Source organism: Myotis daubentonii, chromosome 6 (assembly GCF_963259705.1).
Source record: "Myotis daubentonii chromosome 6, mMyoDau2.1, whole genome shotgun sequence".
Classification (NCBI taxonomy): domain Eukaryota; kingdom Metazoa; phylum Chordata; class Mammalia; order Chiroptera; family Vespertilionidae; genus Myotis; species Myotis daubentonii.
The window spans coordinates 49,766,298-50,047,216 of NC_081845.1; the positions used below are offsets into that span (position 1 = coordinate 49,766,298).

The 280,919-nt window shown below is 37.0% G+C and overlaps 1 protein-coding gene across 8 annotated transcripts; it reads left to right on the forward strand.

The window, feature by feature from the left end:
- The first annotated feature begins 52,759 nt into the window (after nt 1-52,759).
- Nucleotides 52,760-225,601, forward strand: EPHA7 (EPH receptor A7). 8 transcript variants are annotated; one of them, XM_059700911.1, is made up of 17 exons: nt 52,762-53,141; nt 57,499-57,563; nt 61,437-62,106; nt 112,323-112,478; nt 113,321-113,656; nt 192,485-192,609; nt 196,394-196,562; nt 202,496-202,604; nt 203,178-203,233; nt 207,459-207,572; nt 208,426-208,611; nt 209,188-209,249; nt 210,716-210,925; nt 211,648-211,797; nt 218,454-218,647; nt 219,892-220,047; nt 222,058-225,601. In XM_059700911.1, the coding sequence occupies exons 1-17, from the start codon at nt 53,045-53,047 to the stop codon at nt 222,170-222,172; spliced, it is 2,970 nt and encodes a 989-aa protein (XP_059556894.1). In that variant the 5' UTR covers nt 52,762-53,044; the 3' UTR covers nt 222,173-225,601. The 8 variants fall into 8 exon arrangements, with proteins under 8 accessions (XP_059556898.1, XP_059556894.1, XP_059556897.1 ...); XM_059700909.1 differs by having other exon boundaries at nt 52,763-53,141; nt 196,394-196,577; XM_059700910.1 differs by having other exon boundaries at nt 52,763-53,141; nt 207,447-207,572.
- Nucleotides 225,602-280,919: the final 55,318 nt, after the last annotated feature.

Genomic DNA, 280,919 nt, shown 5'->3' on the forward strand with positions numbered 1-280,919 from the left:
GATAGAAGAAAGGAAGAAAAAAGGAGTAGGGAGGGAAGGAGAAGACAGAAAAAAAGGGAAGAAAGTGGGAGAAATAAAGTAAAGGAAAAGATAAAAGGAAATAAAAGAAGGGGGAAAAAGAAAAGATTACCTGTAATTCAACTTCCTAAAGGTAATTGATCTTAAGATTTTGGTGTACATTTTTTCTAAAAGATACCATACATCTCATTAAAAATATTCGCATACAAAGGGTATCTACATATGCACCGTAATCCTCTTCTTTTTCAGATATCAATGCATTATGAACAAAACATGTTCTGTGCAGTGATTTTTTTCACTTCTTATTTTGAAATAATTCCTGATTTATAAAAACATTTTCAAATTAACACAAAAAGTTTGTATCTTTCACTCATCTTTCCCAGAAGCTAACATCTTTGCATAACACAATAAAATTATCAAGACCAGGAAATTACCATTTATTTAATAGTAGTACTAATCTAGTGACCTCACTGAAATTTCAACAGTTGTCCCAGCCATGTCCTTTTTCTAATCCAGGATCCAATCAGGACCACACATTGCATTTATTTAGATGTCATTTAGTTTCCTGAGACTTCTATAATCCAAGACAATTCCTTAGTTTTTATTCTTCATGATCTTGAATCTTTTGAAGAGTGCTGGCCAGTTATCTTGTGGAATGTCCTTCAATGTAAGGTTGATGGTTCTGGTGATAAACATTTTTGCCAAGTATATCACAGAAATGATGTTGAGTTATATCAGGAAGCTCAAGTTATTGGTATTTCCTATCCATGCACTGCTGAAAATGTTTTTGCTGAGATGGGATCTGCTATGTCTAGCTACCATCTTTTCCTTTTGCAATGAATAAGTATCTTGCGGGAAGATAGTTGAAGTTATGTAAATACCTTATTTCTCACCATATTTTCACCCACTAATTTTAACGTTCATTGATAAATCTTGCCTAAAACAGTTATAACTGTAGTTTTTATAACTGGCAGGTTATTTTTTCATCATTCTTTCTACAATTTTTAATTTGAATTCTACCATAAGGACGAACTGTTACTTCTCATTTATTTTTTATTTAATTATTTAAATGTGTATCATTATGGGCTTGTGGATATTTGTTTTCTTTTATGTTTTATAATACGTTACTCTTGTTATTTTTTCTTTGCTCCAATTGTGCCAGATTTAGTCATTCAAACATGTCCCAATAACTTTTTGGCCACTCCCTTATCCTGTACTTTCCCTGCCCTGAAATCTGCCATTTCTCCAAGGAGTCCTGGTTCCCTTTGTTGGAGAGTGGCATTGAGAAACCAAAATCTGCCCTAGCCAGTTGCTCAGTGGTTAGAGAGCCAGCCCTAGACTGAAGGGTCTCAGTTTCGATTCCGGTAAATGGCATGACCTTGGTTGCAGGCTCTGGCCCGGCCCCAATCATGTGTCTCTCACACTGATGTTTCTCCCTCTCTGTCTCTCCCCCACTTCTACTCTCTCTAAAAAATCAATGGAAAAAATATCCTCGGGTGAGTAACAAAACAAAACAAAAAAGATAAGAAAAGAAAAAAAAGAAAGAAAGAAACCAATATCCTGGCAGTGGGGATGCTAATTGCTACTTGGTTTTAATTGTTTACAGGTCTTTTAAGTAAACAGGGTTAGGAAATACAAGTACGTATATAACACTAATAAGCACACATTTATGTTTCCTGTGTCTATTTATATATCTACATTAAAATCATGAATTTATTCTAATATTTTAATTCCACTTTAACAACTCCTAGCCTCCCGTCTTTGCTTATTTATAACTCCTTTCTTCCACAGTACAAAACCTGGCACTTATTAGCCACTATTTCTACTTCTTTGCTTAATCAAAAATACACATAGTTAAAAAAATACACAGTTTCCCAATTAATTACCTATTCTCCTACTGAAATATGACAGTTGAAATGTAAAGTTATTTTTTTCTCTGTCAGATAATATAATAAAAATATTTGGCAAAGTTACTAAGACTATTCTTTTTCCTCCATCCCTTCAGTGGATTATGTTGTTTATTTGTGATACTATTACACTCGTTTACACACTTTGTATTATGTTTTAGTCTCCTTCCCTTAATCCTGGTTTCTATTAATTAATTATTTAAAATAATTTGGGGTATATTAACTCAGAAGAGCCTAAAATTCACTTAAAGATCTGTTGTTGCCACCCTGAAACTCTTAATTTCTGAAACAGGGGCCCCTCATTTTTGTTTCGCATTCGGCCACCCAAATTGTGTAGCTGGTCTGTGCCCTAGCGAAGGGTCAATATACTCTTAGTAGGCGCTTCTTCATTTACCTGCTTTCATTACCTCAAAATAACTTACCTCCATCACACCTTCTCATTCACTTCCCCTTTTCCAAAAAAAAGGTTTATTGTTGAGTTATTAATTCCTAGTTTCCCAGTTCTTAAGAATTGTTCAGTTCTTAAATACTTCATTACTAGTTCCCTCTTAAACTTCCTCAAACATGACCATGTGCCTGCAACTTGGTGAATAGAAAAACTCTATCAGGACTTAAGTCACCAAGCTAAAATTATGTTTATGTCAGATGTCTCAAAAAATGCTCGTATTTTCTCTCCAGTCACATTACTCATTAAATCTTTACAACATAACTTTAGTTCCTTAGAAATTCATTTTCAAAGTTCAACAATGATTTACTAATTGCCAAAATCAGCACCCCAGAGAAGAGTTATAGGGGAAAAAACATACAATAATAGTTTTCAAGTATCTTAATTTTATTGTGAGTTAGAAATAATTTTTATAGCTCCAAAAACAGAAATGAATGCCACAAGATAAAATATGTGTGATCATAATACTGAAGCTTGAAGTAAGGAGACCATTTTTAAGTTACAAAGTTTTTCATTAACAATATTATAAAAATTAGAGCACCCAATAAATATTATGAGCAAACTCAATCTTTCCTCTCACTGGAGATGTTCACATTGAATATTAATCATCTAATGAGAAATATTTGGGAAAATATGCTGATACTGCTTAAATATCCACAGTAATCATTGCCCCAAACTATAATTATATAATGTTGGCATTGGAATGGGCATTAGGTAATCTAGTAGACTTACATCACTCCGTAAATGAACAACCAAGCCTCTATGAGGTGACATGGCCTCAAGACTGGTTGGTGGCAGACCAGAGCAGAATCACCATTTAGGCATGCTCCACCAACCTGGAGCAGAGCACATCTGCAATGAACAGAGGAACATAATCAGTCACAAGCAGGAACACTGGTTAATCTTAGTCCTTAATGTCAAAGTCATTCTGACAAGCTAATGCTATAAAGTTTGCCAGAGCACTCTGTTCGCATGCGGGGAAGTAGCTTAAGTTGGCATTTTATTCCACCTAGGATAGCAAAAAATGTTTACATAATTTTAAAAATATAAAAATAATATCAAAGAAAATGTAGAAAACAGAGAGAAGAAAAATCACAAATAGCCCCACTCAAAGACAATTATTTTGCCACTTTGCATATCTAAGTCCAATATTTGTATATGTTTTACATTTTTTACATGTACATGTTTTTACATTATGTATATATTTTGCATGATTTATACACACACACTTCCCATATATAAAATTATACACCTTTATTTTTACTCTTCTCCTTGGTATTATCACATACTTTTGAATAGTTTTCTACTTTTCCTTTAAAGGAGTTATCAAAAAACAATTTTAAGAAAATAATATCTTAATGAAGTGTTTTTAAATGAATTATGAAAATACAATAGCATTTTTTCATATTGTAGCAATGTTCAAGTATATCTAAGTCTCCATATTTAAATTGAGAGAATTCTCTGACTACTTGGGATGAAAGTCTTTCCTCCACAGTCCTTCTCATCTATGAATATTTTAAGGCAGAGCAGATTTTTTAGTGTACTCCCACCAATACCTTGATCTTATATCGCAAGTTATCTTCAAAGATAATGTTTTGCCTCTCCATAGTGATTCATAGGGTGTATTACTTTCCCCCAAAATAAATAGTTCAAGTGAATGTAAAATATCTGAGGTAAATGGATGTACATTTACCACATATAAGATCCTGTGTTTTCCTGCTTGAGAAGAAAGTATCTCTTTTATAGATGAGCCTGTTTTCCAGAACATTGTATTAAATATATATATATATATATTTCAGAGAGGAAAGGGAGAGAGAGATAGAAACATCAATGATGAGAGAGAATCATTGATTGGCTGCCTCCTGCAAGCCCCACACTGGGGATTGAGCCTGCAACCCGGGCATGTGCCCTGACCAGGGATCAAACCACGACCTCCTCGTTCATAGGTAAAGGCTCAACCACTGAGCCAAGCCAGTCGGGCAAGAACATTATCTTTTTAAAGTTAATCCCTGGTGGTAATTGAGCAAGAAATGTAGGGGAATTGTCATTATGGTGAAAATGAGCACATGGACTTTATGAAGGCTATGAGAGCTCAAAATAAAGAAAAAGGGACCATTGAGATTAATGTTAGGGAAAGGATAAAGAAGACAAAGAAAAATATTTTTATTTTTAATAATATTTCTAAGGGTATTTGAATTCTGAAACCTACCTAGGATGAAAATATCCAATTGTTCATCTTTTATTGAACATCAACTGTTACCTATGCATGTGACAATGATTAAATCCTTATCTAAGTCTCAGTTTACTCATCTGTTATCAGTGCATTAAATGATACAGTTTCTAAGATTCATTCTTGTTCCTCAAATCTAGTCTGAACCACTGCCACCACCACCATTACCATTACCACCACCTCCAAAAGTATTAAAACCAGAAGATTTAATACAAAGAGCATGAAAGAGGGTTCTTGCACTCAATGGACCTCAATGTAGAATAGTAAAGTATAATAAATAAGGGATTATAAATAAATATAATACATAGATTAAACATTTTATTTTAACTTAATATACATAAATGACCACACACTTGCCAACCTTTTGATGTAAATATTTAAAAAAAATAGGGCTAGTGATTGTACCATACTATATTATTTATAATTCTTAGTCTTTGTTTCTATGAAGTAAAGTGAGAACTTACGGATTTTTTTGAAGATCTGTATACAAAATCCTGCTTTTTTTTTTCTTTTTTCTTTTTCTAATCTGTTATTACTTACATATGAACTTAAGAGTCAGGGTCTTTTTCTTTTGTGACTACATATTGAGTCTTTCCAAAGCATTTCACTTAGCTTTATAGATCCAACTTCTGTCACACTTTACTTTTGTAATATGTAAATATATTATACTAGAGGCCCAGTGCACAAAATTCATGCACTAGTGGAGAGGGGGCTGTCTCTCAGCCCAACCTGCACCCTTTCCAATCTGCAACTCCTCGGGGGATGTCTGACTGCTGGTTTAGGCCCAATCCCTGTGATCAGGCCTAAACCGGCAGTCAGACATCCCTCTAATAATCCGGGACTGCTGGCTCCTAACCACTCACCTGCCTGCTTGATTGCCTTTAACTGCTTCTGCCTGCCTGCCTGATCACCTCCTAACCACTCCCCTGCTGGCCTGATTGACACCTAACTGCTCCCCTGCTAACCCAATCGCCCCTAACTGCCCTCCTCTGTAGGGCTGGTCCCCCGCAACTGCCTCCCCTGCCGGTCATCTTGTGACAATGTGGGGATGGCCATCTTGTGACAATGTGGGGGCGGCCATCTTGTGATAACGTGGGGGTGGCCATCTTCTGATGCAAGGGCATGAGGGTCAATTTGCATATTACCTCTTTATTATATAGGATAATTACAATTTTATTTATAACTGTTAAAAGAAGGTTTGAGAACAGACTCAGCTGACTTTTGGTAAGCAAATGAGTGTCTCATGAGAACAGAAGTGCTCAGGTAACTATAGAGTGTCCCAAAATTCACGCAAGATTTGAATTTTGCGTGAGCATTAACAACAACAAAAAAATAAAATAAAAGCTTAATTTTACTTGCTTTATTGAATCAGATTCTAATATCTGTTGCCCTTTGATTTCAATCGCTTCAATTTGATAAGCATTACCAAATACCAATTATGGCCCAGGAGCAGGGACAATGAAGACCAATGAAGACCACAGCTTTGTGTATGTGCCAGCAAAGCCGTGGAGGCCATTTACCCTATGTGCTATTCCACACATAACCCTATACTGTATACTTTATGAATCAATAAAAAATTTACAATTTTTAACTATAAACCTGTGTTTACTATCAAAATTACTTCTTGCGTGAATTTTGGGACACCCTATAGTAAAGAATAGTCACTGTGTCTTGGGCAGCAGTCACTATCATTTGCAGAGGGACTGTGAGTGCCTGTTAACCCAGCAGTTGTGCTCAGTAGAGACTGTTTAAGAAACTCTATTTGGGGATAACACATAAGCATATAAACAAGTGTGTAAAAGCATGGTAGAAATCACTGTAGACAATATATAAATGCATGTGACATAATGTCTAATAACTAATTGGACAGTGTATGGTACATAATGAGCCCAAAAAGAACACTTCCAAGAGTTACCTCTTCCCACTCTACTGCCAGAATATTTTTTTAAATGTTCCTGTGTCTAAGTTTCTCAGTTACTTCCTTAAAATAACATCCAAGGCTCTTTATGAGGAGGGTTACCATTCACAGTTTTGTTGGGAAAGTCATCTGCTATTTTGTTCATCTGCTATTTTGGTGTCATCGTTTATAGCATCCCTTTTACTTCCAAAAGTTTTCCAATTTCAGAAAGTTTTATTGTCACCATATGTAGGATCTACCTGTTACACCCCCCCCCTTTCTATCTCTTCTGCTACTGTCTATCTTGCATTTTTAGCTCCATACTTGCATTTTTAGCTCCATACAACATAATCCACTCAACAGTCCCAAACAATGAATGTGTGTTGAGTCCTCTGGCCTTTGTCAAAGCTGCTTCTTTTATATGGAATGCCTTTTATCCCCTCCTGAATTTGGTAAAATCCTACTTTTTCTTTGTGGTCCAGATCCAAGGCCACTGATTCTGTCGAGTCTTCTATGCTCCTCTCTGCTCATCTATTGCACTTTGCCACTTGAATGAAGTGAATTCTGAGGCTCCAAAGCACCAATATATTTTGATCAATGCATACAATTTAATTTTTGCTAAAACCGGGTATGCATAATGTTAAAGCATTTAAAGAGTGAACATGGAGTGGAGAGGGTCCTCCATTATGCTTCCGAGCTGGGTACAAGATGCTCTATAAGAGTGAAGCAGAGTCAAATGTTAAATGAATGACAGAGAATAAGCCCAGGCTCAGCATGACATGTGAGAACTCTTCCTGGTGAGTATATAACAGCGCTTGTTTAGATGTTCAGTAAACAGTGCAGCTCCAGCAGTGGCTGTGCTTGGAACAGTGGTTCCTTTTATGGCCGCCATGAAGACACTGTGATGCTGTGCTAGTGATCGCACTGTAACTATTGCTAACCTGCTTAGTGTCCCATTGAGTCTTTTAATCACTTCAAGTGCATGCCAGAAATTCAAGTGTTCAACTCTGTGCTGTGATGCCGAGAGAGAGAGAGAGAGAGAGAGAGAGAGAGAGAGAGAGAGAGAGAGAGAGAGATTAGTATAGTAATTAAGGGCATAGTTATTTTTGAATAAAAAAAGACCTGAGAATATATTCTGCCACAGCCTAAGTGTGACCTTAGACAACTCATTTAAAAGCTCTAAACAAAGTTTCTTTTTCATTAAAATGTCTATAAGGGTTGTTGTGTTGACCACATAAAATCATGCTTGTAAAAGGCTCGTGGAGTAAGTACTCACTAAATATTGCCACCCCTGTGTAGGTAACCTTTATGTACTCTAATAGGTTGCATAATAATACCATTGGAGATAATCAACCAGTGCACCTTTGTGACTGTGGGGGGAAATGAGCAAAAGAAAACGAAGATATTTGGACTATCTGACAGCAGTGTGGTGGCTGAGCAGCAGTTTCAGTGCAAAGCAAAGACAGTGACCTTATCAGAAGAGATTCAAGTCATCCCAGGAGACACATAAGAAAATGGAAGGAAATCACTAGTGGAAAAGTATTCAGAGTTCAGTCCATGGGAAATGAATCAAGTTAAAATAAGAAAGAAGTATGACCTCAGTCAAAAGGGGCTAAGACATCAATCTTCTTCAGGAACCAATGTGAAATGAGCTCATAAAAGAACGAGATCAAGTAATTAGCCTAATCTCCCAGGGAGAGGTTTTGAGACAGACTGTTGCCACCCAATCAGCAGTGAAATGTTTTGAAGAACGTCTTATGAATAAATTAATTAACTGGGCCTTTATCTCCTAAGAAAATGAACAGGGCATCCACCACAAGCTTGAATGCCCATTTGACCCACTTGATAGGGTGAAGGTAGTGCAGACCCTTTCACACGCTGAGCATTTACATTCATGTAAATCCAGTCACTACAATGCTTGTCTAGGTGTAAATGCTGAGTACATGTTGACTGTATCTAAAACAGAATACAGTTATATTTTAACCATATCTTTAATCCTAATATACAATAGTGATTGATGGGGAAGTTTCTAATACACTGGCACGACTAAGGATGGAGGTATTTTGGAGCCAAACAGACTTTTTCATCTTTTCAAATCCCATTGGATACATGTATGTACCTAGGACCAGATCTTAAAACAGGCTGTTTTTATAGAAGTTTCTGGGAGTTGCCAAAGATGCCACATAGAAGTAATATACACATTGTTATCTGCATTTCCTGGGAAAAATAAGTCAAATCACTCACCATTTGAGGAGGAAAAAGTCTGAAATTTTGAGGTCTTAAGAAAGTCACCAAAATTCTGTCATGGGATGGTGTGAACTCTTAAAGTTTTGTGATTTCATGGCTAGGGGATATTTTAAAATACATTTTAGCTAAAATGAGGGTAAAGGAAGCAGGGTACAAAACTGTACCTGTTTATATAGAAATTATATATATATATATATATATATATATATATATATATATATATATATATATATATATATATATAAAATTTGGCTAATAATATATTTGAAAGAACTTTACACCTGTGGGAAGTTTAAAAAATGAAGTTCAGGGTTAGCTGAGAATAAAGGACTTTCTTTATTTTACTCATCAATATAATGTAACTATGGAGATCTTTGCAAATGACCCCAAGTTCTCTGAACTTTTGTGCATTTAACTCAGATTTCTAATACCATTTTAACATTTTATACAGTGGTTTAATCATATAGAGTATTCAGCTCAAAAAAATTAGGAACAGATGGTGAGAATGGACTCATTCCCATTTCTGATGTGCACTTTATTATACTACTTTCAAAGAGTGACTTAAAGCACATTCCAAAAATGTTCAGTAGGTGTGTGGACTGCATCTCTTGAGAAATGACTGTGTTGTGCAGTATCCCAGCTCTGTTTCAGCATGTCATGGGATGCTTTACATCGGAAACAAAGCGAATTAATATCCAGTGATGCAAATACCCAACACATTTGTTTTATATCATAAATGAATTTTAGAGTCTGAGTCTCTTTTTAAAATAAAAAGCCTATTCAAATAGAATTTTTTACAACACTCAGTATCACACCACAGTGGAATGGTGTTTTTGGGTTTTGTTTTGTTTTGTTGTATTTTCTAATATTTTTATTGAGCTATAATTGACTTACAACATTATATTTGTTATAGGTGGATAACATGATTTGCTATTTCTCTATATATTGCAAAATAATCACCACAATAAATAAAATATTTTGAAAAGTCCAGATTTCAGAAATTAATTATAAAATGGTAAATAAAAATAATAATAGTGTTAGGTAATATTAAGTGAGTAGCTTTTATTTGCCAGGAATTATTTTAAGTGCTCTACATTTTTAAATCTCCAGATTACCCCAATTTTAGGAAATAAATTTTAGGGATAAGTTTATCCCCACTTGATAGATAAGAAAAATGAGATACAAAGAAATTCAATATTGTGCCTTCCCAAGCTGTATAAACAACATATTTTGTTAGAGAACAATTAATGGTAACATTTGCTCAGTAGTAGAATATCTACAGAGTAAGAGAATATTGTTGATCCTTGAAGGTGCTTACTACCATATGACCTTATAGTTTGTGTCTCCAAACATAGAACAGCAATGAGTAAGCTTCCTCTAAAAATACCAATGGCTCAATGTACTTCCTCTATATCCCAGCAAAGTCACTAGAATTATGTTCTTCTGCTTCTTATGTCATAGCTCTTTTATTAGAATAAGCAGTGCACAGGCTGATGCGTCTCTATAGAGGTAATATATTGCTAAGAGCACTCTGCCTGGGGCGAGAGAGGCTAGATGCATATGGATAAACAATGATGCAGGTCTGATTCCATAAGGAAATGCCCCACAAACACTACTAAAGTGATCTGTACAGAATGTACTTTGGCGTTCTTGAGTCACACCTCCTCTTACAGAGATTTTTCAAAATAACATCTTGTCTTGGAACATTAAATATTTTCTTCATGCTACATCCAAAAGAGCATGCTTTCTTGAGAAATAGAAGATGGATAACAAAGGAAGAGAGCCCTGTCACCTAGTATTTTATCAAGTCACCAAGGGTTGGCTTTAACTTCTGGGTTTACAGTTTCAGAGCACTACACTGATTTAGGCTCAGAAGTAGTTCCAGCCCACCTTGTGTGCTACATGAGCAGTGGTTGCCAACATCAGTGTACATCAGAATCACGTGGAGGCTTCCTAAAATTCCGTTTATCGAGACCCTGACCCAGAGTTGTTTTGTAATGAAGTTTATTGTGGTAATATTGGTTAATAGCATTATATAAATTTCAGGTATACAACATCTGTATACTCAACTGTGTACAGAGTTTTTGATTTAGTAGGTCTAGAATGGGCCTGAAGAACTTGGATTTCTAATAAGTCCCCAGGTAATGCTGACATTACTAGCTGAGTGATTACACTTTGAAAACCACAATTCAGTGTGAGCTACTTGAGTCTTAAAGCCGAGCCTCAATCATTGTGATTTTCAGATGATTTTTAATGTCTTTGATTATTCTCTCTTTCAATTGATATTATTCAATGTTATGTAATTGGTTATGATAAATGGATAGATCGATAAATTTATACCCCTTTTTTTCAAGGATGGTTGCCCTATACATGCTTCTCTTCTGGGCACTTGGATCCTAAATCAAAATAATAGAAATGTAAAGTTCTGTGAAGGGATACATTCACCTATATAAACCTTTCTTCTTATATTAACACCAACTATAGGTGGTAGTGGTGCTCACATGAAAATATATTTTTTTAATTCAGAAAATAGCAATATGCCTCAAGTTCATCTTCTTTCTAAATTACAAAGAATGATCATCTGCAGCTTCCCAGAGTATATACAGACCGTATAAAGTAATAGGCATTGTGTTAGATCACTCCCATTATCTTCTCTTTTGTAAAAAGAGTCACTTCTTTTAATGGGTTTAGAATAGTGCAAATAAAGATTGTTTTTGCATAATTTCTATCAGGTTCTGAGAGCAAAAGTTTGGAATGCCTTCCAAGTTAGATATGCCTTCCCTTTTCAAGGAAGATTATAAATTTAATTTTGAAATAAAAAATGTTTATTAACTAATGTTATAAAAAGAAAACACATTAAAAGCTGGTCAGAAGTTATTTTCCTTAAATAACTTATTTGGTTTTAATTTACAGCCACTAACATGTGGCTTAATATGAAACTCATTTTATAGGTTGTTGACACACTATATTTACGTTACCTGTTAGATATTCTCTTTATCAGATAATTCTAAACACAGCTATGTTATTAAGGTACAGTATTTAAAGAAGTGTTTACAAACTTTAAAAAATAGCCTATCATCTGTTTGAAGTAATTTTGCAGTCACTAAGAGTAAAACTGTATTACCATCAGGAGACACAAAAATACAGATCAAAGGCTGTATTTTGTCCACTTGTTTGTATTGTGAAGTACAGTTAAATAGCGTCTCTCTTTCAAGGCATGGAACCCCAGCCAATAATACAGCTGATGATGAAACTATTTGAAAGAGAGATGTGGCTTTTGTTGGGACCTGGCTGGATGACTTTGCTTAGTGGAAGGCAAAAGTGCTTTTGCTCTATCACACATATTTTACCAGGCAAGGAGCTTTAGAGAGGGAGGATAGCAGAAACTATTAGAAGATTAATGAGAATCCCATGGCCTGTAATTCTTGAACCATATTTACTGGGCAAGTAAATCTACTGAAAAAAATTAATGTAATATATATTTTTTTGTGTGTGTAAATCTGGTTTAAGGTGAGATCATAAACACAAGATTAATAACATTTTATCTAAAATGAAAGACTCAAGGAAAATAATACTAAAGGGAAAAGATAAGAAAATTTTCATTGTGTACACCAATTAGATATTTTGTTGTTCATGGGTTTTATCAAAATCATAAAGTAATATAGGATAGAAGTGAAATATATTGTACTAACAATATATAAATGTACAGGTCAAATAATTTTAAAACTGCTTTACCAGTAGTATTTGGTATTTTTTACAATAAAATATAGACTTATGAATTCATGGCATAAAATTAATAGAAAAAATGAGTATCAAGTTTTTTTTAAATTGCAAGTTTGATATCAAGTTTATATAATCTATAATAATAAAAGGGTAATATGCTAATTAGACTGAACATTCTTCCAGGCATCATTTTGGACGAAGCCAGGACCAGAGCGAAGCAGCCCAGGTTCTAGGTGCCTGCTGGTGGCGCCCGGAGCAAAACCCAGGTCCCAGGTGCTGGGAGGAAGCCAGTGCCGGCAACCGGGGGAAGGAAGGCCTACTCTTGCACAAATTTTCATGCATTGGGCATCTAGTCCTATATAATAAAAGCTAAGTGTCCAGTGGCCCAGTCATCCGTTCAAACAATCAAAGCTTAATATGCTAATGATATGCTAAGGCAGCTCAACTGCTTGCTGTGACATGCACTGATCACCAGGGGGCAAACACTCTCACCAGTAGGTTAGCTTGCTGCTGGGGTCTGGCGGATCAGGACTGAGCAAGATGGACTGGACACGCCCTGGAGCCCTCCCGCGGTCCTTTCCAGGCTGGCCAACCTTTGTGTGTCTCCCCGGTCCCGATCATGTACCTAATCTTGGCCTGGCCTGCACCCTCTCGCAATCCGGGACCCCTCGGGGGATGTCGGAGAGCCAGTTTCGGCCCATTCCCACAGGGGGAGCGCTGCTCAGCCAGAAGCTGGGCTCACAGCTGGCGAGTGCAGCAACGGTGGCGAGAGCCTCTCCCACCTTTGCGGCAGGAATTGAAGGACGTCTGACTGCCGAGGGGAGCAAGCCTAAGCCTTCAGTCCGACATGCCCCGAAGGCTCCCGGACTGCAAGAGGGTGAAGGCCAGGCTGAGGGAACCCCCTCATCCCCTAGTCCCCCCCCCCCGGAGTGCATGAATTTCATATATAGACTAGAGGCTGAGTGCATGCACTGGGCCTCTAGTCTATGTATATAAAAGCCTAGTGACCGGAATGACTGGAACGACTGGCCAACCTCCCATGGCCTCTCACCCCAGCTGGCCCCACCCCTTACCACCCCCCACACCCCAATCGGGTGCGGGGCCATCCAGCCAACCTCACGCAGCCCCTCCCCCTGGCCAGCCGGCCCCGGCCGGCCCTGAACGGGACAGACCGGCTGGACCCCACCCATGCATAAATTCATGCACCAGGCTTCTAGTACTTATATAAAATGTTTTATAAAAATAAGCAGATTGAACTGGTTTTTATCTGTCAGTGGTTTAGAGCAGCATAATAAATGTAAACTTCATATCCCAAGTAAAAAAGACAGAATAACCCAGGCAATTCCGTATTAGTTTTAAAATACATCCATCCCTAGTAGAAAGCCCCTTTCTTTATAGACTCTCCTCCTTCCCTTACTTGATGCCTCCCAACAGGAGCAGCATGTCAAGCTCTAGCAGAAAATATTCAAATGCTAAAGAAGTGTGCTCTGTTCTGTTGACAGGGACAAATGTTGCAGCAAAGTTGGACTATTTTTAGATAATTGCTTTTATAGCCAGATGTTATAAAATGTAAAATAAGTGTTATATTGCCTCTAACTATTTTGGATCACTTTACATTTTAAACAAAATACTATCAAAAAATGCAGATGCACATTGACCCAGGACAGAATTCACTTTTGGAAAAAAACAAATTAAAGTAATGGAATCAGAGAAATTAAGCAGGAATATAAGTAGCACCATCAAACTTGTGATGTAAACCCAGTCACATACCCATGGTAAAGAATATCATAAATATCATGACTGGAATGTCCTGCCCCATCATGAGTTGATGATGATCACAAATGTCAACTATATAGACTTTAGAATGAAATAAAATACTTACATCTACACTAATAAAAGACAAAGATGCTAATTGACCGTACCTTCGCTATGCCCCAAGCCACTCCCACCAGTCAATCAGAGTGACTATATGCAAATTAACCCAACCAAGATGGCGGCCAGCAGCCATTGAGCTGGAGGAAGCAGGAGGCTTGGTTGCCAGGGCGATGGAGGAAGCCAAGCTTCCCACCTGCCCTGAGCAGGCTGTGGCCTCCACTCATGGCAACAAAGTTTCAATTATAGAAGACAAATAAATCCTAGATACCTGCTTCCAGACAGCCTCCACTGGGAGCTTGTGTGGCTGGGGGCCGAGGCCAGCCTGCAAATAGCCATCAGCCCTGCACCCAGGATGGCCACACCCTCATGGGGTGAGGGCCCCCCTTGGGGGCTTAGCCAGCCTGTAAACGGCCCTCAGCCCCTCACCCAGGATGGCCAGGTACCCCAGTGGGGACCCCAACCCTGAAGGCTCTGTGGCCAGCCTGCAAACAGCCATCAGCCCCTCGCCAAGGCTGGGCACACCCTCATGGGGTGAGGGTCCCTGCTGGGGGCTTGGACAGCCTGAAAACAGCCATCAGCCCCTCACCCAGGCTGGCCAGGCACCCCAGCAGGGACCCCAACCCTGAAGGGGCTGTGGTCAGCCTACAAACAGCCATCAGCCCCTCACCAGGCTGGCCAGGCACTCCTATATAATAAAAGGGTAATATGCAAATTGACCCTAACAGCAGAACGACTGGGAATGACTGGTCACTATGACACACACTGACCACCAGGGGGCAGATGCTCAATGCAGGAGCTGCCCTGTGGTGATCAGTGTGCTCCCACAGGGGGAGCTCTGCTCAGCCACAAGCCAGGCTGATAGCTGCCAGTACAGTGGTGGTGGCGGGAGCCTCTCCTGCCTCCTCAGCAGCACTAAGGATGTCCGACTGCAGCTTAGGCCTGCTCCCCACTGGCAAGTGGACATCCCCTGAGGGCTCCCAGGCTGCCAGAGGGATGTCTGACTGCCAGCTTAGGCCCGGTCCCCCAGGTAGTGGGCCTAAGCCAGCAGGTGGTCATCCCCCGAGGGGTGCCAGACTGGGAGAGGTCACAGGCCAGGCTGAGGGATCCCCCGAGTGCACAAATTTTTGTGCACCAGGCCTCTAGTTTAAATATAAATGTGTTTGGTCGTCTTAAAACTTATTGTATTTCAGAAATACTATTGCTTAGCCTGAACAGAAATACTATTTCCTTATTGGTTGGGCATCGATCCATGAACCAGGAGGTCATGGTTTAATTCCCAGTCAGGACATATGTCCAGTTGCAAGCTTGATCCCCAGTAGGAGTTGTGCAGGAGGCAGCTAATCAAGGATTTTCTCTCTCTCTCTCTCTCTCTCTCTCTCTCTCTCTCTCTCTTTAAATATATTTTTATTGATTTCAGAGAGGAAGGGAAAAGGAGAGAGAGATAGAAACATCAGTGATGATGAGAATCATTGATCAGCTGCCTCCTAAATACCCAACACTGGGGATCAAGCCTGCAACCCGGGCATGTGCCCTGACTGGTATTCAAAACATGACCGCCTGGTTCATAGGTTGACACTCAACCATTGACTACTGGGTATCTCTATTTGGGTGCCCAATAGGTATCTCAAAATTAACCATTTCAGAACAGATATCTTGGCTCTACCTCAGCCCTAAACCTGCCCTACCTCCAAATGTTCCTTCTTTCAGATTTCTTCACTATTGTCAATGGAACCTAGATGACCATACTGCAAATATAAAAGGAAAAATTGATTCCACAAACCAACTGATAGAACATTTTCAAGGTTCCTCACATGTTCTCCAGCTTTGCATTTCAATGCCAAAAGGCAAAAAAGTGGCTATACTTCTCAAGTGTACCCCAAATCTGACCATTTTTATTGAACAATGACCACCTTGTTCACTATCATCTTGTCTCACTTGAAATAGTGTAAAAGCCTCCTAACCTGCTCCTCAGTTTCTATTATTGGCTTTCACATGGCTCATTTCCACATACTAGTTAGGGCAAGCTTTCAGAAATGTAGATAAAATACTGTCACTCCTCTGATTAAATCTCTCCAATGGCTTATCACTAGGGTTAGAATAAAATCTAAGTTCATTGTCTTGGCCTAAAACATATCATTTGATTTGGCTCCTGACTACCTGCCTAACCATTCACCACATTCCAACCAAACAGACTTTCTTTGCCAAGTTCATTCTCTCATCAGGGATTTTTCATATTCTACTTACAATGTCCTTGCCTTAGTTTTTTAAATTCTGGTCCTTTTTAATAATTCAGGTCTCAATTCAAATGTTAAGTCCTGAAACAGATCTTCTTGGCCATCACATTTAAGGCAACTCTGCCTCCTATCACTACCCCAGTCACTCCTGATCCCATATTTCACTTTTGTTTTTTATGGCACTGCTTACCAAGTGAAAGTGTCTCATTTAATTATTTGGGTGTGTGTTTATATCTTTCTCTGTTGGAAGGTAATCACCATAAGAGAAATCACCTTTATTGACTCTTATACTACCTGGTGTCAACTACCAGGAACAAAATATCCACTCATTGAATGCCATTAACTACTTCAAAATAGCAGATGGCAATAATAAAACAACAAAAATATGTGCTTATTGTGAGTAATGTTCATATGTTCCCAAATATATTTAAGTGTTCTAACTAAAATAGAAAAAAATAAAGTTATATAATTACTTTGAAATTCTAAATCAGTGGAAGAAATGTTTGTATTTAAAGTATTGATTTAATATCTTTACGTTCAAAAATACTCTTTACTGCACATCGAGTACAGAATCTAATCATACAGAATCTAATTACTACTAATAAAGATATACTATCAAGCAATAATAATGCAATTATTATGATTTGGTTTATAAAAGAAGAAACATAAGCAAAATAACATCACCTAATAAAATTTTAACTCACATTTAAAGATCCAAACATCCCTGGAGTGGGCTGATTCATATGAATAGTACAGAGTAATTTCAGATTTAATAAATTAATAATAGTCATTGCCTTTAAAGAAGGTCATGCAATTTTCTTCTTCAAGTCAATACAATAATTTTGAACTTTTATAACTCAGGGAAAAATTACATGGAGGCTTAGTAACTACTCAAGTAAGTCATGAATAGCAAAGGTACACTTCAGTCTCATGTATCAGTGTAAAATAAACACGATTATGATTTCATTTGTGTAGTCTTGTATCGGTGAACACTCAAAATGTTGCCTATAACTTCTTAGAATCGTGTTAAATATACTGAAGGAAGATGGGTTAATGCCCCTTGAGATTGCCATGAAAAATAAATCTCTTTTCCATTTGACTAGTCAGGTGGGAAAATATGAAGACAAAGTCAACGCTACTTTACACATCACACTGTGCTTTTTCCAAAGGCTCGAGAATACCCACTTTCCCAAATAGTGATACTCCTTTCCACTTTATAGTTTACAAATCACATCACATACATTATTTCATTTGAGTCTTATAACAATTATGTGAGGTAAGTATAGCGTTGTATTGTTTCATTTTTATAAACAAGAAAAGAGGGGGGGGGGAAACCACGAGGATCAAATATTTAAGTAATTTTTCTAAATTGCATGGCTAGAAAAGGACAGACTAACTACATAGCCCAGGGTTGACATTTCTATCCCGGCATTCTTTCCATCACGCTACCCACCTCTGTTAATTTCCTGACAAGCAGGACACGTAGCAATTAAAGAACAGTGCCTTGAGCTATCGCTACCCATGGAAGTGTCATGACATCCATGTTTCCCTGCAATGGCAGATGCAGTTCTGATTCTGAGCAGGACGTGTCTCTTAAAAACAAGGGTTAGAAAACCCTCTTCCATCAACAAAACAAAGAACAGAATACTAATTCCTCACAGAGAAAGCAGCTGCCGTAGTTGGAGCTCTCAGAATAGAAGAGCAGTGAGCAGCTCGCTGGAAACTACTCTCAAAAGACAGCAGTTCCCAGAACATATTGAAGTGAAGCACAGCTTTTCATAGAAGTCAACTGATAAAGACCCAGTGCTTAAAGATTATACATAAAGGAGAAAAAAACAGGGAAAGACTAAGAAACTTGTATTAAGGAGCCTGTTGCTAGGTCAGGCAGATTTGGGCAAGAGAAACTTGATATGGAAAGATCAAAACCCCGATAGGCCATATCACACTGTTAAATATTGCGAATCTTATGTGAGGGGAAATTGAAAATATCAGAACCTCTGTTATGCCTATTATAGATCTTACCTGACTGCACTGTAAATTGTATAGAACTTTCCTTTGGTTCACGGGCATGGGTTACTCTGGACAAATAAATTTCCTACCTTTATTAAGTTCCAGTATGAAGAGACATCTCTTGATATGCTTATATGAAGATACCTAAAAAACACAGGTCTTATTAGAACTAAAATTCTAGAGCCTAAATTTGATTGAATGAGTCAGTTGACCAAACTTATAACTTTTGAATTAAGTTTATTTCTGTCCTAGGCTGACTGTCCCTCTGCTCATGGTCACTGCTTCCCTCAAGGCCAAGACTGATCATGCCTATGTCCATCAAACCCCCCAAAAGTGCTCCTCCCCTACCCCCCGCTGGGCCTAAGTGCGGTAATAATTTGCCTGCTAATATGCCCCAGGTTGTTGCAATATCCTTTGTGGTTACCACACACCCACACCTTTATAATTAGAATCTCTATAAATATCTCATTCTAGAATTAAGTGTGCCATCTGCTTCCTGTTGGAACTCGGATACAGACAGGACTCCTTGTTACATAGTTCTCATCACAATCATAACATCTGCATTTTAGTATTTCCCATTGACATCAATGAAGCTCAAGCTTGTAGAATTTACCTAGTTTACTTAATGTCACATAGATGGCAATGAGGCACCAGAATTTTGATGTAGAATAGTCTGAGCCAAAACCTCCTCTGATATTTCCACTATATTTCATTGACTGAAGTTTGTATTGTTTGTATTATATGTATATTATACATGTGTATGCTTTATTGGTAACGAAGATTGTTGTAAAGTTACAGAATGTTTGAGAGAGAAAAAAAAGTGATAAGCTATCTCAAACCCTTTATAAATAAACAAGTTAAGAAAACTGAGGCAAAAAGTAATTTGCTCAAGTTCGCAAAGGTATTGACTGCCAGCCAAGCATCCCCCTACACACACTTTAAATAAAGAAATATGTGATCATCAATGACCTACTGATGCAGAGAAGTACACTGCTGTTGGTAAAATGTTACAACCACTGAGGAAAACAGATTGGTCGTTTCTTAAAATACTTACTGTATGATCCACTCCCCTCCCCAGACAAAATCATATTGTTACAGCGGGCAGTTAGTTGTTAACAAAAAAGAAGGGAGCAAATATCTGATTAAACAGGATTAACTAGGAAGGGGCAGTTTCTCAATCACCTGCACCCTCCCCCTGATTAACTAAGGGGTGGGGGACCATGAGGGGTAAGTCTTTTTACTAAGCTACTAAGCACAAGCTCCTTAGAAGCCAAAATGGTGATCATAAGGGGAGGAGACTACCCTGGGGGGAAAAGACCTGATAGAATAAGGGCATAAAACCCTAGAATATCCAGGAAAGGCATTGGATAGGGGAGGGCACTAGCACAGGCCTAGGAAAGCCAGGAAAAGACCTGATAGGATAAGGGCATAAAACCCTAGGATAGGGGAGGGCACTAGCACAGGCCTAGGAAAGCCAGGAAAGAGATGGAGGAGTTTGAAAGAAAGCCTGCTCTTTCCCCAAACCCAAGGAAACATATGGAAGTTGAACCAAGGCCTTCCTCTTGGTAGCAGCTGTGCAGGACAAAGGGCAATGCCAATTGTGGCCTGGGTGCCATCAAGCCTTGGCAACAGATGTACAGATGGGAAAATGAGGCACAGAGAGGGTAAGTTAGTTGCCCAAGGTCACACAGCTAAGAATTTTGATGCCAGCTCGGAGGAGGGACTGAGCTGGACTACCAGAGCCTTGGGTGCTGGGGGTCATGGCATTGCACCTCTGGGCCCTTGACCCTTCTGGGCCTGGTGGGCACAAGTGTGGGCCTGTGGCCCCAGAAGCTCCACTTCTTCCACAGCAAGGGGGAGCTGAGCCACTTGGTCAAGGGGGAGCTGAGCCACCTGGTGGTGGCATATCTGGGGGCAGATTGACAACATCAACCAGCTTCTGCTGCTGTACCCGCTGGGGAAGTGCCTCATCCAGTGAGGTAGCATTTGCAGTACGCTAATGGATCTTACCACTTGTGCTCAATGCTCCTCCACAAGTGTCCCTGAAATGCTTTTCCTATAACACTGCAAGAACCTATTTCCAGACCAGTCTTCCTCCAGTAACAAAATGCCTGTACAAAGATTTGAATACAAATGTTCATAGCAACTTTATTTGTAATCGCCAAAAACTAGAATCAATCCAATGTTCCTCAATAGATCAATAGATAAACAAACTGTGGTAATTCTACACAATAGAATATTACTCAGCAACAGAACTACTTACTGATAAGACACATGCAACAATGTGGATGAGTCTCAAAATAATGTGTTAAGTGAAAGAAACCAGACTCCCCCCTAAAAAAGACACATGCATTTTTTTGTTCCATTTATATAAAAATTCTAGAAAATTCAAGATATTATGTAGTAACAGAAAATAAATGAGTGGCACCTGGGGACTGGGAAGGAGAAAGTAACAGGAGTGGGGGGAGGGTGGAAGGTGAAAAACAGAAATTACAAAGGGTTATGAGGTTAATTTAGGGAACTAAAGTTATGTTCATTATTTTGATTCTGTTGACAGATTTACAGGTGTATACATATATCAACTTATTCAAAATGTACATTTTATATATGTAACATTTATTGTATGACATTTATACCATAATAAAGTTGTTTAGAATTTTACAATGACCATGTTTTACTTTTTATATTTAAACTATTTTCATTAACTGTGGTTACATTATCATGGATCCAGATTCTGACCTTTTAGAAGTAACATAGAGGATAAAGAGTTACTCTCAAGGGAAAGGTTTAGGAAAAAGTCCTGTGGGGCCAGTTAGGTGGGGGAGATTACCCAGAAGTCTCTCCATGAAATCTAGGCATAAGAGGAGGACAGCAAAGCAGTGGTGAGGGAAGACCAGAGCATTAAGAAAGATGAACACGGGTTAGGAGGTGGAAGTGAGTTTGGAAAAGTCCAAGAGCACATGAAGGTCAAGGTCAGGAGTTGAAGATCTAAGATATTCTCCCAGGATGGTCACCTAAAAGGTACAATACAACTAGGTTTGGGGGGAGATCATCGCATATTTCATTGGACTCGGGTAAAACAAGTGACACATGTATTCTAAGTTAGATAATGAATTCACCATTTAAATAAAAAAGAGATCTCTCAATGATACCTCATATTTGACTTGAAAAAAACACTATTTACATTACCTAAAAAGTGACTGTATTTTGTAACTGGCTTCTCTTAGTCTAATAATTTTGAAGTTCATCTATATTGTATTATGTATCAGTACTTCATTCCTTTTATAGCTGAATAATATTTTATTATATGGATATACCAAATTTTGTTTATCTGTTCATCAGTTGATGGATATTTAGGTTATTTCCACTTTTTGGTTATTATGAATAATGAATGCTTTTATGAAAAAAAAAAATGACTCTGTTGATGAAGTTGAATTGTGCCTAGGAAGTGATATATGTGAGCACATTTTTTTCCTGCTGTGTATATAAAATAATTGCTCTTTGAAAAGCTGAAATCTCAAGTTAATGATAATGCTTAGGGATTAAGAGTTCCTGTTAATTGAATTTTTTATTTATACAATCATTGATGACAATCAGAATTTCACAGCTGGAAAGGACCTTGGAGGTCATTTAGTCCAACCTCCTTTTATAGATTAGGTAACTGAGGACCAACGGGTTAAGTAAATGGCCCAAGGTGGCAGTCAATTAGTGACAGAACTGGGATTACAAAAGAAACTTAACGAGACCATGTTTTTGGTTTTAATCCTTGTGATTGAAAAATTTTCCACTCAGAAATGTGGTCAGCTCCTTAAATGTTTTAATATAAAATACAGGAACTCTGAACCTACAATGAGGTTGCGCCCCCAATTTCTTCTTTTATTAATATATTTGACTCATATTTGTTAAATGCCCGCTATCTTCTGGAGACTGATTAAGAGCTGAGAATAAAGAAATAAAATGTACAGAGCTCACAGTCTAAGGGATTGGCAGGAAGTAAATGTGATAAATTCTATGACAGATGTAAGCACAGGGGCTCTGAAACTACACCCGAGGGGTATCTGCTGAGATGGAAAAGAATTGTGACAAATGTTGCATTAATTCAAACAATATATAAATTACCAATACACACACACATAAAACCATAAAGAAAAACAGTAAAGGAAATGATTATCACAAATGTAAGATAGTGATTAGAAATGAATTGTGGGTAGAAATGAAGAACAGCAACTGCCAGAAGTCCATTCAATTGTATTAGTCATAATCTATTTCTTAACCTGGGGGCACATGAATGTGAATATATACATATATATATATATATATTCCTCACACGAAGATATTTTCCATTGATTTTTTTAGAGAGAATGGAAGGAGGGGGTGAAGAGAGAGAATGTCAACGTGAGACACAGTGATTTGTTGCCTCCCACACACACCCTGACCCGGGCTGGGGAATGGGCCCTTGACTGGGAATCAAACACACACAATCCTATGGTCCGCAGGCTGATGCCCAGCCAGGACGTATTGCGTAATTTTAACAAATAAGTATATACACTTGTTTGTGTACAAGCTACAATACATTAAGAAAAAAATGATCCTTTAAGCAACCGAGAGGTAAAATATTAGGAGAGTGAGTGAAAACTATAGTGCCTTTCATTAGTATAGGACAAAAAGGAGATTCCACAGAAGCTCAAGGGTATGAGGGGCAAAGAAAGGAAATATTTCTGCTTTTCTGGCCATCAAGATGAACTAATTGAAAACTAAGAGGAGATGACTATATCAATAAATATAATTATGAAAACTGAAGAATGTTAATGAAGATGTGTTTGCAAATGTTGTCCAGGCAATCATTTCTGTTAGACAAAAGAAAAATGGAAAAGAGCTAATTATGAAAAACGTTAGGGGAGAAAAAAGACATGGTTCTCTTAATAAAAGTAATGTTTCGTATTTGCTCAGAGAGGAAAGGCAAGAGGTGGTGAGGAAGGTATAAGGGAGTGGAAGGGATGGATAGGGGCAGGAGCATTCTTAGAAGCTGGAAGGAAATGAAAAAGTCTGAAATAACCTCTAATGGATACAGAAATTAACATTAAAGTCTATCTGAGGAGAAATAATGAATCTGTAGCTGATTACATTGGCAGTCTCCTGATTTGAAAAAACACACAATGATAAGCAAGCTGGTCACAGAAATACACAGCTACTAAGGAAGCTGAGATTAACACAGTGCCTGCTAAAAAATTGACAGAGGGAGCAAGGACACCTAGGGTGTAGGGACATGTCATACATTGGACTAGGGCATAAGATGTGGAGCTACAATCATGAAAAAAATAAAGAGTGGAAAGGATGAAGCTATTTGGTCCTTAATCTGAACCCACCAGAGCAGAACAGGTGAGGACATTATTTTTTTTAGGACTTGATGGTTAGATTTACTGTGGAGACTAACTACAAAGTGTACTTGAAAGGGGAATGGGTGTAGGAGGAAGTATGAGCTATGAACAATGTACAAAGAATGTTATAAACTCAATTTGGATTCAGACAAAAGTCAAAAGGGGGGGTTGCAAGGGCAGGTGTTAGATCCCAGCAGGAAGGCAGAGCCCAACTATAACCTGGTTGATGGCCCAGGAAATTTAGGAAGGAAAAAAAAAGTTACTATTCAGAAATAGGTCTGTAGGTGGGAAATAAGGACCCATTTAGCTGGTGGGTGTTTAGAAGCAACCTTTTGTACTTCTAGGAAGGAGTACAAAAGACAGGGTAAGAGGAATAAATTCTTAATTAGCCCTGTTCTGGGAACTGAACTCCTATGGGTAAGAGCAAGTTTGATTCTGAAGTCTCTGGCCCAGAGTCTCTGGCTAAGAGCTAAAGATGAGGTTAAATGTTTTTTGATTGGTGTCTTAAGCTGTTCAGTAACTCTTTCATAAGTGAGATGGTCTCAAACCTGGGGAAATGTGAAGGTGTACTTGATATATACAAGTGGACTCATTCCTATACTGGAGTTTGGAACAATGGAGTCAAGAGAACTGAGGTAAGTACTGTCAAAGAGAGCATAGTAAAAATGGTTTGGGTAGAAGAGGATTAACATCAGCTCTAGGAGACTGGCAGAATTCGGAGCCAGGAGCCAATGAGATTTCTCTGGTTGTAAGTGATTCAAAATGCTGGGTGTCCAAGCTTTCTATAAGTTCATATCTGTACCCACACTGTACCAAATGATTTATAGTCACCAGTGTTTCTTCTTATAGATGGGCTTCAAGATCACATTCATCAGAATGTCAGATCATGGGTGAGTGTTTTCAAAGACATGTGCTACTCTTAGGAAGCTGATGTGTTACCCAAAACACATGAGCACCAGTGCTGTCAAAAATTCTGTAGTATAAGAAAGTGTCTCACACACACCCACAGAGAGAGAGAGAGAGAGAGAGAGAGAGAGAGAGAGAGAGAGAGAGAGAGAGAGACACACACCTGAATTCATGAAAAGTTCCTTAACAGGAAAATAACAACCCATAGGTACCAACCTTGAGATTGTAGCATGGGGTCAATCATTTGGGAAAGTTAAAAAGGGAGAAGGGATACAATTTGTGAAAATGATTTGACATGTGAAAAATGAAAGGAATTGTTTCAAGAAATGAGAAATGTAGGGAAAAATTTTCATGTAAAATAGTGAAGTTAAAGGATATGTTCGTTATTAAAATGTATTTTAAAGTTTCCTTTAAATATGAAGGATTGAATCTTAACGAGCTATGTGTAAAAACTTAGGAACACTTCACTGTAGAACACACTCCAGAAGAAGCAATCCTATTTCAGCATCACCTGGAGGAGGAGTATTCAGTAAAATGCCAAGAGGATTTTAAAATAATTTCACTAAAGGTAGTCTCACAACAGAAACCACAAGTCCCATGTTTTAGCAAAGTTCCAGGTATATTTGCATTTTAATAATTTGGAATAATAAATAGAACAATTTGCTTAGGAATCAAAATGGTACACTAAGAATCTATTATGCGAATGCTAAAGAAAATCTCTTTCATTTTCTTAAAAAAGTAAGTAATTAATATTTTATAATTATATAACTATTGATTATATATTTAACTTTCACCTTTTAAAAATATATGTAAATTTAAAATTTTCTAAATTGTTAATATTTTCTATATTGTTGATTTTAATTGCTATCTACAGAATGTTTAAAATAAAGTTTTATTTACTTTAAGGACAAAATTTTCATAAAAGCTTTTTTAACCATGTGTACTCTAAGAAACACACTAATGCATCTTAATTTGACTTATGCTCTTGAATAAATAATTCCACTTAATAGGAAATTTTCTTAAAATGTTAATGCTATTCAACTTTAATCTACATAATTTTTGATGATTGTTCTATAATAAACATACATTTTACAAAATGTGATTGTTCATTTTTAAGTTAGTATTATGCAAACACATAAGTGCACAATTGGCTAAGGATGAACAAAACTTATGGCTGTATAAAACAGTTAATAAAAACACACACAGAGAAAAAGCCATCCACTTAGATTATCTTAGAATATTTTTCTAGAGAATAAGTAATCATGGAAATAGAAGAGAATTATATCAGTTCCCAACAAGAAACAAATGTCACAATAAAATCAGGATAATTCAACAAACTACCCAGATATGGAGCTATTTATAGAGATGGAGGTCTAGACTAGAGGAGCCACCGGTATAAAGCAGCAATGCGGGCATATAGTAACTGTGGAGCTGCTGCACCCTGACAAAATCGAGAAAAGAGAGAGCAGTTACTGGATCATTGCAGAGAGAGCCAAGGGGATAAGTACTTGAGTTCATTCTCTTCCCTCCCTCAGATCTCCTACAGGCTCGCCAATGGCCAGACCCAGTTAGTTGCCCCTGGGCACGGGAACCCTATGGCGGGCCAAGTTGTTCATTTTCCTCAGACAGAAAACTGAGGAGAGAACAAAGGATCTAGAGGAGTGAACCAACAATGTCCAAACCAATAAATATGCAACTAAAATTTTCCCTAAATTAATGTGTAAGGTGTTTCATTATAATTATTAACTATTAGTAATTACAACCAAGAAATACTTGGTTGAATTACTTCTATTTCTATTAGAGTTCACAAGCTGGCCCAATACAAATACCATCGCTCAAAGACAGCTGGAAGAGATACTTTCAGGGCGTTCGTTCACACACACACACACACACACACACACACACACACACACGCAAATTAATGTATTCAACAAGGGTCATCATTCTTTCAATCATTAACATGCCCTCTGCCAGGCACTATGGATTAAAAAGGGGATCTTGCCCTAACTGGTTTGGCTCAGTGGATAGAGCATCAAACTGCAGACTGAAGGGTCCCAGGTTTGATTCTGGTCAAGGGCACGTACCTTGGTTGCAGGCACATCCCCAGTAGCGGGTGTGCAGGAGGCAGCTAATTGATGTTTCTCTCTCATCGATGTTTCTAACTCTCTATCCCTCTCTCTTCCTCTCTGTAAAAACCAATAAAATATATTTAAAAATAAATTAAAAGGGGATCTCTGCTTTCCAGAAATTCATAGTGTAGTGAAATAGACACATTTAGCAACTAATTAGAAGACAGTGTATATGAAAAGACCTCAGAAAAGGGTCATTTTCATAATAAAAGCTAACTTTTGACCTGGGATTGAAGAAAGAATTACTGTAGACAGGAGAAAGAGCTTGTACAAAAACATAAAGTTAGAGGGACTGGTATGTTTGGGAAACCACAAAAATTCATTGATGTGGGCACAGTGTGAGTGAGGGTGAGAGATGCAAATGAGACAGAAAAGGTCAATTGGGACTAAATTACTAAGGCTTTGTATGCCATGAATATAGCTTACATTTTGTTCTAAAGATAATGCTTTTCAAACTATTACCATAAAGTAATACAGTAGTAATTCCATTTAGATCTAAGGCCTGTCCTACAGCTTGTCTGTATTAGTCAGATTATGGCAAGAACCAAAGACACACTCAAAAGGAGTATCAGTGATGACAATTTATAGAGAAAAAAACTATTTTACAAAGCCTTCAACACAGTTAAAGGAAACAATTAAGAATGATATGATTCATGATCATGGAAAGAAGGCCCAGGTCTGAGTAATGAGAGGAAATATTTACTAGAACCCAGGTAAACATGTACCTGTAGGGAAAGGACAGGTCAAGAGTTGTGTCTTTAAGGGAAAAATAGGTACAGTCAACCAGAATGAAGGCTGGCAGGAAGGAGGCTAGGAGAATAACTATCTCAAATTCATTGTCCTCCCAATCTCCAATATCTGGCCTTTTCTCCCGCTTTCTAAATCCTATCAGCAGACCAGTTGATAAGACCATAAAATCAGCCTTGCCTAGCACAGATCAGAGTAGAGAAGGAGGAAACAGATATCTCTAGAACATCCTCCAGAAATAAATGTTTTCCCCAGCAAGTTGCCCAGACCCTACATTATTGCATTTTCTTCAAACAACAATGAGATGGATCCCCTATCAACAGTAAACATGTTTGATTTCCTCTCACTGTTTGGAAAACTCACACATAAGGGAGGTACCAAAGCCTCATGGTTTGTTGTTTTTTAAACAGCATCTAAGGACATTTCTTATTTTGAAGGGATTTGCCATTGTTTTTATTGACTCTGTGGTGAAGTGGGGGAAAGTGCTCCTGCGGCGATGGACTATGAAAGCAGAGGGACAGGCCTCTCCTCTTGCAGCCCTTGTGCCCACTGAGGCACGTCTCCAGACCTAGGATCACTGAATGTCCTCCTAAGACTCTAAATTTTGAGGAAATAAGCAATATTAACTAGGGAGTTAAGGTTTATTCTAGAGACAGCAATCTCTGGTTATTTTCTTAGCAGCGGCAGTAGTTGCCTGGCCAGGCTATTCTTGCTAAAAAGACTTAAAGTTCTTGCTGTACTTTTACTACTGGAAAGCCTTTAATTCAGTTCATTCCCCTAACCTAGCCTCCCAGCTTCTCAACAATTACATAAGCTCCAAAATCCTTCCAATAAATGGTCTTGTTGGCTTCTGTCATGTGTACTCAAGAGCATCCTAAAAATGTATAGTTCCTGTTGGCCACACTGAGTTGCTACTCTAATCTAATAAAAGAGAAACATGCAAATTGACTGAACCTCAAAGATGCCCCAAGCCATGCCCACCAGCCAATCAGAGTGACTATATGCAAATTAACCCAACCAAGATGGCGGCTGGCAGCCAAGGAGCTGAAGCAAGCAGGAGGCTTGGTTGCCCAGCAATGGAGGAAGCCAAGCTTCCTGCCTTCCCTGGCTGGCTGTGGACTCTGCTCAAGGCAACAAAGTTTCAATTATAGAAGATAAATAAATCCAAGATACCTGCTTCCAGCCAGCCTCCACTGGAAGCTTGGGTGGCTAGGGGGTTGTGGCCAGCCTGCAAACAGCCATCAGCCCCTCACCAAGGCTGGCCACATCCTCATGGGGTGAGGGCCCCCACTGGGGGGCTTGGATGGCCGGCAAACAGCCATCAGCTCCTCATCCAGGCTGGCCAGGCACCCTAGCAGGACACTCCACCTTGAAGGGGGTGTGGCCAGTCTGAAAACGGCCCTCAACCCCTCACCCAGGCTGGCTAGGCACCCCAGCAGGACCCCCACCCTGATCCGGGACACCCTTCAGGGCAAACCAGCGGGCCTCCACCCATGCACCAGGCTTCTATCCTATATAATGAAAGGGTAATATGCAAACTGACCCTAACAGCAGAACGACTGGGAATGACTGGTCACTATGACACACTGACCACCAGGGGTCAGATGCTCAACACAGGAGCTGCCCCCTGGTGGTCAGTACACTCCCACAGGGGGAGCTCTGCTCAGCCACAAGCCAGGCTGCCAGCTGCCAGTACAGCGGTGGTGGTGGGAGCCTCTCCTGCCTCCTCAGCAGCGCTAAGGATGTCCGACTGCAGCTTAGGCCTGCTCCCCACTGGCAAGTGGACATCCCCTGAGGGCTCCCGGGCTGCCAGAGGGATGTCTGACTGCCAGCTTAGGCCCAGTCCCCCAGGGAGTGGGCCTAAGCCAGCAGGAGGTCATCCCCCGAGGGGTCCCAGACAGCGAGAGGGCACGGGCAGGGCTGAGGGACCCCCCCCCCCGAGTACACAAATTTTTGTGCACTGGGCCTCTAGTTAGATGATAATGGCTATCCCCATGGAGTAGGTGGGGTTATTCCTTTGCACATGTGACCATGGGTATGTCCCTATTTGTTCTGTCCTCTGTACCCGGCCACTCAGTCCCCTTCTCAGTGCCTTACCTAGTCATCCCTTCACTGTGACTCTGTCCTTATCCGGAGCCTCTCTCTCTCTCTCTCTCTCTCTCTCTCTCTCTCTCCCCGTGTGTGTGTGTGTGTGTGTGTGTGTGTGTGTGTGTGTGTATAGTATTTCTTTAAATCTCAGTACTCACCTTTGGAAATATTTCATTCAAAACATTTTAATTCCAATATTTGAATTCAATTAGATGGGTATTACTGCTAGAAACTTGATATATAACCAATAGATTTTCAGGTATCAGAGGCCAGCTGTTAGTTGAGATCTTTGAAGACCAGAAAGACTGACCATCCTGGCAGCCTTAAAAATCTCAGCAGTTAGATGACTGACAACTCTGCTTAAAAATTGTACCGCAAAGGGAAGAGAGAAAACAATATTGTATACCTGTCTATTGTAAGTCAACCACACTGTGCTGGCCACTTTTTGAAGTTATCTCCTTTTATTCTCATAATAAGAGAGTTGAGGTAACTTCTCCCAGTCACTGCTCTTTAGTGACAGAGCTAGGATTAGATCCCATAAGTCCCACCCGCAGCTCCTGCCACACTACCATCCTGCCTAAAAATGACAGCTAGCTCTTTAAAGATCCTGACACTCATATATGAGTGTGAGAAAATTAGTGGCAGCAGTCAGTGCAGAGACAAAGGTGCAGGAGACTACATGGCACCTCAAGTTTCAAGATGAATTTTTGACAGCACAAAAGGCACTTTATTCACTTTATTATGAATTCGATTGGGTTATGCTTAAAATCATCTACTAGGAAGCCATTTCTTCAATTACCATTTTATGGGTTATGGTATTGATGGAAAGGAAATTGTATAATTTGCTCATGTGTCAGAGGGAGTCTGCTTGTGTACCGTTAATGATAATCAAAATATCTGACATGTAATAATGTTCTGGTAACACTTAAATCAACCTGATTAAACTGAAAACCCAATAAACAGTAACTACAGAGTATTTTTTAATATGCTTCTGGCTGAAGTACTGCCAATCTATAAAATATTTGAATTCCAAACCGCAATGGATGTGTTAATCAAAATAGAGGAAATAAAAACACAGCTTCGATGGAGTATGCTTTTAACATTAAATTTTAAAAAAATATTTTGAAAATCACATTTTGAATGTTAATTTTGGGGAATTAATATTATGTTGTGGCTATGCTGAGTTTCTTTAGTGTAATTGCATTCCTTGGGGAAACCGGGTTTCATAGGTGTGACTGGAAGCAGCTGAAAAAGCACAGTAAGTTTGCTCAGGAAGATATTAATGGAATTCTGGAATTCCTGATTCCCAAGAGGAGAGGAAAACTTTAAGCCAAATACTCGAAAGAATACACATTTTACATGTTTCTTTTACCAGTGATGAGAGATGCTTATTAATCAATGTTTAACAATGTAATTACAGCTGTTTTAGTCTCACCAGATAACACAGAAATAAATGACCTGCAACTAGTGAAGTGTGCAGATAAAGTAATGAATTCTTTCCATCAGCACACTAATCTATTAGTAATAAACAAAGAGCATGATGAACTAGCAGAATTGTAGAGTTTCTGAATATTGAAATCAAATTTCCAGATGAAAGCATTTAATCATTCCGTTTTCCTTCATTTATTTCTCTTCATGTCTGATGATGAGTTGGGATTTGCCTTTTTTGGACTGCTTTCACTAGTTCATGTAAAGCTCCTCTTTTATATTATTTGCAAGTTTACATTGATCCAACGCTTATTATTTTATACTAGAGGCCTGGTGCACGAAATTCGTGCGGGGGCGGGGGGGGGGTTTCCAATCTGCCCAATCTTCACCCTCTCCAATCTAGGAGCCCTCAGGGGATGTCCAACTGCCAGTTTAGGCCCGATCCTCGCAATCTGGGACCTCTGGCTCCTAACCACTCACCTGCCTGCCTGTCCTAACCACTCTGCCTGCCAGCCTGATCCCCCCCTAACTGCACTCCCCTGCTGGCTTGGTCGCCACTATTAACTTTTTTTTTTAATCTTATTCCCTTCACACACAATTGTATTTGACTTCCTTATTGGCTTCTCCCTGTCACACAATTTTTCTCTCCTTTATATAACACTTTTCCTACTGACTCATCATTTATAAACTTTTCTTTCCTCCTTATTTCCTACTTCTGTTCCATCATCCTTCCCATCTTTCTCCTACCCTCTCTCCCTCCCCACATTCCTTCTTTCCTTTATCTTTACCCCTTCCCTCCCTCCCCTTTTCCTTCCTTCCCACCTTCTTCCCTGGGACCTGCTTTGCTCCCTCCCCCATTTCTTCCTTCTTCCCATTCTCCTTTTAAGCTCTACTGGCTCCCCTTTAAAAATTTTCTTCCCTCCCTCTTTCTCTCTCATCCACATCCTTCTCTACTTACTTCCACTGTTTTAATATCTATCTACCTAATTATTCACTTATCATTTAATCATTTATCTTTTTTCTTTTCTGACTCCTACTTTTAAAATCTGTCCCCAGTATACAACTATACTTGATTTTCATTATAGCTCCTACAGTTCACTCACACATCCTCTTTCCTTCTTTAACTCTGCTCTCTACTGACCCCTTTTTAAAGTTCTTCCTTCCCTCCTTCCCTCTTAAAGCTTCTATTGGGGGGAGAGGGGTGTTAAACCCCAGCCCAGGGCTCAGCCCCAGCCAGGTGTTCACTGCCCCCCTTCCTTGGCCTCCCCGCCACTGTCCTGCTCCCATTTCCTGCCCAGGACACTCGGGCCCAGCGAGGGTGGCCGAGGTCTGTGCAGCCTGGGCCCTGCTGTCGCGAAGCAGAAGCAGGAGCACCTGTACCCAGAAGGCCTCAGGCCGTCCTCCACTTCATCTCGGACGCATGGGCGCCTCCCCGCCAATGGCCACCACCGCCTCCTCCTGCATCTGGGCAGGGCTCCCCCCTCCCCACTGCCTGTGTCCCGCCCCTCGCTGGGTGAACCTGCTCCGCCCCCCCACCCGCTATGGTCACCACTCCCTTCCATGTGCAGTTTCCTTCCCTTTTCCATTGCTGAGCCTATGGCATCCTATCCTACCCCAGGCCTTGCAGCTGCCTGAGCAGAGGGCGGGAATGCAGCCTGCTGCTCTGGTCATGACATGACGCTGCAATGGACAAATTTGCATCTTCCTCTATTATTAGATTAGATTAGATTAGTTTTACCTAACACTGAAAGTAGCATAACTTTGATTTCAACTAATTGAATTATTATGTTCAGAAGAGCTCCTTTTGACAGCTCAGCAAAGCACTATTTGATTAGCTCTGTTTTCTCAAAACTGGCTTTAACTAGGTGGGATTCTATTTGAAGATTTCTGTTAACTCAGAGGAGAAAGACACAAATGCATGCATATTGTGATAATTATCAACAAACTCTTACAGCAGAGGGAAGTCACACATACCCGAAAATAACATTATACAATGTTTGTCTTTCTATAAACATTCTTTGTTTAAATTCTAGCCTTCCTTTGAACTTCACTGGCATACAGTTGTTCCAATATGAACTTTACCTGGTGGCATATATTAAGTAAATGCTCCTTCAATTACCACCAACTTGGAGGGTGAGGGAATGGGAGGAGGGCAATCTAAATCTGAATTACTAAATTAGAGTGCAATGTTGGCTTAAAAGAAAATAATTAGAAGCACGAGCTACTGAATGTTTTTTTAAATCATTTAAGAAAATTAAGAAATCCTTGCACTTAAAACTATCTATTCTATTGTACTGCCTTTGAAGATGTGGATTCTAAAAGAAAGATATGAATCCTTAAGGGACAAGATGGAGAGGGAACTAGAAGTGGGAAAAGTAAAAATAAAATAAAAATTAGAATTTGAGGCAAAATAAATTTTTGCACTAACTTTATGCCCAGAATATATATGAGTCTAGCAAGAAATTTACTCTCTCCTGAGAAGAAAGTACAAATCAGAATTTTGAAAAACACGAATGGGTCCCACTGCCTCCTACACATCGTTACAGATACCCTCTCTTCTTCTAGCCCTAGTCTAGCCTGGTGGAGCAGAAAATATTTTCCTTCATGTGAAAGAGGCAGGTAAGCAGAGGGAGACCGACTCCTGCATGAGAAGGTAACTTAGTGCTTTCTCTCTATGATAACTTATAAGGAGGGTGTCACGTGTTTCAAATTTAAGATTGGAGAGTATAGCCTCCAATGGCTAGAGAAAATAGAACTGCCATACATTGCTAGTAGAAATGTAAAGTGGGGTTCAGGTACTATGGAAAACAGTTTGACAATTCCTCAAAAAGTTGTATATACAATCTAGCAAATCCACTCAGTATATACCCACCCAAGAGAAATGAAAATAGGTGCTTAAATGAACACATATTCAGGCATGTTCAGAGTCACACTGTTCCCAATATCTAAAAGGTGAAAATCAACCCGGAGGATGAATGGATAAACAAACTGGATGTACAATGGAATAGTATTCAGCCATAAGTGAAGTCCTGATACATGCTACAACTGCTTTGAACCTGGAAGCATGATGCTAAGTGAGGGAAGCCAGTCACAAAACGCTACGTAGTGCCCTAGCTGGGTTGCTCAGTGGTTAGAGCCTTGGACCACAGACTTAAAGGTGGCAGGCTCAATTCTGGTCAAGGCCTGCATGTACCTCGGTTGCAGACTTGATTCCCGGAGCCAGTCAAGCGGCATGTGAGAAGCAACGAATCCATGTGTCCCTCTCACATTGACTTTTTTTCTTTCTCTGCCTTTCCCCCTCCCTTCCCCTCTCTCTAAAAATCAATGGAAAAACTATCCTTGGGTGCGGATTAACCACAACAAAAAACACTACATACTGTATGATTCTACTTATGTAAATTATACAGAATAGGTAAAATGCATAGAGACAGAGAGCAGAATGTAGGTTGTCAGTGAGTGGAGAAGAGAAAGAGAATGGAGAGTAACTGCTTAATGTGTTTCCTTTTGGGTGATGAAAATACTTTAGAACTAGATGAAGGTTTCATAATGTTGTAAATGTACTAAATATCAGTGAATTGACCTAAAAATTATTAACTTTATGTTACATGAATTTCACTTTCATAAAATTAAAAACAAACAAAAGAAACAGACAGAAACATAATAACTGATGGTTAGATAGTGTTCACTCCAGAAAGAATGATCAAAGTCAGGATATCTATTTAATAAAAAGAATCATATGATTACACAAAGCCCTATAAAGTTCACAACCAATACATATAAAATCTCTAAATACAATAGAAATAGAAGGAAATTATTTAACTTGATAAACATTGCTAACACATATTTACTAAAACCTGCCATTATAGTGAGTAGTGAAATGTTAAAATCAACATAAAAGTCAAGAAAAAGACAAGAATGCCTGTGCCAACTATTATTATTATGAAAATTACTTTAACAATTTAGTCAGTGCAACTGGAACTGAAATTGGAACATTTTAAATATTGGAGAAATAAAAATACAGCTATTTACATAATGTCTGATATATACCTCCAAAATCCAAGAGATGCTATATAGATGCTATATACTAGATTTAAAAATACAATTCAACTAAAGGCCTGGTGAATTCATGCACCAGTGGGGTCCCTCAGCCTGCCCATTGGGTCAGGCCAAAACCAGCTCTCCAACTTCCCCTGAGGGGGTCCAGGATTGAAAGAGGGCACAGGTCAGGCCGAGGGACCCCACTGGTGCATGATCGGGGCTGGGGAGGGATTCAGGAAGTTGGCCAGCTGGGGAGGGACCATGGGAGGGCTCCAGGGTATGTCAAGCCTATCTTGCTCAGTCCCAATCTGCCGGACCCCAGCACAATGTCTAGCTAGCTCCTGGTGGTCAGTTGAGCAGCCTTAGCATATCATTAGCATATTATGCTTTGATTGGTTGAACATATGACAAGCCGACGGGCCACTTAGCATATTAGGCTTTTCTAATATAAGTTGGATAGATATAAAAAATATACAAAAGTACATAGGTAATTCTCAATAACAAGTTAAAAATAGGGTTAAAAGGTTAATATCCCAAAGATAATTTTTAAAATTATAAAGTACAGTAATAATTTATTTAATTATAGCACCTATGTGAAAATATTATTTCAAGAAATAAGGAAAAATATGAACAATTGCAGAAATATACTTATCTCTGGATAAGACTGTTTTATATTATTTTTATTAATTTAATTCTCAATCAATGAATATTTTAGTACCATTTATAATATGGTAAATTTTAAATATTCATGTGGAATAATACATAGTCTATGAAGAGGTAACAAAATTAAGAAAAAGAATAATGAGTAAGAAAATAGTCTTTAAAAAATTACTAGCTTTCCTGAACACTACAAATGCTTACTATAAAACATTTTGTCATAAAAATGTGTTTTGGGCATGGGAAGATAAAAATGAACCAGTGAGCCCTGGAGGGGTGGCTCTGTGGGTGGGAGCATTGTCCTGCACACCAAAAGGTTGTGGTTCAATACCTGGTCAGGGCATATACGGGAGGCAACCAATTGATGTTTCTCACATTGATGTTTCTCTCTCTCTCCTCCTCTCTCTAAAAATAAATTTTAAAAATATCCTTGTGTATGGATAAATAAACAAGTAGAACAGAATGGAGAATTCAAAAGTAGATTAATTATCTATAATGACTCACAACACTGGGTAGCTGTTTAAGCAGTTAGATACCCAAGAAAAAAATAAAAATGGAGCCCAATCTCTCACCTTGTGTAAAATTAATTTTGAAATAAATTTAATATTTAAATTTCAAAAATAAAATGATAGAACAATTTTATTTATGTAATAGATTTCCTTAATGTATTATTGAAAGTGAAAACAACTGCAGATTCAGATGTTATCACTTTTGTTAAAATAATTTTATAAACCTAGGAAAGTAATAACATGATTGTAAAAGGATGATTAAAGCTGTGGTTAGAAATACCCTAAAATGTTAATGTATTTACATGGGATTACATCGAAGAATGGGCGGTAATGAAGTGAGGGTAGTGAGAAATAATCAACATTTCTTTATAGATCATGGCATTATTTAATTGGCTGTGGTGAGCTCATGTTATTTTTATCTGATTTGAAAAACAACTTACAATGAAATAATACAAGGCAAATCTTTCTAAAATGGAAGGGTGGCTTGATGAGTGTGACAGTAGAAGATTGAGACTGAAGAGAAGCTGTTAGAAATTTTAATTGGCAAGACAAAGAAAATAATTCATTAAGCCCAGACCAGGAACAGAAACACAGATGTTCTCACCACTCTATGCACCAATACCATTTAGATAAAGATGTTACACTGGGATCCTAGAAGATTAGGGAAGAGTGGCACAGATCAGCCCAGTGTCCATTCCATGGAAGAAATCAGGGATTGGAGCTCCTCAAACCTACCACAGATACTTAAGGGTTACAGCATAGCAAAGATCTATAACTAGTTCCTAGGGAGAGATAGAGAAGACTGGGGAGGGTGAGGCACTAATTAGGGATGCTTGGGATGGAGTCAGAATCTGGGCAAAGGAAGCTGTGCCCATTTAGAAAATTGTTCTTTATATATATGCTATTATTGTGTTCTACTCACTAGTCTAATTGATATGGAGAACAATTATATATATACTAGAGGCCCGGTGCACAAAAATTTGTGCACTCGGGGGAGAAGGGGGGGTCCCTCAGCCTGGCCTGTGCCCTCTCGCAGTCTGGGACCCCTCGGGAGATAACGACCTGCTGGCTTAGGCCTGCTCCCGGGTGGCAGAGGGCAGGCCCAATCCCTAGGTGCAGCCCCTGGTCGGGCTCAGAGCAGGGCCAATTGGGGAGTTGGGGCGCCGCCCCTGTCACACTCAAGGCAGGGTCGATGGGGAGGTTGTGGAGCAACCCCCTGTCACACACAGAGCAGGCCAATACGGGGGTTGGGGCGCTGCCCCCTGTCACGCACAGAGCAGGGCCCATCAGGGGGTTGGGGCGCCGCCACTCTCACACTCAGGGCAGGGCTGATGGGGAGGTTATGGCTCTACCCCGTCACACACAGAGCAGGGCCCGTGGCGGGGGGGAGCTCCCCCCTATCAGGCACAGAGCAGGGCGGATAGGGAGGTTGTGGCCCCGCCCCCTGTCACACACAGAGCCGCAGGGCGATCAGGGGGTTTGGGCGCTGCCCCCTGTCACGCTGATTCCAGTGCCGGGAGGCCTCACGGCTCCGCTGATCCCGGTGCCGGGAGGCATATTACCCTTTTACTATATAGGGTAGAGGCCTGGTGCATGGGTGGGGCCGGCTGGTTTGCCCTGAAGGGTGTCCTGGATCAGGGTGGGGGTCCCCACTGGGGTGCCTGGCCAGTCTGGGTGAGGGGCTGAGGGCTGTTTTCAGGCTGGGGGTGACTGAACTCCCAAACGCTCCTTTTTTCCTTTTTTTTTTTTTTTTTTTTTAATTCTGGGCCAGCTTTAGCTTGAGGCTTGGCTCCAGCTCTTAGGCCTCCGGCTGAAAGTAGGTTTCTGGCCTTTGCTTACAATGTTGCGAATCTGCTGGCTGAAGTTGGGCGTATTTGTTACAATGTTTCTTAAACTGCCCGCTCAGAGGCAGCGGCAGGCGGGGAACGTTGGTTTCCTCCGTCACTGAGGCAACCAAGCCTCATGTTAGTTTCAAGCTGCCTGGCTGCCGGCCGCCATCTTGGCTGACAGTTAATTTGCATATCTCGCTGATTAGCCAATGAAAAGGGTATCGGTCGTACGCCAATTACCATGTTTCTCTTTTATTAGATAGGATATATATATATAAAATTTGTTAAAAGACTGCTGGCCTAATCTTCCTGATAAAAGACAACTTTTGTAAAATTTGACTGTGTTCAGTGAGTTACATTCATCATTCTAGGTTGTTACAATTACTCTGAGAGATACATATTTTTATCTCCATTAGACAAATGAGGAAACTTATATTCAACAGCTAGAAGAGAATGTCCTAAACTACAAAGCAAATAAAAATGAGGCTGGGATTTGACCCTAGATATGCATGCATGTATCATTATGTATCATTCAACATTGTACCCAAGAGTAAGACTATAATAACCTTTTGTTATAGTGTTCCCCGAATAATATTTATTTTGAAGATATATGCCTGGAACTAAGAGCTGGACTTATTACAAAAATCACATTCAATTAGTGAACAGGCACTACGAATTTTTTTTCCATTCATACAATTTTTTTTTGACAATATGGTCTTAGAACATAGTCCTGAGTTATTGAAGTTACAGTTATTGAAAACCTTTGAAAAAAATGAATGAAAGAAAATGGTGAGATGGAATAGAAAATTCAATATCAACTTCTGTATAATGGAAACACAGGGAACAGAACAAGTGCTCAAAAAATATAATGAGCATTATTAGAGGTAATGTGATGATATGACTTATACCTGAAGAAGAGACAAAGAGAGAGGGTTATATGAAAACATACATTAAATTAAGATAACCATCAAACAAACATAGTACCAAAAAATGTACACCAAAAAACATGAACCAATACAGAACCCCTGCTGGGAGACACAACCTGACTGACGTATTTTCCAGATTGTCCAGATAGTATGCATGGAAAATCATTAGTTGATTTAATAATTCCTTTTCCCATAAATGCAAGAATCTCTGTCTTTGAAAGACAATGATATATTCACCACTTTTTGCGACTATATTCACCAGAACATATAAATTCAGACATTGTTATTAGAAATGACTTATAAACTGTGGGGTCTGCAACATACAGAGATAATTTGTTTATGGGTAGCTCTTTGGGTGTAAAGAACAGGTTAACCTGTTACAGGCATGTGGAAATGTTTTTCTGGCCAATTGCAGATGCATATATAAAATTTGACTGCAAAATGGACTTCTACCAAGGCTAAGTCGGTGCAATAAGCCAAAAGAATCTTGCTCTCTCAAGCTCTGACAGGGACTCTATTGGGAACTTCTGCTTCACATTCTTCCTTTTAAGATATTTTCCTCGCAAGGAACTTCAGCCTTGTCCTGGCAGATGCAAAGGGAGTTTTGTCAGTGACGTTTGGCTATCTTACATTGTGGCGACTCATGGGACTTGGTTGGAATGTCTGAAAGGTGGATTCTCCGAAAGGTCGGGGCCCTCTGAGGGGACCTTGCCGAAGGCAGCAGCTCCTACCTTGACTTTCCCAAACCAGTCCGATCCCCCGGGGCGTTTTGCTAGAATCTCTATGTTTAGTCTTCAAAGACCGGCCTTGTAGAAGCATATACTTCTCAAGGATACTTACCCTGCTGATTGTATCTAGAGGTTAATTCCAGCTCAAGCTGTTGTTCCAATAAAAGCCAGAGGAGGCAGGCGAACAGGGCTACTTGGTAGCAATAGCCAAGGAGTCCCTTAGCAGCTTTTTTCACAGAAACATGTGTCAGAGCAATCTGTCCATCCATCGCTCAGGGTCTGCCGGTCAGCCCCGGCATTACATCTCAAGAAGGGCTGAGTTAGGATAGGAATTGTGCTTAATGCAATTTGAAATAACAATATGTTTTCACTTTTGTACCCACTTTTCTTTTAGTGGGTTATCTTATTTCTTAATTTGTTCAATTACATTTTGAAAATAGTTATCAACAAGTACATGTATACTATAGTCTATTAAGAAGATAATTAAGCATTAAAGAATAAAGTTGGATTTGTATCTCAAAAGTATGCACTTTCCTTAAATAGGTCCCAGATTTGGGCCTGAATGTGTTCCTGTGCTTGCTTTATATTTAAAAATAAAATTATTGTCCAGTCCCTTCAGAGGTAGGTCAGGCACCTACTAGAACAACACTGCTACCTGCTTTTCAGAAACATTCTGCATTTCAATAAAAAGCCTGAAAATAGCCCTAGCCAGTTTTGCTCAGTGGATAGAGTGTCGGCCTGCCGACTTAAGGGTCCCAGGTTCGAGTCCAGCTAAGGCCACATGCCTGGGTTGCGGGCTCGATCCTAGTAGGGGGCGTGCAGGAGGCAGCTAATCAATGATTCTCTCTCATCATTGATGTTTCTATCTCTCTCTCCCTCTTCTTTCCTCTCTGAAATCAATAAAGAAATATATATTTTAAAAAAGCCTAAAAGTGAAAACCCTATAATAAGACATCTATTTGTGCATATACACACTTCCTTAAAAAGAACTTTGCTTACACCTTGATTTAAAGCAGTCTTCTTTTCTAATGAACTGTATAATATTACCAACATTTAACTAGTTTGCAAACACTTGCTAGTCCCTGAATCTGTATTATTTTGAGTTGTCCACATTACTCGGCTCTCTCATGCAGAATATAAGTTCCATGAAAATATAACTATAATTCTTTCATTGCTACATCCACAGTGTCTGCACACTAGTCTTGCTATGAAAAGGAGAGAGTAGAGGAGTAAAAGAAAAGTGAGGGAGAAGATAACAGGAAAAGAGGAAAGGAAGGGAAGTGGAGAAAAAAGTGAAGAAATGTATTTATAAATCGGACCCTCAACTCCGAATACTCAAATTAGCCTAATCCATGTGTGTTAGTAAGTTTGGAGCCTGAGACTATTGAAACACACTTATTAATGACTTGTAGAATGCACCAGAAGAGGGAGGTAGACACAAATGTATTAATCTGCCAACATTTACAGTGGTTTTCAAACTTTACTAGGAAAGTGTTTTCAAGAAATGGTGCTGGAGCAATTGAAACACAGGCCCAAGTAAGTGAATTTTTACCTAAATGTCATATGTTATAAGAAAACATTAACTCAAAGGTATCACAGATGTAAAATGTAAAACTACCAGATAGTTAGTAAAAAAGAAAGGAGAAAGTCTTAAGTCTAGGACAAGAAAAGAGAGTTTAGGCTTGAAAACAAACATACAATTTATAAAAGAAAAGATTTTTCTCTGTGAAAGAGCTTGTGAGGAGAGTGAAGTAACAAGCTACCGACTAGGAGATATCATTTGTAAAACCACATATCCATAAAAAGCCTTGCATCTAGAATCCATTAAATACAGCAACAACAACTCTCAAAACTCATCACTACAAACCTGGCTAACATGGCTCAGTGGTTGAGAGTCGACCTATGAATCAGGAGGTCACAGTTCGATTACCAGTCAGGGAACATGCCTGGGTTGCAATCTTGATCCCCAGTGTGCAGAAGGCAGCTGATCAATGATTCTCTCTCATCATTGATGTTTCTCTCTCTCTCTTTCCCTTCCTCTTTGAAATCAATAAAAAAATATAAAAAAAAACCACTCAACAGTACAGAAATAAGATAATCTCATTGGAATATAGGAAAAAAGATATGAACAGTCATTTCACCAAAGAGGATAAACAGATGGCAAATAATCACAAAGGAAAATATTCAGTTTCATTAGCCATTAATGAAATGTAAATTATACAATGCAATGTCACTGCATACCCAAATGAGTGGCTAAAAAGAAATTGTGATAATACCAAATGTGATAAGGACGCAGAAAAATTGGATCACTCGTACATTGCTGAACAAAAAGTAAAATGGTACAGCCCTGGCCAGTGTGGCTCCGTTGGTTGGTGTGTCGTCCCATATACCAACAGGTGGTTGGTTCGATTCCCAGTCGAGGCACATGCTCAGGTTGTGGGTTTGAACTCTGGTCAGGGAGCATGCAGGAGATGACTGGTAGATGTTTCTCTCCCCCCCTCACCTCTCTCTCTCTCTCTCTCTCTCTCTCTCTCTCTCTCTCTCTCTCAGCTCAATCTCTCTCTCTTTCTCTCTTCCTCTCTCTAGAACCTATCAAAAAATTTTAAAGAATATAAAATGGTACAGCTACACTGAAAAGGAGTATAGCAGTTTCAGTTCCTTACATATTAAACTTGTGCCTACCCTGTGACCTAGCAGTTGCACTCTTGGGCATTATCCCAGAGAAATAGAAACTTACGATGGTGCAAAAACTTGTATATCCATGTTCATAGCTTTATTTATAGAGATCAAAATCCAGAAACAATCCAAAAGTCCTTCAGTGGATGCATAGGTAAGTAAACTGTGGTATATTCATATAATGGAATCCTGCTCATCAATGAAGAAAAAGATGAATGATTAACACACTCAACCTCCTGGCTATTATGCGGAGTGAAAATGGCCAATCTGAAAAGGCTACATACTGAATATTATTTCATTTGTATAACATTCTTAAAATCACAAAATGATAGAAATGGAGAAGATATTAATGGTTGCCCAGAGTTAGGAATGCTGGGGAGAGAAGATGATGGTAATTACACAAAAGGAGCTTGTGGGATCTTTGTGGTGATATAACAATTCTATATCTGTATTATGGTGGTGACTGCATCAATCTACACATGGGATGAAACTGCATAGAACTAACACACACACACACACACACACACACACACACACACACACAAATGAGTGTGTGTAAAACTGGCCAGAACTGAATATGCTCTGTGGACTTACTGGTGTCAATGTCATGGTTTTAATATTATACAGTAGTTTTACAAGATGTTAATACTGAAGGAATCTGTGTGAATGATATACTATTCTTCTTTGTGTTTGTATTTTATTTTTTTGAAACTTTTGTGAATCTATAATTCTTTAAAAATGAAAAGTTTAAAAATCACCTGAGAACTTTTTAAAACCCCAAGCCCAGGCCTGCTTTCACACAAATTAAGTCAGAATCTCTAGGAGTAGACTACTTGCAGGAGCATCTTGAAAACTTCCCAAGTGATTTCAGTAAACAGCCAGCATTCAAAAACCAAGGTTCCAAAGCAGTGGCTCTCCAAGTGTGATCCCAAATCAGAAGCAAAAGAATTGCTTGGAAATTTGTTAGTCATGCAAATTATCAGGCCTCACCCAAGGCCTCCTGGTTCTGAAACTCTGAGACTGGGAATGAGCAAGCTGTGTTTTGACTTTCATGTCTACAGCAACAGTGTTAATTGTATTTACTCGGCTGCACATTAGATCTCAGAATATATTCATCATGTAACTAACTGGAAGTTTGTACACCTTGAACAGCATCTTCTTTACCTATTTCTTCTTAATATTTTAGTGTGGCTACTACAAAATTTTAAATTGCATATGGCTTACATTATATGTCTATGGAACAATGCTGCTCTACAGCAATTATCCACAGCTCTGAGTATGCAGTAGAATGGCCCAAGGAATTAAATAAAAAAATACCGGTGCCTACACTCTGCCCCAGATTAACGGAATCAAATTGCCAATAATGGGGTCCTATGGTTGATCACTTTAAAAAGCTTCCTGGATGATTTTAATGTGCTGCTAGGTGTGAGAATCACTGATGTAAGGCCAGGCTCTAAATTTTTTCAGCTTGAATTCCTTGGATTTTGGAAATCCCCCACCCCGAAAAGACATTTACAAATGATTTGCATATATTTTAAATGTATTTGTAGGCATCATATAAAGAACAGCTACTTGAGGGCTTTTATACGGTTTCCCTTTAGGAAGCTTGACTTATAGAGAATAATATTTTTTCATGTCCTTGCATCTAGATCTTTATTATCACACTTTGTTTTTAAGCAGGTAAACTGGTGCAAGGGTGAGTGGTCCATCTTAATCTTGCTGAACTCTCAGATCTAGTAGTTTATTGGTGGAATCTTTAGGGTTCTCTGCATACAGTGTCATGTAATTTGAAAATAATGGCAGTTTAACCTCTTCCTTTACAATTTGGATACTTTTTTCTTCTTCTTCTTCTCTGATTGCTGTGGCTAGAACTTCCAGTACTATGTTGAATAAGAGTTGTGAAAGCAGACATCCCTGTCATGTTCCCAATCTTAAGGCACACACTTGTAGTTTTGGCCATTGAGTATGATGTTGGATTCCTTATGACCTAGAATTCCACTTCTGGGAATATAGCCAAAGAAACCCAAAACACTAATATGAGAGAATATATGCACCCCTTTGTTCACTAAAGTATTATTCACAATAGCAGCCCAAGTGCCCATCAGTAGATGAGTGGCTTAAAAAGGCATAGCTCAGTGGTTGAGCATTGACCTATGAACCAGGAGGTCACTGTTTGATTCTGGTCAGGGCACATGCCTGGGTTGCGGGCTGGATCCCCAGTGTGGGGCATGCAGGAGGCAGCCAATCAATGATTCTCTCTCATCAATGATGTTTTCATCTCTCTCTCTCTCCCTTCATCTCTGAAATCAATAAAAATATATTTAAAAAATAAATAAATGAAAGGGATGAGGTACATTTAAATACTGGAATACTACTGGAGCCAAAAAAAAAAGAGAGAGAAGGAAATCTTACCTTTCCCAACAGCGTGGATGGACCTGGAGGGTATTATGCTAAGAGAAAAACATGTGCCATGTGATTTCATTTATGTGTAGACTCTAATAAACTAACAAAGTGGAGACAGTCTATGGATACAGAGAACAGAGTGACAGCTGTCAGAGGGGAGGAGGTTGATGGTTGGATAAGAATTGTGAGGGGCCGAAACCGGTTTGGCTCAGTGGATGGAGCATTGGCCTGAGGGCTGAAGGGTCCCAGGTTCGATTCCGGTCAAGGGCATGTACCTGGGTTGCTGGCACATCCCCAGTGGGAGATGTGCAGGAGGCAGCTGATTAATGTTTCTCTCTCATCGATGTTTCTAACTCTCTATCTCTCTCCCTTCCTCTCTGTAAAAAATCAATAGAACATATTTTTAAAAAACAGAATTGTGAGGGGATTAAGCAAAGGAAAAAAAAGAAAGGCTCATGGACACAGACAACAGTATGATGATGCCAGAGGCAAGAGGGGAGGAGGGACATAGAAGAGGGTAAAGGTGGGGCAAATGGTGATGGAAGGAGACTTGATTTTAGGTGGTAAACACCCAATACAATATACAGATGATGTATTGCAGAATTGTATACCTGAAAACTATATAAATTATTAGCCCTGCTTACTTCTCCGCAGCTTCACTCCCTTCTGCGGTGCTCGGCTTCCTGCTGCGTTGTCTTTAGTCTTCCCACTGCGCCTGTGTATGCAAATTAACTGCCATCTTTGTTGGGTTAATTTGCATGCTCATTTGATTGGCTGGTGGGTGTAGTGGAGTGACACCAATTTGCATGTTTCTCTTTTTTTAGTGTAGATGATAGAACTCTAACACTGACCCTTAGCTTGTTACTACTTTTTTTCCCTTTTCATTCAGTATCTTTCACTCTCCTGCTGTATAGTCTTAGGAACAAATATAATTGATTGAATTATAACTGTTATTCTCTGAAATGGACACAACTACTAATGTTCTAAAATGTGGTGATTTATTGCACAGTTTCCCAAAAGTATCTGAGGACATGCATATAATTATAGTATATCTTTATTCAAACTTAGGAAGTAATCATTCTCTCAAAAATTGAACTCAAAAGTATATGTAAATATATGATAAATTGTTAAATACAGAGATGTGATCATATAGAAATATTAAATCCAAGTTGAGATGTGAAAGAACTCTCATAAGGTGTCCTGTCCTTCTCTATTGGAATGAGGGATAATTTATTTTCCTTGTACTTGTGAGGTAGACAAAGTAGGTTTTTATCTTTTGTGGTTATCATCTACCCTTAATCAAATCAACTTTCTTCCATGTTTTTCACATCTTTAGTTTTCCAGACTTTGCTACTAGAGCCTCATTGTTAAAAGACTGCAGAGAGAGTGACTATCAGATGTTAACATACTTAATTAAACTGAGATTGACCTCAGTCATTTTATCAATCTAAAATAAACCAGAGAATGTGCCAGGTTAACTCTGTAGCTCTAGCTATAGCCATGGATCTATAAAACCAAACAATAGTAATAATAACCTCAGAGAATCTGGGATGGAGTATAAATTTTTATGAATTTTTTAATCTGATCTGAGTGCAGAGAAGGGTAAAGAAAACAATCTTGAATAAGCCAGATGATAAAAGCCTTATTGTGCACTGAATCATCTTGCAGCTCATGGTCAATAGGGTGATGATGAAGACATCATTGTTTTGATATGGCTGAACTCAACACTGAGTACAACTGGCTATTTACCTATTTCTCTAAACATATGAGCTTCTCTGCTTTCCTGAAAGGAAACATGAGTCACAAAGGAATCCTGAGGGGTGTTAGATCTCTTGAGTATTGGGCTGTGCTTTGTCTGCATATGCCCTCGGTGCCTTTGTAAATCTTTAATAAATATTTGAAAATCCTATTTTTAACTGAGACTTCTGTCATTATTTTCTTTCAGGAATACTGTGCTATTTAGAATGTGAATCTGTAACCAACATGACCCACAGCATGGAGAAGAAATACGGTCACTTATCTCTTTTAAGTTGGCTTCTGCAACTTAAGGGGAAGCCTCGCACCTCCTTCTGGAGGCTTTCTCTTCTCCATAGTTGTCGAAGAACTGGAGGAGTACACTCAGCCCAAAAGGACCGGATTTCTTCTAATGATTAGTATATTCAGTCCCCTAGTAGCTTTCTTTTCATCACTGCCATACTGTATCATTTTGAAAACTGGACTGGCTTTACACGTAATTGATCCATTGTTGCCTTTTTCTATAGATCCCCCTCCCCCCCAGCTATAGTGTCACTTCACATTTTGGCCACAACAGTGTATATAGCTCCTTTAGTTTATGCTTAGCTAATCAGTAGAAACACCATACCTGGGTTGCTGGGTTCAGAAGGCCTTTGAGTCTCCGGCCTAGGTCTCCACCCAGCAGATTTTAAGCAAAGAATTCTCTTTCCCTCACAATGAGTACTTCTTTGAGACCCTTGGGCTTATTTTCTTCTCAGTCAGAATCATCCTAATATTTCAAAACTTCTAATATTATCGACACGCAAATGGGATTGGGTTTGGGACTTGTGATATCTCTCCTACCAGTAGAGTCTTTGTCTCATACAAATGTTCATCATTCCTCCGCAGAAAACAACTCTGTGTCCAGTCAAGGGTTAGTTTCAGGTACCACCTTTGGCACAGTATAGAATTCCACCCTTAGTCAGCAGAGAGAGTACCCACAGCTTTGTAATTTTACAGCTAGGGGAAACTCTGTTTCTAAATAAATTTGACACACAATAGAGTGTTTATAGAGAAACTCCTATTGTTTAGACCTTGTCTTAGACTTCCTTGAGAGCAGCCAGGCAAATTTTGATATAATTTACTTTTTTCATTAATCAAGGCAGAAAACTAGGTTCAAAGTGGTCTCTAAAATGTTCTTCATGCTAGAGAATTCTAGGAACTTCACAAGATCCTTAAGAATTCAGAATTGTCAAATCTGGGAGAAGACTCGATCCCAAGCTGGCACTGTTCAGGGTAAAAGACTTAGGGAGTTAAGTGGGTGGAAAGCAAGGAAGAGAGAATCTGTGAACTATCTGAGTTCCTCAGATATTTAATTTTTTAAAATTGAAGAGCATTTTTCTGCAATATAATTCACCTTCTAAGGTGCCTTTGGGGTCCCTTCAGTTACTGTGGCCTATGTAGACTGAAATAGGTTATAGAACATAATAAATTTTTATGAAGGTCTTCAGTAGTCTGACATAGGTACAGGAAGGATGAAAGTATCACTTATATTAATTATATATACAATTGTATAGAAATAAATATATAATTATATATGTATATAATTATATATGTATATATGTCTATAATTATATATGTATATAATTTCATAATTACCTCATTCTTATTCACTATGGACTTGATTGGTCAGGACACCCAGAGATTGTGGTGCCCCCTGGTGGTCATTGAATTATCACAGATCTCCTTGACAATGTAAACATCCACTAGGTTTGAAGAGTAAAACATCTTTTTGAGAGCAATGAGAAACCATGAAAGCATATACAAGTAATTTGCATAATTTAAACTAGTTCTTCCTATGGGTTCTGGTGACTTACCAAAAAAATGTGAGTAATGGAAAGGTAGCACCTCCCACACAAAATCAAATGTAAAAAAAATCTGAAGAGTATTGAAGGTGTGCTAAGGGATTTTTGAATAGAATGTGCAACATTTTCTGCGATGTTAGTAGTTCTTTTAATATTAGTCAGAAAATAAACTTTATTTTACTTATTATTTTTGAATATTTTAAATAATTAGAAAATTTCAGATTGACAAATTAGCAATATTCAACTAGACTCCTGTAATTTTGATAAAAATTGTATTTTTATTTGTTAAGCTGTTTTATGTTAATTGTAGTTAAAGAATTATAATTGTAGTCTTTGAAACATTACAGTTCATCTGACCTCACAAAAGTTAATGAACTTCTACAAAGGCACAAAACATAGTCTTGACTTATAATTTAATTTCTGACCTCTGCCTTTCTTTATCTAGCTACATCTAAGCTTAGAAGAATAAATTAAGTTATTACTTTTTAAAGATGAGCTTAGTTTATATAAACTTTTTACAATGGACTGCAAATAAATATTTTACATACGCTACATAAACCATACCAATGTAAATATGTAAGTGATTTTTCTGCACAGTAAAAAGGTTGTTTACATTTTGACTGAAATCACAAATAGAGAACCCATTTTTCTGTTAACGGAGACGTGCATTTCTTTTCTGTTTGTAATCAGTTTCTTCTGCACAGTACCTTTTCTAATTTCCCCCTTTTCTGTAATGAACTTCTATTTTCATATTTACCAGCTGTGAATGCATTTAAAAGTAAATGCAAAAGCAGTAGGTTCAGAAACAGCCCTTTGATTTCATTGTTGCTGTTGTTAACTAGTTTGGCACCTTAGATTTGTAACATAGTAAAGTCTCAGGCTGTTCCCTACTGTAAATCTGTAAATGCTCCTTTTCCACACACACACACACACACACACACACACACACACACACACACACAAAGGCTTTTATTTGAAAATTCATGGAACTTATTTTCTGAAGTCTTTATAATTTACTACTAAGTATTTCTCTCTTAAAATTACAGAATGTGTCCTAGGGAAAAATAGTGTGATAAATGTTAATATTGAAGCAAATTGACAGAAAATAACTTCTGTACTCTCATTTGATATGTCTTGAATTTATACATTTATTTTCATATATGTGCAGGTATGTGTGATTATTAGTATTAGATAAAAATAACATGGTACATAAAATTGGGTAATTATCTTTGAATCTGAAAGTAAGCATTTTTAATCTTTCTACTATAAATTTATGATAGATGTTTCAAAGGAGGAGATCTAAATGGAAATATTAAGGTTTCAATCTCCTGTTTCCATTTATTTAAAATTAGCTAAATATGTGTAGGTTACTCTCTATCAATTGCATTGTACAATGAATATATAAAAATTAAGAAATAGTTTTCAAAATCTCTGCTTTGGCTCACATCTGTTGGCTATATACACCATTTGGTGTTGCTCTGGAAAAATGACTTCTTGTCTAACTTTTATTTTAGATACACACACACATTTTCAGTACACCTTACAATTTGCTTTAGAGACAACTTGCAAAAGTCATAAATATGAAGCTAAAATAAACCATTTTAAATGTTATATAAAGTAACTATTCAATGTTATTTTAAAATATGAAAGTTTTATAAACTGATTATTTTTTTTAATCTCAATGGCTTCATGTACAAATAGGTTTATTTGTTTTGCTACCAGTCAAGTACAGTCTAATACCAACTTATATACTAAAATATATATTCATATATTTTTAATCAATATTCTCTTCTTGACTAATTCATTCACTTTTGTTTAAATGCCATGACATCTTTATCAATGTGCCTAGATACCAAAGAAGAAAAAGAAGAAAGAGGAGGAGGAGGAGGAGGAGGAGGAGGAGGAGGAGGAGGAGGAGGAGGAGGAGGAAGAGAAGGAGGAGGAAGAGGTGGAGGACAAGAAGAGAGGGTTGGTAAACTTAAAATGAGTATCACTGTGCAGCTCTGCAGAGAAAACTGTCAGCGGCCTGGCACATGTGCATTTAATGTGAAGCCTCTTGTGTCTAAGAATAAAAGCAAGCCCCCATGTCTGACACAGAGAAGGGATACAATAAGGCAGCTCCCTATACCACCTACACTCATCAGAGAGAAGGATGTTACTTCTTTGGTTTCCTGGTTTAATGGAAAGGTATTTGTATTCACATCACTGAGTATTAGTCATTCAATAGATGAAAGGACTATTTTAAACTTTAAAGGCTACCTTGGTGTCATTCTAAGAAGTGGGGATGAGGCCCTGGGGAAAGTGTTGAAATCCTGGAGAATTATTTTAACTATTACAAGTGGTTTAATATTTGTGAGTTTGTGGTTTTGAGATTAATAGTTTTATAGCCTATGTGTGGGGCTTTATGTTTTTAATTCTAATATTTTACCTTACAATTTTTACTCTTAAGGCATCTGTTTATATAAATACCACTTGATCTTCTCTGTAACAAGTGTACTCTACATTTTTTTTGGTCTCTTTTCAAAGTTAATCTATTAAGCAGTTTATATTTCCTTTAAAAGACACCTGGGATGCTTTTATATATCATTCCTAAAATATTTAATAGGCATAATGGCTAGGAAAAAGTAACATTTAAGGGGAAAAAAAAAACCCTACAGCACAAAAGAGAAGTTAGAGCTGAAGGAAATTTCATTTCTTTCTTTTCGTAATTGCATTAGGCAAGTAAAAGCTATAGGAGACAACTTACCATAAAAAAAAAATTAAAAATCTGGGGATCTGTCGTCTCTGAAAACTCTGTTAAAAATACCAGAAATAACTGGATTTACTTTATATTTCCAGATAGAAAGACAGGAAAAGTTTAGAGTCTTAGGTGAGATCAAACTTTTTGCCTATCACAAATAAAGATAAATCACGAATGTCAGATTTTCTTTTAAAAGAAAGAGATACAGGACAAGAAGAAAATGAAGCTCATCTTAAACGTGTGATCAGGTTACGTTAGTGACCTTTGAAATGGATGATTTGACAATTAATGTTTTAAAGTTCTTCCTCATTATATTACTCACCTCTTGAATTACAAAGAGTCCAAAACTGCCTAAGGTTAAACCGATTTCTCCCTACACAGCCGTCCGCGACATTTTGGTTGGATAAATTCAACTGGAGATGTTGGTTACACTTCTTATTCTGTTTCCCTTTGAGAGATAATTATTGAATAATTATAGGAAAGTAGTTGCTATTTGCAAAAGACGTTTTACTTTACGAATTTAATGCGTAGTAGCATTCTAGTGTTCTTTAAAATTCAATGTAAGTTTTGCAGCGAAATGGGAAACCGTCAAAATGGGGAAATCCAAAGAAAACCTCAGAAAATTATAAACATCTAAAAATAAAAATGATACGGAACCATCTGAAGGTTCTCTCTTAATGTCTTACTTCACCCAACCAACTATTGTGAAAAGATTGGGCGGGTGAGAGGGACACATAAAACAAAAGACTTCCTTGCTACACTCCCCTTTCCTCTGTGTCTTTTGCCAGAGTTTGTTGCAAACTCTTGGAAACACTGTTTGAACATAATACATGGGGTTACTTTTATTCTTCCGGAGACTGTGCTGGGTGGTGCCTAGAGCTGACGGCCGTTGGCGTAACCAAAAGAGAAGTAGAAACCTTTCAAGAAAGGAAAAGAACAAAGTTATCCGACCCGCGGAGGTTGTAACAACAAAAAAAGTAAAAGGCACTTTACTTAAAGGCACAGCTCATTTGACTGTCCCGGCTGCGTGCCTTGTAGCGGACACATCGCTTGCATTGCCTCTGGTTCCTACAAGGGGCAGAGGAGTCGCGCTCTACAGGGGTCTGTAGGTTGGAAGCGTTATTCTTGGAAGGCTTCGGCTCCGTGAAAGCTGCGGTTGCTAAAGGCTGAGTGGCCAAGGCAGCACGCACCTCGGCTGCCATCCACGTCCTCCCGCCAGAGCCTCCAGCACCCGCAGGGAGCCCAGAACCTGGAGGGAATCCTGGACCCGCAATCTGACTCCGCTCGCCGCCGATTGGTCCGCTCCCCGAACCCCGCCCCCGTGGCCGGGGCGGCCGTTTCGCGGGGACCCGCCCCTCAGCCCTGGGAATCGCAGCCTGGCAGGCCGGCTGCGCCTGCCACTCAGCCCGAGTGGCTGAGGCTCTGGGCTCGGAGCCCCGCCCCCGCCCCCCTAATTGATATTATGGGAGTGTGGAGCAAGCGGCGGGTCTGCAGTCGGAGACTTGCAGGCAGTGAATACGGTGCGAACGATCAGGAGGGGGAAATTTTTTTTAAAAGCTCAACGTGGAGCCGCCGCCTGGAGATCGAGAAGGGGAATCGATGCAAGAAGAGCAATAAAAATAAGAACCCACTCGGAGCAAACAGCATTTAAAAAGCTGCGACTCAACTGAAACCTAAAATAAAACCTGCTCCTGCACCATGGATTTTCAAACTCGGAACCCTTCGTGGATTATTTTATGCTACATCTGGCTGCTCCGTTTTGCACACACCGGGGAGGCGCAAGCTGTAAAGGAAGGTAAGGTGATGGAAAAGCAAAGTTTGTTCTGACTTATTTATTTAGCTGTCTACCTGGGCGAGCCGGCTAGTCCGGGAGGCTGCCGGCCGCGCCTCCGGCGCCTGGCGACCCTCCCCCGCTAGCTCCCCGCCCCCTCACCGCTCCGGCTGCCCCGGGTGGCCGGGGGCGCTGCTCCCAGCCTCCTGCTGCCCCGCGTCCCGGGCTGTCGGCCCGACCCGAGCGGGATTTTTCGCGGCCAGTCTGGAGGGCGTGAGCAGCAGCAGAGGGCGGCGGGATGGGGCTTGGGGGCCGGTCGGCGTGCTCTTTCTCGAAGACCCGGAGCGGGTCAGATCTCTTTCCCGAGCCCTCTCCCCTTCCTCCTCTCTGGGTTTGCCTCCGGTGGGTTAGGCTGCGGCCGGAGTTGGTGGGAGACTGGAGAGTGCAGCCTTCAGTGTCCCGGGCAGCCCGCCAGCGAGCAGCTCCAGTCCGGAGCCTTCCTAGAGGGACCGTGACTTGTGTGAGCTCCGAGGGCTCGGGTTACTAATGAAGTGCTCACTGCGTCGGAGGAGGAGACGCGGGCCTGCGGTTGGCGCTCGGCCGCCTGCGGGGAACAATAACGCCGAGGAGGTGCAGCCGACCCGGGGCGCGCTCCCCGCGGCCGCGGATGTCTCCATCCAGCGCGCGCCACGCGCAGACCCAGGCGGCCCGGGGCAGCCAGAGCCCAGATGTCTCGGCCGGGCCGGGAGGCAGGGGCCAAGCTGGGGCTGTGCGCCTGGTAATATGCTGCCGACTAGGCGACCGAAAGTCCCCCAACATCTGCCCCAAGTCCGGCAGTTGAGTCCGAGTGGTCAAACCGAGCGAAAGACCTGGACCCCGAGGGCTAGCTGTGGATGGAGAGAGCAGGTTTCATTTGGGCACCAGATACGCTTGTATGTGTTGTTATTATTATTATTATTATTATTATTTTCTTTTCCTTTGAACCACTGACAAGGTAAAATACCTTTCGGTGCCTGTAGTTGGAGCTGGGGAAAATAAATCCTATCAATGGAAATTTTGCCTTGCTCCAAGCATTGCCACTATTTAGCACCCCCCCTCTCCGCCCGCCCGCCCCCCCCCCCCCCGTCTTCTAGGCTGTAAGTCTAAGGTTGATTTCACGATATTTAAAAGCAGAATACTAATAATTACTTGTTTCTGAAGTGTGGAGAATGGAGGAATCTGATACCAGATTTAGGTCGTGGTGGAAATGGTGGGGCTACCTACATGTCGGTTCTCGCTTTATCTATCCTTAAAAACTTAGCGATTTAGTGCTGGCGGTCCCCCCAATTCTCTTAGTGCACCCCTCTTCGCTCATTCAAACCAACGACTTGCCCTCCTTCTTGGTCCAGCCTGACCTTCTGACCCCAGTTTCCACATCTGCAACCTGTGTTGACTCTGAACCCATTCAGAGCAATTTTGAGAAAACCTTGGACTCCGAAGTGTCCGTTACGCGTTTGCAGCTGAACTGACATCTACTAGAAAGACACACCCAGGCACACCGACACCCACATTTCTACTCCCATGATATTAGCGACTAGGAGCCTCCAATCCGTGTCCCGATCCTCCGGAATAGGAATAGCAGGAGCAGCGGAAAAGTTTGCTCGGCGGCGGCTGAGCCGGGCGCGCGAGCCCGGGCAGACCCCGGCCTGAGTTGCGCTATAAATAACTGCATCACTAGGGGGAGAGGTTCCCGCAGCCAGCTCGCTCGCTCGCTCGCCTTTCTCTTCTGGGTGCAGGGTACGTGGGAAGGATTCTGATTCTAGGAGGCTGAATTGTTTAAACGCAGAAGTAAAATATTTAAAAGGTGGGCGGGGTGGCAGATGAGCCCGGCTTCTCGGTGGCAACGCTCCCAGCGCGCAGCGGCGATCCGGAGCTGCGACCGCCCTGCCAGCCCAAAGGCCCGGCCGGGGCACTCGCTGGCGGGCGCTGGAAAGGCAATGCTCGGCCTCCAGGGTGGGGGGGGGGGGGGTTGGAAGAAGATGAGGGATCTCCCCCCCCCGCCCCCTTCCTCCACTTTCCCCGAACACTTTCTCTCGGGGCGATCGGTTCCCGCTATTGCGAGCGCGGATCTAAAGAGTCTGAAGGTTGGAGGTGAAGTGCAGCTGCTGTGTTTCCTCTTGGTAAAAGCTGCCGCCGCCGCTGCATCCTCAGAGGAGACGCTTCCCGAAGCCTCTCTCCTCCTCCCGTCTCCGTCTCGGGCAGGAGCCAGGGCGCCACCGGCTCCCTGGAGTGCCCAGGTCTGGCAGCGGAGTAATGGATGCTCTGCGCGCGGGCGCGCCCGTCTGGCAGCCCCCGCCCCGCCCCGCCGGCGGCCCCGCCCTGGCCCCGCCGCCCGCCGCTGCCCGCCCGGCCTTAGGCAGCCTCCGCCAGGGCGCGCCCGCCCCGCGCCCCTCGCCCGCTCCCCGCCGCCCGATGCGGGAGGGCGCGGAGTCCCCGAGCCTAGTCGGAGCGCCCCAGGTCCCGATCGGCGCCGGGCTGCCCTCCGCGGGCGTGGAGGATGCGCCGGTGCTCGGAGACGGGAAGCTGGAGCGCGCGCTTGCGGGTGGATCCAGAGAGCGGATGGCAGCGAGCGAGACCCGCTGGTCACTTTAGAGCTGCTTCTGATCCCACGCGCAAGGGCCACTTTCTGTTTGTTTTTGTTGACTTTCAGCTTGTTTGCCATCGCCACCCCGACCCACCCCAGTCTGTGTTGAGGGGGAACGCAATGACAGTAAACAGACCACAGTGCCTATTTTGCTCTCAGAAATGACCCAAGGAGGTCACCTGGGTTTAAAATCCAATTGGCTCTTGTCAGTACAAAAGACCAAAAAAATAATAAAAATAAAATAAATTATCTCAAGAGTGCGTGGCACCTGCGTTGTTTCCTTCAGCTTTGTCTCCATTGTCGAGGACAAAAACAAAATAAAATTTACTTCATATAAATTCACTAATCCAACGATTTTTTAATGCTCAAAGTGCAAAGTACAACTTGTATTTTTAAAGTGTGTTTTCCCCCCTCCTCATCTGGAAGAGAGTCAAGTGTTTGTGACCAAAGTTTGTGCTGTCATGGTCTCCCGGACAGTCTTAAGTGCAAAACCTTTTTGGAAAGAAGTGTCTCTGTATCCATTTATATCTACTTTTTTCAGTGACAGAGAATAACCTTGACTGGCAAGGAGGAATTGAACACATCATCAATGTGTTCTCTTTTCCAAGCATGACACATTTTCATTTCCTTTAAAATACATTTTTTCCTCTAGTGATTATTTAAAAGTTCTTATAACCAACCATATTTTATTAAAGTCCAAATTTTAACATTTTGTTGAAGTTGGATGTTAACCATATTTGCACATTCATGGTTACATTCACTGTTATTTGTGGACAAATTGATATCTTTGTTAAAATGCTCTAGAGTAAAAAATAATTTTAAAGAGAAAAACTCAGGTAACAAACCAGTTTGAACAAACAGTGAATGCTTTAGGAGAGTAATTGTCTTAAAATGCAATAAAATGTATAAAATTGGAAGTATGACTTATGCCATTTGAATATGTTGTATTAATAATATCAGGAGCAATTGTTACATTTATATTTAAATTTAATTTAATTTCATTATGATTTTTTGATAGCATAAAAGTAGAATACAACTTTTAAAAAGAAAATCAGAAAAATAGTCAAGTCAGAGTTCAAATATACCATTTTGAGAATTAGCTAATGCTTTGAAACCTTTGGAAATTAAAGTAAAATGGAACTATTGAAAACAGATGTTTAACTAACTCAGAACCATACCTTGCAAATAATAGTTTATGTTTCTCAGGATAACATTTCTTAATACAGGTTTTAGTCATATTCATCTTGTATATGTATGTGAAAGACACTGCATGTGAAGAGTTTTAATAAACTGCAATTCTCAAAAAGTGCTAGGAAATACTGATGGCAAAATACTATAAATTAATGACTATCTTAAGAGTAATGTAGAATTACACTTTATTACATTCAGGTTATCATGTTTCACAGAATTTGGAAGGCTCAAGAGTTTACAAACTATAATATACAATTTCTAGAAAAACAATACATCACATAGCAATTTTTACTCTGCTTTTTTTACTTTTGAGTTTTTAAGTTTATTTTAATATTTTAATCAAAAATACCAAATATAAGATGGTATTTTAATATATTTTCTCCCACAATGGAGTAATATACCTGTATCAGGTAGGTAGGTATTCATTTGACCATTCATTTATATAAAAACTGTTTATATATCTTAAGTCATAAAGTGATAATTATATAAAATTAGGTTCACTTTAATAACTTACAAATGTGTTGAAGTTTTTCATGTAACGTTTGGAAATAAAACTTTCTTTTTCAGTACTACTGCTGGATTCTAAAGCACAACAAACAGAGTTGGAATGGATTTCCTCTCCACCAAATGGGGTAAGTGCTTCTCCTCATGAAATATCACCCTTCATTTTTTAAGTAAGACTCAAAAACTTTCCTCTCCATAGTGAATTATTCCATTCTTTAAATTTAACAGTTTCAATTCCAAATATCGTATTCAATATTTTGTTCTGTTTGTCATGAGACATTTAATTTTTTAAGTAAAGAAGAAGGTATACTTAGTGCTTGGGGACATGGATTTAAAAACATTCTATAATCTTTTGAGTTCTTGCTTGGCTCTGTAGCACAATGGATAGCGCATTGGACTTCTATAATCTTTTGAGTTCTTATTGTGAGTGGTATCCTACCTCAGGTTTCAGGCTATAAATGCTAACTAATTACAGGGAACAATCCTTTCACAAACTCATTTAAACCACTCTAGTTGTTTTATACTTCTTTAGTATAATAGCCCTGGTAGGTTATGTATAGTTCTTTAAAACAGTATGCAATCTGTTTTTCCTCTTTTAAAACAGTTTTAGCATCATTCAAAAGGTACCTTAAAAGGTAGCCAAAAATGTAATATGCTCAATATTTTAGCATACAGTTTGCTATGAGATATTATTTGGATTCTCCAAGTTTATATCATATGCTATCTGTTGTTATTAATCAGAAGTGATGGCAGAGCATGCACTTACTACAGTGAAATCTGTTACAGTAAGTAAGAGTGAAAGCAGTCAAACAAAAATCTAGGAAAACATGTGTAACCTCTCACCCCCAATTTTTGACCATTATGGTTTATATATCAGGAAAAATCTATTCTTTCTTAAATTTAGGTCAATGTCTTTGTCTTCAGTTTTTTTAATTGTGAGAGAGAGAGATCACTACTTCGTCCCTTATTAAAGAAGAGGACTTCAAGAAAGGAAAGTATACCCTATTGTTACCTGAGTTAATCTTTGACATGGAATCAAAGAGCATGAAGTGAGGATATAAAAAGTATAACAAAATTTTGCAAAGAGAAGAACAAAAGTCCGAAAGGTATTTTTGAGTATAAGAAACATCATAAGATCAATGTCATGAAGTGGAAGTCAGTTTCAGAATGCAAAATGTGAATGATGAAAATATATTTAAAATATTCAGATTTTTCATTCGGTTAATATTTGAGAGATTGCATAATATATTGTAGTTTTCTATTTTAGGGAAAATAAGTTATGAAAAGTGTCAAATATTTTACATATTAAGTAAAAAAGTATGTAAAGTTTGAGGTGCAGTACTTTTCTTGCAAGTGGAAGTTTTCCATGAGTAAAATAATATATGTTATAGGAAGACATTCACAATAAAAAAAATGAACACCTTTCTTGCCAATGACAGATGTAGCCTATTTTCTGCCATCCATCAATTAAAACAAATAGAGATAGTGGGTGGTTTTTTATCTCTAAGGAGAAGTAAACTGATATATGATTGTAGTATTTCATCCATGTAATCCGTGAAATGATAAATTATGACTGTCTGTTATCTTGGACTCAATGGGCATTCTGTCAGTTCAAAATATCTGAGTAACAGTTAGCCCTACATATCTGAGGGATTAAACAGATAATATTAGAAAATGAAGATTGATAGTGTTTTTTTCTTTGTATATGAAATGGGTTAACTTACATGTGATTAAATATCTAACTGGAAATAAATGTTATTAAGACACAAGCTTCTAGAAAACATTTTTATAAGCAAACCATAAAAGCACATTATCTGAATTAAGACTTCTTTCCCAAGGTGTCATTTGTAGAAATCACTGCAGTTTATCAGAAAGTGAGATAAAAAAAAAAAAAAAAGACAAGAGTTGCGTTAAATTCATTTACATCACGTCACTATTTTTTATCTATACATAGTTGTCTTGAAATTTTCCCCTCAGGAACAAATTTTTAAATAAAATGAAAATGAACTGGGATTCATAGGTTAGTAAAACCGATGGTTTCATTGATAGAACAAAATAATGTAATTTTTCTTAAAGTTAGAAAGAGCAACTTGCAAGATTTTTTCCTTTATAATAATTAGCCTTGGTTTCTGCAAACTGGGAAATTATTAAAAACAGCACATTTATCTTTGGAGCTTCTGGTATTGTAGTAGATACCATTACCAGTTTTATTTCTTTTACTAATTTCAGTCTAATTTAGAGACAAAAACCTACCTGCCTCAATGAAGGAACTTGGGTATATTTGGCTGTCATTCATATTATAAGCAACTAATGGAAACAAAGGGAAAATATGCCCACCACTAACTACTCACAAACTGGAGTTGTGTTGAGATGGGTTCTTTGCTGTAGTCGAGGACCTTGGGTGATTTGTATAATAAAATTGTAGCCGTTATATAACATCACCAAGAAATTGCTGAATTACAGTAAATTTCTAATTTGTGAGTTTTGTTAGTTTTCTAAGAAACACTTCTAAAAGTAGATATTAACACTTTATAAAGCATTTAAATAAATGATTCTAGATCAAGTTTTACATATAAAACTCATTAGCACATGCTTATTAGTTTATTTTCCCCCTGCTTTTTCTTGAAACTAAGGTTTAAATATTGCATGATATGTGACTTTGAACTTTAATACAAATCTATACAAATATATTTTTATATTTGCCATTTCACATTGGTGAAATGAATAAAAGTAGATGAGAATTTCACTAATGAGACAGCATATATATGAAGTGGATAATTTTGTAATGATGATATGAAAGGATATAAGTGTTATTTTAGGCATTTTAGGCTATTTGGGGGGAAATTACTTTAATTGTTAATAGTGATATAGATGATATTATCTATGGTTTAATAATCTTTAAATTGTTTCCAATTCTACTAAACTTATTTTTCTTTTTTGTATGAATGCATATAACATGATTTTGCTATAGCATGCATTGTATCAGCATATGAACGAGCATTTTGAAACATTTGATATTTTTTCAGTCAAAAAGCTTATTACTGAAATATTCAGGATACTGTTTTGCCATGTCCATTTGATTTTCTATTGAAAGCAATTTATTTACAAAGATGAATCATACTTTTATACAAATACTTTTTTATAGTCATGTGGATTTGTGTACAATATTATTCATAACACTGCAATAAATAAATAGCTCTGTAAAATGTTACTCTCTTATGTCTCACTTTGAAAAGATTGTGTAAGAGTCCGCATTATGAATATCAGCATATCGACATCGGAATGCTTTTCCATTCAGAGTATTCTTGGCATTTTCTTCCCTATGTTTTTAGGTACTTTCTAAGTTTAAATATAACATTCACACTTAAAATGTCAACTGCGTTACAAAAAATTCTGCCATGTATCTATATGTATATGCATTAAACTGTGATATAATAATTGTGTTGTGTACTTTAGTCCAGAAATATAATCTCAATAGAGACTACAGATGTAAGCAAACATGTATATAGAAACTAATATAATACACTAGCAAAGAGATATTAAACAAAATGAAATACTTATTGTATGTACACAAGGCAAGCAACCTGTTCTACCACAAGGATGAAGCTGAAGTGAGAATGTTTTATTCTCAGGCTGTTGGTCAGTGTAGGAATCTACTTCTTTCAAAGATACACTTTTGTGCTCAAAGATTCCTCATGCACTCTCTAAATCAAAATGTTATTATTGCCCTAACCGGTTTGGCTCAGTGGATAGAGTGTCGGCCTGGGGACTGCAGGATCCCAGGTTCGATCCCGGTCAAGGGCATGTACCTTCGTTGCGGGCACATCCCCAGGTAGGGAGTGTGCAGGAGGCAGTTGAATTGATGTTTCTCTCTCATCGATGTTTCTAACCCTCTATCCCTCTCCCTTCCTCTCTGTAAACAACCAATAAAATATATTTTAAAAAGTTATTATTATTATCTCTTTTTGCTGGATGACTGATGACCTTTATTAATTTCACAGTGGGAAGAAATTAGTGGTCTGGATGAGAACTACACGCCAATCCGAACATACCAGGTGTGCCAGGTCATGGAGCCCAACCAAAACAACTGGCTGCGGACTAACTGGATTTCGAAAGGCAATGCACAAAGGATTTTTGTAGAATTGAAATTCACCCTGAGGGATTGTAACAGTCTTCCTGGAGTATTGGGAACTTGCAAGGAAACCTTTAATTTGTACTATTATGAAACAGACTACGACACTGGCAGGAATATAAGAGAAAACCTCTATGTAAAAATAGACACCATTGCTGCAGATGAAAGTTTCACCCAAGGTGACCTTGGTGAAAGGAAAATGAAGCTTAACACTGAGGTGAGAGAGATTGGACCTTTGTCCAAAAAGGGATTCTATCTTGCCTTTCAGGATGTAGGGGCTTGCATAGCTTTGGTTTCTGTCAAAGTGTACTACAAGAAGTGCTGGTCCATTATTGAGAACTTAGCTATCTTTCCAGATACAGTGACTGGTTCAGAATTTTCCTCTTTAGTCGAGGTCCGAGGGACATGTGTCAGCAGTGCAGAGGAAGAGGCGGAAAACTCCCCCAGGATGCACTGCAGTGCAGAAGGAGAATGGTTAGTGCCCATTGGAAAATGTATCTGCAAAGCAGGCTACCAGCAGAAGGGGGACACTTGTGAACGTAAGTAAGATGTACTATTCAAATTCTACTTTGCCTTTTTTTCCAGTTCAGTGACAAAGTGTTTAAGTTATAATAATTATTTGAACATGTGAGGCTTTGCTACACCAGCAGCCTGATTCAGTAAATCTTAGGAAAAGTCACTATTGAATTTATCAATGACTCCCCACTGTCGTATCTGCGCTAAGGGTATGTAATACATATTGGCGATAACAGTATTTGTTCCTAAAATTTAATTTGCTGTATGCTTGACATAGAAGAAATGGACAGTTACACGTTGAGCTATGAGATTTGAGAGAGGAGAGGGAAGTGACATTAATCAGGATTTAATGATATGTGATGCCTTCTGTTTTGAAACCCCTATGTTCTGGACTTGTGAGTAGCAGAAAAAAAAGTAGGCAAAGGGGGCTGCTAACAAGAGTTCTACTGACAGGGCAAGTACAAATACATTTGCAAACTTCTAGAAATATTTTTATAAATACTAATATTTTGATACAAAATCATCACAATTTATCACATTGATAAATCTCTGGAGTTACTTCTGCCAAAGCCATATTTCTTTTCTGGACTAAATAATAAATAAAATGAGTGTATTCCTGATAAGTTGTGTTATAGTAGACCCCATTTTTGTGGAAGTGGGCCAAAGTAAAGTTTTAGTTATCATAATACATCAGCTGGAGCTTTCCTATTGGGTTTTAAACAATAATAGCCTATGAATTAGTGAATTTTATGCTTTTTAAAACTGGATTTTCAATCACATAGTATATGTGCTCATAATAATTGACCAATTTTTTTTAAATTGGAAACTGTCACATAGACCTTCAAAATTGATAGCTATTTTTCTGTTTGTGAATGTTCTGGCAATTTTCCTTTTATAATATAATATTACTTATATATCTTTTAACTTATAACTTGTAATATATTCCAAAAATAACTTTTATCTATTCTTTTAGTCCTAGCCAGCAGCATAATTTTAGTATTTGCAAAAATTAGGTAATTTAGAGGGTGGTATAACTAACAGTAATTATCATAACTAAATTTGGGGGTTATAGTATGTGCAGATACTCTTCCATCTGCTTTACATATATTAGCTCATTGAATGAGGTAGATATCATTATTACCTCTATTGTACAGAATGAAAAATCAGGGCTATCAAGGATGAATGGCTTGCTTACAGTGACTTTGGTAATGTTTGTCTTAGTTTAGATTCAAACTCAGAGCATTCTGATTCGAGAGCCTGGGCTTTTAACTACAATTTTGCTCTAGTTTCCATCACAAAACAAGGAAAATCCTAGCAAATATTATTCTGTTTCATTGCTGAACTGGAATGTCTTGCTAATAGTAATTTGCCATATAAATCACATTACTTCCCCATAAATTATCTTTCTAATAGACTATTTAAAGAAATACTAAAATAAATGTATAGATCTCTGTTATCCAGTTTGGTAGGCAGTAGTTATTTAGGTTCTGAAAAGTGGCTATTCATAATTGATATGTGCTAGAAGTGTAAATGACACTCTGGATCTCAAAGGCTTAGTATGAAAAAAGAGAATGTAACATACATCATTAATAATTTTTTAGATAAATCAAATGAAATATGGTAATATTAAAAATAATTTCAACTGTTTTTTTTACTCTTTTATTTTTCCACCTGAGGATATTTTTCCATTTATTTTTAGAGAGAGTAGAAGAGAGTAGGAAAGACAGAGAGAAACATTGATGTGAGAGAAACACATCAATTGGTTGCCTACTGCATGTACCCTGGCAGGGTCAGGAACCTGCAATGGAGGTGCATGTCCTTGACCAGAATCGAGCCCAGGACCCTTCGGTCCACAGGCTTTCTATTGAGCCGAACCAGCTAGGGCTCTTTTTACTCTTTTAATGTGGCTCCTAGAAATTTAAAAATTATATATGTGGCTCACATTATGTTTCCACTGGATGTATTATTTTGATGGAGTAACTGAGCCAAGTATATTTTCCTGTCCTGGTTGACAAATTAGATACTTCATGTGGCTGGTCACTAGCATATAAAATACTTATGACCCAGCACTCAATTATCATCTTCTTCATCGCTGACACTGTGAGGTGTACTCTGCAAAATAAATTGAAATATTACAGGTTCAGGTCTCAGGCCAGATAGCAGCCTTCCCCCCCAACACACACACTGCCCCCCTCCCCCCCCCGAAGGAAGCAAACGTGTCTACCCGTTGTCCTCTTCCCCTTCTGTCACTGGCAGTATTTTTTGCAGAGTAGAAAATCCTGCAGGTTCCATGTATGTGGAAATAAAAAAACTGAAGACTTACCATTACTAATAGGCAGGATGCTATTGCACTGGGTAAGTATAGAAGTATTCTTAGTTAATTAATCAATTTAATGAAAGGCAATGTTCTTATTGACTAGAGGCTAACAACAGTTATTTGAAAATGATGGTGAACTCAACAGTAACTACTATCAGAAAATTTTAAGAACATGCTATTCCATTTTAGCTATAAAAGCAGTGGTTTAGTAGTATGAAGATTTTCATGTGAAAATGGAATGTAAAACTCTAGCACAATAAAAAATGGGAAACATAAGAAACAAAGCAGGAATACACGCAAAAGTGCACAATAAATTTTGTCTAAGAAAAGACTAGGAAATAACATGAAAGGTCCTGCTCTTTTAATGTTTAAAGGTTTTAAAAATTACAGTATTTTTGTTACATGTTGTGTAATTTAATTCATATGATTTTTACATTTAAGTTGTTAAAAAAAATAAGCAGGAACTTTTTGAGTGCTATAATTCTAAGAAAACCAGTCTTTAATTGCGGTAAAGAGATATATTTATCGTGAAGAAAAGTCTCCAACTTCTTCCAAGTGAGCAAAATCATCTCATTAAATGTGGTAGTATTAAAATTATGCAGTCTTTTATATTGGTTTCAAGAATTGGAAACTCATTTGAATACCAAAATTATTGTCACCTGCAAAATACACTAAGGTACTTAAAAATAAAATAAAATTACTTTACTATCATCTACATTAATTATGCATTAGGATAGGTGAAATTAGGTATTAATAGAAGTTCATTAAAGAAAATGTGATTAAAGGAGTAAAGATGCCTCCTTATCATTCAACTGTGAAAGAGTATGTCTGCATTTTTGTGAGTCAAGTAAATTGTTCATCAAATGACTTTCCTTTTAACCTTGGAGGTATTGACAAAAGAATTACATGCCTTATACTTAGCTATGGCACTATTTGTAAAATCACTTCCCTCCTTGGCATAATTCCTTGGCATCACTGTGAGAGTACTTGCCCCTGGATTCAATCCAGGCCTGTCTTTACAGGATTTCTCCTCTTCCCTTTCAGTGATCCTGTTCAGAGTTTGAAAACAAATTCTAGTTCCATATTGAGGAGAACTGAAGTGTTTGGGAGAGGATACTAGTGAGTCCCTAGCCAAATGAGGGTGGTTAGCCATGTAGGGGCAAGTTTATCTGGACACTTTCTAGAGTGGCAGGTCATTGGGATATTTTTAGAGTATAATTTGAAATATGAAAACTATAAAAACTGATCAGTTTTGATCAGTGGATGTAAGAGGTTTTTGTTTTTTGTTTTTTGTTTTTTGTTTTCTGTCAACATTTTGGGGGAAAAAAACCCTCCAATTTAAAAACCAAATATTTCTCATGTCTAATATATGGAGAACTTCTGTCTGACTAATTAATATAATGCTTTTATGAAGACACCTTTTTGCAGTCATTTAAAAATATAAAATTTCAGGTAGTTAAAATGCTTTAATTGTCAAGAAATCCATTAAAGAAATTACCATAGAAGTTGTCACTTTTATGAAACTAGCCACTCTATTTTCTTAGATAAAAAGTGTAGTCATTTAAAAAATTGAGAGCAGATTGTATTTTACATATGTAAATATTTTCAGAAGATGAATAAAAATACATTTGAAATATATTTTGAAATTTTTGGAACTTTTGTACAACTTGGTTTTATTTAAAATTTGAATATTATTTGTCAAAGTGTGTAGCTGGGGAGTATACCGTGGATTTGTATAGGTAATTGCATTTGACACTGAACAATCATGTTCATTTTCTCATTTAATCCATAGCACATCACTGGCAGGTAGAAAGTTTTTTTTTCTTTTGACATATTTAGAAACTGAAACTCAGGGATATGAATAAGGAACAATACTGAATGAGAACCGGGGATCCTGTTTCCCAATTCAAGTCTTTTCCCCCCACTGCACCACACTGCTTTCTAAAATGTATCCTGTACTTCAACTAATGGATTTTAGTTAACGAAGAACGAATGAAACTTTATTTTAAGCAGGGTGACCGTATGACTAATTTGTCTAAGATAATTTTTTTTACTTATTAAAACCGCTTCTTTTTGCTTTCAAAAGTGTTCTCATTTGGACGATAAAATACAAGGCCATTCTAACTGTAAAAAATCTGAAGATGTAATGCAATTTACATGCACATATGTCAGAACACATCTGTGTCATCTGCTTCTGTTACTTATATTGCTTAATTTTAATTTTCTCAATTAAAACAGAATTTTTTAAATGATTTCATGTGAAGGGGAATTGAAATAATCATACATTTTTTACTTATAAGAAATTTCCCTCACAATTGTTTCTTAATTCTTTCTATTAATAAATTAACAGGTCTGTCATTATTTTAATAATATATGATTTATGGACATGTAACATACTATTCCATAAATTAAAATATTTATTCAATGTTATAGCATTACTAATAAGATTTCTGCTTGATTAGATTTTTGAAAACTGCTTTTTCACAGAAAAGTAGTATGTAATTTGTATCATCACTTTTCATGTTAACAAATGAGTCTTTATAATATATAGTATTTATAAACAAATATATATGGAAATGTAAGATACACTACAGGATTAATAGTTCTGATGCTGGAGTCACAGAGTTTTAAAATTCTGGTGATATAACACCAGGTGTATAAACTAGGACAATTGCTCTAAGCCTTAATTTCCTTAAGTATAAAATAGGGCTAAGAAAAATTTTATGTGCCTCATAGGGTTATTGTCAGTATTGAATGAAATCATGCATGTTAAAAAAAAATCCCTAAAAACAGTATCTGGGACGTATCAAATAATCAATGAATTACCTATTCCACATTTCCCCAACTTCTTCACTGACCTCAGTCTTCCAAATTCTGACGGCAGTTACTGTCCATGCCATTTTCCTTTTATTACCATGCCTTGCTTTTTTCTACCTAGTTGATCTCAGGCTGTGGACATTTTGCCTTTACTTTTAATTCCAATTAAATGCCACTGATAGCCTGTTAGATAATCTCTCCTTGTGAATACTTACAAATACTTTGACCTTTCCCTGTGGGAATCATCATACACTATTTGATTTTAGTTACTATTTGTGATTTCCTTTTACTGCTTCTAAGCTTCTTAACAATACAAACTTATAGTGTTATACCTTCTCACCCTCGTAGTTCCTTGCACCACATAAGTCTTCCAATAAATGTTTACCAATATTCTTAAAGACTTAAGCATGATACACTAATGATACACTACCCATTGTCAGAGTAATTATTTTTTATTTTAAATTTACATGACTATTTCATTTCTAGTTGTATATGGCTAGTCTCTATGATTAGTCTTAAACTTTGCGAGTATGAGAACTCTTTATTATATTTTATATCTGCATAGACTATAGCAAGATGATATGCTAATCACTAGGAAATATAGGCAGGAGTCTGCTCCGCATATGAGGAATTTATTTCTATGAAAATAATATTTCTATTTATTCATTGTCTTGTTTGTCGCTGTCTTTCTGTATCTGCCTTTACAACCTCGTCTTCCTCCTCTAATGAAATGAAAGCCATTTACCTTCTTTACTAGTTAATATCTATGTCTTGAGAAAGACAGAGTTCCAACTATCATAAAATAAGAAGTTCTTAAGAGGGACATCTGTAATACTTTCAACAATAAAGGTAAATTTAAAAAATATATAAAAATAAAATAAGAAGTTCTTGAAGTATATTTATGATTATCTTATATGGGAAAGTGACTTTTATTATAGGATTATATGGTTTTGCTTTCTTTCTTGAATTTCAAAACAAGCAAAATAATAATAGAAAGAAACAAAACCTGAGAAATCAATTCATAGCTAACATTACACTCTATACATTGGAAATTACTTAAATTTAGTATCATTTCCAAATATCGTTATTCTATTTGAGTTAAAACTACTATTTTTTACTATTTTTTAGCTTATTCACTTTCAGAAGTGCAGCATACTTGTTTTAAGGCATTTTTGAGTAGGTGATGTGCATAGGTCTAGGACAGGTGCCCCCCCTATGCTCCAGTCCCACGGCCTTTTCCCCAGGAGCAACTGCTATTATCATTTTCTCCTATCCTTTAAAGAAAAAATGGAGGAAGATAACTGTGATTCTTAAATTTATAATCATCATAGTTTTCTACTACAACCTTGTACATTTCATTTAAAATTAGATTGCTTTTTACTTATCTTTGTATGTACCACAGTGCATTTAACTAGTCAATAAATAAAGGACAGGAAGAAGGAATATCTGATGAAAATGAAAAAAAAAATAATGAAATAAGGAAGATGAAATTATGATGTCCAATTTAACTTTCTATGATTTATAAGCTCAGTTTATAACTTTAGAACTTTTCTAATTATCCTAACTTTGGCAAGTATATGGTCACTCTTTTACATTTCTAGTGGAAGTTTAAATTGGCATTAATTTCTGGAAGGCGATGTCATAATACATTGCCCTAACATTTTGCATTGAATTTGATTTTTGTAACCAACTTCTAGCCATTTCCTCTAAGGTAATGGTCACTATAATTATATTGTATAAAATATTTAATTTATCGTGATGTTGGGTATAATGTGGTTATTTTGTACAAACAATAATATTATCTTTAAGGGAGGAATTTAACCCTGCTATATATTTTTCTCTATCTGCATAAATATCTGTTGCATGAGTCAGAAAAGAAACATTTGGAAAATCCTTTTTTCATTTTTTCTCACATTTAAGTTATCCGATCTTCTGCAATATATCTCACCAATTTAGTTTTATGGAGGCATGTCTCCATTAGGATATTCATGTAGTATTAATACTTGGAAAGTATGTTGTGTGCATATATAATGTGCATTTTTTTAAAAATCTGGTAACAAAAACCATTCACCTTCGAATTTAGTGAGATAGCAACATTGTTTTCTATTTTCTTCCTGTGATATTAGCTTTGCTAAAAGTTATAGAATTTGAGAAGTTGTATGTATAGGTTATGGTATTATTCCCAACTAACACAATTTCATAGGAACCCTGAAAAATACATACCTCAGTTGAGTTAAATGCGCATTGTCTCTCACAAATTCTGTGGCTTTAAGAAGTATGGGAGGTTTATTATTTTGCTGACTTTGCTTAGTCAGAGGTCAAAGATTGACATAGAAAACCAGGGAAAATACATTCTGGGGCATAGCAATTTGAAAAAATTGTAATGGTCACATGTTATGTACAGCAGTCTTCCCTTATCTGCAATTTAGCTTTTCTTGGTTTCAATTACCCATAGTCAACCACAGTCCAAAAATATTGAATGAAAATTTTCAGAAATAAACAATTTATAAGTTTTCCCTCACACGCTGTTACGAATAGCATGAAAAAAAAACTCACACTATCTCTCTCCATCCCGTTTGGGATGCGAATCATTCCTTTTTCCAGAATATCCATGCTGTGTTATATGCTATCCACTTGTTGGTCACTTGTAGTAATCTCAGTTGTCAGATTTACTGAGCTTGTGTTCAGGTAACCCTGATTTTGCTTCATAATGGCCCTACAGTGCCAAAGTAGTGATGCTGGCAATTCTGATATGCCAAAGAGAAGCTATAAAGTGTTTCCTTTAAGTGAAAAGGTGAGCACAGTACAATTTGATGTCTTGATAGAGAGATGCCACAGTCACATAATTTTTATTACATGGTTTTATTATAATTGTCTTATTTTGTTATGAGTTAATCTCTTACCGTGTCTAATTTGTAAATTAAGTTTTATCATAGGTGTGTATATACAGGAAAAACATAGTGTATGTGTACAGGGTTCGGTACTGTCCACATTGCAAGCATCCACTGGAGATCTTGGAAGGTATTCCCCTCGATGAGAGGGGACTATTCTACTGTGGATTTTGAATCTTTCCAATTGTCTCATTCATTTATATTATTTAATGTTGACGATTATTTTGTCTCTTGCTTCCTTTGTAATAAAAGTCAGGAGGCTTTGAAAGGACACATACCGGTTTCTATATTTTGTTTCATATGTCACCCAGTTAACATCTAAGGTTAGCCCCTCACCTATGGTGGTGTAAGACCTGCACCAATGCCATTAACACTAAAGGCTGAGTTATAGCCTTTTATAGAAAACCTGGATCTGGGGAGAGGAGCACTGTGATACTTTGATCAATATATTGTAATATTGATCAGATATAATTATCATCTATATATTTTATATTTATTATCTTTTAAAGTTGGTCAACAATCTATTGTGCTAATATTACCAACTCTACTTTTAAAGAAGAGCACCATTTTTAGAAGAGTAGAGTAAGTGGACATTAGGTATAGAAGGGTAAAATGTATCTAAAGCATCATTACATATAATGAAAGTTTATTCTGAAACAAAGTAATTTAATATCAGTAAGTTCACTATGCTACTCTATATTTTCAAGTGTGTTGTATGTTTTATGTTTAGTAGTGCTTTCCTATCATTATCTGAACTAGTTGCCATGTAGACAGTGACAGCTAGTGGCATTAACTTACCTGCTCACATTAATGACATTAATTTAAGCCAGTAGATGGATTAAATAATCTTAATTGATACACCCTCTCAAACGCATACATTTAATGTAACACAACTGTTCTGTGGACATTCTTGAACTCCTCGAGGTTATAATCTCTTCCAAGAAAATTAGAATGGTAAATTCTCAAAGTTTGAGGGTAAATTAAAGATTACAAAAGTTAAATTTAGAGGGTGTTTGGGGTCTTATTTATAGTTCTAACAAGCCATTCACGACAGACTACAAAGTAAAATCAGAACTTATTATTTCCATTTTTTTCTATTTCAAGATAATATACACACGATACATATGCACATATATACATACATATACACACATGCACACATATGCACACATGCTCACACTGCCAATCTCTACCCCTACTAGAGGAAAAAAAACACAAATTTACAATATGTACAAAAAAATAATTAAGTATATTTTTGTGCTTGACCCATTTTTAGATTTCTAAATTGCTGTGCACTAATCATTTAATTTGTAAGTGTTGAATAGTTAAGATGTTTGTTTTTCTATGTGGAAAATTCAACTGAAAATTACAAAGAGGCCGAAAACTCGTATATTATTGGATTATTATATATTTTAAAAAGACAAAATAAAGCTTCCTTTAAATTTTTTTCAGAAAGCAATATATATATATGTAGTGCTTCTTGATTTTCAAGTAGATTATTATTTTTAAAATTTTTAAATTATTGTAGCATTTCACCAGATTGTAAGAAGGTGAATTTTAGCAATTAGCACATTTTGGAAATATGACAAATGTATGTAAGTGTTTAAAATGAGAACAGTGGCCCCTTCTTACATTATTACAAACCTAGAATTTCAGAGGGAGCCTAAACTCTGCTGTTTAGTCTTGTGGTTTCTGACTAGATCTCCTCTGAGAAACCTGAAGACTTTAGCCCCTCATTCCTTGCTTCTACAAAACCTTTTCTTCAAAACTGAGCTTTAAAATTAACACATACAAAGCTTAGATATTCAGGCTATGAGCTGGAGCTGGGAAAGACATATGGCTCCAGGTTTATTATGTTGAGACAGTATTTTAGTTTGCAAAGGAAACCTGACTGGAACTTTTTAAGCTTGCTGCTTCAGCCATGCTCTTTCTGTGTCTGATGTTTATTCGGCACAGACATTATGTATGAGAGCGCTGTGTATTTCAAGGCTGAACATAATGGTTTGATCATTTTCCCCTTTGTAAATTTCCCCAATGAGACAACATTGCTTCTCACTTCAAATTCAAACAGCTCTCTCATTGATTTTCAAAATTATTCACCAGGCCATCACTATATGTGTAATCATCCTTCTTTCTAATATAATTTATCTTTCAGTGTGGTAAAGTGGATGTTCTCTGTCATAACTGCTTCCTCTAGTTTCTTTTCTTTTTGAATCTTTTCCTATAGTTTCATAGACTTTGGCAACAGCATTTTATTTACCTTTCAGAAATTCTACATTATCCCCTGATTTAAAACTTTTCAGAATATACCTTCCCATCGATGAAGTGGATTAAAGTAGTGAAAGTACATCTTCATTCTCCGCTCTGTGTCTTTACTACAATAAAATATATAGCCTGCAACATTTTGCTCTTTTGCCTTGTTTACATGAGAGTGATTTTACATATTATAATTCGATGTTGTACAAATTAATAGCTAATTAACAAAATAGTGAACCTTATTAATCACTATTACTCATTATCATTGCAAAGTTTTGATCTGATCCTGGCATATCCTTCTGTTTTGAACTATAATGCATCCTTTTATGTTTCTGTTAAAATTCTTAATTAGGTATAATAAGAAATCTAGTTTTTTACCTCTTCAAATCATTCATAATGTTCATTATTTACAAAATTTGTAAAATTAAACTTTTAATATTAAACTGAGAAGAGAGTTTCATAATGGAAAGGTAAAATGGTAAAGTTAAAAATGAAAATCACTAATCATAATATATGGCAAAACTTGCATAACTTGAATTCTAGCTTTTATTTATTTTCTTTTTTTGAGGTAAGAAAATCCACATTTTGATTATAGTCTCTTGTAACATTTAGACCAGAATTACCTCTATCAGTCAATATCATAAAGGAACTCAATCAAGATATGTATGTGAATGCCTAATCAGTTAAAGTTCTTAATCCTTATTTTTTCAAAAAGCTGTATGTAGCAATTTCTGTTGTTGTGTGTTTAAATCAGAGAGAGATGGAGACTTTACAACAAAGGAGAGTATACTAATAATTTAAATAGGTTTCGGTCCAGGAAGTCAGATTAAGGATGAATATGCAAGGTTAGGATACTGACACAACTTCTTCTGATCTTTAATTTTTTAAGGATTTTCTGTCATTGTATATATTGGAGAGACAACAAACTACGTGTTAGGTCTGTAAAAGATAGCATAAATATTCAGGAGCCTGTGAATACAGCTCATTTAGGTTTATATGATACAAGCTGAGGCAAGGTTGACTTGGTGAAAAACAAAGCATTCATGTATACCAGAGTTCACATTAAGCACATCTTTTATTGCAGCCACTTTATTTCCCCACCATTTCCTAATATATGAGCTGAAAACACAAACAAAACCATATCTGCTTCTGCATATAGACTAATCTTCACTGAAAATAATATACGTTCTATTCATATAAAGCAAGGTGGCATGGTTATTTATTATTCATTAATGTCAGTAGATAGCTGCTTGTCGTTTGGATCAGAGTGGCGTCTGATAGAATGCTGACACTGATGGGTGGACGTGCTCCTGAAAATCTGCATAGGCAGGCCACTTAGATTGGCGGAACACAGAACACCGCCCTGGACCTGATTGGGCATGAAGAATTTTGTTGCTTTTTTTTTTTTTTAAATCATTGCATAGTATCAAGAAATCATTTGATTTTTAAGATTAATTTTAGATTTTTAGCATTAGAATGATCAAATAAGAGTAATAACTGATTTTATTCCCTGGTACTTTAGCTCACAATTAGAAGAAGAATTTTGATTTTGTTTATTCTGTCTTACAGAAAGATAAGTAAATAAAATTTAAAAAGCAAAAATTGATTGTTGCTTCTCAAACACATACTTGAAATTAAAAGAATTTTTCTTAGAGAAATATTATTTACTTGAGAGAATAAAAATCATTGATGGACAGCTTCTAGGATATTAAAGATAAAATGAACTGTGCTCTTGAATTTCTCCTTGAATAACTATCAGCATTGTATATTTTTGATGGATTCCCCAACCATAATAAGTGTTTTTATTTTAATGATAGTTGTTAATAGCATATCAAAATGTTTTACTGCCAACATTTTAAAAAATAATTACTTTCAACTATAATTTGTTAATTTTCTCAATTTGAATGAAAGCATTAGCACTTTAATATAATATACAGAATTTCAGAATTATTTAATTTAAGGTAAATAGTTTTTATTTCAAAGTAGAGGAAAATGATCATATTATATTTTGTCTGCAATTTAATAAAAGGTTTAACTTGAATTATATTGGTACTATACATATCTTCATTTTTGTGAAATTTACTTTTATTGTTAGTTCTCTTTTTTAGTACTTACATTGGTATATTTTATAAATACATGTATTTATTAGCTAACTGTAATACTAGATATATGAATATATTAAATTATATTTTGCATGGAATAAATAATGTTGGCAGTTATAATATTTTATAGCTTCAGAGTTATAATTTTATATATACTAAAAATATTTATTTTAAAAAAATCTATTTGTAAGAACTTTTTATCCTGCTTATATGTGCGTTTTTGAACATTTAAATTTGAGGTTAGGTAATTTCTTTACATTATTAAAAATAACAAATTGGCATCTCAAAGTAATTTATTATATCATTATAGCTTCTTTATAAGATAGTAAATGTTTTTATGTATTTTTTATACAGGGAAGGCCATATTTCACAATGTAGCCACTAAAAATGGAAAGCAAAATAGAACTCTGACAATTATTAGAATATTTTAAGGTACATGCATTTTAAAAATATGGTTGTCAATAACTGCTTATGTAAAATGACTCAGAAGCACTTCTTTTCCCTACCTACTGAATAGCTGTGCATAACATATTCTACATGCTCGTCATCACATAGACATGAGATTTTGATTTTCCCATTTAGGAGTCTACCTTGAGATGACCTAAGAGTTAATTTCTACAGACAAATGACATTGGGAAACTGAGATAAATAGTTCAGCATTTTCTGTGCTAACATGATGTTTGCCTGTCTGATTGCATCCTTTCCAACAGATAGTAGAGACGTAATTACGAAGAAAGACATCTGTGCCAAGGTTTAGCTAGCCAAAAAGGGCAAGCTCTTGTGTTTAAAAGGTAGAGAATCAAATCGATGAAAATGTCTGGACCTGTTAGCACCAATAAAGCTGAAGGCTACTGGGAAGCTCAGTGAGGGTCTTTGGTGTAGAGATGGAAGGAGACCCAAACTACAACCCTTGAGGGGAGCAGGGTCAGCAAAGAAGATCATCCATCTTCTTCAGTGGCAGCTTTCTGTCAGATTCTAACCCTGTTCAGTGGGGGAACTAAGCCTCTACTGTTGACACCAACCGATTCTCAGCCAAGTGTAAGTGAAGCTAATATTCACTGACCTTATGCATAGCAAATGAAGCCCTGGGTGTCATTTGAGAAAGAATGTTATCTGACACTTCAAAAAGTGAATGATGGACAGAATGTGCGTGTGTGTGTGTGTGTGTGTGTGTGTGTGTGTGTGTGTGTGTGTTGGTCAAGTAGGCAAATACATATTCATTAGCCACTCCATATTTTTGATTTTCACAATAGCCACAGATTTACCATTTTGACAGCAATGTAACTTTGTGTGTTCTTTTCATTTCCACATCAAGATGTTTTCACAGGCTTGACTGTACTGCAGAACCAGCTCTGTTTGGCTTTCTTTAGTTTCTGTAACAGTGTCTAGTCACAGAGGAGAAGATTCCGTTTTCCCTAATAACAGAGATAAATTTCAAGAAAATTCTGAGTAACTAGTTCACATTCAAAACATAATGAAGCAGAATATATTTCTTTATGATTATAAAAAGTGGATTGCTCTCATTAGACTGCAAGTCAGAAAGGCTTCATTTTATCATTTGAAAGCATTATCTAAAAACTCATTTTCTTTTTAGTTAGTAATGCCTGTTACACCCTATTCGTTTTTCTTAGTCTATAAAGCAAGATTTTGCTAAGTTTTTCTTACTGAGGACTATATTTTAAATTGTATATTTTGCATATTCTTGCTCTGGAGGTTTTTCCATAGTACTTTAAAAAATTTTCTTACAAAAAATGAGGGTTAAAATGTACCAGTGGTCATAAATACCCATTATATCAACAATATTAAGTAGTTCTGTGCACTGTAACTAAATATTACCACAGACAAAAATAGAATACCTGTAATAAGTATAAAACAATCCTTTTATAGAATGTGTGGAATTTAAGGATCTATGGGGAAATACTAGTACATTCAAGCATAGTGTTGAATTTTCAGAGTTCCATGGAAGGTGACTACCTGACATGGTGGATTTCATGAGAATCACCAGGACAGATCTGCATCTAATTGACATCAATCATGTTTGAACTGAAAATAAACAGTTGTGAAATTTTTGGAATCTGTGTATTGATTTTTGTTCACCTCATCAGTCTTGTGTATTTGTACTTATTAAAGGAGGAGGCATGTTTTTTGTTCTACCAAACTTGAAAAGGCGGCGTTTGATCAGGAAGATGTATTCTTCTTATTTTCTTTTGCAAGTAACTAAAATCAGATGAGCTCATACACAAAGTTTTCTCCTGGAAGTGTTCCAGAACCTAATCATACAAAGACACTAAACATGTGTATAGTCAATTCTTATTTTTCCTCTCACATTTGTCTGAAGCCAAGCACCCTTCTCAGTAAAATGAAGCTCAAAGACCAGAGAGAAATTACCCCAGTTGATAGTAACTTCACTGAATTGTGACATTTCTGTCTCATCATTTGTCATCTGAAGGATTTAACATTGATGTACATATAAAACACAAGTATGAGAGTTGTAGTTTTGTTTACGAATTTTAAACACTATCTGCACATACAGATACTAAATTCAGTCAATGCATTAATTTTTTTCAAAATGAGTACTCTGAGCAAGACTAACTCCATAAGGTTTGTTATTGTTAACCAGTAACAATAGTGGTGATGATGGGGGCAAGGGGAGGGTGGGCTAAATTGAGCTGATTTTCAAATATCTTGAATTGCATTACTTTATACAAAGGACCCTCCATATAAATCCAATGGACACAAATGCATACAAACTAATCCAGAAATGATACTCCTGGTGGTATTTTTTTCTAAATGATCTACACAATAAAGTAACTCTCATAACATTTGTGAAAAGCGGTCTGGGGTACAGATATAACTTTGCTTAATTTTTTAATATCATGTTGTAGATTTTTTTAGATTTCTTCAGAAATATCAAAGAATTTCCATAGTAGAAGAAAATAAAGAAGAATTGGTTTAAAAGGCAGTAGATTTTGCTTCATGGAATCACTGGTTAATGGATTTAGCCAGCTGTTTGAATCTAAATTGAAAAAGCCAATTGTACTTTATGATCTGCAGGAGTCAGAGTCGATTAGTAACACTAAAGTTTAGAAACCAAAGTGTCATTTCATGCTGCTATTAAATCTCAGCCCCTTTGCCCTTAGAACTTACAAAGTTCAGTCCACTTAAGTCCTGCAAGCCCAGTGTAGGGTTTTTAAAATATGTGAATCAGTGTATTATGATGTCATAAAGGCCTCCAGTGACTTTCTAAAATTAATCCATGTTGAGTCATTTGAGACAGTGGTGTCATCTCACAGAATTTCTCAGCTTATTCAAAGATTGGAAACTTCTTCGAGACTAGAAAGGTACTAAACATCACTCGTATACTAATATAACAATCAATTGAGCAACATTACTCAACGTTATACTAGGTGCTATATTTACATACAATACTGATTATATTTCCAATTCTTAAGAACCAAACAATGACTGAAATAATTGGGATTCCTTGAGTTCTGCTAGAAAGCCACAATTGCTGAGGGCTATGATTTAAAAAAGATGCCAGTAGGGGATTATTAAAGATGCCTAAGCAAATCATGCCACTGCAGTATGAATTATGATTTGTTCAAACAGGTCTTAAAATGAGTTTCAAAGATCTTTAAATTCAATCAGACTGTAGAATCAGTGAATCCTTTACAGGAGTTGAGTGTTATTATTGCCATATATTATTAAATGAAATGAGACATTTTGTCCTCATTAGTATTTTGTGATTCGTATAAGAAATTACTATAAATTATTTAATAAATAAGTTTATATAAATGTTAAAAAATTCTTCCCAATAAAAAAGTTTATCTGTTTTCAAAGAAAAATTGAAATATTTTAGGTAAACATTAATTCTTAATTTTTCATTTCATCATTTTATTATTTCTTTTTGACCTTACGTGGGAAATGTATGATATCAAAATAGGCATGTTTTTAAAAATAATACATTGTGTGTTATTGTGTCAAGTGGGCTTGACATGCTTATATTTTTAAATATAAAAAAAGTTACTTTGTGTTTAACCTCCCCCACTGCACCCCAAAGTAAGTCTTTTCCTTGGTAGTAATTTTTCATACTCTGTTAAAATATACTGTTACTTTGGTATCTTGAAGAAGCAATTATGAAAAAAATCCTGCAAATGGGTGGTATTCAGTTTTAAATGCTTTGGGTTTGTTTTTCCTGTTTAAAAACGTACAGAGAAAATGGACAGGTTATTTGTAGGATAATCTTGAAGAATCATCAGGTGAGTAGTGACATCTCTGGTTGCCATGGGAGTTGTTTTTTCCTTGTTTCAACCTGGAGGAAAAAATAAACCAGCAGTTCCAAACCTTGGTCTGACATTTCACAAGACAACTGAAAAGGTAACCATCCCTTTGAGGGCATGGTTGATTTTACTTCTGATTCTTACTGTGCTACAGGGATCAAGGATTTCTGGCGAAGCTTGACCTGTGTTTGAGGTCAGGGAAAGTGGGGGATTTTTACTTTCTCTTACCTGCAGGTCTCTGAAGTTATGTTGGATGAGAGTTTACTCTGCACTGCTTCATCAGCGTGGCTTTTTTGACAGTTGTAAAAGAATCTTGAGATGGAAAGATTTGGGTGGTAAAATTGCTTTTTCTGTAGAACAGGAGACTACTATATAATTTTTAAAATGTTAGAATGTAATGTAGAATTCTGGAAAAATTTTGTGTCCTTTTATATTGAAGGAAATTGTCTAATGCTGACTAGCGCTCCCAAGTATAATAATTATAATAGGTTTAAGTCCAATCAGAGTTCGAATCTTGGGTTTTTAGTTTTAGATTTTCTATCCCCTAAACCATGAGTTTAACTTTTATTCCTTTTTTAAAAAAAATATTTTTATTGATTTCAGAGAGAAAGGTATAGAAACATCAATGATGAGAGAGAATCATTGATCAGCTGCCTCCTGCACATCCCATATGGGATCAAGCCTGCAACCTGGGCATGTGCCCTGACTGGAATTGAACCGTGACCTCCTGTTTCATAGGTCAACGCTCAACTACTGAGCCTCACTGGCTGGGCTTATTCCATTTTTAATTAGCTGGAAGTTAAATGAGGAAGAATTAGGTTAGAATAGTGGATTATTTTATTCTGTTGCTCTTTTATCTAATTAAATAACTAACCAGTTTTCTCCATTTCTCCATCCCATCCTTCCACCTTTCCTAATGCTTTATATATATGTACTTATGTGTGTGTGTGTGTATATATATATATATATATATATATATATATATATATTTCATAACTACATAGATATATTCATAAATATATAGGCAGTTATCTCAGGTCCACAGGCTTTGCAGTAGTAGATGCGTTCTTACTTGTATCTTTCCTTTCTTTGTGCCTGAGGAATTTGTTCGTTGAGTTCTGTCCTGTGCATGCTACTTCCCTCAGGCCCTCCTCTGTCTTGCTCTACCAGGGTATTAAAGTTACTATGTTTTTGTTTATTTCTTAGGCAGTGGTATGACATTAGTAGTTTTTCCGGTGAAGGTGACACTGAAGTTTCCATTCATGCTTCCATACCTGTAATGACGTCCTTGCCCTCACGGTAGAGATGCCTGTTTTGGAATCTCTGTGAACCTCTGGAGGGAAAGTCTCTGGTGTACAGTTCCTGAGGGATTGTTCTCCTTACAGTGTTCTCGAATCAAGGCTACACGTACTGTTAGGCTAGATTTCAATATTTGTGGACAATTTGAATTATTGTAAAATTTTAATGCATTTTAGTGAGACAAAATGATGAAACCGACAGGAATCTAATATATAGGGGGATTAGGGATTCTTCAATGCTGCGTGGAGAGTAGATCGAACAAAAAAAAACACGTTGGCTTTAACAAGAATTCAGTACTAAAAATGCTGTTGGGAAAAGATGCTTGGGATATAAAAACAATTCAATTTAGTTCAACGAACATTTCTTGAGTGCTTTTTGTTTATAGATTACTGTGATAAATGTGTTAGTGAGAGAGAAATTTATGAGTTTATAGATTGGCAAAAACACTTAAAATGAATAAGGCTAACGTCAAGCAGTAAATGTTTAAATCCATTTGAGAAATTAATTTCCACCTTATATATTTTTTCCTTTTAAAATGTCTAACCAACAGAAGAGTACAAAGAATAGCCCAATGAACACTCTAATGGCCTTCAGACTCTCCAATATTAAAATGTTGCCACATTTGTATTTGCTCCCCCTTCCTCACTCTTTTGTGTGTATATTACATATTTATATATCATATATTTATATGTCACATATTTATGTATCTTTTTCCTGGCTGAACCATTTAAAAGTAAGTTGCTGATGTCATTACATTTAACTCCTAAATACTCCAGCATTCTTTTCCAAAAGACATTCTTCTACGTAAACATGCTACTATATTTCAAATGCGAGAACTTTGCTTTTGTTTAGAAATTTAAGAAAGTATTCCTATGCTAATTTCCCATTTGCCTCAAGCTTTCTCTTATAGTGGATTTTTTTCCCCAATTCATGATACATTTAAGGATCGCATCACTGTTTCGCTAGCATATTTCCTTTCTTCCTTTTTAATCTAAAACTTTCCCTCAATTTTTTTTCCTCACTTTACCCACTTTTTAAAAAAGAATCTACATCAGTTATTTCTTAGAATAATACCACATTGTAGATTTGCCTGGCTGTCTCCTCATTGTTAGATTCAATTTAAAGTTTTTGGCAGAGATACAGCATAGTTGAGGTATTTTACTTTCGGTTCTATCACATATTGTCAGCTTATCCCATTACTTGTGATGCTAAGTTTTGATGACTTGGTTAAGATTATATAACTGTACATTTACTGTTTTCCCTTTATAATTATTCAATAAGCTATTCAGTGAAATTTAAAAGACATTACAATTTTCAAATTCCTTCACAATTTTTCTCCCTTGCTTTATTATTCATTTATAATAGCAAGTGAAATCATTTATTACAATGGTAGTTGCAAATTTTTGGTTTTCTAATTTTCTGATTTCTTCTATATTTCATGGTTTGTTTTATTCTGTAAGAAAGAATTTTTGTTCTTCCTAGTCCCATTTTTTTCCAATAGTGATATGGACTCACAAATTATAATAAGATAATAATTGTCTAGTTAAAGAAGAATGCTTTCTACTTAAAGAAGAATGAAAATGAATATTAATTATATTCTTTGATGTCATATTTTTAAAGATTGAAATTCTGACCCAGATCTTTCAGCCTTTGTTCTATTATTTTTTACTTTTTTCTTTTTTTTGCCTCTGACGAGAAATTTAATGTATCTTTATTGTTATGCCTGCTTTATAATGAGTGAATAAGTATTTTATCCTCAGGGGACTTTTTGAGACATCTTTCATATTTGGAACATAACCCAATTAAAATAATTAAATAGTCTTGTGTGACTCAGTGGATGAACATCAACGCATGCATGCACCAAGAGGTTGCAAGCTCGATTCCAGCTCAGAATTTTGGGTTCCATGCCCAGCAGGGGGTGTGCAGAAGGCAGCCAATTGATGATGATGTTTCTCTCTCATCGATGTTTCTATCTCTGTCCCTTCCTCTCTCTCTAAAATCAATAAAAACATATTTAACTATATGTATTTAGTGGTTAAAATATTTCTTCTGGACTAAAGATACACAGAAGTGCAAGTTCAGAATCTGTCACTACTTAGATGTGTGAGTGGGCAAGCTGCTTCATCTTCCAAGTCCTTGGTCTCCTAAATTTAAATGGGAAATGTTAACAGTATCTATTTCAAGACATTGTGTATGGACCAAATGATCTAACATACATACAACACCTGTACATGTGTAGTGGAAGATAAATATGCATAAAAATGGGATGATGTTTGCCAAGCATTTAGCACAGTGTCTAACACAAGGTAAATTATCAATAAATGTTGGCAATAATTGTTATTCTAAAAATTGCTCACTGTATTTCTATTTTGGTAAAAGATGCTGGAAATGATCCAGAAGCCTTGTTAATTCTACCTTCATATAATATCTTCAATCTACCCAACCCATTTTTTCCCATCTTGGTGCCATCAAGTTTAAGTTCTTGTCTTATCTTCCTTAAAGAATATCAGTAGCCGCCTAATTATTTGTTTGTATTTGATTTTACTCCCTTTCAATTTTTCCACTTCTCCTCCCCAGTAATCTTTTAAAATGCAAATGCAATCATGTTATGACTTTCTTTAAACATATTTACTCAAGTAGTTACCAGGATAGTTCTTATCATCTTACTCAAAATCCTTTTTTACTTGCCTTTGTTTCTTTTTATGCCCATTACTTAACTGTACTGAATAATTTCAGAAATCCGAAATGCTTTGTCTCCCCTTGTGATCTTCAGATATTGTAATTATTGTAATTTTCTGCCTAGATTGTCATCTCTTTTTGGAAGATCTTTTCAAATCTTATCTTTCTCCACTCTCCTTACGTTCTCTTCCCCATAAGTTCACAGCCATGGGATCAGACAGGTTTCCAGTGTGCATCAGTATTATTGTAATGTGCCCCATTAGATTGTAGGTTACTACAGAATAATGAAATTTCTTTATATCCATTAAAAATGGCACCCTACCTGGCTCATCCTATCTACTCAGTAAACAGAAGAGGAAGGATTAAACATAAAAATGTAGTTATCTAGTTCACTTCTATACAACAGAACACAAAAATCACATTTCTTATTGAGTGTTCAATTAATTGCTAGTTAACAGTTAAGTACCAGCAAGTAATTTCAATGATGATAATGATGATTATATAGACTCTCTTCTAAGGCAAGAAAAAGGCTTTTGACTCTGAAAATGGAAATACCAACTTAAGTGTCTGAGAATAGGAAATTAAACATATTATGGGCCTGGCCAGTGTGGCTCAAAGGTTGAATGTTGACCTATGAACAAGGAGATCATGGTTTGATTTCCGGTCATGGTACATGCCCAGCTTTCGGGCACGATCCCCTGGAGGGGCATGCAGGAAGCAGCCAAACAATGATTCTCTCTGATCATTGATGTTTCTATCTCTCCTTCCCTCTCCCTTCTTCTCTCTGAAATCAATAAAAACATTTTTTTAAAAAAGTATTATAGGATATCCATCAAATTAAATCTAGTGTAGAATGTCAAATCATGTCATTAAATTATAATTGTTTACATGGAAAATTGTTAACAATATTAGGCTAAGTAAAAAATGATGCATAAAGAGGTGTGATATCACTTTTAGAGAATGGCTGTAAAAATATACATAAAATTATTAATGTGGATCCTCTGTGGCCAGTGGGATATAGGTTATGTTTATTTTTCTTTGGATTATTCTATCTTTAGGTTTTTTGCATTGATCATATATTACTATACATACATATGTCTGTGTGTATACACACAAATGTACGTAATCTATAATTTCACAAAGCAAAAGAAGTAGCGTGGATAGAACACAACACAATTAACCCATTTTAGTCTCATTAAAATGGGGGGTACAAGTACTTTTCGTGGTTGCTGTTTAAAAATATGGGCTACTACTCCAGTTAAATAAGGGAAATTTAATGTAACTTTATTGTTAGGCATAAACATTGATGCTAAGTTTGATGACTTAGTTAACTCATGCTAAGTTTAATATTTTCCGGAATATTTTTGTATCAATTAAAAAGCACACAACCTAAATCAATTTAGTAAATACTCCACCATAAATATAGAGGTTAAACAGGGACTCTGTGAGCTTTAAAACGTGTCAAGTATTTAGCATTTATGATTTCTTTCTGACAGCTGGATGACAGAGTAGATTAAACATAAAGTACACAAAATACATATAAAATACATAGAACTCTGTGTGTGCATATATATTTTATTCTGGTAGGTTACTAGTCCTTGAGTTGTAGCTGTTACTAATAAGCTAGTATACATTTTGCAGTCAATTGCATTGTTTTGTGTCAGTGGATATCACTTATAGAATAAGCTGTAAATGAGTAGCATGGATTCTAATAGGTTTTATATATGAATTCTCCAAAGGTAAATGTCTTTTTGTGTGAGGAAGAAATTGGTGCATAATTGCATATTAATTCCAGAAGGAAAGCCAAACTAATTATAAAATTGCAACAATCATCTTTAATGGCATATTAAATCTTGCCATATTCTGTACATTACACATACATTTTTATTTGTCGTGAAACTAATTTTTTATTGCCTATATGACATGTTCAAATTCTCTATATTTCTTAGTCCAACTAAAAATACAGTTTTTAACTTTCATGTCTAACTTTCAGTAGGTTTGTTTTAAGGAACTAACACTTGTTTTCATAACAGACTATAGAAAATATTTTAGGGTGATAAACCATCTGTGAATCAGATGATAAAGTATAATTTATTAGTTCTTTAAAAGATATGTACATGTGCAGCCTCTAGCCCTGCTTTGTCCTGTATAATTTTGGAATATCAGCCTTCTCTACTCAGATGCTCAAGTGTTAGACAACATTTGAGGATTTTGATCTGAGACGCTTCTGCTGCACCAGGAAATTTGTGATTAGCAGAGAAGACGGAAAAGGCTGCCCCACAGCTCGTGTTTTCCCAGCAAAACTGCTGTTGCCCTCTGTAAGAGCTGTATCCGGAACATATCTGCTACTGACGTCCCGCCCCCAAATTTATCTCTCCATCCATTCGCTGGAAAAAAGAATCAGAAAAACACGATGAAACTGTACTGAGCATCTATTTTGTGCACTTTTAAGGTAGATTATATTTTCATCAAAATATAAATGTTTAAATAACTAGTTACAGTATAATTTAGAAAGTGGTAAATTGTGTACATATTTCATTAAGTGAGGAAACATTTCAACTGTAGAAAAAATAAAGGCTTGCAGGAGATGGCATGTACTTGAGTTTTAATAGACAGATGTGAAACCATAGAAGGGCACTCCTAGGCCCAGTGAGCATTATGAGTAAAGGTGGGGCATGTGTGAAATTGCAGGTCCTTTTTGGTGATTAGATAGCTATGGTGTTTGTGAAAAGGATTAGATAGTGGTAAAGCTAGGAAAATGGAAGATAAGTTGGATTAAATCTTGTGCAGAGAGCTTTCTATGTTACAGTATTAAGGAATGTATCTACCTTTTATAGTTATGGTGAAATCATCAAGAATTTTTAAGGGGGGCATAGAATCAAAGTTGTGCTGTAGGAATAACTTTTGAAGTTGAAGACTGGATTAGCAGTGAGAACAACTGAAAGCCGCAGCATGTTTTGGAGTGACTCAAGGTAAAGGCTGAATAAAGATCCAGTTACTGAGAACGGGAGGAAAGGGACGTGCTACAGACACATTATGGAGGTAAAACTAATGCCTAGAAAAACAAGATATTAAAGATGAAACGTGAGCTTATTTTTTACCACTATCTTTTATAAGCCCACTTCATTTTAGCCAAACTAACTTAGTTTGTCAATAGTTTCTAAATGTAGCTCTTACTTTTTGGTTGCAATATTTTTGTTGTGCTCGTTTTATTTTCCTGACACTCCTTTTCTTCCATATCCTCATAATATATTCATATATTGTGTGTCTATCAAAAACTCAAGTGTTCACTCTTCTAGGTAGCCCTCTCTGATTTTCATGGTCATATTAATCTCTCCTCCTGTCTTAAAAATCCAGAATATTTTATTTGTATATTTCTTATGAAAAATCAGTTATCGTCTAAGATATTGTATTTTAATGCTGAAGAGCAAGCACTTTGGAGCCAAATTCATATTTGACTACTTACTAGCTGTGACCTTGGGCAAATTACTTAACCTCATATAGTCTCAGTTTTTTCCTCTTAAATTGGGGACTCATGGTAGAATCTGTGGAGTCTGAGTGATATCCAGTATTAAATCATATAAGGCATATGTCTTACTGAGTGACATCCCAGGCACAAAATAGGTGTTTGATAAATATATTAGATGTTGTGCAAGATGATATGAATTACCTAAAGATTTAAGGCAGTGGGGAATGAGAGTCTCCCATCAAATAATGGGTTAGTCAAATTAAGCATTCTTAATGCCAGCTCTTAAAATAGAATAAAGACTTTGATTAGGTGCAGTGGACAAAGAAGAAAAAAATAGTTTTAAGTACCCACTTTTGCTGAATTCTCACCCTTGATCAGAAAACCAGGTAGTCTAGGCTTCTCCCCTGAAGTGAATGTGGCTGGAGATGTGGCTGTGTGTAGTGTTAGCGATCTCTCTTGAAAGTGACTTGGGTATGCTAGGTCCTTGTCAGAGATTTTTGTGAAAATAGAAGTAGTTGAAAAGCTGAGAAGACAAGTTCAATTATATCCTGGTAAGAGAGTTTTCTTACCTATGGGTAAGCAGTGTCTCATTATTTAACAATGATGAGGGCAGAAACCAGCTGTAAGTGATCCAAGGAATGAATGGTAAAGTGAGAAAATGGCTGGAAAGAAAATAGACAGTTGTCATGAAGAAAAGAGATAAACAACAAAGTAAAGTTGTTAGGAGAGAGATACAAGGCCTCTAATTATTTGGATGGTCCACATAATACCCCCTCCCACCCTTTTGAGGGTTTATAATGTGAAACAAAGTTTTGAGATGTCAGTATTAATCACTTTTTTTTAAATTCAAAGTTTTCTAAACTTATTTATAAAATGTGGATAGTTGACTTTATGCAATTTGTAGTAATATTTGTAGCAATGCTTGGAAACACAGTTGGGGAAATGATCATCTAGGCCCTAGATTCTAGGGTCATTGAAGGAGAAGGGCAAAAAAGCACAATTAATGTGGACAAGAAACAAGATTCAAGGCTGAGATCAAAGTGGGAAATTTCAGTTTGTGACTGGGAAATGAAAAAATTCTGATTGATGATGATGGCTTAAGTATGGCTGTGCTGGTTGACAGATGGTGATGTTATCAATTTATCTCGCCAAAGATGGAGCAGAAAAATTGGAATGAGAGGATCACAGGGTATAAGAAAAAGAAAAGAAAAAGGAGTAATCTGTCACAGAATTCTAGAATGTAATCATCTTTTCTCCTAACTTATTAGCTCATTGGTTTCAACAACCTTTGATATAGCATTTCTAAGCTTTTTATCTTGTGGTTAAATCTGTGATTAACTTGTTAATGTTCTTCAGTTGTTAGAATTACTAAATACATGGGTAATAATCAGAATACCAAAAGAAGCAGCTTATCTGCCCTATAGAATAAATCAAACTGAGAAGTCCTTGTTTTTAAGGACACAGTTTGAAATGAAGAGGATTTTCTAGAATGGAAATCTTTAGTTTGTTTCAGAGCGGGTAGTAAAAACACAATATAATTTCTTAAAAACATATTGCATTAGACCTTATTTGTGTTTCCCACAATTTCTCTTCAGTTCCCAATTATAAAAATGAAATATGTATCACTTACCTAGTAACTTAAAATAATAGCTTGCTTGTATTGCTTATTTTCCTTTTAACTTAAAATTTGTTATCTTAGAATGTTCTCAAATTATAATTGTGTAGCCAAGGGCAGATTACATGGAGCACTGAAAGTAAATAGTAAATAGTTAAATTTTTCTCAGAAAAATCTACTTCAGATTTCTTACTAAAGAGGACTTCATTATTTTTAAAGAGGATGCTTTCTGAAAATATTCAGGAGGAATTGCTTAATGGTAACGGAAACAAACAAAAACATGAAAACAAGGCCATTACCTTCTGCAGAGCTTTTAATAGTTACAGTGAAAAATTAGGGCCACCTGCCATGTTGAATTTTATAAGTATGAATGATGTAGAGGCACTTGCCAATACATTCATGAATAAGTGAGAAAAGAGGGGTTTTATATAGTAAGGCAAACCTTCAAATGGAATTAATAAAAGACAAGGCTTTTCTTGACTGGGTGGAAAGTTATCTGCTATATAGAAAGGCCTATTGAATGAAACATTTGTCCTCAAATTTCTTTTAATCTGCTGTGAGGTTCTGCCTGTTACCTCACTTGGAATAATGTGCCAGTTTTGTAAGGATAAAGAGAATTTTATCCTTTCTTCGTTCCTTTAGCTTCTTGATGCAGCATTTCCTTGAATTTCACAGTACCTGCCTGTTTTTTAGCAGCTCTAATTTCAGACTATCACTTTCCTGGACGACAGTGTAAAAACTGATATTCTCATCTCCTTGATGGAGAATATTCAAGAAATGCAATCCCAGTGAGAATCCTGCTTACTAATGGATATTTCTTTCTCCAGGCATCTTAAAAAAATCTTTTTCTGTCTCAACTCTTTAATACCTCCCGTATTTTACAAAAACATATTAAAAGGCTTGGTATCCATGGAGGAATGCTTTTGTGGTAGCATATTGCTTTTGTATTATATATTGTAAGTGGTTATTGTTCACAACTCACACCTGAATAGTTCGAGTTGAAGTATTTTTCTTCGCCCCTACAAAAATATATTTATTTTTGTCCTGTGACTATTTAGAACTGAAGTGCAAGAATCAGGTATAACAGGGCTTGACTTATTTGGTTGTTTTATGCTTTGCTTTTCAAAATTGATTGGGTATTGTTCTTATAGATTGAAATGTATTCCATGGAAATAATAAAAGATTTTGTAAATGCATTAGAGATTGTTTTGTAACTGTGGCAAGGAACCCAGGTTCTTAGCACTAAGCAAGGGTGCTTTAGCATGGAGGAAGGTTAAAAACAAGCACCACCAACAAAATTCGTACAGTTTTAAACTCAGTTTTAAGCAAGTTGTTACTGTGAAATATATTGATTTTAACTCCCTTGTAAGAACATTAGCAAAGGAGCTGTCTAGCAAAATTTCCCAAATCTCCAAATTTCAGAACTTTGGTTATATCTAGGTTATTTAGTTACTATAGTGGTATAGGGAAGCTAATTTTACTAAGGGGCTCATCGCTGTAATTTCAGGACCTCTTAGAAAGCCATTTCCTATTGTTATTATCTCATTGTAGTGACTATGGTGACATTCATGTTGTCATTATTAAAATTCCCCTTTTATTCTTGAAAGGGTCCTGGTTTGGATAAAAAATTATATAGTCATCTTCCATATAAAGGTTTGGCTTCCCCTTTCAACATATTTTGTGTGTTTCGAAAGCAATCACTTTTTAAACCGTAATTTTGTATATTGTAGCTTTTTTAAAATACAAATTTATTTTTCCCCCTTGACCTTCCCCCTGCCTCCCCTAAAAAAAAAAGAGACATATGTAATACTCTTTGTAATACTTTAAGCAATAAAACAAAATTAAAAAACAAAATATATATATATATAAATTTATTGTTACCTATCATATCCAAAATAAATTTACTAGTGTATATGAGTAACTGGTAGTTATATCCACTAACAAAAGTAATTATATTGCCTGGAAGTTAACTTATGAAACTGTGGCTCAGGACTTCATATTTCATGATAGCAAACTGATTAATTATAATTTTTTTGAAGTCAAATTTAGAGCTGAAAATATAAAGCACCTTATAAGATTACTTGTCAAATGCAACTAAATGGAAAGAAAAATTATGTTTTGGAGGAAGAGGCAATTTAACTTTTATACTTCACTGGAATTAATGTGCTTTTAGAGTGAACTTGTACGAAGGCACATTTGATTTTCATATTTCATTAAATATTTATGTTCTGGTCATATTGCCAACTAACCCATGTGAAACATAATTTTAGCCTGGACAATGCTATTAGATCTCTTCTTCCTGTATTGCTTTTATGAATATAAATGTCTATTTATAATTTTATTCATTTAGTTATATTCAATATAATAAGAGTTTATGCTTTTATTTCCATTTCTATGTGGAATGGCCACTGAATATACATATACATTTATGAAATGATTAGAAAATTACACTTGACAGTAATCAGGTGCCAGAGTGTGTAATATACACCAATAGCGCAAGGCTTTGGCAAAGGTCTGGATCCAGGAGAAACACACCACTAGGAACAGAAGTGGATGTGGAAACTCAGTTGGGTGCTAAGCCTATTTTTACTACCTGGTAACATTACAAGTTGGCATAAATTACTTGATCTTTCTGAGCCTCCACTTTCATCATATGCCAAATGAGGGAATTTTGCTTGCTTTGCCTGTCTCATAAGATGTTGTAAAGACCCTCTTTGCTATTGTAAATCAAACTGCCTTTTTAAAACTTTATTGTTGAAAATATTATATGTGCCCCCCCCCCATTGATGCTTCTAGCCCGCCCTGCCCTGGCCCCAAACCTTCAGCACCCTATTGTCTGTGTCCATGGGTTATGCATATATGTATACAAGCTCTTTGGTTGATCTCTCCCTGCCACCCTTTTACCCCACCCCTACCCCCTCCTGCCTTCCCTCTAACATTCCACAGTCTGTTCCATGCTTCTATGTCTCTGGATCTATTTTGTTCATTAGAATCCACATATGAGTGAGATCATGTGATATTGGTCTTTCTCTGCAAACTGCATTTTTATTTACTGCATTTCAAAATCGAATCTGCTGGTGTGTGCTGTATGATTGGAAAGAAAGTGCAAGAGTAGATTCTAGTGCAGTGGTTCTCAACCTTCCTAATGCCGCGACCCTTTAATACAGTTCCTCATGTTGTGGTGACCCCCAACCATAAAATTATTTTCATTGCTACTTCATAGCTGTAATGTTGCTACTGTTATGAATCGTAATGTAAATATGTGATATGCAGGATGTATTTTCATTGTTACAAATTGAACATAATTAAAGCATAGTGGTTAATCACAAAAACAATATGTAATTATATATGTGTTTTCTGATGGTCTTAGGCGACCCCTGTGAAAGGGTCATTCGATCCCCAAAGGGGTCGCGACCCACAGGTTGAGAACCACTGGTCTAGAGGCTATCTGGTAAAAATCTCTCGATGCTTCCTTTAATATCTACTGAATATCTAGTTCTCTATAAACAAACTTGTGCATCCTATTACTTTACCATCATCTCCCATGGGTAACAGAGCTGCAGCCTTCTCTCTATTCTCTTTTTCTGCCTTCTGCTAATCTATTGTAGTTGGAGTGACCTTTCTAAATGTGAGTCTTATCACAACACTTTCTTCTTAAAAATCCTTCAATGATTTTCTATTTCTCTTAGAATAAAGTAAGACCTTCTTAACTCACAGCCTGCCTTCTTTTCTAGCTTCATCAACTTGCTTCTCTTCTGCTTGTATTCTACATTGACATTCTGTCATTGCCTCAAATGTGCCATGATCTTTTCCCTCTTTGCTCTGTCTTTGCCTATGAATAATCTCTTTCCAAATTTTTGTTTAAAAATAATGTTTCTTACTTAATCTATAGGTTTCAGTTATATGATGAGAAGAGGTGCCACCTATTGGTGTTCCTACAATGATCTCCTTTCCTAAAACATTTTGGTTCATTATACTTGCTTATTTAATTATTAGTGGCCTGGTGCACGAAATTTGTGCACGGGGTGAGGGTGTCCCTCAGCCTGGCCGGCACCCTCTCCAATCTGGGACCCATCGGGGGATGTCCAACCCCTGTGGGATCGGGCCTAAGCCAGCAGTCGGACATCCCTCACACAACCTGGGACTGCTGGCTCCTAACCGCTCGCCTGCTTACCTGCCTGATTTCCCCTAACCGCTTCTGCCTGCCAGCATGATTGCCCCCTAACCACTCCCTTGCTGGCCTTATTGATGCCTAACTGCTCCCCTGCCAGGCCAATCGCCCCCAACTGCCTTCCTCTGCCAGCTCAATCTCCCCCAACAGCTCTCTCCTAAAGGCCCGATCGCCCCCAACTGCCCTCCCCTGCCAGCTCAATTGCCCCCACTGCCCTCCCCTGCTGGCCCGATTATTCCCAACTGCCCTCCCCTGCCATGACCTGCCTCCTCTGCCGGGACCCGCCTCCTCCATGTGAGGTGGCAGAGACCCCGGGACCGGCCTTCTCCGTGCCATGTGGAGCTGCAGGACCCCCAGGCCTTACTGTGCAGAGGGGCTGCTGGGCTCCGCCTCTGCTGTGCATGTAGCCATCTTGTGGCAGTCATCTTGTGAGAACATCGCACGTGAGGGCCACCTAGGCTTTTGTTCGTATAGATTGGCTTCTACTAAACTGAGAGCTCTATAAGGACACGGCTGTGTCTGTTTTGCTTCCCACAATGCATATAATTCTTATCATGTGAGTAGATAAGAAGTAATCCATATATTTGTTGAATGAATAAGTGAATGATTATAGGAATGTAGTACAGTAAATAAGATGAGCTGTGATAAACATTTGACCCAGGGTTACTGTAATGATTGTGTCCAAAGAGTAATGGACAGGAATTAACTTAATATGAGAGTAGAGGAAAGTGGAAACATCAAGCTTCCTCCTATTGAAGGAATGACAAGTTCATTCTTTTGAATTTTAGGTTACAATGGGCTTTATAAGTGGAGACACCTTACATATAGTTGGACATTTGGAATAAGAGACACTGATGTGAGAGAAGGGATAGTGGTAATAACAATAGTTCTGTCAACTTGAATCTATAATATAGCACCTTTTTGTTTTTTTTAAAGAATGTTTTTCATAGAAATGTCAAATTAGGCTATTTTCTTAGCAAATCATCTAGAGCATTAGCTGGCGAATTTTAAGAAAAAAAACACCTAAGTTTTTTAAAGATAAAACTAACTTTTGTAACAAAGATAACCTATTTTTGTTTAAATATGAACAGAATCTAGCCACAATTCTTTTTCATTTTGCTTAGTTAGGAAGGGCCTATTCATGAGACAACTAGGACTCAGAAACAAAACTGGCAGATACCTGTTTGTAAAGAAGCAGGTTTGCTCAGCGGTGGCACTGTTGACATTTTGCTTGGGATAATTCTTTGTTGTGGAGAGCCCTGTAGGATGTTGATCATCGTCTCTGATGTCTACTTACTAGATGCCAGTTAAATCACCTCTTACAGATAAAATAATCTAAAATGTCTGCAGTCTTCATGAAATAGTTCTTGGGCCAAAATACCCCCACTTAAAAAGTCATGCACTGTAGAATTAAAAATTATATTCCTTGTCATTCATAGGAAAACTTTGCAATATATTGGAGCCTTGTAATTCCCATGTAAGTTATTTGTAGATCTTTATTTGGTCATCATTAATCAAATGTAAAGGACCAATGTGACTACTCTCAAATTACTAAGAATGAAGTGGTGAGGACTCCTGGGTACTTGTCTCAGAAAGCAAAGGCTTCTAAGGGACAGCATTGAGAACAATGAACAATTTGTGTTTTGAGGATCTGCCTCAAAGAGTGCATGACTCTGCCTATGTCTTTGATTTGGGGCTCATGAGTGAAGAGTTGAAGAGCACTTACATTTTCCCAAATGTGAGGCTTTGGATGTGCACTTAACTTATATGGTCTTTAATTTTGTGCAGGTGCATTGATATGGAAGGCAGTGAATATTTATCTTATAATGGGAGGACACAATTTTCCAAAAAATCAGCCACATGCATTCCTATAGGTGGGAGAAGCATCTTCTGCCTTCTCTTCTCATATTATCATCATTTGCTTTCTCAAAAGATTAGTGTCAGTTGTTTGGCCGAAGACTATCAGTGTTGTATTAATATATGAAAACGATACCACAATTTTTCACTTGGTTACTGCTAGTGATGGTATTGCATGCTTTCTGGAATTTGTCCTCTCTCTTCCTTTCTTACTTCTTATCTTCAGACTTGTTTTTAATTATAAGAAGGCCCTACCTTTTTCTGCCTAACCTGTCTAGTCCACATATCATATATCTCTTTTTTTAAAAAAAATAATATTTTATTGATTTTTTTAAAGCGAGGAAGGGAGAGAGAGAGTTAGAAACATCAATGAGAGAGAAACATCGATCAGCTGCTTCCTGCACACCCCCTACTGGGGATGTGCCCGCAACCAAGGTACTTGCCCTTGACCGGAATCGAACCTGGGACCCCCCAGTCCACAGGCCGACGCTCTTTCCACTGGGCCAAACCGGTTAGGGCTATATCTCTTATAATGAAGGTTCTGTTGGCATCTAGCTAAGGAAAATAATGACAGAATAAGCCCCCAAAGTACTCTGATTTCTCCTCCCTCTGTTGTGGTCATAAAGGAAGAGAATGGTAGCTTTCATTTTTCTCAGTAGTCTTGATTTTTTAACATTTATGTAATTTATTTTTTAAATACGTTTTTATTGATTTTAGAGAGAGGAAGGGAGAGGGAGAGAGAGATAGTAACATAAATAATGAGAGAGAATCATTGACCAACTGCCTCCTGCACGCCCCCTCCTGGGGATCTAGCCTGCAGTCCAGGCATGTGCCCTGACCTGGAATCGAACTGCTATCTCCTGGTTCATGGTTTGATGCTCAACCTGGGAGCCATACTGCCTGGGCTTCTTAGTAGTCTTTAGACAAAAAACATTGTTAGACTTTGCGAATGTGGATAGAAAGCAGATTGATATTAAAATATATATGGATTATTACATCACTGTTAAGAGTATCATAGAAAAAGGATGAACTGACTAGAAAAAAGTTGTATTATCATAGGAATCTGTTATTTTTTGTATCTCTCTCTCTCTTTCTCTCAGTGAATGTCTTATCTGTAATAGTTGCCTGCAAGATACTGTAGCTTTTCTTTACCCTTTCAAATCTCTGAATTATTATCAATATTTCTTATGTTGCTTTATTTCGTATTAAATGACAAGTTGCAGATTGAAATATGTTCGCATGCTTCCTTTTGTTGTAGAGTATAGGATAGGCTAAATAACATGCTAAACGAAGTAAGTTTATCGAGAACAAAACAACAGAAGGGAAAATAGGTTGATTTTTCCAATGCAGATTTTTTAAATGATGTTATTTAAAAAAATTCTATTATCATAATGGTTTTTTTTAAGTTGTTCAAACTATTAAAGGAATTTCTAAGTTGAAATTTTTAGACATTTAGCTACATGATTTACATATTCATGCAGTTAAACAGATTATTTGAAAAAAATGTTGGAAAATATTCAAAAGTTTTTGTATGTTTTAGTAGGAGCAAAATTATCTTAATTTAAAAAAAATAGTGTTCTTTTCTGTGTTAACATAATAATCATAATTATAATATCAACTAACATGCATAAACTTTTTAGTATGTGCTAGACATTGTTATAAGTTATTTAATTAAGTCCATATAGTGATTTATTAGGAAAAAACTATTATTATTATTCCCAGACAGTTTCTTACCTATAAGTGGCCTAGCTTTTGATCCTTGGATTTCAACACAAGAGGTTTGCCTCCTTAGCCTGCATTCTTAAAGACTACTCTCTACTGTTTTATAAGGGTTTTCTTAATCATCAATACATATTCACTCATACAAGTTTCTTCTATTTTGGCAAATAAAATTGCAATAAATATATGTAGAACACCAACATTCTAGGCAGTATTAAAGACATGCCTAGTCAGGCATGACACTCAGATGGAAGACTTTAAAGGACCAAACTCTTGTGAAATATAAAGGAAACATAACACTTTTATATTAAACTAGAGGCCCTATGCATGAAAATTCGTGCAAGAGTAGGCCTTCCTTCCCCCGGCTGCCGGCACCGACTTCCCTCCGGCACCCGGGACCCAGGCTCCCCTCTGGCTGCCAGCAGGCACCTGGGACTCGGGCTTCACTCTGGCCCCGGCTTCGTTCAGAAGGACATCCAGAATGACGTCTGGAAGGACATCTGTTCTAATTAGCATATCACCCTTTAATTATTACAGATTGGAAGAATATGTTAACTATTTTGTAAGATTGTAATGAGGGTGTGATATACCCAGTGTTAGATCTAGAGAGATATAGATAAAGATATAGATGTAGATACAGATTTGGATATAGAATACAGACAGCCATAGATAATAGACATGGACACAAATATTATATATAATACTTCATTATAGGAATGGGAAGAGAGGAAAGGAATTCAGTTGCCTAAACCAGAAGTCAATTAGGGCTTCACTAAGGATCTGTGGTTTGCAATTTTAGCAAATACATTTCTAATGAATCTTCTTCAGGAAGTTCTGCACCACATAGCTTACTCCTTGATATAAATATCTCTATATTTGAGCCTGACTGTAAACATATGTATATAATAATAATGCTCTATTTAAATACCTTTTCTGAGACGCCATGTTATTTTTGTGCTTTCTGTTGGTAGGGAATTTAATATTCTACAGATTGCATATCATTTAGGACTATAACTTAGATGGACATTTTGTAAAAGGAAAGATATAATGAAGATAACAGGTAAAGAGGAATCATTGCACCTTAGAATTCTAATTTTACAAAATATTTAATATAATTCAACACTGTCTATTTGTATAAGAGAAGGATTTCATTTGGGGAAAATCAGAACTTCAAAACTCATACTGATGCTGTGGCTAGACATATCCTTTTAACATATGTAGCCTGTAAAGATCTACCTTCTAAGCCTCTTACTTAAAAGACTACTAATTCAAACTACACAGTAATCATGTTGGAAAATGGCAAACAAAATACTCATATTTCCATAAGGTTGGCCCTCCCTTCTTTTATAATTGTTGACATTTGGTAAGGGTGACCCTTGCTCTTATCATGCTATAGGTATTATGCTCATTATGGTGAAATGAAATGAAAGCTCATCGAAATTTTCAAGCATTAGATACCCCATTTTTCTATTAGTATACATCCTCTCACAAAAGTGTGTTTTTCACAAGATCTTATAAAATGCTAGATTATCCCTAAGTTACACAGGACTAAGTTAGTCACACCTTGGATTTAGGCATTCTGTTTATTTTGACATACAGACAACTAATATTCTTATCAGTCTTTTGTTGAACATGTACACCAAAGGGTAATTCAACTTAAATGTTGAAAAATAAATCTGTTCTGAAAATATCGTCTGACCCATTCCACCTGGACAGTGTGTGTTCTGTGGGTATGTCCTCACAGTGTGCCATCCAATTTTTTTCTGTATTATTCTTCACTATTTTATTCAGGTACAGTCTTTGAACTTTTTTTTTTCCTTCCTTATTATCTGTATTCTGGTTAGTATAAATTTATATTTCCAAACATTTAGGAAGGTTTTGAGATGATTTCATTATAATTAATTAGGAAGGTTTTATGCATGATCAGTTTTCTGTACACAATATTATATTATAGCACCATTAGTGCAGACATAGAATCAATCATTCTATTCCAGAGAACTTTCAACAAATTTCTTATTTAGAAATGCTCACATTTACATTATTATCCTTTCCCTGGAGAAACCAGCATTTCACCTAAATTTCTCAATTGTTTCAGATTGAAATATGCAGGGCTATATATTGCGTCCAATACTTTGTAGTGCCTTTGTGAGCTTACTCTTAATGTTAAGAGTAATATGTTTTTATCCTGTTTTCTGTTAGGTTTAAGTATTAACTTGAAAGTAGTAAAATAATATATATGCATATAAACAGGCTTTCACCTTTAGTTTTGTCATGCTCCTCACCCCATAGGTCATAGACTAAATGAATTAATTTATCTTAGCAACATAAGAAATTGAATGGGAAAACAAAAATGTACACCAGGGTGTGTGTATGCTCATAATAAAAGAAAATAAAAGATGTAATAGCCCAGTTTTCTTAAATGAGTTTTTGTTTACTATACAATAATTGTTTTTAAAATTTGAAAGAGAGCCAGTAAGAAATAAATTGAAATCATTTTTCATAGTGTAAAGCATCAGTGATATTTCTGTGTTTTCCAATAGAAATGTTAATTACAAGAATTTATTTTAATAGTGTCCTGTCTAGTTTCAAATTACTACCAGGAATGAAGGAATTTGTGTATACAATTCTAGATTATCTAAACCTAGACTATTCCTATTTTTGATTTTGGAGAATGAGTTAGTTATTCTTAAATAAAGAACTAAATTAGATGTCTTTTTCATATTAAGCATAGGTACTTTTTCTACACTTTACTAAAAATTATATTAAAAGATATTCTGGTAGTACCCACATTATCTGTTTGCAAAATGTTATAGATGCAAAGTGGATAAGATACAGAGAGAGCTGTGACAGATCATTTGCTTGGTATAGAGAGGAAAATTAGCTATGAACTGATATTCTATTATAAGGATTAGAAAGTATGGGAATCTACTAATAGAATTTTACTATTTTAGATCTCTAGTGATTATTTATATTGTATGTATGTATATATATACATATGTGTGTGTATATATATATATATATATATATATATATATATATGTTTATGTCTGTTTGCTTTTTGTGTATGTGTGTAGCGAACTTCTTTTTTTAGATAAAGGATTGATGGTCAGCAACATTATTTGTTGTAGGATTTATTCTGCCTGTTATTTTCTTTTATTTCTAAACTTTAAGAATTGAGTGAGTTTCCTCATTGCTCTGATGCATCTTTTTAAAATGTCATGCTCCAGGGTAAACTTATTTTTTTATGATCTTCAGAATTTTTTTTAATGACATAATAGAAATGATTATTTATCTCCCCACATGTTCAAATGGCATTAAACTGCTTTAGGGTTATTTGCTTCACAAGACTTAGTATTGATCCACATTTTTAACTGACTAAATAAGAAAAATGTAGTCTTTACAAAATAGCTAGAAAGATTGATTTCACTGATGATTTTGTTTTAATAATTTTTGAAATTATTGCAGAAAACTGATAGTGAAAAGGCATGTCTGAGACTGCTTCAAAAGGAAGGACTTCTCTTTAAAAGATTAAGATGGAATTAACTCATTATTTTGACTATGTATCTTAAAGACTTTTCTAGAGATATGCAGATCTTAGTATATTGCAGGAGAAAAACCTGTTATTGAGGAAATCACTCATAAAGTAGTCTAATTTTATTGCTTTAAATTGAACTAAAATATGTTCACTTTGTTAAACATAATGGAATCTCAGACATTTATATTTATACTAGAGGCCCAGAGCATGAAATTTGTGCACTCGGTGGGGGGGCGGGGGGAGCCCATCCTGGACTGTGCCCTCTCACAGTCTGGGAGCCCTCAGGGGATTTCCAACTGACAGCTTAGGCCTGCTTCTTACAGGGAGTGGGCCTACACTGGCAGTCGGACATTCTTAGCACTGCCACGGAGGCAGGACAGGCTCCCGCCACCGCCACTGTGCTCTCCAGTGGTGAGCCCAGCTCCAGGCCTCTGGTTGAGCAGCGCTCCCCCTGAGAGAGTGCACTGACCATCAGGGGTCATCTCCTGCATTGAGCATCTGCCCCTGGTGGTCAGTGTTTGTTATAGTGACTAGTCATTCTGCTGTTCAGTCAATTTGCATATTAGCCTTTTATTATATAGGATAGAGGCCCAGTGCACAGGTGGGGTCTAGCCAGCCTGCCCTGATGGGAGCCCCTGATCGGGGTTCAGGGTCCAGTTGGGGGCGGGGCTGGCAGGGGCGAGGGGCTGTTGTCATTCTGGTTGTCCTGGTCATTCCGATGGTTCCGCTGTTTTGGTCCCTGGGCTTTTATTATATAGGATGTCGATTTCTTGTCTAGCTGAAGATTTTTGAATTTGAAACAACGTGCCCTTTTGGAATATTCTGATATTGCTAGATCCACTATTAGCCTCACTGAGAAACGAGCCAATAACTGCCACAAATAGCTCTCCAGGGTAAATATAATTGGTCAGTCATATGTCCCTACACACCTTTCCTATATGTCTACCTGCACTGACTAGTTTTATCACTTCACATCGAAGAAATGCTACAGTTTGGCAGAAAAGGTGAATTTTCAATCTATATTCATCACTGAAATAGAGATAATTAAGCACAAATTAAGGCACAATATTTATAATTTATAAGAGTAACTTGTATAAAATATCAGAATCTTAATTAGCTGAAGCACATAATCAAAAGCTTATGCATGCCATTTGATTGCAGGTCAAAGGTAATATGCTATTTAGATGTCATCATATTTGTTTTTCAGCAGATATATCTTTGGTCCATTACCTGACAATGCAAAGAATAGACAAACAATAATTATTTTATCAGGGAATAAGAAATTTGGCTATAATTGCCTAATAATTTGTGTGTCTTGTTTAAATACACATCTGGAAGTGGGGAAGTGGCTCAGTGTTTATCAAGGTAGAAACCAGAGTGAGATCAAAAACTTGCATGGAAAATTACTTTGTGACATCATCATAATAGTTATTTATTGAGTGCTTATTCTACCCTAGCACTGTGCTAAATTCTTCACATGAATTATGTACTGCAATTCACAACCATCTTAGAAGGTCATCTTGTTATCAGGTTTCTCTTTTAGATATGGAAAAATGGGCCTCAGAAAAAAAAAACAAATTTACAAAGGTCATGAAGCTAATCCAGGTGGAGAAGAAGCCAAACTGGTTATTTACATGAAGGACAAGACGTATTGCCTTTTCCAATTTTTGAAGTGAGGCCTATGTGAAGAACTTAACAATATCTATCCTTGAGAATATAAATTTTATCTTTTAAGAAATGTTGTTTTAAAAATGATTATGTGAAGAGTACTCGTTTTTCAAAAAAGGAATTCTCATATATTTTACATCGTTTTTTTTTTTTTTATGTAGAACCCACATTATCTGACCTTTCTTGATGTGTTTTGAAACTGTGAGGAATAGTTTAGCATAATGAGAATGAATACTAAAACTAAAATTATGTAATGTATAATAAACATAAGAGCAATATTTGAAACTTAACTTGAGAGTGGCATAAATGCTAGAGTAAATTGTACCCCGTGTCTAAAAGCTTCCTAACACCAGCTGCTGTTTAAGACCCCTCCTGTTGCAGCCTTTTGTTCATGATGACATGACCTGAAGGAAATCTTTTAGAAAAATAAAATAATGTTGTTAAAAATAAGCCACGTTTTTTAGTTACTGAAAATAAGTAATGAATGTTTGAATTTGGTCAGTTGGCTTTCCCTTATTTAAGTGTTTTAAATCATGGCAACCCCATAACTATACTTAGATATACACTTGAATTAGGCTTAAGATTACTGTAATTATAGTTGTTTTCCAGTGAGGTTACTAAATTCTGAGATTTCAGATATAATTCATTTTTTATCTATAGGTTGATCTCTCATATTGAACCTATTAGGGCAATATTGAGTGAGATCCAGAAGGGTCTGATTTCATTTTGAATTTTTCCTTTTATGAGAGTTGATTTTAAGTAATTTACTTAATTTTCAAACTTTTATTTCAGGATACTTATTTGCATGAATCAAAATGAATGTGCACACCCCTGAGAACACAGACAGGGCTTGACGACAATGATACAGCAAGAATTAGAGGTGAATTGTTGCACAGGAATGGTAGGGGAGGTAGGGCACCCTTTTAGAACCCATCTTTCCCACTCTCACTGAAGCACCATTGAGAGACAAGGCAGTGATGGCGAACCTATGACGCGCATGTCAGAGGTGGCACGCCAACTCATTTTTTTGGTTGATTTTTCTTTGTTAAATGGCATTTAAATATATAAAATAAATATCAAAAATATAAATCTTTGTTTTAATATGGTTGCAAATATCAAAAAATTTCTATATGTGACACGGCACCAGAGTTAAGTTAGGGTTTTTCAAAATGCTGACACGCCGAGCTCCAAAGGTTCACCATCAATGGACTAGGGGGATGTTTGTTTGTATGTGGGGTTTGGGGATGTGGTGATGGTGGGAGAAACGTGTTTTTAAAGCATTTCTTGAAGACAGTTTATAGGAGTTTTAACAGCTGGATAACTGATTGTTGTATTATTGTTAAAACCACCTTTTACAAACAGAAAAATAACTGGTATGTCTCCAGACTTGATAATTAATTAGAAAGCACGATCATGGAAACCCAGGAATGTGAGGTGGCTTTGTCCACATTGTGTGCCTCTGTGGTGGAGTCGATCTGAACACACGTCATTTCAGTTAAAATCCAGTTCTCTTTTGCTGTAACACATTAGCTCTTCAGTGTAGCCTAATATTTACAAAGTAGAATAAGAATGCAAAAGAGATTTTGAATGTTCTAACTTGACATCTTTTTATTTCTTTTAAATCATTTTGTAATGACATCTTAATTATGGCGATATTCTGATAAAATAGAGTATTTTAATGCTAGATCGCAGCAAAATTCTTAGCGTATTCCAACCTGATAATTTAATAAAGGAGAAAACACTGTGTTTGCATAATGCTTTATTTCCTTTTACAGTCTATATCTTAAAACCAAATTTTTAAAAAAACTTCTCATATATGTTTCCTTTCCCCTAAATGCAATCTATAAAAGTACTAAATTAAACAACACAAGTAAATAACACATATTTAATAATGCCCTGAAGTTAATGTTTCTTTTTCATTTTAAAAATCTCCTAATTTTTTTCCCTTACTTGAGCACCTGTTGTCACAAACTTTGTATTGTGCATCATTTCTTTTCTAAACTCTTACAAATTAGTTGTTGGGTAATTTGGCTGGTGCCTCACAAACTGTAATAAACTCAATTACATCATGTAGTTTTTATCCTCCCTGCCCGCTGTTCATTCTCAATGTGAGAAATCATAGCATATCAGTGACAGGAGGTCTGGCTTTCAGGCAGACTTTTGTAATTATTCCCACTGAGGCACTGTCAATAGGATTAAAATACTGAATCTGGATCTGTCTGTCCCAGATGAGGTCAGCACTTCGAGCAGTGGGAGTACTATTTCTATAAGCTGCGCTTTCCCCTTTGCATTATAGAAGCATGAACATTAATATGACACAAATATTTGAAAGCTCCTATGGAAACAGGCTCACTTTGCCTGAATGAAATAAAATGTCCATCTGCAATAAATAAAATAACAGCGTTCATTAGAATCCCTAACTATGTATATGTATGTAGATTATGCAATAATATTAAAGCTCAGAAACTTTCAATTACAGAACAATCCACTTATAGTTTGTAATTAATAGACTTTTTGCAGCTGCATAACTGTGGCCGGAAACATCTGCAAAGCCTCATATTTTACACACAGACACATACACATAATTCCTTCAGAAAAAGTTCAATTGTGCTTAAAATCACAGGTCTGGAAACAGAGTAAGACCTGAGGAAGCTGAATCTAGTTGTATTCAATTAGCTCATGGAAGAAGAATTGAGAGGGTTAGGAAAGAAGGAAACCAGGCCGTTGTCTGGAAAAATGATGTGAATGAAAAATAAGAATAAGATCTATTCAGATATTCACTCAAAACTCACTTTATATATAATGTATCAAAAATCTCCCCTAAATATAAACTTGGTATTGATAAGAATCTATTTTGTTATTTAATTACTCAGATAAAATTGCTACTCCTCAGATAAAAGATAAATTATTATTTATGTGTCTCTAAAATTACCAAATGGGTAAAAAAGAATATATTGATTATAGATTTTCCAAATTTTTAAATAATTTATAGTTAATTTATTTTACCTAAATGCAGCTTTATAAAAATAGATGAATATAGAATACACTAGAGGCCTGTTTGTGCACTGGTGGGGTCCCTCAGCCTGGCCTGCGGGGATTGAGCCAGAATTGGCTCTCCAACATCCCCTGAGGGGTCCCAGATTGCGAGAGGGTGGTTCTCAGGTGACACACCCAAGAATCGGGGTCCCTCCTCTCTTGTTCCAGGTGCGTCACCCGAGAACCACAGCTGCCAAGTCTCTACAGCTCGGCAGCTCCTGCATTGAGCGTCTGCCCCTTGGTGGTCATTGTGCGTCATAGCTACCGGTTGGATGGTCAAATGGTTGGACTGTCACTGAGGCTTTTATATATATAGATGTGTTAGACAAAGTAATATATTATCAACAGATAAAATTTAATAATTTTTCTTTGTTTACTTAAATGTTCAGTTTGAAGTCATATATTAATAGTTGTTATTATATGTAACAGCTTTACTGAAATATAATTCATATGCCCATTAAAGTGAACAATTCAGTGTTTTTTGGTATAGTCATAGAGTTGTTCAACTGTCACTGCAAATTAATTTTAGAACATTTTCATCACCTCCAAAAGAAACCCTGTACCCATTAATAGTCACTTGTCATTTCTCCTCACTGTTCCAGCCCTTAGCAACCACTAATCTACTTTCTATCTCTATAGATTTGCTTTTTATGAATATTTCACATTAATCTAATTATACTAGTATAATATATGATCTTTTGTGACTAAGCTTCTTCACCTAGCATAATGTTTTCAAGATTCATTCATGTGTAACGTGTCAGTATTTAACTTCTTTTGGTGGCTGAATAATACCCCAATTGTTTGTTTGTTTTTTGGTCGGCATTTGGGTTGTTTATACTTTTTGGTAATTATGAATAAGTCTGCTATGAATATTTATATACAAGTTTTTCTGTTGCTATATGTTTTCATTTTTCTTGGGTCTATACCTACCAGTGGAACTATTGGGTAATATGGTAAATGCTTAAACTTTAAAAGGACTATCAGTTTTTTTCCAAAGTGGCTGCAACACTTTACATTTCTAACAGTAATAAGGGTTCTTATTTCTCCATATTTCTACCAACACTTGTTTTATCTGTCTTTTTTATTATAGCCATTGTACTTGGTATAAGTGTGATTTCATTGTGGTTTGGATTTGCATTTCCCTGATGGCTAATGATGTTGAGCATCTTTTTGAGTGTGAATTGGTCATTTGTATATCTTCCACTGAGAAATATCTACTCAGATTATTTGCATTTTTTGATTGGCTTATTAACGAATGTTTATTTTTCTTAAATTCTAACTTTTAGATTTCTCAATATCTCATTTTACCCCCTCATAAATTTTATGGTGGAAGTGTTTTGTGATTATGCATTCTTTAGAGACTTTGATAGTCTGAGAAGAAACCTGGAAACTACAGAATGATGATTCTAAAAACCTGGAAATTCTTTTACAATATAGAAATGTCCAAGCTCCAGGAATGATTCAGTTACTGTGATAGGCCCAAGGCATTGGCGTCTTTCCAGGAATCCCTAATGTGCAGTCATGTAGCATAGATGACTAAGAAAATAGATTATCAATGCCTTTGTCCGGTATGTCTGAAATTAAACTTGGAGCTTAAGATTTCCAAGAAATTGGCCCATTAAAGACCAGAGAATATTTCTTGGCTATAGAACTCTAGAAGTATGTGGATTTTCTGGGATAGGGTCCTTAGAAATATAATAAGATAAAATATCCCCTAGGTTTACCCTGGTAGGTGATAAACCTAAAGAACCAGGTCAATTCTGAGTATCTGCACCCTCACTCAAAAGGAAGAGATATTCCATTTCACCTAATTGCTTAGCCTAAAGGGTGGACATTTGTCTATGGCTTTTAGGATGGCTTTTATGATTGTTTATTGAGAACACAGAGGCGTTAGACCCGTACCCTGATTGCTCCACAGACTGCCTCCTGGAGGTATATACTCAGAGACCTAGCACCCATTACTTAAACACTCACATCCATTGAAGACAGCTATAGAATGTGCACTTGTCAGGAGACTTTAATTGAGAATCAGTGTACAAGGATTCAGTATTAATTCCCTTATACGTTAAATAGCCCTGTGTTGATAGATATTTTGTTGCAGTATTATAACTCTTAAGTAATTTACTTATAAACCCTATTGCCTTTGTGTTCTTCCTAAAGGAATTTAAATTCCAATATTATTTGAACCAATTTCAAATTACATAGAACAACATTATTTAAAATGGTTGAAATTAAATATGTTATGTGACATTTCTTTCATTGTAGTAGATACGATAACTGATTTTGAAATATACTGCAATATAATTTAGTGGATATATTGAAATAAATAATAAAGTTACTCTCTAGTAAACAGAAATTTCATGTGCTTCCTTGATCCCCCCTTTTTTTTCTTTGGTATTTTTCCAGAGAACAGACCAAGTGAAACTTGCTTAGTATATGAAATCTGACAAGACTATGCTTATTGGCTCTAGAATAATGAATTTTTATGTTATTTTATTCATTAAGGCCCTAAGGGCTAAAAAAAAAATTCAAAAGAATTAATCTGAGGCCTTTGTGGTAACACTGAAAAAGAACTATTACTAAATTAATGGGTAGATTATTTTTTTTACAAAAGTAATGAAATATTGAAAACAGTTTTTTACATATTTCCAACTTCATCAATGTGATGAAACATTACATAAAGGGGTAGTGAACACACAATACAATATATAGATGATGTATTATAGAACTGAACACTTGAAACCTGTATAATTTTATTAACCAGTGTCACCCCAATAAATTCACTAAAACAGAAAAAATATAAACACACACACACATACAATGTTCAGTTAAAAAGCAAAAACATCAAAAGGCAGGAAATTAAAATGGTATGTTTTTTATTGTAACTAACTTTACCATAGTCGCATAGTATATTAATTAAAGTTTTCTTTCAGTTCAAATGCTGTTGAACAAATTGAGAAATAAAGCAAAGGAAGAAAAGTTTTAAAACTGTGATTGCATGATTCCTAGAAAGTTATTTCTGTATATTTTGTAGTTATGTATGAAGTGAATTTGTCTTTGTTTGAGGTTTCAGAAGTCATTTACCCCTAAAAATGTTTTCATTAGTACTTCTTAGAAAAGCAGCTGCATTTACAGAAGACAAATTGTCTTGATTTCCAGGTAGCCTTTTTGGAGCAGTTTTGAGAACTCATCTGATTCTTCCTATGTGGTTGACTCTCAGATATGTCACTCCACCCCAGTTTCTGTCACTGAGTATTTTACTGAAGTTATTTCATGTCGTGATTTCATCTAAAATTTTAATTTTTAAGAGCATCTGTTACTTTCTTCCCAAACTTTTTAACCACCCAATTGCTCACTGTTATCGTAAAAGACAGCTTAGGTTATTGCACATTCTTGACTTAATACCATAGCTCCAAAAATTTTGAACAGTAACACCCCTTATTTGTGGGGGATACATTCCAAGATGTCCAGTGGAGGCCTGTAACATGAATAGCACCTCACACTATACTATGTATTTACTATGTTTTATTCCTTTACATACCTACCTATAATAAAACTTAATTTATAAATTAGGCACAGTAGATTGACAATAATTAACCTATAATAAAACTAGAGACCTAATGCACGAAATTCGTGCAAGAGTAGGCCTTCCTTCCCCCGGCTGCTAGCACCGGCTTCCCTCTGGCACCCGGGACCCGGGCTTTCTTCCGGGCGCCGGCAGGCAACTGGGACCCGGGTTTCCCTCGAAGCCCCGGCTTTGTCCAGAAGGACAGAAGGACGTCTGATCTAATTAGCATATTATACTTTTATTATTATAGATAACAACTAGGGGCCCGGTGCACGAAATTCGTGCACTGGGTGTGTGTGTGGGGGGGAGTGTCCCTCAGCCCAGCCTGCCCCCTCTCACATACTGGGAGCCCTCAGGCGTTGACCCCCATCACCCTCCAATCGCAGGATCGGCCCCTTGCCCAGGCCTGACGCCTCCGCCAGAGGTGTCAGGCTTGGACAGGGGACACCCATCTCCCCCTGATCACTGGCTCTGACCCCCGCCCAGGCCTGAGGCCTCTGGCCCAGGAATCATGCCTGGGCAGGGGACCCCCATCTCCCTCTGATCGCTTGCTCCACCCCCCGCCCAAGCCTGATGCCTCTGACCCAGGCTTCAGGCCTGGGCAAGGGGACCATCCTATCCCCCCAATCCCCGGCTCCGCCCCCTGCCCAGGCCTGATGCCTCGGCCAGAGGAGTTGACCCTCATCACCCTCCGATCACCAATCACCGGATTGGCCCCTTGACCAGGCCTGAGGCCTCCGGCAGAGGTGTCAGGCCTGGGCAGGGGACCCCCAGCTCCCTGCCGTTGCAGGCTCCGCCCCTACCCAGGCCTAACGCCTCTGGCCTAGGTGTCCGGCCCGGGCAGCGGGGACCCGCAGCTGCAGCGGCCCCGCGATCGTGGGCTCCGCTTTAGGCCCAGGCACGGGACCCCTAGCTCCCGGGACTGCCAGCTTCGACCGTGCCCAGCTCCCATCACTGGCTCCACCCCTACTTCCTGCTATCACTGGCCAGGGCGGAAAAGGCACCTGATTCTCCGATCATGGCTGGGGGGCAGGGCAAAGGCGGCCCTAGGGCTGCCTTTGCCCTGCCCCCCAGCTCTTAGCTCCCCCCTGGGTTTCTGATCACTGTCAGTGGCAGGGGGCTTCTTCCTGCTTTCCCTTTCGCCTCCCTGCATTGTGCCTACATATGCAAATTAACTGCCAATCTTAGTTGGCAGTTAATTTGCATATAGCCCTGATTAGCCAATGAAAAGGGTATCGTCGTACGCCAATTACCATTTTTCTCTTTTATTAGATAGGATTATAACAATGTACTATAATAAAAGTTATGTGAATGTGGATTTTCTCAAAGTCCTGTTGTGCTATACTCATCCTCCTTCTTGTGATGTTGTGAGATGATGCAATGATGAGATGAAGTGAGGTGAATGAAGTAGGCAATGTGACATTGGTTAGGCTACTATTGATCTTTGACAGAGAATAATACATCAGGAGAATCATCTGCTTTGGGTGATTCCGGATCATGGAGCCATGCCAATTGAATGTGGGTAACTGAAACTGCAGAAAGTGAAACTGTGAATCGGGGGGTGGCGGGGGGAACTCCTGAACTTCTTTTTAATAAGTCCAAATTAATAGTGCCATAGAGGTTAAGTAAAATACTCTCCTGTTACAGCTCATTATTTTCAATATTAACTGAACTGAAACAAAATATTACTTCAAAGAAAAAATGTTGACTTTTATGACCACATTTTCCAATATTGTTTCTGTCATTATCTATTTAATAATAGCCATGGTTGTTCTCCATAATTTTGCAGGAATTGTCAGTGACAAAATTCATAATGAAATTAAGAATACCAATTTAATATCTCTTCTGTAGGTATGTTAGAATATTATTTCATAGTTTTCTAAGTTAAAAATAGCTTTAAATTTGTAACGGGGTATAATTAAAGAAATAGGGACACATTGAAAATAAATTTTTAGGGTTGCGAAAGCCCTTGGTAGCCATTGAATAAGTGCCAAACTATGGTTCATTCAACAGTCGACACTGGTGGAATAGCACATGGTTGCGTATCAGTAGTCCTGCGTTTTAAATCCAGTTTCAACCTAGACAAATGGACTTATTTGAAGAACTCAGGTTACTTTTGCTTCAAATCTATTGTCTTATCTGTTAAAGTGGTAACAGAATTTAATGTAAATGTGAAAGTTGAATGATAAGGATTTTACAGTTTTCTACCCTCTATATTCTACAAATCATGTATGTTGAGAGAGAAAAAAAAATGTACCTCTTTGTTTGTGAGGAAAACAGGAATAAGCCTTTCGTTAGAGGCTTATATTTGCAATTGGAGCATGGGAATTTGAGGGATTGCACTAGGTAGTTTGCTGCCTAGTAACTCTGGAAGACTTCCCTTGTAGATGTTAAATCATATTGCCACTGTGTTCTCATCTCCCTGCTTCCTAACCTCCTCTCCCTGTAAAATCTAAGTAAATATGCACATGATATCATCAAAGACTCCACGTACACCTTCTCTCCCTCCCGTCCCTCCTTCCCTCCCTCTCTTTGTTACTGTCTCTTTTTCTTTTTTAATTCTCTGGGTCTTAATGTTATCAAGCTTCAGGTTGTGAATAAAGCATTGCCTTCTCTATTTTATGGATGGTATATCTGGATGTTGAATTACAAATAATACTTAGAGCAAGAAACAGTGAATACTTAAAGAAAGGCTGAGAAATTCATGTTCAGTTCTTTAACCTAGCAGTTCACCATTCTTTTATGTGGCAAGATCTTATCTTTTTAAACATTTTAAGTGTTATATTTTTTATATTATTTTATAATCAATTTCATTGTTCTCTTGATGCCTTAGATTTGTAGTAATTGCTGCTGAGAACATGTGAAGGTACATTAAGCTTCGTTGCTTAATATGTTATGTGTGTTTTCCTCCTGTATGAATTGAGGAAGCCAACCAAAGGCGGACTGGCTTTTGAGCTCAGTAGTGTATGGTATATTTACAAAGAGTTGATTGTAGTGCTGTTTCTGTATCTAACACTTATCTATCACAATATAACAGATCTTTAAATTAAGTTTCTAAGTTATCTAAATTACCCATCTTCTTCATGTAAAACAGGCTTATTTTCTTGAAATTCAGAAGGTGATTTTGAACTCTCAAAGGTATCAAAATCACGAGTTAAAAAATCAGCATGTGAACAAAAATAGAGAATGATTCACCATTTTTTTTTCTGGAGAATATACCTTCTTAAAAAAAACAAGATTGTTTTTCCCACCAAATAGTGAAAATGTGATTCAGTTACTGAATAATGCCCAAGTTAAGAACATTAAATAAACTTAAATGTAAATTTAGGTTAAATATTAACAAATCTTTATAGATATGATTTATTAATTTCTATCAAATTTGAAGGTCACTAAAACATAAATAGATATTCATTTAAAAATATGAAGGATACATTGAATTTATTTAATATGTTCAATGTATAATACCATCTATTAATAAAAAATGTTGAGATAATATAATTTTAGTTTGCTAAATTTTAATTGAAAATAAATATAGAAAATATCCAGTGATAGTAAATGGTTCAAGGTTACTTGATTTAATAATAAATAAGATGTAAATGGGTAAAAACAACTTCAGTAGGAGGTGATAGCTATGTTTTCTGTACTTATCTACTCATTGCTGAGAGCATTTGCTGTGTTAGTGTGACTATACCCTAAGCTTCTCTCAGCTGGGGAGAAACAGTCCTCAGTCTGTTTATAGTTGATGGCTTTCTCCTTAATGCTGGTGGAATAGGTGTCTCCTATTTATGAGATTTCATTATTATTAATAACAAGGGAATTCACTTATTGGAAAGCAACCTGTCTTATAAGTTAAACTAAAGGCCCAGTGCATGAAATTTGTGCACTTGGGGAGAGGGGGATGTCCCCTAGCCTGATGGCCCCAAAGAGGTAGGCCCTGCCCACCCATCCGGGGCTCCTCAACGGATTGCCCCAAAGAGGTAGGCCAGAGCCGGGGGTCCCGCCTTTGCAACCCGTGGAGCGGGAGGCGGCACCCCCAGGATCCCCAGGCAGGCCTTGCCGCATGGAGGCGGGACCCCCGGCGGGCTCCATGCTGCACACGCAGTGTCAAGCCCAGCCCCGCCCACCTGTGCTTGCCTGCTGTGCGTGCAGCCTTCTTGTGAAGGCGTGGTGATCACTTAGGCTTTTATTAGTAAGGATTGGTTGAAATTATATTTTGAAGTTTTCTGAAAATTGGAAGGGAATATATTTCTATCATTTTCAGGAGAAAAAATTTACACCATTGTTTCTAGTAGATGATTAAACTTATTTTTTATATTTTTCATTATAAATCAAATTAACACAAAATGTTAATTTACAGATATATTTTTTAAAATATATTTTTAATGATTTCAGAGAGGAAGGAAGAGGGAGAAATAGAAACATCAGTGATGGGAGAGAATCATTAGTTGGCTGCCTCCTGCACGCCCCCTACTGGGGATGGAGCCTGAAACCAGGCATGTGCTCTTGACAGGAATCAAACCAGGGATCCCTCAGTCTGAGGGCCGACACTATCCACTGAGCCGCACTGGCTATATTTGATGAAGAAAACATAAGTTTTTGAGTGTATTAATGCAGTTTAACAAACAAGTTAATTCTATTGAAATCAACATTACCCTTAATTAACTATTTTAATATCTTGTCTAAAATAAATTATGCTTATGTTTAGTTTTGGGCTCTTGACTTTGAACTGATGCCAACTATAGGTACAAGTTTGCTGTATCATTTCATTTTTATTATTTTGTCTTAAAATGTAGTATCATAAAATATGGTTATTGATATATACTAACATAAAAGGTTATCATAAACAGCTTGTTTTTCACAAATCATATTTCATACTTTATTCTTTGCAAAATATTACTGAGCTTGAAAAAAGGTCTGCTTGCTCTCATGCTTCTATTTTCACTTTCTTTTGCATACCCAGCCTGTGGCCGCGGGTTCTACAAATCTTCCTCTCAAGATCTGCAGTGCTCTCGTTGCCCAACTCACAGTTTTTCTGATAAAGAAGGTTCCTCAAGATGTGAATGTGAGGATGGGTATTATAGGGCTCCATCTGACCCACCATATGTTGCGTGCACAAGTAAGTTCCTAATGGTAAAGTTACAAAAGGACTTTCAGATCCCTTCCTGTCATTCATATAGGCATAGAATTTGTGAATACACTCACAAATCTTTATTGTTATTAAATATTAAAAATTTGTTCATACACCTCTAAGGCTAAACAATAATGTAAAATACACCTTACTTCAACTTCAATGTAATTTTTATGTTTTCAAAATCAAGATGCATTTTAATAATATTTTTCACATCTATTTATAGGAATCATAAAAAGTAAAAAGTTATTTATTTGAGTCTCACATGTGTATGAAATGCGATTAAAAAGTAATGGTTTGCAAATTAAAATTCCATCACTAAATAGAGCAAATCTCACATCTTGGTGCTTCAATTAATGAGTGCTTGAGAGACCCAAATCCAAACCAAATTCCAGACAGTCCTATAAATCATTCTTGAGCGCATTAAAAATGAATAGATGTATTCTCTGTTATATGCTTAAAAAGAAAACTATTTTTAAACAACTTCACAACTGTTTTTTTTAGGTGCATTAACTGTTCTTTTTTAATTGCTTGGAAGCAAAGTAGCTAAAGACCGTGGCAAAAGTACAAAGACAGTTGTTATCCTGTTTTCATTTTGACATATTAAATGGAAAATAAATAAAGCCTCTTGCCAAGCGAATTCAAGGAGGCTTTTATATGGCTTCGCTAGGAAAGGTAATGAAATGTTTATGTGAAAGAAAGCATTGCAACTAGTTTCCTGTATGGTAATTGAGCCACTAGCTTAATGCCCCACATGGACCTTTAGTGCATTTTGTTTGCTTTTTTTCCTATTTTTTGTTTATTTGTTTATTTATTTTTGGTTTCCGAAGGGCCTCCATCTGCACCACAGAACCTCATTTTCAACATCAATCAAACCACAGTAAGTTTGGAATGGAGTCCTCCTGCAGACAATGGGGGAAGAAATGATGTGACCTACAGAATATTGTGTAAGCGGTGCAGTTGGGAGCAGGGCGAGTGTGTTCCTTGTGGGAGTAACATTGGATACATGCCCCAGCAGACTGGATTAGAGGATAACTATGTCACCGTCATGGACCTGCTGGCCCACGCTAATTATACTTTTGAAGTTGAAGCTGTAAATGGAGTTTCTGACTTAAGCCGATCCCAGAGGCTCTTTGCAGCTGTCAGTATCACCACCGGTCAAGCAGGTATGGTTTTTTGTTTGCCTTTACCAAGTGAATAATGTCCCTACATAAGTGAGGTGTCTCACTTGAATATTTCCTTAACTTGGCTACACAGAACTCAATTATTCCAGCTTGTTGATTATTCACACCTTTAGCTTGTCTTTGTTATTTCTCCTGTTGCCTGTTAAACCATTACTAGACTCATTAACATCTCCTCCAGAGATCTGGCAGGAGAAATAAAAGGGATAAATTGTAAACCAGTTAAGACTGCTCTTAGACTAGAAAGTCTGCTGAAAGATCTAGAGGAGAAGAGTGGATATATTGGATAAAATGAAATGCAGAATATTACTTGCATTTTTACCTTCTTGAGTGATATGTGTTCATGGTCAAAATCTACCTGAGAATTAAGGATAATGGAAGAGTTGGCTGCACTGTCTCGCATAGTGTTAACCAATATTTTACCAGATAGAATGCGTTATTTATACCATGTGGCAAGTCTGAATTAAATTTTGCATCAGGGAATTGTAAGTTCATCAGATTTGTGATGATATAATGTTTACAATATTGAATTTCATACTGGGGCGGTCTCATGACAATTTCAGAAGAAATGAATTAGGATATATAATAACCACGATTATGAACTTATAGTTGATTTGGGCTAAAAGCAGTTTTCACTTATTTTCTTACTCGCATTTGAGATGCCCTATTCAGTCATTCTCCGCGTTGCTAAGTATGTTTTGGAAAGTACAAATTGGGAAGGAAGTTTCATGAATTGGAGATTTTCTAAACCTTCAGAAAAATATTACTGAAGAAAGTTTCAGCAATTGAGGGCTTTCTCAAGCTTTTGAAAATTCTTGCTGCTGAAGGAAGATGCTATGTATAGATGTAGCCAAGTGTTATGTCATCGTCATTAATAAAACTGGACCTACGCTGGAGCCCTGAGTTGTGTGAGCATCATAATAAGCTTATAACAAGGTCTTCTTGATATTTGGCTAACTGTCAAAAACCAGTATTAGCCCAAATTCCTCGACATAGACTAATCTATTCTTCAGTTCTATGCCAATTTTAGCAAAGTTACCTATTTAAATGATATCTGCAGAATGAAAACTATGCATATGGCTTCTGCTTACCATTCTGAACAGATTAGTAGGTTCTTATTCTAAAGGTTTCTCTTTGATATTTAAAAGGCTATTGCAAATCAGATTTCCCCTGTAAAATCAGAATTCTGGAGGTAAAATAACCTAGAGACTTTTAAATCTTCAAACATTAGACAAAAGCAATAACTGATATTTGGATTGATGTATTTTATTTACCCTACTCTATTTACTAGTCTTAAAATGCTTGTTGTTGTTACATATTTTTGTTTGTGTTGCTTTATATTGAAATTTATCATCATAACTCTACAGTGAGTGTGTTTGAGACGCTTTAGGTTGTCCTAGCTGGTTTGGATCAGTGGATAGAGTATTGACTCACAGATTGAATGTTCTTGGGTTCGATTCCAGCCAAGGGCACATACCTCATTTGCAGGCCTGATCCCTGGCCCTGGCCCTGGTTGGGGTGAATGATAGAGGCAACCAATCAATGTGTCTCTCTCACATTGTTGTTTCTCTCTGTCTCTACCCCTCTCTCTTAAAATAAATGGGAAAATATCCTAGGGTGAGGCTTAACAACAACAAAAATCTTTAGATTTATGATTGTGACACTGGCACTATCTTTGGAATCATTAATAGGACTCTGAGGTCTACTGAGCTAGAATAATTGCTGCATTCCTGCTGATATCAAATATGTAAAGGAACATTTTAAATTATCTTTTAATACAATATACAGATGCTGAACTTATACCCCAATTAGAATTTTTTTTTTTGCTCTTTAAATGTCAGTGTTTAATTTTTCAAATTTATACTACACAAGCTAAGTGAGTCATAGACTTTCCATAAATTTTCAAATCAAATATCTCACAGTAGTAAAGTGGCTTTAGGCATTGATTCTCTTCTGGTTAAAAGCAAACTAGATTTATTTGTTTTGGGGGAGGAGGTACTTTAAATGTGCAAAAATTAGATTGTGATGGTTGCACAATTCTGTAAACATCCTAAAAATATTGAATTGTGTACTTAAAATGAGTGAATTTTATGGTATATAAATTAAATACCATTAAAGCTCTTAAACTGTTTATGAAGAATAAAGTTAAAAAGCAAACTAGGTTTGCACCTTTATATTGAAATATTAATGCACAATTGTCTAGTCTCTACTATATCTCAAATACTAAAAACCTGTGAATTTTCACTGTTACACCATTAGCTTTTTCTGCTTTAAAAAAAGTGTTTAAATATGGCAGCAAGCTGTGGCAATTTTAAAAGGTTTACATTATTTTTTAATAGAGCAAATGTAGAATATGTGAGTGACTGTTGTCCTATTCCATTTGTATACCCACTTTCCCTCACCTGCATCACCAATATTTGTGCAATTTTTAAAGGGAGAATGATTTAAAACTTGGTTCATGTTCATGAATATCATGGAAAACTGCAGTGATCCTTGAAGTTCTCCTCCATTAACCACACAGCCTCACTTCCCACCTAGTATATGCTGCAGTCACTTCAATAATGAATTTAAACCTCAATCTCTGGTTTAAATCCACTGATGCCTCATATAAGAAAAATAATCTGGTCTGGCCAGCATGGCTCAGTGGTTGGACGTCTACCTATGAACCAGGAGATCACAGTTCGATTCCAGGTCTGGCACATGCCAGGGTTGCAGGCTCGATCCCTGGTGGTGGTGGTGGGGGGGTGGGGGGGCGTGCAAGGGGAGCTTATCAATGATTCTCTCTCATCACTGATGTTTCTGTATCTCTCTTCCTCTCCCTTCCTCTCTGAAATCAATAAAAATATATTTTAAAAAAGAACCTGCATGTGAGGGGGCAAGAGTACAGAGTGAGAATGGCAGATAATCAGCCGGGGTTTGAAAGGCAATGTGAGCTCTTTGTAATTCCTTTTCTATTATGTTGGAGCAGGGAGCTCAAGACCCTCCGTACCGTACCGACATTTGTGGAAATGGAAATACATTGTCTTTTGTTCAGGATAGTGGTAGAGTTACTGGTGTTCAAAGGATGGTGTTCCAGGCCCGGTTCTGCCTGAGTACACGGGAGGTATGTGCTCATGGATGAACCACTAAAGTTCTTTATACATAAAATGGGGATAAAATGATAGCTAGCTTCCTGTATTATCTTGTTAAATGAGATGATATTAGAGAAAACTTAAAAAAATCTTATTACAAAAATGATATTTCATTGAGTAGCAAGATGAATGTTTATTAGTCTCTTTTTAAGTAAAGCTTTGTGAACATGTCAAGGCAAAACATTCTAAAGTCTTTATTGCAATGAGGGGGGAAAATAATGGAGGCTCAGAATTGTCAATGATGTGTCAAAAATTTGGGGGATGGAGAAATTAATTTTATTTGGCTTGTAAAAAATGTGACTCTTAGCTGGTCACAAGATATCTTAAGAATAGTCTAAAGTTATCTTAAGACCAATAATTTACTGGTCTAAATTATTATTTAGATCAATTATTATTTAAACCAATAATTAGCTTTACGATGAGAACTATAGTGAGAGCATAATCTATGATATTCATATTTAGATAGTTTTTGTATTTACTTATCAGGAACATATGACTTACATAATCTGGCTGAAATATATTCTTTTTATTATTGCTTTTTTTAAGAATAATATTGATCTATTAAGAGTGAAGTAACATGGATCAAACTCATATATATTGGAGATATTTTTAGAATATATAAGTGGAGGGGAAAGCATATACATTTGATTTATGGCATTATGATGCTCAATCTTCTTTACATAGGAAGGCTCTCTTGAACAAATATGGTCTTAATCTATAATAATAAAAGCATAATGTGCTAATTAGACTGGACAGCTGAATGACCTTCTGGATGAAGCCGTGGCGGCGGGGGCCAAGGCAGAGGCAGTTAGGGGCGATGAGGCAGGCAGGCAGAGGGGTTAGGGATGATCAGGCAGGCAGAGTAGTTAGGGGTGATCAGGCAGGCAGAGTAGTTAGGGGTGATCAGGAAGGCAGGCAGAGTGGTTAGGGGCAATCAGGTAGGCAGGCGAGCAGTTAGGGGCGATCAGGCAGGCAGACAGAGGGGTTAGGGGTGATGAGGCAGGCAGGCGAGCAGTTAGGGGCGATCAGGCAGGCAGACAGAGGGGTTAGGGGTGATGAGGCAGGCAGGCGAGCAGTTAGGGGCGATCAGGCAGGCAGACAGAGGGGTTAGGGGCGATGAGGCAGGCAGGTAGAATGGTTAGGGGTGATCAGTCAGGCAGGCGAGCAGTTAGGGGAGATCAGGCAGGCAGAGTAGTTAGGGGTGATCAGACAGGCAGGCGAGCAGTTAGGGGTGATCAGGCAGGCAGGCAGAGTGGTTAGGAGCAATCAGGCAGGCAGGCAAGCAGTTAGGGGCAGTCAGGCAGGTAGGCAGAGGGGTTAGGGGCGATGAGTCAGGCAGGTAGAATGGTTGGGGTGATTGGCAGACAGGCAGAGTGGTTAGGGGCAATGAGGCAGGCAGGCGGAGTGGTTAGGGGTGATCAGGCATGCAGGCAGGCGAGTGGTTAGGAGCCAGTGGTCCTGGATTACGGGAGGGTACAGGCCAGGCTGAGGCCTCCCCCACACCCCCGCATGAATTTCGTGCACCAGGCCTCTAGTAATTTCATAAGTGTTCTTAAGAGCTGACTATTTAAATGCTACTTTTAAAGTATTCATCCAGCTGTACTGACCAGGTGTGTCAAGCACTGTGGAGAATGCTAGGACAGAAGGTAAAGAATGGTCCCATTCTTATGAGGAGCCCATAATGTAGTAGGATGTGTATTTCACAACTCAAGATAGTGCACTTGGATGTAAAGTGATGCATGCTGTAAAAATGTTAGGAACAACATACAGAAACCCCGAAGAAGGACTGCCTATTTGGCAGGGACGGGGGGGGGGGAGGGGAGGGGGGGAATGTCCACACAGAAAATATGCCAGTCATCCTACAACTTCAGAATGGATATGAATTTGCCAGAAGGAGAAGAAATAAGTTATATTCTAGGCCCTCAAGAGGAGCTCCCCCTTTAAAACATTATAATTCCCACTATGTTCCATCCATAGACCAATAGGATTAACATAAAAATGGTCTGCAGAAGTATGAAAATTAATAAAAACAGGCCACCCTAAAATTCTGTAATACCTCCGTTCACTGTGGGATCATTTAAACAACTAGACAATGCAACTTTGTTAGCAAAACAACAAAAAATTATAAAATGTGGTCTTTCCCCCAAAGAGATTTAATAAGGGATGTAGTAGTTATTCTTGTAGTCCTCCTATGTAATGGAGAAACTTCGGACAGAAGACCTTTATGATTCTATCCTATGTCCATAATTAAACAGACAAAGTCATCATACAGTAGAAAATATACATTGTGCACTGTTGACTGCCAGTTATTGATAGTAGTGTGTGTACAGATAATGTAATTTTTAGTGCGATTGATAGCATTGGGAAGCAAATAAGGATGAAAACCGTCATCTCTTGAAAGAGGATCTAATTTCCCAGGTTGGGCTCCCCAGGAGTATAGTGTGTAGGAGTTGTATTTTAGGGTGTGCACATGCGATCAGCACCATCAGAAGAGAGGGGGAGGGAGTATTACTGAGTAGAGAAGATGAGCTATGATGCAGGCTCATTGTAATCCTCAGCCTACACCACAGGGAGCTCTGCACCTTTACTGCACCTTCAGATTGTCCAGAGTTGAGGAGAGCATGGCAGACTTTTACACCTCTCTGATAGCCAGCTATGGTTGCAGGCTACCTTAGTAAGGAACAAATTGTCGTTTTCCAGACAAAGGGTTTCTAAAGAGGGTGCAGGGAACTGGGCTCTGCTTTCTGGCAGCTGTCTCAGAAGCTGGGCAAATAAGTCTTTCAGCCCTTCACCAGGGGGGATGTGGGCAGCCCCTCACAGCACCCATTACAGGTAGTTAAATCATGCACAAGGAGAGGGCAACGTTCCGTGTGTTTAGAGAATAGCGGTGTAAACTAGTGAATAAAAATTTGTAGGAAAGGAGAATAGGAAACTTTATTTTTAGGAAAATATACCTCTCTGATAGACAAGGGGAGAACCTTGTTGGTTTTGTACAGGCAAGTGACATAACTGGCCCAGCTAAAGTTTTAAACTTTCTATATCTTCCATGTAATATTTGATGTAATACATATAGTAGTTTCTTACATGTAGACTGATAGGTATGTATTTATCTATACCTATGTATTTATGCAGAAGACATTTTCTGAAAATGTGAGAAAATATCAGCAAATCTGTCATTGTGGTGTAGGGAAACATTTCAATTTCTCTGCCAAGATATCTTACAAAGTTTCTCTCTCTCTCTCAAGAAATGTATTTTCCTTATCACCAATTGTGTGTACAGGGATGAATGGTTCAGGTAGCCTTTATATACACATTATATCATTAAAATTTTCAGGTAAATTTGGTAAGATAAGTATTAATAACATTTGCAGGTAAAATGTTGAAGTTTACAGTGTATGACTTAGAAAGGTCACATGGTAAATATATAGTGGTGACCTTGATTATTGCAATCAAGCACCCTTTACCTTAGAATTATTGTTATATAATCTTATCATGGTCTGCTAGCCTAAAGAATTTAGCTTGAATTTAACTCTATAACCCTTTATAAGGGAATTTGCAGATTGATTTAATAGCCTGGAGATAAATTACTGTTCAATGAAAAGGAGACCTAAAAAGAAGTGTTATTTCCTGAGGATATTAATAACAAAAGTAATCTATGGGAGAGAGCATTGGTAACTATAGTATTTGCCTTTTGGCTATGATTTTATTGTCCTTTAAGAAACTATAAAAATAACCCTGCATGTCTTAATTTCCCTTATGTTTTCAACTACCCAGATCTTATTTCACTGTCAAAATTAAGATTTGCTTCAGTATTCCCTTTACTTAGATTTCTGTAATGTTTATAGAAAGTGTCGAATGAAATATAAGTGTAGGGTTATATGATACAACATACATAGTCAAAATTACTTGGGAAAAAAAAAGACAGTGCCAGAAGTCATTTCCTGTATTTGTCAGAGTATCTTACACATATTTATTAATGTGACTCAACCATGACTATTTTTCTCATAAATTAACTCAGATCATTTTTTTCAATGACTTAAAATAGTAGTTCAAGTTATAAGTAGACTAAATTAATTCCATTTAAGTTTATATATTTTTATATTTCCCAAGAATATATACTAGTAAGCTTGATTTCTACTTTAAGGGAACTTGATGTTAAGCAAAAAGTATTTTCTTGTTTGAGAGCATTTACTGATTATATGGAATAATATTAATGCAACAGCCTCTAGAAGGTGAAACAAGATATAAGTGCAAGAAAAGCCACCACCACCAACAAAAATGTTATAGAAATTATTTTAATGTTAAAACACATATATACTCACACTTAATACAGTCTGCAACAGAAAGATCAGCTGAATGAGATTCCTTCAACAGTAAACCATTCAAAATACGCATGTCTTTTTGTTTCTAGTTATTTTATAAACCTGCTTTATCTGAAAGGCAGAGCAAATTCAGTCATGCTAATTCATGCCATAGGACAGTGATGGTGAACCTATGACACATGTGTCAGAGGTGACACGTGAACTCATTTTTTGGTTGATTTTTCTTTGTTAAATGGCATTTAAATATATAAAATAAGTATCAAAATTATAAGTCTTTGTTTTACTTTGGTTGCAAAGATCAAAAAATTTCTATATGTGACACGGCACCAGAGTTAAGTTAGGGTTTTTCAAAATGCTGACACGCCGAGCTCAAAAGGTTCGCCATCACTGTCACAGGACATGCTATTTTAGAAATTTACCTGCTTTGCTTAACACATTGTTTTAGATTCTTTTAGTGAAGTTTAATTCTTTAATATTTAAGTATTTTTTGACACCATTAATTTAAGATTATACATGTAGGTACATTTACAGTTTTTCTTTAGTGGGCATCAATAATTAAAATATATAAATTTTGGGATACTCTTTTGATAAACTTTTTTATTATGGGAAATGCAACTATGTTGGCATGAATACTGACAACTACAATTTATTGAGTGCTTATTATGGGCTGGTAACTTTACATGTAAAGACCCATATGCCTACACAGTATCTTTACATCTCAAACTTACTATGTAAATTCAGGAGAAAATTAAGTCTTTGTGTGGTACTGTCTTATAGGAAGTATTTCATGCATTTTGTTTTAATCCTCACCCAAGGACATATTTTTGTTGATTTTTAGTGAAAGAGGAAGAGGGAGGGGAAGGAGGGAGGGAAGAGGAGAGGAATTGAGAGACAGAGAACTCTGATATGAGAGATAAACATTGACCGTTTGCCTCCTGTCCATGCCTCGACCAGGCACGTGCCCTGACAGGGAATCGAATCTGCAACATTTTTGGTTTATCAGATGACGTTCCACCCGACTGAGCTATCTGGCCAGAGCTCCTGCAGTTTCTTGTAACGTCCTTCACATTTTATCTGGGAAACGCTTGTCTTTTTTGTTAGACTTCACTTTGTAAGAACAGTGGTATCTTAGTCAGTCTTATTCAATAGCCCCTGTAACGTATTTGGCTCAGGGTACATGCTTAATAAATCTGTTGAACAAATTCATAAATTCTTTTTGTTTTCATCAATTTTCAGAGAAGAAGGGAGAGGGAAAGAGAGATAGAAACATCAATGATGAGAGAGAATCATTGATCGGCCACCTCCCAGACGCCCCCTACTGGGGATCGAACCTGCAACCCAGGCATGTGCCCTGGATCTAAATCGAACCCTTCAGCCTGCAAGCTGATGCTCTACCCACTAAGCAAAACTGGCTAGGGCAACTCATAAACTCTTTATTTGGCACTGTAATATGAACAGAGATGTTATAAGATCATCAAGATGAATATTTAAAGGCTTACTTTCATTCATATTTATAATTTTATTTAAATTAGCCAATGGATACATAGGATAATGATTTCACCTATAAAAATTTATTTTGTGATTTGGTCTTGAAACTATAGATATTTTTAAAAATCTTAAAATGAGTGTTTTCAATCTCTACTTGGTATTTAAGTAGAGATTTAGGACTAAAGCTTAAGTAATCCATTATAAAATATTAAGATACAAATAACCTTTAATTTTAAAAACTTAAATAGCTGTTCATATTTTAAAAATCTGAAAATAGAATTAATGTATGTCTTTTTATGACATTAAATGTAGTAGAAGCATGAATGGAAACTAAGATTTGAGATCTTTTTTATTAGGCCTTAGGACTACTCTTTTAAGCACATGGTACCTGCTTTTCATATATTATGTTAATTTTTTTGTTTAGTAGTTTTTGACTGCTTCAGACAATAGCATGTAACTGTTCTGTGATTGTTCTTAATTAAAATATATAGAAAGAAATGCCCCTAAACAACCTTTGTTCTCAGCCCCACACCTTCATCTGCATCTTACCTCCATATTCTTCAATCCCAGAACCTGTCAGATCCACCCTTTTCTGTTTCTATGAATATGTGTAAGGAACTACTTTTGTTTATGTTGGGGTTACTGAGAAGTTGATCTGCATGGTGTTTTATGTAGCCGTCATTACAATTTAATACATTTTAATCTTTTCTTAAATTTTTTATCTCAGCATTGCTATTTTGTGGATAATGATATTTAAGATCTGGGAAGAAAGAGCTAATTTGTTCATGAGCTTGGTTTTAGTACTGCTGTAAACTGAATTGTGCCCCCTCCCTCCACCACAAATTCGTATGCTAAAACCCTAACCCCCAATGTGACTGTATTTGAACATAGAGACCATAAGGAGATCATTAAGGTCAAATGAGTTTTTTGGGTTGAGGCCCTTTTCCTAGAGGGTTAGTGTCCATATAAGAAGAGACCCTAGAGAGCTCACACTCTCTCCCTGTGTCCTCACCCCGCGGAAAGGCCATGTGGGCACACAATCAGAACGTGGCCATCTACACGCCAGAAAGCCTTCATCAGAAACTGAACCCTCCTGGACCTCAAGCTGGGAACTCCAGCCTCCAGACTGTAAGAAAATAAATTTCTGTTTCTTAAGACACCCAATGTGTGGTATTTTGTTATAGCAACCTAAGCAGAATAACACAAACACCCATCCCTGAGATAGTTTAATTTGGTTCTGTACTATTATTTTGAAGGAAAGTATTCATTTGCAATATTCATGGGGATAAATAAGGTGTGTACACTTTCATGGATGGGCCAAGGAGAGGGAATTTTAGAAATTATATACATTCCTATAATTTTTCCACCTCAGAACAGTGCTGAACTTATTTTAGGACAATGCCTTAGCAAGTGGCAGAAAGACCAATAGTAATACATTTCTTTTCATATCCAAGACATCTTTTTAACAGAACCAATTCATTACCTAATAAGTTATATGATGTGCTATATTGATGGTAGTAGAACATTTGATACAAAATAAGTTATGAGTTTTGTCCCTGAGTTTTTAAGATTCAGCAAGTTTGTCATATTCTTGGCAATGTTAAACTAGAAATGTCTATGTGATTAAGAAGTGAATGCTGTTTCAGGATTTTCTAGTGGAGATGTTTTTACAACTCGATATTTTGGAGATTTAAATTTGTAACTTGTTAAATTTTAGCATCCCCTAAATAGGCTCTTCAAAAAGTAAATGACTGTCCATTAGGATCATTATCTTGGAATAGTCTGTAATGATGGAATTATGCAAAGTAATTCTTATTATGTGTGTTGTCCTTAATAGGAGATCCTTCATTTTGCTGTCAGTTTATCAAGTAGAGATTGCAGCAAATTAAAAATGCATATAAATAATGTATATAAAATATAGAATATTATTTATAAAGAAATAGCCACTTTACTTTTAAAGTCAAGAAGTTTATTCAATTAAGATATAGAAAAGCTATAACTATAACTAAAATGTGACTAACCAGACCACCTACCCCCTACTTTCAGGTGAAATATATACAAAACACGTTAATAGCATGGACTTAAGTGAAATATGCATTTTTTTCAGTGTACAACCATGGGTCAATATATATTGAATTCAGTCTCTCTTTCTAGAGGTTTTAAAACTTAAATAATCAGACAGCAAAATATATGTAATATGATATAGCATTACTACACTAAGAATACAAACTGACTCATTTGTGAAATATTTTTAATACAGATTGAAACAAGAGGTGATTTTTTTCCCTTAGTTGTGAAATACTGGTTACTTAATTTACTTGGTGTTGTTTCGCAGTACAAAATGGTTTTATCTGTGAGTTGGTTGCTTAGTTCCCATAGAACAAACTATTGTAGCCATTTCCCCAAAAGTGTTATTAAAGGTATAGCATTGATTTATTTTAAACAGACACATTTTCAGAAAAAATTAATTTAATAGTCAGAAATCAATAAGTTGCATTTCAGAGAATGAAAAGCCAGTGGATGGTAATTTCATACATTATTTGTATATAAACGAGTATACATGTGAATTTATGATAATGATAATGATGACAGAGGTGATGATAATAAAAACTTAGGGTCATAAATTTGAAGTACATATTTAGCTTCCCCAGCCCTATTTCCTACACACTGCTATACCTCACCATATATACCATTTCGTGCCCTGGATAAACTGAGGGACATAACTTTGAGAAGGTAGGAGATAGTCTTTAAACTGACAAGCATTTATTTGTTGTTCTGTTTTCAGTACCAGAGTTAAGAGAGAGTAAATGTTGATTATTTTTTTCCTTGCTTCATTGGTGAAGGAATTGAAGCAAATTTGATTCAGACAAGCATTCTGGTAGAATAATGCAGAGCCATCCACGAAAACATTTGTACTAATCAAACAATGCAGTCAATTAGAGCTACAAGGAAAAGACATTGATCCAAAAGGATCATTAACAGTCTTAACCAACTGAACTAAGTATGGTAATAGTGGAAAGGAGGGACCACTATCAAGATTTTGCTTTTCCTATCTATTACTACTGCAAAAGTCTGATTGCTACTTATTTCCATTTCAACTGTTTAATGACTTGGTGTCCCTTTGTACTATTATAAGCAAGCAAGAAAGGATCAGTTAAGTGGTAAAAACCCAGGAAAAATTATCCATATTTCCTGCACTCCATTTACGAAGAGGTCAGTCACAAAGGGAGGGGTAATTGGTGCAACCCAACAAAGTTAGTCAGGGACAAGGCAGGGTGGATGATGTATGTTCTGTGATAACGTGCTTGGTGGGATGTATACACAGGCCTGTGGCTGCTTGCCTTTTTTAAGACACGAGGCAAGAGATGGAGACCTGAGAAACAGCAGAGCTTTAGTGCTCCACCGTCCTTAACTGCCTGTAGCATGTGGACATCAGATAAGTAGTGTCCAGATGTTTAATGATATTTGATCATGAATTCCAGCATGTGGAAAAATAGAAATCATTGACTGGGCATAGAATTCATACTGGCAATCATATATGATAATACATTGCAAAGATACTTGGTTAAGCCTTTTCATCATTGAAGTTTATTCAAGTTGTGATAATACTCTTAAACCGAACACCCTTACTGCCTGTTACATCAGGTTATATCATGCGATCTGATGCATTTCTCTGCATAGGTGTGTATATAGATATTTATTACTATATGTACTTTTTAACTTCATATGTTTTATGAGTGCACATACAGCCCCAAGATAATGGACATTGGGATGGTGGTGGAATCTAAATGTTATACATCTGAGAATCATAAACCTCTGGATGGTGAGTTAGTGAATGGCCTGTCTTGGGAAGAGAAGATGAAGGTATAATTAAAGAGTTTGAGGGAGAAGTTTTGAGAACACTGAGAGTGAGAAGTTGACAGAATATGAAAAGCATATGGTAAAGACCAAAGAGGAGTGCCAAGGCTGGCTGGATAAGAGAGAGGTCTGTGATAGTAATGGAAGGAAGGGAAATTTCCAGAGTCAGTTGATCTTATATTCAAATGTTATAGGAGGTCAGTAGAATGAAGACCAAAGAAAGTCCATTGAATTTGATAATTTCGGGCTCTGAGAAACAATTTTGATAGACAACTTGCGATAGAAAATGTTATTATCATATTGGCCATGGTTTAAAACAAAGCCTTAAATATGGCATAGGTGGTGTAAGCACTCAATGTTGGCTGAATTGAATGATAAAAAATGACTTTTTATGCTGATTTCATACAACATTTATCAGACTGGTGAGGACTCTAAGACAGAGTATGAGTCTGAATTTTGTTTGAAAAAAAATGACTGCCTTTTTCATTTCTAATACATTATCATAACCTTGTTTTCTCCTTGTTTTGACATTTCATCCTATTTTCAAATATCCCTGACATCACTAAGAGCCCAAATTTAGCTTCCCATAAATTTCATTATTGAGAATCTGATAATATCAGAAATAGAGGTCATAAAAGGAAAGCTGTTAATTGTATAAAGATAAACTATGCATCTATAACAATATCCCATACAATATATCATTCTTAATATAAAACATTGCTATAAAATCAAATGACCTGTTACACCCATCTCATAAAGATTATGTCTGTTACTATATATAGTGTATAGGTAGTATGCATAGTTACATACATACATGTTTTTGTTGTGCTTTTAATTTTCGTATTTCCTTCTAGTCCGAGTTTATTTTCTTTCCTCCAGACATTTTAAATTATGCCCCCATATCATGTGCTCCCTTATAAAAAAGTAGGAGATCCACCTAAAGGTTTGGAAATGTTATTCTTGCTGTTTATAGTATGTTAATACTACTGAGCCTTTATCTTTTATTTTTAGTCACCTTTCCTTTACCTTTAAAAATTACATAAACCAAACACAGAAAGCCCTGCTACCATTTCATCAGACCTTGGACATTAATATGATTTGTGAATCCCTTCTGGTGTTATGTTTGAAGAGATATTCACTGGCCTCCTTAGAATGCAGTCTTACTACTCTGATATTTCATTATTTTCCTCAGTCCAGGGATGAAATGGATGAATGGATCTTAATTATAGTGTCCTGGTGACTTTTTTTTTTAAGCCCATTTTTTTCTGGATAAGCATCAGCTAAATCTGACAAATCATGAACAGTTTACTTTATAGTTTGGTTGGGATTAAGTTACTAACTGGAACCTGCAGGGAACATAAAGAGCAATGTGTACTGATAAAATGCATTGGATATTTACCATGCCTGTTTTCAATTTTAATCAGTAACCTTTAGGAATGGAGAACTATAAACAGAAGATTCTCTGACAGATGCATTTTTATGCTTTACCTATAGCACTTCAAACATAAATAGGGCCCATGTATCAGATTTACATACCTAAAATCTAAAAGTGTGTTTGCCTAAGGATTTTCTTACCTCGAGTTGTCACCATGTGGAAAGAGCTGCTCTGTAAAATTTATTTTTATTTACAAAAATGTTAGAAATATTGGTAAGAAATAGTTAAGAACATTGGTGATGGGCCCTTTACTTGCCAATAGGTATTAGTGCAACATAGGTTTTATTATTCTGATTGTCTTTTAATTTAGAAGATTTTTATTTTATACTGAGATGGATGATGTATTGAGGGGAACTTGACTTCTTTTTTTAAGTTTAAATAAAACATAAAGTGTAAATTTTTGGAAAAGTTACATAATTATTTTAGGGTTTATAATAGTACATCCATTTTTATGTTATTATTTAAAGTTTTCTGTCTAACAAAATGCTAAAGTTATTATTTTTTCTTGGAAGTAATTGTCTTTTTGTGTGTGAATTCCATAAACCCTCTACTAGTTGGCATGGTTTTGCTGTTCAGCATTAATCTATTCTTGCAAACGAGAACACTGTTATGCACTGTCTTTAAAAAGGTCACTAAAAGCAAACTGTGTTCATTAGTTACAGCAAGCAAATGAGTGACATGTAAAGTCATATTTCTCAATAACTATCATTTAATTGGGCATTTTGTTTCATCTATCTGCTCTTAGATGTGCAATAAACCCACCTAAGAGAATCCACCATGGAAATTAGATTTAATATCCCTCTGGGTAACTGAAATTACCCTGCTGTTATAAAATGGTGTATTTTTTTTATTATTCTTAGACTGTAAATAAATGTATTGACAGTAAAGAATTAACAGCACATCCAGGAAGGCTTTATTTGATAATGATGATGTAAAATATTGTACGCCATTCGATGTATCTAATTTATAACTCTGTTTGATTCCCCCAGCATGTCTTTCATCTGCAAGAATTGCACCCTGGGGACTAGTCAACTGATTAATTCATTACTTGTTCTTTTATGGTTGCAATCCCCATTATAGTAAGAACATAGAGCAATATTTTCTTCTCAAAGCTGCCAGCCACTGGTTCCAGTCTAGTTGACCTTTTGTTTGGAACTATGATCCTAATGGTTTTTCTATTGGCTTCTGTTTCTAAGAGGCTACATTACAATCTACCTTTTTGTCCTATGGGATCATGATGAGATTAGGACAGCAAGAGTAAATTCCACACCTGCAATTATAGAGTTTTATAAAAAAGAAAGACCTGCTTCAAGTTAACCTGTAGGCTTTTGTAAAATGCCTTTTGATTTATCTGTCACCTGATCCATCAGCAATGAATAATTTTCATGGAAGTTGCACTTTAATTACATTCCCATTTGACTTGCATTATCAAGCCCTATCTAGGTAATTAATCTCACCAAGTATCCAATTTCAGTCTTTATTGCTGGCAGGCAGGCCTCTTGAATTATGTGTGCTTGAATGGGTCTTGGGTCTTTAACCAGGCAGACCCTGAAAGAGATCTGAGGTCTTCCAAATACTGGAACCATGCCTTAGAAGTGTTTTGTTTTTATTCTTGGATGTTGTGATTAAATTATATTTGACGTCACAAGTACACTTCCATATTCAATGAAGCCTATAGATTATTATAATCAGGAAAGCCTTCACTTCTAAGCATAGCCAATCTGCATGACATTTTATGTGTGGATATGTGCTAAATTGTTCACTGTAGCTAATATCTATATCAATCTGCTGATATAAATTTGCCACAGTTACCACATAAAAGATTTGGTTAAAAGTTGGTTAGGTCAAAATTAGAATGACTTAAAATTAATGTGCTTTCTACAGTATACTCTGTTTTCTATAATTTTCTTTATTTTGAATTAAAATATATCTCACTTTTTATGTTTTCCCTGTCTTTTTGTTTTGATGATATTGATTCTTTCCTTACTTACACTGATTAATGCTGAAATTCAATGATATTACCAACTTAGTTTACACACATACATATACAATAATTCTAAAATATATAATTTGCCTTTCTGTTATAGTTTTGTTTTATAATTTAATGAGCACATTAAATATGTGATTTATAATTTTCTAATTTAGAAATTATCTTTATAGTTTATAGAGTGTTTTACTCTAAAGACATTTGAAAAAAACCGAGCTCCTTGGATAATAAAGACCATTATAAACTTATGAACAATAATAGATACAGAGGCAGAGCTGCCTCAAACAGATTGTCAAACTGCAGCGGGAAGGCCGGGAGGGTTGGGGGGCAGGAGGGAGGGGGGTAAGAGATCAACCGAAGAACTTGTATGCATGCGTATAAACATTACCAATGGACATAAGACACTGGGGGGTAGGGGAGGCCAGGGGATTTTCAAGGGCGGGGGAAAAAAAGGACACATATGTAATACCCTTTGTAATACTTTAAGCAATAAAAAAAATAAAAAAAAGAAAAAAAAGAAAATCAAATTTAAATATAATATCAATTCATTGGCTGTCTGTTTGAAGGTGATGTCTGACAACATTTTAAGCCAAAGATTGCCTGGTTAGCAGAAGAGAAGTCAGTCCAATCTGTAGTAGACCAAATAGGTTATAGTGTTTACACAGTAAGATATTGTGAAAAATTTGTACTGATGATACTGAGGAAAAGATAACTACTTTTTCAGCTTCTACTATCACCCCTATATAATTAACTCCATAAATCTCTGTTTCTAGCCCTTACCTCTCTCACAAAGCCCAGCCTTGTACATCTACAAGGCCATAGGTCATGATGTTAAAAGTATTTCATTGTCAAACCAAAACTCTACACAGCTAAAATTTAACATTATTTCAAAAAAATATATCTTAATGTGTAACTACAATTTGACCCTTTGTTTTTTATGAAAATAATTGAACACCTTTTAATGTGATCTATGTTAAATATGGATTCATAAAACATTTAACATTACTTTCTAAAAATCACATAGTATTTCTTTATCCTAATGTTTCTCTTCTCCTTTAGAAATGAGTCTCCTGGGTTTTTTCACAGTGATTTTACTGCAAGAATAAACATATTTTGCCATCCATGATATTTTTGGAATGCATATGCAATAATTTAGTTCAATATTATTTTGATTATATATGTTCATACTAATTGCTTATAGTTACAAGACAGTTTAACTCAGGATTTAACTTGGTCTGGAAGATTCATTATGAATAGTTCATTATTGTGAATTTCTCAATAAAGTGTGTGCATGCACACATTTCTATACACATACACACATGCACACCCAGATGTATATATTATGTATGGATATATATGAATACATATTATAAATGTTAAAGAAATTATTTCCTCTAGGAATATATTATTAGCATATACAACCTCTAATAGTTGGGTATAGAGTATCTCTTAAGTAGTTAGATATATTTCCTTTTAAATATTAATATCCAACCAAACAGTTTATGGCCTTTTAACAACTGTCCCTACCATTTAGTTTATTTTTGGCACTTCTGGGTCATGAGAGTTTATGTTTTCAGTAAATGATATTTGTTCCCTGTTACACCATTTTGAGTTGTGAGTATAACAAATATAAATAATTTAATGTGTGCAGATAAAGGAATTGAGCCTTAAATAAGAGAGACTATTAAATAAAGTCTTGTAGTGAATCAATAGGGTCTAATTTAAAATTTTAGGAGTATTCGTTAACTAAAAAACATTTGATCTGAGTAATTTTGCTTCTCTTCTCTATATTGTTAAATGTAGATTTTTCTCACAATGTATTGACTTGTCAAAATACGTATTGCTTAGTCTGTTTATGTAGTCAGTAAATATATTGAGCTGAGCAGATTACTTACCTACATCAAAATAAAACAGTGTCTATATAACAGTGCATATAGAGAAAAATAGACTTAAAAGACATATCAGACAAGTTGGACTTAGAACTCTGGATTTCAAATTAGAATGTTTCAGTTCAGGTTACCAAGTTGCTTTCTGACCTCGGGCAAGTAGTGCAATATCTATATTTTACTGTTAAAACAGTATTATATGAACCAATACATGAAAAGTGTATTATAAAATAAAAACACTTTGCAGTTTTCAGTTGATGTAATAGAATTAGAGTTTTGACCAGCTGTTCTATAAACTTAACTAACAAAGCACAATCTTAGTAAAATTAGCAAATGAATGCTGATTGTACTACAGCTTAAAGTTGGCTTAATTCTCACAAAATGTAGCCCCTCCATAATCAGGACCACAAAAATACAGGCATTTCTATAAAAGTATTTCTGGCCAAAATCATCATAATTCAGGGAATTCCAGGAATTAACAAGAGGCATATATGTCTTAAAATTAACTTTGAATTCTTAAGGCACTATCTCACAATAAATTAGTTTTCATATTGTTATACTTTCATAAAATAATGGTAAATATCAGTTATATTTTATCACTTTTTCTAAAAAAATTAAGTAGTACAGAGGGGACAACAGGGGGGAAAAGGAAACATATATAATAATTTTAACATTAAAAAATTAAAAATAATAATAACCATAGCAAACCTCTATTCAAAAAAAAAGAAAAGAAAAATTAAGTAGTACAAAAATATATGTGTATATGGATTATATAAAACAATATTTGTTTAATTTTTTATAAAATTTAATTCTCTAGCTATATAGATAAATATTATAACTACATATACTTTTCTTTACTGCTCTATAAGAATACAGGGCCTTCCCACTACTTGACTCAATTTTTATTTTATTTTGTGACTAAGATAGTATAAAATTGGAAGAGAATGATTTGATAGAAATAAATTGAAAAGATTGTTAAGGTCAATAATTTTTAGTTGTTAAGGTTTTTAAGATATAGTATGCATCTCCATTAAATAATAAGAGAATAAAAAATGACCCATCTTTGTTTTTCATTACTATTTAATATTCAGATATAGTTTATAACTTGGAGGAAATTTTAAATATTTGGGAATGAAATTTAAGCCAATTTATGACAAACTGGTATTAGGAGAAATATGTTTTATTAAAATACTAATTTAGAGAGAAAGTTTAATTTTGGTGGTTCAAATATGAACCATACAGTCACGGGAATATTCCCTTGTGTAGCTCCGTATGAGCTTATTAAAATACGTATCAGAAAATTGTTCTCAGGCAGTGTATTTCTGGTTGGCTTCTACTTTTCCATTGGTTTTTTCTGTGTTAACTAGAATATGAGCCCTTGACTACACCGTTCATGCACACACACCCTGCTTAGTCTACCTTAAACTACTCAGGGGTGGGAGGACGTGGACAGCAAGAAATAGGAAGCCAAAAGATATGAATGAAACACAAGAAAAACAAAAACGACAGGACAGAATCGTGTGTGACAGCAGTTCCAGACTGACCTATAACTCAGTTTTTTCCTTTGCCTTTTACTTTTCTGCCCTCGGGGCCTGGGGGGTCTTGTTGATGGGGTATTCTGGCAACATGACCATATTCTTGAGCCTCCTGTTTAGACTTTATGCTGCTTGACATGTTAGCTCTCTTTTCTTTTGATCCTCCCTCTCACCCCCCTCTCTTTTTATGTCTTCTTCCTGCCCTTCCTGCCCTCCCGTTTGTTTTGGTGGCGAGCAGCTCGGCACAGGAAGAAGGATGCTACCCTAGGAAGCCACTATTCCAATATCACAAGAGCCCTATAAATGTGAACAAAAAACAACTTGTTCCCTGAGAATTCCTTTCTTTGCCCCCAGGATGGGCTGCTGTTTGGTCCTGTGGTATTTCGTCCTCTCTCTGAGGTCCACCTCACCTGAGAGTTGCAGGTTTGAGATCAGTGGTGAGAATAACAACAGCCCTGTCCGTGATACAGTCCTGTTTGATATGGAAAATTATTGGAATATTTTATTTTCCTGATAGAGTTTTTTGACAGAAATCTCTGCTGTCTACTAAATACATTTATACAAATGTGAGTGTTTTTTTAAAAAATAGACGTTAGAGGCCCTTCAAAAACAGATTTTCTTTCCTTTAGACATTTTTAAATTTTTGTAAATAGAACGCTGCACTTGTTCCAAACTCATTTTATATTTGTAAAGGTAGCTTTTTCTAAGGGTAGATGTGGTCAAAGTACTAACCACAGAAGAGCAGGTCTCGTTTCTAATCTGTATTCCGAAGAAATAAAGTGGAGTCTTTTGTCACAGCCTTATTCAACCAGTGTGTAAACACATCCACTTACTACACGATCTTGTGATTTTGACCTTTTGGAAATGGTGTGCGGTCACGGGAACCTTGCTTTTGATCACGGGTAATCTTTGACATTATTGAGCAACCTTATCCTTGAGGATCTTTCTCTAGTGTTCGGAGTCAGTCTCCCATGGGAGAAAGTAAGGGTTTGAATTCTGGCTTTGAAAACAAAGCAGCAATACATTCCTCTGTTGTTGAAGATATCTTCCGTAAAGATTCTCACTGTAGTGAATGTGCCGTCGGCCAAATACAGGAAAGCGACACCATCAGTCACTTTTAATTACTGGTTTATACTTCACACATGCCTTTTTCCTACGGACTCCCAGCCTATCCCTTTAGATAGCAGACAAAGGAACAGGTTGGCTGATAAAAGCTTCTTGATTTTTTTTCTTTTTTCCCTGTGGTGTATCCAATTTAGATCAATCTCAACATCCTTCAGATTTATTGTAAAATTATTAAATTTGAAGAAGGATGCCATTCAAAGCAAGAGGTTGCTTTCAGCTGCTTCAGCAGTAGCTGGTAAGGAAGTTGATTTGAGGGAAAAACTGTTTTCTCCTGTTTTTACAAGGTGTAAAAGGCTTTGTCTGGCTGTACATTTAACTACCCACTAGGTTTTCAAAGGGGTGGGCACACTGGGTCCAAGCAGTTTGTAGCATGTGGCAAATGAAGAGAATCTGAAACTGCCATGTATGCCTCGAACCTGCCTGGTTTACTGAGGATGAAGTCATTGAAGTGAGGGTAAGGCGTGTTCCTCAGGACAACCCTAAAAATCAAGGACAATGTTGTAAATAAAGTTATATGATGGCTGTTATTATTTTTTCCTCATATCAAATGGCCTTACAGAAGTTGAAAGACTTAAACATTTTGGTACTCAGAACACTGTGTGACCTATATAACTTTTTTCTCTTTTATGATACTACTTTAAGTGTGTTTTTAAAACATATAAATTACAATTAAACATTATCCATTTTGCTTTGGATAAAGAGGATAATATCTGTGCCTCTTTGCTAGGTTAAAGAGAGAAAGATACCTCATATGTCTGTCTCTCTCTATATACAGGATGCCTGTTTAGATCTCTATCCCACCATCTCTGTTGAATATCAAGAGATGAAAAAGGGAGTTTCCCCTTGAGCAATTTGTATCTTGATAACCTATTTTTCATTATTAAATAGTTTCTATCTCTCTACACTTTTACTTATTACAAAGGAAATTGATGTAATTTATAGTTTTTTATGTTACTAAAATAACATAGGAATTTAGAAAGTATCACTGTTTCCAGTATCTGTATTAATTGCTGTAAATAACATGGGATTTAAAAGTAAAAAAAAACAAAAGTGGAAGATTATTGCAATGTACCTGAATTTTTGGTTAATTTGTGGGCCCAATAAGTTTGTCCCCCTTTTTTTTACACTACTCTATATATTTTCTCGTGGCCTTCCTCACAAAACACAGTTGCTTTTAATACAATTATTTCAATGCTTTAAAAAAACTAATTCCAGAATTTTAAATAAGCCCTTATAATGATAATGTAAATACCAATGAAATTGTAAAATTTTAAATAGACTTCATGTCCGAGTTTTGGCCAGGACAAAAAGCTTATATTATAGCCCTGGACAGATAAGATAATATATCACATGTGTAGCAGATGATTATGCTTTACCTTGGATGGAAAGTCTAATTTCATTCTAATACTAAAAACAGAAGTAGAGAGAATTTTTATAATATTTCTTTAGTACACCCATACATTGTAAGAGTAGAAAAAGTAAGATTAGAGTTAAAAGATACATAAAAGATATTAAGTGATTCAGTTCTTCCTGTTAACAATTTATTGACTTCCTAGCTATCAAACTCTCAACAGTTTTGTGAGGCTTATGTTATTATTCAGAATGAGGCAGAATATATGCAAATTGCCCAAGGTGATAAGGGCATAAATTGGCTGGGTCATACAGGCCCTCTGCTATATTAACACTCCTTTTGTTGATTTTTGTAGTTGTGCTGTTCTGGGGAAAAAGTCAATTATAAAAAGCATGTGATGCATACTCATACTGGAAAATTTCTAAATACAGTCTGCATATCACGATCTACACTATTTTTGGATTAAGTCTAAAGGTGAAATGTGCAAATATATTTGTGGTTATCAAGGAAATAAATTTAACTGCATCACACTCCTAACCTTCATATTTGTTGGTTTAGTTCAGAGCATCCTAGTTGTAATGCGTGGATGATTTCAACCCAGAGGAGGAACAATGATAACATTTAACATGCTTCTTCGGACATTTTTTCCCAACATTAAATGGTAAATTTGCTCCCTAGTAATTGGAAAGTATTTCAAATTGTAGGTGTAGTATATGTAAGTTAGAGAATTATCTAAAAATATATAAAATTAATATAAATAAAAATATGAAATTAATTTTATTATTTTAATGAATTTGAACCAACCTTTTACAAATACTTTCAACAGTTTATTTACTTTCAAACTTTGTCAGCTTATATTGTTGATTGAATCAGTTTACTTGAAAATTAAAAAATATACTGAATAATATTTTTACTTAATTATATTGAAAATTTGAGGTTTTTAAACAAATATCTCCAGTGTTTGCCTTCAGAATTTAAGGTGTATTATTTGAATGTGCAGAGAACCTGCTTATTTATAAAAACTTGCTTACTTTTGCCTTGCACAGATATATTCCTATGTAGCACAAAAATTAAATTTTATTAAATTTACTAGATGCCCAGTGCACAAAATTTGTGCACTGGAGTGGGGGTTGTCCCTCAGCCCAGCCTGCACCTTCTCCAATCTGGAACCCCTCGGGGGATGGCCGACTGCCGGTTTAGGCCTGATCTGTGATCAGGCCTAAACCAGCAGTCGGACATTCCTCTCACAATCCAGGACTCCTGGCTCCCAACTTCTCACCTGCCTGCCTGGTTGCCCCTAACCACTTCTGCCTGCCAGCCTGATTACCCCCTAACCACTCCCCTGCCAGCCTGATCAACGCCTAACTGCTCTCCCCTGCCGGCCTGATTGCCTCCAACTTCCCTCTCCTGCTGGCCCAGTTGCCCCCAACAGCCTGACCCTGCCAGCCTGGTCACCCCCAACTGCCCTCCCCTGCTGGCCTGATCATCCACAACTTCCCTCCCCTGCTGGCCATCTTGTGGCTGTGGGAGACACCATCTTTAAGCGCGGGGCAGTCAATTAGCATATCTCATTCTTATTGGCTGTGGGCGCTGCCATCTTTGAGGGCAGGGCAGTTAATTAGCATATTCCCTCCTTATTGGCTATGGACACTGCCATCTTTGCGACAATGTGAAGGTCAATTAGCATATTTTCTTTTAATTAGATAGGATAGTTGAGTTCCTATGTAGAAGCTGCATATAATTAAAATGTAAGCCAGCTATCAGAAAGAGAAATGGAATTTCCCATTATTGTAAAAGTTTAATATTTCATATTAATGATTACAAATAAAGTTCACATTCTATACATAACTGATCCTTTTGGTCACAGCCAGAATTAGCAGAAATGTAACTTGTGAGAGAGAGGATAAGAAGAGTTATAATTTTCATTATTGCATTTATTTTGTGACATTACTACTTTATTAATTTCCTCAAGACTTATAGCTTGTTTTTATTTATGGTGTGTTTGATTGATTCCCACTCCTCAGCTCCCATCAGGTCCACTGAGCTCCACTGTAAACATAGTTTGAGTCCAATTCTGTGAAAATATTCTTAAACAAGTACTCTTATTAAACATGTTTTCTAAAGTCAAGCAGCTAACAAGATCAAGTAAGTAGAAGGTGCATAATACATATTTCTTGAAAAAATGTATTAATATGATTTATATTGAATTGAACTATATGAGTAAATGTGCCTTAGAATTGTCTATGTTCCCATTAAAGCAGACTTAATATAATGAAAATATTGGCTTGTGGATACTATGGAACATCTAAAATGACAGAGTGTTCACACTAGCAGCTGAAAAGTGAAAAATGCATACCTTGAAGAAATAAAACATTGATAAACTAAATGTACAATGTTGTTGAATTGCTATTTGCCACACATACACACACACACACACACACACACACATTATATTGAGGAACTTATTGGGTGAGAAACAACCATTGTCTCAATAGTTTGTATATTTCAGGTGAAATAATTCTTTCTCAGTTATCTATCTCTTTAATTCTCCATGCTCATTTCCGTGAAAAATATGTGTTTGTACATGAATAAATCTACTATTCATTCTAGAAGGAATCTCTTTTTCTAAATAAGTTCTAAAATAATAAAAGACCTATGTATATGTTTGATTTAGGTGAACTCAAGGTCATGCTTTTTATATTTGTTTTCTTCTAAAGATAATATCTGCATATTCCAGAAGGCATGTGTTCAAGAATTGCAGAATTTGGAAAGGGTTTATGGGTGAAGAAAACTGAGAGAAGACATTCTGAGTTAGCTAGAAATAAATCATTGGAGACCTTAGAAAACATAGTTTTATTATAGTGGTGTGAACATATATATGGAAAATAAAACTAGAGAAAAACTACTAGTCCATCTTTGTTTACTTCTTTTTCTAAAGTACAGTGATATCTCCATTTTCAGTTTTCTGATTTATACTTTTTTTTTGTCAAAAGTTGTACCTAAGCCTTAAGATTTACTTCATTCCTATATTGCCAATTTACTCTCCAATGTCTGCGATACTTTTCTTCAAATAGTTATTGCTGTTTCGAAATGTTTGATCTATATGCCCAATTTGAATGTGAACTTGATCAGACAGATCTTCTAATTAAAGCTACTTAAGAAATACTTGACATTGATTAGGTGTGCATGTTCTCCACATTGTAAAGTCCTAAGACCAGTTCCAGAATAAAGAGTCAATATATCTTTGGCCTCTTTTGAGATACCTTCTAGGCTGATGCCCAAGCTAACAAAGAAGAGAAGAAATAGAATTGTTTGCCCTCAAAGAGAGTCACCTTCTCACTCTGATTACCACTTTATGCACTGTTTCAAAAATAATTTTAATGGGTATGCTTAACATTGTATAACAAGGCTTATTCCAATTTCCTTTAGTAATCTCCCCTCATCTTGGGAGATGAGATATTTTTCTTCATTCCCCCCAAAGCATAGTTTTTTCTTTTGGCTAATGTGAAGTGATAGGTCTAGTTATGTATTAGGTAAGAATTTACATTGTAATACAAGGCAGACCTCACTTTATTGTGCTTCACTTTATTGTACTTCAAGGGTGTGTTTTTTTTATAAATTGAAGGCAAGACCTTCCACAGGCAAAATTATTATGTCTTGCTTTATTGCAATACTCATTTTTTTTCCAGTGGTTTAGAACCAAACCTGCAATATATCTGAGGTATGATTGTAATTTAATTCAATATTATTACTTAGTGTCTTCTCCAAGCATGAATCTTTTTTTTATTTTTTTTATTTTTTATTTCACTTCAACTGTTGAGTACTGGAAAGAGGACAGCAAGTTGACCTGGTTTGACTTTCTGGTTGTGCCTCATTCTCATTGTATGAAGTAGTCTATGCATATAGAAAGATTATTTTATACAGATAGTTATCAAAAATGTTTGAGCCCTGGCCAGTGTTCTCAGTGGTTAAAGTGTCGGTCCTTGTATTGAAGGGTCACTGGTTCGATTGCTGGTAAAGGGCATGTACTTTGTTTTCAGGCTCAATCCCCGCCCGGCCCTGTCATGGTGCGTGCAGGAGGCAACCAATCAATGTGTCTCTCTCACATTGGTGTTTCTCTCTTTTCTTCGCCCCCCCCCCCCCGAAGAAATAAATATATAAAAGTATTTGAGAAAACCCAGCAAGTCACTAATTTATTTAACCTCAGCCATACTTTTTAATGGATGCAATGTATACTTTGGGAAATATCCCCTTACTTTCAAAATTCTACAAAGAATAGCTATGTTAGAAAAGTACATGAAAAAATCCAAATATACCAGAATTCATAATTCATGGTATGGCACACACATTTTTTATTAGGTGAGTAAAATTCTTGAAGATCGCTTGAACCATATGATTTTGCTGTATTAGTATGACTAAAAATGACAATTTTATTTTCATATTTGCATTAATATTGCTTTTGGTCTGGCTTAAATGTTACTTGACAAAAGTTTTCAAACTTTTATGTCTGAAATAAAAACTACTAATAATCAGCAACTTAAAATTTTGTTTCTGTTGCTTAAAAGATAAATGATAAATGTTTTATGGCTCATGCCTCATTCGGAATTTGAGAAACACACTCTGTAGTTACATATCTTACATATTCATTACATCATTACAGCACAGATCTGAAGGAAGAAGATATTTATTCAGTGTAACTGATACTAAAATATAAAATTTCAAATTGAGACAAAAATTAAAAGTTAATCATAACAAAAAGCACACATTACTTTATTAACATCATTTCCACGAGGTGTAGTATTTGTGTGTGTTAAAAGAGGCAGCGATCTGTGTGCAAGATCTGAGGAGACTTTCACAAGTATGGTGTCCTCACTACAAGTGGTTTTCATAATGAAACATAAACATGGAGTTTTATAATGCAGCTTTAGTTCGTTTGTTCTACAACACGGGCCCTTTTTTTCTCTTGCTTTCCTAATTTGATCTTTAATTCGGAACTTAGAACTTTGCCTGTTCTGTTATTTAGTGAAAGCATTATTTTAACCATGGTGTGTGGGTACTTTGCTTAAGGAGACAATGCCATCTTTCCGCCCCCCGCGCCCTGCCCCCCTCCCCCACCCCACCCCCCGCCCACCGTGTCCCCAGAGAACCTGCCTCCTAGGGCGAAGTTGTGTGCCTAGAGGCGATGCAGTGAGTATGTCGAGCTTCCATGGGAATTCTCTAATGAGAATGTATTATTGCCCAGAGTGGACAGTGACCCTCTTATGCTTTAAAATTGCTATAATGCAGGAGCCAATGTCCTAGGAGAAATCTTGTTATCCAAAGATAATAATGCTGGCTAAGACCAGCTACCTCTGTTTTGAGTGGAGAAAATCAATAGAATGTGACATACGGTGTACTTCTAGGAAGGCGTGGATTCTCTCACACCAAAATTCTCTCCAACTGGAAAATTCAGTAGTGAAATGATTTCTCTTAAAACTTTCACTTATTTTTATCATTCAAAAATCTTTATTCAGCATTCACAAATGTTATGCATTGTTTTAGGCTCTGAAAAAATGCAGTAGACACTAAAAACCGGCCCTTTGCTTTTAGTGGGAATTACATACACAGGTTAGAACACACAAACATATATTAACTGTATAGAATATATAAAAATTAGATGATGCTATCTAAATAAACAGTGTAGGAAAGGCATGAGCAGAATTTCAGAGGAGTTGCAGTTTTTCAAAGGTCGTCAGAAAAGGCTTCATTGAGAAGATGACAATTGAAGAAAAGCCTGAGTATGAAAGCAAAACCAATAGAAGGAACAGTGTGCCAGTCAGAGGTGCAAGGTGAGCAAGATCCTGGGGAAAGAACACACTTGATCCGTTCAGTGGAGAGGTGGGTACAGCTGGTGTGGAGAGATTTAAGAGAGTAGAAGAGTTCAGGGCATTAATGAGGTCGGAGGATATTATGTTGGTCCTAGTAGGTCATTAGAACCACTGGCTTTAGATGGAGATGGAAAGCCATCAGGGATTTGAACAGAGGAGTGACGTCCATCTACTTCCATTTTAACGATATCGTTTGGCTGATATGTTAAGAATAGATAAGAGGGACTCAATGATGGCAGCAGGAGATTACTCTGGGTGCATACTGCAGTATTCTAGAAGAGAATGGAGTTGGCTTGTGTGGATTATTAGCAAGGGGATGGAAGGAGTGGTGGTCAGAGTCTGGATGCATTTTGAATATAGAATCAACAAGATTAGCTGACTGTGGAATGTGAGATATGAGAGAAAAAGAGAGACCAATAGTGCCTCTGAGGGTTTTAGCTTGAGCAACTGAAAAGATGAATTTACTAATAACTCAGGTGCAGGGGGACAGGGGTGTGTGTGTGTGTGTGTGTGTGTGTGTGTGTGTGTGTTACTCATGGTTGGATTTATTTTACATTTTATTTCTTGGTTCATTTCAATGACATATATGTGTCATGAGAATACAACAGAGAAGGGCTATTTCCAGGAACAGCGGATTTGCAGGGGGTCAGGCTTGAACCTCAGTTTTGCAGATGCTTAGTTTAAGATGTCTAGAATTGCTTCTCACTGGATATACAAATCTGAAGTTCATGTGTGAGGTCTGGGTTAGCGATATAAACCTGGCACTATCAGTATAGATATAGAAATTAAAATAATGAAACGAAATGAGGTAATAGAATTAGTACAGCTGGCATTTGAGAGAGGGTTTAGCTCTGAGTGCCCGGACACTGGGTGATGAAGAACAATTAGAAAAAGTGACGGAGAATGAACAGCCAGTGAGCTAGGAGGAACATTCAGTTTAATGCCCTGAAAATACAGAAAGTGTTTCAGGGAGGAGGCAGTGATCTGTGTTAAACAAATGCGAATGGCCCTGCAAGGTGAGGAGCGGGAGCTGCACTTTGGAGATGACGAACTCCCATGAGAACATCTGGTGTCTCAGATCACACTAATCTGTAGACTGAGGGCAGCTGGCTCTCAGCTCTGCTCTACACTCATCCCCTCCACCTCGGAGTGCTGTGCACATTTGCAAAGGGCCTCACAGTCATACATGAATGCCAGTTGAAAGGATGGGTCTAGCCTACTTGGAAAAAGCTGAGGAAGATATCACATGAATCTTCATAAAACTATGAGGTTTATGTCATAGAAAGTTTTAGTTACAATGTGTCTGTTGTTTTCCTTCCATTCATTTGTTTATTCAATAAATAGCACATGCCTATGAGGTGTCAAACACTTTGCCAGCCACTGGAGATCAGGTCATATGCAAGGAAGACAAGATGTCTGTGTTCATGGAGTAGACTGAAGGATCGTAGTCCAAAACTGTGATATGTAATGATGAGACCCCAGGTCTCTGTGTATTCCCACAGTAACAGGAAACTCGCTCACTAAAAGTGCAGAGGGGAGAGGATATCATCTTACTTTAAAAATTCAAGGGACAATGATTTCTCAGTTTTAAAAATTGCTTTCTGTACCTGCTCCTGCTTATAGTTTTCAGCGAATTACTAGAAATCATCACACATAGGGAATTTTAGATCATATGAGAGTCAGCCTTCCTTCGAAGTTCAAGGTATAGCATTCATTCGATATTTAATACCCATATTAAAATCATTTAGGATCACTTTTCATGTATTACTAAATGACACTGAATGTTGTGGAAATGTTTTATTGATATTCAGGTTATTTTTTTACTCATTTTTTAAACAAACTTTTATTGAGTGTTTACTATATGTCAGGTAATTTGCTAGAGCTGGGGATTCAGTGATGAAATGGTCATAGGTCTCACAGAACCTCGATTATTGGAGGAGATAGATATCAATATCTTTCCCTTTTCCTTCCACTTTCACCATGAGGTTATTCTTAAGCTCTTATGAGATATTCATTACATGTCCTTGGCCTATGAATAGAATTATCTGCTATATGGCTAATGCTTGGTAAAGATATCAGGCAGTTTATAAATCTAGAATTATTATTCTTGAATCTTTGATGGATCTCGCTGATGGCAAAGAAAAAATGTTATGTCATTTTTTCACTAATCGCAGGCATCAGATCTACATCTATCTTGAGCCAGCAAAGAAAACAGATAATTATTTAATCTCATGTGTTTGATGATAACCATTTTTCTTGGCAAATGCTTGAATTAAGCAAATTTTCTTCATTGATATTTCTGTGACTCAGAGTCCTTTTTTTAGCCAATTAAATATATTCAGATTCTGCAAAGCACATCTGAGTAAATATAAAATATATCAGTGTATTCCAAAAAGTTTTTTTTTCTCTTTTTTTACTGCAATTTTTAAATATATATCTCTTTGGATATTAAAAGTGGTAACTCATTTTGTTGGGATATCTTATAAATGTTCATTACCATTTGTACCTTTTATTTTTTACCTGTGTACTCTAGGTAGACATATTTTGGCAAAATCAGGACTAGCTGTGAAGAGTGGAAAGCAGTGTAGTTTAGGAGAATGTTGTATCCTAACTTTTACCATTTTAAACAAAGCTTGTAATTATGGAATTTTTATAAATAATTGATTCTAGCAGATATTTATTTTGAGTAAAATATCCATCACTGTTTTGGCCTACATATCTTGCAGCTGAAGGGGCCTGGCTTCAAAATTTGTTTTGATAAAGGGGCACACAATGTGTTTTAGAAGGATAGGTGAAGAGTTTTCCACTTAAAGAGTTTTGATTATTAAAACAATATATATGAAGTGACATACTATTGACAATTCTGTGAAGTACAAGCCATTTAGAACTAGTTCTTCCTAAATTCCATTGGTCTCCCATCTAGAATTTAGGATTTGAATTGAGCTATATTTTTGCAAGTATTTGTATCTATATTACACTTAGCTATTCTAATTGTTTCTGCTGATAGACGCTTAAAATAAATGTTGGTCTACAAGGTAGGTATCTGTCTGTATTGTGATTGAGATCTTTTGTTTTTTCTCCTTAGGGGAATTTCAAAGATGAAAGCTAAGTCCTACATAATCTCAGTCTTGGAAAAGGCATATGTATTGGAAATAATGTTTAAGGATTGTTATTAATAAATAGAGAACAGAATAATGAGGGGGAAATCTATGGATACAGGGTTTATACCTGTCCCTTCTCCCTCTTAAAAAAATGAACCTCTCTTCTACTCTTGCAATGAGCAGGCAAGCATTTGCTGCTGCCTTCTGGCCAAGGACTTGATCTGAAAGAAATATCAAAGTTCTGAATGCTTTAAGTTTGCTTGCCTAGGTTCTAAGAAATGTAGATTTGTATTTCTCTGTGTATATCTTGAAATCATTCTTGATTCTTTTCTTGACCCTTATGTATCCCAAAACACACACACACACACACACACACACACACACACATTTTTTTTAAGCATGGCCATTAATTTATCTAAAAACGGTGTACACAGTTCTGAGAGTATATAGTTTCCTATTTCCAAATTTTTCCTATTATATTGTGTGAATTTTCACTAATATGCTGTATGAGTTCTGTGATCCTATTTTTGCCTCACTGACAATACTGCTATATTTTTACACTTTGTCTTTCATCTGCTCTATGTTTCCTAAAATCTAATAATAGTTTATAGATGAATCTTCCCCAAGCTAAAATATGTTACCCACTGAGGTTTATGTAGTATTCTTTAGAACCGTATTAGATTAATTTGATTTTCAGGTAGAAAGTTTTTTACTCAGCATAACTGAGGCCCAATTAAAAAGATTCTGAACCATTTCTACATATATTGCTTGGTAATAAATTCACATATAGGCAAATAAAGTTATCTCAGGACAAACAATGCAAATTTTAAAAAACACACCATTATTTCCATTCACATTAATTTTACAGTCTTTTCCCCTAAGCAAACACATGAAAAGATTCTAGCAATACTTCTATAAAAATGTCAAAAATATTTCTTGTTCTCAAAAACTTTGTCTGCCTCTTTATTGATGGCCAAAGATAACTTTTGGCAAAATAGAGCAAGCAGACCACTGATCACACTTGGAGGTGGCTTTGTATTTGTGATTAAATGCATGTGAAATATGTAAGAGGAAGGATGCCTGCAGTTCAGCTTTTAATATTTCAGTTGTAGATAACTGTCTTTGGAAATATAGCTTTTTACACAGATTTGGTGTGAAAATGTTTAGTTGAGCAGATGGAGATCCAGCTGGGAGAGTATATGTTTGTCAGGGTATCTGGCATTTAGCTACATCCAAAAATGATATCAAACTGAAAGAAGCTAAGAGCAGCACTGTATGAAAGCCAGTAGGATCGGTTAGGGGTAGCGTTCCCTCATTGCTGATTTTCGAACCTTGTAGGACTATACTTTAATGCAGATGGAAGTTGCCACTTCAAACGTAAAATCTGAGAATATGTAAATGCAACTGTCAAACAGCTGCCTTTCCAAAGTCTTGTTTGCAGTCGGCCAAGAAACACATGCTGCTTTGTGCGTTGAAATTTAGTACCTAATGAATAGTCTATATCTGTGAGCATATGAAACCATGCACATTTCCCGGAACTTTATATTCTATATACTTAAAGTCATTATTTTGGTCTCGAGAGCTAAACTGTAAGAAGTGGCAGAGGATAATGAGTAGAATACTGAGAAAAAGAAGGAAAGCATTTGGGGAAGAGTGGCAGGAGTCCCAAATATATTTGAAAACATTTTACCCTATTGGATGCCAGTATTTAAGCCCACATGGAGGTGGATAAAAGGCCAGCTGAATATGAAATAATAGCATGTATGTTCTTAACTTTCAGAGCATGTACATTTGGTTGGTTAAGGTAGTCTACTGATTCATTTATTTCATAGGAAGATGGATATTTAGAAATAAACTATTTTACCAAAATTCTTAAGTACATGTACTCAAAATGTTCTGTGTTTCAGACTTGAAATTGTTTGCATTGGGATCAGTGGGCAAAAGCCATGATTGCAATTATGAAAACTTTTTCACATCATGCATTTTGTTTGCTTTCCCCCTTGGATACTGTATTAGTAAAATTTGTATTCAAGCTTTTAAATTAAATTTATGACCAATTTGATTGACTGATGTTTTATGTGAGTCCTAAGTAGCATTAATGAATATATTTAATAGAACTGTTAAAACTCACATGAACACCCCCCATGTGTACAGACACACAATTGAGAACAGAATGTCACCTAAATACTTGAAACTTCTTACCATAATGAGTAAAAGTATCTGCTGGTGACTTTTGGAAGGTTTACCATAGAAATTTATATGAGTCGCTGAATCCAAGCAGAAGTTTTGATCTTGATTTGATGCAGCGAGTGAACTCATAATTTAGGAACCCAGGTTTTAAAGGTATAAATCAGGATAAGGTAGTGATTCTATGCCTCCGTGATTCAGCCTTTGATATAACCAGACCTAACTGCACTCCTTAAAAAATATTCCCTTACGAAAATATTGGTTTGGGAAAAACATGTTCATTAGTGAGCATGATGTAGTTAGTTCAGATTTAGGAATTGTCTGAGAGAGTATGTATCTGCAAAACTGTAGTATATTTATCAGAAAAGCACCCCTCTAAAAATAAATAATAATTTGGCCTCTCCAGGGAGCTTTATATCTTTGTTATAAAACAAGATAAAAAAGAATTGTTATGAATAGACTATAAAAGATACTTGCTTTAATTTTATATAATTTTTATTGGACTATTTTTCCTGAATTTAAAAAATAATGCTATTTAACACTATATTTTCTCTCTTTAAAGAACCATCTTAAACTTTACTTGTTTATATCATTTTTCTACAGTATAAATTATACACAGTACATTATAGATATGTAATATATAAATTACATACAGTATAAATGATATGTATATGCAGGGTGGGACAAAAGTAGGTGGGGCAAAACTTGTTCATATCTATACTAATAATAGAGGAATATGCAAATTGTCTGGCACGCCGTTACATAATGACAGTTCAGCAGGCTGTGCATGCAGCAGATGTCGGTGGGCGGGGATGGGGGGCAGGGGAGGTGGGCCCGGCAGAGGGCGGCCTGTACTCCCCACATAGGGGTGGCATCTGTGAGTGCTCCCAATGGCCGCTGCCCTTGCCCCAGGCCAGCCCTTGTCAAACAGCAGCAGGGGTGAGGGAGGTGGGGCCTGGTGGAGGGTGGCCTGTACTCCCCACGTGGCGGTGGCATCTGTGAGTGGTGCCAAGCAGAGCCTGTTGGCCAAGCTGAAGCAGCGCCTGCGGGCCATCAGTACCGAGGAGTGACAGCACCAGCCCCTCACCCAGGCTGGCCAGGCACCCCAGCAGGACCCCCACCCTGATCCAGGACATCCTTCAGGGCAAACCAGCTGGCCCCCACCCATGCACCAGGCCTCTATCCTATATAATAAAAAGGTAATGTGCAAATTGACCCTAACAGCAGAACAACTGGGAATGACTGGTCACTATGACACACACTGACCACCAGGGGGCAAACGCTCAATGCAGGAGCTGCCCCCAGTGGTCAGTGTGCTCCCACAGCCAGCCTCCTGCGGTCCTTCCCCCTAGCTGGCCAACCCCGATGGGCCCTGATCACCAGCCAGGCCAAGGGACTCACCCATGCATGAATTCATGCAATGGACCTCTAATACACACACACACACACACACACACACACACACAATGCATGAGTGTATGCATCTGTGTGGTGCAAAAACATGATTGCTTAATTTACTTTATACTGTTATGTAATAGATTCTCTGTATTCATTATTTCAATAAATGATGTTCATTTCCACATTTTATGGATGAAGCAATGAAGGTGTAGAGCATATGAGTTGTATGTTCTCAAGGTTGTATAGAGTCAGGAATCAAACTCTAAATCATGCTTTTAATCACTATGCCTTATGGCCTTTCCAATTTTCTAGTCATTTAAAGGTAAACAATAAAGTCTTTTTAAAAAAATCTATCTTTACAGTTGAAAGTAATGCAGATGTATCCCCTTTTCCCCCATTGATCCCTTCTAGTCTGACCTCATTGCAGGTCAAAAATTAAGTCTTAAAGGCTATAGTATCTGACCAATTATTTTATTTTATTTTATCTTATTTTTTTATTAATCCTCATCCTAGGGTATTTTTCCATTGATTTTTAGAGAAAGTGGAAAGGCGAGGGAGAGACAGAGAAAAAGATGTGAAATAGATGCATTGATTGCCTCTATTTGGTTGCCTCCTGCATGCACTCTGGCCAGGAACCTGCAATGGAGGTACATGTCCTTGACCGGAATCTGGGGCCCTTCAGTCCACGGGCCAACACTCTATCCACTGAGCCAAACCAGCTAGGGCCTGACCATTAGTTTAAACTAACTTCTAAACAACCTGTTATGTGTGGACCATGGAGACCGGGAGAGGAAGGACCCTTTGAAGGAAGTGAAGTATACTGAAGATGCATACATGCCCAGTGGGGCCAGGCGGGGTGGCTGAAATCTAGCTGTTTCAATGAAATCTTCAGATTTTATCATTTCTGTCTAACAATTCAGTTTAAAAACAAACGCTGCTCTCACTGTATCAAACACCACAGATAGATGGAAAGAAAAGGAGAAGTGCATTAACTTTTGAATACAGCTACACAGGCATTGTGGGTTGAGTTCCAAAGGTAAATAGAGTCTGAAACAGAGGTAGGTATGCAGGAAATATATTGGGGACTGCTTTTGAGATCAACATCTAAAGGGTGCAAAGCTATCAGGATTGGGTAGAGGAATTCAATGAGCTGAGATTCTACCCCAACAATAGCTTTAGCCAATCCCATTGATTAGGGCTGGGAGGGGACTGTTGTCTCATTTGGGGCAAGGAGCCAGACCTTTATGCCATCCCCCCTCTTGTCATTAAGTGGTTATAAAATATGCCCCTTCTCTGGGGCTATGACCTTGGCCAATGTGGCTCTTGTCATCCAGGAACAATTTCAGAAAGACACCCAGTAGTAAGCTGTCAGATACCAACTTCTTAATACCAAGAAGAGATGCTAAGGGCTCTGGATGGTGCACTGCAGTGTATGCTGCAGCCTGTATCCAGTCTAGCCTGAGCCACTTTTACCACCTAAGGCATCTAGTAACTGTTTTCTAGCTATCGCCTACTGATCTAGTACCTCTTCCAGAAATGCCTCCCTCCCTCTGCATGGTCAAATTCTACCCATTCTTAAAAGTCTGCTTAAGTCTCTCTTTTTTTATGAATATTAATAGATCATACTCTCAGCCACTATGATTGATATATACACAATCAACAAAGAACGTTTTGCTGTTGTGTGTATCCCATTCTCTGATTCTTTTGAGTATCAAATGTTATGTTCCCAGACTTCATGTTAGGTGCTTGTTACAAATGCAGATACTGGGACCCACAGTGAGGAGATCCCGATTTTTTAGGTAACTGGGGTAGAGCCCAGTTGTGTGCATTGTCTATAGGGATACAGGTACTTCTTATGAACTTAATATACTATACATATAATTTATCCCACGTTCAAAGGCTGTTAAATCGCATTGTTTACCTATATCTTCAGAAACAACTGTTGTGGTAAACAACCTGCTTCCCTATTTATAATGGTCTGTCCCTCTAGCAACTTCAGTGCGAAATTATAGCTCATTTGCCTACAAACGTCAGGCCGTGGAAATAATCTGGCCACTCAGTGTCTATGCAAGATGTTTACACAGCAGTTTGAGATACACTGACTTAAAGGGATACATACAAATACAGATTTATGCATATCTGTTTCAGGGCATGGTTTCTGTACTGAGCAGCTTAATAAAACTTCTTTCTAGCACTCATGATAAGTAAGTAAAACTTATTGCTATTTTATTTAGCAATTATTACATGAAAACAAAATATTAAAAAATACGTAAATTCTCTTGTAAACCATGGAGTAAAATAGCATTTTAACTAATCAAAATTATTTTGGGAAACTTCTGATTTGGTAAGCTCCTACAATCCCGTATTTCAGCATTTTAATGCTGCCTCAGAACTTGGCTAATTGTGTTGGGCCATCTTGTCTCTAAAGCATTAATACTACTACAACTGTGTAAGCTTTAAATATAATTTTCCAAATCATATTTTCTGACTAATGCTTATGAAATTTCATATAGTATCAAAAATATGATAGATTTCTTTATTATAAAACACATTTCCCTCCATTTTAATTGCACATCTGACCTGTACCTAATACCATCTTTTCTAAGCCATGCAAGAGATAAGTAAGCATTATACGTCTACCAAAACTGGATTTTCTAGCTACGTTCTTAAATATATTTACTAAATATGAAAGGGAATTGTTTTTCTCCCCAGTGAACTAAAATTGCATTACAAATCATTTTGTGCTAATGATTGTATTCTTTTAAAATAGCCAAGCATATTTAGTCTCTAATCACTTTGCCTATCACTGTAATATAATGTTAATTTAAAAGAATTCTCTCTTGGAATGAAAGAACTAATATGCTGAATCTTTATTCGAATTGTACTTATATATCAAAGTACTTCGCTAAGCTTTTATTATATCTGCAGAATATTCTAATATGCTGAAGCTTCTATGTATTAAAATATAACATTTATTAAAGCATTTATAGGTAAAATTAAACCAGGCATGAAAATATATTATCAGATAAAAGCTTCACATGGTGGTTAATTAATCAATGAAATGGATCAGTAATTTCCCTTCCTTAAATGAGGAACTCATTCATACTGCCACACAATACATACTACAGTTTTCACCACTGAGTCCATCTTTAATTATCACCCATACTTTCTAGTTGCAAAATTTTACCCATTTTAATACACATTTCGCCAGCTAAATATTTTATATATATATATAACCCTAATATGCAAATAGACCGAACGGCTGAACAACTGGTTGCTATGAAGTGCGCTGACCACCAGGGGGTGTGTGCGGAACATGGCAGGCATTGGCCATGGCGGGATGGTGGAGCAGGTGAGTGGGGCACCAGACCAAGGCGGTGTGCTGGCGAGCCTCTGGTGGTTACTGAAAATTCTTTGCTCCTGTGCACCGCGGTCCCGCCCGGCACTCACACCTGCTGCCAACGCTGGCCCTGCTCGCACCCACTGCTGGTGCCCGGTGCTGATCCCGATCACTTGGCGCCATCAGCGGGTGCAAATGGCAGCTGCTGGCCCTGATCTCCCCTGAGGGCTTCTCCATCTCCCCCTGTTCCTGAGGGGCAATCGGGGCAGCAGACCAGGGGCCGCGGCAGGAGGGGCTGGGCAGGGGTGTGTAGGATGGGCCGAGACCCTCCCCTGTGCCCACTGCAGCCTTGAGGCCCACAGTTCCTTCCAAGGTGCATGAATTTGTGCACTGGGCTCCTAGTATGTTAATAAGAGGGATCCTCAACGTAGAAAGTTTATTTTTCAGCTTACCACAGAAACTCAAAAAATAAATAAAATATACTATTTTGTTGCCTTATGGATAGTATTTTTTCAAGTGAATTTATAATTATCAGTCATTAGTTACTAAATAAAGTTTATTATAATACTTTTTAAAAATACATATTTTTATTGATCTTCAGAGAAGAAGGGAGAGGGAGAGAGAGATAGAAACATCAATGATGAGAGACAGTCATTGATTGGCTGCCTCTTGCATACCTCACACTGCAACCCAGACATATGCCCTGACTGGGAATCGAACCATGACCTCCTGGCTCATAGGTTGATGCTCAGCCATTGAGCCACTGCAGCTGGGCTATTATAATTTTTAATGCTTGGTTACTAATATATGCAGTCTAAGAAAATCCTGTTGATTCTACCCTCAACATATTTATGTATATATAAAATATATGTTGAAGCTGGCCACTTGCTTGACTTCAATGGCTGTTTGGCAGCTCAGGTCACCAGCGTTTTTTACCTGGATTACTGCAAAACTTCCTAAGAGGGACTCTGTTCTACACTTGGCCCCTGATCGTCCATTCTCAACATGGAAGCTAGATCCTTTTTAAAGCATAAACCATGTTATTCCTCTTCTCAGAAACCTGCTATAATGCCCCATGTCACTCAGAGCAAGAGTGAAAGTCCTCCAGGCCTATGTGATTGGCTCCCTACCACACCTACTCACTCTCTTCAGTCTCATCCCCTGACATTGCCCCCCACACTCACTTATTCCACCACGTCAGTCTCTGCTGGCCCTTAAATACACCAGAAATGCTCCCACCTTTGCGCCTTTGTTCTGGCTATTCTTGCTGCCTTGGAATTTCCTTCAGCTGGGTGTCTGAATTCATCTCCTTTAGATTATTGTTCAGATGCTATATTCTCAATAGGTCTATCCAGACCAATTTAATATGACAATGTATAGGTTTTCAATATCCTGACACCCTGACATGCTCTACTGTTTCTTTTTTCCTAGATTTCTTTTCTTCCTCTGCACTTTATAATTTCTTCATTCTTAGGTTTATTGTCTATCTTCCCTCTGGGGGATGTAAGCTTCATGAGACTATGGGTCTTTCTCTTTCTTGATTTTATTTCTCTAACAAAGGAGTGGTATGAATATAGTACACCCTTAATAAATATTTGTTCATTTGAATTGAATTGTGACATTGTTGGGAAGAGGAACTACTTAAACAAATTATTTATACCCAAGAATTTAAATCTAAATTTAAATAACAGCAACGACTGAGAAATTGAGACAACAGAAGAATTACTTACATTTGTAAGAAAAGACCACCACTTTCTTCTTTCAGCCATAGTAATAGTTTTCCTAATTCTAGGATTGTAGGCAACTTTATTATTTTTTTTTTAAGGGAAAGGCTGACAAATGAGAACTGCATGAAGCTTTAAGGACTAATCCCACTATGCTATCACTGTAAGGGTAATCCTATATAATAAAGATGTAATATGCAAATGGTAGTTACGTAATGACCGACTGCATAATGACTGGATCACGGATCAGCAGGAGGGTGGGGCAGCGAGCTACAAGTGGGCAGCGGAGAGCTACAGGAGGGGGCAGGGCAGCAAGCCAATGGGGAGCCTGGGGGGCGGGGGGAGCTACAGGAGGGTAGGGCAGTGGGTGGAGAGCTACAGACAGGTAGCAGCGAGCTACTGACTACAAGCAGGTGGCGGAGAGCTACAGGAGGGGGCAGGGCAGCAAGCTATGAGGGAGGTGGGGGGAGCTACAGTAGGGCTGGGCAGTGGGCGGAGAGCTACAGGAGGGTGTCAGCGAGCTACTGGTGCACGAATTCATGTGCCGGGCTACTAGTGATATAGATAAGAAAGGAAAAAAAAAACAACTTTAAAGAAAATAACAGTACTGTTTTCTCTCCATTATTTCTTTTGTTAATTAAAAAATTAAATTACTATTGAAGTTTGTACTAGTTTCTGGTATACAACATAGTGATTAGATATTTATAAAACTTAGGAAGCGAGCACCCTGATAATCCACTATTTCTTATTGTTTTTTAAAACTGTGTGAGTAAACAATAAAATTGCATGATTAAGGACATCCTTTAAATTAAATGCATTTACCTTTATTAAAAATATACTTATTTATAGGTTATCTGTCTTTTTTTTTCCAATTCTAGGGAAAACTGCATTAAGGAATATAACCAGTCCATAAATCAGCCCTTAAATACCATGAATTAGTGAACTCACTGGCTCTGAAATGCCTGTTTCTAAGTAATTTCTTCCTGCACATAGCTTTCACTTTCTCACCAAGCAGATGGCAGCATAGTGGCAAGCTATGGAGACATGCAGGCCAATTTATTCTGCCATGAACTGAAACTGTGCTAGAATTTGTAGGCAAAATAACAGCAATAGAAAAAAACGAACACTTTTGAGAGCCATATTATGCACCAAACACTGTGTTCATGTTTTCATATATATTATTTCACTTAAGAAATCCATGAATTAGCAGGAGAGAGATATTAATGCATAGGAGTGCAGTATGTCTTATCAGTACAACATATTTCTTCTGAGATGGGGAATGCCATACTTGGAATAGCTCTTCAGGCTTCATGCAGTGTAATAGTCGGTCAAAAGGAAATGGTAGAGTATTCCAGACACAGAAAATGATTATGAAGAAGGTATGGAGGTAGGAAAGAGAACTATGATTATTGGATGGCTTACTTAAAGGGAGATGAAGGGCTCCAACGCATATTGTAACCTCATTAGGTTAGCTATTTCATCTCTTTCTGTAGCTAATGACTCTCCAAGGGATTCCTAAGACAGCTGTGATGGCAGCAGGAGCCAGTTTCACATATTGTAGGTGCTAGACAGGGTCAAGGATTTCTGCTTTTCTAAGAGCTGAAGGAATTGGGGATTGGGAGCATTGATGTGGAAGGAGGACACAACTGAGCTTTAATTCTGGTAAAATTGGTTCTGCCAAAGCAGTTAATATTTAAACTTGTAATTATATATGCAAGTCTGTAACCAAGTATAAACTCTGCTTAAGATTACATTTTCATATGACAGGGCCTTATGAAAAGATAGTTCATAGTTGTATTAATCACTTTGCTAATGTTAAAATGCAATACTCTGAAAAATGTGTATGAGAACCCACAATGTTTCATAATTCATATATAAAACATACCACGATCAGCACAAAACTGGGTCCTATCTAACTGTGTCTCCCAAATTAGATCCTTTCTTTTTTGAATAGCCTTTAGTTTAGGCTAGTTTCTATTGTGGATTAGATCTAGGACTGACTTCCACTGGGAGATAAGAATTCACTTTCACATTAGTTTATTTAAAACATAATTCAAATAGTACATCTTTTTAAAAAATCCCTATACTGAATTCCAAAGCCAGAAGGTGACGGGGTTACTGCAAGATTGTTTTATGTCCACCCAGGCAAACAGGCAACTTACGCAGTAGAGAATAAAGCTCTCAAGAGCATCTGCTCCGAACCTTGCTCTCACCCTAGCAGAAAAAAGGAAGGAAATCCGAAGTGCCTAGCACATTATTATTTGTTTGGGCAAGGGCAGCTAGGGAGAAATGACCCCAGTAAACACAGCAGGTAGTTTTACTAAATGCACAATATGATATTACTACATTCCATCTTAAGGCTGTGGTTTAGTTTTCTCTTGTCAAGGCTAATTATTATTTTCCACCCAAATTCTCAATGTTTTCAAAGTTTGTCTTTATAGTACATTGCTCATATTATTTAGAAGCCCTATATGTATAAGAAATATACCCATAGAATCTTGAAATAAATAGTATTAATTTACATAATGTAGAAACAATAATCTACAGGAAGTTATTGAAAATATATAATTATTCTAAAATATAGTCAGATATAGTAAATATATATGCCTTGGGTTTACTTAATCACTTTACCAGCTGATAGAGAAAATGATTATTTTACTCAGTTCATATTTTACGTGTAGATGGTTACATAATCGCATATCAAATAAGCAACTTGGGACCTGATAGACAATTAAAAGAGTAGATAAGCTAAAGAAATAAGCATAGATATTCACACTGAAGTTGTAGTGCACAGAATTTAGAAATTCTATGAGAATAGTACATCATCAAATATAAACAATATCAAAACAGGGGCTTCCTAGGTCTCTAAAAATATCTGTAGCTCTGCAGGAAAGGGCCCGAAATATTTTCAGGTTGATTCTATAGGAGTAAATTCTAATGCTATAAACTACTTGACATGGTCAGTTCAGCAAATGAAAAATTTATAAGGATTTGGTTTTCAATATTAAGCTATTTGGGAAGTTGGAAAGGGGATGTTATGCTCTTCTCCTTAAACCTGGTTAATCTGCTACATATGTATTATTAAATAGAAAAGAGTTTTAGAAATTTACCTTTGCCTGCCTTACCGGTCCTGGTGTGAGAGAGCAAAGTGGGCTCATCTAATTATCTGTTGGCTTCACTCTATTATCAGAACTATACCAGTGAAAAGCCTTCCTATGAGGGCATAAATAAGTCATTTGCTTCCTGTTAAATTGTTTTCATTGTATCTTCTCACCACTTTCATAAAAAGATAGGAGTTTAGCTATGCCTTTTCTTTTTTTGACTCACTCAGAAGATCTTTAATTTCTACAGTAGGTCCAACGAAATTGACTTTTTCATAACCATTAGAGCAGCATTTTAGGGCACCCAGTCTAGGAGACCTACTCCTACAGTAGAGTTCTCATAATAAAATATAAACTCTTTCTTTAAAGGAATAAAAAAAGGAACCTGAGAGTTGAATTATCAGCATTTTTAGCAGAAGTAAAAGAACACATTATGAGAAGTTCAAACAGCTTTAGAGGCCATGAGATTGGTAAGGCAAGTGCATGGTTCACCACAGGTAAAAAACTGAACAAGGAAAGATCAGCAGATAGTCAAGGTGTTCCTTTTAGAGCTTAAAAATGGGCACATTGAAACGTATGCATCAAGAGATCGGACGATGTATGCACCAGAGCAAAACTAAAGTTGCAGAGATTTTTTTTGAAATACAAACAAGAGTTGATCATTGCTTTAAACCACCAGATAATTAAGCTAAAATCAAAGTGAGCCATTATTTAAAGGGAGATGGAGTGTTTTGTTTTTTTTGGTTATCTTTGTGTTGTTAAATATTAAGTATTTTATCTTTAAATTGCTTAAATTTGTATGCATTAGAGCTCTGAAGACAGAGACAGACCACACAACTACTGAACATTCCTATGTTTACATTCTTTATTTTGTAAGTAGGAATATGTATCTATAAGCTATTTGACACGCAGCTTAGAAGAAATAATGATAGTTTTTATTAGTGCCAGTGCCTAAGTATATATATCTTAATCATGGGCTTACCCCCAATGAAAGAATTTAATTTTCTGGTTCTTCTAATTTTGAAATTGTGTATATCCACTTATGGACTCATCCTTTAATGTTATTTACTTAAGAAAAATCTTATTGTCAGTCAGTTTAATGTTAATTTTTAAGTTTTTATATGTCAGAGGTTTTTAATATTTTTTAAATTTACTAAAGTCATTATAATACTTATTAAATATACTATTTTATAAAATGCATACTTTAGTTTCAGATTATTATCAGCTAAAATATATCTAAATGTAAAATTCAGAGGTTTTTTAATATATTATTATTATTTATTATTATTATTATTATTATTATTATTATTTTTAATTCTCACTCAAGGATATGCCTATTGAGTTTTGAGAGAGGGGAGGGGGCAAGTGGGAGAGAGAGAACGAACACTAATTGGTTTCCTTCAGTAAGTGCCCTGGTCAGGAATTGAACCTGCAACCTTTCAGTGCAGGGGATGTTGCTCCTACCGACTGGGCAACATTTCAAGTATTTTTTTTAAAATTTATTAAGGTATAATTGACATACAACATTATATTAAAATTCAGTTTTCTTGAGTGAACATTTTACCCCCTCCCCCCAAATTGCATTCTTAGAATAATGTTCATTAACATGGTTTTCAGTTTGTGCTTCTAATGTTTGGTCATGGTTGTAGGTCATGTACATAAGGCAGACTCTGTTGGTTGAACTAAGATTTCTGTAAATGTTTAGTAGGTGAATGTTTTAATTAATGATTGTGAGACAGGTTAGGAGATCTGTGGGGCTGGGCAGGCCTGGGAAAGTGCCTCTGCTCCTTCACAGTCAGGTGTCCTTATGCGACCCTGTTAAATTCTAATCCAAGCCTAAGTCTTCCTCTCTAAAATGCAGTAGTTGTTAGGATGTGCCATCACTTAATAGGAGTAGTAATGGTGGATGTTAGTATTATAGAGGATTTTTTTCATATAACACTTCTTTTTAAAAAAAATATATTTTATTGATTTTTTTACAGAGAGGAAGGGAGAGGGAAAGGGATAGCGAGTTAAAAACATTGATGAGAGAGATACATTGATTCAGCTGCCTCTTGCACGCCCCCTACTGGGGATGTGCCCACAACCCAGGTACATGCCCTTAACCAGAATCGAACCTGGGACCCTTGAGTCCACAGGCCGATGCTCTATCCGCTGAGCCAAACCAGCTAGGGCATATAACACTTCTTTTTGAGAAAAGAGCAGTTTAACCTGTTACTTCTCAACATTTATTTTATAACTAGAGGCCTGATGCACAAAATTCATGCAAGAGTAGGCCTTCCTTCCCCTGGCTGCTGGCACTGGCTTCCCTCTGGCACCTGGGATCCAGGCTTCCCTCGCAGGCCTGGCTTCGCCCGGAAGGTGGCCTGGAAGGACGTCTAGTCTAATTAGCATATTATGCTTTCATTATTATAGATGTCAGTTATTTTTACTTATTTTAAAAATGTATATTTTATTAATTTTTTACAGAGAGGAAGGGAGAGAGGATAGAGAGTTAGAAACACTGATGAGAGAGAACATCGGTCAGCTGCCTCCTGCACACCCCCCACTGGTTATGTGCCCACAACCAAGGTACATGCCCTTGATGGGAATCGAACCTATGACCCTTCCGTCCACAAGCCGATGCTCCATCCACTGAGCCAAACCGGCTAGGGCTAGATGTAATTTATTTTATTACAAATACTGAATTACTTTAGATATTTTCCTGAGTCAAAATAAATATTTTCTGTGGAATATGCTTGTCTAGGGGGGGAAATGTCAATACAATAAGATAGTTTCAGGATGACTATTTTAAACCATTCTAAATTGCCATTACCATGCATGTAGAGACAGTTGTTAAATGGAACTCACATTTTACAGAAACCATCAATGAAGAGAGGGATAAGATTGTTGGTGGGATAGAAAAATAATGGAGGAAGAAGTATAAACTATAACACATAAGCAGAAGAATCGAAAAGAGAGGAGATGAAAGGAGTGAGAATAAAAAAAATAGGACATAGAAATAAAAAAGATAAAGGAAGAGAAAGACCATTCCTAAATTTTTCATCATGTCTAATGTAATTAGTGCCATCTGCGTTTGGTTCCCTGTGCTAGGGATGGTACTATTGCTCCGCATTTCCATCTTTCCACACTAAGCCCCCCTTGCTTCGTCTGGTCCTTTTCCTTGACCATCACAGGCTAGGAAGCCTCTGCTTGAGTCTTTATACTGCTTGTGCCATCTCTAAGCAATACTTAACTCTGCTGATTAATACATTAAAAATATTTCTTTAAAATTACAAATCATATGGCAAATACCTTGGTTTTAATTTAGCAATAGTAAAAAAACTATATTTTTAATTGTTTTTAAAAATGAATATATTATATTTTGCTTAGATATATATATTTAATTTCACTTGTATCCTTGATTATACCAAATAAGAATGTTTTACAATATGGGTTCCCTTATAATAACCTTTATTGTTTTTGGCTATAAAAGCAATATGTGTTTGCTATAGAAAATAGGAAATCCGGATATGTACAAACGGGAGAAAAAGGCACAATCACTAGCTGTTCAAATTTTTCCAAATTTTCATTAATAGTATATATTTTATCATATATGCTCCTTTTTTCTTAGTAATACATAGTATCATTTTCTCATGAAATGAAATATTTCTTCAAAACATTATTTTCAGTGGTTTTATTATATAATGTAGGTAGGATATTTATATTGTTTTCAACTCTCCAAGACTATGGATAATCCCTTCATATTTTTCTAAAGATACACCCTTGACCATATTAGCATCTATTTACAGAAAAAGAATTACTCAGTCAAAGACTTGGTGCTTATTATTAAATTGCTGCATAAAGGGGCTGTTGCAATGTACAGTGTATGTAACAGAATAGGAGAGAACCTGCTGTGAGTTTTGTTTTGCTTTGTTTTGTTTTTAACTTTTATGAGATTACAGCGTGAAACACTATGTAAAAATGTAATGTCATGTATTTAGAAGGTCTTCCCACTGCTGATTTTTATTCAGTTTTCAATGTGTGTCATAATGAAACTGAAAAATCACTTGGGGGGTTGAGAGGTACAGCTTTCTACATTGAGGCCGTAACCAAAATTTATATTAACTTGACTCATGCCAAAGGCCAAGTAATTTATTCCAAAATTCAGCACCATGAAAATGTAAATTAATTGTAATAATTCATCTTTATTGCAGATTTTTCCAAACATACATTTTTTAAGTCTTTTAAAATGCACTTTTTGGATGTCTGATAAAGCGATAAAGCCACCTAGGGATTAAGGACTTTGAGCCAAATATAGAGTGGCTGAAGCGGCTAATATCCACCTCTTAAAACGTATTCTCCATACCCTAATCTCACTTTCTTTGTTTGGCTTTAAAAAAAGAGCTGAAAAATATTATTTTCTAATGTTAGTGAATTTAGTACATTTATTGCCATTGGTCATTTAATTGTGTAACTACAAATGTTCATAAATACCAGAAGTTAGTGCTTTTAATTGCTAGTCTCTACATAAACTTTTATTTTGGTCTTTATATTTATCTCAAGAAAAGAATTTTATGGAAATATTTTATAATAGTACAATATTTGGGTAGCTATGTATTCATTTCTCTTTTACTTATGTGTAATTATAACATGTTATAGGACCACAATTTATGAAATTTGAAAAATAGATTTCATTTGAATGGCATATATAATAAAGATGTCTTTGTTTAGCCTTATGAGGCACCAGGGACTTTTCGCATTGTTTAAATAAAGTAATCATCTCTTTATAAGCCATCGTTTTTTAATCAAGATTAACTTTTCTAATGGTAAGTTATACAATATGGAATATTTTTAAAGTAGCCATCATATTATGAAGAATTTCCGAAATTAAGGTTATTCTACCTGTATGCACTCTTTCAAAAAAAAAAGAGATCTCGGCCCTGTTGGTTTGGCTCAGTGGATGGAGCGCCAGCCTGCGGACTGAGAGGTCCTGCATTTGATTCCAGCCAAGGGCATGTACCTCAGTTGCAGGCTCAATCCCCGCCCCAGTCAGGGCATGTGCAGGAGGCAATCAATTGATGTGTCTCTTCCACATCGATGTTTCTCTTTCTATCTTTCCCCCTCCTTTCTACTCTGTAAAATCAATGGAAAAAGTATCCTTGGTGGGGGTTAAAAAGAAAGAAGAAGAGATCTCTAAAATGTATTAAGATTTTTGAATTATTTCTGAAACTAATTTTTTAAATGTCATATGATTTCACTTCTATGTGAAATAAATGAAACAACAACAAAATAAATACAAACAAGACAGAAACAAACTCATAAATCCAGAAAACATTTTCATGTTTGCCAGAAGGAAGGGAGCTTGAGGGATCAGTGAAAAAGGGAAAGGAATTAAACAAAAATTGGTAGTTACAAAATAGTCATGAGGTTATTATATAAATGTCTGAGCACCATGTTCTACACCTGAAACTAATATACTACTGTATGTCAACTCTAATTGAAGAATTAAAAAATTATTTTTAAGATTATTTCAAATAAATAAATAAATAAATCTACATGTAAGTGTTCACCTAACTGTGAACCTTCACCATCAGGATTAATGGTGCATTGGCTCTAGTAATTATGACAGCAATACTATTTTTCCCTTTTGTACTTAAATCTGTCACATGGTAGCCAGAGCAGGTGTTGAAGGGTCAGTATGCTTAGCTCCAGGGTGAACCTGCTAAAAGGTTCTAGCACCCCAGGCACGAGGGAAGGTTGATGGTTAAAGCCTGAGAAGAGTTAGAGTTATCATGTAGCATATCACTCACTAGTGATTAAACCTCAAAAGATTAAAAATGGTCAGCATTTCATGAGACACAAAGAATATGCTTTCTGTTTGGATAGTGTCAGGTTTCCGTGATTCCAATGCTCTTACTCTAATACTGTAAGCTTATTCTGCTCACACAATATCTGGCCCACCCTACACCCTTCACCAAGACACTGCAAATAGGAGAATTCAGTATAATGTTCTCTCTTTATTTTGATAGTGCTGACATCTGAACAAAAATGTCCACATCCATATTCATTGTAAAGAAATATTGACATTCGAGAACTAAGTAGAAACTGTTTATTACCTTCACTATTTCCAAGTAACTATAAAAGGTACTTTTGTTATTAGCAAATCTTCCTGGTTTCATTCTAACTCAAAGAATGGTTGCAGGCTTTCCCCAGAATGAAAAAGACAGGACGTGATCACACAGTCATTAGGGCATAAAGATCAGAATCATAATAATTGGTCTACATTAATAGGTAGCATAAGGGCATATATATTTTACCGCACTTATTCTCCCCCCCCCCCTGTGTGTTAACTGCATGATCTGAATGCCATGAATAAAAAATTGCATTATTTAACATAAGGGGAGCATAAATAAACTCGACTCAAAAATGGTATATAGTGTGAAATTTAAAAATAATAATTTTAGTTTTCATTGTATAAATTCAGCTCCTTGTAAACTTTCTATTTTAGGGAGAAAAAAAAGGTTGAAGTTAAATAATCTTCTATCAAAATATCTTTTGCTAAGTTGTTATGGATTTGACTTAGTCCAGAAGAAGATTTAAAAAAAAAAAAGCATTCATAATTTGTTATCAGAGTGAACAGCTCAGTTAATTATCTGAAGAGATTTTAAAGTTTATTATCTTTATTTCTGCTATATAGCATAGACAGTGTCTTCTCAACTAGATTTTGTGTTTGTCATCCTGGTGATTTTTTTTCTTTTTGTAGCACATATTATTAAACTGGTTGGTTTTCTAACACAGAAAATACATACACTCTAACTGACAGAGGTCCTCAAACTTTTTAAACAGGGGGCCAGTTCTCTGTCCCTCAGACATTCCACACATGCGCACTGCGGGCCGGGACGAGTCGGCTGCTAAACAGGACAGGCAGCCGTGGCAAAAACACCCGGCTGGCGGGTAAATGTTTTCGGCGGGCCGCATGTGGCCCGCGGGCCGTAGTTTGAGGACCCCAGTGAGTAACATTTGCTTAATACAGTGATGGTAACATTAAGTAGTCTCTCTTTAAAGAGATGCATTTTAGCCCTAGCTGGTTTGGCTCAGTGGATAGAGTGTCGGCCTGCGGACCAAAGGGTCCCAGGTTCAGTTTTGGTCCAGGGCACATGCCCGGGGTTGCAGAGTCGATCCCCAGTAGGGGGCGTGCAGGAGGCAGCCAATCAATGATTCTCTCTCATCATTTATGTTTCTATCTCTTTCCCTCTCCCTTCCTCTCTGAAATCAATAAAAATATATTTTTTAAAAAAGAGATGCATTTTATTTAGACTTGTTAATTTACAGTCTGATTTGATTTTCTGTGTTCAAATGCAATGTATTTATAATTATGCTTCTTTTATATACTGTAACTATATTCTATTAAGATTAAGTTGATATGTCTAACTACTATGACATTTTCTGTTAAAACAAATAGTAATTGGTGCTAGAAGAATTTAAGTATGTGGTTTATCTTCACCGATAGAACTTTCCCTCCTTCAGGAGAGAGTTAATTTCCTCACCTGGTGAAGCAAAACCTCGTGTGCCCACGGTGGGTCATAGAATGTAGTTCAATGTTTGGTGTAGTTGGAAAGAAACTGAGGGCGGATGGTCTTAAGCTTCAGAAAATTTAGTTCGATTATTTATGGTAATTCTATATTATTTACATATTTCATGAATATATAAATTGATTTGAACTCCACATGGAATATAGCTTAGAAATCAGGGAAAGGAAAAGCAATTTATCTACACTGAATTTTGTTAAACATCGGAATTAGTTTCACATTAAAAAAAAAAAAGACTACATTCAGTTCAGTATAACAGGTTATATAAATACTACCCAGCTTTGGGTTTTGTTTACTGTTAATTTCTCTGGTTTTATAATTTTTAAGCCCATAGTGCTGTACCTTGCACATATTTAGGGGGTTGGCTATATCAACAGAAATTACTATTTACTTTAATTAAATCCATTTGGGTATTTGAGAGCATATTCTTAAAATTTTCGGTACTTTGTAGAAACCTGATATTTAGCAAACTCTCTGAACGCATTCTTTATGTTTTTATTTCCACAGAATCTAACATTATGGTTCCTTTACCCCATTAAATAAGGTAAAATGTAAAATTCTCAATATAATTTCTGCCACATGAGCAAAACAGTCGTTCAGTTGGGCTGCAAGGGAGGATTTCTGAGGATGGAGAAGAATGTAGGCTTCTTCCACAATTCTCCAGTCAAATCATATCTTTAAAATGTTATTTTAAAGTTAGAGACATATTTGGACTTATTTAAATAGTGTGATTCCAGTATAAGTACTGATTTCCACACTAGTTTTTCCTTTATGTAAAAATATTAACTGGTATTTCCACTTTTTTGGACCAAAATAGATTTTATGCTGGCATTTTATTATGATACTCATTATACAGATTGATTGATCTTAAAGCAAAAAGATTAGATATTAACAAAATATCTGTTGATGAAAGCAATGTGACTATATTAAATGCTATTATCTCTGTGTGAACATATAGGACATATGGGAAGAAAAATTTCTAAACTATGTCTATAAGTTTCAAAGATGGCACTAATGGAGGGATTAACAACATAAAAATTTTTTTTTGCATAGTTGCCAGTATCTATTCCCATTGGTAATAGAATAAATTAATGACTTGTGATTTTCATTTGCTTGTCAGTGACAATATGTATTATTTTTCACGGTAACCTAAATATGTCTAATAAGTCTAAATTAGCATTAAGATTTATGAAGAATTAGAGAGCAATCCACTTTCACAATAACTAGTATGTGTCACTAAATTGCTTAATTATATGTTGTGTGTGTGTGTGTGTGTGTGTGTGTGTGTGTGTGTGTGTGTGTGGTTTTTAATTAGAGAAGTATTTCTCTCTTCTATGGGCATTTTAGGTTGGAAATGCCCATGTGCCTTCTAATGGTCAAATAGAAATTGTAGGAGGGAAGATTCTGTACAAAAAAAATGATTTGTAACCATCATAGGGCACCAAGGAATTATTAGATTTTAATCCACAATATTCTGTATAGCAGAATTGCTTTAGCCTCTCATATTATTCCTTGGACCTTACTTGAATAATTTCCCTTTTCACTATCATCACCTTTTACTTTCCTTTTTACCATACACTGTTTTCCCTGCTTAATCAAATCTTCTTGCATCATTAAATCCAGCTCATGCTTGTCATCCATGAACACTTTAAGTTGTTCATTGATTCTATGAATATGTATTTTATATCAGGAAGTAATGATGGGGAAGCTATAAAAATATTTGGGGGAAGGGACAAAATTTCAGCCCTCATGGTGCTGCAATTTATTTTAAAAATATTTATTTTTCATATAAATCCTAGAGTTATGGGTGGAGATAACCAACAAAATACTAGTAAATGATCAACTATATGGTCTTTAGAAGCTAAGACACAGGAATAGGAGTAGAAATGGGGTGGTGAGGTGGGGGCTGATTGACAATTTTAACTAATAGTAAGAGGGGGGCATTAATAACCTGGAGGAGGAAAGAGAACAAACCATGCACATATCTAAGGAAAGAATGTTCCAGACAGATGGAACACCATATGTGAGGCTGGAGCATGCCTGGTGAGCTCTGATAACAGCTAGAAGACTGTCGCTAAAAAGCAAAGGAGAGTTTTAGTAGACAATGAAGTCAATAGCTGCGCTGAGGACTTGGCTTTTTTACTGACGTAGTTAGAAAGCCATTGGAGAGTTTCAGCTGGGGAATGACATAACATGACCCGCGGTTTTCCAGGACCCTCCACTGCAAGGATCCATGTCATTCTTTAAGGCATATGTCTTATTTTCTCTACTTGTATCTTACTTAACCTAATTATATATGCCTTAGGGCAAGGACATAAGGTACAAGCAGTCACTTTTATATCACCTAGAGCAGTGGTCAGCAAACTGCAGCCCCTAGAGTGTGGCTCTTCCACAAAATACCACGTGAGGGGTGTGCATGTACAGTGCGATTGAAACTTTGTGGCCACACTGAAGGGGCCAAAGAGCCACATGTGGCTCGCGAGCCGCAGTTTGCCGACCACGGACCTGGAGCATCTTGAATACAGTAGGTGGTGTAGTGCATTCAGTGGATTTGGTTGGAGCAGAATGGATTACAGGAAGCATTGCTACCGGCATTGGCAACTCCGGGAAGCTTTCTTTTACGGTCATTGGCGTACCTTGTACGTACAAGCAGTCCAATAGAGATGGCTTTTCTGTCTTCTAGAACAAAGAATAAACCACAGACCCTCAGGTGCCTCTATGTTGTCTTTCACAACACGTAGTTTCAACAAGTGTCCAGAACTGGAGGCCTATGTGTAAGGGCCCTCCATCCTAGAACGCCTGCTAGTTGTTTACCCTTTTCTTTAGTGGATCCTGTGGTTTAATCTGAAAATGTTCCAGTGTTCTCTTCATTTGAGTGCAGTGGGGTATGTCTTTAGCCTCAGACATGAAACCATCTTTCTCCTGTTCATTTCTCAAACATTTATGTTTTGCAGCATGGGAGAAGCAAATTAAGTGGCAGTTCGGTTTCCACAGACAGTGCTCACAATTCAATAACAACAACAAAAAATCAGGGGGAAAAGTGGCTTCTAGAAGATAGGTGGAGTTCCTCTGCGCATTCATAGAATAAAAGGAGTGTTCCTTTACGTTGCTTTTGCGTACTTTAAAAATACAATTTCATCTCCCATTTTCCAGAATCATAAATCACCTTTCTACAGATAAAATTATGAAATTAAAAATCTCCAGTAAAAGCCTATTTAATTTAAAAATGCAGGTGGATACTATGCTGATCCATATGCTTTTGTCTCCATTATCGTCCCCCCCTTTTTTTTCTTAAGAGGAATATATGGTAAGGTTTTACTTCTTAAAGTAATCTGTACGTTAGATCTGAAATTTCAACCATCAACAATAATTCCCATATCTCTGCCTTATTTTTTTCTTGTTAACATGTCTCACTATTAACACAGTATATATTTTACTTATTAATGTTACTTTCTGTGTATATACTTACCCCCATTAGAATATAAACTCCTTAGAAGCAGATAAATATATTTTCATTTATTGCATTAAGTATTTGTTGATTAAATGAAATAAGTTAAGGTCTATCTAAAATGTGATATATGCCAAAACCGGTTTGGCTCGGTGGATAGAGCGCCAGCCTGCGGACTGTAGGGTCCCAGGTTCGATTCTGGTCAAGGGCATGTACCTTGGTTGCAGACACATCCCCAGTGGGAGGTGTGCAGGAGGCAGCTGATCGATGTTTCTCTCTCATCGACGTTTCTAACTCTCTATCCCTCTCCCTTCCTCTCTGTAAAAAATCAATAAAAATATATTTTAAAAAAATAAAAAAAATAAAATGCGATATATATATATATATATATATATATACACATATACACACACATACACATAAAAATCCTATATAATAAAAGAGTAATATGCAAATTGACCAAACGGCGGAACTACCTGTTGCTATGATGCACACTGACCATCAGGGGGCAGATGCTCAATGCAGGAGCTGCCCCCTGGTGGTCAGTGCACTTCCACAGGGGGAGCGCCGCTCAGCCAGAAGCTGGATCCTTGCTGGCCAGCGCAGCGGCGGTGGCACAAGCCTCTCCTTCTCTGCTGCAGCACTAAGGATGTCCAACTAAAGGCTTAGGCCTGCTCCCAATAGGCCTAAGCCGTTAGTCGGACATCACCCGAGAGCTCCTAGGCTGCCAGAGGGATGTCTGACTGCCAGCTGAGGCTCCATCCCCCAGGGAGTGGTCCTAAGCCATCAGTCAGATATCCCTGAAAGATCCTGGACTTCGAGAGGGCACAGGCTGGGCTGAGGGACCCTCCCACCACCACCACCCTGAGTGCACGAATTTTCATGTGCCAGGCCTCTAGTCTATACATAATGTTTCCAGTTTATTGTCTTTTAACTTTATGCATGTTACTGTTGACATATAAATTTTTATCAGTCTATCTTTTGCTTAAAGGTCTACAACTTTATTCATAACAGGTCATAAAATACTCATTCAGCCCTAACCGGTTTGGCTCAGTGGATAGAGCGTTGGCCTGCAGAGTGAAGGGTCCCAGGTTCGATTCCGGTCAAGGGCATGTACCTTGGGTGCTGGCACATCCCCAGTAGGGAGTGTGCAGGAGGCAGCTGATAGATGTTTCTCTTTTATCAATACTTCTAACTCTCTATCCCTACCCCTTCCTCTTTGTAAAAAATCAATAACATATATTAAAAAATAAAATAAATAAAAATACTTATTCATATGTTCTTTTAAAGGGCTTAGCTTTCATGTTAAAATTTTAAGTTATCAAGAATAATTTTGTATACAGTGTGAAGGTATCTTTAACTCCCTACTCCCACTAATCTTTTCAGTTGCTTTGATACTATTTATTGTAAAATTCATTCTTCTCACACTATTTAAAATCCTAAAATTTTATGCCAAAGCCATATAGAGGCTGGGGTCTGTTTGTGGACTTTCTAGTCTTTTTAAAGTCTCTATTGTTTGTTTGGTTGCTTAATATGACATTGTTTTACTTACTATAGATTTAGAATTTTATATTTTATAATTTGTGCCCTAATTATAATTATCTTTCTTGTTTTTATTGGTTCTTCGAATGTATTTTCTTTTCCAACTATAAATTTTAGTCTCTTTGTGTTGTTGTTTTTTTAATGATTTTTGGGGGGGAGTTTACACTGAATGGTGATTTTTTTTGAATTATGGATTAATATGAATAAAATAGATATCTGTCCAACATGGAGTCTTCTCAGAACATATTCTATTCCTTTACTTAATTACATATGTATCTGTAGCTGAGCAAAGAATTATTATTTTTTTATATAAGTCCTATTGATTTCTTAGGTTTATTCCTCAGTGATTATTCTTAAATCAGTTTTACGTTTAAAAAAAAATAAAATAGCTGTTTGACTTTCAGAGCTGCAAGACAGTCTACAGTAAGAAAGCTGACTTTTCATTTCATAAAATTTATAAATATGTGCTATATTTTAAAGATCATAAAATACTGCGTTATGAATAATTGATTATGCACTCTTTCTCAGCCAATTTACTCCACTGAGAATTTCTTGAAAGTGCTTCACTCCATGCCCAGTGGGCCAACTCTGTTACAAAAAGGCACCTGTAAGTGGCAATGTCCTTTGTTTCTGTCCTTCGTAGTTATAATATGTGGATCAGGGAAGCGCTGTCTTTGGCTGCCCCATTAGTAGCAATTGGACATGCTGGGAGACCACTGACCATAATCTCAGAAAAGCTGAATTCTGATCCACGCTCCTACCAAGTTACCGTTTGCCTTTGACAAGTTGCTTCACTTTCCGAAGCCTCTGTGTCCTCAGCTACAACATTCAAGATATCTAATTGAAAAATATATTCTCATGTATTGACTCTGCTCACACTGTGAACCTACTAGTGTTGTTTGCTGGATCTGTGGCAGTGGGTAAGTGAAAATCACTGCCCTATGGAAATTAAATCCTAGAAACCATTCTGATTCTAACATTCTATGTCTGTATTACAAATTGTGATGCAGCCTGGGGAGATCTAAGCCTTACTTTATAATCAAGAAAGCCTTGAAAAAAACTAGACTCAATAAATCTTAATTTATATCCCTGTTCAACAACCCCGAAGTCAGAACTTTTCTTTACCTGAGAGTTTTATCCGGATGAAGTCAACATCAAGATCACAGTAGGACAAAAACAAAGGGGTTTCTTGTTAGCAGCATCCTCCTGATCTACCAAACACCTTCTGGAAAGAGAATCTATGAAATGACACGTACCTGACGCTAAAGCTTGTTAAGTCGAAGGCTAATTTTGTTCCCATCCAAACTAAGGTAATTCCAACTCAAGTCAATTGGGAATTACATATAAAATATCATAATGGAAACAAGGCCCAGTTGGGTATTTTTGACAAAGATATATGCTGAAGTAGCATAAAAAGCATTCCGTAGCTTAAAAACCCTAGTACCTTAACAAGCATTTAGCTCAAGCCTCCGTGCTATATTTTTGTGCAGGCTTGGAGATAGGGTATATAGGGACCTCAGTTACTGAGTTCCTGTTTTCAGTAAATAGCTGCCCTTTGGGCCACTAAGGGCTACTGCTGACAAGGTTGTATATGGGAAAGCTTTTATTTTAATAACTAGGGGCAACTTGCGCTTATAAAGAACCTCCCATTTCTCAAAAGCCTCCTTTGGTTTGGAATGGCTACACAGAATTGCAGCCGCCTCTGGAATGGTGGACCTAAACCAGTTATTAACACAGGACTAGATGGGCATCAAAAGAGAGGACACTTTTGGGTAGAGACAGAGCACCACAACTTATAAAATATGGCTTGGGGTCTTCACGGCCATAGTGGACAAAGTGAACTTTGGTTAAAAAACTTTTTCTTAAGTTTCATATGTAATAACCTGCAAATCAGGCTCACTTTCTGCAGCAAGAAAAATAAATTAGACCTAGTTTATGTTCTTATAGGTTTAGTCACGTTAGGAAGGTAACTTGTTTTAACCTGTTTCCTGTATATAACATGGCTAAAATACCTTCTCCAAGGACTGACAAGACAGATGATCAAAAAGGGTATGTTCCTCTGTGTGCAGTATTCAGTTGTTAGAAAATGTTTGAAAGCATGATTTCTAAAATGCAATTGGCTATTGTAAAAGCAAATAGATACAAATTTACAAGGGACCATGTGTTTTGCAAGATTTTATATTAAAAAAAAAACAGAAAACATTTTCAAATGACACAAAGACCTAAAAATATTGAAAGGTTGACAATATTCATTGCTTTGAAAGTCTTCATGATATATATATATGTATATATATAATGTATGCTATATATACTATACTATATATACTATATATACACTATACTTTAGTATACTGTATATGCTATACAGTATATCAAGTACTGTATATCAAGCCTTCTCAAATGATTTTTATATTCAATGTGATTATAATCAAATTTCCAATAGAATGCGTGCAAAACTTAATCAGTTAATCAAATTTCTGAATTGCATGAAAAAAAAAAGGAAAATGGATGGGGATAGCTAAAACAGCTTTGAAGAAAAATGTGCAGAGATGCATTATAAATCTATGGAATTAAAAATGTGCTCTCAGCAAAAACACAGATAAGTAGCCCAAGAAAACAGAACAAATATCTTCAAACATATACAGAAATATGATATATAGCTGATTATATATATTTATATAATTAAATAAATAAAAGTACTATAAACCATTTATTGTACTGCACACCATCACAATTTCATAGAATAAAGACAATTGTGAAGAGAAAAATATAACTTAAACAATTTTGAAGAAAATAGAGAGGGCTCTCTTAATGACCTCTGATTAGAGTAGAAATTTCCAGGAAACCCAGTCCTTAAAGAGAAAATTGATAAAAATGACTATAAAAGTGAAAATAGAAACCTCATAGTAGGAGGGAATGATATGTTTATTTGACAAAGGAGTAGTGCCCAGTATTTATTTTTTTATTAAGAAAAAACTACAACATGCTAAAAAAGAAAAACAACCTACAAAAAATATGAAATTGATGAAATAGGAATGGCCAATAAATCAACAAATTTAGGGAAGTATAAAAATGAATAGCAACAAAAGACAATTTAACATATGATAAAATGTTAATTAAAAATATAATATATCAAGTGTTGTCTAGAACACAGAAAAAATGGAAAATTTTGTAAATGTCAGGTTGAACTAGACATTTATAAAACTGCTTAATGATGTAGCAATATTTACTAAACTGAAAATTCTCTTACCAATGCAATTTTAGACACATACATTTAAATGATTCACTATATCATTATCTGAAATCAGTTCATTAAAATAAAAATGAAAACTAACTTAAATATCTACTAGGAAATAATGGTTGTTAGATAATCTGTGTTTAGAATATTTAAGATTTTAGAAAAATTTCTTAGCCAGATTTTGTCCAACGTGTCCCCCCCACCCCATTTCAAAAAATTATCACATTTTGTAGGATTTGAAAGATATTTTTCAGAAAAAAAGAAGTTAATTTGAAACATTTAAATGTTAAACTTTGAGAAGATGGCCATGAAATGAGCCAGTCTAGTTTTAATAAAATGCGTACAAGCAAAGCAACAGTATTTATTGAATTATATTTTCTGTAGACCCCCAGAACTTTGACTTATTATCAACACTGTATGTGAGGCCTTTATCTATTAACATATGCATTGAAAACGTTGGATTTAAACTAAGGATGTAAAATTAATAATTAAACAAGGTACATAAGTTTTTGAGAGCTAGTAAACTGCAATTAATATAATCATAGAATCCTATGATGATATATATTTGTATATTCTTTAAAACAAGGCAACATTTAACTACAAGTTTATAGCACCATACGATTGAAAATATTCTGATTAATAACAAGGTTCAAACTAGTTATCCATTAAAAATGTGAACTTATCCAAGAAATATTCTTCAGTTTTAGTATATTAGTAGTTATAGATAAACCAACTTTCAGATACATCTGGATGGAGTTTATTCCCGTAACCATTATTGCCATTGGATTTAAAGTCAGCCTACCTTGGCACATTGTCCCTGATGAACTCTCCATTTAAGGGGTCAGGAAAATCCTTATTTTTACATGAAAGAAATTACTTTAGTATATTCCATTCAGAGTCCAGACTTCAAACCCTGGCTATATTGTCATCTCCACATTCAAAATCATAGTGTATTAAGACTTTTTGCACAGCTAATATCCTTGAGGTTGACATCTTCTTGTGACTGAGTAGATAGCAGCAAGAAATTCAATTACAGCAAGCCGGCTCTGTCATTGCACCTGTCTGCTTGCTCAGGAAATGATTTGTAAATTGGGCTTTATCCTTCCTGTCCCATAAATCTCCTGTCCATAATTGACACTTGTCACCAGAGATGAATAGTGGGAGAAAAAAACCCAGAAAGAAATGAGTAGCCCACCTGGGAAAATGAAGTCTTGTTGTCTTTGGGAGTCATTTACAAACAGCAGCATCTGCGGGCCGGAGCTTTTACCCACAAGTAAGTGGCAAACATTTTGCTACTGACAACATGCGATGCCTGAGCTGAATCTCAACAAAGACAAGACAGAGGAATAATAATTAATATAGAACATGTTTTGCAGAGAATATAAACATATCTCCCAAGGTAGTGGAAGCTTTTGTTTACTATTTGTGATGCTTGCTTATTGCTGCTGCATATTGTAAGTATCAGGTTTGTGTCTGACCTGTCAAAATGCATTCATGAAGCACGCATTTTGGCTGCCTTGGGAGTTGATATTGTCACTTGTTACACAATGCGACATCAGTTCAAAGTTGTTTGATACCAGTGTCAACAGATTGATCTAAAAAACACAGAAGAACGACAGTGTTTTCTCTCATATGTCAAAGAAAGAAACCATGGATTTCATGAAGATGATCTTGGGAGTGAGCTCTAACTATAAACAGATGACAGATAACCCTTCATATCTAATTTTCCTACATGGCTCATTTAACTTTACATTTCTTTCTGAAGCTTATCTTATGTTATGAAACACTCAGATTTAAAAACAAAAATATATACATCAGAATGTATTGATAATCTCTTGATACTAAAATACCTGTCTTCAAATATTTTTTGAAAAAAATTATTACCAGCATTTTGATTGTTTTAAATAAAAATTATAAGCATAAGTGCAAATTTAAGTAACAGAAGAGTTTACAAACTAAATTATGAATAACAAAAAATCAGATGCATCATGTATGGCTTTGCATAGCCTTTTTTACACAGATTTTTTTAGTAATTTAATTCTTAAATGTACCTGATTTTATCAATATTTTTAAAAATCTTCAACTTATTAGGAAAAGAAAGAATTCACTCCTTTTGAATTTTGCAAAATCCAGAATTATTTATTTCATCTATATAATTTACAAATATATGCCAATTTAACAGGATAACATCACTCTTTTACTTGCACAGAACAGCACAGAATATAAAAAAAGGTTATATCTCCTCTAAAATTAGACCACAGATTAGGAATGGAGCATTGACAGGGACATAGATGTAGCCTGAATACCTCTCTACTAGTTGCTGATTCTCTCGCCTGTGGTTCAATGGGTTGTTTGCCTGTGCACCTAGTGTTGACAGAAGTTATAAGCAACCTGTTGTTTTTATACTGCAAAATGAAAGTTTGTCTAAGGAAATTGAGTTGCTTCTCTGAAGGTTATTGTTAGTGTAAAATGACTTATTTATGCCTACTTTAGTGTGCTGGGCTTTTAAACACAATGGGGAATTTTGTGAATATTGATCTAAAGCAATAGGTATTTATAACGTAGTACAGTGGTATCCCATAACCCTTTATCAGAGTCAGCTTGGTCATTTGGTAACTTAATAACAAAGAATAACCTTTCAAATACAAGTAGAATGTTGCAATTTTGCCTGCCTTTTAAAGAAATTAGCTTTCCAATAACTATTATATCTGCTACTGTCAACCTAATGAGTATCGTCAGTCTGGACATTGATATTTAAAATACTAAAGAAATATCAGCAATTTGGGCAGCGTTGAAAATAGAGAAGTGAATATTGTTATATTCGCATGTAAAAATTGTTTTAAAGCTTCTTTAAGGCAATGCATTGCTTACCCAGATATTAAAAAACAAAACAAAGACACTTCCATTTTCCTCCACAAGACAAGCATGAAGTGCCGCTTTGTGTTTGGTACTGTGCAGTGTCTGGGAATGTGACCGTGAACGAATATAGTTTCTACTCCAGTGGAGCTCATATTTTGGTGAGGAAGAGGGGTGTAGGTAGGGAATTACCCTAGTTAAATTGAAGTATATACCAAGTACAGATAGCTGAGCCTTTGGTTTTCTTGAAGCTGTGAGCAGAAGTTGCTTGCAGACTAGGGTGTAAGGATTTCCATGGAGAAGAAACTGGGCAGCCATACCATCGAGTCATAAAATGGAATGTACAGTCCTTGTATAAAGAAATGAGAAGGAAATTATAGGTGATGGTGCTGGAAAAGTTAACAGAAACCAACCATGACAGACCATGTATGCTGTGCTAATATGACAGCTACCCTTTATTTTATACTTAGCCTCCCCATTTTTTCTCATTGAATGCTTTCATCAGCCCCTTAAAACTTGATAATATTAGCTCCATTTAAGAGATGAGAAGACTGAGGCACACAATGAAATAATGAAAAAACAAAATTCACACATCTCAAGGTATCCAACACTATGATTGTTAACTTATGTCTAATCACAGAGCTGGGTATGACTCTTTTCGGTGTGACTTTAAAGCTTGTAAAGTTGGGAGAGGAGCATCATTAGCCATACATTTTCTTTCTGTTTATTATATTTACTCTTAGGCATATACAAACAATACCTAATCTATAGGTTGTGGCGGTGATGGTTAATTTCAAGCATGGAAAATCAAATTTAACTTAGACTGGTCTGAAAATACTTTTCCTTCTAACTCTGGGACATAATGGAGTTGCATTTTCAGCGTGCACATGTGTGTGTGTGTGCGTGTGTGTGTGTGCGTGTGTGCGTGCGTGTGTGTGTGTGTGTGTGTGTGTGTGTGTGTGTGTTCCAATTGGCCAAGTGTCCTTTTGTGCATTTTATTTAAGGATTAATGTACAGTTATCCAAATGGATCATTGGGTAGCAGCTAACATAATCTGGTAATCTGGCACCAGAAAATTATTGCCTGTCTGTTATTTAGTAGGCTCCATTTGAGTTGATGACTGAACCAGGTCATAATCCATACCGTTGTATTCCCAATTACTATGATTCAAAAGGTGGACAGCAAGGAAGTCTGGTAGGGAAATAAAGTATTCATTTGAAATATAGTGTTGGAGGAGAGTATCTACCCGGACCAATGAATAAGTGGTTCCTAGAACACATTAAGCCTGAAACATCTCTGGAGGTAAAAATAACCTACCTGAAGCTGTCCTAATTTGAGCACATCATGAGAAGGTAGGGTTCTTTGGGAGACAGTAATGCTGGGAGATATAGAAGGTGGCAGGAAAGGGGAAGAACAAAAATGAGATGTATTGTCTCCGTAAAAGAAGCCACAGGCAGGAGTCTATGTAGCTGAGCAGGGCTGCTGAGGGCTGGACACTGAGGACATCACTTACTCAGTATTCAGGAGTGAGACATGATTCAGTGGCATGTCATAATAACTGTTATTTAGTGATTAAGTTTTAATTTATTGTGCAACTTTAATATTTTATTTAGTGTGTGGTTAGATGCTTAAGAATAATTTCTTGGTTTTGACTTAAAAACAAAACTGTAGCACTAGTACTTGGTTAAATTCAAAATTTTTATTTTAAAATAATATAGGAATCTTTCATTCAAAATACATTTTTAATTAGTACAAACCATATGGAATTTGCCTTTGTACATAGCACAAAATATGTTGCACAATTGTTTTTGTTTGACATCCAAGACCATGTGATGCAGTTTTATAAAGAAATGTACCACTGGACAAATTTTATTACTGGACAACACAGAAAATGTCCTCACTTTTCACAATTGAGCATTTGTCAGTCAGTGAATTGCAAATGTTGAGTGAGCATCCGCAGGGTAATATTTGCAACATAGACAATTGGGATATATTTCAATGTTGTATTTATTTCCTGCATTTGTATGTTTTGTTTTGTTTTATGCTACTAAGGAATCAAATTTATAGTGATCAGGAAGTAGAATTACCTCTAATGAATCATTCATGCAACTTTCTGCCAGGACTTAAACTGAAAATTCCGGGACACGGGCTTCCTGAGGAGCCTTGCCATTGCATTGGGTGAAATAAGATTCTTATGTACGTGAACATGTAATGGAAGGTGCTCATCACTCCGCATTGCTTCATTCTCAGGGAACTAAAGTTGCTTTCTAGCCTTGGTGGCAGTTTGCGGATAGTGTACTGATTTAAGGCAAAGGGATCTAAAACAAAATACTCCACCTAAAACTAAAAATAAGAGGGGTGGAGGACAAGAAAATGTATTTTTCTATTGTAGAGTGAAATTTTAGATTGGCATTTTATCATAATTTTATAATAAAAATTAACTATGGTGACAATAGTTCCTCGAAATTAGACCTGGCAAGTTGATTCACAGAATTGAGGAAACATTGAATGCTTCTCATGTATGTGTTGGCTTTAGTTACAATAGAGAGCTGAAGAATTACTAATTCCATACATTTATTCAATGTGGAGTTTATTTTTAGTAAATATAGCCAATAACATTTTTGAGACTGTCATATATAAATGAGAAATATCATTGGGAAATGTACAATTCATTTATTTCACAATAAGACTGGGATTAGAGGTCATGTTCGATTTTGGTAACAAATACTGTCCCTACTATTTATCAGTTTTCAAGCTTTCAGATATACACTTAATTCTGGTTTACTAAATAAATAACAGTTCTCAATTATCTAAAATTTTCCTCTAGGAAGCACATTTGTTTTTTAGTTCTAGGTTAATTATTCTCTCAAATTACAGTGCTAAAATATCTTGTAGAAATTTGTAAAGTTGTATATATACCTTGAGATCAGTCTTTAATTTTTTTGACTACTGATTGCTATGTATATTGCATTTCTTTAAGAAGAAGTATCATAAAATCCCAAACTATTAAAAAACAAACGAACTAGTGATATCGTTCTAGGTTAGGATGATACCTTTAAAGTCAGCATTTTTTTTAAAATTTGCCCTATATCATTAAGATAAATTTTGATACTAATGAGTTCAAACTATTCAAATAGTTTTTAAACTCATGGCTGGAGACTATTTAGAAATAAAGTCAAAACTTCATATGGCAAGAGGAGGGGAGGGGGAGAAGGCAAGCCAAGTATCTGGCTAAGAGACATGAGAATTGTAGGAGGATTTGGGAAGATCTTAATTACTGTATTGAAGTATCTATATTCAATATAATAAACACATTTTATTCATTGTATTGTTTTGGGGGGGGGCTTAGTTACTAGTATTAAAATAGAACTGTTTTTTATTCCTTTTCTGTACACATCTACAATATTTTAACAATATGCTAGGTCAGATACACGTTTGTGGTCTACCCTGAAAATCTAAGTGCTATTTATGATGTTGTTTCTATGAGGAATGAAGTCCAGTTACAAACAAGGCAGGAGAGGCTCCCACCTCCTCTGTTGCACTGGCCAGCCAATGAGCTGGCTTCTGGCTGAGCAGCACTCCCCCTGCGGAAGCGCACTGACCACCAGGGGCGAGCTCCTGCATTGAGCGTCTGCCCCCTGGTGGTCAGTACACATCATAGCAACTGGTCATTCTCTCATTAGGGTCAATTTGCATATTACCCTTTTATTATATAGGATTGGTAACTCTTGTTACCTATATCTGTTCATTGTAACTCAGATTTTTTCAGTAAATAGAAGTGATTCCGTAGTTTTATTTGTTGATTTTATAGAATATTATAGAAAGTTAAACTGAATGCCCAGCCTACTGTGAAAAACAAAAAGTGACTTCTAAGGTATTGGCCACTAGTGAACTTCATTAATTTTTCTCTTGGTGCTAAAATATGTTTTAGTAAATTAATGCCATATTGCACCATTGCCATCATATAGGTTTAGGGAATTTAAAGTAGTTTTCATTTATGCCTAAATGCCTAGGCAATAGCTTTTACATTGTGAGGCAGCATGTTTAAAATACAAGCAGCAATGCTAATTGAAATGTATTTAGCAGACGCTATTAAACTAAATGCTTAGTTTGTGGTAGGTTCTTGAAATAATAAATCTTGACTGGTATTGAGAAGTTATGATTAAATAATATGAATTTTTAAGTTTATGCATTTTGGAGATGAAAATATATTCAGATTACCTGGAGCAACTGAGATGATAACATTCTTTAATTGCATATTTTAAATTAGGTAATTTTAATGAGTTTTTAGATACTTGTTTCCTTCTTTTTTATCTTCCTCTGCCTCATCCTCCACCACCTCTTTCTTGTTTCATTCTTCTTCCTTTATTCTTTCATCTCTCTTCTATTCCTTGAAAATTTGACTTATAATAGGATGGGAAATTAAAATCAAATGAATTGTGAAGAGTGCCAGAGTGATGATTGGGGGGGAAAAGCTATTAAAAAATAAAGTGAACAAAACCAGTAATGGACAATTTCTGCAAAAATTAGTATTGTTAAATAATATTTAAGAAAGTAGGTTGGTTTGGATAGCTATGTGTTTTAGACCAAGAATGAATAGATTAGAAAACAATTCATGCCCTAGGCAGTTTGGTTCAGTGTTGGGCCACAGACTGAAGGGTCACGGGTTCCATTCTGGTCAAGGGCACCTACCTTGGGCAGGGCGCATGCTGGAGGCAATAAATCGATGTGTGTCTCTCACATCAATGTTTCTATCTCTTGGTCTACTCCCCTCCCTTCTACTCTCTCTAAAAATCAATGGGGAAAAAATATCCTTGGGTACAGATTAGCAAAAACAAAAAAGAAATCACTTCATACCAGAGTAGAAGATGCAAAGAGGAGAATTTGAATAAAAAGAAACCATAAAGTGGAATAGTATGAAATTGGTAGCAATCAGAATACAATGCAATTGGTCATTTTCTTCAACCATCATCAAAAAGTTTGCAATAGCCTGGCCAGTGTTGCTAAGTGGTTGAGCCTAGTCCTATGAACCAGGAGATCAGGTTTCGATTCCCAGTCAGGGCACATGACCAGGTTGTGGGCTTGATCCCCAGTAGGGAGCATTTAGGAGGCAGCTGATCAATGATTCTCTCATCTTTGATGTTTCTATCTCCCTCTCGCTTTCTCTCTGAAATCAATCAAAAAATATATTTAAAAAAGAAGTTTACAATAGAGTAAAAGAATGATGTAATATGGAATTATCAAACTTATTTTTGCTATATTATGTTTTGTATCACATTACACACATGTATATCACTCTATGAAGGAATATACCTTCAATTATATATCATGTAATGAAGAGGCTTTCAAAAAATGTAAAAAAATAACTTAATAGTAATTCGCAGGTGCATACTGTATATCTTTGCTTTGGTATATTCATACATACACACATATATGAAGCAACATTTAATGAAATATATGTGATGAGCTCAATTTTATTCCATTTTATTAATTTTTTAATAAAAATTTGGTTTTAATACATTATATTAATTTTAAAATAATGAAAAACAGTGGTGTACTAGAAGAGGATTTGGGAGTTATAAATGCAGTTTAGTCACATAGTACAAAGTTGGCATTTAGAAATGCAAATTTTATTCTAAAGGGATATATGATTTATTCTGACTGTATATAATTAACATAGTACCCCTCCTCTTTCTTTCATATTATTCCTATTGATAATGTTTCTCTTAATGAACAACCTACATGTTGTTTGAATGCAGGCTTTATTACTTCTTAAAAGTAAACCACATCTGTGGAGTTCCAGAATGTTGTTATAATAAACAATATTTTAAACATTGTGTAGATATTTAGGGAGAGGAACTAATGAGCTTTCTTAAGCCACATCATTATTTGTGTAAATATTAATGTATATTGTTACATATATAAGAATAATTCATGTTTTATGTTATGTAATGTATAATAGTACATAAATTAAGCTTATTAATCTAAATGAAGGATTATACTCATGTACATATTGTAAGGAAATATAGTTACAGTGTATCAAGTGCAAAATAATTTATATTTTGTTTGATATGCATTCATGGAAAGAATATTTGTTATAAAGAATTTAGCTATGAAAATAATAATTAAAGATATTCATAACAAACATTTGGACTAACCTAACATTTCAAAAATTGTAAAATAGAATTAAAATATTTTTATGATTAAAATACAACACAATTCTCTCTCTATTGAAAAAACATGTTCCAAAGTCAAATAAAATATACACAATTAAAACTTATTCTGATGCATGTAAGGAAGGTTTGGATCATAAACGAATGTATGTGTGCATAGGTGTGTATCTTATTTTATTTAAGTTAATTTTCATAACTAAAATCATCTAGCTATAGGTTGTAGTTATGTAGTCAGCCTTATAAACAAGCTAGATGTTAACCATGGATTCTTAGAAAATTAGAGATGGAGTCAGAGGGCCTGATAGATCAAATTTAAAAGTGTTTTAAAAGAATTATTAAACATATTACTTTTCTCATCACCTAAAATAGAAAAGATTGCTTCATTGGTGCTGCTCTGTTAACTTGATGGATTATAATATTTGAAAAGGATGTGTGCTGTCATTCCTCTTCCCCTGATGGTCGTTTTTTTGTGGTGTTTTTGTTTTTTTTGTGGGTTTTTTTTTTTGTGTGTGTGTTTTTGTTTTGTTTTTTGCAATAATAAATTCCTTCTAAATGACTTAACATAAATGTCTTACTAGTGCATGTAAAATACAGAGTATAAATTATAGAAATTGGTCATGTCTAATTTATATAAGTTGAATAAAAATGTCAATATAATGTTTTAAAATCTAAAATTTGCCAACAATTTTTCTGTAGAGTACTAGAATCCCACCTTGAAATAACAATTTGTGTTCCTGCCAAAGTTTCAAAAGGACTGTTCTGAAACTCACGTGTAGGTCAGCTTCATAGGAGGATCATTTGAAAAATACTGATGCCTTAATTTGATTTCAGAATTAGAGTATGCTGGAGTCAGTCCAAGGCATCAGTAAGTCTAATACAGACAAAGTCTAAAATAATCTATATACATAAAGAGCCAGGAGCTATCACAACTGAACAGACGACCGAACAGACGACCAAACAGGCTGAGTGGGGTGACAAGGCCGTCAGGGGGATTAGTGAGGGACGACCAAACGACTGAGCAGCAGGCTGTGTGGGGCAACCAGGCCAGCAGCGGGGGGGCAGTGAGTGATGACCAAATGACCAAACAGTAGGCTGTGTGGGGCGACTAGGCCAGTAGAGGGGGGCAGTGAGGGTCGACCAGGCTCGCAAAGGGGTGCAGTTAAGGGTGACCAAGCTGGCAGGGGGTGCAGTTGGGGGTGACCAGGCCAACAGGGGGCACAGTTGGGGGCAACCAGGCTGGCAGAGGGGGGCAGAAGGGCAACCAGGCCCACAGAGGGGGGAAATTAGGGGTGACTAGGCCAGTGGGGGGGCAGGGGGGCAGTTGAGGCGACCAGGTTGGTAGGGGGGTGCAGTTAAGAGCAACCAGACCGGCAGAGGGGGCAGTGAGGGGAGACCAGGCTGGCAGGGGGGCAGTTGGGGGCGACCAGGCTGGCAGGCAGAGGCAGTTAGGGGTGATCAGGCTAGTCAGGGGGCCAGCAGGGGTCATCAGGCAGGCGGGCAGGTGAGCAGTTAGGAGCCAGCGGTCCTGGATTGTGAGAGGGATGTCTGACTACCAGTTTAGGCCTGATTCCTGGAGATTGGGCCTTAAGCAGCAGCCCGACATCCCCCATGGGGTCCGGGATTGGAGAGAGTGCAGGCCGGGTTGAGGGGACTCCCCCCTCCCCCGCACAAATTTCGTGCACTATGCCTCTAGTAATACATAATACAGGGTGTCACAAAAAATGTATACACACTTTGAATGATTATAAAGTTGATGTTTATTAACCTACAGTTCATTTTCAAAATTTAAAAGAATCTACAGAAATAAATAATTTATTTTGCACTGCCTGTTTTCAAACTGATGACCATTCTGATCCAGGCACTGCTGATAACGCAAAGCAATGGAATTGCAAACATCAAGAGTAATGTTGTTCAGTATTTGTCAGTTCATCAACTGTTGGCGTTTTTATACCACAAACTTTATCTTTTATGTATTCCCATAAAAAAAGGCTAGTGGCACTTTAGGATAAATTTTCTTTGTTTAAAGCTTAGTCTGGCTTTACCCATTATTTCAAATCAGTTAAACCTGAAAAGGAGTGAAAATGAAATGAATTGTCAGCTGTTAAATGGAAATAAAATGTGTTTTAATAAACACTGCCTTTATAATTGTTCAAAGTGTGTGTATACATTTTAGGGGCCACCCTGTATATTTTCTGAGTTCCTACCAGGTGTCAGGAATGGTTTTAAGTGTTTAACATGTATGTACATATTAAATTTCTAGAACAGTTTTATTTATGAAGTATGCAGTTTGATTATAGCTATTTTAAACCTGAGAAAAATGAGGCACATGGATGTTCAGTTCCTTGCTAAGGTTCACACAATCTGCAAAGAAGCAATGGAACCCAGGTGCAGAGCTGGGGCCATGCACTTCAGTCCTACCCTCGCATACTCTTCTAAATGCCCTGCCTTCAAGGAGCATCAGAATAACTGAGGAGATAAACAGCTATAAAATAGTTAAATGTTATATTGTGTAGTGCTGTCAGCAAAGAAAATATGTTTTTAGGAAAAAAAATCTATATTAAATGAAAATCCCAGTAAGATATCACCTCACACCTGTCAGAATGGCTCTCATCGATAAATCAACAAACAGTAAGTCTTGGGAAGGATGTGCAGAAAAGGGAACCCCAGTGCACTGCTGGTGGGATGCAGATTGATACAAACACTGTGGAAAACAGTGTAGAGGTTCCTCAAACATTAAAAATAGAATTGCCTTATGACCCAGTGATTCTATTTCTGGGTATTTATCCAAAGAAACACGAAACATTAATTCCAAAAAATATAGGCACTCCTCTATTCATTGCCATGTTATTTACAATAGACAAGATATAGAAGCAACCCAAGTGCCTATCAGTAGGTGAGTGGATATAAAAGCTGTAGTACATTTACACAATGGAATACTACTCGGCCGTGAAGAGAATGAAAGCCTACCTTTTGCAACAGCCTGGATGGAACTGAAGGGTATTATGCCAAGTGAAATAAGTCAGACAGAGAAAGACAAATGCCGTATGACTTCACTTAGATGCGGAATCTAAATAGCAAAATAAACTAACAAACAAAGTAGAAACAGACTCATAGGTACAAAGAGCAGACTGATAGCTTGACAGGGGGAGGGGATTTGGGGGGCTGGGTGAAAAGGGTGAAGGGGTTAAGAAGTGCAAATCGGTAGTGACAAAGCAGTCGCAGAGATGTAGGTTCAGCGTGGGGAATGCGGCTGGTAGGATCATAATCACTGTGTGGGCCCATCTGGGTGCCTGAAACATCAGGTGGACCACTCGGTAAAGTGTATGACTTTCCAGCCACTATGCTATACATCTTGGAACTAATACAGGATAATATTTAATGTACACTGCAATTGGGGAAAAAAAATTCTATATTAGCTCAAGCAGAGGAAGAACGATTCAGTGAGTGACTTATTGGTGGAGGCCTCTAGAGAGAAAATCATGGGCCCAATCTTGAACCTGGCTGTTATTATTGATTAATTGAAGGTTATCTGTTGCAGGTTACAGACATAATGGCAACATTTCTGATAATGAGTTTAAAAATATACTTTTACCAGTCAAACACTGAGTTACAGGGAATGCTTTTGTGTTTTACTCTTTACTGCCTCCTAAAAATTTGCTAGCACTTGGTTCATACTTCATCTATGCTGTGATGTTTAATTGTGCATTCAAATTGAGTACATTTACATTCTAACTTATTTTCTACATTAAAATCTCCTTCAAAGTGGGAAATGTGGCCTCATCATCTTTGCAGCCCATGCAATTCTTTGTTTATACTATTATCATCATGAAAAATTATTTGTTGAATTCACAAACAAATGAAGCTTTTATCAGAAATGAATAAAAGGTTGTTATAGTACTCTTACCTCTAAGCATTTTAGTGGAACAGTGAAGGGTACTTAGTTTAATGCTAGACTATGTTAAAAGACATTGCTGCTGAACAAGCTAGTATATGATAAGTAACTTGAACCAGAAAAAAAATCTTCAAGGCGTTTGCAAAGAAGCAGCAACAATCAAGTGCTTGCTGAGGTACGTGTTCATCTGACCTAAGTTTCTATCTCCTCGTAGGCCAATAATGTGTGCCTACTGTTTACAAAATATTATTTATTTTATTTACTTTGAAAGTTACAATTACATTGTAATTCTATGAAAACACAAATGCACCAGGGTTTACAAATTGACCCCTCATCAATTAAAATTCTAGTCAGTACTTAAACTGAGATTAGCAATGGGCTCAATGTGTGTTTAGAACCAACTGATAGCCACATAGCTTCCCCCACAGTCCTCACCTTTGACCTTAAAGCATTTTACCTAGAGATTCTGCCAGGAAGTGCTAGCTCCTATAGTAATTCATTAAATATCCAAACAATTGGTTAGTAATCATCTACACTAATAAAAGAGAAACATGGTAATTGGCGTACTACCGCTACCCTTTTCATTGGCTAATCAGCGAGATATGCAAATTAACTGTCAGCCAAGATGGCGGCCGGCAGCCAGGCAGCTGAGAACAGGAGGCTTGGTTGCCCCAGCGATGGAGGAAGCCAAGGTTCCCGTCTGCAGCTGCGGGGCTCTGAGCTCCTGAAGCAACAACTCCAAAAGATACAATGTTTCAATTATAGAAGCTAAAAGATGGCGGTTAATTTGCATACTCAGGCTCCAAGCAGAGCGAAGCCAAACAGTCCTGAAGTGGCAGGGCAGAGAGGCCTCAGGGACCCGGGATCAGCGGAGCCGAGAGGCGACCCAGCCCCGTGATCAGCGGAGCCGAGAGGCCTCAGGACCCTGGGATCAGCGGAGCCGAGAGGCCTCCCAGCCCTGGGATCAGCGGAGCCGAGAGGCCTCCCGGCCCTGGTTATCAGCGGAGCCGCGAGGCCTCCTGGCCAGGGATCAGTGGAGCCGAGAGGCCTCCCAGCCCGGTTATCAGCGGAGCCGAGAGGTATCCCAGCTGGGATCAGCGGAGCCTTGAGGCCTTAGGACCCCCGGATCAGCGGAGTCGAGAGGCGTCCTGGCCAGGGATCAGCGGAGCCGAGAGGGGGCGGTGCCCCAACCCCCAATAGGCCGTACCCTGAGCGTGACTGAGGGTGGCATCGCAACCTCCCGATCCGCCCTGCTCTGTGCATGACAGGGGACGGTGCCCCAACTCCCCAATCGGCCCTGCTCTGAGCCCGACCAGGGGCTGCACCTAGGGATTAGGCCTGCCTTCTGCCACCCGGGAGCAGGCCTAAGCCAGCGGGTCGTTATTTCCCGATGGGTCCCAGACTGCTAGAGGGCACAGGCCAGGCTGAGGGACCCCCTCTCCCCCCCGAGTGCACAAATTTTTGTGCACTGGGCCTCTAGTCCTATCTAATAAAGAGGGAATATGCTAATTGATCCACATGCCATCACAAAGATGGCAGTGCCCACAGCCAATAAGGAGGGAATATGCTAATTGACTTCCCCGCCCTCAAAGATGGTGGTGCCCAGTTCCCTTAGCCCCGCAGCTTCTCAGGGCCAATCCCAGGCACAGGCAAGCCTAGGATGGTGGCTGCCCAGACACCCAGGGCCAGTCGAGGCTTGCGCTGCCGGCAGTGGCAGCAGCAGAGGTGTGATGGGGGTGTTGCCTTCCCCTAATCTTCGGGTCGCCTCCCACCCCTGAGGGCTCCTGGACTGTGAGAAGGGGCAGGCCGGGCTGAGGGATGCCCCCTCCAATGCATGAATTTTCATGCACCGGGCCTCTAGTCTCATAATAACAGAGAAAACTTTATTCTCAGAAAGATGTATTGTCTGACTATGTTGTAACTATTGCTTTCAAGAGCAAGGTTGTTCTTAATCAAATAGTAGTACTGACGTTCATAGTTCCTGTTATGTTGTATTATCTTACTGAAAGTGTATTGGCTTCATTAAAAAATTTCAGATCTTAGTTTTACTTGTATTTAAGTTGTCTTTTCAGTTATTGTGCTTCAATATATTTAGAAATTCATTCTGTGATATATCTTATTATAATTGTGTATTTTACATTTTGAATAAAAATTATCTTAATTGGTATGTTAGATAGCAATGCAAATAACATAATTTAAGTTTAAAAAAGATAAATTCATTTTATACTGATTTTTCTCAACTATGTATGTTAGAATGAGATTTTATGGTTTTTTTTAGCTACAAATCATGCTTCTTTCTACCAAAAATAATTTGACAGACCTCTATCACAAATTGATTGCTCATAATTGCTGTAGGCTCAATTGCCCTTAGTTCTTGTGCTTCTTTTTGTTAGCTAAATTTTATGTTTATTGCTCATCATATTACTACTACTAACACCTTTGTTTACAGTCAGGAAATTAAGGTTTAGTGAAATCACATGTTAGAATTTTTTTACATGTTCCTACATACCGCCCAAATGGAATTGATATGGTACATGATACTCAACTCTGTTCTATGGCCTAGTGTTTTGTTATTGAAATAAATTTATATGTTTTTATATATGCTTTTTCTGTAGTGCAAAAATGAAACACCTGTGGGAAGAGTAAGGAAGCTAAAATTTGTGTGTTAAAAATACTAGGCTGCTAATAATAAACATATTTATGATTTCAAAGGGTTGCTAAAAACGAATTCCCTACTGTGCAGCAACAAAAGCATTTTAGTAAAGACTATTATTCTGTTCTAAAGATTTGTTCATTTTCACTTTTTGTATTTATTTAATAGAAACCTAACAAATGTCAATAGACTTAACAACTTGAAATGCATGGCAAAAGGTCATTCCATGCTTGTTGACCCATCTTACCTCATTTTATTCTTTAGTATACAAATATTATGTTTTCACTCACCATTCTTTGTTGAAGTTCAATGAGAGCATTTAAGTGAAGTAACAATGAGAACTAGTATAAATTACTTTTTAAATCCAAAATAAAATTCATGAGCCTCACTAAAGTTCTACCACAAAGAATGTTTTTTTTAATATACAATGAAGATTTCTTTCCTATAAGACATTGTGTATTGAGTGCTAATTAAGACCAAAGTTTCTTGACTACCTGTTATTGCAACATGAAGTTTGACATATCACATTATCAAACTATCCTATCACTAACCTTTTTTCATAGACTTTATAAACAGACCAGTAAGTCTATATTTTGCTTTACTACCCATATGAATTGGTTTTCTATTGCTACCATAAAAATTACTACAAAAACTTAAAAACAATACCTGTTTATTATCTCCCAGGTCTGTGGGCCAGAGATCTGGGCACTCTGGGGCTCTCCGCTGGATGCTCTGTTGACAGCCTCACCGGGTGGGATTAGATTGTTATCTGGGCCAGGCTCTTAACCAGAGACGGGAAAACCTGCTTCCAAGCTAATTCATATTGTTGCCAGAATCCAGGGTCTTTGCACTTGTAGAATGTAGGCCTCTGTTTCCCTGCCTCTGTCAACCAGGACCAGTCTTTGATCCTAAAGGCTGTCCCCTTATCTTCTCATGGTTCCCTTATGGTTATACCCTCCCCTGCTTCACACCTCCCTGGCTTCTCCTTCAGCAGCACCTCTCTGACACTGGTTGGAGAAATTTCTCTGCTCTAAATGCTGATGTGATTAGATTGAACCCACAGGATAATAGCTGTACTGTGAGATCTATAACCTTGGTTACAGCTCCAGTGTCTGTTTTGCCATATACTGTTGCACATTCACGTATTCCAGAGATCAGACTATGGATACCTTTGGACATCCTCCTACACTATGTTTTAATATTGTCTTTTCCCCCTGCTTTGTGCTGGGAAATTCTTCCATGCATGAAGGCAAACTTTACATTTGCCGGGGTGGGGGAGTGGGGGGGTGATGGAGTCTTTATAAATATATTTCATCTTAAAATTTAAATGTGTCTTTTGTATTTGGATTTTAATTATAAATTGATTAAGATCAAAAGTCATGCATGAATGCTTGAAGTGCAAAATCTTTAAATTGTTGATTGGTTCAGGTCTTTTCATAAACCTGACATTCTTACTGATTATTTTTTAATTCAAAGGCTCACACTAACAAACCTAGCCCACAAATTACCTTCTGCCTGTTATTAGGTTTCTGTATTCCTGTTGCATCAGCTTTATCAACCTTGTTTTCATACTGTTGAAATTGACCCCTTTGAGCCACAGAACCCATCTTCTGAATTTCCTAAGGTCATCTTTCACTGTTATTTGTACAGACTCCAGATATGTCTCAATAAGTTGTGAAGATTTTAAGGGCAAAAATGTTCCATCTGTTTTTTCAGTTAAAATTAATTTTTGTGTATGCATATATCAAGAAATTTAGGTGAGAAATGAATCTGTTAATCATTTGTTAAAAACCTTACTAAAAAATCATGTTTAAAAGCTCCTCTATATGAAGTTTTTTTTTCTACTTTTTCAATTTAGGGAGTTTATTATTGCTGGTTACTACTTACTAACTTCAAATCAATTCTGATTATAATATATTTTATTTTAACTGATAAATGTGGAAATTACAATTTAAATGTCATAGTACATACTTGGTTGTTAACTATGTATAAAATGTAACTGTGTACATATTCTTTTCAAAATGAACTTCACATTGTAGTAAATTGAATATTTTGGCTTAAGTGTGAGTACATTTTTAGCGAAATTATAACAATGTGAGTAGTTTAGTAGATCTTATATATATTCACCATAGAAATCATTGAGTTTTAAGATTATGCAACTTCAATTTTACTTGTACACATAAATTTACCTGAAAGTAATAACCCTATTAGAATCTTACTACCTTAGCTATATATCTTTTGGGTTGTATATCCTTAATGCCTATGATATTGAAACTCAAGGGAAAATATTATTAGTTTTTCTGTACCAAAATATTGTATTTGAAGGACATAAGACAGGGAAAGATTTTTCCTATCATGCAATTTATCTATTCTCTAGGGCCATGTGCTAGTACTTCTGTCTCTGATCCTCTCAAATGTGTGACTTGCTACAGTATCACCAAGGGATAATTTTTTAAAAAAGGAAATAGAAAATCAGGAGTATAGTCACACATATGGCTCCTTGTACAAAAGAGGAGGGGGCTGGGGGGGAGTAGCTCACTGCACTGTTAGTGCCGGCACAGGTTTCAAAATACTATCCGTTGGAAAAGTACTTTAGGTATTTCTCCCCCAACCCCTAATTACCATAATTTTATTGGATTTCCAGAATTAAACAATGAATATCATTTTAGTGTGTAACTTACAGACATCCAGTCTGTCTATACTTAGATCTTGTTATAACATATCAGAAACTAAATGAGGTAAATTTATATACCAAGTCCCCTCCATACCTTGGCAAATTCAGTGTCTTCTGCCTCCTTCACCTTAATAATTAAGGGCAGAAACTAATCAAAATGTCTTACAGTTTGACTTAGCTGGAAATCACACTTAGCTGTGTGTGTTATTTGAAAGAGACCTAGAGATTGGTACCGACTAGGTCTCACACCTATTTTCAGCTCACCTAGTTCCAAATGGCACACCCTATGTTGTACACCAGCAGCTTTATAGAGTAATTAAGGGTGTCGACTATTACGGTATTCTTACCAGGGCTGCTGCATTCTATTTTTTACTAATTAGAATTAAAATACAGGGCTTTCTGAATGATTTTATCTAAATTAGACAATTAGAGAGCATTTACTTAGTAGAATCTCACCTCATGCTCAGGTGAGGCTTGTTTTCCCAGGGAGCAGCCTCATCACAGTGGGCTGAGATATGCCAAGCATGCTCTGCGTAGAAAGGCAAGTCACTTTAGAAACAAGTGCTTCTTCCCTGCATATAATCAGGTTTTAAAAGTGGCAAAAATAAGATTTCTTATTAGAAGTTTGCTTCATTGGAAACATCAGACACACATTTATTCTGTAAGCACAGTGTGTTGAGTACTTTAGCTGCATCGCCCGAAAGCAAAAGTTGTTCCACTTAATCTTCCCTAGTTATGCTTTTGTTAGTAATCTGCGAGGAAATGGGAGTCATGCATCTTCCATGTCCTTCCCTCCCAACCGCCAAGCCAGAAAGAAGTGAAAAATGTTTTCTCTAGACATTGATACAAGAAAATATTAAAAAGGAGAAGAAGCAAAATAAAGCCAAGAGGATAAACATCAGAAGCTTGCTTAAACAGCTTTGGCCCCATATAATTGCTTTTCTGTCAGCGGGATTATTAACAAATTTGGACATCTGAAAATTAAATTAACAGCCTGAGAATCTTTTACAGGATGAGATAGAGCATGATACATGGAACATAATGACCCCCCTGAAATGCAGCCAAGCCAGTGCAGCTCCTCATTTAGACAGAGAAGACAACTAGTTAATCATCACTGAGCAAATTAGACAGAGCAAATTAGTTTGCTGCCTTCCACAGTCTTCGCTACCAAAAGAGAGTATATGCCACTAATTAGACTGAAAGAGCTCTAAGCATATTATTATCTATATAGAAAGAGAAGGAAAAATTATAGTTCGAACTGCTTCTTTCAAAGCTTGAGGCCTAGGTTACCTAAGTATAAATTACACGTGCAAGAGTATATACGTGTTCTCACGCGCATATTTGGATACCAGCAGCTTTAGCATTTTCTTGCTCTTGACCAAAAAAAGTGTAAGAAAATTTTTGCCAAGGTTAATTGGAATTCTTTGGGAATACACACACACCCATGAAACATAAAAAGATTTTTTTTAAAAGTGTGATCCCTTTAGTTGAAGATTAAAGCAGCCATTTCATAACTTTTTCTTGCATGATATTGTTATTTTTTTTCTTTAATAAGCACATTGCTGTTGCATGTGAAATAAATATTTGGACTTAGTTTATCACTGGAGATTAATCTGAAATCATATTTTGTAGCCTTAATTAGCATTCACTTGCTTAATTGTCATTCTCAGCCCCAGCATTTCCATTTTTCACTAACTTGAACAATGCTATCTTCTGCTGTTTGCACTTTAATTTAAATTTCTATTAAGGTTTATGAACAGTAATAAGGTCCTGGTTGAATATTCATTACCTTCTGAATCGTGAGCTGTGAAAAGGTGCTTTCTTTTACCTTAATGAAACTGGCGCAGCATGGAACTGATCAGTGGTGACATTTGATTCGAGGCATTCAGTGCCTTTTCTCACTGTCTATTGACGCATCTTGTCCAAACAGCTCCCTCGCAAGTGAGCGGAGTCATGAAGGAGCGAGTGCTGCAGCGCAGCGTGGAGCTTTCCTGGCAGGAGCCCGAGCATCCCAATGGAGTCATCACCGAATATGAGATCAAGTATTACGAGAAAGTAAGTACCGGGAGCAGGAAATGGACCACGGCGTGTGTCTCCTGTCGTCCTCCTGCACTGCAGACTAAAGTTGGTCATTCTGCCAACTCTTCGGAGGTCCTTCAGAATTCTTAGTTTAGTCAGTTTTGATCATTATCTCCTTGAAACTATGATTCATTATTATAATTTCTGTGTATTAAATTTCTGCTACACAAATGAAAATATTCCTCTAGTAATATATTTGCTTATTCAGATTTTGAAATCATAATAATTAGGTGGAGCATGTTTTAGTGCCACCCAAACCACACAGCCCAATGCATTTTTGAAAAATGTTTGTTTTAGGATTTCTGCTTGGACCTTTACTGATTTATTTTATTTGTGTGGTTTCAGTGATATGATGATGGCCTCAAATTATTTAGTCATTTGAAAATTAAAAATTTTTTTTTGCAGTAACTTTGCAGTATTCTCTAAATTTTAGAATCGGCTGCTGATAGTCTACTTCTTTAAATTCCTTGTGAAATTTACTTTATCTATGTTATGTTAATCATGTCCAAGACCACTTCTTTATACTCCTTTCTCCATGAAAAAATAGTATGGTGAAAACCCAAGTGCTGCCTCTTTAATCTCCATATTTGCTACATTTTAATAAATAGTGACATGTCTGAGCATTTGAGTGCATGTATTTCTGACCGGTCTGGAGAGAGGGGGAGCATGGTGCCCTTGGTCACAAATTGTTATGTAGGCTCTACCTCACAGAAGGACCTGGTTTAAGGTTTGAATTGCTATTACTAATAGTTATAGTAATGCTAGTAATAAGTGATACTATTGTTGACTTAAGTGAGTTAGCTGAAATGCTATAATATACACATAACTATTTTAACCATTTATTTATTTATTATTTATTAACATATTTTTATTGATTTCAGGGAGAAAGGGAGAGAGAGAAACATCAATGAGAATCACTGATCAGCTGCCTCCCGCACACCGCCCACTGGGGATCAAACCCACAACCCGGCCCATGTCCTTGCCCAGAATCGAACCCGGGAGCCTTCAGTCCACAGGCCAATGTTCTGTCCACCGAGCCAAACCAGCCAGGGCTATTTTAACCATTTAGACAGCATTTAAAAATAGGAACTTAAAGCTTTTGAAAAACGTGGGGGCTGATCTACTTGAATGAATACTTAATGTGCACTAGTGCATTGGCAGTAATGTTTTTCCTTTTGAAGCAAAAACAGTTTAAGATTATTTCAATGTTCAAATTAAGTTTACAATATTTCAACTTATTATTTCCTTTATGAATTCCTGACTCCACTGCCAAAGTTATATTTTAAATACCTCACTTTGTACCAGGGAAACATTTTTTGTCCCATCAAAAATGTGTTTCTGAGGGAATCCTTGTTTTTAATGTTGGTTTTTATGTCTGTTTTCAATGAGCTCTAACAGTTATAATCCCTTCTGAAATTACATCAGATTTCAAAAGCAATAAAATACATTTTTTAAATGTAAGTTACATGGTAAATGAGAGTGAAGTTTTTCACAGTGAAACAAGATATTTTGCAAATCCTTACTTAAATAGTTCCTTTTCTATTTTGCGTAACAGAAAGAAAATGTATGTACATTTGCTGAACTTATAAATTAGGCAATAATTAAAAAGGGAGTAACTGTATTGCACTATAATGTATGTAAACACCTGATATATACATATAACACGTGTATTTATATCATTATGTCATCTAATATTAGTTATGCCTTGATTGGTTTTAGATAAATGCATATTTATAATACCAACTATCATTTTTATGAATGATTATAATGAAGACAATCACAAATCAGTTTCACTATAAATCACAAATACAGTTTGGATATACAACTATTTACACTTTTGTAAATACCAATGTAAAGAAAAATCAAACAACCACACTGACATTTTCAGATTTCAATGAGAGTTTTATTGACAGTCACAGTTGAGCACAGGAATTTATTATAGAAGAAATAATAAACTCTCTAAAATTGTATATTTGGTTGAGCAGTTTTTATTACTTTTTTCATGAATAGACCATTTAGAGGCATATCAATTAACTTTTAAATTTGTATTCATTTGCATATTGTTTTGATGGAGCTTTCATATTCTTGAGTTTTAAAATTTATTTTATTCTTAAGCTTATCTATAATCATAAAAGCATCATATGCTAATTAGACCAGACGGCTGGATGACCTTCCAGACGAAGCCAGGGCTGCGAGGGCCAAGCCCCTTGCATGAATTTCGTGCATCGGTTCTCTAGTCATATATAATATGAAAGTCACATTTTTTAACTCTGTAAGCCTCAGTTATATATCTGAAAAATGAGGAAATTGAACTAAATTATATAGTTTAAAATATTGGTAAGCCATAAGTTATACAATATTTTGACTTTTACATAATACTTTTAATTTAAAATATCCCTTTAATTACTATATCGTAAAAGTGGTTTTATCCTATGTAATAAAAGGCTAATTTGAAAATTGACTGAACAGCAGAATGACTGGTCACTATGACATGCACTGACCACCAGGGGGCAGACACTCAATGCAGGAGCTGCCCCCTGGTGGTCAGTGCACTCCCACAGGGGGAGTGCCGCTCAGCCAGAAGCCGGGTTCACGGCTGGCAAGCGCAGCAGCAGTGACGGGATCCTCTCCCACCTCCATTGCAGATGGGAGGTAGCAAGTGAGGGGTCCCAGACTACGAGAGCCCTGGAATGCAAGAGGGATGTCTGACTGCCAGTTATCCCACAAGTGGTCCCGGACTGCGAGAGGGTGCAGGCCAGGCTGAGGGACTCCCCTCCACCCCCAGTGCATGAATTTCATGCACTGGGCCTCTAGTTCTATTATGAAACAATTGATAATGTCACTATGGCAGCAATGTTCAACCTTTTTCATCTCATGGCACACATAAACCACTAAAATTCTGTGGCACACCAAAAAGTATGTTTTTTGCTGATCTGATAAAAATAAGTGTAATTTTGATTGATTTAAAAAAAGAATAATAATAATTACCTACCCTTTTTGGTCCTAAGTGAATTTTTTAAAAATCAGGTGCCTACACTTTATAGGATTCTGATGCCAAAAATTAACCAATTAGATGCAACCTTATTAAGCAACATGACCCATAAGATTCAACTCTATTATATGACCTATATATTTATGGTTCAAGACAACGCATTCACACCAGATTTATTGTTGTGTTGGCTTTTGTAATTTTTTTATTAGACCATCTAACAGAAAAGAGGTCAGTGTCTCAGACTAGTCAGTATTGCATGTTTTAACAATTCTTGCGGCACACTGGTTGAAATTGCTATACTATGGTAATAGTGCTAGCTAAATTTCTTGATTTAATTGATTTCTTCATTTTTAACATATGGGTTTTTGCTTGCTAAATAACATTCAGGAAAAATATTAAAAGAACTATCTTATGAAGACCTCTACTGAACCATAGATTTTATAGGTGTACCCATTGTCATTAGGGCATTTTACATTCCTTATGGCTAACTAGTTCTTGCCACTCTGCCCTCGACCATCAAAGCAAAAGTTCGAAATATCATAAATGTTTAAACAAAATTATTGCTCTTTGAAATTTATACAACAAAGGCATGTGTTCACATCTACGTTTTATATTATTTGAGAAACAACTCAATGTACAATATTCCACAGCATATCTAATGTAACCTTTATAATAACAATGCAGCAAATTGAAATAAATTGCAAAATTAGCTGTCAAACTGCCTACTTGCGATCACAGTTAAATATGCCCTGTATATATTGTTTCTAGGATCAAAGGGAGCGTACCTACTCAACAGTAAAAACCAAGTCCACTTCGGCCTCCATTAATAACCTGAAGCCAGGAACAGTGTATGTTTTCCAGATTCGGGCTTTCACTGCTGCTGGGTATGGAAACTACAGTCCCAGGCTTGACGTGGCTACGCTAGAGGAAGCTACAGGTAAAATGTTTGAAGGTAATTACCACCTTTGATTTGGATTCTTACTCTCTATATTTTTAAACTCTTGCACTTTTTGTTAACTATTGGGGATGATGATTTGGTTTAAGATAATTTTTACTTTTAAAGGCAAACATTTCTGCAAATATATGCACTTTGTAAAGGTTATTCAGGATAATACTTTTAAATGTGCAGGTTTGTTTTGCAATGTTAGAAACTGGGGACTTCAATTAGTTTCTTTAATACACACTGGGTTTATTTGAAAAAGATAAAGTTAGGAACAGAAGCTGGACTTGTTCAATAAACAGGGTGGTTGTGTAGACCCCAAAATGAATTTACTCTAGTTGTATCAGTCAAAGCTACTTCTTTTTAGAAACCCCAAGCAAAGTCAGGATGCACACCAGGGTGGGCCAGAGAAAGATGATATGTAAGAATCCGTGTTGATTGTAAGTTACTTGCCCTTTGGTAATAATTTCAAAAATTGAGCTCAGGAAGATCTTAGAACATGCATTTATGTTTATTTTTATCATTTTTTTCCTTTTTTGTGTGAAATATTTAAGCATACTAAAGAATATTCTTAACATATATATGAATAGTAAGTATTTTTAAATGTATATCTCTGTATCTACCACTCAGCTTAAAAATAAAATGTTACCAGTATCTTGTATCCCTTTTATCATTTTGCTTCTCTTTATAATGCGACATAGGAATACAACAATCCATGTGTCTATAGTGTATCACAAAGAAGCAGAAGTGTCTTAGATGGTGTCCTAGCTTATCACCAGAGTGAAAGTTCAGAACAGCTTGCGTACCACTGCTGGTTGTTCTTCAGCTAGCTGAGGTCTCAAAGTGCATTTTTGTATTCTGAAATGTTTTTATTTCTCCTGATGTCACTGCTCAGGCAATGGTTCACCAGCTGTTACCTCGTCACTATCTTGCCAATCTAGCATTCCCACAAATTCTAAACAAAAAATGATCGAAAAATTATTATATGATTTTCTTTCCTCAATTTTAATAAATGTTTTTAAATACGTTAATAAAATTTTGATCAAAGAATTATTTTGACTTCAGAAAAATATTCTCATGCATCTTTAAAAGGTAGACTAAATATCCTTTATATTACCTAATGATTGCTAAATTTGCTAACAGTATTTGTCTTTCAAAAATTTTTATATTTTTATTTTTAATATGATTTTATTTATTTTAGTGAGAAAAGGAGGCAGAGGGAGAAATAGAAACTTCAATGAGAGAGAAACATCAACATTGAGTGGCTGCCTTCAGCATGCCCCCGGGTGGGGATAGAGCCCACAACTCAGGCATGTGCCCTGGTCGGGAACGGAACCCGTGACCTCACAGTGCATGGGTGGACATTCAACCACTGAACAGCACTGGCTGGGAAAAAATTTTTATATTTTTAAATTAAGCAGTAACTCTCAGAACCTCAAATAATAAAACATTGAAGTAAATTTGAAATATAAATTATTTTTTATAATTGTAGATATAAAAGCATCAATTTTAAAAAGTCACATAATTTGTTGTTATAAAATTAATGCCATTATTTTTTATTCTTTTTTAAGTGGAGTATGTAAGTTTAAAAATAAGAATTAATTCAATGGCCCCAAAAACATTAAAGAATTTTAAGTTGATGTTTTAACATTTAAACATCCAAAAATATTAAAGCATTTTTAAGTTGAGATTTCAACATTTAAACATTTTCATGATCTTGTGTTAAATGCATTCTCATAGTTTTCAACTTAGATTGACCTCATGATATTTGTGATTTCTAGTGTAATAAAACACTTCAAATAATGTTTCCATATTCTAATGAATAATTTAGACTTAAAAACATCAATTACTTCATATTTACCTGCACATTTTTCATCAGTTAAACCATTAGGTTTGAAAAATTGCAAAATATTTTTATCATATGTTTGAATATATTTTCAAAATAGTTTTTAAAATATTTTCCAAATAAGTTTGAGAACTTTATAAACTACTGTGAATTGTGTGCTGAGATTCATACATATTATTTTCATTATATAAAAATGAAGCAAATAAGACTCAGAGAGATTAAGATAAAGTAGTGGAACCTGAATGATTACATGAAATAAATCTTAAAAATTGATTTTTGCATTAGAAAGAATTTGGTGATTTTTAGCATAAGAATATTCTCTTCCCCTGGAATATATAGTTGATGAAAGAATGATCACATCTCTTTTTCTTATTATTGTCTTTCTGGTGACACATAGAAAGCATTCAATGAATGAACAAATAACTAAAAGTCATCAATTTAGAACAGATTATCAGTATCAATCAGTGTGAGTGGACATATTCCTGGTTTCACATCTCAGCTCTGCCACGTCCAAATGTGGGACTTTGGATGAGTTGTTTCTCTGTACCCTGGTTGCTATGCTAACCACCACCCAACTCAGAGGGCATTCTGAGGATTCAGTAAATTAATGTTCACAAAGTGCCAAGGTCAGTGCCCAGCACACAGGCACTCTTGAGTGTCAGCTTATATTATTGAGCACACCATTTCAAGCTTCTTGGTCTCAGGAATTAAGATTTTTACTATTTGTACTAGATGCCCTGTGCACGAATTCATGCATGGTTGGGTCCGGCCAGCCTGCCCCTATCGGGGCCTATCAGGCTGGCTGGGACCTCAGGTGGTTGGCTGGCCAGGGGGAGGAGCCCCGGGCAGTTGGCTGGCCAACCCCACCCCCAATTGGGGTAGAGAGGGCCGATCACGGGTGGGGACGAGTAGTGGGGGAGGTGTCATGGGCGGTTGGCTGGCCAGCCCTGTCCCCTGGCCAAACTCCCAGTTGAACTCTAGTCAAAATCCCAGTTGAGGGGACAATTTGCATATTAGCCTTTATTATATAGGACTAGAGGCCCAGTGCATGAAATTTGTACAGGAGAGTTGGTCCCTCAGCCTGGCCTGCAGCCTCTACAATCCAGGAACTCTCTGTGGGATCGGGCCTAAACCAGCAGTCGGACATTCCCCTCGCAATCTGGGACCACTGGTTCCTAACCGCTCACCTGCCTGTCTGCCTGATTGCCCCTAAACACACTGCCTGCCATCCTGGTCTCCCCTAACTGCTCTCCCTCACAGGCCTAGTTGCCCCTAACTGCTTTCTCTGCCAGCCTGATTGCCCCTAACAGCCTCTGTCTCAGCACCCACTACCATGGATTTGTGTGGAAGGACGTCTGGAAGGATGTCTGTAAGAGGTCCAGTCTAATTAGCATATAACCCTTTTATTAATATAGATTATATCTATTGATATTCACCACATCAGAAATTAAAACTGAAACATTTTTTTAACATACATTTCATTAGCCATCAGGGTGATGATGTCACCCCCTGTCGTATAATTTCTGGAAAACTCTGTGCACTTGTGAGCATATATGAGTAAAAGAGTCAAATTAACACGGCCTTTGTGTCTCAGTGGTTGAGTGTCGTCCCGTGCACCAAGAGGTCACTAGTTTGATTCCCAGGCAGGGCACATGTCCAGGTTGCCAGCTCAATCCCCAGTAGGGGGTGTGCAGGAGGTAGCTGATCCATGTTTCTCTCTCATTGGTGTTTCTATCTCTCCCTTTCCCTTCCAATCTCTAAAAATCAACAAAAACATTTTTAAAAAGTCAAATTACATTGTATTATATGAAAATAATTTTGACCTTCCACATTCCTGGAGAGCTCTTGAGGGATACTCAAGGCTTCTCAGGCCATCCTTTGAGAAATAGTGATTTAGCACAAGCTACTGTGCTAAGAATTAGAGATGTACAGACACATGACAGAGTTGATACTTTCAATTTAAAGTTTAGTGAAAGACAGACTTGTACACAAATTCTAGGCATGCAGTTAAGTGCTGATAGAGTGCATGGCCCAATGCTGTTAGTGTCAGGAAACAGTGACTCACTGGGCTAGGAAGGAGGGCAGGAGGGAAGATGCCACTGAAGATAAGTCACTTGAGCACTGTTTGAAAAGAGAAGTTAAACAGACTATTTCATTGCACATATGTCCTAAAAGCCCCTTCTAATGCAAAGTCAAATCTACTGTATTTATCATTTTTGAACCTAGGTGTGTTGATTATGGCACCTATAGCATAGTTTTAAATTTTATTACCCATGAAATAGTTGAAAATATTAACCATGGATGTTGACTGTGGATAAATTAAAGTTTGACTCTGGCTATATATAAAAACATATAAATGAATATTCACAAATTCTATTTCCTCATTCACCTGAGTTCAGTTTTCTGATTGGAGTTATGTTTCTGAAGCTAATAGCAGAACGGAACCTAAGACAAGCAAAGAAATCGACCCATGAGACACATAGATTGAATAGAAACACTTTGTATACATATGTGTATAATTTTCCTTCTTCATGAACAGACTACTCCATCCTGTTTTCTCTCTTACCACATATAAAAAGACAGATAAAAACAACCAAAACAACCAAACAAAAATACTTGAAGTCATCTTTTTGTTGTTGTTGAGCTGTGATTCAAAAATAAAGCTTAAAAGTTGTTTCCTCCCCTCAGCCCCTGCCTCATTTAGTTCCATTGGGAATAAATCAGCAGGTGCTGAATTGGCAAGTGTGTATTATACCTTTGTTCAGAAATTATTACAACAGAACTCTTTATATGGTTTTTTCAGTAAAAGCTATCTATAGTTTGCATAGGTGTACAAAATTAAAAGATGAGTTGTCAAAAAGAGGAAGACATAGATAAGCTAAAGGAAGGCCAATCAAAAACAAACACACACACACACAAACTTTATGCTGCCTATTGTGGCAGGACATACTCTGCCTACATATAATTTACTGCTCTGGAGACCCAGTCCCTTGCCACTAGCAAGGAGGAGTAATATTTTCCATCCTGCCTTAAATTAAAAATTACTGCCATTGATTATTTCAGAAACAAACAAACTACATTAGTTGGACATTATATGTTATATGATGTTTGAAACTGAATCATTTAGTGGAACATACATTTGTATTGTTTTATATTTCTTTGATTACTTTATGAAGGCTATACTGGCATTGAAATTATAATACTCTGAGGGAAATATGACAAATGCAAATTGCGATATAATTAAAACTCCACTAATTTGGAAAAATGGACGTAGGAAGGCCATGTGACTTGCTGAAGAATTGGAATTAAAGGCTGCTTTAAAGGACATGTAAACATATACTGTTCCCAGAGAGACCTCCAAAAGGCCAGCAAGGTTTGCCTTAATGAGCATGGAAGAATCACCTATCATCATGCAGGAAGTGTCTACAATTAGATAATGCTGAAACCTTTTTTAAAGTACTTGCAGAAAGTTTGCTCTTACATACATAGCTAACCTCCTCTATAATCTTAAACTCTCATATGTGTGCATTGCATGCTTTTTCAGAGTAATACAAGTGATTCTGCTCTTCTTCACTATGGTGAATTGTCAAGTCACGATGACTATGATCACATGATGATTTTTATTTTATATTGATGACATGAAAGATAAAGCACTTAAGATACTTTGAAAAAACGCAGAGAATATGTATTTTGGTTCTTTTTTTGTATTCCAGAAAAACAGACCTAGAAGGATCACATACCTTGATGAGGAAAAATAGGGATTTAATAGCAATTGTAGGCCATAGATCTCTATCTCTGATTCATAACTAAGTTTCCAACCACTAAGCAGGAGATAGGCATTCAATGATGTATTTTATAGGTTTCTTTTATAGCTGAGGAACATAAAATAGATGAAGTACTGTCCTTACTACTTCTTTAAAATGCAAAAATAACATTTAAACTTACACTGATAGAGAAGAATGCATTTATTTAAAGTTCGAGGTGAATTTGATAGCATAGCTATCTCTTGTTGATAAGATTTTGTTTAACCTCTTGAGTTCTTGCCAGTATTGAGTGTCGCTGAGCCTGTTTGCTCTGTTTGCAGCCACAGCCGTCTCCAGTGAGCAGAATCCTGTCATTATCATCGCTGTGGTCGCTGTTGCAGGGACCATCATCCTGGTATTCATGGTCTTTGGCTTCATCATTGGAAGAAGGTAGAACCCAAATTTCTTCTAATCTCTGAGATAAAACTTTTTGATTTTTCAGAATTAGGTCACCCATTGCTTATTGTTTAGTACATTAGAATAGTAAATGCAAACACTCTTTGTCTGATATGAAGCATTAGAGGTCACTAAGTTTTTGTTCTCCTGAGATCAAAATATACTTTGAACTTAATCAATGCCTTTAGTTTAAGGGGATGAGTATTGTCATTTCTATTGGGAAAAATTATTCTTCTAGTTAATGTTTGTGGAAACCATTTAAAATCTGTTGTTGTTGTTTTCCAGGAAAAAAATGTGGAAGCAAATATTTACTCATTGATAAATCTAAATCTATAAATATATTCCTTCTACATTGTCTCACACGAATACTTTATATTCTTTGCCTTTTTTAATCATATGATTTGCTATGTTATTATAATGTTTATAACTATGGACAGGAAGTTTTTGTATTTTGTTTATAGATCTAACTAGCATGTTGTAAAATAAATAAGGTATATTTCATTGAATTTTAAAAATATAAAGGAAGATCATTGATTGTGTTGTCATAAATTTGATTTTTTTTCCCAGGCACTGTGGTTATAGCAAAGCTGACCAAGAAGGGGATGAAGAGCTTTACTTTCATTGTAAGTGTTTGGTTTTTCTTTACTTTTATATATTGCAATTAATACAGAAACCTGGTTGTTAATATTGACATGAAAAAATTCCTAACGCATCACCCTTGAAATTATATAATGAGCTCAAAGTACTGCTTTAAAGCATTTGACAATATATTTAAAATGAAAATCATATGTGAATTAAAAAAAATAAAATATATTCTGAAATGAAACCTCATAAGAAATTTTAATATAACTTCAGGATATATTAAGCTGCCTTTATGTCAAAATCTTTCCTTTTCAAATGTTTCCTACTATTCTAATAATAATCCATTAAATGTTGCATGGCCCATGTTCTAGCTCAGGAATTCTTATCAAATTAGAAGGCTTTACCACCTAGTGAGTTATGCTACCTTGAAAGGCTAAGGAGCCACTTTCTCTTCAGCTACTATACATTGTCTATCACTGATAGGTATTTTTACCAGACATTAAATGTACAATAATAGGATTTAATCCTCCAATGTTTTCCTGTGGATTTGGATTACCTGGTTCTTAAAAATTTATTTCAGAAATCATATTTGGAATAGAGCTTAGGCAACCAAAGAAAATAGATGTCCATCTGCATTACTTTTATTTTTGTTCATTATGGATGACAAGTAATAAATGAGAGCCATGTGAGTAAATATTAAGGCTCTATGCATCCAAAGTAAAAATCTAACAATTGAATGACTTTAGTTCTGATAATCCTTGAAAGTATAAGAACAATTTTACTGACTATTTTTCTTAGTAGCAATCATCTTTACTAGAATTTTTTTATGGATAGATAAATTTCTTAAATGGCAAAAGAATTATATCTATTATTGTATTGTTCATCAAATTATTGTGTTAATATCTAAGAAGGTATTGTCATGCACCCATTCGAAAATAACAAGATTATATAAGCATCTATCAAGAAACTGTGTTGTTTAAAGACACAAATTTTGAGTCTCTTTAATGTGTTTTTATTTGTTGAACCAGTACTGTGAATCTTGTTTTCAAAATAGAAGTGGCTGTAGATAATACATATCTAAATTGATTATGAAGCTCTTTAGATTTCCAGCCACTGAAGGCGGGAAGGGTGTTTGCGATACTACAAATTAGAGTAAAAGGTGTGACCAGGGCAGCTTCATTAAGAAGCCTCAGCTCCAGGGCCCCCCACTTTCACAGACCCCTGTTTAGGACCTGGTAAAGCCCTAGCCAGCCTGTGTGCATAATCTCTTTTTACTTAAAGAGGGTGTCGTCATTGTAGAAGCCTCATAAAACTTAACTCTCCCCCTGATGATGGCTGAATACATGTGATCCCATCACCTCCCCCTCTGGGATTATTTGATGTGCCCCTGATGTAGGGGCTTCCTGTTGCTATTCCAGCGGTGATTTTCCTGGGAGAAGCCAGCCTCAGGCCATAAAAGTGCCATAGGCAGTTTTTAGTTAGAGGAGGTACAGAAAAAATGGAGGTTACCTTTTTCTCTCTCATGACATGAGAGAATCATTTTAACACTTCCACAGATAGGAAAAAGAGGTTCCAATCTTGAATGCCTAAATTTTTATATCTAGTTTAAAATGTATATAGGAGAGTAACTTAGGCCATAGTTAACTGGAGTCCCTGATTCTGCCCATATGTGAATAATTTGATGGCAGATTCATTTAATATTGCTTTAATCAGCATGTCACCTTTTTTTTCTGTTATTATTTCTCAAAATTACCAAATATGTTTTAGTTTATGTAGTTTTAGCTTGCAGGTTAATGCAGAAAGTAAGTTGAAATATGGCTTATGTAAAACTTATATAGCCTTATGCTTAATTGTCATCACTCAGTTTTAATATTTTAATGCCAATTGCTTTTTTTACATTGACATTCAGTTTGTAATTAGATAAAAAAGAGCGGCATGTTTTTACTTGCTAACATAGACAAGATAAGCTTGAAAAATATAAAGTTTTCATCTCCAGAGCAAAAATATCAATGGTGGTTTTAAGATATTTAACACTCATGAGAAATGTAAATGGGCTACTAAAACACACAGTAGCTCACCGTCTTAATGAGAAGCAACAGACCAGAATATTCAGGAATTATATCAATATTTTTTATTTTAAAAATCAATTTTTAAATGAATAATGAAGCAAAGTGCACTTAACATATCCTATTCTGGTAAATCCCTGATATTTTTTAATCACCCTTTTTACAAGAATATCTTTTCTTATTATTTGATGAGAAACAGACTTTTTTTTATTTCATGACTGTATCTAAGATATGTAAAGTACAACAGTATGGTCACCAGTTATTGGCAAGGAGGTGTCCTTTTATTCCTTTAGTATACAAACAATTTTCTTAGGTGCTAAGGCACCAGATTGAATTTTTACGGAAATATGAAAGCACCATTTAACTAGCTTTTAGAGCACAGAATGTAATAGAATGTCCAGCCGTCTATATCAGGCACACTCCACTCTCCATGCCCCAAGTACTATGTTTAAAGATATAAACACAATGGAGCAGTTTAGTGAAGCAATCCCAATTTACATTTTGTTTCCTCCTACCACTTCTTCCAACAATGTCTTTGAATCCAAGCTGGGCAGTATTTCATGTTTTTATGCCAAAATCGCTGTGGCCTGTCAAAATGTTTTATGACAGCTTGAATAAAGAACCATCAGAGACCCCGTTTGAGATGCAGAAGGTTACCTCCATTCTATCTCCCTTATCACAAGACAAAACAAAAGCTATGAAAGAAAGAGCGAATAAAAAGGGAGAAGATGGCTCATTCTCCATCTGCCTGCCAATCTAGGAGGTTAACCTATTGTTTTCTTCCCTTCTCTCTTTTTCTCTTCCCCCCTCTTCCCTGTACTCCTTCTTCTCTCTTTTCTCTTTCTATCCCCTCTCTCTTTTCTTCTTGTGTTTTTTTTTCCATGTTCAGCTTTAGTAACAAATGAGCATCTGTCAGTTTTATAAACTGGAACAGTAATTGTTTAAGACAATCAATTTTGGATAAACAATCAACTACAGCAGAATAAATCAAGATTTTTAAATCCCATTTTCCTTCATACATTCTGCCTCCTTTTGTTTGTTATGTGTTTATTTTTAAAAGATAATTTTAATTTAATGTGATGACATAAGCACAGTAGGCTGCAGTGTAATACATAAAGAAATATATTGTTCTCCAAATAGTGAGATTTAATGAAAAGATTGTTCAGTGGCTTTGTTAAAAACAATAAAGTTTTTTTGAGGATATAGTGTAATTCTTTTCATTGCATTAATATAACCAAATATATGCCTATCTTATCTTTGTCTTTAACCATATGACTGACTTGGAATACATTATTGTAATTGAATTTGATTTAAAGTTAACATAGCATTATGTTACCTGCATGCTTCCGGGTGCATTTTAAGATTTTAACTTTTGCAACTTTTATGATTCTATGCTGTTTGAATCTTGACTACTTTTTCTGAGGCATATTGGCTGCCTCCTTCCAGAGCCTTATAAGTGAAAGTTCATATAAACCATTCTTCTTTCAAACTGTACCATACATGGTTAGCAGATCCCAGGAATATTGTAAATTTTCTAACTTTACTCTGGACTCTGTACATTCTGGCCTCTATTGCCCTGTAAGGTAAAAATGAAACTATGTTTTTAGTAGATTTCTCTCTGAGTCTGTGATAGTGGCCCTCACTTTTTGTATTAATTTTATGTATATGTCAACGGTGGTTGGTCTTTTAAAAAAATAAACTAGAAGAATAAGTAAGATGTCTAAATGTTTTTAATATTGGTGTCAGTATAGTAGGCTACCTGTATATGAAATGTCTTCTTTTCCCAGTGTATGTATTTGATTGATTGACTGACTGATAGATTTACAAATGTGTTTCCAAGTCCATTACTAACCTCAATATGGCTTGAACTATGCCATGATAGCAGTGAATTTAATTAAACCTCCAGTCTGATAAGTCATGTCAGAGAATTTTGGTGATGTGTTTTGTTGATTTACTGGAAAAGCAATTCAGTTAGTAACCTTTGAGCTGGATCTTCTGTAACCTATAGAAGCTGGCAGATAATACCTATACGCCCGCAGACTGAAGTAGTCTGCTAACACTGCTGTGAATCAGGGGATGTGGAAGCAAGTCCCCTGTTCCAAGGAGCACTCTGCATAATGAAATCCTGGGCTGACTGCACAATAAGTGCTTTGCTTCATCACAGTCATGCTTTCTTACATCATTACAGTTAAATTTCCAGGCACCAAAACCTACATTGACCCTGAAACCTATGAGGACCCAAATAGAGCTGTCCATCAATTCGCCAAGGAGCTAGATGCCTCCTGTATTAAAATTGAGCGTGTGATTGGTGCAGGTAAGGCTGCCGGAGCTTCCTTATTCAGCTCTTCCATTTAGCCAAGATCGAAAGTCATACATCATAATGACAGGCAAATAATTAAGCCTCAAGTATAGAACTTTTGCATTTACCTGAACTGTGGGAAGCAATGAGGCTGTGCTTGTTTATGAAATCTGAAGAGAGAAAAGAGTGAAAAATAAGCATGTGACACAGAGAATCTGTGCATTTTTCTCTTCTGTTGGGTTTTTAAGAGACTGTTCTTTTGCAAACTATCTTTTAAAATTTGGCCTGTACTTTAAGAAATAACTTAGCATTGTAAAAAATTAGGATGTTTCTGAAGTTTGCTGGAAATATATTTCCTCTTACTTGATTTACCATCTTCTTGCTAAGCTTTTTTTTTTCTTGTATTTGTAGGTATTCAGTAGCTCTTGTACTATTTAATTTCATGTAGAAAATTAATATGCATGACTTATTGAAAAGGAATATTAGTTTCTATGTGTTCAATGTATTTTAATAATAGTGTTACATTTTCAGTCCATGTAATCTAGCAGTCATGGGGCATACGAATTCAACACTCTTAAATCTTGAAGAACTATTTGCCCCTTAAACCATAAAAGAGGTAGCAGTGTTTAGGATTTACTGATGTCCCCTCCCCTTGAGTAGGCAGTGTATGTTAGATAACAAATTTTAATTCTCAATTTTGTTTCTGAAAGAGTTTTTGTTAATTCAGTTTTTTTTTTAAAAAAAAATAGTAGCTTGTGTAACAGACTTTAGAAAAGCTTAAAAGTACTTTTAAAGAATTATTTGCATTTCCTTTGAGAGAGGAAATACTTCTGAAATTAAAACACATCTGCCTGTTCTGTTGCTTCAGGAGAATTTGGAGAAGTGTGCAGTGGCCGTTTGAAACTTCCAGGGAAAAGAGATGTTGCTGTGGCCATCAAAACCCTGAAAGTCGGGTACACGGAAAAGCAAAGGAGAGACTTTCTATGCGAAGCAAGCATCATGGGGCAGTTTGACCACCCAAATGTTGTCCATTTGGAGGGGGTTGTCACAAGAGGTAGATATTGATTATACCTTTCATTTACCAAATAGACTGTCAGAAATCAGTGTCATTGCACACATAGTAAAAAATCCAATTATGAACATATTGCACATTCTAAATGAATATTTTTCTTGCTATCTACTGACTGAACAATTTTTCTTTTGTGTTAGCACCTCAGGGAAAAAAAATCAAATGAATGCAGGATTAGAATAAAAGAATATCTGATAGCTAAAGCAACTGAGATTTTCTTTTCCTCCTTAGCTCAAAAACCGTAGAAGTGGTGCACTTTTAGTCTTCATACATTACATAAAGTGACATTTTCCCTGAGTTTTGTTTACAAAGCAGGAGTCAGAAGAGCGCACTGATTTTTATTGTTTAATTTTTTTGAATTGTGACCATGTTCCAGACATTTAAGTACTTTTTGACCTTAGCAGCAGTACTGGAAGCTTTCGAAACTCTCATGCATTCCGTCTTTCAAAAAAGCACCATGTCTTTTATCTCGGATGAGAAGGAGAGTAACCTTGAAGTTGAGGTTGCATTTTTCTGAAGCAACACTTTTATTTTCTTATGTATGTATGTTTTTAATTTTAGGGAAACCTGTCATGATCGTAATAGAATTCATGGAAAATGGATCTCTAGATGCATTTCTCAGGGTACGTAGCAAAATTATTCTCCCATTCTAAACATATTGCATACATGCTACAAAATAATCTCCTGAAGTTTGTGTGTGTGTGTGTGTGTGTGTTTTCAGTGTAAAATGTGAAAATTATAAACAAGTAAGAAAGTTGTCTTTGAAAAGCAGGTTAAAATTCAGTGTCTTAGACTGAATTGAACTAGAATCTTTTTGATCATTCAAGTGATACAATGTAGTGAAAAAACTAGTTTCAATTAATATGCTACCTCAAGTACAGAAGATACCTGAAGCCCTGTCATTTGAATACAGGTTGTAGAGTAGCATTTTGCTTTCCTAGTACAGTTATGGATGAAATACAGTGGTAATACCGAGAAGACTAAAACGTGAAATAACCATGTAATATTGGTACAATGATCCCAGTTCTGCTCTGTGGAGCCATTTCTATTATGCTGTTAAGTAAACACCAAGCATAAAATGTAGAATTATTAACATTTTTAAAATTAATAGCATGTGATTATTTTTATAAATGATAAATTCTAAATGTTTAAAATATGCATTTTTATTCCCAAAGATTTTTCACCCTAAGAATATGAACACATGTTAACATTTTTTTAAATGGCAAAGAGAAAATAATCTAAACAATAAGAGTTGTCATAGATGATCTAGAATTGTACGTTCTACCCAGACTTATAAGCATTCAGGAGATTTAGAGACATCTGTATTGCTGCTGTTGCTGCATCTATGTGATATGCATGACTATAGCTCTTGGGAGGAAAGCATCACCTAGCAAGTTAACTCAACACCAGTGTCCTCGTGCACCATATTTGTGATTCATTTGGAGAAATCTGTGGGTTAAACATATATGATAGCCAGTTCAGGTGCACATATTGTTCAATCCCACTTGCTAGTATACCTATTTTAGAGATTTTTTTTGTTGCAAGTAATGTTCCTACTAATAGCAAAACCATGAAAAGTATAAAAAGAAAACAGTCAGCCAATATTATCATTTACCACTTCTTAGTTTTTATTTTTAATCAAAAAATGTCCTCCTTTTTTTTTACCATTTGGAGAAAATATCTTAATATATATGTGCCTTTGTACCTTTATACATTTTTAGATTATTTTTATAACTTTTTATCTAGTGAGGAAAACACTTAGCTGTCAGGGATATGTTTGGACATTCCATTCCCTAACTTTTACCTAAAAATTAACATATACTTTTGGATTGGTGGATTGGTATAATATGAAGCTATTATTAATTAATATTAATGACATCAATATAACTGATTACCAAAACTCTGTTTTGTATTATTTGCCTATCAGTAAAATCAGTATTTATTTATTTTTTTACAAATGTCTGTATTATATAAAAAAAAGAACAATTCTTATTATATAAAAGTAAATGACTAGTGTGCAAACCTTTTCATGTGGATTTCTTTCCCTTTGAAGCACAGTTTACTGGACTTTATTTTTGTCTTCCTGTAGAAACACGACGGGCAATTTACAGTCATTCAGTTAGTGGGAATGCTGAGAGGAATTGCTGCTGGAATGAGATATTTGGCCGATATGGGATATGTTCACAGGGACCTTGCAGCTCGCAATATTCTTGTCAACAGCAATCTTGTTTGTAAAGTGTCAGATTTTGGCCTTTCCCGGGTTATAGAGGATGACCCAGAAGCTGTCTATACAACAACTGTAAGAAAAAGTCTATTACTGCATCTCTTCATATTCCTAAGATTTTCCTACCAAGAAAGCAAAGCTTAATAATAATTAGCATGGGGGGAAAAAGGGAAAATTAACCTCAGGAGTTTTTTTGTTTGTTTTGTTACTGTTTTTTTTTTTTCCTTTTGGAAGAATCATTGTTGCTTTTATAACCTACATATAGGATAAGAGGAGAAATAATAAGAATGATAGCATGCTTATCGTATATTGGAATGTTCAGATAAATAATATACTGTAAAGTCATGTTCAACATCTAGTTACTAGTACTCATACTTGTAGTAAAAAGAAATGTAATTCTATTTTAAATAAAGCTTTTAAAAGAAGATTAGCTATGCTAAGTCTTAGAACTTTTGTGAGATTGTATAAAAGGGAAATATATGAGGGTTTACTTAAATACACCATATTTCATTCCATTTTAGTGGATATTTTGCATAATTTGTCATTGTCATTTGACTATACTCCTAAGAACACAGAAGGCCCATTAACTGAGTTGCCATAAAAGTGAAATATTGTAATGACTTTAAAAAACAGATTAGTAACTTTAAATACACTTAGAGAGATTCAAGATGGATAGGTGTGATACTGCTGAATTGCCAACCAAATATAAAGATGTTTAATGGTAGCTTTATGGTTCTGCTATAAATGATTTATAAGTTGTTATACATATTTAAAATGTTGATTTCTTGTTATAACAGGGTGGGAAAATTCCAGTAAGGTGGACAGCACCTGAGGCCATCCAGTACCGGAAGTTCACATCAGCCAGCGATGTATGGAGCTATGGGATAGTCATGTGGGAAGTTATGTCTTATGGAGAGAGACCTTACTGGGACATGTCAAATCAAGATGTAGGTGTAACACTATTTAAACAAAAAAGATTTAATACATTGCTATCCATTATTACTAGACTATGTAGGCAATGGCTCATAAGGTGAAACTTCTATTGAATTATAAAAATATAATTGCTGAGTTTACACAATTATTACAACAACTTACTAAATAGTTACCATAAATTAGTGGTTCAATCAATTTTATGTTGATTTTCATTTTGAAGAATTGTGTTTTCCTTTAAATCTCTAGATATAATAGAAGCCTACACAGGATATTTCCTCCTTACTAAAGATAATGATGCTTTGCTTGCCCAGCTACAATGGGAGAGTAACACGAATAAAAGCATCATTTGTGGAGAGGAGGGTAAAGAAGGTTGTGATTGTGGCTGTTTTTGTTTTTGTTTTTACCGTATTCTTTTTCTTTAATGTTCTGAGAAAATCTGTTTAAATCATTGTTGATTGGATTAACTAAATCTTAATTTCATGGGACAATCTAAATTTTATGATCAATATTGGTGTTTCATAGTGATATTTTATAATGTAATCACAATGGAAGTATTTTTGGAAATTCCTAAAGAAGATATAGTGCTCATTAATGTGTATCCTGTTACATACTAAGACATAAAATATGCTATTATTCTTTGATACAAGAAACTGGTAGCATATTGGGGGTTATACATCTCACACCAAGAGACCACTTATAAAACAATCTAACTAAGTGTGAACTTTTGCTTCTATTAGGTTGGATTTTTTTGTAATTGACATTTTATAGGTCTAAAACTTTCAAATACTGGCAGATTTATGTAATACAACTTATTGACAATGTGAGTGAAGTTTGGATAAAAGCAGAGAAAGTGTAAACCTAGGAAGTAGAAATCTGAAGATCTTGGTTTATAGCTGGTGAGAAATTCTCCAAGGGAACACACTGGCACGTTCAGAGCAAAAGCTTGGCAAGGTGTACGGAGACCAATTATCTTTGTTTTTTATTTAGAATTTCCCATATGAAATTTATATGGTTCTTAAAATTTATAGTTATTTTTAGACAACTGAAGTCAAATCAGACGGTTGGTAAAGTTATTTTCAGTCTATTTCCCTGCAAATTTCTGCATTACCTGCAGTTCACAGCCTGAAAAGGTGAAACTTTTAAGTCATTTAAAGCTTTTGGTATTTTAAATTGAGAGATGACTTGAAACTTCTTAATTTTTATTTACTTATTTTGGTTTTGGTTTTGGTTTTTCAAAGATAAAAGCCTAAGTGATGAGTGCGATTGGCAGAGGCAGAGTCGTTACTATTTGACAGGTGTCAGTGTCAGCGATTCCATGGGCTGTCAAAACGAGAGCAAACAAATCCGTGGGGCAGAGAAAGAGAAATATTGATATTCCCTCGACACTCGGGAGAGTTTCATTTCTTTTGACACCCTCCTTCTGTACTAGATACAAACATAAAGGGAATGACAGGAATATAGGATAACTTAGATTCAAAGTTTACCTGACTTCTAAAAACAAATAATAGAAATAGTTCAGAAAACAATAGATAGCTTCAGTTTTCACTTTTGGAATTCTCTAAGTTTTCTTGAAAATTAAATATCATGAAGATATAATAAGTGTATCATGAATAAATAAATATTTTATAAAATAAATTAAATGAGATCTAGAATAAAGCTTTGTTCTGATGTAGAACTTTTAGCGCCTCTTTTTTTTAATTTTGAAAGTCTTAGTTGTTAAATTCAGACACAAGTTTATGTAATAGTAAGAGCTTTCCTAGGCCATTCAGTTTTGGTAATGAATTTGATGTTTATATTCCTCTTATAGGGTAATATTTACTATTTCATACGTTTATTGTTAAAGTGCTATTTGAGCAGTTATGAGGGTATCCCAAAAAATGTATAGACACTTTAAATGATTATAAAATCAGTATTTATTAACATATGGTTCATTTTGACAATTTAAAAGAATCTACAGAAATGAATAATATTGTTTTACAATTCCTGTTTTCAAACTGATGACTGATCCACTGATAATGAAAAGCAATTGAATCACAAACATCAAGAATCATTTTGTTTAGTATTTGTGCACCCTCAATTCATCAACTGTTATTTGGCTTTGTACCGTAAACTTTATCTTTTATGTAGCCCCATAAAAAAGTCTAGTGGATAAATTTTCTTTATTCAAAGCTTAGTCTGGCTTCACCCATTATTTCAAATCAGTTAAACCTGGAAAGGAGTAAAAATTGAGTTATCAGCTGTTAAAGTGTGTATATCTTTTGGGGGGATTACCTATATGTATAATCTTCAATACAAAAATGGTGAAAAACCTGAATATTTCAAAATAATTCTATTCTGGTAAAAAAAAATCTCTGGCTAAAAGCTTTTTTTTAACTTGGAGTCTCTGCTAGGAATTCATGGAGAGGATTGAGATCTCTAAAACCCCTCATGCATATGGATATCCTGTGTATCAGAGAATATATTGTGTTTTTCTGGGAAGTTTGCTTTCACCAGTTCTTCAGATATATTACCTTTTTAATTAGCCTAAATTGATTTATTAAGTGAATCAACTCACTTTATAGTGTTTAAGTTTAGTTGCTAGGAATTTTTCAGGAATGTAGAAAGCCCCCAACTATCAAATGCTTTAGATTATGAAAGCCTTTAATAAGATGCCATGAAAATAAGCAGGAAATTGATGGTTATGTTTATAAGCAAGTTCACAAAATTCCAGGCTGAATGCCGAATCAAGGGAGGTTTCTGTGATCACGCTGCAGAAATAGGAAAGGGCCACTGTAGAAGTCAGCGAGGTAGAGAGTTCCTTGCCGGGGGGTTTAATTACACTCTTGACGTGTGTGTGATCAAGAAAAACTTGGGAAAAGATAACATGCATTGGTATAGTGACACCCACACCCAAATGCTTTATGACTCAATTAACACTTGCATGAATGCTCGTAGTATTTTTGCGTACTTATAACTTCCTTGAATTTTCACCAAATGGAAGCAGTTAGAATCTTGTTATTTGCCATTAAAATCAAAGCTGATCATTCTCAGTAAGTTGCCATTTTCGTTCTTTTTAAATAAAATCTGCAGATTTATAGCCCTTTCCATAATGGCCTTTCAGGGAAAAATCTTTATATATATAAAATGTAGTCAAAAGTAACAGATATTATAGAAATTGAAAATACTCATAATTGCCATTCACGGAAGCTAGCTTTTCATTGAATTTGTCTTAATTTGAATAAAAGTTTTACACTCATATTTTGAAGTTCTTCATTGTACAGATTCGATTGTTTTTCTGTGCATAGTACTTAACAGAGTTATTTTTTCTCACTTTGAGTTAGGCCAATACATTTTTAATTTTACTAGCAAATGGTCATAAGGCTAATGAAGAATAAGCTTCCATAAAGATATAGGACATAAAGGTAAATTCTTAAAGTGTTTCATTTTAGAACACTTGAAAGCTTTGAAAATATAATACATGGTAACTAAATTTATTTTCAACTAAATTGTGAGCCCTCAGTTTTTTCTTTTAAAAGCCACCACTAATTTATGTATCTGTGGGTTTTTTATATTAATATAGAAACAAAATTGTGATTTTTTAAAACTTTGCCATTATCCCTTAAGAGGTGTCCGAAATACTTAATTTGTAAGATATGGGTTATGTTATGTGAGGTTAATGATATGAAAATGGACATGAGCAGAGAACAGAAGCCAATCACGTTATATCCCATGTTGTGTGAATACAGGCCCATTATCATGGGTGCTGCTTTTTCTCTTAATTACCATGGTCATACTACAATCATACTGAAACACTTCTCAATGAGCAACTTTTGTGCTTATTCCTAAGCATTTTTTTACAGTACATGCCGAAGTACTCCTGTTGTATCCCAGTAGATTTTTATGGATGGTATTTACCCTAGTCTCATTTCACAGGGAACTATGTAGAATTAGAAATTGCTTATGAATTTTTTTCTTTGACTTTTTTTAAATACTAAGGCTAGATCTGGACAGGCAAAACCAAGTTATCTATGGCAAACTGTGCTGTGGCCAGGCCAAGGTTCCCAACAAGCATCTCTTGTGCTCCTATAGGTGAGGCATGATAGTTAATGGGGCCCTTAGAGCCCCAAATTGATTCCCAGTCCAGAGCATCTCTTATTTTAAATGTTATATATTGCTGCTGCTCCTTTAAGAATGTGCAAACCACTGTGTCTTTGAGAGCTACACGTTTCATTTTGGATTATGATACATGTTATATCTTTGCTTTAATGATAGGAATCATTCCTATGATGCAATAAGACAACTACAGAGGTTTATTAACTATTTTATTCCTGTAAGAGTCTTTAAGGGCATTATACTGTGTTTATTGGCACAAAGACTTAAGAATTTCTTGGGTTCAAAACTAAAGAGACCTCTGGGAGAGATGTTGAAGAGTATTGTGTCAGAAAGATCATGACAAGATTTATGTTTATCAATTTAAAATATTATTTAGAGGGAAAGAAATAAGGAAAGTTCCTTCCACCTGCATTCTTTCTTGCTGGACATGGGAGGAAGACAAACTGCAAGCAGGGAGACAGGTCAGGATGGTGTAGGGACAGCACCAACGTTATGGACGTGGGAGTGCAGTCCTGTCAAATCAGAAGGAAACTGTTCAAATTCCAGCAATCTCAAACACTCCTTCCCCACGAAGAAAATGCCCCCGATTGTTTATTCTTTGCTCATTTTGAATACATAAAGTGTTAGAAGTTTTTTTATTTACTTATGCATAATTTATTTAAATAACACAGCTTTCCGAAGTACAGTCTTTTTACTTCTAAGTTGTTTAACGTAGAGCACTTTTGAGTCCAAGTATAGGCCTGTCACTGGACTGTACAAAGCCACATGAAATTGTTTGCATTTGAATGGTTTTTTTTATTAATACCCCCTATAGCTATATACTTGTGATCTTTGCAGAGTTATCATTTGTGTGTGTGTGTGCTTATGTGAGGTAGGAGGTGCCTGTGGAAAGTCCAGATGAAGATGTCTAGTACACTGATCTATAAGGCACAGTGATCAGGAAAGTATGTGGGCTGAGGATGGTGTACTCACAATACTTCTCAAAAGTTACTGCAATTAAGTTAATCTATTTACCTTTTAAACTCCATCAATTTGCATATATGGATATTTCTTAAATTCAAGTGGATTCTTTGTTTCTTTTCCAAAGGATTGTCTCTAAAAACTGTTGATGCCAGCTACTTTATTAATGCCATCCTGCAACCTTTTTACATTTGAATGTGCTATTCTTGAATGTCAACAAGCATCTTAAGGATATGATTCCCTACAAATACTAACTTTATCAGCATTTCTTAAAGCCAGCTTTTGGGTTTAATTTCTTCAAAAACTCAAGGTCACCTCTTTTGTTTGTCAGTTTTTCTTATATTTCTACTGTTACCTTAGTATTAAAGGATTTGTTAATCCCCCTTGAATATTATAATGTTTTGCAAATTCTTATTTGTAGTCTTTGCCTTTCTATTATTTTTCTTGTGTTGCTCAGGTTTATAACAATTTCTGATTTTTAAGATCTATTTTTTCATTCCATATAAATAGATAAAAATAAGTCTGAATAAGTAACTTTTAGACTTTCTGATTGCCCCATACAAATGTTTATAGAAGCCTATTTTTTATTAACATTCAAACCTTGATATACTCGTAAATGTCAGTTTAGCCTGTTATGTATAAACTAGAGGCCTGATGCACAAAATTCGTTCAAGAATAGGCCTTTCTTCCCCTCGCTGCTGGCACCAGCTTCCCTCTAGCACCCGGGATCCAGGCTTTCCTCTGGACGCTGGCAGACACCTGGGACTTGGGCTTCCCTCTCAGCCCCAGCTTTGTCCAGAAGGTTGTCCGGAAGGACGTCTGGTCGAATCAGCATATTATGCTTTTCTTATGATAGATGGGCAGGGATATTCTGATAAAAGTATAACAACCAGGACTCTGGGTGGGAAAGTCCTGATTTGTAACCTTTTTCAATTTCCTAATGTAACCCTTTCTCCCACCCCATTGCCACCCACTGCCCGCTTCCCCAAAGCCCATTTCAGCCTGGCATTGTGAGGTCACTAAACTTGGAGTTGCAAGATAATTTAATCACCTTCTTGAACCAGTACAAATTGGCTTCAGCATATAACACTAGTATACTTTCTAAACATATAAGCTTTATATTATTTAAAATAATAATGTACTTGGTAATATTTACTGTCATAGTACCATTCACATATTTTGATATCTTGTTTAAAAATGTAAAAAGCGAAACTTTTAAGGATTCAATGTTGGGCAACACAGAACTTCCTCTTACAACTTGAAAAATCTATAGGTAAATATGTACATGCACAGCCACATACGAGTAAAGTAGTTCCATAACATGTTCCCTTTTGAAAACTTCTGGGATGACATTGAAAGGTTTTCCATCTATTGTCACCTGCGTGAACTTAATCGCTGTTCCCCTTTGCTGAATTGACTAGAAAATGTCATCACATCCTGCTCATGCACCCCCCCATAATAGCAGGCTTAATATTTATGGATGTATGGGTGGGGGGAAGTCTTTTGCGAAGTGGTGCGCCTCACTTTTATGAGGATAAGTCACTTTGCCTACTGGGCAATTCATTTAATTACCAGTGAACCTCAGCCGGTAATGTGTTGAATGTCCTTTTGGCTGTAGGTTATAAAAGCGATAGAAGAGGGCTATCGCCTGCCGGCGCCCATGGACTGCCCCGCGGGCCTGCACCAGCTCATGCTGGACTGCTGGCAGAAGGAACGCTCCGAAAGGCCAAAGTTTGAGCAGATAGTTGGAATTCTGGACAAAATGATTCGAAACCCAAGTAGTCTGAAAACACCCTTGGGAACCTGCAGTAGGTAAGACATACCTGAGGCAATGGAACCTGGGAGGAATTGATATGCTCACATGAACCATTTATCTCCTCAGCCCCATCCCAATGGCCAATGGACATGTGTCTTACATTATCAGTCCATATAAACATATTGTGTTTACCATCTGTATTTTTTATTTCCAGATAGCTTACCTCAATTGAATTAGTATTTAAAGAGACCTACTAATTATAGTGTGTGTGTGTGTGTGTGTGTGTGAGTGTGTGTGTTTCCTTAAAAGTTATGATAGATATCAGTGGCTGCCATTTAGAAAAAAAATTAAGTTGAAATTTTGTGATTGGGTGGCATTTCACATTTTCAAATCATTTCCATTTATATTATTATTATTATTATTATTATTTATTATTATTATTAGGCTTTGTATTACTAGTACCCTAGTTTGTGACCTATTATCTATTTTATTGTTTTGCTGTGAGTTATGTAAAAGGATTCTCTGAAATTAACATTTGTAAAAGTAATTCAATACATGATTAAAGAGGTATACCAGTTAAAAAGTATCTGACGGGGGGGAGGGGTCAAGCGGGGAAAAAGGAGGCATGTAAAACTTTACACAATAAATAATTATTTTAAAAAAAAGTAAAATGTGCTACACACACACAACAAATAAAAATTAATAAAACAAAAAGTGTCTGAAACACGCCATTCTTTGAACTTGACTTCCTCCGTTGTGATGCATACTAGTAGTTATTCAGCTTCAGCTGCCAGGTAGACCCAGTGCTCTGTTCTGCACTAGAGGCCTTGTGGAGGTGTGTGAACTCACACGGTCTCAGAAGGGTGCCCTCAGTGCACTGGTACATAATGTTCTTAATAGCACCCTCCTGGTCTAAACAAGTCAGTCCACAGCCAGATGTGCTTCCTTTACTCACACTTACTTTTAGAGAAGCAAATGAACAAATATTTACTGATCACAAATACTGCTGGCTGTACTTTTAAAAATGCATGGATGATGCAATCTGGTGGTCATGAAACACAAATAAAATATAAATTTTGGAGTCTGCAGTAATTGGGTAACCTCATGCATTATATTTTATTAGTATATCCATTTATTTTAATATTTACACATTTACATTTTACATTTATATTATTTTAATATCAATTAAAATGTGTACTTTGATTCTATATGTCCTTATTTTTGTATAGGACAAGACATTTTTTTCCTTAGTAGTTCATGGACAGAAATGTATTTTTCTGTTGTTGTTTTTCTTATTTAGGCCAATAAGCCCTCTTCTGGATCAAAACACTCCTGACTTCACTACATTTTGCTCAGTTGGAGAATGGCTACAAGCTATTAAAATGGAAAGATATAAAGATAACTTCACAGCAGCTGGCTACAACTCTCTTGAATCAGTTGCCAGAATGACCATTGAGTAAGCTTAAGCTTGTTAAATTATATTTCGGAATGTGTTTACGGTACAATTCAAGCTGTAGACAGTAGAGGCATGTTAAAGAGGTCTAAACTATAAAACAAGGGAGAAAAGTATCTCTTTAGTAAGTACTTACTATGTGCTAGGCATTATCCTAAATAGGCCTTTTAACATAAACAGTATTTTTTTTAACCCCCAAAGCAACAGTTTTATTATGTCAATAGTTTCTCATACAACCAGGCTAAGGCTCAGTGAACTGAAATATTTTCCCCAAAGTAGCTCAGCTAGTTAAGTGGTAGGTAATTTGTCTCCATAGCCAGTGTTCTAAACATCATTCAGTGAGACTTCCTTTTTCATTAACCACTGTATCGTTTAAGTTCCTAACCTTTCCTCATTGCAACTAAGGATTTCTTTCACCACATTTGTATCTGACATTAACAATCTCAAAGTTTCAAACCCAATGCCAAAGTGCATTAGGACATACAATACGATTATTTTCTGAAGAGGTCAAAAGAAGCTTAATTTAATTTACTGTAACTAAGAGCTTAGTTTAACTTACTTTTTGGAAAGTGTGTGAATAATCACATCAATTTTTTTTAACCATGAGAATCACCTGATAAAACAACTTTGAAATTGCTATGACCTTGGAAGTAAAAGTGAATTTTCTGTTTTGGCTCCATCACTGATTATGTGGCCTTATGAAATCTATTTAATGTGTCCCAAACTTCGCTTCCTTGGCTGCTGCATAATGCTTACTGGTGATGCAATTCCTGTCAGTCAGTGAGTCTGAAAATGGGTAATAGGGTAGTGAAGACCTGGTCGGGGGGCGCGGTTTAGGAGCTGGGAGGAGAAGGGTAAAACGGGGGAAAATGGGAGACATCTGTAATACTGTCAAATATATATATTTTATTATATATATATATATAATAAAAATTCTGATATAAGAAAAATGTTTTTAAAAATGGGAAACAATCTTCAAGGTTTTATTAGAGGGCTCCATTTTACATGCTGTTGTGTGAAGGGTTTCACATTTTTAAGATGAGATGAAGGCCAGCAATCAGATACTGCTTTCTGACATGTCAGGAATTGGAGTGTGCATGAATTTAAGATTGTACATGCTATCTGGCCAAGTTTTCTGCTAGTCACCTCGTGGGTAGAGCTGGAATAATTAAGCACGTCTCCCCAAAGTCACCTACTCCCCTGAAAGACTGTGTCTCAGTCTTATTAAACCACTGCTATGAAATAATGTAGGGCTGTCCTGTTGCTATATTTTAGGTGATTGAATACCTAAGCTCAATCCTAATGGCTATTTTCAAAGGTAAAAGTACATACACAGATCCAGTTAGCTTATGTCAGATTTAAGCTATTAAACATGGGTAATGGGTATTGTACCCTTTAAATAATATTTATTTCTGAAATGTAGTCAAATGGTTGAACTGAACTGAAAGTAAGTATACAATCAATAATATATTCAGCATTACTATATACTTAAACAGTGTAAACTTTTTTATGATCATTGATGAATCTTGATCCTCCACCTCCTCCTCTAGTCTACTGTTGAATCCCTATATATTATTCTTTATTTCAATCAGTGTATGCTTAATGTCCTCCTCCTCCTCCTCCTCTTCCTCCTCCTAGAGCCCAGAAGTATCTCTATTCATACTACATTTTGTTTTAATAATTAATATTTTAAACTTCACTTAGGTTCAAGAATACAACGTTTCAAACAACGTTTCTTAATCTTACCTTAAATTAATAATAATTTTAAGACATCATTTCTTATATAAAATTTCAAATCACTTTGAAAGCAATTTATGAGAGCTGAGCGGTTAGGTTTTCACAAGGAGAATGCTGATGCCATGGCTAATCTGACCCACTACAGGAACATGATCATAATACCCAAGGGCTCTACGATTAGATACACAGATTATTTAATTAAAGAGCTGATGACAGTTTAGCACCAAATACATTCTTGGTAAGGCAACTAATAAAAAATGCATTTGTCTTTTGCAGGGATGTGATGAGTTTAGGGATCACACTGGTTGGCCATCAAAAGAAAATCATGAGCAGCATTCAGACTATGAGAGCACAAATGCTACACTTACATGGAACTGGAATCCAAGTGTGATAAGCGTTTCTCCCTTCTGAGGGAGATTGTAGACTGTGAGAACAGTGCTGGCCTTCAGTATGTGCGTAGAATGCTGCTAGAAGACAGTTGATGTCCTGGGTCCTTCCTACAGTGAAGAGAAGATTTAAGAAGCACCTATAGACTTGAACTCCTAAGTGCCACCAGAATATATAAAAAGGGAATTTAGGATCCACCACTGGTGGCCAGGAAAACAGCAGTGACAATAAACAAAGTACTACCTGAAAAACATCCAAACACCTTGAGCTCTCTAACCTCCTTTTTATCTTATAGACTTTTTAAAATGTACATAAAGAATTTAAGAAAGAATATATTTGTCAAATAAAATCATGATCTTATTGTTAAAATCAATGAAATATTTTCCTTAAATATGTGATTTCAGACTATTCCTTTTTAAAACCATCTGTTTATTCTTCATAAGGACTTTGTTTTAGAAAGTTGTTTATAGCTTTGGACCTTTTTAGTGTTACCTATGACACATTACTACTACACTGGGTACTTTTGAAAGAATCTCAAATTTAAAAAAACACACATAGCATGATGGTAGATATCTCTATCAGAACATTGGTGTCCTTTTCTGTGCCGTTTTATTTGCTCATCAGTGCTGTTTGGATATGGTTTGCTAATTGGCAGGTAGTCAAGAAAATTCAAGTTGCCAAGAGCGCTGATATTTTTTAAATAGAACTTTTTTTTGTAAAGAGCAGTCAATACTATCTTTTCAATGAAAAAAAGCAATAATGATCCATAAATACTATAAGGCACTTTTAACTGATTGTTTATGGAGGGATTTTATGAGACAGAATTTACTAAAAAAAAAAAAAAAAAGACACCCACAAAACTCAAATTGTAGGATTTTGACCATAAAGAAGGTATGAGACACTTCACCTAAAGAATCTCGGTGAAGGCAAGTCTCTGAGAGCAAGAACTATCCAGTGTTATCTAAATAGTGTGAGCACATGAAGATTTTTCTCAATACCATGCCATTAGGGAATTTAGGAGAAATAGTTGGCCTATATTTTATAGCCTGTCCTGTTTTAATGCAGTCCAAACACACGAGGAAAGAATGGTGTTTTATATTAGAACTCTGAAGCATGACACGGGGGGCAGTTCACAATTTTCACCTTGCAACACAACATTGCTGCACAGGATATCACCAATGCAGTTAAAGAAAAGAAAAAATTCTTTTATTTGTGAACATTGATGTGAGGAACTTAGGTGAAAGAACACCTTTGACCATGGAAGAGGTGAAGGGTCTGACTTTTTTTAAAGCTTTATTTATTATTCCATATTATTTGATTATGTGTTAGAATTTCACAAGCAATAATTCAATGTGTCTTTATAGCTATTTCAGGAATGTATACATATTGTGAGTACTGCTTTCAAAAGTTATGAAAATCATGAACTACCCCAGAATTGAACTGTTGTACTTCCAAAGAGAATTGGGCTGTTTATAATGATTTTACTAGAGAAAGATCCCAGGGATCGGTCATAATTGGTCTTGTTTGATAATGTGGGCATCCACAAGCAAACAAACACAAGAAACAAAATCTGTAAATGTTCCTTTGTAAAACTTGTAAATTTTATTTATACTGTCTTGTTTTGTACACACATTTCTCTGTAGTGGGCTCTGAATACATTGAAAATGCACTATATTTTTCTATTTTACTTGCAGAGCATCACAAAAGAACAGGTATTTTCAGTGCTACATAATGTGTTTTCCCACATTTAGGACCAAAGATGGCTATAGAAACATTCAAATGGATTGCTTCCCAAACCCTTCCCCACTTTTTTCCCCCCTCTTTTAAGTCACTGTACAGTGTTATTTGATATTTTAATTTATTTTTTGATTGACTAGAAAAATCATTTTAATTTCACTAAAATGTTTTTTGTCCCTAAGGAAAAATAATCTGTAAAGTAATTTTAATTAGCATAATATAGTCACCTAGACACTTCCATTTGTAATCTTTGTAATAGACTGTAAATATATTTTTGGAACTATGACACAATGTGCTTGAGGGTTATTTTTCAGTGTCTGCAGTGTACACAAGTGTTTATACTCAGTACAGCACTTTACAACTCTAATCAGTAGCATTGGCCTTTGTGAGAATGAATGAAAGAGTTGGAGTGAGTGTTCTTAATTCCGTTTGGATTCTAGACTCACTGATAATGAAGTTCTTTTCTTGTTCATAGCTTAAGGTGCTTATTTTTTCTATTAAAATTAAATTAACAAAAAGCCATTCTAGAAATAGAAGACATAGTATGGTACATGCAAACGGTGTCTTTCCTGCTTTTTCTAGCACTAGATTTATAGTTGAGTAGTCTTTCTTGAGTAGAAGGGCAGAAGAAAAGTTTTTTTTGAGGTTTTTTTTTCAAAAATAACTTTTTCCTTCAGCAATATACCTCATCTGCCTTAAATTTTTTACAGCTCTTTACAGGGAAAGGGGAGAAGGGATGGGAAAGACACACAGCACAACAGGAAGGGTAGGAGGACATCGCTCTCGATTGTAGGTTTCTTTTCCCAACCAACGTTATGATTTTGAAATACATGTATGTGAAAACGATATTCAGAGAAAAGGACGTAACATTGTAATGCCGATTGTAATACTCTTTTCCAGAAAGAGAGGAAAAGGTATAACAGTAAGAATGTACAACTTGCACCTTGAAATCTTTTTTTTTTTTTGATAAATTAGTGCTCAGGGGAGGAAAAGTAGAAAGAGAGTATATGTCAAAAATAGAGTTCAAAAACTATAAAAATGCAAAAGGAAATGGCCTCCTTGCTTTGATAGAGCCGCCTTTTTTAGAACGCTGTCTCCACACTTGACGCGTGTTTTGCGTTCAGTACTGAAATAAAAGTAACGTTTGTTACATCCGAATCTAACATTTTCTCAGCAATTGGTCTGGGCCTTGTTTACTAGAACTGGTGGTTTATTGATTGTCAGAGCACTATTAGTTAAATCATATTGTATACTTGTGTAATCTACATTAGCTAGTACTATTTAGGACTATATTTTAATTGCTCCTCTTATCCGTGTTTTTAAGACAATTAAAATGGTGTAATTCACCTCTCTTTTTTAATTTAGGTAATGCTGATATTCTCCCTTTTGTTTCCTGAGTAGCCTGGAACTGTGCTACTCACAGATGTGCATGTTCAAATAAATTACTGATGTGTATTTTTTTGCTATATGTGGAGAAATCATGGGGAACTTGGGGCGAGATGTGCTTTTCGTTGGTTGAATTTGTCCCTCTTTGCCTAAGAATTACTACAGGGGTCATCCTTTTATAAGGACAAACTGCTTTTGAACAGTGTCTTCAATGTATCAAGCACAAATAACTCTTTCTTCAACACGAATCATAAGTCTCTTTTTACCAGCTTAAAATAATAAACGAGTCTATTAGACAATGTAAAGACGATCCTGTCTCCAGTCATTGGCGGATTCCTTGATGTCCCTTGCTCATTCTTTATTTCCTTACACAGTATCATGAAGGGAGATGTTCAGAGTAAAGGTTTTATTGAAATATTTCAGGAGACCCATCAGAATACAAAGAGAATTAATATCCTTTATTTCCCCTCATCTTTTCGCCCACTGACTTAATTCCACTCTAACCATTACAGAATAACAAAAAATGTCTTCGAAGACTGCCACACTATCCAGTATTTTAGTTAAAACGCTTTATTGTTCATTTTTGAAACTACAACTACATGGAACTAACAAGAATATTTGCATGGGGAAGATAATATTTCATCATTGGACGCTGATATAAGACAGCAACTTGGAGCATGTTTACACTTAAGATTCTGCAGGATACAAGCATAGGGTCCAGAGCAGGTGGGGACAGTGCGCTATCTGAGGTCTGATTGTGTTTCACTGACACCAATACAGTGATCATTTCAACGTGCGCCTGAACTGAAGAAAACTAAACACTCTCTTTATACAGCATCATCATCTTAAGCTCTGCAAGCTCTTGATTATCCAAACGTGTTTCAAAAAATGAGATCAGGCAAATGCCAGGTGAGGTGCTATCACCGGTTGTCACACCTGTGATGCTAAGGCTCAGGCTAGGCTGAACTGAAAAGATAACCTTGAAGCCTCGGCTATCCCAGATGATTCAACAAGCAATTCCCTTGTTAAGTTCACACAGTGCAGCCTGAAACAAGGAAGGGCACACAAATGAGCTCCTAAGTACTGGACTTAAAAGTGGCACAGAAATACACTATCCTACCCGCACTCTTTTTCTTCCAAGATTATGAAGCCATTACTAAGTTCTATCACTAAGTAAAAGGGAGATTTCCTACATATGCTGCTCATGGGTCACCACTTTTTGTTGTTCTATATTGTTAACTGCAATGAATGTTCAATGTCAGTTTTGAGGAAAGCTGCTGAAAGCAAGACACATTCAACAAAGAGGTGATCTGATTTCTAAATGTAAAAGATCATAACTACTGATATTAACAAATGATAACAGACAGTGCATGGTGACTGGCAAGCTTTTGTGATGCTCAGAAGGGAACAGCTTTCTCTTGGCTTTAAGTCAGTCCCCTTAGCAGCCCCTACCTGGCTGCTATGCATCTCCATGTAGCTTGAAGAATATGGATAGGAGAATAACATATTTCAATGGGAATGATTCTGTGAGCCTCATTAGATGTACATTCTGTAAAGGAGGTTTATTTTTTTCAAGTTCAGTGATTGAATATAATTAAATGTATAGTTAAACAAAGAAAGACCTCTTCTGATTGACCTTGAGGTTAAAGTAAATGCAATTAATTGATCGTATTAGGCCTATTGCACAAACTTTGGCACATAGCAATAAGTAGCTCTAGTCTAGTGTTCCATAGGTATGTAACAGTACTTTAAGTAGGTGGCAGTAGAAGGGATTCCTAAATTGCCAGCATTTGATGATTTAGGGACAGTAACAAGTGAGGTGTTACCTATTCTAAACCTCCATGAATAGCAAATAAAGCTCAATCAGACATAACTTGCAACATGAATGTCATTATTTTAAATATTGCAGGTTTCTACTGCTCAGGATTAGTTTTGTTTCCCTTCTGAAATTCATGGCCTATATTAGTAAATTTTAAATCGATAGTATATTTTAACTATAAGAATGCACAATATAGTTTTAAATGTGTTGTTAATCATAGATCTTAAAGCCACATAGGAGAAGCAAGCACATTTGTTTTAAGTAATGTTGGTTTTAGCATGGTAAAGGACAAACATATACTGTTCAGATCTCATCATTTCACTGTGTAACCAACACTAAATAAAGTAAACGACTGGAAAGCAAGCTCTAGAAAAACAAATAGAAGAAAATGAAACTGCATTTGCAGAACTAGTGTTCATATCAATGGCATGTTTTTAAAAATATTTCCCAATTCATAGAAATGAGGCAAACAATTCAAGAATGCTTTTTTTTATTACATTGTTGTGTAGACTGTACCGCAATTTACAAGAGAATGCTCTAAATTTAATCTGACATCTCTCTGTCAATTTGAGACATGCACTGTTAACATTGAAAACTGTACAAAATATGAGGCTAAAATATGCTCTCTCCAGCCTTATCTGGTTTGGCTCAGTGGATAGAGTGCCAGCCTGTGGACTGAAGGATCCCAGGTTTGATTCCAGTCAAGGGCACATGCTGGGGTTGTGGGCTTAATCCCCAGTAGGGGGCATTCAGGAGGCAGCCGATCCATGATTCTCCCTCATCATGGATGTTTCTCTCTCTCCCTCTCCCTTCCTCTCTGAAAACAATAAAAATATATTAAAAATAAATAAAATATGTTCTCTCCAGAGGAAAGAGAGCCACACCTTTCTTTGGCTCAGACATCAGCACACGTGTTTGGGGGACCTACTGGGCAGGAGATCTATTGGCCAGTGTTGTTATTGTTATGTTGCTATTCCATGTTTTCACGAGATCTTTCCCGGTGGCACCTAAGCTCCAAATGTATTCACCAGAACCCAGCTTCACACAAACAGGAACCTGATGCTACAAACAGACCTGCTTAGCTCTACTGAGAAATAGGCGGGGAAATGCATGGGCTACTGCTGCTATTTCAATGGTTCCACTCCTTGCAGAGGACTACCTGTTAGGTTAGGTGTGGTGTGGGACCGGCAGAACAAGAGCAATTAAAGCTCTTCTGATCTACTTACAAAACAAAGCCAGCAAACACAGAATATTATTATCCTTTAGATTTTGAAAAGGAACAAATAATATTGTATATAACAGTGTACATAAAAGGCATTAATAGCCCTGGTCAGGTGGTTCAATTGCTTGGAGCATCATCCCATACACCAAGCAGATTCAATCCCTGGTTGTAGGCACGTTCGGGAGGCAACCCATCAATGTTGTTGTTGTTGTTGTTTGCTGTTGTTGTTGTTTGTTGTTGTTGTTGTTGTTGTTGTTGTTGTTGTTCTTCTTCTTCTTCTTCTTCTTCTTCTTCTTCTTCTTCTTCTCTCTCTCTCTCTCTCTCTCTCTCTCTCTCTCTCTCTCTCTCTCTGCCGCTCTCTCTGAAAGCATTTTTTAAAGACATGGATGAATTACAGGAAATCTGTAGAGTCAGACAAGAGAAACTGAGTTTAAATGGAGAGTCAATGAAGAGCTATTAGCAATTGTAACCAGCAAAGGGATGTGGGGGAAATGAAGTTTAAAGAACCAAAGCCTGGCAGTGGTGCCTGAAATATGAATTGACCTCTCTTTATTTCTGGATCAGGACATAGAATATACCCTTCCATGCTTTCACACCTCTGCTCTCCATTCTCACATTCCCTCTCACTTTTCTAAATGGGGGGAATTCCTCTCCTCAAGACATAACTGAAAAGTTATTTCCTCCAAATCTTCGCTGACACCTGAGAGGCAGCATTTTCCCTCCTATGCTTTCTGCTGCTGGTGCTGTGGTTGTCCCGCTGTGCTGTGTCGGGTCATTGGCATGTGCGTCTCTCTTCCACTGGATCAAGTGCTCTTGGAGGGCAGAAAGCCAAGTGGAAAGCTTTGCACTATGTCCTTTGGGACTTAACAGTTCCTGGCACTCAGTAGACACTCTGTAAATATTTTAGAATGCTTGAAGTGCAAATTAATTCAAATTGTTTTTTGTCTTAAAAGGCAGCGAAGATCAGGTGCTCTGAAGGAGGCATGGGGTGCCGTGAAGGTAGCCGGAAGATGGGTATTGAGGGAGAAAAGTAATTTCAGAGCACGGATGAATGCTTCTGTGATAGGCTGGGCAGCAGGGTGCCCCCAGGGACTGAGCTGAGGCGCTCAGAGAGGTGGACCTGTGTGAGACAGGGAGGTGGGAGGAGCTGATTAGTAAACAAGACACGACACATCAAATAGCAGTATCTTCCAGATGTTAAGCAAAAGAGGTATCACTGGTTATAAATAACAGAGCAAGATTAAAGAATAATTTGAAATCAAGTAGAAGGAACTGGACTTGATGAAACAATGAAGAACTATTTACCAATATCTTGTTTGATGAAGCAAAGGCATGATGAAAATGTTTTTTTAAGGAACAGTAATCTGCAGAAATATGTGAGATGCTCCTGTGACTATTTTTTAAATTAGGCCTAGACAATGGAACATAATATTTTTCTCTGTAATGAAAACTTCCCTCATTCCAGCTCTCAACCTCAAGGTAGTACCTGTGACTCTATGGTTAAGTAGAAATATAAAGCCAACTTTTGTGGTCTGGCCTGTAAATCTGCTATCTACATAGCAAAGAGGCAGCACCACGTCATGGGTGACTTCAGAGTCTGAAGTAGATGTGTGACAGATTCCTATCACTACATATGTAACACAAGAAGAATGATTTTACTAGTATTTCTCTATCTTCCCTCTTATCTTACCTGTAAGATAGGCATAAGTAGTGCCCACTTCAAGAGTTGTTAAATTTGTCCATTGATACTTGGAAAGTACTTCTAACAATCTAAAATGCTCAATATACATTAGCTCTTACAATGATTTTGGGATTATTTTTTCTCTGAATTTTGTTCTATTTAACAAACACAAACACACTGTTACCAATTCTGAACTAACTTACCAATGAATTTTTCAATATAAATAATAGGGTTTTGTTCTAAAATTTCATTCTTATTCTTTCCCCATGCTAAAAAAAAAAAATCATTATTAATCATTTCTCTCAAATCAGTACCCAAAACATCAAACTTTATTCTGGCCATAAACAATTGCTCACTCCATCAGCTGATTTTAGCTCTCCAGTGTCTCTGTAATCTACTATCATTCTCACAGCCAGTGCCCTAAATTAGGTTTTCCTCATTTCTCACCTAGATCAATGTCACACCCTCCAATATGACACCTTCCCCTAATGCTTTTTCATTATGACATTCAGTCATTTTTTTAACACATAAAATGCTTTCCCCCCAGTTTAAAAGACTAAGTAATAGCCTCTCACCGATCAGAGAACTGCCCTCACTTATGTAACATAACAATACCTGGGACCCTACCGTGTGTGATCTTGACCATTATCCCCATCTGCCAGACTCAGCCACTTGTGGACTTGGCATAGAAAGTTCTGTCACACTCCCTTGTTATCACAAGTTCTTAAAGGGAAGAAGTGAATGTATTTTATTTCTTTTGGTATTTACTGAGCCCAACATGGATTTAAAGGCTGGGAATGACTTCTCTTCCTATACCTCAAAGAAAGAATATGTAATTATCTTTAAAACAAATGCTGGACAAAAAAAAGTTAAATTTGAGGAAACACATTCAAACTCCCCCACCCCACTTTATAATTAATATTACAATGTCTTTTTTTTTTTACTTTGTATGTATCTCCTTCAATGACTTGAATATACCTCTGAAAACATATAACACAAAACGTATCCTTTTGTTAATAAACATTGCATTCTGAATTATAGAAAATTATATCTATGTTTATATGCTAATTTACATTTTATCTCATTTAAATCTATGTTTTAAATTTTATCTTTCACTACTATTGTTAAAGTGGTGGGGAGATTTCTGTGTAGCTTTATGCTATCATCTTTTCAGGAAGTCAGAAAATCTCTAATTTTTTACTACCCAGTTATATTATACAATGTTTTACATTCTTTATCTGTCAATTATGTTGCCACACAGATAGGAAGTAGAAGTTTTGTCCAACTCATAAAAGCCTGGGACAGAGCCTCGCACCTTGCAGATTCTGAACAGGGCTGTGTTGAGTGATTTAGAGTCACGTGACCTTCAAGACAAGGACTCTAATGCTCTCGCAATAAGTCTTAACTTAATGCATGAGGACCATTCTTCAGAACGGAGCCTCTTAATCACTCTCATTCTACTGCAGTGTGTCTCTTTTCAGTGTCAGAGAAGTCTCCCAGATGCTGCACTGTACCATTCCTCACATAGCCCCATCTACATTGACCTGGGAGATATGCATGACCCCAGCTGAAGTCTCAAGATCACAATGATCTACACACCTTGTACAAACACATAATCCAAATGGCACCATCAGTTGAGGGTCATATCTTAATTCCTGATTGTATAAAAACATCATATTTATATTTAATCAACTACTCACAAACAATTTTTATTGGGAAACACATATGTAATTATAAATTCATTATTCCAAAATACTATTCTGACTACATAAAATGTGACCACTGCCAAAACATCTGTATATTTCTTCTCCCCATCTTTTTTTCAAATAATCAAGCTAACCACTTCATGTATTTTCCTAGCCTTATAGCTATTTCTTTCCTTTGGCAAGAAATCTGTATGGCCTTAGCACAAGGCAATATCATACTCTGTACTTAGCCTGTTTTCCGGACTTTAATATTCTTAAAATGCATAGGGTCATGTGACTCCGAATCACTCAACACACCTGCTTTATCATCTATTTGTGTGTGTATGCTGAGTTAAATAGGCTACATGCATGCTTTTATAATTCCCTACCTCTTTTTCTGCTCCTAAAGCAGCAGCAGACCTTGTGACCTGTCTGGGCAATGTGTTTGGGAATAGGGTTAAAGAGGCTTTGCATCTACTGCTTTCATACATTTAACGAGTTAATTATAAGAACCAAAATCTGACTAGAGGCATACATTTAATTATGTCTTGCCATTTTTCAAAAGTAAAAATATCACATTTTTTACTTTCTTTCCTTTTATAAAGATTTAATATTCTATCACAGCAGAGCAAAGTTTCTCTTTGCATAAGCTATAGCCATGAAATCATTGCAAGGGACCTTTCTTTCCTTAGATTTACCCAGCACTGCACACGGGCTGAACAAAAAAGTGCCTTACACATGGCGGGTACATAATCAATAATTTTGACTGAATGTACAACTATGTAGCTGCCATTGAGGTTAAATAAATACATTTCAACTGCAACTGAAATATAGTCTTTCACTTCATAGTATTTCAATTTTGACTACTAAGTTTTAACTATCACATTTGTTACTCCATAAACATTTAATATCAAAGAAGAATCTTCACATTTAATGAGAATAAGAACAACCAAGGTAGAGGGAATAGTTAGAAGCTCTCAGATGCAGAAGTATTAGTTCTGGTTCCATCATTTTCTGATTCCTCAACATTGGCAGAACACTTAAACTCTTTGAAATTCAGATGTCTTATCCATTGGGCATATCAAGCCTTGCTTTTTATATATTTTAACAGTAATTTCATGAAGAACACATGCAATTAAACAAACAAATGAACTTTAAACAGTATGGGACAAATTTAAAATATTATAATAATTTTATTTTTTTGAATTGAATTTGAATGCTATCTGCTTGCCAGTTGTTTTCTTGTAGTTCTGGTTTAGCTTGTCATTTCAAATATATGTATTTAGGAAAAAGATATTGGTGCTTTTTTAAATTAATTTTTTAATGATTTTGGCATATTTTCTTCTGATCTGGGTTGGTATTTCCTAACTCCATTGTGGCTTTCCAAGCTTTATGGCTTACACATTGCATAGTCTAAGACTTCATCGGCTTTGCTTTCAGTTCAGTGGCTTCCAGTCCAGCACAGTTTCAAATTCAAGGTTTTTCTTTTTAGCTTCTAAAGCTTCCTGCAACCTTGCAGCATTTTACCTGTAAGGTCTCTTAATCCCATAAACTCTAAATCACACCCCCTGCTCTTCAAACTACATAGCATTTATCTGCTCTTAGCGCCCACCTGGAGTTTCCTGGCCATCCTGAATCCTGTCTGTTGGCCCCAGGTTACAGGCAGTAGATGTTACTCAGCACAGGTGTAAGCTGCCTGAATTTAACAACTATAACTTCTGCAGGAATGAATGGTTTGCTTGCTTGGTCGTGCTCCAGGGTACAGTACATTTTGATTTCTCTGTTTTAATCTTGTCTGTATGCATGTCTAATTATGCTTGTTGTTTTAGCGCTGTGTGGGGAGTGTTAGGTAATGCTATTGTGGAGGGCTTGCTCATCCTGAAATGTCAGCCATAGCAGAAGAGCAGAATAACTGGAGCTGAAACAACATGACTGAGGCTGGGTCAACATTGCTTTTAGCCTCTGTATAATTTTCGAGGCTTACAACGGGGATGTAAATATTCACATCGGACTCAACCACAGCAGGCCTTTTCTAACCCTTCTCACCAGTTTCAGATGATTTGAAAATCAGGTAAGAAGATGACTGGCATTTTTGAGGTTTTGTTTGTTTGTTACTCTTTAGGTTTTCAAATGGCTCACTCCATTTAAAATAAAATACGACTGCATTACTACATTTTGATTTTAATATATTTCAGACAGGCAGAAATCTGTATGCATATGTATAAATAGCAATGCTTTAAAGCTAACTACTTCAAAATTATTGTGGCTGAATAAATTAATACATAAAAGCTATTGAGACTAAAGAAACATGATTCAAAGAATCGTTGAAATAAACTTGATAGTTTCTCCTCCTTTGACTATAAAATTATAACTATTGTTATGTGTGTTCATATAATTTTTAAGAATATAGAGCATATTGTGTCCTGATTTGCATGTTGCTGTTTTCTAAATCTCCTGAAATTCTGTTTCCTAAAACTCACACCGTTGGTTACCAAGTTTGCAATATCCTTTCTCAATTTAACTTTTTAAAACCTGATGGCAAAAGGTGAGAGTGGCCCCTGTTTTCATTTCAGAAGAAGATGTGTGAAATTGTTACCTTCATGGGATTCCAAGAAATGACAAGTCTCTTCTGTGCTTAGCTAAATTGTAACAAGTTTGAGCAAAGTAGGCTTCCACAAATACTTGAGCTTGGCTGGAGGAAAAGGCTCATAATGTTTGTATCTCAAGAAGGTAGGAAATTCCTTTGGTTTTACTTTCAAATCCCAGTTCTACCAACTACTATTGATGTGACCGTGGGCTAGTTGCATAGGCATATTTTGTTTCATTTTCTCCTTTGTTAAATGGGAATGACAAATAGTACCTGTTTCATATGTGGCTCATAGAAATAAATAAATAATGCATGTAAAAATCTTAGAAATGTACCTGGCTCTTATTATTTTACTCATTAAGCTCTGTGACTGAAGACCCATCAGTATTATAAATTAAGAGAAACTCATCAGAGGATGAATGGGACGCCTCATTTTAAACATCTACAAAGATTTTGCTGAGAGTAACTTCAACGTCACGCATTCTGCTGGGCCTCAGAGCACTATGATTATGGAAGCGTTAATGATAAAATACAGAGAACCCAGAAAAATAGTTTCAGAAAACTTGAAAGAAGGATCCATCCCTGAATATGCGGATTTCCAGAGCAAAGCATAGACTCCGGAAAGAATGGAAGAAAACCTGCTTCGGCACTGCCTGGGGCTACGGCTGTGAACTGTGGGTTTCCTAAATCCCTTCCTAAGCAGTTGCCCACGAGACAATTGCACAGATCTGGGAGCTAGACACATTTTGCTTACAGTGCAGACATGGCCTCTCACTAATTGTGACTTTGAGAAAACCCCTCAAACTTTTTGAACCTGTTTCATCGCCAGCCAAGCAAGGCTAAAACAGCTGCTTCAAAGTGCTGCTTTTGAGAAAAAGAGATAGAGAAAACATAACACAATGCCTGCTAAAATAACACAATGTTTCTTTCCTCCCCTTAATTGCACCAAGCATGCAACAGTACATGCTGAGGTATAGAATATGTCTTTTACTTGATTTACCAGCATCTGTCCCCAGAGATAGAAATGGTGGCTGCCCAGGAAGGTATAACAGTGACCATATCTTCATAGTGTACTTGACAACTCAGGCTAGTCTCTTTTCCCCAAGGAAGCCAAGGGAGCAAATTTTTTTCAATCTATCCCACCAAAAATTGCCCTCCTGGGATGGAGCAGCCAGCATGTGACACAGCCAGAGTCCTTTATTAATGCATCTAATTTTTATTATGATGAGCAGTAGTTTTTCTGTAGGGAAGCATCCAGTCTCCACCTATAGCCCCTAAGCCCATGAAATAATCAGGACACTAGGTTTTTAAAGATTTATAAAAAATATTTAAAGTACTTGGAGTTAACAGTATTTTCTAAAACTCAGCTGACCTCACAAATGTATAGCATCCTATATATTAAAAGCCTAATATGCTAAGTGTTCAGTCATCCAGTCGTCCATTCAACCAATCAAAGCATAATATGCTAATGATATGCTAAGGCCACTCAACCAATCGCTATGACGTGCACTGACCACCAGAGGGCAGACACTCCAACCCGTAGGTTAGCTTGCTGCTGGGGTCTGGCCAATTGGGACTGAGCGAGAGGGGCCGGACATGCCCTGGAGCCCTCCTGTGGTCCCTTCCCAGCTGATCAACCTCCTTCATCTCTCCCTGGTCTGATTGTGCACAGGTGGGGTCCCTCAGCCTTGCCTGAGACCTCTTGCAATTTGGGAACCCTTGGGGGATGTCTGAGAGCTGGTTTCAGCCTGATCCCGCAGGCCAGGCCGAGGGACCTTGCCGGAAGCCGGTCCATCCTTGCTGTTTCAAGGGACCTGGCATATATGGCATACTTTTCTTAATATGTTTGCTCACCTTCTTGGCACTATGTGTTTTAACCAAGGTCTCTGAGAAAGGTTGTTCCCCCAGGTAGGGATTTTCCCCTGAAGTTAGGGAGGGAATAAAACCTCTTAACTAAGTGCCAGGCGGGTAATTAATCACTTTAACTATGAACAATCATGCTTAAGCTACATAATCTTTACTCCCTGGAATGGAGATAAGAAACGCCCTAACCTTTAGAATAGAGATTGATAGGATTGGAATCAACTGGTATAAATACAGATGTAACAAGACAGAACTGAGAAGAGAGAACCTACAGACAGAAGAACTTCGCTGGAGAGAACATGGCAAAAGATCCTGGACTGAACCTGACTAGAACCTGGTGACTGAACCTGGCTGGAGAACCTGGAGAACCTAGCAAGAGAACATAGACACAGAGCCTGGCTGGAGATCCAAACCAGAACTTGGCTGGAGATCCTGGCTAGAGATCCTGGCTAGGCTGCTGATCAACTGAATGCTGCCTCCGTGTCATTCCTTCTTCGCCGACTCCGTCCACATCTTTGGGGACCCCTGGACCCGCTGGGACTGGACCCCGGCAGGACCTCACTGCATGAATTCGTGCACTGAGTCTCTAGTCTAAATAGAAAAAGAAAAAAAAAAGTCAAGGTGAAATAGATAAAAGCCAATTAGTTGTTGAAGCAGACAAACATTGATGAAATACACACACATACACACACACACACAGGAAATAAGCTCATTGAAAAAGTGCCTGTGAGTACAAAGGATGAAGGATGGCCTGGTGCTTATAACCATTATCCAATCCAATACCATGGTAGTGTGGATATGATAATAGTTTAATGGGCTTTCAAATCTTGATGATATTTAATAGTGAAGAAATATAAGCAATATAAGCCAAAGAAAGTGAAATGCCTAATTATTGTTTTTATAACTTACTGTCCCATTTTACCCAAATTCCAGTTCCTTTCACTATCAAAACCTATTGAAAGTTAATTTTCAAGAAAGTATACCAATAGCCTGCCTTTCTAAAACTGCATAGGTTTACAAAACCCATTTCATTCCTATTTTCTAAATAGCTTTAGGCAGAATTATAAAAATTATAGAAAAGCATAAACTTCCTCCACTTTATCTTGATAAGCATTCTACATTGTGTCACCAGTAGGGGAAATAATATCTTGCCTTCATGCACAGTTCAGCATATAAAGGGGAATCTATTTGAATAACTATGCAAAGAGCTTCAGATAAACAATAAAATGCAAATTAAGAAAATATCTATGCCCCATCCTTCTATGAATGTTTTACAATAGAAATATACAAACTTCCAGTTGGATAGCATGCAGTCATAAACCTTACCATCCTAGCCAGACTAATGCCACACTGGGCAAAATAAACATTTGAAATATTAGGAAAAGCTTAAAAGTTGTCTTTCAACTTCCAGTAGTTGGACTTTCCTGCTTTTACTAAGGAATGTTTTATATCTTTTTATTTATTTCAGAGAGGAATGGAGAGGGAGAGAGAGATAGAAACATCAATGATGAGAATCATTGATCAGCCTTCTTCACAACCCCCTTGGGGGATCGAGCTGCAACTGGGCCTTGTGTCCTGACCAGGAATCGAACCATGACCTCCTGGTTCATAGGCCAATGCTCAACCAATGAGCCACACTGGCCGGAACTAAGAAATTTGAAACAGTATTGTTATGACTTCCATATTTCAGATTTCCTACTTATCAGGAGGAATTTCCAGCTCCAGCTATTTAATGCTGAATGTTTTCTAATTTCTTTCTTTCACTTGGAAGGTAATAGTTAAAGCTTGCTTGAAATACCTTATTCTTGACAACTTTTCATGTCTTCACTGTTTTTCAGGGGCAATCCACACTAACTTAGTTGTATAGATTTTAAGGATAAAAAAGAAAAGTTGGTCTTGTTTTTTAAATAAAAAATAATAATCACATAAAGCAAACAAATTATGTAGTGTTAGATAACCTAAGATCATCTTGTGAAAAAGAAAAGTTCCATATTCACTTAAAATAATTTTTATGGCACTATCAAGAAACATTTGCAAATTGCTTACCAGTCTTTAGAAATAAAGAGAAGCATGATTGGTCAGAACCCTCTGGTAACTAACACTTTCTCACACCATAATCAATAGGAATCATTTATCAAAATCCTTGAGGGACTCTGGAATTTAAAACAAATAACTTTACTTAAAAAATCTATGTAGGAAAATAACTTTCTTCTTTATACTTGGAAATAGTGTTTCCACTGCTTAAAAGCTACAAATTAAATATTTTATGTGAATACCTAAACCCATACATTTTTCAAATTCTCTTGTTAGTTCTACAACTGCTAGCACCCCATGCCTTTTTAAAGTTTGGGAGTCAATTGGTTTAAATGTGAGCTTGGAGACCTCACAGGAGCCATTTCAACCTCACAGGGGCCGTTTCAGCCTCACTGGGGCCATCTCAGTTTCACAGGGGCTGTCTCCAGCAGCCCTGATCATGTTGCTCACAAAATTTGAAATCACACCAGATACTAGTATATTTTTTGTATTTCCCACTTTAGTTGAGTATTGTTTCATAGAAAAACCAAATTTTGTAGAAATGAGCCAACCACAAATGATTTTGTCTAAATGTTTGTTTTAATGTAGAAATTTTTAGTTTACAAACTGATGTTATACATACAAACAGAAGATTGGTGTCTGGAGTTGAGGTCTCCAAGCTCACATTTAAACCAATTGACTCCCAAACTTGGACACACAGAAAAATCCACTGGGGTCTTTAAAAATAGTGATCGATGCCTTGCTCTCACCCGCAGCATTTTGCTATAGTTCCTCTGGGTGCAATCTGCATATTGGGATTTTTTTTTCTTAACTCCAGGTGATTTTATTGTGCAACAAAGTTTGGAAACCACTGACTTGGACTGGAGATTTACAGGTTTTGGGACAGGACAGGGTAACACTCTCCCAGCTCTTTCCTTACTTAAATGATATAAAAGATGATTGCTTGCAAGCCTTCTTTCCATCCCCACCCCTCATAATCTCAAGAAAAATGAAACAGTTTCCTCTATCTCATGATTTTTCATAAAGCTTTAGACATGTCTACAACAGAGGAATGTATGGGGAAAGAGAAGGATATTCATCTCAATTATGTTAATCCTCCTTAGCCAAGAAATGGAAGTTGAGATCATCCCTCTAGATCAACAGAGAATATGTTTATTATTGCCATGAAATTGTTTTGGGTAATTTAAATACAAACTTCAAGTTTATAAAAGATTCATGAACTAGCACTATATATTTCCCTGTGGGTAACACTATACCATGTAGACTATCAAAGGCTATGACTCCCCCCCCCACCCCCAAATGTTATTATTTCAGAATTCTAAGTGATTCTGCATAAGGGCACCAATTTAACTTGATAATAGTCATCACGACTCTGTCTCCGTGGAAAATATGTTTGGCAATTTCAAACATGTAATAATGGTGCTTTGTAATTTCTTTACAAGAAATTTTTAGAACATGCTTAAAAAGCTTGATGTAATTTTATTGGACACTTGTGAAGTAAATAACTATGTTTAGGACCATTGCACATGGGCTAAAAATGAGCCCGATATTTCCAGAGACTTCATAGTTATGAAATAGTTTTGTTATACCTGCTATTCTAAACATTAGAAGTCTTTTTTAGATATTTAATATATGTATACAATCAGTACTAAAAATTTAATTTATTGACTAAGTCAGACACTGTAGAGCTTTATTTTTCTCGTTTTCAAATATATCTTATATTCAATGATAAAAATAATAATCGTTAATGTTCTGTTAACAATAATAATTAACATTTTGCCAAGAATCTGCTAAACATGGTACATGAATTATTTTTTTTAATTTAATTTTGTTTTATTTCTTAAAGTATTACAAAGAGTATTACATATGTCTCCTCCCCCCCCCCCCTTGACATTCCCCCGGCCTCCCCCACCCCCCAGTGTCTTGTATCCATTGGTTATTCTTATATGCATGCATATAAGTCCTTCTGTTGATCTCTTACCCCTCCCAACCCTCCCCAGGCTTCCCACTGTAGTTTGACAGTCTGTTCAATGCTGCTCTGCCTCTGTATCTATTTTTGTTCATCAGTTTATAATGGTCTTTATTATCCATAAATGAGTGAGATCATGTGGTATTTTTCTTGGCTTCCCAGGGGCCTGCGCAGCCTCGCAGGGTCTTTCACAGCCTCTCAGGGGCCGTCTCAGCCTCACAGGGGCCATTTCAGCTTCACAGGAGCCGTTTCAACCTCACAGGGGCCGTTTCAGCCTCACAGGGGCCGTCTCATCCTCACAGGGGCCATCGCAGCCTTGGACGGGGCGCCGAATCCCACGTTGGGGGTGAAGGTGCAAGTCAGAAGCTCCTCTCGCTGTCGCTCCTTGTGTATCGTGAATTATTGAATTATTTCAATTATGTCTTCTAAAACCCAGTAGGATGAGGATTTTGTTATTCCCATTTCCTAGATGTGGAGATAGGGTTAGAGAGGTTAAATGATTTCCCAAGATCACATAGAGAAAAGACTGTGAGAGCCAGGATTCCAACCAGGATGGATTAGCTTCAGAATCCAGACTCAATATGTTGTAATGATATTAAGACCAGACCTGAGCCATGTGTGTAAGATCTAAACATTCCAAGGAAAAGATTAAATTCCAGTCACTGTTGTTGGTCAATGTAATACATTATCTAGATTTTTAGAAACATGAATGTGTGTTAATTTTAACCAAATACTTGTTTTCACTTACATGCAGTTTTTTTTTATTTTTACATAAATGGATTGACAATTAACAAAATCCAAATTTTTTCAAAACAGGTACATAAACGTTTTAAAAACTAAAGACTCTATTTGAATTATCACCATCTACATATAAATTATTGTGACTTTCTTTTCTCAAAAGTATTTGAATTGGGAAGTTAAATAAGAGTATCTATTGCCCATTTGTAGTATAAACGCCACATTTTCCTTTACCCTCCTGTTATCTCACAGTCACTTGTGTAAGATGCCAGGCTCCTTAGAACAGCAAACTCAAACAGCTTAACCCAAACTGTTTCCTTTCAAGGACTTTTAATAAATAACCCAAACAACTGTTAGTTTTTTCTGGTAGTTACATTCACAAGATGATATGGGTTTTGATGTGCGAGGCAATGCCTGAGCTCAACAGTTCCTCTTGTAAGTTATTGTCATTCCATAATTGCAAGTAAGACTTGCCTACATCCTAGATGGAATCTGTAACAAGTTAATCATCTCTATAGATGATTCCAAAAAGAGTTAGCACTTAATGAATACACTACATTTTAGGTACAGATGAAAAACCATATCAGAACTATTAATAAACATAAGCAGGATTACAGGATAAAAACTGTTCCCAATTCAGAAAAGATGTTGCTGAAAATACAGACACAGGCACACAAATTCAAACATGTGAGGAACAAACACGTAGTATTATGTAGTTTTTGATGGGAGAGAAAAGCACATAAATCTAATAGCTAAACTTCAGTGGATATTTACTGCTGAGCATTACGTCATAGCCATCTGCAGGGAAATGGATTGCTAGACTCAATATGCGGTCTTTTTATTTGTCATGATAATTCTATGAGGCAGATATTATCATCATTCTTAGTCCACAAATGAGAAAACCAAGTGCTAGAGCAGTTACGTAGTACATTCAAGGTCTTACAGCCTGGTTGGCTATATTTCACTCTGAAATGCCACACTCTTATTTACATAAACGCACTAAAGTTATGTGCGGTTTTCTGCCTTCCTGGTTCTAAGAGGTTGCTTGCTTGACCAGGAGAGAAATACAGGCATGTATCTCTAGAATGTTGTCATTACAGCTTTTCAGAACCATAGAATGTGAATATCTTACATTTAAGTGTAAATTAATACTTTTATTTAAAATTATCTCTATTTTATGCTTGTTTAGTAATGGGTTTATTTTTTCAATACCTTCCAACTAGAAAAATAAAGGTAGGTTAGTAGCTAGTTCCCAAATTAGAGGCATAGTTTCAAAAAAAAGAAAGTAAGCTCTAATAAAATTCAATAAGCAACATGAAAACATTTTAAAAAGTGAATATTCAATAAAATGACTCTGGCTTCTCATTATATGTTGTAAAAACCTTCCTGGTCAAGTCTTTCAGGTTCTGGAAGGCATGATGTTTTATGCCACTTGGGGGGAAAAAGGGCATAAATGGCATAAAGTGTGAGAAAAATGATAATCGACTATATCTATAAAACCTATAGGATAGAAAAGACTATAGTAATTTTATAGTCATGAATTGCAGACGCCTACAATTAATTTTATTAGTGCCCTAAAGTTGTAACAGGATGCTGGAGTCTAAGACTTTCTGAGAATGACCAAGGCTGAAATCCTCAAGAAGCTCGTGATCTGGAAGCTGTGGGTCTGCCCCTCCGCTTCCACCCTGCAGACCTGCCACACCTCTACCTTCTCACTGACACCCTTTAAAAAGTATTACTTAATTCATAACTTAAGTCCAGTGACCAGGTATGAAAGGAATAAATCACACTAGCCAGAGACTTGGTTTGTAATTTCACCTTGCCCAAAACAAAGGATCTGCTAACCTCTCTGAGCCTGAGCTTCCTCATCTGTCAAGTGAAGACCTTGAATTGGATCAGTGCCTCTCAAAGGAAAGTCACAATCACCAGGGCTTGTTAAACAGAGGCTGCTGGATGCCACCTGGGCTTCTGATTCTCTGGGTTTGAGGTCAGGTGGAGGGATTGTCATGTCTGAGCTCACAAAGTGTGCTGCTGGGACCACACTTTGAGAACCACTTAATTAGGTGGTCTAAGATCTTTATTATGTTTAACATTCTGATTTCCCCATATGAGGATTTCAAACTATTTCCCCATTTTTCCCCCAACAATATCTTAATACTGATCTTTCAACATTTTATTACACAAATAATAGACTAAACATATCCTTATACTGGACACTCATAGATAGCCTTTAGTATTTTTTAAGTTTTTGTGTTTTTTTTAGGGAAAAAATCTATACTATACCCAATCTATTGTGTTGTGTTTTGTTTTTGGTCTTTGTTCTTATTATTAATATTAACAGATATGAAAGCAGAGAAGTTAAATAACTTTCTCAAAACCTTGCTAGTGAAAAAACACCAAGTTTAACTCCATTTCTTTTCTCCTGGGTCACTAAGTTATGCTTTGGCTCAATTTTGCTTTAGAGATGTGCCTGATATATCTTCCACTGAGGACAGATTTTGAATTTATTTTGGTATCTCTATATGCTCTAGACATGAATAGATTCAAATCTGAATCAACACAACAATCTCAAGGTGCAATTTTTCTGGGTAATAGTGTGAACACAATGATACCGACAGTCAGAATAATTATTATCACAGCCCAGCATAGTAGTTTGGATGTGTATCTGATGTGTCAGCTTTGATATGAATTTTGGGTATACATATCAGTTTCATAATGCTTTTTTTTTTCTTTCAAAGAGACAAGTTCAACAAGAGCTCTTTAGCAGTCATGAGGCTGGGACAAGGTTATATAGTTGCCTGCTATCTCTGGCGCTCCCCTGTCACCCAGCACTTACTGCAATACTTAGCAAATAATTGTCAGCAAGGAGCCAGAGGAGGAAGCCAAGGGCAGACTCATTTCCCAAGAGGGCAATTCTGTCACAACAGCTATGGCGCTCAGGATGCTTTGATCTGTTTCCTCACAATGGATCCAAATTAGTGTTTTTTTTCTCACTTATATCGGTCAATATAAAAAGATTACATTACCCTTTGCCCCTTTTATAATCAATCCACACAAATTACAGGTGTCTGGACTTAGACCAGGTCTTCTCTGGATGGGAACACAGGTGCAGTTTAAGACACCTCATCTGGGCAAGATTCTTGTCTGTCTCCTAATTTCTGAGGCACCTGTGAAACTTCCACTAGTCTGTTCTCTCATCCTGGGCTGGCCTTGGCTGGGTGGTGAGGTGTGTCAGCCTCCCAGGAAGGCAGAGAGTAAGAAAGCCTTGTTCACTCCACCAGTCTTCACCTTGTCCTTGCACTTGACCTGACATTTCTGTACTCTACTCTGGCTCCTGAGTACTGGCTTGGACCTCCACTCTTACAGCTTGGTATCCATGGTTTCTCATCTCACTTTACCATAAAATTGTCTTCTGACAATTTTATAGAATTTTTTATTATAAATAATGTCATAATCTTATATAATAAAGAGGTAATATGCAATTAACCCTCACACCCTCACAAGATGGCTGCCTATAACCAGGCCGGCAGGGGGTTAGTAAGGGACGACCAAACGACTGAACAAGCAGGCTGCGTGGGGTGACCAGGCCAACCGGGGGGGGGGAGGGGGCAGTTGGGGGTGACCAGGTTGGCAGGCAGGGGGCAGTTGGAGGCAATCTGACCAGCAGTGGGGGACAATTAGGGGCGATCAGGCTGGCACACAGAGGTAGTGAGGGATGATCAGGCTAGCGGGGGGGGGGCAGTTAGGGGTGACCAGGCAGGCAGGCAGGTGAGCAATTAGGAATCAGTGGTCCAGGATTTTGAGAGGGATGTCCTATTGCCAGTTTAGGCCCAATCCCAGGTATCGGGACTAAACTGGCAGTTGGACATCCCCTAAGGGGTCCCGGATTGGAGAGGGTGCAGGCTGGGCTGAGGGGACCCCTTCCCCTGTGCATGCATTTTGTGCACCGGGCCTCTAGGAAATAATAAAAACATTAAGAGTGAGAATGGTAAAAACAAAACAAAAAGCAAAGAAAGTGAGAATGGTATAATTACTGGGAATTTTAGACACTGGGAGAGAGTTTGCGAGGGGTCTTTAAATGTCCCTTAATTACCAGTAGGTTCTGACCAAAGTATGGTGGCATGAAGAGCAGAGAACCAAAGTAATGACAGTTGTACTCATGTTGCTCAGTGTCAAAAAATACTCCCATTAGATTATCATCATGTGAGTAAAAACACAGTAATTCCCTGGCATGGAGCAAGTGTTTAATAAGTGGGGTCAATAAACATGGTTATCCGATTAGGCACATAAACTTATTTGTGATGAAAATCCTCTATAGTGAGACTAAATATCACCTAATGCACAGCCCATGTTTCAGCCAAATATATTCCCCGCAAAGGGCCCTTGGACTAGATGCTTCCATTCCCCTCGGTATTTATCATGTGTCCTGCACACACTGGTCCTGCAAAAGTGCTTCCAACATCCTATCCAAATATCCCTCTTCTTCCTGTGAACACCCCAGGATATTCTGTTCTTCTCTTATGAGCATTTAAATAGTATTTGGTAATAAGCAGTTCAAATCCCAACTCCACCACAAACCAGCTATGAGACTTTGGGAAATTCATTTAGCATCCCTGAGATTTCTCATCTAAAAAATCCTATCTAATAAAAGAGAAACATGGTAATTAGCCATACCTCTGATACCCTTCCCATTGGCTAATCAGGGCGATATGCAATTTAACTGCCAGCCAAAATGGGGGCTGGCAGCCAGGCAGCTTGAAGCGAATATGAGGCTTGCTTGCTTCAGTGACGGAGGAAGCCAATGTTCCCCGCCTTCTGCTACCGGCCTCTGAGCTTGCAGTTTGAAACATTGTTAAAAATATAGAAGTTAAACAAAACCCCAGAAACCTGCTTTCAGCCAGCCAGGATCTCAGAGCTGGAGTTGAAACAGTGTTTCGATAATAGAACCAAAAAAAACCCAGATACCTGCTTTCAGCAGTCGAGGCCTCAGAGCTGGAGCCAAGCCTCAGAGCTAAAGCTGGCCCAGAATTAATAAAAAAGAAAAAAAGGATCAGTTGGGAGCTTCAGTCACCCGCTAGCCTGAAAACAGCCCTCAGCCCCTCACCCAGACTGGCCAGGCATCCCAGTGGGGACCCCCACCCTGAAGGGGGTTTGACCAGCTGCAGCCATCAGCCCCTCACCCAGGTTGGCCAGGCACCCAAGCGGGACCCCCACCCTGCTCCAGGACACCCTTCAGGGCAAACCAGCCGGCCCCCACCCGTGCATCAGCCCTCTATCCTATATAGTAAAAGGGTAATATGCCTCCCAGCACTGGGATCAGTGGAGCTGCGAGGCCTCCCGGAACTGGGATCAGCGTGACAGGGGGCAGCGCCCAAAACCCCTGATCGCCCTGTGGCTCTGTGTGTGACAGGGGGTGGGGCCACAACCTCCCTATCTGCTCTGCTCTGTTCGTGACAGGGGAAGGCGCCCCAACCCCCTGATCAGCCCTGCTCTGTGCCTGATAGGGGGGAGCTCCCCAACCCCCTGATTGGCCCTGGTCTGTGCGTGACAGGGGTTGGCGCCGCAACCTCCCCATCAACCCTGCCTTGAGTGTGACAGGGGGCGGTGTCCCAACCCCCCAATCGGCCCTACCCTGAGCGTGACTGAGGGTGGCATTGCAACCTCCCAATCCGCCCTGCTCTGTGCATGACAGGGGGCGACGCCCCAACTCCCCAATCGGCCCTGCTCTGAGCCCGACCAGGGGCTGCACCTAGGGATTGGGCCTGCCCTCTGCCACCCGGGAGCAGGCCTAAGCCAGCAGGTTGTTATCTCCCGAGGGGTCCCAGACTGCGAGAGGGCACAGGCCGGGCTGAGGGACCCCTCCTCCCCCCAAGTGCACAAATTTTTGTGCACCAGGCCTCTAGTGGTATAATAAAATACTAGAGGAATCCACAGGCAGCAAAATATCAAACATATGCTGAACAATTTCTTCACCAATACAGCTCCTAGGGCAATGGAAACTAAAGAGAAAATAAACAAATGGGACTACATCAAAATAAAAAGCTTTTCCACAACAAAAGGAACCATCAACAAAACAACAAGAAAGCCCACTGCATGGGAGAACATATTTGCCAATGTTATCACTGATAAGGGATTAATCTCCAACATTTACAGGGAACTCATACAACTTAACAAAAGAAAGATAAACAACCCAATCAAAAAGTGAGCAACAGACATAAATAGACACTTTTTGAAAGAAGACATAAGGAAGGCCAAGAGACATATGAAAACATGCTCAAAGTTACTAATTATCCCAGAGATGCAAATCAAAACAACAATGTGGTACCATCTCACACCTGTCAGAATGGCTTTCATCAACAAATCAACAAAGGACAAGTTCTGGAGAGGATGCAGAGAAAAAGGAACCCTCCTTCACTGCTGGTGGGAATGCAGACTGGTACAGCCACTGTGGAGAACAGTATGGAGTGTCCTCAAAAAACTTAAAATGGAACTCCCATTTGACCCAGTGATCCCACTTCTAGGAATATATCCTAGAAACTAGAAACACCAATCAGACAGGATATATGCACCCCTATGTTCATAGCAACACAATTTACAGTAGCTAAGATTTGGAAACAGCCTAAGAGCCTGTCAGCAGATGAGTGGATTAAAAAACTGTTGTACATCTACACAATGGAATACTACATGTGGTAAAAAAGAAGGAATTCTTACCATTTGCAACAGCATGGATGGAACTGGAGAGCATTATGCCAAGAAAATAAGCCAGTCAGAGAAAGATAAATATCACATGATCTCTCTCATTTATGGAATATAATGAACAACATAAACTGATGAACAAAAACAGATCCAGAGACAGAGAATCATCGATCAGACCGTCAAACCTCAGAGGGAAGGTAGGGGAGGGTGGGGGTTATGGGGAGAGATCAACCAAAGGACTTCTATGTATGCATATAAGCCTAACCAATGGACACAGACACCAGGGGGGTGAGGGCATGAGTGGCGGGTGGGGGGGGCAATGGGGATATAAGAACACATGTAATACCTTAATAAATAAAGAAAAATAAATAAATAAAAAATGGTATAATAATACCTGCCTCACAAAGTTGTTGAGAGAAATGAAACTGAAGTTATATGGTACCTGCACAAAGTACATAAATAGATGCTTTTTATTATTTAAAATGTAAACAGGCTTGATTATAAAGGTTGTCATAGAGCCTGTTAACACTAAGTAGAAAATTGGGAAAGTGAATCTCTAATTTAAGACCTTTTAGAGATCCCCCTTAATGTCTGGACAGAACTAGTTAGAGGATTACTGAAGATGTTATTCAATCATATGGACCAAAAGGTAAGTCCAGTCACATACACACATGTATGTATACATACATATTTTTAAATTATTTTTACTATGTTAAGAAAAAATTTATATATGAAAAATTACCCCTTCCATATGAATAGTCTTACATTTAAGAGGGCATAGATATTCAGACTACAGTTTCAACTATCTTATATAATAAAAGGCTAGGGGACATGAACATAACAATAGGAACGACTGCTCAACTAGTTGCCATGAGGTGCATTGACCACCTCTCAGTCCCTCCCTTCGCCACCTCCCCTACCCCTTCACCACCTCCCCTACCCCTTCACCCTCACCTGCAGGCGAACGGGGAACCATGGAGAAGTGGGTGGGTGGCTGCAGGCTGGGACTGGAGACTGGCGAGCAGGTGGAACAGGCTGACCTCTTGGTCTCTCCCCCCAGGCCTGTAGGCTCTGATGGATCAGCAATGGTGATCCGTGGAACCGGGGTGGGTGGTGGGAGGACCCTGGCTGGCTTTCAGGCCATTGGGATCTCCAGCTCATCCCCAATTGCTTGGGGGCTCAGGCCGGCGGGAATGCGGGCACCGGCAACTTCACCTCCATGTGAGTGCACCAGGCCGGCCACTGATGGAATGTGGTGCCCTCTTGGGGCCACTCACCTCCGCTGCTGCTGCTGCTGCTGCTGCTGCTGCTGCTGCTGCTGCTGGGGCTTATGGCGCTGAAAGAAGCTGCAGGGCATACCCACAATCTACCCGCCCTGGTGGCAGAGGCAACGTTCGGCTTGGGGACTGGCGAATGGGCAGAAGATGGATGGCCCTGATCACAGGCTAGGCCTAGGCACCCTACCTGCACGATTTCGTGCACTGGGCCTCTAGTAGTTAATTATTGGAAGCACTTTGTGGAATGTAAAATGTGGCGTTAACAAGCACAAATGTACATGTGGCACATTGTTAGAGACCTCCCCTGAGCAGCTTCCGTGGAGAGATGGCATAGGCCGAAAGCAAGGTGACACAAAGGACATGTTGGCTTGAGAGACAAGGGTTCACCATGAGCACACTTCAACTTCTGTCACAGATGCCCCGGTTTCCCTGGGGAAGGACCCTTGGTGATATCCCGCCAGGTATTTGCCATTGCCTCATCCTCATGGCACTCCAAGAATAATATTTTACTTTAACTTTATTTAAATTTGTAAATTTTTAACCTATTTACTTCAACTTTTTAAATTTAATTTGTTATTTGTACTTTAAGTACAGAGGTTTGAATGAATGGTCCTGGGCTTTGATGCACTTATCCCATTTGTCTAAACATGGCCCGCCTTTATATATTAATTTATTTAGTCAACTAGTTAAATACTGTAATAAGAACCTATGGACTGATATCTCCAAGGTCTATCCATGAAACTGTTTAATATTGGTCATATTTCTTATATTGATTTTGCTAAAGTTAAAATAAATATAGGTATTACACTCTGACCACCTAATAAAATAGGTGATAGTGACAAATAGCTTTTGTTTTCTCACTGTTTGCAACCTTTCTTTGGGAAACTTCATGTGATTCTGGTGGTCAGCCAATTGAAAGACCCCACTGAATTAGCCACAGGAATGGGTATGTGCTCCAGGCCTGACCAACCACACAGTAAACCACCACCATCTGGCTACTGTGATGGGCCAAGGATAGACATCTCACCAACGAGGGACCATCAGAATGGTACTCACTACTGCTGACAGACCATGCCTCCTCCCTTCTCAAGGCTTGCTAACCTGGGATTTTATGAATATTATGCTATTGCCAGTCTCCCATCACCTGCTGCCTCGTGAAGAAAATCTACCTGCAAAGAAAAAAAATAGTAAAGGAGGCATGTTCATAAAAGTAGAGGTTATATAGGGGGAAGCAAAGTCCTGAAGGTAAAATCTGAATTCTTTGAGTGACTGAGACAAGCTCTATCCCTGTTAAATGTGACAACAAATTCCTTTTGGTCTGTAAACTAATTTGGCTTTGATTTCTGTTACTAGAAAATAAAATTGTTCTCAATATTTAACACAAGGTTTAGTCTCTTACCATGAAGAGGTAATGTAACTCAGTGTTAAAGAGTATAAATGCTAAAACTAGACTATTTGGATAAATATCCCACATACATCACCTACTAATTCTGAGACTTTGCACACCCAGTTTATTTGTCCCTTGGTTTCCTCATCTGTAAAATGGGATGATAATGGTATTTGTGTCCGTGGGCTTTTGTAAGAATGAAATGAGTAAATCTTATTTCTTAAAACATATTTAGTGATCAATAGGTTAACTATTAATATTTCCTTTCAAACCATTAGTATAACCCACATTTCCATCTGGCAGAATTGAGTAACAATAATAGAGTCGCATATTCTTAACACATTTTGTTTGCATTTATCCAAGAACTATTTTGTTATTATTAATCCTCATCTGAGGATTTTTTTTTTTCAGAAGGGATAGAGGGAGGGAGAGAGAGAGAGAGAGACAAAGAGAGAAACATCGTCAATGTGAGAGAGACACATCAATTGGTTGTCTCCAACCTGGGCTGGGGATCAAATCTGCAATCCAGATATATGCCCTTAAAGTAGGATGTGAACTAAAGAATCAGAGTAATAAAAGGTGACCCAAAGACTGACAAAACGAAAAAGAGGAAGCCCCTATTAACCAATGGAGAATACTGGAAGAGAAGTATATTTGGGGTTAGCTAGAAGTCAGTGTGTTTCTAGAGATGTTAACTGTGGGAGGCTAGTTGATATCCACAGGTCACTGTGGGGAGTGCCAGGTGGTTTGATAGGTGGGTCTGGGGTTTAGGGCAGACACTGAGGCCTCAGCATATAGATGGCAAGTAAGGCCATGAAATTGGTTGACATTATCAAGAGTGAGTATACATAGAGAATGGGCCAAGAACGAACCTGGGGCCCTCCTGAGGCCAGAGAGAGGAAGAGGAGCCACTGAAGGAGAACAAGGAAGTAGGAAGAAAAACAGAAGAGAGTATTGTGCAGGGAGTCAGGGAACAAAGTGCCTTCATGCAGGAAAGAGTGATCAATTCTGTCAAATGTCACACTGATAAGTCAAATAAAATGAGGACTGGGAGTCCACCAAGGGTGATCTTGACAATGGCAGTGTTGAACAAAAACAGATCCAGAGACAGAGAATCATCGATCAGACCTAAAAGGGAAGGTAGGGGAGGGTGGGGGGAAGGGGGAGAGATCAACCAAAGGACTTGTAGGCATGCATATAAGCCTAACCAATGGACACAGACAACGGGGGGTGAAGGCATGAGTGGGGGGTGGAGGGGCAATGAGGCAAAAAGGACACATATCTAATACCTTAATCAATAAAGAAAAAAAAATTATTTTAAAAAGAGCAAAATATTTATTGAAATAGGTTCAAGGGAGAGCGAGAGAAGAGAAATTGAAGATAGTGAATACTTATGTTAGGCTTGCCTCTTGAAGTTTATATCTTACTCTTTTGGAAAGATTTACTTTTAGACATTTTACTAAATGTAAAACTTACATGGCAATTAATTTAATAAATTCCTTTTTAACATCTAATGAAACATCTGTGCCTTTTGTCCACTGTGATGATTGAGATGTATGGCATGCAATAAAATTATTAATAATGTTATCCTTCTGAATAAGAATCCACTCTTTGATTCACACCATTAAATAACCTTTTAATCTATGTGCCAAAAAGTCAACCAAAACCTTGGACTAGATCCTAAGGATATTGGTGGGTATAAAAGAACATTCCTTAGCTAGTTTATTTTTCTTTAGTATTAGTGCTGGCTTGGCTCATCTCAACGTCTGTAGTAAATTGCTTTTTACCCAGGAATTTGCAAATAATTTAGTTGGAGAATTTCTAACCATATGTATATATATATTTCATATTAAATCCTGGCTAGAATCCATCAGTTCTGGAGCTGTATTGTTTTACAGATTTTGTGACTGGCTTGTCACAGAAAGTAGAACAAAATCCAATCTTTTTCTTTGTTGCTGGGTATCAGTTTCATTTGGCAATGCTAGTATTTCAACAGCGTCTACAAGATGCTTGATGTTGGGTCATAGCTGAGGCTGAGCCATTTTTGAGCATTGTTGATAGCACACATTCATAATTCTGAGCCCAGTGTATCACCAGACAGACCAAAAAAGGTTGGCTTTTCTGGGTAATATGTCCCTAGCAATCTATTTATTTTCAATTCCAGTATAAGCAGATGGATTTCAATAGCATGCACAAAACAAACCCTGCAATTTGGGGAGGAATATTTACTTTTTTTACCAAACTGATCCATTTCAGCATTGGATTTTCCCATGTATAGCAATTACTAAAATTTGACAACTTTATGAAAGCTATAAAAATTTAACACAAATACTTAAATATATATCGCTATCTATATAGCCACACACACACACACACACACACACACACACACACACACACACACACACTCTAGAGGCCCGGTGCACGAAATTCATGCATGGCGGGGCGGGGGGAGGGTTTGGGTTTGGGTTCCTCAGCCCGGCCTGCAACCTCTCACAATCCAGGACCCCTTGGGGGATGTCCAGCTGCTGGCAGTCAGACATCCCTCTTACAATCTGGGACTGCTGGCTCCTAACTGCTCACCTGTCTGCCTGATTGCCCCTAACCACTTACCTGCCTGCCTGATCACCCCTAATCACTCACCTGTCTGACTGAATCCCCCTAACTGCCTCTGCCTCGGCCCCTGCCACAGCAGCTTCATCCAGAAGGACGTCCAGAATGATCTCCGGAAGGTCGTTCGGCTGTCTGTTCTAAGTAGCATATAATGCTTTTATTACCATATATATATATGTGTGTGTATGTGTGTGTGTGTGTGTGTGTGTGAGAGAGAGATAACATTTATTTCTGGAGATTTCTAGATGCAGGGATAGTTAATTTAAATAAATGTATCATTTGTATTGTATAATAATTTTAAAATATTAGAACTTAAATATCTATAACAAGTGTACTTATGTATAATAAAAAAAAAGTCACCCAATATATGGGAAGAGTAGGGCCACATTTCTGTAGAATTTTCCATAAATCTTTATCATCTGTATTAGTTTGCTAGGGCTGCCATAACAAATACTACAGACTGGGTGGTTTAAACAGCAGAAATCTATTTTCTCAGAGTCTTGAGGCTAGAAGTTCAAGATCAAGATGTTGGTAAGTTTGGTATCCTCTGAGACCTCTCTCCTTGGTTTGTAAAAGGCCATCTTCTCCTTGTGTCTTTACATCGTCTTCCTTCTGTGTCTCTCTCTGTGTCCAAATTTCTTCTTCTTAGAAGGACATCAGTCATATTGAATTGGGCCTACACTAATGACCTTATTCAACTTAATCACCTCTTTAGAAAGCATAAATCCTCTCCAACTACTGTCACATTCTGAGGTACTAGGCTTAATTCAATGTAAGAATTCAGGGTAGGGACACAATTCAGCTCATAAAATTTCTTATCATATTAAACAATTTAAAACTCATGTCTAGAGCAGTGTCCATCAAATGTATTTGAATGTACATTCCATGAGAAAAAAATCTTTTAAATACATACCTACAATGTTTATGCATTTATTTATAAACTAGAGGCCTGATGTATGAAAATTCATGCACTCGGGGGGAGGGATTGTCCTTCAGCCCGGCCTGTGTCCTCTCGCAGTCTGGGAGCCCTCAGGGGATGTCCACCTGCTGGCTTAGGCCTGCTTCTAGGCTAAGCTGCAGTAGGACATCCTTAGCCTTGTGAAGGAGGCAGGAGAGGCTCCAGCCACTGCCACTGCACTTGCAGCCGTCAGCCATCAGCTTGTGGCTGAGGGGAGGTCCCCTGTGGAAGCGCACTGACCACCAGGGAGCAGCTCCTGCATTGAGCATCTGCTCCCTGGTGGTCAGTGTGTGTCATAGAGACCAGTCCTTCTGCTGTTAGAGTCAATTTGCATATTACCCTTTTATTATATAGGATTGGGACATCTAAAACATACACAAATGTGGACATTTTAAATGATTACCTGAAGATAATTTTTTAAAATATTTTTGTTGATTTCAGAGAGGAAGGGAGAGGGAGAGAGAGAGATAGAAACATCAATGATGAGAGAAAATCACTGATTGGCTGCCTCCTGCACACCTCCTACTGGGGACTGAACCCACAACCCGGGCATGTGCCCTTGACCGGAATCAAACTTGAGACCCTCAGTCCATAGGCCGATGCTCTAGCCACTTAGCCAAGCCAGCTATGGATGAAGATAACATATTTGAAATATTTCCTTTTTGTCATAGCTTCATACTATTATTACTTCATTTCTCAAGAAGCAAAATGCTCTAGGAAGTAGTTTATCATATCAATAATGAATATAATCTTATATTTCAAATAACTCCATGTCTATGTAATTTTAAGGGAACAACTTCTAGCCAGATTCTCATTGTTTTTACCTCATAGCATGACTGGAGAAGAGGTCCAGTCTAGGTTAATATCACTCCGCATTCTAGTAGTCAGGGATTTTGACAAAGCTTACCTTCAGGCAATACATACAGCAATAAGCAAATAAACATAGTCCCTAATGGAATAAGGGCAAGGAAGAAACAATCAGCAAGAAAAATGGAGAAGAGCTATTCGAGTTGAAATTTCCATAGATGGCCAATGTAAGGTGACATTAGAACAGAGACCAGAATAAAGGGAGGACCATTGCCTTGGGAGGGTTGGAGCCATCCTCCAAACAGGCGATTGCTTTGCTTGTTGCTGTCTCTTTCCTCAGGAGAATGGAAGTACCCAAAATGCAGGAAATCATGCTGTCAGGCTAATGCAGATGCCTCAGTACCTTAGTGCTGCCTGGTACAGAGTAAAAGTTTAATAAATACTTGATTAAATTTAGCTTAGAAATTATTGACATTTTAAAAAATTTGGTGCTAAGTTAGGGAAGAAGAATTATAAAAATGCAGAGGGTAACTTTATTTTAATAATAAATCTGCCAAGATTCTAGGTGAACAATGATGTGAAATAAGTCCAATAGTAACAATAAGAAATTTGCAGAAGTTTTTAAGTGGAATGTTGATTGACAAAGGTACAAGGAACACAGTGTGTGTGGTTGAGTGTAAACTTGTGAACCAGGAGGTCACAGTTCCATTCCAGGTGAGGGCACAAGACCCAGCTGTGGGCTTGATCCCCTGCGTGGGGCGTGTAGGAGGAAGCTGATCAATGATTCTCTCTCATCACTGATGTTTCTATCTCTCTCTCCTTCTCCCTTCCTATCTGAAATCAATAAAAATATATATACATAAAAACACTAAAGTTACAAGGAAACAAAAAGTAGACAATTAAACAAACAAAAGAAGTGGAAACAACCCGGCCAGTGTGGCTCAGCAGATTGAGCATGGTCCAATGGACCAAGAGGTCCCTGGTTTGATTTCCCAGGCTTGATTCCCAGTAAGGAAGTGCAGGAGGCAGCCAATGGATGTTTCTCTCTCATCATTGATGTTTCTATCTTTCTCTCCCTCTCCCTTCCTCTCTAAAAATCAATAAAAACATTTTTTAAAAGAAAAGGGAACAAATACTATTTTAATTCAGTTTCTGTAGAAATTCAATTTCCAGGCAGGAAGTTTCAGTTCTTAGTCAATTTGCAGAAAATCCCTGTCATTTGGGTTCTCTGGGAAGCACAGGCTGAGATGGAGTTAGGAGTTCAATAGTTTTGTTGGACATAACACTTGTGAAAGGCAGAAGAATGAAGCAAGACAGCAAAGAAGCCTTCAGACCACAATGCAATGCAAAGCTGACAGCTGAGAAAGGGAAGGCAGAGGTGGGGGCAGAGGTGGGGAGAAGCGGGATTGGGCAGGGAGCATCTCCAACTGACTTGCAGACCGAAAATGTCTCCCGCACCCCAAAAGGCAGCTCCAGAGCAAAGAACACACTCTGTTTCTGGCAGAAATGTCTAGGCCCTCTGCTCCTGCAGGGCTTGGCTATCCCTGGGGCTTTCAGGAGACAGCAGAGGGGACCTTGCAGCACCCACGCCCAGAGGCTGTCAGCCAACTGCTCCTTGTAGCCCACAGCTAGCTCTGTCTCAAAGGGAGATTGGAGGGGGGCTAGCCATGCCCCCCACTCTCAGAAGAAGTAGCCACAATGTCAATCTGGGTGGCCTTCAGGGGACTTACATTAGCGGTCTCATTCCCATCGTTCTTCCTGAGATTGTGTTGGCATTGCTAATTTAAATATATATATATATATATATATATTGATTTCAGAGATGAAGGGAGAGAGAGAGAGATAGAAACATCAATGATGAGAAAGAATCTTCAATTGGCTGCCTCCAGCATGCCCCTTACTGGGGATCAAGCAGGAAACCCGGGCATGTGACCTTGCCCGGAATCAAACCCGAAGCTCTATCCACTGAGGCAAACCAGGTAGGGTGGCATTGCTAGTTTTATCAACAGTCACACTGATTTGGCACAGATCATTTTAAGCCCAGTATTTTGTGAGGGTTGATTTTAGCAAATTCAAAAAGTAATACAATTGTCCGCAGGTAAACTGCAGATACTGCAAATTAATAAAGCAAACTGAGCAGTGTGGATGTCCCAGGCCCACTCTACCCTTTTCTCAGATTCCTCCTAGAATCTCCATCACATGGGGCTGTCCCACACTAGTGAAGGGAGGTGCCATTTCCACCCTTTATTAATATTAACAGGACCTATTTTTTCATCTTTGTTTTACTTGTTAAGATGGACACAAACACACACAACTGGAAATTCTATTTCCTCCCCGTGCCCATATAGTGAGTGGGAATGATCTAGGGCAGGGGTCCTCCAACTTTTTAAACAGGGGGCCAGTTCACTGTCCCTCAGACCGTTGGAGGGCCAGACTATAGTTTAAAAAAAGTATGAACAAATTCCTATGCACATATCTTATTTTGAAGTAAAAAAAACAAAATGGGAACAAATACAATATTTGTATTTGCATGTGGCCCACGGGATGTAGTTTGAGGACACCTGATCTAGGGGTTCTAGGTCATGTGAGAAGGACAGGCATGGAGCATGAGCAGGTCTGCAGGCCTTCGGGAAGCCAGTTCGCATGCCGGGTGCTGCTCACCACACCTGCCAGCTGCTGATATCAGGGGAAATGCACACCGTTTTGAGAGCTGCCTTTAGTACTGATGCAGGTGGCTCTTCATATGGCAACCTAATGACCATTTTTTTGAGGGCTTCATATATGTCAGAGGCTTCTGTATGTTATCTATTTACTGCCTGAAATAGTGAGATTATTCCATCCATTTTGTTGATGGTAAAATTGAGTCATAAAAAGCGATTAAATATCTCAAAATCACACAGAGAGCATGTGGCAGAGCTGGGACTCAAATCAAGGCTTGATTCTAAATTTTAAATGCTAACCACTGATTTTTTTTTCTCAGAATGAGAACTTACAAGCCTTACTAAACCATAATGTTAAAAAAAATAGAAAGAAGAGTATCACTTTTGGCTCATACAGAGGATAGGAGGGTATGTGCATTTATTTTCCTTTGTTTTGTGATCTTTTTTCTACCTCATTACTTTAGATCTTGCTTGCTGTGTATGGTCAGCTACTCTTTCTATGCCTTGTTTATATTTCAAAAACTCTGTGGCTGCGGCACAGAGAGCAGGTTGCTCATTAGTATTCAGGTTACAATGAGAGGAAGCTTGCAAACCATGCACACGAAGGAGCCGGGCTGTCATTACACACTGAGCTGACGAGAAATAGCAGTCAATGCTGGTGCTCAGAGGCTGTCCTTTCATGGTCACTGTTGCTGCTTTGCACATGTGGGAATCGTTTAGAAGCCGCCTCTACGGCATGGTAACCTGCCGAGAGCATCGGTAGCGTCTGGGGTGGCTGGAACCAGAGCATAGAGCTTAGGGAACGTGCCAGGTCCACAGACTGAGCCTCCGAATCGGGGGGCGGGGGGGGGATTAGTTAGCTGACCTTTCACAGACGGCAACCAGCTCTGCTCTCCTTGTTCTTGGCAAAATTACTCAGAAGTGCCATGTTCCTGCTCCAAGTTCAGAAATGCCTAGAGGAAGTGCTGCTTTGACATCCCAGTAAGAGCGGCCACCTGTAACCCACTCAGCATTCATGGGTGGGCAGAACCCAGAGCAGCGGTCGCTCCCTCCAGGTGGCACGGGTCCTGGTGTGCGGAGGTGTGTGCCCCCCCAGTGCCGTGCTGTGAGCTGTCCTGGAGTGGCAGTCCTTAGAGGGGTTCCACTGCTCAGTTTGCTCCTGCCACAGTGGGTGAGGATTCCAGTGCCAGCCATTAGGAAACTACTGGGTGGTCATCTCTGGACAGGGCAAAGGCAGCTGGAATGGCCTCTGGGACTGGGGGAAATGAGTCAGTGTCCTAGGAGAACTCTCCCTGTCCACCTTCGAGGATCTGCGTCACTGTGTGGCTGCTCAACTCGGCACCTCTGCCCTAGAATGTCAGTTCTGTGACAAAAATGACTGGGTCTGTCTAGATATGTCATATCCCCAGCACTCTGACACTGAATTCACCATAGGCGGTTGAGAAATACTTATTTTTGAGGAATAGATGAGCTAAAAGAAAAGCTTTCTGTTTGCCTTGGCTGGCCGATGGGCTTTACCCACATGTCAGGCTGTTTCCAGACCTGCCACTTAACTCCTGCAGCCACCTGAGGTTCTTTGCTGCTGGCATGGCTTTCACGACCTACCTGGCTAGTTTCCTGCTGGTCCTTCCTTGCCCACCTCTACCTGGTTCCCTGTCGCTATCCCGTCTCCTCTGGCTCTGGCCGACTCTCCTGCTTGCCCTACCCTCTTATTTTCTGCCCATTTCTTAACAATCTGTCCTCTTGCTCTCTCACGAGCTTCATTTTCCAGGGCCTCCCAGGTGTTTTCACGGAGAGCTGTGATTTTAAATAAGCTCAGTGACCAACCCAATCTGTCCCCTGAAAAAACACCTTTCTGTCACTTCTCATTCCCTAACCTTCATTCCTGTTCTTTAGGTGAAATGATGTCATGAATGCTGGGGAGTTTTTGTAAGTAATGATGCTTGCTAATGTGACATGCTTCTCTGGGGACAGAGACTAACATATATGTCACAACTAAGGGACTCTTGCCCAGGGTAGAAATGAAATGCAGTGTGGCCCACTCTCTGTACTTTGAAGACATGCTCTCACTCAGCAGCCATCTGAGCAGCTCTTTTGAGCATATCACCAGGCCAGGTTCCGGAAGGAATACAAAGACACAGGTGCCGCACCAGTTGGTGGCCTGTGGGAAGAGCAGTGTAATTGGGCCACCAATATAGAAGAGGTTTTAGGAGCAAGAGGATGGCTAAGAATCGCAAAGACCACAGGTCAATGCTTTACCTGGGGCTGGTTTGGTTTCACTCCTCAAGAACGGCAATCATCTTGAGAGAGTTTTCACGTGCTGGAAACATCCACCGGGACACATTCTACACATTTGATCATACTTCACAAAGAGATAATGGGAAGCTTTTCTTTTAAAATGTGTTGCCTGCCCAACAACTTAAACTGAAAATATTTTCCCCATGTGTTTTCCATACCCATCCCACTTTAAAATAAAAATCAAGGAAGGCAACCTTTAGGAGTATTGAATATGCAAACATTTGCACAACCCAGACCACAAGTCATGTGGATGGTTCACATTTTTTTTAAACTAGAGAGAGTGGTGTCTTCCACACTGCAAAGCATTGGGCTCCTTAGGCAATGGCTTTTAGCAAGGGGAGAGGAAGGACATAAATGATCTATAATTTGAGATGTGAACGTGTTTCAATTGCCACATCTCTGAAATAACAATTCCTTCCTTCTGACAAAACGAAGACTTTTTATATAGATTATCTAATGTTGTATAACAAACTATCCCGATCCTCGGTGGCTTAAAACACTAACAATTTATTATCTCTGACTCTGGGTCTCTCATGCTGTAGGCAGATAGCGACTAAAGCTAACATTCACCTGAGTGTCCGCTGGGCTGAATAGCCAACATGGCTCACTCACAGGAGGGGCAATTAGGCTGGCTGTTGGCTGAAACTCCTCCAGGTTGTTGACTGAAGCACATACATTTGAATTTTGGCGTGGCTTCTGGGCTTTCAACTCCATGGCTCCTGGGTTTTGAGAGGAATTATAACAAAAATTATATATTATAATATATAAATACATGTTAGTTATAATATGTATATTATATGATATATTAGAACATCCATTTTACTTTGCTCACAACTTTGCATGTTGGGAACTTGGGGAGAACCCGGATGGGAGGTTTGCCTCTGTTTCATGCGATATCATTGGGGCTGATTCCAAGAAGCTCAAGTAGAACTGAAAGGCTTCTGAAGATAGAGCCTCAGGAATCCCAGAATGTCGTTTCCACTCTATCCTATCAGTTAATTAAGTCACTGGGATTAGTCCATCACATTCAAAAAGAAGGGCATTAGACTCTCTCTCTTGACCTGAGAAGCAGCGAGTGTTCAGGGAGCAAGTCTATCTACCAGTCTGCCTCTGGCCGTCACAATTCACCTTTCTCCAGCATGCCAAACACACGCATCCCCATCTCCAGACCTGCATGTTCCCATTACAGTGTGGCATTAGCTCAAAGTCCAGGAGCTCACCACCCACACCAGGCCCAGGTGTGGCACAGGTTTCTCAAGTGTACTTGCTTTCACCCTGAGACCTGTGACTAGACTAAGGAGTCAAAGCATCCCACACCCCCGCATCCAGTGCTGATACATACAATGAGGGTAAATGTAATAAATGGTCAAGTGCCGAAAGTGAGGGAGTGTGAAGGGGGATGTGTGCAGCAATCACTAGTCTAAAGCATTTCGGAAATCTTTCCAGGCACATGCTGTCTTTTCCTTGAAGCAGGCCTACTTCTGCTTCCTGGGCATGGTCTCTGTTGGTTAGACCCTGCTCTCTGCACTTTGGTCTTTGGTCTCTATTTGCAATTGTGTAGCTTTCTCAGCCTGCTTCCTGCCCTGGATGATGTGAGGGACGTCCCCCAGGCCTCTTTTCATGTTGATCTGTCTCCATCTTTTTCAATTCAAGCGAACAAGTAAAATTCTCTTACAAACTTCATGAGCTTCTGATAAATCACACTGGGGTTTCTTCTATTAGACAAAAGCCAGGTCTGCCGATCTCTTAGATACAGGTTCCTCTACCCTGAGAGTCGAGGTGCTGTGGGACAACACCCTGAGGATCCATGAAAGCCCTTTTGCCTCGCCCAGTGTCTAAAAGGCATATCTTCAAGATTCTTAGAGGCCTCCTTGTTTATTTCTTAGAGTCTTTGAACATACCCTTAAATATTTCTGAGCTCTCAGCAACATATCTTAGCCTTCTACCTTTGTCTTTATCTTTACCCTGAGGCCATTTTTTTTTTTTTTTTTTTTTTTTTTTTTTACTTTGAGAAGCTCTTACCTGACTGGAAAGAAACATTGTCTCAGACCCTCTATAATTCCATTTTAAAATCATTACTCTCTCTCTTCACCATACTGTTAAAAAAAAAGTTTTAACTTTCATTGTTCTGCCTGGAAATTTCCTTAGCAAAACAAACCAGGCAAATACATTTTATTTTCCGTGTTATCATAGGTGACAGTGTTGCCAGACTTCCTTCCATAATATAATAGAGGGTGTCTTCAGCTCTGATAACAAAGCCCTCATTCTTCACAAAGAGTCTACTAAAGGCTTTTTCAGCACCCACCTGTCTTCAAGTCGCAAAGCAAATGCTATTTGTTTCAGGTTTTTGTTAGAGTCAGATCTTATTTCAAGATATGATTTCTTGTTTTAGTTACCTATTGCTGAAAAAATATCGCTTTAAAGCATAGTGATTTATGACAACCATTTTACTTTACTTACAATTTTGCATGTCAGGAACTTGGAAAAACTGGTTGGGAGGTTTGTTTCCGGTCCATGTGATGTCATCTGGGGCTGCTGGGCTAGAAGATGCATTTCTAAGATGACTTCTTCACTCACATGTCTGCTAGCCCAGTGCCCCTTGGCCTCTCTCTCCCTTTCCACAGGGTTTCTCATTCTTCAGAGCCTCACCATATGACTTGGGTGCTTGCAACCTGGTGCTCTGAGGTAGCCCCACTGATGACATGGCATATGGCTTCCAAGAGGAATGAAGCAGAAGCCTCCACACTGGATAAGGTTAATGCCTGGAAGCACACAACATTATTTCTTCAACCATTTATATGAAAGTGGAGAAATAGAGTACACTTTTTAAAATTAGTATTATTTTATATATTTTTTTATTATTGACAGTATTACAAATGTCTCTCATGCCCTTCCCTTTACCCCTCTACACCCAGCCCCTAAACCCCCACCAGGTCTTCACCACCCTACATTTTTCATTGGGAAGACCAAGGTGTCACTGCGAAAGAGCGTGTGGATTCACAAATAGACTTGTGAGCATCTGTGCACGTATGGTCTACCACTCTCTCTTTGTGTTCCTTCCCAAACTTTCACTCCATAGGACCTCATGGCCACATCCTCCCACCTGTCTACCCTACTTGAAGCCCTACTGGAAAACTGATGGTATTTTACTCCAATTAATAATAAATTTCTCTTTCAATAACAAATTGACATTCTATTGTAACTTAGAATTTTATTTTTACGAATAAAATTTAGATGTTAAAGTAGGTTCCATGCCCCATCAAATAGTTGGCCATCTGCAATTTCTCCCAAATGTAATGAACATCAGGAAACACAAGGGTTATCAGGTTAAATGAGATGAGTTCAGGTATTCTCTTAACCTTAAAGGTATATAAGAAGTATTTACTAACTTCAGTATGAAAAGAGAAATTCACAAATTCTTTGATAAAATTTGGCCATCTGCATTTATTTTTGAAGAAAATTTTACAATCAGAAGATTGCCAAGTAATCTGTGAAATGCACACTGTTCAGCATATATCTACATATATTATCATAAATTCACATCATGGTTTTAATTTTCTCAACTTGTAATTTTAAGAATAATTTATTTAAACAATGTTATACACTTGCCATAGAAACAAAACACAATTTTGAGTTTAAAGAGGATGTTACTATGAAGAGGGCACAAATAAGCTAACATTTTCTACTGTTTAAACTATAATATTTTGCTAACATTTTATGGCACCCAAAGAATGAAAGAAAATTTATATAAGCTTTTGGTCTTTTTGTCCATTTATCATGATTCCTTCATTCTTGCTCAAATGTACAAATTGTAGATACTGTTTTTCTTATTTTTATAAGAGTTACTGTCATAATTTAATATTCTTCTGGGCCACTTTCTTGTGCAAGCAATGTTTTTGAGGTTATTTAAAGAAAATCAAATGTGTAAGATGTATTGACTAGAATTTGCTTTTCTATTGTGGCCTTTTAAAATAAGAACAATGAAGAATATTTATTTATAAAAGTGCTAGACCAATTTGAACCAAACCAAATTTTACTTGGTCCAGTGAAAAGACCAGGTTATTGTAATTCGGTAGCTTGCAGAATGCACTACCAACATGGGAGGAAGGGATCAAATATTTTTGTACATAACGTTAGTGAAGAATACCTGGGATTTAGAAAACATGCCAGACATTGTACCATTTACCTTATTGAGTTAGGAGTATTTTTTCTAGGTCATCTCATCCTTCTGTTCCTCTTTTTCCTTCTCATCTTCCTGCTTCTTCTTCTTATAACTTTAATAAAAGGTTTACAAAAATATTTAAATTTTATTTTATAAACAACTGTATTAGCATATAATTCACATACAATAAGTTTCACATATTTAAAATATGAACTTTGAATAACTTGACAGATGTGTACATCTAGGAAAACATCACCACAATAAAAATAATGAACATTGTGTCAGCTGAAAAAGTTTCCTAGCCTACTTTTGTAATCCCTCTGAAACCCCCCTTTCTTCCCCTCCCCAGTCAACCACTGATCTGCCATCTGTCACTAAAGGTTAATTTGCATTTTGTAGAATTTCATAAAAATAAAAACATGTAGGAAGTACTCTTTTTTTTTGGTTTGGATTCTATCACCCAGCATAATCCTTTACAGTTTTATCTATATTGTTGGAGACATCAATAGTTCATTCCTTTTTATTATTAAGTAGTATTCAATTGTACAGCTAGACCGCAAGTCATTTTATTTATTCATTCACCTGTTCAAGAATATTTGAGTTATCTTCAGACTATTACAAATAAAGTTGCTCTGAATAACTGTATAAAAATTGTATTTATATCTTCATTTCTCTTGGGTATACATGCAAAAATGGAATGGCTGGATTATATGGTCTGAACATGTTTAACTTTTTAACAAAGTGACAAACTGTTTTCCTACGTGGTTGCACCGTTTCACAATCCCAGCAGCAACGTATTAGAGCCCAAGTGCTTTTCTCCGCACCAGCACTTAATGTGATCAGACCTTTTCATGTTAGACATTCTAATATGTGTGTAGCAGTAGTAGTAGGTAATTTTGCTTTTCCCCTGTGACTAATGATGCTGAGAGTCTTTTCATGGGCTTGTTTACCATTAATATGCATTTTTTGGTGAAGTATTTGTTCAAATCTTTCACCCATTTTATTTATTGGGGATTGTTCCTTTGTTGAGTTATGTAGGATTTCTATATATTCTGGCCAAAAATCTTTTATCAGGTATTTAGTGTGCACATATTTTCTCCCGGTCTGTAGCTTGTCTTATCATTCTCTCTTAACAGTGTCTTTTAAAGAAAACTTTTTAATTTTGAAGTCTAGTTTATCAACTTCTCTTTTAGGTTTCCTGTTTTGGTATTATATCTAATAATTTATTGCTTAACTCAAGGCCACAAAATTTTCTCTTTTTATTTTCCTCTAGAAGTTTTATAGTTAAGGCTTTTAAATTTAGGGTTGTGATACATTTGAATTAATTTTTATATAGTACAAATTATGTCTTAATTATTTTGCATATAGATGCTCAATTATTTTAATAACATTTATTTAAAATATTATCTTTTCTCCACTCAATCTTTTGACCCTTTGTCAAAAATCAATTGTTCATATAGGTGGGTCTATATCTAAACTTTTTTAGTGAGTTCCATTGATCTATTTGTCCATCTGTATGCCAATACTAGACTATCTTGATTACTGTAGCTTTATAACAAGTCTTTAAATCTTTATCTTTTGTGTATCTACTGTAAATTTTTTCCTTCGTGGTTATCATGAGGCTTATATAAAACATCTTGTAGCCCTAGCTGGCTTGGCCCAGTGGACAGAGCATCGGCCTGTAGACTGAAATGTCCCAGGTTTGATTCCCAGTCAAGGGCACATGCCTGGGTTGTGGGCTTGATCCCCAGTGTGGGGCATGCAGGAGGCAGCTGATCAATGATCCTCTCTCATCACTGATGTTTCTATCTCTCTCTCTCTCCCACTCCCTTCCTCTTTGAAATCAATAAAAATATACATTTTTTTAAAAACAACATCTTGTAGATATAACTGTCCCCAGTCTATATGAGCACCAGGTACTGATGTCTCTGATCTTTTGGGATGTTTTTCTGGCATTGGGTAATTTTCTTACTCAGATATGTTTAACAATATTATGCAGAATCAAGAAGGACCCTCTTTAGAACAGAGTTCTCTCACTGTGTGGCACTTGCTTATCACCAAACTCTAGCACTTTGGTCTCCCGGGCTCTCAGCTTGATCTCTTCAACTCACGAAGTCTGCCTGGCTCTGCCTGGGATCCCTTCCTGAGCTGCAACCTGAAAGCTCTCTAAAGGAGAAAGCTGAGGCAATTGTAGGGCAGACCTTATTGGTTTCCAATTTCTGAGAGATCAATGTTATTCAAGGCACAGTGTCTTGAAACCCACTGTTTTGTATGTTTTCCCCCCTTTTTTGGTTTGTTTGTTTGCTTTAGTGGAAACATAAATTTGTTCCCTGTTGTTCCATTTAGTTGGAAGTATAAGTCTTAGCTTTTTCTTTTATCAGTTAGAATATAGTACCTACCTTCATCCAGTCTAGGCAAAGTGTCATTGATTTGTTTTAGATTAAGGAAAAAAATCAAATATAAACCTTAATATTATCCAGTGTTTAAAATCGAGTTCAAACTATTTTGAGCATTTCTGTAGAGAGACATGGGACGTACCAGACAGAAATTCCATTCATAGCTCACTTATCTCCCCAAAGTCCCCCTTCAGCTGGACCCTGGCACTAACTACGCCTGGAACTCTCTCCAGACCCAGCCTGAGTAGGAGTTGCTCCTTCTCTCCCCATCTATAGGGTTTGATGTGTCTGCCTTTCTAATGTAAATCAATATAGGCTTCCTGGTCTTCTTTCAAATTCTTTTATACTCACCTCATAGATATAGATTGAAAAGGCCTCCCTTCAAAAGATGTAAAAATGAAAACCTCATGATAAAATGCTGTCTGTTTATGTGTGTATGCTCATGTGTTTGTGAGAGAAAGGTTATGAACATATATACTCTAACTTTTCTTTTAGATTTATGACATACGTTAAGCCTAGAAGAGTAATAAGGCTTAATTAATCACTTGTAATTAGACAAATAACATATCTGTCTGGTCTAGTTCCCTGAGTGCTGAGATCTTTTACAACTTAAAAAATGCATGAAGTCTTTTGGACTGGACGTCTCCCCATCTTCCCGTGTGGTTCTGAAGGTATTTTAGAGGATGGGGACCTGGACTGACAGAAAGCATCTCCACGGGAAGGCAGGACCCTGAAGGACCGCTGCATATATTCCCCGGGGATCACCTTACCTGAGCGAGGTGCCCCTGTGTTCCCAGCCACCAAGGCCCTCTAGGCTAAAGGTAAGGCAGGAGGCAGCAGGGGACGTTTAACTTTGCACTTTCCTGACAGCTGTGAAATAAATGGCCTCGGCCTGGTCTCTGACACTGAACTCAGCAGGGATAAAAGCCTCCTTCGGAAAAGCAGTCACGGTACCTAGGAAACTGAGAAGCCTTTCCTGAGAGGAGCACCTGACCAGGCAAGCAAGGTTCTAATCCTGAACGCTCGCTCCCGTGATTTCATTTTGTCTTAGTCGCTGCATCAAGCCTTTTCCAGAAAAGAGAATCTTCAAACTAGAAATAGTAAAATAGTGCGAAGGGTAAATGTAAATACAGAACAGAACAGAAAAGTATTATGCATGATGGTACGATGGCACTTACATATTTTAAAATCACATCTTTAGGCAGAAGCATATTAAATCCCAAACAATTCATTCATTGCTTCAGTAAATATTTTTTGAGTGCCTCCTAAGTCCCAGCACTGTTGTACGCATATGTTCACACAGCAGGGAGAAAACCGATAGAGATCCTGCCCTCAAAGTGCTTTTATTTGTCATCGAGATTGCAAAGCCCTTATCTTTGTTCTTGTTAAATTCCACTAGGAAATGTCATAGGGAAGGGGAGGCTGCCAGGTGGAAGGAGATGCCAAATTCCTTCATAATAAAGGAAATGGCAGAAGCAGAATTCATAAACTCTATGGTAGTAACAACCCTGGGTAAAATCAGGAAATGGATTTGAGTTTTTCAAACAAGAAAAAGGAACTACCACATGCCCAGTTATATTGAACAGGCTTGCTTTGCTTTCTTTTGTCACTAAATTATTTGACAGTTAAATTGGAGAATTCTATGTGCAAAGTACATCTTGACTTCAGCGAGATATTTTATAGCAGTTTCATATCACTTTGAGGGTTGGTTATAAGGGTATATGGACTAGATTTAAGATTTCAGCTGATATAAGAATGCTTTCTTCTAATTTAACAAGAACAAAGAGTATTTAATTGTGAACCATAGGCACAGGTATGAACCAAAATAAAAATAAAAACATCTATCTCACAAAGTTTATATGAAGATTAGAATTAAGATTTCATGTCTTTGCCATGACCAGTGTTTCTCAGTGGTTAGAGCATTGGCCTGTGGACTGAAGGGTCTCGGGTTCAATTCCCAGTCAAGGTCCTTATCTGGGTTGCAGGCTCAATACCCTCCTCCCCCACCCCAGGTCAGGCAAGTGCCAGAAGCAACCAATTGATCAATCAATGTGTCTCTCTCACCTCTCTCTCTTTCTCTCTCTCTCTCTCTCTCTCTCTCTCTCTCTCTCTCTCTCTCTCTCCATTCCACTCTCTCTAAAAATCAATGGAAAAAATATCCTCAGGTGAGTATTAACAAAAAAAATTTTTTTTCATGTCTTTGCCAAATAATAGGACCTCCATAAATATAATTTTGATCCACCACTCTTTGGCTAAAAACTGAAGATATGCTTAAACATCACTATTATCAAAACAAAATATATACACAGTATGATTCAATCTTTGATATTATCTGGCATTCTATTAACAAGAAATTATCTAAAACCACACAATATGATATATTATATAAAGTTATTTACATTTAAATGTTGGATATAAACATATTTTAAAAGACAGGTAACTTAGTAACACTTAATAATAAATATTAATTCATTTTAATGAGATCAAAATATATAAACATTTTTTCTTTAAATACCTGTCTATAATAATAAAAGCGCAATAGGCTAATTAGACCAGACAGCCAAATGAACTTCCGATGAACTTCTGGTTGAAGCTGAGGCTGTGAGGGCTGAGGCAAGCTGCTGGGACTGTGAGGGCCCAGGCAAGCCGCCACGGCTGGGAGGGCCGAGCTCCCGGCACGGATTTTGTGCATCGGGCCTCTAGTATTTTCTTAAAAAAGAAAAACTGAAAGCATAGTTAACCATGTCTCATCAGAATGTGAATGTTAACAGCTGAATGACGTTCTCATAAGTATAAATGTACAACCGCTCTTGGCAGCATTGTTTGAAATAGGAAAAATAAAATAAAATTGTGCTTTTTAGGGGTGCAGTTGTCAATTATAGCATATTTGTAAAATGGAATTATATGTGACAGTGAACAATGAGAAGGTGTACCTATAAATATTGACATGGAGAGATCTCAAGACAACTAAGAAAAAAGAAAGTCTTAGAATAATGCAGTGTACTTCCAATAATGTAACAAGCAAAAGGACAAAGGACGTGTGTGTGTGTGTGTGTGTGTGTGTGTGTGTGTAGGGTACAAAGGTACTCAATCTTTTGTTAGTTGTTACTTATAATGAGGGAAGCGGGAATCAGTGTTAGTGTAAGAGAGGTGAATGGGACATTTACATTTTGTTCTCTTCTATATTAATCAAGTCTTTTCAACAAAAATGCAGGCTTGCATTTCTAGTATAAAAATGATAAACAAAGAAAATAACACCAATATTAGTTATGGGGATTTAAAGTAAAATATTGACAAACACCCAGATTATTGCCAAGAGGAGGATTTTTCTTTAAGCCAGGTCTCAAAGTGCACAATGATAACCAGAAGAACAATTAAGGACTCAAATCCAAACTGTGATTTACATGCCTAAAGAGAATAATAAAATAACATTTTCATGAGCAAATCTTCCTTTAAAATTCTAATTTGCCTATACAAAGAAGCAACTTTACCATTCGCAATTAATCTTCTTTAAACAGTAAGAGCAGCTCTGGCCAGTGTTGCTCAGTTGGTTGGAGTGTCGTCCCCTGCACCTAAGGGTCCAGCTTTGATTCCCTGTCAAGGCACATATCCAGGTTGTGGTTTCTCTCCCTGGTCATGCTCTTGATCGATGTTTCTCTCTCACATCAATGTTTCTCTTTCTCTCTCTCTATCTCTCTCTCTAAAATCAATAAAAACATATCCTTGGGTGAGGATTAAAAAAACAAAACAAAAACACAGGAAGAGCAAATATAATTACCAAAGCTTCTTTTTGTAGCCATTCACATGAAAAGATTGAATCCAACAGTAGGTGATTTATTAATTAGTTATTATCATCTTGATTCATTTGTCTATATTGGTGCCCCAAATGGAGTAAAAGGTCACCTTCTACTTTTGATACTACCAAAGGGATTCAGGCTGTAATGTTGATTGTGATCACGGTATTCTCTGCCTTCACTTCCTGTTCCTCTTCTTTTTCCTTTCTGTTCCTCCTTCTCTTCCTCTCACTCCACTTCTTATTGCTTCCCACTCTCCTCCTTCCTCTTCAAACAGCACTTCTTTTGTTCATTTAATGACCAAATCAGTATACATAAAGTGAATTTGCCTATTACCAATGTTAATTAAGTCATCATCAGTAAAAAATTTTAAGCATCCTCCCTAAGGAAATCATTGGAGAGACCATCCTTAAGCTCAGTGTCCTCAGCAACCTCAATCACATATTCCAACATTTACCTTTTCCATTTTTGACCCATAAATTTTCAGAGACTCCTGGGGGTAAAAAAAAACAACAACAAAGGGTAATGCCAATCAATCATTCCACTTGAATGTAGATATGTCTCAGAGAACTAATTGGTCTTTTCTTAGGGCAATGCCTTTGATGTTGCCAGTGTCAAAAATGTCATCTCTTCCTGCTACCGACACCTGTATCCTTCTGAACAAGTGGTAACTTTTCTCTGTCTCATGGCAACTTATATCTGCTTTCAAAGAGGCTGTCAGTTTGGTCATAGGTCACTTGAAGCACTTATTTTGTAAATTGCAAGTGTTTTACTCTTTCAGAGGTGTCAGAGCACTTTGTTCTTATTTCTTTCTAAATGTTGCCGCAAAGAAAAAGAGCTGTCATAAATCACCTTCTTTGACTTTCACTGGGTCAGGACTGTACCCTTCAACTTCAAGAAACAGTTAACTACCACACAGAGCCTTTGTCCTGACTATACAAAGAAATAGACAAGTATTTTAGAAAATGATATGTGACCATCTGTGTGGTAAGCCCATTTCTAGTTCAGTAATTGGGTCGGCATCCAGGCTACTCTGGATGGAGAGTGCCGCTCTGTCCCATTCAGTAGGGATGGGAACAAGACCTTTTCAATTTCAACATCCCATTCAGGCCACACTAATTTTCTTTAAAAAAATATGTTTATTGATTTTTAGAGAGAGAGATAAAGGCATCGATGAGAAAAGAACATCATTGATCAGCTGCCTCCTGCATGCTCCTTGCTGGGGATTGTGCCCACAACCCTGGCATGTGTTCTGACCAGGAATCAAACTGGTGGCCTCTTGGTTATGGGTTGATGCTCAACCACTGAGTCACACCAGCCGGGCCCCACCAATATTCTTAATCAGCACCATGCTTCCCATGAACTCAAAAGTAGAGAGACGAGAGAGACACCTAGTTTTGAACTTGACAAACAGTCATCTTTAGTCGAATTGTGGACATGTGCATCCAGGCTACTCTGGATGGAGAGTGCCACTAAAAATTGTTCTTACATTAGTTCAGCAAAAAGACCCATGCCTTGACTCAACATAAATTTTTATGCCTAGAATTTCAGTAGATTCCAACATAAATCCAATGACAGAAAAGTGCTAAGCATGAGTGAACTTAAATTTAAGCTATCTTGTTTGGGATTAGAATTAAGATGGGGTTAAAAAAATAAAGTGATGCTTTATTCACACATCAAGTATTTATTGAGTGTCTGCTTTAGGCACAGTGTTAGGGTCTAGGGTCAGAGCTGAAGGAAAATGCAAAAATCTTTGGCCTCACAGAACATACATTCTAGTGCAGTGGACTGCGAATCTACCTCTTCATGTGGGAACTGCTTGGGATTTGCTAAGAATCCTTGACCGCATATTTTTGCTAATGCCCAATTATCAACCCTGGACACTGGCTGTGATTTTCTAAAACTCATGGTGTATTGATAACTATAGATTGTCAGAACTAATTATGGACTTTGCAAATACAATGATTATAATGAGTACAGATATGAATATGAAAGTGAACAAGATGCTTTAAAATACTTGGTCATATACAGTGTGATAAGGCTGAAGAGAGACTCCTTAGAATTTTCCTAAGATATTAAATTTTCTGTTATTCCTAAAGCATACCCAGGAAATTTGTGGCATGTATGGTGAGGCCCATAGCCCAGATTCAACATTTCTTTAAAAAAATATTTGAACTTTGGAATTCTGCATGATAATGTTGCCAGAGTTCTGTGGAATATGAACTCTGGACACACACTCTGAGGCTTTCATCAGAGCTAAGTAGTTGGGATAGGCTAGTGGCTCTTGTGACTGGAGGGGGGGGGGTGCCCACAGCATCTGTGGAGCATGCAAGGCGTTGCGGGGCAACCGACATGGCCCTGATGGCAGGCTAGGCCTAAGGGACCCTACACATGCACAATTTTATCGTGCGCTGGGCCTCTAGTGTTATAATGGAAATGATAATATTTGTGAAATATATGTACAGTTCTGAAAGGGAAGCTCCTGCCATAGAGAAGTTTGAAAGTTAGTAAGTACTGTAAGGGTGCTTGCTCAAAGGCAAATATGTAAATGTGTCCCACTTAATGAAACATTATCTGAGCAGCACAATCTTAGTGTATGGGCTCATAAAATAGATAATAATTTAGTAACAATGAATGAATGGTTTATCAATTTAAATGAGACCTTTGAACATACCAAATAAACAAAAGTATTTTCTGAAAAAATGTCCAAAAAAACTTACCAGAAAGTAGATTAAGGAAAAAAGGTAATAAGGTACTTATATTTTTACTGAAGTTAGACATTTTGGTTCAGAGGACACAGACGTATCTGAGATAATAAAAAATTATTGATTTCTAACAATTTTGACAGGGTCTAGGTCAGTGATGATGAACCTATGACAGAGGTGACATGCGAACTCATTTTTTTGGTTGATTTTTCTTCGTTAAATGGCATTTAAATATATAAAATAAATACCAAAAATATGTCTTTGTTTTACTATGGTTGCAAATATCAAAAGATTTCTATATGTGACACGGCACCAGAGTTAAGTTAGGGTTTTTCAAAATGCTGACAGGCCGAGCTCAAAAGGTTTGCCATCACTGGTCTAGGTAAAGTTCCATTCTGTTCTTAAATTTGCCCTGACTGAATACAAGGACTTTCATCCTCAGCTTCTCCTAACCAATAAAAGAGGGAGAAGAGATGGAATTGCTCATGTCTACAACCACAGGCTCCAAGCTAAGAACGTTTGACAAGCAGCACACGAGGCCATGGCAGACAGGGACCATGGACATTTTCCTAGCAGGTCAGTCCTTGCCTGGTATTCCAGGCTTCTGAGCAACCAGATAAAAGCACTTTTAACAGAGTTCCTGAGAACTAGCTTTCAAAGCAAAGGAACTCCAGCATCCTAGAAAATGGGTGTGCTTTTTAATATGCCATATCTGTACTGGCCAAAGGCCAGGATAGGATAACACTGTTGTAGGATATTAGACCATAACCAAAAATCATCAGCCTCACCAAAGAGGTAAATATCATGAAAAAGACATTAAAAATTCCATAGGCTGCCTCATGAAGCTGAGTTAATATGCTAAACACCTCATAAACTAGATTTTATAGACCAAATATTAAATAAAAAGGAGAAATAATCTTAGGTAAAATCTATATATATAATAGAGAAATATGCTAATTAACTGGGACACCATAACAGGTTGACCAGACAGGAGGAGGTTGCGTGCACAGCGTTGAGGGCAGGGAGGCAAAGGCCTCCGGGCACCTGCTCTGGGGGAGGGCCTGATCAGCAGTGGCCACAGCTGCTTCAAGGGCCGGAGAGGGAGGCAGGCCCGGACCAAAGGGTGGGAGGCGCCGTGTGATTTCGCATCCCATTTTAGGCTCCTAGTAGATATCTTATCTAATAATAGACAAAGGTGGTAATTGACTATACCTTCACTGCGCCTCCCATTGGCTAATCAGCGTGATATGCAAATTAGCCACCAACAAAGATGGCAGCTAATTTGCATACTGCAGGCAGGGCGGGACAGTACAAGCCGCAATCCGGGCCCCATGTGCAGCCCTGCCCCCAGCTGGGACTCCCATGTGTCTCCTAAGCCCCGCACCACCTAAGCCCCGCCCCCAGCTGGGACCCCGTGTGCCGCCTAAGCCCTGCCACCAGCCAGGACCCCATGGCTATAGGAGAGCAGGAAAGTGCCACCCACAGGCAGCACCCAGCAGTGCCTGCCCCCGGTCGCTGTGGCGATCCAGCGATCGGTGAGCAGGAAAGTGCAGCCTGCAGGCAGCACCCAAGAGGGCCTGCTCCCGGGTCTCTGTGGAGATCCATTGATCCGTGAGCAGGAAAGCTCGGCCTGCAGGCAGCACCCCACCCTGGCCACAGCTCAAGGGAGAATACATCACACAGTGGAGGCCAGGAGCCTGAGAGATCAACACAGAGGGGCGCCTGCTCCAAGCCTCCATGGTGTGGCTCAGAGCAGGCACCCAGCAGACACACACACACACTCACACACACACACACACACACACACACACACAGACACACACACACACAAGACGCCTGCTCCGAGCCTCCAATGTGGCTGGGCCAGTCCCCCAGTGGGGACACACACACACACTCACACCCACACACACACACACACACACACACAAACACAGGACTCCTGCTCTGAGCCTCTGCTGCCAGACTATGGCCGTCAGTAGGACATCCACTGAGGGCTCCCAGACTGTGAGAGGGGCAGGCTGGGCTGAGGGAACCCCACCCCCCAGTGCACGAATTTTATGCACCCGGCCTCTAGTATAAAATAATAAAGAACGTTATGTATATAACCAATGGACACAAGACACAGGGGTGTAGGAGAGGCTGGGGGAAGGTCAAAGGGGAAAAAAGGAGACAAATGCACTACTCTTTGTAATATTTAAGCAATAAAAAAAGAATTTTATGTATAATTACATGTCAATAAACTTGAAAATATGGGTAAATTTAGGTGAAATAAATGCTCAAATTGGTGTAAGAAATATAAATATGAATATATTGATAACTATTCCAGACATTCGGATGTTATTAAAAAGTCATTCTCTTCAAGTACTTCTAGGCCTAGAGCATATTACAGGTAAATATTATTAAAAGGTCAATGAACAGATTATATTTCTCTTTTTCAACATGCTTCAGCAAATTAAATTTACATAGTAAGTTGGGCAAAGTGTCTAACTCATTTAATTATGTAAATATAACTTTGATAGTAAATTATCTAAGAAAGCAAAATAATAGCCAAACTTTAAAATAATATTGATTCAAAAATTCTAAATTATTTTTAGTTGATCAAAAAGAACAGGATAGATTATAATTGAGTAACTCTTATCTTGAAAATGTAAGGACAGTTAGGTAGCAAAGTATTTCTCAATATTTTATACCATATTAATAAAAAAATAAATTGCATACATTTTAATACATGCAGTAAAATAATTTGAAAATTTTTCAGCACTTATTCATGATAAAAGTTTATAGAAAGCAGGAATAGACAAGAAAGTCTCTAACCTGATAAAACTTGTCTCCCCAAAACCCAAAGCAAATGATAAGGGATTTTAGGAATATTATCTTTAAGGTTTAGAAGAAGACATGGATTCTTGATATTTCCCCTGTTGTACAAAGTATTATGGAATCTTCTGGCAAAGGTAGTATGATAAGCTGTGTGGAATAGAAAAGATAATATGTATTGTCATTATTTCCAGATAATTTGGTCATTTACCTAGAAACCATAGTGAACAAACCGAAAAGCTATTAAAACCAATGAAAGACTCTGTAAAATGGTTGGATTAAAAAAGGTAGCTCAAAGCCCACAGTATCTTTCTATACTAGCAATAACCAAAAATAATATAGTAGAAAATGTACAATAAATATGTGAAAGTTAATCTATCAAAATTCTATTAAAAGACAACATATTGTTTATGCTCATGAATTACGCATATAAGTTATTTGTTGAGGAGGTGGCAGGAGTGGGTCAATGGGGGAAAAAAGTGAACATCTGTAACACTTTCAACAATAAAGACAACTTTAAAAAATTATAAAATGGAGCTAGGCAGCCAACTTGGGCAAAGCATTCCCTGTTAACTTCTACAGACCTGCCTGAACATGACTCTTCAGTGTGAGTCTCCATGTGCCCCATGGGCTGGCAGAGAATTGTCATGAGTCTGTTTAAGTTAAAAAGTATTCAATCAGTCCTTTATCCACTCCTACAGGAGCATTTGCAGCAGTACATAGCTTATGGTTTTTTTTGTTTGTTTGTTTCTGAAACTTTTCCCCATACTTCTAAGAAACTTACATTCTGGGAAAGCTAAAAGCTTTGAAAGGATTCTGGACTCAGGCACTGGGGTTTAAAATGATTTCTTTTGGGCCTCCATGAAATAAAGCTAAGAGAAACAAAACTCACATGAAATGGAAAGAAAATAAACTTATTCTAAGAATAAAGTAAACGTATTTTAAGAAGAAAAAAAAAAGACAATATAAAGCCCGAATAAATGGAGAATTACATTATGACCATAAACTGGCCAACTTGACATCACAAAGCAGTGAATTTGCTTTGGAAGTAGGGAAAGCTTTTTGAAGTGAGCCACAAGAGTATAAGCAATAAAAAATATGCATTTATTTCACAATACAAACAAAATGCCCCATATAAAGTATAAATCTAAAGGTAAGTAATGTAGATAAGATGACTCAATATCAATAAAGTATAAGATTTCTAATAAATAAATAAGAGAAAGCAATCCATGAGAAATATGGTCAAATAATAGGAAGAAGCAATCACAGAAGATAACTTTAGAACGCCAATAAGCATGTAAAACTGTGGTCAACCTCAGCAATAATTAGAGATATTAGATTTTAAAAGCACCAGTGGAATACCATTTTCACCTATCAGATTAAGAAACATTATAAAGTCTGGCATTATTCATGTGTTGACAAGGCTAATGTTTGATTCTCAAACATGCTGCAAACCCCCCCTACACCCTCCCCCAAATTCTGATGTATTTGTTATGGACTTTCAAAGTCATGCCTATGATTTATTCTCCTATAAAGAAATATCATGTGAGATGTGAGATAAGATTTCAAATGTTCAAAGGATATTAGATAGAAGATTAGATTGCTTAATATGAATCTAGTGGAAGAATAAGTAGTACTTACATATGGAAGTTGCAGAAAACATTAGAAAAAACTTTTATCAATAGTGCCCAAAGAGAGAAGGTCTCTGCTTTAAGAGATAGAAAGCTATGAATCAGCAGAAGTGTTCAAGCACATGGTGCCAATAACTTGGCAGGGTTTATAGAGAAAAAATTCAGGCTACTAGAATGGTAGATGGAACATATGACTTTAAAATGACCCATAAAAATGTGATACTTGGAGCTGGTAACAGTCAAACCTGAATCTCCCTTTCACTTTCTTTTCTTTTTGCCTTTAAGAATTTGTTTCTGAACATGAAAAATTCCTTTTTATATTTAGTAAAAAGAAGCAGGCTATACTTGATCCACAAATATGCATGAACATTAATGTATATATACTAATACACTATACATGTTTCCTTCTGCTAATTTACTCTAGGAGGTTATAAATATAATTACAGGAAGGAGTAAGAAATTAAGGTATCTGAGACTATGAAAAGAAAAATACTCAAGCTTTTGAAACAGATTAGTAATCAGTAGAAGAGACAGTAAAGTTGAGGTGATTAGCTACTTTTGACTACTGTATTGACTTCCTCATCTATTTTGATTCTTAGCATCTAGCTTTCTTAAATTTTCTACTATCCTCATCTTTAAAGAAAGTAACCTCAACTTCTTGTCTAGGTGAAGATGAGAAGAAGGTAGAGGAGGACTAATCAGAGAGCTAGCATCTGGTATGGATTATGGTGTGGAGGGAGGGCATTGTGGAAAATATTTCACATGAATTTTCTTATTGGAGTCTCACACCATCACCGTAGGGTTCTACTATTCTTTTAACAGAGGAGAAAATTGAAGCTTAGAGAGATTAAATAATTTGCCCAAGGTCACACAGCCTGTGACAGAACTGGGACTTGAACCCAAAGTGTCTGGCTTTTCTATGGGTTTATTAGTCTGTCAGAACTTGTTAAACATTCGTAGAAGAGAACTTTTAAAAGAAATTTCATATTACATATAAAGAGAGATGAATGAAGGATCCATCAAATCAACCAAGTTTTACAAGAAAGTATTTTATGAAGGAGTTTTGATTTAATTTCATAAAACATTCAGAAGTGATCTAAAAAACCTAAAATCAAAAGCTGAAAGACATCTTAGATTTATCATGACTTAATTCAGAATTAGTAAATAATTATAACTAACTTGTATAAAATTTACCTGTACATATTTTAAGAGAAAACAACATTCTGTACATAAAATAACCATAATACTTTTTAAACAAAGTTAAAGAATAAACTTTTCCTATGTGTTTTAACATACTCGTGATTTGCTACCAAACAGCTAACTTCAAGATATCTTATTAAATCTAGAGCTGACATAATTTCTTTTTAGAAATATAAAACAGCTAGTTCAAATTATGCTAAGTACTATGAAGTAATAAAATATAATTTATTTAAAATTATTTAATATCTCAGATATTTCTAAAAACCAAGTGAAACTTCCATCCAGTAATTTCAGACTTAATGGGGTTTTATTATGTCTATTTGAATTCATGGCTATAATTTATATTACTTTGGAAGAAATATTGGAGTTTATTAAGATGTTTCAATTGTAAGATGCAATAAATGTTCATTTTTTCCTTTTAATAGCATTTGCTGTTATTAGTTGAAGATCATGTTACAGTATTTCTTTATTTTCGTTTTATCTTCAAATTGGTTTTAGATCCAAGCACCAGAGCTGCTTCCTAAACTCTAAATTACACAGAAGTTTCTAAATTTGGAATGCATTCTTCTTCATTTTGGGGGATTCTGCTTTATAGATGAGTAATAACTTGCCACGGCACCTGAACAAAATTACTAATGTCGTTTCCAATGATGTTCTTATCATGTTATACCCCCAAAACCAAAAGCAATAGTTAGGGCTGAAGCACTAGATGCTTGTTCTTAGCCTGATCAAACAGGCTTAATTATGACCTCCAGATAAAGGTACTGCCATTAAGCCATTGAATTATCACAGATAAGGCTAAGTCTCTGTTACCGTCTGATGATAAATCACAGCTAACAATGGCAAAGGAGTCAGAGCTCACACAGCTAATCCTTCTGAGGTTTTGGATGGGCTGTTTCTCCTACTGTTTTGCATCTATTTATATTGCACTCAGAACCCCCAAATGGCCTCTGCTTATCTCCAGCTTTAGATAATTTATGCTTTTTGGTGTGTCACCTCACCTCTGAGGCTGTTATCAGGAACGAAGAGGTTTAGGAAATCGGATCCACTGAAAAGCTAATCCTCTTGCCAATTACTACACAAAAACAAGTTTTCTTGACTGATTTGCTTTTGTTTATTTGATACTGCAAATGTGGATTTTATGATTACAGTTTAGGGCAATTGTTTAGCTGCAAAACAAAATACGCATTTAATTTGACTAGCTTCCTCTTTTCACAAGAGTGGTTGGGCAATTTACACTGATTCAAATGGCCAGATGGTTTCTTCTCTGTTTGTCGCTGACTAAATAGATGTGTAAATATTTTTATTTTCATAGAGGGCTGGTCTTGAGAAGAGAATTTGTTAAAACCACTCTCAGTGGTGGGCTTCTGCTCCAAGTCACACTCATCCTCATTTAGATTCTAAGATGTAAAATGTCTTCGATGTGAAACTATTTCACATAGAAATATGATGCCTGTCATGGAATTTCATTAAGATGACATTTTTTTCATCTCTACTGCTGTCCAAGTTTTATGAAATCTTAACTCTGAGAATTTTATGAGGTTGTTTGACTAGTAGTTAGATATATTACTTTCAGTGATATGAAACATTCCTAAATGAGTAACTATCAAGCCCATAAAATTCTCATGTGCTTATTAGCATGGTATAATGAAAATTTGAAATGCAAGGTTAGACCGTACTTTCAAACAGTCAAATTAAACTCATACTTAGCTGTAGTTATGTTTTTCTAATTACTTTTTGTAAACAAAATCTCTAAGGTTTCAAGGCTTGGAAAGGATGAAGTCACCCAATTGTCATGATTGATCACCGATTATTCAAGTCTCCTTGTGTTGACTATTGATGCCAGTTATTGAGATAGTAATCTTTGGAATGATAGGAAAGCTACAAAATTAATTCAACCTTGAGATTCCATTATACTTAATGTCACCTAATAGAGCTTTTGATATTTTTAATCCCAGTTAAAGGCTTTCTCCTTAAGCTTTTACCAATGGTAGAAAAAATGGAAAAGAAAAATGCCTGACTTTATAACTTCCGTAATTCTTTTTCCTCTGAGTGTATTGCAGTGGAAAGCACTTATGTAGGTGGCTTTTCAAATGGCCCTTGATTCTTCTATAGAAATGTAAGATAAGTGTCTGTATTTGAAGTTGAAAATGAAATGCTCATATTCCTTCATACATGAAAGCTACTTCTCTTAAAGAACTGGTTTCTGCAAGGTATTCTAAATGTGAACTTAGCAAACTTTCTTAACTTATCCTTCGAAGGTATCACAACCTTTTTTTAATGTCAATGAATAAATCTATGCTATTTTAGAGACCACTTGAAATTTGAATTTTAGGTGATATTTAACTCATTAGCACATAATTTGAAGGTAAATAGTAAGTCATTAGCCAACTAGTATACTTCATTTTTCTTTAATTATCAGTAGGCATATTATTTTTGAAATAGTGTTTTTTTGTTTTATACTTGACCCTGGAACAACACAGGTTTGCAGGTACACTTAGGAGTAGATATTTTCCCCAATAAATACCATAAATGTATTTTATCTTCCTTATGACTTTCTTAATGATATTTTCTTTTCTCTAGCTTACTTTATTGTAAAAAAAATACTGTACATAATGCTTATAACATATAA

Excerpts from the sequence above, each read along its gene's own strand:
- EPHA7 (XM_059700908.1), top strand. The coding sequence starts at position 53,045 with ATGGATTTTCAAACTCGGAACCCTTCGTGGATTATTTTATGCTACATC. Across the intron at positions 112,479-113,320 it reads ACCATATGTTGCGTGCACAA|GGCCTCCATCTGCACCACAG; the intron begins GTAAGTTCCTAA and ends TGGTTTCCGAAG. Across the intron at positions 208,612-209,187 it reads GGAGGGGGTTGTCACAAGAG|GGAAACCTGTCATGATCGTA; the intron begins GTAGATATTGAT and ends TTTTAATTTTAG.